Here is a 288,358-nt window from a genome sequence, read left to right on the forward strand (position 1 = left end):
GCAAAACAGAGCAGGCTTCTATATCATACAAAATAATCAAATTAGCATTAATACAAGGTTTCTGTTATTACTGACACCACAGTTAATCTACGGGCAACCATTGCATATACAATGAACACACCACGTATAATTTACTGCTGAACTGACTTACCGCTCCTACACTTATCAGCCCAACACCTGCTAAGAGGAGATATTAGACACACCTGTTAATACTTTCCTTGATTGAGCTGTTGAGCAGCTACAAAAATATATATATATATATAGATATATATATCTATATATATATACTGTGGGCCCATAAAACAAACAAACAAAGCAGACTTGAGTATTTTACACCCCTTAGTTGATAATGTTTCACACAAACTGAAACATTTGACTGAAATGAATAATCAAGCGGACACTAAAACACGTGTTGTTGGGGAACAGGGCAGTGAGAAAGGCAACCTGTTCACACACCAATTAAGCAACTTTAATTTGAATGAAAAGGTGCCAGCGTGGAACATGGTGTCCAGTTCTCGTAAAAAGCATCCTGAGTCTCTCCTTTAAAATAACAACATAGCTAGAGGGACCAATGCACTCTGGTCAGCTGAGGCCACTGTTGGCAGCAGATTTCCCATCTACGCCTCTAACGACTTGTTGAATGTTTGATCCGAAATGCGAACATTCACAACTGATGTTTTAGTGAGCCGAAACATTTCTGCAGTTTACCTTCTGCTACAAACACGTAGAATAATAAAGATGTGTGTTCTAACAGCTGAATGTGTTCTCTGAATGTGCTGCCATGAGGACCATTTCCTGCAGCTGGTCTGTCTCACATGAAGTAAACAGCATTCAGAAATGAAGTTTCCTTACCGGCAGCCTTGTCGCTTTCATATTTCCTTTCAGGTCAGATGGAACAACAATTAAAAAAAATTTATTAAATGAAAAATGGTGAAGATGAATAAAATATCACGCAGAGAACAAAAAAAACTAAAAGGTGACAAACATAAAGAAATATAGTCTGAATGCATTTCATTGTTCTCTCTGTGATCCCTATAAATGAATATATTTCAACTCGCACTCTTTTTAACTTTCTAGTTAAATTTATTTTCCATTTCATTTCACTTCCAATTACAGCTGTAACTATAAATAGAGCTTTAATCATCTCTCAGTTTGTTCATGAGCCCGAGTTTCAGTTTGTGCCGCTGTTGAGCAAACAAATCTTTTGATCCCTTTGGAAATCTTAGGGAGTTACGCTGATTTTATATTTATACGTCAACATTTACATTTTATTACATTCTTTTTGTCATTATTTTATGACTCAAATTAATTTCATTAACGATTATAAACTCAGCCTGTAAATGTAATTTCTGTTTCGTCTCTTGAATCCCAATTGTTTTTATTTTCGTTTTTTTGAGCCGGCATGTGCTTTAACAAGAAGTGCACCGAGCCTTATCAGGTTTTCACACTTTTAAGAAACTCGACAGAAACCAAACATTCACGCTCCGATAGGTTTCAGACTCCCTGAGATTGGGTGATGTGGATTTTCTACGCTTCGCTGGCCGAGGCTGGACTTCAGAGGTGGAGGTAGAGGAGAAAAGGGAGGAGGACTGACTGTGCGGATGGGTAGAACTCTTAACCATCCATCTATTTATTTATCTTTCCATTTTCCCGCTTCATGCCCTCACTAACTCACTTTTTTCTGTGCAGGTCTGAGATTGTACGTTGCACAAACACACTGTCGTCCCTATACCGGCACAGAGGAGCTGAGACAAACGAAAGACAGGAATACACCACATCTAGAGATTTGTCCTGTTTGAGCTTTGCTGATGTTAAATCCACCCTGCATTGAGAACTTCATGATTACAGCAAGAAAACCTTGTCACAACGTCGGCACTAGGGCTGCACGATTATGGCCAAAATCATAATCACGATTATTTTGATCAATATTGAGATCACGATTATTTATCACGATTATTCATTAATTTTAGTGACAACATCCAGTGTTGGACCTTAGCGGTGTCGGCGGGTGTTGCCATGCTGTGTAGGCTACAGTCCTCGGCGGGGGGGGGGGGGGCATCTTCACCACATCCGCTGGTGGGAGTGTGCGCGGATCGTGGCGGAACACTTGATATGTAGCAGAGCACGCATTTTAAACGTCAATATCGCCGACGATCATGCTCATTTAATTCTGGCAGCCAAAATCGTGATCGCGATTAAAATTCGATTAATTGTGCAGCCCTAGTCGGCACCTGACTATTGTTTACAACTAAACATGAACATAACCTCTTTTATTTCTTTTCTTCGGGCATAGGCGGTACAGGCGAATGCTGGGGGCCCCATCCATCCATAGGGGTGCCACAAATATGGTGAAAAAAAACATTCAAGACATTTACTGTTACTAATAAGGTTATACTATAATTTCGGAAAATTTCTAAAGCCAATCAGTTTCTCAACTTTCATTAGGGGAAGTTGGAAAGACTAGTGTTTTGGGAATAACTAAGAACATAATTTAGAGAAAAATACAGTTTTGATCTGCTTAATCTCAAAGACAGGCTAAGCTGTTTCTGTGCGAGTGTAAAAACACAATGATTGGTTGCCGAATTGCAAAGTGCACCGGCTACAATTTTGAAGAAAAATGATTCTGCTGATTGCAATGCGCTCTGTGTTCATTTACACCTTGCATTTATTGGTAACTTCGGTATCTTTCAATCTGGACCCTATTTCCACATGTTCTTTGTCTGGCGACAACATTTTTTAAAATTGGTCTGGTATTGAGTTAGAAAGCTGCAGACAGCAGCCGCTAAACGGGCTGTAATGTAATTGTACGGGGGAATTCCGTACTCAATGTACGTCCAACAAAATTGCTTGTTTTTGCCGCCGACAGGCTCAGTTTGTTGTTCTAAGTGTCTGATAACATTATGGTAAAACGTTTTTCTTTACCTTTCTCTGGCCTATAGACGGTGCCCAATTGTCCCTGCCCATTTAGCGACTGCCATTTGCAGCGTTCTCCCTCAGGACTGGACGGATTTCAAAAAGTGTTGTTCCCACACAAAAAACATTAGGTAATAGGCTCAAGGCTCAAAGATACCCAAGTTGCCCTTTAACAAACAATTTCTATTATCCAGATAATATCCACGTATGTCAATGTCTGGTGTAAATGAGGTCTTGGAGATCACTTTTCTCAGTTGTGCTTTTTATTTTGGATCACCCCTCAGCCCCAAAGTCCAACAAGCTTCCCTCTTAACCAAAGAAGCAAATGGCAAAGAAGTATTATTACAAAATGTTGTATGCCGATGATATATCAGATATTATTGTTGGTTCTGTTCTGATTAAATACATAAACTGTGTAATTTGTATTTTGAAATTTCATATTGCTGTTATATATTTAAAGAGGAATCAGTTTGGAGCCCCGGTAGAAGCCAAAGTGTGGAGGATTGAGTCAAAGGCAACAAGCTCTACCAGACTGTTTATCTCTCACAAATATGTTTATACTGTGCATTATCTGAAGGGATCATTTGGTTTCAGGGGAATTGTACTTATATCCTGCTTTCAGTAAGATAAACTCATGGTTGTCTTTGCAATGTTACTGCCTGCAGGTTGAAGTTCGTCTGAATGATGAACCCAGCTAAGCTCAGTTAATGGATGTCAAGGAAGCAGAAACTCAGGAAATAAGAGAAGAAATAAATGAACCAGTTAACTTCAAATAAAGGCGTCAAACTTAATACAACAGCTTGATCAGAGGCGCTCATTAAGGATTGCTTGTTCTCATCACAAGGAAAACCAGTTCAAACCGATTTTCTCTCTGATTTTCTGTTTCCTGCTACGAGAACACACTGTTTATCTACCACAGAAATAGTTCGTTTTTCTCATGGTGAGGTCAGCTCGGAATATATATCAGCTAATATAAAGTAAATGAGTTTTTTCAGGTCACTTTTCTTCACTCAAGAGAACTGCAGAGTGCCTGCTTGCCGCGTCATATGTTCACTGCACAAGCAGCTAGTGGAAGCAGTACTTTTAACCATGCAGTGCTGAAGAGTCCACGGACTGACAGGAGAGAAGTGTGATTAGGCTGCAAGATTAGTTTAAAAGAATGCTTCAACGTTTTGGGAAATATGAGTATTTGCTTTCTTGCTGAGAGTTAAGTGGGAACATTGATATCCCTCTCTGGGGAATATGAGGCTACAGCCAGCAGCCAGTTAGCTTAGCATAGCATAAAGACAGGCTCTGTCTAAAAGGCAACAAAATCTGCCCTCCAGCACCTCTGAAGTTCAAAAATAAGACACTTTATATCTCTTTATCTGTAAAGATTGTGGTTTTACGGTGGTTGTGTGCTGGACGTTTTCTTTGCGCAGTGACTTGAGTACAAGAATAAAATGTTGGAATTTTATAAAATGGGAACAGAGATCACATAATACTTGGAACAATTAATTAGTTAGTCGGCACCGACTCAACACTACATTTGCTCTTCAAAGACGTAGTAAAAAACCAAAGTAAAACATGGATAAGGGTTGACTAAGATAAAAGATGACATAAAAGAAACAGAAAACATCCAAAATGAAAACATCTTTTTATTGTTATACACTTTGTAAAGGATGAGTGCAAATAAAAGAGCTTGTGATCAAAATCTACTCATCACTAAGCCATGGACCATAAGGCATCATTAAATACAAGCTTTTTGGAGCTATCATCTACAATACAAGGACGGAATCAAGGAAAAGAAACAACACAGCATCAATGCTTATGCAATTAGAAGGAAATGGAGGAAAATAAATTCAAATGAACAGAAAACAGAAACAACAAAAAAACACAACACAATTTGTACATTCAAAAAAAAGAAGTCAAAAAAATTCACAAGGAATATTGATATTATGGCAAGTGACGATAAAACATAGTCTACAATCTGTTATGTACACTTGGCACTAATGTTAGATCTTTGATTGTTGTCCAGTCAGGTTGTTATCAACTCTAGCATGTGCACAGGTCGCAACTCTTTTTATTTTTTTATTTAAATGCTAGTCTAATCATTTATATGATCTATAAATATCCCGAAACAATCATTCTCTCAAACAAAGCTGTTGAAAAGTTCTGCAAAGCCTGACGTAAAACTTCATTAGGTATTGAGATCAAACTGCTCAATAGACAACAGTTCATCAGAAAAATGCTCACATAACTTTTTTTTATATATATATATATATATATATATATATATATATATATATATATATATATATATATATATATATAGTGTAGAAGGATAATTTTTTTCATAACAAGAATCAATATTCGATAGTCCATCTCATGCACTTGAAAGTTGTAAACAGTACAAATATAAATGATCCACTTACAATATTTGAATCCCAGCAATTCCAAAATAGACAGACTCACTCCAAAAAACAGCAGCAGATTGTTTGTATGCATTTTTCAACACTGGCAGATGTGTATAGAATGAGGTGGAAAACGGCTATTTAACGTGATTGGATTGTCTCTATCTATTCCACGTGGCTAGAGCGAATCAAAAGCAGTATACAGCTCGAATGACGCCACGGCTTCCGATTAATGATGATATGACTCTGATTTGCTATATCTCTAAAACACACCATTAAAATATATTGTGATATACAGTATGAAGTAGAAAAATGGCCCGGGGTAGTCTTCAGCATCCTGATATGTCTTTTCTGATATGTTAAAGGGAAAGTTCAGCCAGATTTTAGTTACTTACTTGTTACTTAAAAAAGAAAAGAAAAGTTTTTAAATGTCGTCCTCCACAGTCACTATTTTTCAGCAGTGTTGTAGTCAAGAGTAGCCGATATGGAGCGCCTTGCTAGCAGATAGTTACAGCGCACATTACCCATCTCTCTCACATTTATACACGTTCCTCTGTCAAATAAAGGGGAAAATGCAAAAAAGGACTGGCCTAGTTAATGCAGAAACTATGTAAAGTCTGTTTTTGTTCAAATAATACGTAAAAATGTTACAACGTTTCAACAGTGGATTCAATTTCCCTTTGATTACCCATGTGACAGGAAATTACTTATTGTCATCCCCTGCATGACATGGTCTGTTTTTGTCTCAACAAAACGCGTTTTTTCGCCTCACTTCTTACGTATACAGCTTTAGCTAACTACGTGTGTGTGTGTGTGTGTGTGTGTGTGTGTGTGTGTGTGTGTGTGTGTGTGTGTGTGTGCCTGCGTGTGTGTGTGGTGTGTGGACGGTTCTTTGCCTTAAATCTAATTAACAGAATCTTCCACAAATCCAAATTTGTATTCTTACTTACTTTCGGTGGCTAATAGTAGCAAACTTTAGATAAATATTACTGTGTAACTGACATCACTGAGCCAATTCACTGACTTCTCGTCTTCCCCATCTCTAACAATAGCTTAGCATTTTAGCGAAATGTTAAACAGAGTGGTAGTTGGAGTAGTTCGGTCTTTAGCATTATTTCATAACTGTGTTGATTGAATTAGCTCCAACTTGAGTGAATCCAGCATCTGGTTGCATCCTATTCCGTCTTTCCTTCCAATTGGCTCTGAATGCAGTCAAGCTGCCTCTAAAATTCACTTTGCATTCAGTCAGACAACACCTTTAAACAGCTGGTAAATCAACTAATTAACAAATATATTGAAATTATCAATTGAAGTAATTTATCGATGGTTGGAAGAGTTTATACATGTCTACTTTCTGGCGTGCCGTATTTAAAAAGGTCCAAGTCTAACTCGTAATGTCTTGTTTATGAGTACACCGATTCTCAAAAATGCACAGAATAAAGGTAAAGGAAAATAAATCTAATGATTTTGAGAGTTGAGACAAGAGGAATTTAAAATCAAAGTGACTACAACACTGCTTTTTAGCAACTCCGAACTAATTTGAACGAGTTACACTCTATACTTTGACTTCTCAGAGTTTTTGTGTTGCCTCTTTAAAGGTTGTGTGCTTTCCCTTTACGCGTCTAACAGTCTCATCATTTTCCTGCGTGCATCCAAATCATTCCGGTCCTCAGACCCAGGCCCATTAGCAACAGGACATTGATCCATTTAGGTTTCCAAACTATTTTATAAAACAGCTTCACACACTTCTCAAAAAAGCTAACATGTCAGTTCATATAGGGATTGAATAAAACAACTGAAATTACTGACTATACAGTTGCAAGCTTTAGATTTGTATCCGTATCTATTATATTCTGTATCTATTGTTCGCTATTTAAAGAAAATATTCTACATTTAATTCTGGTAAATGGGGGCTCAGTGACAGCGTTTCTGAAGGGTAATTAGTTCTCCAACAGTTGACGATATACATTTCAAGTGTCAGCGAATTTCACAGAACAGCATCAAGTGAGGGAGTCCTGGTCTGACCGCCCCCCCCCCCCCCCAAAGGTTATTGTTCAAACGTCTCACTTATGTTCACAGGCAATATTCAAAGCACAGGCTGATCAGAGAACATTCTCCCATCAAAGAGCGGTGCCAACTCATCCCCACACAAACAGGGACGCTGGCTTCTTCACATTCAAATGGTACGGTGTAAATAAGAGGACATTTTTTCTTAAAGTTAAATAAAGCTTTTGTACAGACATCCACACATGAGAGACCATGAGGAAACACTGACAAAATGGTCTACACAGTTGACAGACATAAGGAATGGCAAGACAATGCTATGAAAAATATACAATGTGCAACAGTAACATTCATTCAAACCAAAAAAGAATAAGACATGAGGGGAAAAAAAAAATCTACACTTGTTCTCAAACATATGTTTTTGTTTTTTTTTAAAGTCCAGAATGATGTGATCAGTCGAAGGTTACAAGCAAGATACATCCAGGAAATAAATCAAATATTATGAAGGGATCGAGTCAATAGTAAAAGACAAAAAAAAAAGATAAAGGAAAAATATCCAGTATGGTTTAAATCAAACCAAAGAAAATATGAGTCCCGACTGCTTTGAGAAGCTGGACAGTCAACTTATCTGTACACACACATGCCAACATTCCATGAAAATACACACAGCGCGGGCAGTTTTCATCACTGGGCTGGCTTTTGGATTCAGTGCATTCTTTAAGGAGGTGGGTTATTTATGTAGAGTTATGGCGGCTGTTTATTTTGTAATTTTTCTTTTCTAAAGTTGCTGATTGTTTTGCTGTTGTTGTGTCCCTAACTCATTTGACATACTCAGCTGACTTCCAGAAGTGCCCTGGGTGGGAAAGGCGACGATTCCGTTTTGGCAACTTTTCCAGTAAATCGACCAGCTTGGAGAAGCTGGGCCGCTCTTCCTGCTTGTACGCCCAGCACAGAAGCAGAATGTCCTGGAAAAGATACATGGGGGAAAGAGGGCGTTTAGCTTTTGAGTAAATACTGAAAGAACAAATGTGCAAACAAGAGTCCCTGTATTTACTTAGCCAAAATCTACTCTCCTAAAATATTTATTGTCTAAAACAGAGCTTCTTAAACTGTGAAGTTGTGCAAGGAGAGATATGACACAAAGATACTGCATTAGGTGATGAGACAGGTTCATGCTGGTGTTCTGAAAACAGCTGGAAGCGATTCATTCTTCACCAACACAGTCAAAAACATCTTTAGTACCTACAATTAGAGGAACTAAACCAAACTAAACCTGCAAAACGTTGCAGTCCCTTAGAGACTCAGCATGCTGCTTTTGCACAGAAACCAGATCTGTTCAAACGGAAGCTGGAGGTTTTTCAAGGAGAGAGGAGAGGAGTGGAGGTGTATACCAAGGAATGATACCATACTGCACTGCCAGTGCAAAGACAGGAAAGGCCAATACCCCCCCCGGGGGGAAAGGTGCAGTTGTCAAGACTTTCTCCAATGGGGGCCCACAGAGTGACTGAAAAACCCTGGTCTGAACCAACTCTGACCTAACACGCTTTGTTAAATAAACTAAAATCCATTCATGAACTAATATATTTTGTACCCACATTTAATAAACCACTCAAAACCTCTGCCTTGGTTATATCAATCTTTATCAATCTTTCATTAAAGACAGTAACAATATTTTCCAAATGTCTTATAACCATCGGCATCATTGAAGTGCATTCATGCAAGATTCCATAAGGGTGGCTAAAATGTTTCTTATCATCCTCGTAAGTTTTTCAGTTGAAATACCTCTAGGGAGCATTCTTCTGAAAACTTCCCGAGTAACATCTTCAATACTCTTCTGTGAATCTAGCACCAGACTGCTTATTGTCTTAATCAGGCAAATTCATTTCAAAGTAATAATCAACGTTCATAAAATGCGTTTGGAGCACTTTAGTCTCGGATTAAATAAAAGTTTAAACGCGAAAACTGTGCAGCAATGCACTTAAGTCTGAAGAAAAGAGTGACTCGTGAATTGTGACAAATGAACAAGAAAAAAAAAGCCCTTACTGATATCTCCTTCCCCATGCCAGTTTGGGCGAGGTTGGGCTTCATCCCGCTGCCAATCTGCCATATGATCACCTCTGCTGGCTGACTCTTGTAAGGCCACTCACGTGCGTGTAACTCGTACCAGATGGTGCTGCGAGGAAAGAGGAGCAGAGTGGTGGTCAGTGCTCTGGGTTGTCTTGTCGAGAGAATAACACGACAGCTTCAAAAACACACTTGTGGAGGGGTTCACATCCCGCCCAGTGCTAACACCACCGGGCAAGATTTCAGTCGCACAACTCTAAACCGTCACGCTGTAGAGCTGTAGAGCTGTAGAAGAAGCTCCTGCGCAGTTGGATCGTGGTCTGTACAAAACACTTGGATTTTGTGGATGAATCTTGTCTTCAACTTTAAATTCTGAAGAACAGTTTAAATCCAGAAGTCAAAGAAACATCACATTTTTAATTACTGCTCATGCAAAATTAACACACCACCCTCCCTGCGCAAAGTGGTTTTCATTCTGCTCCTGCACGTCAAGTTTGAGTAGCATAAAAATAGCTCCTCGCCAGGAGTAGGGGGGGAAAAAATGACGGCGTGTTGTTGATGAATATGTAAAGAAGCCATGGGGGTCACCTCTAGGTAACACAAGAGCTATCAGAGCAGCTGGACATTGTGGGCCAGCGCTGCACTCTTTTTACTTTTAGAATGAGATCTCGTCAGAACCTCCATATGGGGGACCATCTGAAAATGCATTTGTGCAAAAATGCAATTTGTTTGGCAAAAAGATGCGATTACTACAGCTGCCGAAATGCAATAAAAGAGAGGTTTTGTTGTGCCAAGCCCGACACTGCATTTCAACACCCCCCTCTGGTTTTGTGTTGTGTATTAAAAGAATAGTTTGACATGAGAAGATTGCTAACCCTCTCGTGTTTGTATGTTGACTGCGAAGCCAAAGCCAGCAGCTTAGCGCAAAGACTGGAATGAAGGGGAAACACCCGTCATGCCCTTTTCTAAATGTAATATTATTCGCCTCCTGGCTTCTCTGGAACTCACTAATTTAAACATCATGGTGCGTGTTTGTTTTCTTCAAGCCGCACAGTGACGACAGGATTTCAGGAAGTTGCTGATGTCAGGTTAAACACAGTTAATGGAATAATAATTTCCACATCGCCACCAAATTTTGTTACAGTTAACAAAATGATGCATCCCGTTTGCTAAATAACCAATCCTCCCATGGCGAAGGCATGACCCATCCTACTCTGCATCTGATTGGCTAACTTGATAAGCCATTTTCTACTTTCAAACCACAAGCTGTCACAATATATTATTTATTGAAAAAATGGTTTTACTAGTTCTGCTCACTGTTACTGTGAGATGCAGAATGAAGTGAAGGTGGGAGCTGCTCTAAGATGACACATGATAATACATTGTTGAATCATCAAGGCCATATTTCCTGACCCAAAAGATTTAGACTACCTCTTCCTACATCAAAAAGAAGATTATAAAACATTCCCCCGCCACTTTTTCATTTGCGAACATGTAGCTTTCGGCAGTCTGTAAAAACCTGTAATCTTTCTCTGCAGTCACGACAGATTTTTACTATTTTCGCTATATTTACATATGTTGGAATGTTTACATTTGACATTCAGGAGATATTGGCCACTGTAGTGTTCTCCTCTTTAGATGCTCTGTTTAAAGGTTCAATTCTTCTATTCAATACACAAATACCTTTACTGTTGCCTGCCACACATTAAACCCCATCACCTCCTGTGCAGCTGAGACTTCCACCTGACTAACACTCCACCGCGCAGCAGACGTTTGGAAGCCCGAATGTAAAAGCTTCCATGAGAAGCTTCTCCTGCTCTTTGATTCACTCCTCCTGCCTAATCAATTAGTTGACGTCTCTTGGCTCCTCAACATTCACACGTTTCTTTTTTTACTCTTCCTGCAATTATGCAATCAGTTCAAAATTCAAGATGGTAACTCTCTCTTGGTTTTCCGTCAACTGAGCCTCCAAACCTTCTCTCACACCCACATGTTGGAACCAATCATGAATCAGTGTGCTCTTTATCGACTCCAATCAGCTTCTCTGGTTTCTTGTGGTTTTTCCAATGCTTATTTGAGGACCCTTGACTTCCCACTGCACCATCATTACCAAAGGTACATATATAGGAGAAGGATATGTGCCAAGTCAGGGGTCTTCACTGTTTCTGAGAATATTGGATGTTGCCCATAATCAGAGTGGGGTGGGGTCTATGTCAAAATCAGATATCATTTAAGCAATTAAGTTTTCAAATCCTTCTCTCATTAAATGGTCAGAAGTTGGATATCTAAAGTCTGACAATAACAGAAGTAAAATTGTCATTTAGTAAATCACGAACTTATTACATTATCTACGTCTTTGTACAGCAAGCAGTGAAAATCTATAATGAGATCTGAAAACCTGTTAATGAGAGTTGCCTCTTTACCACGCGACGTGGAGTTTTAGGAGACTGCCTTGTAAAAAGGAAGAAACAATGTATTGAATTCACACAAATATTTGGGGTTTGTAAACCCTCTCCGTCAACAGTGAGCCGTGATTGTCCAACATCAGGCTCCGGCATCGTCTGGACAAACAAACAGGAGGGAATCGGGTAAGAAGACACTTACCCAAAAGCAAAGACATCTGACTGTTTGGAGAAGGGGAGCTTGTCCTCCTCGGTGTCTGGAGAGAGCTGCTGGATTATTTCTGGGGCCAGGTGACACAGCCAGCCGTTGGGGATCCTCAGTTTGTCTTCTCTCCGGCTGCAGAACGAGAAAACGTGGAGACGGGAGACTCGTCAGGGTTTTAATGATTCGCTGTATCATGCTGCCGAACAACATTAAAGACGTTACATTGCCACATTTTCACTTCAGTACATTGCCATTGCCTTTGCATATTGTTGCAATTTCCAATCATCTAACTCTGTTGTTTAATACGTACACAAATAGAAACGTTTAAAATACTTTTTGGGGTTTTACTGAGACTTATGCAGTGTTTGAATTACACCGTGGCTTTCGAGGAAGCGCTATTTTACGGGGATGGGAGGGAACTGTACATTACTCTGCTAACTCAGCTAACTCTGATACAGATGAGAGGTTGTGCACTGTCCCTCCCTAAATAAATAAATAAATAGTTTATTAGTCACAAATTATAGGAAATTATTATGCAAAAATATACATGCACATTGATAAGTGCTTCACTATTAGCCTGTTATTTATTTCGAACCCTGGACTTATGTGGTGTAACTATTGCATTGACTTCCTGGGGTCTTGTTGTCATATTGATGCTGCCGGGTAAACAACTTGGATTAAACAAACAAAATACAACATGTTAATTGGTGGCAATTGGCAGAGCCAGGCTAGCAGTTTCCCCCTGTTCATGCTAAGCTAAACTAACTGACTCCTGGCTAGTGGCAGTACACAGGAGAACATATTGTGTAGGATAGGTTGATAGAGCTATAAAATACATATTAAATGTTCAAATATCAAAGTGGGCCATGAAATTGTGCATCATTTTAGCTCTCCACCTTACCCACACAGCTACAGTATCTTCTTTACTTCAAAAATTGTAGAATTGAATAGCTTAATATTTTTTTTAGCGCAACACACAAGTGATTTTTGTAGGAAATGCTTTTAGTCGTCTGTCTTTCACCGCAGTACAAACTGTTTCTGAAGGGTTCTGAAGAAAGTCTTGGCCTCATGAGGTCAATGTGAGCAGATTCAATATGTGAATACTGGTTTGCCCAGCCGTGACACGGTAAACGGGAGAAAATAGACTCCATTTGTTGGTGGAGCGAGAACCAATTTATAGCGTTTTGACAGTGATTCACTGTTTCCTTTGTATGACACCGCTGTGGAATCTCTGCTCATACTTAAACTGGCTACTCCTTTTCTCTATTGCTCAGAAAACCTCTCTTTAACGTCGTTTGTGTCCTTCAGCAGTTAGGAGAGTCTTCCATGTCAACAGTAAACATGGACCCAGGACCAACAGTTTAAGGTAAACGATCACACTCTGGGTCCATATATCAATTCAACAATCCAGTATCTTTGATGCAAAGGGAACATTTTGATACATATTTTATATCTTTAAGATATGAAATATAAATGTAATCGATTGTGTTAAATAAGCATATCGATTGCAGGCCCCTAAATTGAAAACGTATCATGGCCGATTTTGTTGCTGATTTTGTATATCAGCAAATATTGTAGGGCATCCATAAAATCAATATAATATTAGGTTGTGTTGAAACTTGTGATTTACACCCCTACACGTTAGGCTCGTTACAGCCCAGACTTAATAATTCACACATAATAAACTTTGATTGAATCTATATATAGCACCACCTCTGTCTCATTACCCAAACCCCAAATATATAAACAATAGCTTGTTAAAATTGCAGGTGTATTACATAAAACCCTGAATGTTTAGGGATTGCTTACTAGTCTTAAAATAAGTGGAGAAAAAAAGAATATCATTACTTTTTATCTTTTAGTGAATATGTAGACTATTTACTTCCACTCAATGCTTTTTTGTCCCAGTGCCATGTGTGCCAATACTGTTATAATAAAGTCAATCTGCGTCCAAGGAAAATTCCTATATTGCACATGTTAAAAGAAGCGCTCCTGTCTCAGATGTGTATTGAATATAATTACCTGCCAGCCTGCAGAACCCCAGATATGGTGAAGAGTCCAAAGTCGGTGATGACAATTTTTCCGTTGTCATAAAACACGTTCTTGGACTTCATGTCTTTGTGTAAAATCCCCTTAGCGTGGAGGTAGCCCATCCCCTGAGGACATAACACAGAGATGTGACTTTTCTGTAATATGAAGTGCGCTGCAGAAGTGTTCTGGGGAATCAGCGTTGAGTTGTTTTACCTTGACCATCTCTTGTGCGATCTGTCTGGTCTTGTTTACATCCAGGACAACCTTGGCATCCCGCACCACAGAATAAAGAGTCCTGCCTTTGCACAAGCTGAGAGAGAGGACAAAGACAAGAGTTCAAGTCACTGATTTGACTTAGGAAAGACATTTTATTAACTTCACATTTGACAAAGATTTCAGGTCGACCCTGTGATCACATTCCAACTTTTGCAACTCATTTTTTATTTGTTTGAATAAATAAAGAACGGCATTCAACCTGAGACCAATCCAAGGTACATTAGTGTCATCAAAGTGCCCCTGTTTTGTAACAGCTGACCATCTGTTATGGGCAGTAAACAATGAGCATCCTTCTCCCACTACTGTTCCACAAATAGTGCAGCCACTGCCTTTTGCTATATTATATTCGGGACTATTCATTCATATCTTGCATATTCTTTTGTTATTCTGTACAAATCAATTGTATCTTGTTTATTTATTTCATTTGACTCTTTTTAAATTCTATTTATATGTGTTTTATGTCTTATGTGAAGCACTTTGATCACCTTGTTGTTGAAAGCGCTGTACAAATTAACTTCAGTGAGGTACTTTATCGCTGCTGTTTATCTTGCCAATGCTGCACTCAAGGCTTGTCAGCAGAAGAGAAGGAAGGAAAATGCCCCATTGTTAGTACGCATTATTCAAACTTGATTACCATATGCTTAGTATGGTAATCTTTTTCTTTTTTACATATCAAACCAAATAAAAAGAGACACGTACTGTAACAGGAACAAACACAAAAGCTGTTTTATCTCACAACCATGCAAGATAAAGTTACAAAAAGTAAGTAAATATTACGTGTCTGTGTGTCTGTGTGTGTGTCAGTGAGTTACAGTGAGTTTGAGACGCTGTTTGAGAATAACAATGCCACCATTCTGAACTGAAACGTGGGCCCCACTCGGTGCCAGCGTGAGGCTGTTACACGGCGATGCGTGGAGGTGGTGTCATATTTCTGGAGGGGTGCCATCACAACCACGTATTAATAGACAGCTCTAAAGCCAACCCCCCCCCCCCACCCATCATGCATCACACCTGAAGCCCTCAACCCCGACTGTGCCACACAGGTCACCAACAAAGCACCTGAAGCCAACAGTTCATACATATTCATTCCCGACTCTGAACTGACAGCAGCTGCATTTTGAGTGGCTCTCTCTCCTGAAGGCTCTTTTCAGCACAAACATGTTGCTCATGCCTTCAGTCGACACCTTACGTACACGTTAAGTATTATGGCAACAATTACTGCTATACCTATGACAAACGTGATGGGAATGAGCAATACTAAAAGACACAGAGGCAGCGTTTCATGGATCTCAGCTGAGGAAACGCTAATGAGGCCACCTCGCTGAAAGCTCACCTATGTGAGTAATTATGTTGTATCCATAGATAAAAACCCAGCAGTAGCATCACAGATGACCCGGCAACATCGATCCACAGTCACTTGTGACAAATGAAACGATCAATAGTTATGCTTTCACTAATGCAACCTGATAAAGCTCTTCCTCAATAAACCAAAAAAACCACACTCCAATTTACACAACTCATTTTGCACTTTGGGCTGCAAGAGTGTGAGGAACTGAAGTTCCCTTTTTTTTTTAATAGCGTAATAGGAGAAGCAGAGCACTGGTGGATAACAAAGCCACCTGTTGCAATGACATTTGCTATTATTTTCAGCAATCAGCAGTGAGGATTTTTGAGAAGCGGCCAACTCATCTGTCAGCTCCCCTGCACTCATGACAATTTCAGCTGGCATCAACTGCAATCACGCATCTCAATCAATCAGTCAGTCAATTCGTTATTTAAATATATACAACCGCAGTGAATGTGATGCGAGTGGAGACAATTTCTCACATTTATCTTTGTTTCCTAAATCATTTGTTAGCTGCGAGTCCAGCATGGAAATTGCTTTTCTTTTCTTAACAGAGAAAAACTCTTTCTGTCAAACAAAAAGCATATAAAAGAGAGACAAAAGGGGTAAATTATTTTTCTTAGTGAGACATCCTTCTTTGTTCACAGCCTGTGTTGATGACAGTGCGAGAGTGGCAAATATCCAAACAATTTCCTTTTGAACATTATTAGCTAATTAACTAAATTAGAGAGCTTTCCTTGTGATGTTCCTTAATAACAAAAACACAGCCCTGTCTCCCTTGTTACAAATGAGAAAATACTTGCTGCAAGAAATGTGAACACTAATCCGTGCAACAATTAAAGTTGTTCAATGTGGGAGAATTCACTCCAAACGCTTTAGTCAAGACAAATACAGCAGGGCGATGTGGGTGTGGGTGGTTCTAGCAGCCCGTTCTAATCATAAGCTCTGAACGCTTCATTGTCAGCCACTCTAAGCTCATCGTCCCCCAGAAGGGGGCCGATCTGTGGCTGATCTAAGATGAGAATCAGGGGACAAGGACCGGCTCTGGAGGCCAAACGGCTACCGGAGTTCAGAATGCAGAAGCAAAGTAAACACTCATTTTTGAGGTGAGATGATGACTTTCAGTTGTCCGCAAGATAGAAGTGACGAACAAATTAATTCTCTCAATTTCAGAATACCACATTAGCTATGTGGAAATGTTTGCTCAGTTTTGACATTGTAAAAGTATTAACTCAACATGTTTTATGCATTTTAATTATTTTCATAAATGGATACTTTTTTAATTTGCAGTGTTTGGCTTTTTTCACAAGAATAATGTGAAGTGCACATCATATCAAACAGCTGTACATTCCTTTATCTTCGGCTATACACAGTTGTACACGTTTCAAATATGGTCATTTTTAATCTGGTTGCAGTATTTGACACTGGAGATATTGTTTGTATACACTTCTATTTATATAAATGTAATGTAAAATTATCAAAGTAAATCCAATTATCCGAACCTATATTCATATATATTACAATAAAGAAATCCATGCTGTATTTTTGCCCTTTCACTGGACAGATTCCACATAATGTTTTTCCTCTGGAGGTATTTATCAATATTCCTGCATTTTCTCTAAACTGCGAGAAAGTGTTGAAATTCAATACATTTACTTAAACTCAAAATGCTTTTCATAGTTGTACTCAACTAATGTTTTCATGCTGACATTTGATTTTATTGCCTTCTTTATATGATACTTGTTCTAATGTAAAAACTAAAGCTGCATCCTAATTCCATACTACATACCGTGAGTAGTCTTTGAGTATGTCATGTGTTCACACTTGAAAAGTGGAAGAGTATACTCAAAAAAAATCAGTATGCGTACTAAAATGTGCTCGATTTTTGAGTGTGTTGTTCCTGGACACCATTGCCACTGAAAAAACAAGGGAAATACAATAGGAATATGGCATTTCAATAGTAACTAAAACATATTTAAAGAAACATTAGAGGGTTGGATTTTAAAACGGAATCGTGCAAAATTGTCTTTAAAAAAATGAAACGCGATGAAGATTGTGGATCGTAATCCTGCCTGAAAAAGAATTGTGATGATGAGGCATTTCTGACATATCTCCCCGTCTCGTCTTTATCCTTACCTGGTGATGATCGCCAGGTGTGGAGGGCTCATGCAGGCCCCCATGAACAGCACCACATTCTCGTGGCGAGTGTTGCGGTAGGCCATCACCTCACGCTTGAAGGCCTTGAGCTGGTCCTCGTTGTCGCGCTCGATGTCGATCAAGCGGATGGCCACCTCACCGTGCCAGCGTCCGTGGAAAACTTTGCCAAAGCGCCCCTTGCCGATCATCTCCCCGATCTCCAGCTGCTCAAACGGGATGTCCCACTCCTGCAGGAAGATGCTGGTCTGGCTGGCCTTGCGAGGAAAGTTTCGAGCCGACAGGAGCGACAGGTTCATCTCCTCGAACTCGTCACCGGAGTCCTCGTCGTTTCCCTCCTCGTTCTGTGAAAAAGCAAAATTGAACGGCTCGTTGGTAGCTGTGGGGCTGCATTTCACAGATTTACAGATTTGCAAGTACGGTGATTGAGATGCCCGCATCCAACACGGAGACGTGGTTTAAAATATTCTCACAAGATGTCAAATGCTTTTATTCTGACAAATATCATTCAGCAGCTGGAGGATTACAATCTGCTGAAACCTCCCCCAAAGAAACATATTGTTTATCCGCTGGATGCAATGCCTTAAGGTGCCATGTTATTTTTGTACATTGCTACACATGCAATGATTCTTTTATCTATGAATTTTAGTTAATTTCTAACCCCAACATTGCATGGCAGTTTAGTCATTTGAAAAGAAATGCCTTCATTTTCTTTCCAATGTATATTTATGTTCTCATGCTGTTTGAATCCTAAATAGGCTCTGACATGTATATAAAAGAATACTCTACACATACATGTATGTGGCCTCTATATCAAATCATTTTCATCAAGTTGTGTGCCTTTGAAATACTGATGGCTGTTTAGGCCATTACCAATAAAAAGAAATAGAGTTAAGAAATGAGAAAACAGCCAGGGGGGGAAACTGACTTATTTATTCTGATTTGATTTTAAATATAATGTACTGCAGGAGTGAAAATGACCTTTTCAAAGATGCCTCCTGGAATATTATTCAAGGCAATCATCATCCTATTTTCTGAAGATATATCATTTTTACAGCGATGACGTCAAGTTGCATCTTTTTCTTCTTGTTACTTTTGACACAAAACGTACCTGGAGGCTCCTCAGATAGCTGAGCCAAATTATGTTATGACGGCCACAAAATGTAATTTATCTTCATTTTGCTTTCACAAGTAATTTCACACCGATATTACGAGAAATGAAACAATGAATGACAAAAGCCACATTCACAATACTGTACATTCAAAAGTATCGCAAAGGTCAAAAGCAGGACTCACATCTGATGTGGGCTCAACTTCGATTTGAAGTAACGGGTTGCCCTCATTCCTAAAAGCAAGAAGAACAGATGTAGAAATAAATCCATGAGAAAACAACGTAAAGTATTATTTTATGATCAGAGAGCAGATAGAGGAAAGTCATTCAAAGAGAGATGAACTGGATATAAAACATGACGCAACACTTTACCCCTGCATGGACTCACTAAAGTTTAAAGAGCATTTAGAGTGTATGTGTGAGTATAGAGCTTATGGGTAAATATTGCTTTTTTAATGACATTTCGTGATGATTATTTGGAGATTTTATCGTTGTTAAATTCTTGAACATAACTGTCTAACCATATGGCTGAATAGTGGTGGAGGGTTTATACTATATTTCATTTGTGTTGGCATTTTTGCCACAGGGTATACTATGAAGACCACGCCAACGATGTGGCATTGCACTCCTGAGAGACGGTCGGATTCACAAGAGACGGTAAAATGGATATGGACTGTACTTGTATCGCGCATCATTCACCCATTCACACCCATTCACACACGGATGGCGGGGGCTACCATGCCACCTGCCCATCAGGACTCTCTAACCTCCACACACCAGGTATTACTACTACTATAATTTGGGGTTGAGTGTCTTGCTCAAGGACACATTGACATGGACTAGCGGAGCCTGGGATTGAAACCGCCGATCTACTGATTGAAGGACGACCCTGCTCTACCACTGAGCCACAATTGCCTCTTTATAAAATAACAAAAAATCGATGCAGCAGAACCAGAGGTTTTATCTTTCTTTTATTCCACACATTTGTCTTGCTTGTCAAAACCTACCACCTGCATTAACTACAAAGCGACTCGAGCACCTACAGTACAGCTGGCTTAGAGATTCAGGTGTGTAATGCTAGTAGTAGTAGTTAATGTAGCCTCAAGCCACTACCCTTAAGCGGAGATGAGGAGTGGGCTACAGAGGTAGCCAGCTACTGTCACATATGCAGTAGCATTCACAGAGTCCTATAAACAGACTTTGGTGAGTTCCCTTTCCAGTCATTCTTTCTATTCAGGTACCGCTGATAACGCCGTCCCTCTGGTTACTCCCCTGGTAAAGCATTGTTGCCATTGGTTGCACTGTTAGAGCCATTAGCTGCTAGCTCAGCCTTTCTCCATGTTGAGCCGGGTTGAAGTATATGCTCAGAATTCCTTATTTTGTAATAATATTTATTTTTGAGAAATATACCAAAACACATCATGTGGCATTCTCATGATCAATGACTTCACTGCATCTTGTACATAACACTTTTGGATGACTTGTGCGTATATGCTGATGTAATTGGAAGTAGAACTACAATCAGAGTGTTCAATCAGGTGAATCAAGACGACATGTGCTCCTTCATGCTGAGTGACCTGATGTATTATCATAGCTGAATTAAATTAACATTTTGGGGTGCGTCACTGCAGCGAACATGCCGTTCACACTTTCTTGTCAATGTACTTGATATAATATTGTGATGACCTTACACCATGTTGTAGCATTAATGTCTGATGATTTAAAAAGGATTTCATCAAGTCTTAGTGGACGTTACATTGACAGCAACCATTTAAGTATCTGTGACGTTGCAGTACCTTCTCCTTCAATTTAAATGAACTGATTGTAAGACACCTGAAACCCTGAATCTGTGAATATTATGCTGATGTGGAATGTCTTTGTTCTCAGTAAGGTCCTTTATTGAGGCCACTTTCTTGACTCTCAGATGAGCACACAGTTTTGGTTAAATTCTAAAATCATTCCAAACAGGTCTGTGTGTTACAATACTCAATGTATTTGTATCCAGATGAAACTGGAAAGAGTAACTGGATCGGAGACTTTTATTCTGTAGATCATCTGTCACTGGTCCAGAGGTGGTAAAAAAGCCCATTCACACCAAAACTATTTGACAGATATATGATCAAAATGTGAACGGGATAAAAAAGGTAGAAAATGCAGTCCTAATTACTGACTGTATATTCTGACTCTAAATCTTAATTTCACAGGTATTTTACGGTGTGAACTTTAAAGTGCATTTGTGCCCTCAGCCCCTATTAAATCCTGACCCCGGCGTGTACGCGGACACCCACACCATGGGTGCCAAGGCCATGACACAAATGAACCCACTTTACCCTCCTTCTCCTCCGTCCACATAACTGGCGGTGTAACATCAGTATGTAACCTCTCACAACCTTTCTCTGGTATATTAACGGATCGCGAAGCAATCCTGGACCCTGGGCAAAGACTACAGGTGAGGCAGCGTATCAAATTATGTGATTCCTGTGGCGCCAAGGGCCACTACCAGCGGTTCGATCTCTGCTCTAATGAGGGGTACCTGCCGGGTGTTGCGGTCTGAGACAGGCCCTCATTAACCCTGGGATGAGGCCATTAAAGCCAAAGAAACCTGCCAGCTGCCACTGCAAGAGCATACAAAGATGTGGGAAAGGAGGGACAATAGCTTTAATTAAATCAGAGGAATATGGGTTTCATAACGACGCTAATGTATTCACATCTGCCAAAAGGCAGCTAGAGAATGAGAGACTATGAGATTGAGAAATGGTGAAATTGTCCATCGTGAGATAGTAATGAGCAGAAACTCAAAGACACTCGGGTTCAAGATGAGTGTTAAGGTTTCATGAATGTTTACACCTTTTTTTTTTAAACATGTCTTCATGATCTTATTTCTAAATGTGTCCCTGAATCTGTCTTTATGTAGATTACACTGGGATATATACTTGAGAAGCCAAGGTAAATACTGTGGGGACATTTATATTCCATTCGCTTCCGTGCAAGGTTAGCTTTCACAATGAGCTACTGGAAGGGACAGCAGTTCTTGAACCAGAAGCTTTTCAATATCTTGCTATAAAATGTCTCTTTATTTACTGGTACAGTTCCTCTGTTGAAAAACGGTACGACTTTCATAACTTACTGCAAGTAAGCCCCTTAACTATATGTTCTATAGGATAAAGATATATTTCTGTAACTCTTTTCAGTCTTACAACCACCATCTCAAACAAAAATATGCGAAAAAAAGCAAGCTATCCCAGTTCATTCCTGAAAAGTGAATATTTGTCCACTAAAAAACATGATCCACAAGAGAATTTAAGTACCTAGATTTCTGCCTGGCATACAGAAAACCAATGACCAGAAAGAGAACAGTGATGCTGCTTTACAATAAGTGAACCACAAGCATTCTCTTTCCATCCTATGTCATTTTCACTTCTCCACTCTTTACCTTTTCATCATCAGGGAATGAGTGTCCTTGATCAACAACCTGGCGGTCAGAGTCACATGATTCATCCAATATATTCATGCGAGACTTAAAGACAAACATTTTTGTTCATAAGGGATTCTTTGCCCCTTCAAATGAAAATGTTTGGGTGCATTTTGGTCGTTGATGTAGCGCTACAAAAACTAAGAAACACAGCATTGCATATTGACTTATCACCTCGTGTAATAGATACTTGATTTAACACTCACCATCGACTTGCTTTGCAAGTCTGGGCCGGACAATGTGTTAACTTATAGACTGTTTCTTTCATTGATGTTTTTGAGAGGCGAAAACATTGCCCTAAAGGGGTATGTAAATCAATGTCTAGCTTAAAGGGGACAGATCATGAAAAACTAACTTTTTTAGTGCTTGAGCACACACACATTTCATGTCTGGAATAGCTACCAACCCACAAACTGTAAAATAAGACAACCCAGTCAGTATTTTGTGGGCTGCTTATGTCATGTTGTTTCTCCTTCTTAAGTGTCTCATGCAGGCTGGAGTATCTCCACGCACGACTTCAAAACTAACTTTGCAAAAGTGCAGCATATTTTTCTCGCAAGCCAATCAGAGCAGACTGGGAGTTTTTGGGAGGAGGGCTTAAAGAGACAGGTGCTAAAACGGAGCGTTTCAGACGGAGGGCAAATACAGGAATATTCAGATAGTCATTTTACATTTCAGCATGCAAACCCTGTTCTAGTACAAACCCCAAAATACATGTATGAACCTGAAAATGAGTGTCCCACACTGTCACCTTTACAGGGTATTTAGTCTACTGTTGTACTGACTGTAAAATTTGATTGCACCATTTTGATAAAGGCTGAACTACGATTATGTTAGCGAAAATTATATCCACGGTTTTAGCTGTACAAGCCACATGGGAGTTGCGATTGTTAAAGGCTTGAAACAAATAATTGCTTCATGATGAGCCACACAGTTTTTGCTTGCCTGTATACCAATTTGGCTTCCAGGGGTTGGCAAATAACATCCTGTGTCCGCCCACCCAATGGAATAGAAAATGTCTCCAACCTAACTTTATAAATTACTCGCATAACTCTTGATTATATCCCAATATAAATGACCATCTTGTCTTCCCTGGAGATTAACTGTCGGCACAGCAGCAACTCATTCAGCCCCATTGTGTGTGTAGAGACCAGCCGGTTTTGGCCTTCCCCATCTAATTACTACATCCATTTGTTGCAGTTTCTTCATTTGAATATATTCTGTGAAATACTTGAAAAGTAACACACACCAATGCAGATCACTGGAAGTAAATTCTGGCCCTCAGGCCTTCTTCAAGATCAACAATGATAAGACACAGATAGGCCACACCCCATTCACACATCTGCGGATGATTAGACAATCATGGTCCAACATGGGGGTGAGAAACACAATCAAGAGGCCTTCAGTGAGCTACAGCCAAATAAAATAAAAGAATAAATAAAAGATCTAGCTTTGAAATTAAACCTACAGTGAAATCAGATGAGTATTCTAAGGGTGCAGAATAGACAGAGAATACTAACAAAACATTGGCATATATCAAGTAGTCAACGACAGCCTTCCTGCTGTCGCCATCTTGGCTTTTTTGCAACCAGAAGTGACATGAGAGGATTTAATTAAGTACAACCGAACGCTGCACAAGACATTTTTAAACCGTTTAATCGTTACAATTATCTTTCATTGAACCAAGAACACACTCCGTTATTTATCTTATCACTTGGCCTTGTGGTAAGTCATCGTTAGAAGGACTGAAAACTCGTATTGCTGAACATAGACGCACGATTAGATAGAAAAGCATGAATTATTCTGTAGCAGCGCATTTGGTTGAATTTAATCATCGTCTTTCCTTTCTGAGATACATAAAGATTGAGAAGGTATCACGCCCCCAAGAGGAAGTAATTTCGATGTGTATGTATGTATATATATATATATATATTTATTTTTTTCTCTCAAAGCTGGCAGTTGCTTCGGGGATGTGTCATGAAGCCCCATGCCCTTTCCCATAATTTAAAAAACTCATACTATTAGCCTTCCTCTGTCTAGGACCTTTTCAGGACCACGTTGATATTTACAAAGTACAATTAATAGCATTATTTGCTATTGATTAATCAATATAAATCCATGGGTATGGTCCATATTTCATCACAATTGACCATTCGCCTATAGATGGAGGTTCTCTTGCCCTCTTTCTTGTGATAGATTGAGATCCTGATCTAATCAACATCTGAGTCGAAAGGCATCTCATCACTCCTTCTCCTCTTCCGGTTGTTTTCCCGTGACCACTGGCTTCCTCAAAGAGCCAGTGAAAATCCAGTTGGCATCCCAAGTGTAGCGTGAAGTGAAGGCCATGCTGACATTAGTCTCCCGAGTATTCGTCATGTGGGCTCTCGCATTGAAATTGTCACCCAAATATCCGCGCTCCAATAAGTCTGACTTGGCCTCTGACCAGCGGCCACAGAGAGAAGGAGAGGAGGAGAGAGGACACGAGGGAGCATGTAGATGAGAGGAAGATAACTGAGAGGGCCTGATGATGATCAGAAGTACTTTCTTAATGTCTTTCAAGGGAGACATATGGTTTTATTGAATTACTTCTGTAATAGAATCTACTCACCCCAGTTCAGACAGGACAGGGTGCAGGATGACCTGCGGCGCTCTGCTTGGAGGAGCCTCTGGAGCAACATCTGGTCACAAAACATCAAACCAACAAGTCAGAACAAAGTTCAATATTAAATCATGTCTGACATTGTTAATATTGCATCCCTTGTTTTAGAATGGAAGTAGGTGATTTGGGCTATAGCTGTATCTCCGTGGACTAACTGGATTTGTAGTTCTGCATCAAGGGGTTATAAGTTGACACATTTCAAACATTTGCACAGAATTTATTACGCTTGCCGCCTGTGTTGGCTCACTGACAATTTGTGACACAAAGTGGAAGCCACGAAAAAAAAAAAAAAAACAAGCATTCCCTTTGTGGCACGGTGCATTAGTAGCTGGCACCGTCACCCCGCAGCGGGAAGGACGTGGTTTTTGTTTCCCGTGTGGTGCCCGCACGGATGTTTGCATGGATGTACTCAAAAGACCAGCAAGCCAGGACGATTGGAGGCTCGAAATTGGCCAATGGTGTGAATCTGTGCCAGTCGGTCTGTCTGTGACTCATGCGCAGGTTGTTCCTACTTTCTACCAAAACATGCTGGGATACGCTCGAGCCCCCTGTGACACCGAAAGTGAGCACATGTGTGAAGACAATAAATGAATACATTTAAAATCATACTGTAATTGCCTCCTGGGAGGCTTATGTAAATATCTTTTTCTTTTCTTTTCCAGACTAGAGCCAACATTTACAGTAAATTGATGACGTGAATGTGGCGTTAGCTCCACTTACAGCAAAACGGTTTTAGATTGATGGGACTAACGGTAAGCAGTAGTGTTTGACCATGTTGTTATGCAGCTCATAAAGGTAGCTGATGTCATTTCGCTGGTAAAACAGACAACAGTATGTGTAGCTACAATAATCAGATGCCGGGTACCGCTGTGCGTTGTATATTCATGCACAAAAACCTGTCTCGCCAGATCTCATCTGCACCTCATTCCTGTCCTTACACCACTCCAGGTTGTCTCGGCCATAATAACCTGCCAAATGAGCAAAGACTGTGTGGTACCAGTGTGGGCAAAAGCAAAGAGTCTGGGCATTGACGAGTCATTAGGAGACCCAAATGAGACAAGCAACGAGTGGGTGTAGGGGCAGAGAGTCTTAAAGCAGGCCAAGGTGAGGAGGTGGCAATCATCAACAACATCAAAAGAGCCCTTCTCCTCCACACTTTTTTTCTGGGGCTGGTTGTAGTGCATTATGGGTCGCGGTAATGATCAATTATAAAGTACTTACCAGGAAAGATGAACTGCTGTTTGTATTTGAAATAACTGGAGGCTGCGGAGAGAAAGAGAGTTTGATCTGAAGTCACGTTGAGTTGACAATCGCACACGGTTGTTTGTTAATTCAGTATTTACACTCAAATTAGTCCAAATACAGACTTTGAGACACTTTTTTTTTAAACAAATTTAAAGTTCACACAAAGGTATTTCTCAAATATTAAATTATATTGATTATTAACTATTTGAACTCTAGTCTTTTGCACTCTCTTTTCTTTCACATCTGTCAAATCTTTAGGCACAAAGAGTGTTTTCCTTCTTTAACTCGCAAGCTTATTTCTGGACATTTATCCAAGATGGACATTGGATATATTGATATCCTCGTAAAGAGTAAGTGAAGGGTTGACGATGAATTACTTCCTCTGTGATAACGCTGTAAAATATTTGAACCCGAGAGTATTCAGGTACCCATTCTCATACCTGTCAAGTTGAACTGTTTCTGTTGCCGCGCTGACTGTGGGGAGGGATGTAGGGGCGAGGGGGGCGTGGCACTGCTGGGCAGAGGAGGAGCCGGGGAGGACGGGGTGGAGGAGGTGGTGGATGAGGGATTACTGCTGGAGTCTGGCTGGTACGGGGCTGCGATGTGATCCTGAGAAGAGACGGAAAGGAGAAGCTTTTACTTTCAAATTGGTGATTTTGCAAGTTTTAGTCTGTTAATCACAAAACGCTTGCGCTCCACTTTATTGTTGGTCCTCTTTCTGAATCATGTCACAAGTTTCGAGATTGATTTTCTACCTTCCAGGCAGCACTTCATTAATTTCAGTACAATATGAAAATCAACTTGCAGAGACGTGAAAGTGGCCCGGCGGAGGTAATCCATCACAATGAGCAATATGCCGCCTTTACTTTTTTGACAGAGTTATGTTCATTGTGTCGGGCGAAACTCCTCTCAGTGGTGCATTCAAGGATGCTCATACATCCGAAAATAAGGTTGGGTAAAAGTGAATCAGGAAAATACTTTTCATGCTCTCTCTCTCATCGTACTGTGAGTATTAGACTCAATCAGCTGACTTTGCATCAAAGCTGTTCACTTGAAACAATCTCATCTCACCGTGACCTTCGTTAATTAATTTTCTTTTAAGCTGTGAGAATGTAAAATAAAGTTCTTCTCTCTTCAAGCTACATTTGCCATCTCCACCTCCTAGCTCATCACTGACAGCTCCATGAATAAACTCCAGATTTATAGTCCAATGAGCGCCTCCGTAATCTGCCCCTGGACGCATCTGTTCAGTTCAGGTGTAACTTCTCAAGACATCTCTGTGCTACGAAACTCACATTTCAGATCGACAATATGACGATATTGGACTGAAGATATTGGCAGAAGATATTGGACTTCTGGAATTTCAATTCAAATAATGGCTGAATATAATCATTTTATAATGGAGTCTAATAAGCCGGAGGCTGTTTGTGTTTCAGTAATTAGACATAAATAATCTCTTTCTATTCAATAATTCTCTACTGATTGTACACACTCTGCCGAAAAAACACTTAATTGAATTAAGAAGTCTGAACATTTAAGACAAACAGTAAGCATTTTGTGTTTTGTTTTGTATTTCTATCTTCTTCTGTTCAGCAGCCAGGCCTTGAATCTCGGCTGTAAGAGCAGCTAAGGCCGTGCGGTATGGCCTAAAATAAATATATCAGTATAGTTTTGAAGCACGGACGGTATCGGTATACATCACGGTATTTGTTTTTCCTGAAATGCCAATATAAAAGCTCCCGAAGGTTAATGGAAACTGCATGGCATAAGTTCAACCATGCCGCAAAAACACACAGGTTTTGTTGCCTTAACCTAACCAATCTTTTCAAGAACATTAACCAGGTAGTGTGTAACTTAATTATGAAACATGTTTTTGGTACATTCAACGTAATGGCCTCCTCATCTCCTAAACCACCCTGTAACTCCTCAAAGGTCTGAATTTCAAACCCGCAACCTTAAGAATAAAACTATTATAAGATAAGATAAGATAATCCTGAATGTGTTGTCATGTTTGTCTTGTTGTCTGTGTTGATTGTAATGTGTGTCGAGATGGACGCCTCGCCTTCTATTGCAAACCAAGTCTACCTACGGGTACAAATAAAAGTAACCTGAACCTGAATCCTTGTTTAAGTCGCACAGCAGGGAAATGTGCATACTGTTTAATTAAGAGTATGTTTTCAATGTTAACCTTGGTGTCACTCATCTACATTTATTTACAGTTCATTTATCGTCCAGTGGGCATTATCTAATGTCACCGCCAAACATGACCACAGAAAACATTAGTTTGATGTATTTTAGACATGATGGCAAAATAGTGTGAAAGTATCAAAAAAAGTAAAATAGTTTCAAACAGAACATAATAATGAAACACTGCAGAGAAATGCAACAGGACTGAAGTATACACAAATATCTGTTTTATGTACAAAGACATTTTTACATGACCTGGCTTTCCTTTGCAAAAATAAAAAACAACAAAAAAAAAGTGATGCTCTGTTTTTCTCACACACACACGCATTTAGTTTCCATCATCATGGTGTACGCATGGGAATGTTTTATTCAACTTTTTTCCTCTGGAACTAAGAATTGTTAGGTATGCTTGCTGCAAAATGTTCATTGTATGAAAACCAATCCATCTGTGTAAACATCAATACTGCCGAAGATATTTCCGTACGGTTTCATGATCCCCTGAGAAAGGTGCGATGACTCACAACCATTTTCCAGCCCCCAAAAATAGAAGAAATGTGATATGTAGGACAGGTTACGCACAGATTGTAATAAAAACGGTTTATTTTGTGCACTTACCTTGTTGATTTTGTTGGTTTTGGGGAGCGTCTGACTGATGTGCAGGTCTGTGTACCTGAGCGGGTTGTTGATGTCACATGGCACCGATTCGGTCCGCACCAGACGAGCTACTAGAGGAAAGAACCCCACAGAGGAACAAAGACGCACTGTGCAAGACTGACATGAAACAATACTCGCCTAATAGGTTTGAGACAATTAGGACAAACTCTTTATCAGGCCCTGCTTCTAATATGAAAAAATTAACCAACTGCCTTTTCTTGAACACCATCCATTTGTTATCGCATACAGACACTTTGTTGAGAAAAAAAAGTTTCCTTAAGCAAACTATGTCATTAAGAAACTGTCACTTCGTTTAACTAAGCAGGGAAGAAGAGGTCTGAGTAGTGTTCTTTACCTTGAGTTGTTCCTTGGGGATCTTATTTGGGGGAGAAAGGGAGAGAGAAGGCAGAGAAAGAACAAGTGAATCTCAATTCTGATAGCAGATAGTGGGAATCTTCTCTGTGTCATTAGAAACAGTGCATGACGCAGTCACATTTGTCAAATTTAAGTGCCTTAATTAATCAGCTGATAACCTTCTATCTGCCTAAACCGGCAAAGACTAGTTAACTTTTTTTAAATGGGGACTCAACTGAAAAAAAAAAATGTCTTCAGTAGCTTTAAGGACGCATTCAAATATTTGAACAAGCATGAGGACAGAATACAACAAGGTTTACAATCTAGTTCTGGTCCTAACCTATAGATTTATTATCCACATAAACACATTTGAGCTATTGCCTATTTGGTACCGCCTGGAATACAGCTTGGGATAGTCTAAGAAATAACAAGGGTTTGGGCAAGTCACTTGCCTCTGAGCTTGAACACTTTGTTACTCATCCCAGCTATTTTAAAATGTGTGCGCTTTTCTGTTGGCTTTATGAATCTTCCTCATAAACTTACAGAGGTGAGAGGAAAATGGAGAGGAACTAGATGGAAATGCCATCTCTGTATGAAGAGAACTGGGTACAGCGTTGGAGGTGGGGATCTGTTCATTCCCAAGAAAAGTTCCTCAGTGGTACATGAAGGGGAAAAAAAGGTTGGCTTCCGAAAATTCAGATAAAATGCCCCTGATGTTGGAACGATCTTCCGCATCCATGGGCCCATGAAGAAAGCACATTAGCGTTTCCTTTGAACGGAGGAAGGAAATCAACTTTCAAGACCTGATGATTTAAATAAAGGCTATTTAAGTGTTTGTACTGGAAAGTTGATTTACCTAAAAACAATATCAGCTGATTTACAGACATCTCTTTTCCAGTGTAACTATATGGCAAATATTTTTTTGGAGCCTGAAAGCATCAGGTAACGGACATGGAAGTTGAAATTACAAGGTTTGGACACCATGTCAAATGTGCTTTAAAGCCGGTCGCTCTTCCTGAGGGCTTGGATTTTCTGGTTAGTCATGCAGGGGAAAAGGCTGGGTTTACTGGTGAAGAAAAATATCACCAATAATGTTCAAAATGTGTGAAAAATACCTTTAAGGGATTCTCGTCCGCCTCGCTGTATGATCAATAGATGGCAAGGTGGGGCTTCTTTGGTGCATTTGTTGTGGCACTTCAGCCTAATTACAAACAAAAAAAGACAATTTTATTATTGTTTGTTTTGTTGTTGTTATTATTTTTAGCTTATTTAAAACAGCGACGAAACCCATGCAAAGTGGGAGCATTAACATGTAGAAAAACAGACAAGAGATGCAAATTGCTAATTTATTCAAGTGAGATAAAAACAAAAGGGTTAATCATGTGTTACCTCGAAAAACAAGTACAAAAAAAAAGAAATTCAAATAAAAAAACAAGCAACACTACACCCTAATTTCACAATATAATGACAAAGGCATGATTAAATGTGATCAGACACAAATCACTACCACTGATGCAATAAATAGCTCTTAAGACACAAATCAGTCTTGATACCTACTTGCAGTTTTTACATTTCAGTCCAAACAACATTCCCTTTCCACATACTATGCATGTCTGAGACATCCAATACTTTGTGGAAAACCTGCAAGAAAAAGAGGAGAGTGAGATAAGGACATTTAAAAAAAAAGAGTCAGGACATCACTTTCAGCTCCTTGCACATCTATATGACATATAAGAGCCGTGGATTACCGTGAGGAAAAACACAGTTTCTGACCTTTCGCATTTCGTAACATTCTCTCATTCTGACAGACGGCTTTCGCCAAAGAAGGCGCCACATTCCCTGCGTAACCTTTCGGCGAGGATAATAGATGCCAGAAGAAGGTACTTCTGTAAAAGTGTTTACCTTCCTAATCTCCTTCACCTGCTGGTGTAATATGGGCCCATTTTATTTTCATCTTTCAGTAAGCCGGTGCGAATGAACATCTGCGGCAGTCTCTCCGCGCCGGAGGAACGGGGCCGTGGGGTTTTACATCAATGCACCAATCAGTCCGAGTGATGGGAGCTCAGAGGCCTGCCGCACTCTTAAAATCTCCAACACAGTAACTTCTCACTCAAACCAATTGCGCAGTAGCAACTAATTCCCTGCACAGGCTGACCGAGCGGTTCGAGCACGTATGTGACTATTGGCTGTATTTACTGATGCAACGCCTGGTTCGCAGCAGTGCCGCTGGCTGGCTAATGGCAGGTGACTAATGTAGTTTGACAGGAACCAAATGTCTTTATTAAGCCTGCCTTCGCCTCAATCGAGAGGCAAAACTCAATCAAGCCCCGACCGGATTTATGTATTCTGCTGTCAAATTTGTGACATTAAGGGCAGATTCTGCATAAAGAAAGGTTCTTTCAGCACAGTGAAGGCTCCGAAGCCAAAGTGGTGCGTTGTGTACCGGCGACGCAAATGCATTGCTGGGATCCCACAACGAATACGGTATCGTTTTACTTTTTAGATCACTGGCGTTTGGAGTCAAGCAGGGTGAGAGAAAAAGACGGGGGACAGGCGAAGAGAGAAAGAGAGCTGAAATGAGTTATGAAGGAGGCCCTTTTTTATTTTTTTTTATTGGAAGGACATTCTATCACAGATGTACGAGTGTATGTACAAAGGCAAACTTGCACACACTCACCCACGCACTCTCCTTACCTGTGTTTGATTGAGTTTCCCAGATCTCTTCGGGGAATCTGTGGGGACCAGCGAGGCACTGAGAGAGTGTCTGGAGAGGAACAGACAGGAGAGAGGGAGGGTTGGTATGTTTTTATTTTGGTCAAATGGTCATTCTGACAGAATGTCTGTCGGAATTGACTAAATGTCTTGCATCAAATGTTTATTTAGGACACATGGCATTTTGGGGAAATGCACTGATTTTGCAGCAATTTTGCACCATTTTGGTGACGGGCTTAATCAACTGTTGTGGATATCATGCAGCCAGTTAGTCGTGACTCACTGTCAACTCATCACTGTAAATGAGCTCTTGTTCTAATTGTCTAAATAGACAGACAGACAGACAGACACACAACCCAGCTTACACTATTTACATCAGTCAACAACAAAGTTTGAATTGTCTGCATGTTAAGATGCAGATGTCTCGTATTGCCACCTGTATTCCAGTCGTGAGGAACTCTCGCTTCAAAATGTTTCCACAACAAAAGCCTTTCGCTCGGTCCATTAGTGCTGGCAATGACTGAGCAGCCCGATACATTTATGCGCCACCTCTTAATACCAGGTAAGAATGGACACACAGCGGTGCCTGTGAAGGCGGCTGGATGAGGTGGATATGCATTGAGATGATAATGACGTGCCGGCAATAATTCAACAAAAGAGCCGATAAAATAATAGGTTATACCGCAAAGGCCATCGTGCAAGATCATTTCTGCTAAAGCTCACATATATCATGAAAGGTATATTCAGGTGATATTCTGTTGCACTTTTGACAATTTAGAAATAAATACAGTCGACCAAAACATGGAACCGAAGAGGTGTCATTTTCAACACACCAACCATCACCCTTTGAAATGTTTCTTAAAGAGTACTCCACTGAGTTAACATTGCAGTCCTAAAATACTGTCAAGCTCAAGAAGGACAGTTTAAAAAAGATCAAAATCAAACCAAAGAGATTATCCTTTTTACTCCATGAGTTCTTCTTCCTTGTGTAAATCTGCGTCGATATTACCCATAATGCAACTCGACCGCCGACAGTTCAGTCTGAGATTTGGGTGTGTTATAGAGATGAGGAGCAAGCTACAGAGGTCAGGTGAGCTCACTGCTTTTAATCGATTTCATTTCAAATTCTTGAGCCCCAAAAATGATCAATTACAATAACAATTGTTACATTAACAACGTTTTTTTACATTTTTTTTTTTCATATATGCACTAATTACTCCCCAAAACCTGAACTTGATGTGTAAAATCGGCACACTTTTCCTTTAAGGTAAGTTGTATGTGCATGTCTCTTATTTCAAGAATAAGGAGGTTTTATATAAACAGGGTAACTGTGTACTCGGCAATATTCATAAGCATTCACACAAACACAAATGTCCAGACTCTCATCGTTTGCATCTTCTTAGCTGAAATTGACTGGCTACCTTTATGCAGAGTTATTCATGAGTTTTATGTTACTTTTAAGATGGAAATGAATGCTGAGAAGAGGGGATTAGAGGGGACTTGAGCTTTTTGTGTGTGGGTATGGTGGAGGAGATGAACAATACATTAAATCGGGGAATTGTGAGGATAAAGACAGAAAAACATTTTTTAAAAAGGCCTAAAAGTTCTAATGCCTTGAAATGGAATTGTGGGCCGAGGTGTGAGATCCATCTCCATATGAGAGGACTGACGAGTTTCACTTCAATCAGACCCGGGAGGAGACAGACATTTCAGTTAGTTTCAGCTGAAAATATACTGCCCAAAAGAATGAATAATCTATGACTTTCAGGACTTCTTTGTCAATTGTCCTATTCATGGGATCTTCGTTACGTCTTTTTGTTTGAAAGTAAACCAGAAAGTCGCTGAGATGCCAATGTTCTTGAAAACTTGTGAATCGGATTCTCCAGATAAAAAACATTTTCAGAGACGGATGTCCTCTGGAGGTAGGGTTGCTCTAGCTCAGTGATTCTCAACTGGTGGGTCGCGGACCCGTTTTCAGTGGGTCGCGGGCCTTTGCCTGGATAAAAAAAAAAAAAGTCTGTGCTTTTATTTTGAAGGGGATATTTTATGCAGCGAAGTGCCCTCTATTCACACTCCTTAACAATATTTGGCGTTAATGCCTTGTAATGCTAATATCAGCAGAGGATAAACTGAAAACTATACCTCTGTGAAATGACACTTTATGTAGACGAATTGAAGACATGTCGGATGACATCAAACAACAGACCACAGCTCGAATTTAGGCAAGTGGTCATTTTGCATTACAAATGGACGAATCTACATACATAAACAAAGCGGTTTTACTTGTTTACGTGAAACATGTGTGGGACGGGGACTGACAGGAACAATTTCTCTGCACAAGAGAGCTCCCTATACTACGACTGCAGAGGACATTTTCAGCTCAGGTTCAAACTGCACCATCTTTTCATTAAATACATTTGAGAAGTTGAAAATGTTCCTTGATTCGGGTCGCGGCTTGTCATTAAGGGGTAATGGTGGGTCCCACAGCCAGACCAGTTGAGAACCACTGCTCTAGCTGACTTTAACTGAAGTCCAAAGAAGGAGCTGCAGTCATAATCTAAACTTTACAATGAAGATGGGGAGGTTTATGATCACTGCATTCAGTATTGATTTTTTTTTTCGCTTGGTAGATTTTCTGCAGTAAAGAGCTACAGACTAGTGTAGCTAGAGTAGATTAAAGAATAACTACCCAAACTTGTATTTAGCAGTAAACTTCTATGTATTACTTGTCTCACATAAAACCTAAACAAAACTGTTTTCATATTTTGTCAGTTAATCACATCTGCGCTACGAAACCTTTAATTTTCAGATGAAAAAAAGAATCACACTTTACATCCGGTGAGGGACTCAATCAGTCCTATTAATTGATGACGAGGCAGCGAGTTATTGCCAGTGCTAATCTCATGGCCCCCGGTGCCGTGCAGCATTTCCTGGTTCCTGAAACACCCTTCCTCCTCCTACTCCAGTCTCTCCAGAGGCTCGGTGTCTTCCCTCCGCACGCCGATGCATCGCTCAATTACACTCAATCAACCTGATAACTCAATACAGAGGGGAAACTGACATCATCTGCTTCTTGTCGGCCTTGTTGGCGACTGGCAGATGATTGGACTTGTCAGCGGCGTGGTCAGGGCTGTTTATCATCGTGTGTGTGTGTGTGTGTGTGTGTGTGTGTTGTTGACGTCGCTGTCTGTCTTCCGCAACAGCCTTTGATGATCCTACCATCCCTCAAAGAACGGGGGAGTGCAGATTCATGTCATTAATCACTCATGAGAACTAACCAGTCATTGAAAAAAACATATGCCTCAGAAATTAGAGAAGTATTTGTGTTGCATGTTGTTTTGTGATAAAGGCTTGAATTTGTGCCTTGTCAGAGGTTGGTTCTGAGCTTATTTACAAGTAAGATGATGAGTACATTTTGTATTGCCCTTTTCATCTGTTATTGTGGTATTCAAGTCAAGTCAAATGTATTTGTATGGCAGGAAAATAGGACATGAATGCATATTTAAATACAGAGGGAACAAGAGGAAAGGAAAGAGTCAGAGACTAGCTAGCCATGGGCAATAATAGAACAGGTAGGTCTTAAGGTTTGTTCCTGAGAGTGGGCCCATAGTCGTTGAATGTACGTTCACAAGATTTACTACCGATTTAGGTGTATTGAAGTCGATTTCTTTTTGGGTTGTACTTTTGTGTTTGTTTGGCTTTAAGACTCTATTGTTTAACTATGTGTTACATGTTTTGTGTGTGTCCTTCAAAGTTGTTTGCCCAGTAGTATTTATCGTCGGTGGTCAAAATCTGCCATTCCCGTGCTGGATTCAGGAAGACTGATATCGGATGATTACCATTATTCACTGTTTACTGCATGCGAGGTAAATAAATGCTGAGTGGAAGAGATGTAAACATTTGTCCACACACAACAAACTTCCAATGAGACAACAGACGCACACACACTTAACACTAACTCAACATTACAGACAAACTAGGGCGTGTAGTGTCTTTGCAGGTAAAGTCAGGTCGTCTCAGGGTTTATTTACAAATAAAATGATAAATAAAATTGAATTAAGCTATTCATCTAGTTTTGGTGTGTTTAGGTGTGTCAGGTGGCTTGCACCGATTTAAGATTATACTGTTTAATGTGATGTGATGTGTTTTATAACCATCCTTTAAAGTCTCTCCAGTATTTATTGGTGGTGGCGGAGTCCGCCATTCCTGCTTCAGAAAAACAGTGCATGCATGTAATCCAGCGCGATTTTATATCATTGATATCAGCCTCACTATTTACAGTTTGTTCTTTTTACACCAGTTGAATCAAGCTACTGCCGACGTAAACATAACAGCCTGCTGCTGTTGCTTCACATTGAAGCATTCAAATGATAAAACTTCGGGTGGCTGTCATTGTGAAGCATTCACAGGAAATGCAACGTTAACATGGAACTGTTCATTTGCAAAACAAGCCAACTGTCATTTCAGCATTTTGAATATTTGCAAGGGAGTAATAAAACAAAAAGGAGCAGCACCGGAGAGCTGTTAGATGAAGCGCTGCAGGCGACTCCTCCAACTGCTCAACAAGGTAAACAGCTTCCCTTCAACTGTCTTTCTGTAGTGTAGAAAACTATTCAGGGCATGCACAGCATGCAATCTGGTGGAGGTTGCAATTATTTTTGACTGACGTTCTATAGTTAAACAATGCGAGTTTGTTTGGTTAAACGAATACACCAGTTAGTGTTGTATTTCTGACAAAGATGCTGCTCAAATACTGTTTGCTGTGTACCACACTTACCATGGTAACCACAGATGTTTGTTGAATCAACCACGACTGAAATGTCAAGTGCAACTTTCACATTTTGGGATTGTGTTGGATGTGTATTTTGTAGATCCATAAATAAATCTAATCAAAATGTTCCAATTTCCTAACCATCCGAAAACCCCTCAACGTCGTCAGCAACATGAAGCTTGACTCTACTAGTTTATATATCAATTGTATCTTTTCAGTGCCCAAAGTAAAAGTAGTGTATTAAGCAATGAAATGAAGCAGGATATATCAAAAGGCACAAAACATCTTCACAGCTGTTTGTTCCAGGACAAAAGTCATACGAAGTAAAGCCCGGGTGTAATTCATATCAGAAACGATGTGAAGATTAGCCAGGTGACGCAAGTTCACGCTATTTATGCCGACATTGTACCGAGAATGAGTCCAAACAATTAAGCAATTTAAATGTGTCCCCTATGTGAGTTTACAATGTGTGGTATCTTTAAAGAAATGTTCTCTACCAGGAAGGGAATGCTATTTAGTTTGCCCGTATTTATGTTTTTCAGCATCAGGGTTTGGCAGGTTAGTGTTTTCCAACTCCAATAAAAAAACGATTACTACTCCCTTGTGCTTTATGTTTATGAGACATTCTTGTGATGTGTTGATTGTGAAAACACCTCAACATCTTCACCAACATAAGGTTCAAACCCATGACCTCGAGTAAAACAGTGGGATGCTCTACCGGTTTATATTTCAGCGTCATCATAGTCGTGCCTCCAACCATGAGACCAGGTGTAATGGTCTCCAGAGGGGGCAGTTTGATAGTCCATGGAGGAGAAACAACAAATAAGTGTAAATTAGGTCACGCACAGGTGTGCAAACATCTCACGTCACATAAACAAGGCACGACCATAGACTTAAGGACAAGTACAAACAACATACCAGGACAATCTAGGGTGTGTAGTTTCATAGTAAATGTGTGTGTGTATGCATGTGTACACACATGTTTGTGTGTTTGAGACAGATGAGCCTGCAGGAGCTGAGAAACCCCAAGGCGCCAGACAACAGTGTCCTCTTCCATCTTCTCTGAAAGGCCTCGGCCTAATTAGGCCTTCCCCCTCCTCCACTGCCCAGTCACATGACACACAGCAGACCGTGGGGTTGACTTTGCTGTGTGTGTGTGTGTGTGTGTGTGTGTGTGTGTGTGTGTGTGTGTGTGTGTGTGTGTGTGTGTGTGTGTGTGTGTGTGTGTGTGTGTGTGTGTGTGTGTGTGTGTGTGTGTGTGTGTGTGTTTTTGTGCGGGTTAACGAGAGAAATGTAACTGCACTAAAAGATGAAGAACTATAGGTTTCTGTCTGTGTGTGGGTTAAACAGAGGGGGGCGTGTGTGTGTGTGTGTGTATGTGTGCAGAGATAAAGAGACAACTTGAGTCTAGGAGCCTATTTAGAGCCAAATATAGTTTATTTGACATTAGACTGAAATGCCTCTGCAAGTGACTGATCGCTAAACACTGCTACTCCCCAAGGACGATAATTTCCTACTGCGGGTAAAATAGAAAAGAGTGAAACTTGTGACAATAAAAACAACATGAGATACATATAACTGGGGGGGGGGGGGGGGGGGGGATTGTAATTATTCTCATTGTCTGCACAGTTAAAGAGTCATCTCAACCACACCTACTCCCGTCATTATCAGAATCATCAAGGTCCTACAGCTCAATGGGCAGGGTGTAGCACCTCTATGGTTTGGATAAAAGCTCCAATCAAATGGTTGAATGCAATTAGCAGCATAACTGTAAACAATAGAATGCATAACTGGAATGGTATCATTAGGAGATGATCATAGGGTGGAGAAGAAAATACCAAACAAATTCAGTACACTCGCACGCAACGTGAAGGATGACAAGCTGAAGCCTGTTTAACTAGATACGACTCTGCTATTACGGTATCAACGGTTCATTGTGCAGAGCAGCAGAAGAAGTGAACAGGACTGTAAAAGTGAGTGGGCGTTTGCTGCACAATGTGCTGCATTATAGCACATGAGTGTTAAAGGAGCGATATTTTACAGGCTGTTGCTCGCCATGTCCTCAACGTTTCTCATCCATGTGTTCCAATGAGACTTCTCCACGAGGTGAAAGTGCACAACTGAACAAGCATTTGTTTGGAGTGGCAGCAAGAAATGAACTAAGAGAAGAATGGAAGTAAAAAAGAAAAAGAAAAAAATTCTGTCTGAATGTGAGAAAAAAACAAAAAAAACTCAGATGAACAAGAGACAAAGACGGGTTGCTCAGTTGCTATGGCAACAGCTACACGCCGAATAGCCTTTTTGCAGAATGTTGTGCTGCCATCTTTGACGACCACGCGCAAGGACGCACACGTTTACATATAATCCAGACACACACACACAAAATCCCTGCAATAAACTGACAACAGCAATCGTTGCAGCGGTGGAAAAAAAAAAAGCAATTTTCAATCTTTGCACAGCTTTATAGATAGAGTCTTTTAAGACTGGCGGTTTAATTGTGCCAGAGAAACAGAGGGAGGAGGGATGGGAGAACAGATGATGCCAGGAGGTCTCATGGCTCGGTAAGTGACTTCCTCAGTTGAAGAAGTCAAAGGGCTCGGAGCACGCAGATGAGTGCCGGCAGACATGCAGGTTTTGGTGGTGAGGCCAATCTGACGCTACGCAGAGCTTTCAGGTGACGTAATGCAAACGCACCCTCTGGAGGTCAAATCGGAGGTCCGTAGCTCTTGGACAAAGCAGATTACGAACAGCTTATTGGTTGAGTAAGTATACAAATTTGCTGTCATTATCTGGGCTCCTTTTCAACTTCGTCTTCTACCCTCCATGTGTCGTTCTATCAATCAAATTCAAAAAGCGGCTCGATAAAGATCCCGCAAGTGAACTAGAGGGATGCTTCGGTGGTGCCGACGGATGGGAAGCTCAAACATACACGCGGCATTCAATGCATTATGACCAAACAGTACCATCTCCTACAGCACACAGCCTGTTGAAATATGAGAATGAACACATCTGATTTGTTCTCCGTGGCTTGTAAACCCAAAGCTTTAGCGGCAAATTGAAAGTCGCTAACATCTGCTGTCACACTACCCTGCTAGCTAGCTGGCTATTAAAGCCGTTTGTTTGTTTAGATTGGCTGAGGTGTCGAGTGACGACCCCAGAGTGGATTTTCTTTTGCACAAAAACAGCCTTTCAATGTGGATGCAGTAGCAGCAGAGTGCTCACAAAGACTCATCCGACACGTGACACTGTTTATAACACCTGCTCTTCTTTTCTAGGAACCAACATAGTAACTATTGACCAATCCACCTCTTTATTGACTGGAATTATTGACCTCCTCTGGTTTCAGTAGTTGGAGTGAGACTTCCAACTTGGAAAATGTTGTTTTTTTTTGTAGCTGTGACCTGATTATTGAGTTAAAGTCATCACATTCCTTTTAGCAATCCACGACCAAACCATGGCTGAATGATAGAAAAGCCCGTCTTTAATGAAATACTGAATCGACTCCAACCTCAACCCTATACTGCTCAGGTGGCTCTTTTTCCTCACCCCGTTATAAATTCAGCAGTTATTTGTAGCCATTGTTTATTTGCCAACTCTCAAAAGGGACCTCCATTGTGGTGCCACACTAGGTTGCTATGGAGATCTGTGACGCAACTGCAAAGCGTCTATGCGAGGTTCGGGTGAGTGGGTGACGTCATTGGAGCACATGTAGAAATAAACAGAGTGAGTTGTGTGCAAAGCTTATGAAGAACATTTAGGCCATTTATATCCACAAGCACACACTCACAGACTCCTACACACTCTCTATCTCTGCATCTCATACGTGCACACACACACACACTGCAGTTTTACAGCAGATGTTTGTGTGTGTGTGTGTGTGTGTTGGTAGAGTCCCAGGGCCGGTACTGGACCTCCAACTAGAAACAAAGGCCTCATCACAAGTGTGGGGTGTGTGTGGCTGCTCTGTGTGAGCTCAAACAGCCTGAGGCACAGGAGGTGAGCTGTCCGTGGAACATGTCCCTCTGTGGCCACCATAACTTTTCAAACTGGAAAAACAATGACTTATCATAACACCTGGAGCAAAAGAACTGAAATATGTATGTATTATTCAAGTGGACCATGAGGGTAAAAAAAGAAAACATAAATTAATATCTAAAATGACTTTTGTGCTTGCAGAAACTCAGTGCAGCAAAATGAGCATTAGAGTGGATATAGGCCTTCCATGAGTGGCAATAAAGCGCTGCAGGGACGACGTATTTTTGTAGGTAAACCCGAAGTTAGCATCGCACTGGTTCCCTCGACATGAATCCGTAGGTTTTTTTTGTATTGGATTATTGCAGAAATTAGCCACTTGTTAGCAACTGCCTTGACTCTTAAAAGCTGATGTATACTTACTGATGTCTTTTATATTGTACAACAAAATGTTAAAATATCTTAAACTTGTGTTAACCACAGGCCTTATTTCAGGCATCGAACCAAAAAATCTATTACCTCGAGACAAGGGAACCGAAAGTGCGAAAATGCTATCTCATTTCCTGGGTTTTAGGATTCTTTCCATCAACACTCTATAGCCCTTATATGTATTGACATTGTCAATCTAATGTCTGCAGACTTTTGTTCATGTATGTGCATCAGAAGCCTTACTAAGTCATTTCAGATAAGAAGCTTTCTGCTGGTCTTTGCCGAACGTCGGTATCGGCCAATATTCGCCTTTTAGACTGCCATCCAAATAAGATGGTATTAACCGATGGCAGTGGCCTGTGTTTATATGTTTGTGTTGCATCAGTTTTGCGCCAGCTAACTGTTGTGTTGGTAACTTGTCTCTCTCCTCCAGGTCCGGGGTAAGGGGGACCAGCCAGACTCCTTGCCGTATCAGAAAACTTTCAACTCCTGAACCACGAATGGTTAACCTATCTCTCTAAGATCAAATTCCATTCACAGTCTCATTAAAGAATTTGCACACGCTTACATTAAAACAGACAGCGAGCCATACATTTGTATAGTGGCAGGAAGGCCACGAGATATTGGATCTACGTGACATTCTATTTGAACACACTCCTTTAAGAAGTAACCCTATGGTCCCAGGCAATACAATAGACGGTATTACTGCCAGTTAGAAAGAAACAATTGTTATAGATCAGAATCTCTGCAATACTGATGATTTACTGACTATTATAAAACAGCACAATGTGCCAAAGACCGATCCAGCAAAGAAACACAAGTGTGAATTTTGAATGTCTCATCGTGTCATGAACAGACTATCACAAACAGTGTCTCTAGGTGGAATACCAAAAAAACTCAGAGGAAGAGGCTGACGTTTCAGCTTCGACTGGGCACTGACTCATCCTGAGCAGACAGCGTTTGGTCACCTCAGCCAGTCGTGTGGGTCCTCCGTCTGTTTTGATTCAGACGACTGGAGCGATGAGCGATACTCCTGACGTATGAGATGGCAGAATTATACCATAATCTCAAACATAGACCCCGGGACCAATGTTTAGCCTGGTATAAGCGGCGCACACACTCTTGTCCGCATGCTCACACAAGCATTAACACACACACACACACACACACACACACAAACACACACAGGCCTTTCCTAAAATAAGACCTGGAGACCCGTAGGGTCATCTGAGGAGCTCCACAGAATTGTTTTGTTTTTTTGGCATTTTTTTGTAAATACACCTTAAATGGACTGTGAATCCTTCTATTTTTGTTTCACCAAATAATACAACATCTGGATAATAACATATAAAATAGTAAGTAAACATAAATTTAAAACAATTCCCTAAAGGCGTTGCTGTGAAATCGAGTTCACGAGAAAGGTACGGACAGACATAAGAAGAAGCAGATGGTCTGGAGGAATAATAAGTCTTTGTGAATGAAAGGACAGAACGTTGGATATATCTGCATCTCTATCAGTATATCTACAAGAAAACAAAAAACGTTTAGCTTTAAGGGAAGGAAAGATAGCAAATTATTGAAGCTATGAAAGTAAAGTCAGTCATTGCACCACCTTTAAAAAATGTGCCGTTAATTAAACATAGAAAAGACAGTTAAAAACTTAGATAAACCTTATTTTCCACTTGGGGTCAATTTGTCTTGAACTCAGTGCTGCCAGACACCGTCTGACAGACAGATGGATCGGTTATATTCCAGTACATCTAACAAATTACAACTGTAATCCACACCTGCACAAACAAAAATGCAGCAGCCTAACCTGTATTTGAGAAAACCTAAAAGCACGGCTGGAATCCTCCGAGAGAACCTGAGGGAGCTATGAAGCGGCAGGACTCTTATCCTAACTCTTATAGCCATCGGCTATGTGCTGAATGGCTGCAGGCCTGTGATCATTATTTACAGCTTTGCGGGTCAAATATCACGTTTATTTATTCAGATACTTACTACATCTTCTTCTTCTTCAAACTGCTATATTGTCAACACACATGCACACATCAGCAAGTGAGACTATGGTCCGTCCTCTCATGCATACGATGTGTGATTATTCCATGCCATGCCTCTACCGACAAATATGCAGTGCCGTGCCCCACATACCTGTTCGTCAAGTCTACAGCTATTCATGACACTAAGCGGTGAACATTAATCACTCCGTTCCTTGACTCAATCTCCATCACTCCCCAGCTCCTCCTCGGTCTTATGGCTTTCGCAATATTCCCATAATACATCAGCCAATAAGGCTGCCAATGTGCAGCAACACACCACCTCCGGTCATTATGGCACATTATGTGCTTATTAAGTATATTCTTAACAAAAGAATTATGGTGGTAAGAATGATTATGGGCGAAGGTTTTCTGTTCTTTATTTTTGTGGCGAGGTCGACTTTGGAAAAGGCAGAAGACTGATACTAGAAAGTGGAACATAAGGTGAGACAACTGTTGCAGAGACTAAAGACTCATTTTGGGTTAAAAATCAACCCGTATTACAGTTTCATAGACTTTTTGACTTAATCTAGCCGAGAGCAGGATGACATGCCAGGAATGAGATATTGCCTGAGAACTAAATATGCAGTCCAAAGGGATTTGAATATGAGACATATATTAAAGGGCATTGAAATTCTCATAAAACTCTCATTTCATAAAAGCTAGAGAGCACGAGCTGATTAAAAAAAAAGAAGAGTTCTCTCACTTGCAGAAGGTGTTTCAGCATGGACAGGAGGTGTGGAAGGGATGAAGGTAGGGAAGAAGAAGGATCGCAGAGATCGCTCGGAGTGGAGGGGCGAACGCTGAGTGGGCAGATTCTCACAGCTGCCCACGCTGCTGTGGATCTTAAGGTTCAAGGGCTTGGTCTTCTTCTTGGCTCTGAGGGAAACAATAAAAGAAAGAAACTGTTAGACTGACAGATATGGTGTGTACACACTCCGAACAAAGGCCAGAGTTTCTTTTTGTTTTTCTATTTCAACAGTGATAAATACCAGCGCTGTTAATAAGTGTTTCTCTCGTAAGTGTGAAAATATACGCTGAACTAAATACAAGATACAACACTTTATGGGAAATTGTTTGCCCTTCAAGCGATGTCAAGCTATTCTTTGAATTACGAGTGGAAGGTTTAGAAAGTACATCAGCATGAACTTGGATAAATACAGTTGTTTGAAGATGTTTTCACAGCAATATGAAATAAATATTAAAGAGAGAATATATGACCTGTGAACTTCTTAATAAGCTCCAAACATCATGAAAACTACTAATGGCAGGATGATTTTTAATCAGAGCAAGTATTTAAATAAAATACAATCATTTATTTCCTAATTTTAGGCCGTACCGCCCAGCCCTATAGCTGCTCTGACATATGAGATTTAAGGCCGGGCTGCTCAACAGAAGAAAATTGGTCTTTTAAAAAATACAAAAATAAAATCAAAAACACCAATATTTGCCTGCTGTTTGTCTTTTTTTGGTAAAACATATCTGACTTAACCAGCTCAACAGTCCAATACGCATACCGTTCATGCACATACGTGTCAATCATGCACAATGCACAAGCTCTGTTTAACTTGTGACCACCACTACACCAACTAGAATAACCACAAATCCAACCAACTACAATGTTTTTTTTTGGCACGATTAGAAAACAAACTGTAGGTGTGAAAGCACTCTTAGCCACAGCAACAATCGTATAAGGTCAACATAATTATGGGATTAAGTAATCATGAAGCAGTGTCTCAGGCTGGGTATCATGTTCATAAACTGGCTACAATGCTTCAGGCACCAGGCCAGAAATAAATCAAACCGACTGTTGACAGGATGTGAGAAGTGTGCAGGATAGAGCAACGGAAGATGACACACAAAAACCCAAAGAAAAGGCAGTTCATTTCAAAAGAAAAGTCACGCATCGTCTGATGTATCAGATTTGTATGATTTTCTTCTTGGAACATTATAACTAATATGCTGATATAGAGTTTAGCGTGTTAACCATCTTAGTTTGGATAACATATACTAATTGGCACAAAGGACTGTATAGGAGAGGCAGATGGGAACATCATTAGTTTGTTGAGATAGTTCACACAAAACCATTATTGTCAACCGAATAGCAGTGAAGGAGAAAAAGTCAGGGGACCAACAAAGCAATTGGATTCATCCTCTGGACACTACAAATATCTGTACAACATTTCATAGCAACCGACAGACCAACAAACAGAGAGACATTGCCATCCATAGAAAAGTAGCCTTTGAGAGATCTAACAAACTGTCTCTGTGTGTGAAGTGATAACATCCAACAGCTGCCTCTGTGGTTACAATCCTTATTTACGACAGAAGCTGTTTAATCATTTGAAAAAAATATATTTTAAACCAGTATTTCAAGTCAAGTCGCCAACAACTAAGTATAAATCACTGGTTTATGTTTGCCAGCATGCTTCCTTCTGGGAGACTTGGCACGATTAGAAAACTGTAGGTGTGAAAGCACCTTAAGCCACAGTAATAAATATAATAATATGAACATAATTATGGGTTTAAGTCATGTCTCAGGCTGGGTATCATGTTCATAAACTGACTACAATTCTTCAGGCACCAGGCCAGAAATAAATCAAACTGACTGTTGACAGGAAGTAAGAAGCGTGCAGGATAGAGCAACGGAAGATGACACACGAAAACACAAAGAAAAGGCAGTTAATTTAAAAAATCATATATATATATTACAGATGGTCATGGTACCCCATAGCTAACTTGCTGGTTAACTTCAGCGGATCAAAACGTGATGATTGTTACTTGTATTTGTGACCTCTGCCTCTTTCACGAAAAACCAATGATTCTCTGAAAAGTTCTGAACTTCATAAACTGAAAGGTCCTTTTCCTAGGATTGGTAAGCAGATTTATGGATGTTTACTTGCCATCAGAGACGGAGGAGGTATCATTGACATGTGTTTCACGTCTTTGTTATGACTCAGAGATGGGGTGCGATTTTGGACTCAAATTCACCTCACGCAACCTCCCCTCGTTAAACCCCGCCTGAATGGATCCTTGGTTTGAAGTTGCTTCATGATAAAGGCCCCGGGAGGTAAACAAACATGAAAATATACATAACTAACCTCAGGTCTGCATGCATATGGGAATTCATACAGACACACAAAGTTAGTTAACATCATTGTGTCCTCGGGCTTAGCTTAAGTCTAATGACATTTAGAAAATGTCTGAGTCTTCTGAGCACATTTCTGCTATCGGCCTTCATCAGGGTCAATATGAAACACATTACAGACACCGGTTGAATAAGGTAGGTACAGGATACATAAAAAAGAAATAAGGCATAAGAAATACATCATAAATATTTTCATAAGAGAGACGATTTCTAAACTATAAGATATTACAGAACCACTACAAAAACTCATTAACTGAGAAGTCCTTATTCACGGCCCCTGGAAATAAACTTTTGAAATAGAAAAAGTATATAAATTCGCTAACAAACTAATGTCTGAGTGATGCTCACACAAGGTCAAAGAGATGCAAAGAGAGTGAGCCAGAAAGACGTGAAACAGAGATTATGAAAGTAAAAGCTGTAGAGAAGAACCAGAGAGCAGGCTGATGTCTAAACAGAAGAAAAGACATTGCTTAAAATCCAGACGGAGACAGGTGAGGAACAAAAGTGAGAAAAGGAAAGAAAAAGAGAGTTCATCCATCAAAAACAGACTTTTGAAAGTGAAAAAAAACGTAAAGCATGCGTGGTCTGACTTTTCAGGCAAAGTAACACTCATTACGTGTTAAATCCCACTGGATTTCTTTCCTCCCATGTCAGTTTCTCACTCCCTAAACTGAGTCATGCAATTAGACCTGTAAACCAGCTCGGCACTTCACTCCCATCTCCTGCAATAAGGAAGCAGCCTGCAGGTTATCACTTCTCCGTCATAGAGTTTTGTCAGCTATTCTGATTAGCCCACTTTATGCAATTTGAATCTAAATTAAACCATTCATCTCCCTGTATGCGTGCCTTTTTTCCTATCCCCGAATGATTTGTAGATGTTTAGTGAGGGGGGGGGGAAAGTGAAAATGAATGTAGAGAGAAGATTCCCAATTTCTGTTTTGAAAACGGCTGTCGGTGAAGGCGGGCGGGCGGAGGAGGGGACTGTCAACTTCACAGTAGTTAGAGCATCTTTTCAGATACCCTTTTCTACCCATCATAGGAAAAGTTAAAGGAAAGAGAAACTTAAAGAATACACACACTACAGGGAGACAGAAGAAGAGGAAGATGGATGACTTGTCAAGTGTTAAGAGAAGGTGTGAATAGTAGAGTTGTCTTTTGATCTCTAGGATAGTAAATCACGACACATTTCCCACAGATGGAAATCACTGCATCTTTGTGTGACACTTCCAGGTAGTCTTTAAACCCCCCGGGTCTTCCTTGCTGAGTAAACAGGAACACCAAAGTTGTTTTTCATAGTATGATTCAGACATTTCCTCCTGACATATTGCAGTGATTAAATTGTGTCATGCTTATTGCCTGCTGCTTTGGGGATTTCGTCGTCATATTCTTTCTTCCTGTTGAACATGTTGCTATGTCCCAGTTTTGGAATCATTAAAGTTCTGTTGTGTCTATTCTGAAGTGAGTTAAAGTGCAACCTAAAAATATGCACATGCATTTGCGTTAATCAAGGGTGATGATGTTTGTAAATTAGAGGCGTCTCAATCTCCGAACCACTTTCGATTTGACATTCGAATCCACTTTTTAAATGAAAACTTTTATTTTCCAGCACTGACGGCTTTGGCCATCGTTTAGGTGCTTTCTTGGTCCAGACCAAGGGAAAAAATTGCACAATGTTGCATTTCAGTTCTGGTCCGGATCCTGTTCACACTGACTTTTTACAAACGAATCAAGAGGAGTGAACATAAAGTTATACCGAATCGTTTATTGGACCATTTGGGCGATTGTCAGCCGGCATCATCGGGACCTTTTGTGGGGAAATCAGATCTTATTCAATTGGTAGTTTAGCTTCTGAAATCATGCTAAAACCACATATCATTAAATCCTGTGGTTCATTTGCTTTCAAACCACAAACAAACCGCACCAGTCTGCTCGGAAGAGGACCAAGACCCACCTTATGGTTTCAGGGCATAACACTAAAACCCTTTGGGGCGGTTGACACCCCTATTGTACACAATAGCTTGTTTATTCTTCCAAATGATCTGAGAAGGTTAGACTGCTCAACATGTGGTAAGGTGGGATCAAAGCTTTGTTTGAACTTTCCTAGACGGTTTATATTTTTGAAATATGAGATTTTTCACTTCACAAAATGTAAGCAAGGATAAAAAGTCTGACATTCATCCACCCACTCTCTCCACATCAACTTCCCCCACACTTGCAGAGAAGCTAATTACAGTGGCACCTTCAAGTAAGTTCCATCTGATCAAGGAGAGAGGAGAGCAGCAATACTTCAAATGACATATTTCCTTTACGTTCTGACATATCAAGAGGATTTGAAGAAGGCAGGGTCGTGCACAGCTTTCTGCCTCGCTAACCAGCTATCAGTCGCTCATCCAAATAGTAAAACCCTAACAGTGACGCTGCGATACTGCAAAGCATTCAACACTTGTGTCCATTCTGGGAGAGTAATAACTTGTGCGATTCAATCCGCATACCTCCGCATACCTCAGAAATATGCAGAGGGCTCTGCCGAGATCCATATGGGGAGAAAAGCACCCTGTTGCGTTCTATGTAAATTGAAAAGCGGAGCAATATGTCTGGCAGCCACTGCTCTTTTCTGCTTTAATAAAAATTGGCGAAAAATGGAATAAAGATGGCTAGAATAATCATTACACCAGAGAATTAATGTGAGCCCTTTGAGCAGTTTCATCCGAAGCAGGTTGTCTTGCTCTCAGAAGTCTGCGGTGTCGAGTGAGCTGAATATAAGCTGGCAGTCTGCTACCCTGGGTGGACTTTTTATTTTTATTTCCTGAGGGAGTGTAGTTAAGTCAAAGCAAAACTTAATCTAAAGGGAATTTATTGTAATTGCACAGTCGAGTGCAACAATTAAAACAATACTCTTTGTTAATGCATTATTTTGATTAAAAGAGTATGATTTCACACGAGTAAACATTGACAGATGAACTAAATGTTCAGACGAAGGCTGTGATATTTGTAAATTAAAATAATTATTTAACTATAGTAAGGTGTGTCGTTCAGCTTTTGTGGAGATATAATGGTCTTTGCATAGTTTTAAGACAAAACCACTCAAATTGTCTTTGGGGAGGATTCCAAAACCCAATAACTCCTTGTAGCTTTGATTTACTTTAGAAAATTCAAAATGTATCATTTTATCCTGTTGCATGATATGTACGAACATACCGACTGGGATACTGCCCCTAAAACGTGAACGGAGAGCCCTCAGCTCTGCATGTATACCTGCCTGTCTGGTTGGCTGCTGTTGATTCCAGGCTATCGGCAATCTATAATATATTAGAGCAATACTGTAGGCTACAAGTAGCACAGGAAAGCACTTTATGTATCAACACTATGGGTAAAATTGGAAAACTATTGGGAGTATTATAGGCCTACTATAGAAGATGCATGGCCCAATTATAATAATATAACAATCAACTCACAACTCACAAAGTATAACATGCTTAAAAATATAATAAATAAGTATCAAGAGATTGCTGATACCGGCCCATATACACGCTGACATGTGTATAATGGGAGTAATTATTATTCAAGCACTGGCCTACTCCAAAGCTTATCTTTGTTTGTCAGAGGAGCTACACACAGGAGTTTGAAAAGTCACAACCACAGAACCAACATCCAAGAAACTACGACGACACTGCTGACCTGCCATTGCAGACATTTCTACTAAATCAACACCATCACACATGTTTCATGGACACAGAGCGGGGGCGTTTCTAAAAAAAAAAAAACTTGCTTTCCCTCTTTACATCTCTTGTTATCGCCTCTTTAACTGTCAGCGTCTCCCACTGGGATATGGGCGGGTGTCAGTGCGCTTTCAGAGGCCAGGGGAGGCACAGCACTCTCAGAAGGGATGGGAATCACGAGTGTGTGTGTGTGTGTGTGTGTGTGTGTGTGTGTGTGTGTGTGTGTGTGTGTGTGTGTGTGTGTGTGTGTGTGTGTGTGTGTGTGTGTGTGTGTGTGTGTGTGTGTGTTGTAAAGCTGAGAATGATGCTTAAGAGACAGCAAGACACCCAAGGTGGAAAAAAAAAGAGTGAAACAAAGGATTGAAAAAGGGGGCAAGCCTGTGTGGGAGATAGAAAATGAGACGGAGAAAGAGGGGGTGGGGGAAGCAGATGACCAGATGAGAAGCGAGACCGGTGGTTTGGGACCGGGGAGCAGAGGCAGACGGGTGACAAGTTGACAGGAAGGCGGACTGTGACATGTTGTCTTCTTAGTAGCTTCTCGAGGAAGTGTGTCGGCACAGCCTGTCTGATTAAAATAGTTTTATTCCTTAATGCTGTTGCCATATGAAGCCATGAGCAAAAGGTATGGTAATGTATTTATGGGCATAAAATGTGTTTCCATTCTATAGGATTGTAACATCAGCAAAACAACAGCTGTTTCTTGCAAGAATAAACTTCACGATACACTTTTAAGGGAATGCATCTTTCAGTTGTAACTGGTAATTGCAGTAGCTCTTGAAATGGTTCCAGTTCAAATCAATGCGGAAATAGTTAGTAAGTTAAATGATTAGTCAACATGTTGATGACCGAGAAATCAGTTCAGCAAAAATGCCAACACTCACTGGTTTAAGCTTCTGAAATGTGACATTTGCTGCTTTTATGTGTTTTATATCACTCTAAATTGAATATGTTGTTTGGAGAAAACAAGCAATCAATTATTAAAAATAGTTATCACCACTTGAAACTTTCATACTGCCACCGACCAAGACATTATAGCTTCCACTGTGAAGCAATGCATCAGAGAAGAATAGAACAACAACAATGGTTTTGATTAAGTAAGTGTAAATGCAAATGTAAATTCATCAGGGTCACAGTAAGGACTCTGTAGACAGTCGGTACTTAACATGCTGCTCTGTGAATAAACATGAGATGCTAAAAAAAAAAACACCATCGCCCTCCATCTCTGCACTAATTTGGGTGCTACAAATTTAAACTTAATTTGCAACTGCTAGCTAGAGGCAGCAGTCTTTTGGCGTATTTATTTTTAAAAACTTGAGTCAAGCATTTGACCCACAATCTTTGTTGACAGTATGCCCGAAAGACTACTGGTCTCAGACACTTGACTCAAGTTTCAAAATGCGTACACCAAAAGAAAGTTGGCCAGCTTGTAGAATATACTCAGATTTCTCTCGTGTTCTGTTTAAGGATCATCAGGTTCTGCAAAGATTAGAGTTTCACAAGTGAGACATCTAAACAGGTTGCAGAACTCATTTATTCTGTCAACCAGTTCAGTGAGAAGATGTGTTTTCAGTCACCCATATACTGTGCAGTTTGCCTGGAAACTGTTCTAAAACTGGCAACATGTATGTCGGACACAGCATATTCGGCATCAAATAACAACGGCTGATGGTAGAATTATAGACAGTACTTTGATGTTTTTACTCTTGTATGTCAAAGACTTTGCTGCAAGATGCATTTCAGAGGACAACAGAGTGTAATTTAATCTAAAATACAGGCGCATCTTCTTCTATATGACGCTACAACAGCCATATTCCCTTTGAAGGATGTACAGTACTTAGCTCCACTGTTTCAACTATGAAATGGAACCAAATCCCCGGCTGAGAAAGTATCGGGAGCAGAAGTGGAGACCAGGGAGAGAGGTGTTGTCATGGAGATAGATGAAAGAATCTCTGCTCGTCAGTCAGATGGGATTTGGTCAGTGTTCGATTGCTGTTTTTTTTTGTGAATCTGTGAGATAAGATTACTTTTTTTTTTTTTGTAGAACATATTTTTGTATTGTAGTCTGAGACCCAGGCAGGGCGAGACCGAGTCCAGACCAGGACCGGAGCGAAGTCCCACACTGCATGGCACAGCTGCAACAACTAATCAATTAAAAATTGATTATAAGAATAGTTGGTTAGGAATATGGTCATCCATGAGGGGTCTATGTTACGATGCATGACATGCGCTGTGGAAACGTCCAGAGAAAAGTACAGAAGCAACCTTCAGGTTCTCATTTTATTTATTTTTTTAAACGTAACGGACAGAAATACCTTCCCTCTGTCTTCTCTCCATCTGGTAACGGATCAATGTAGCCGGCAGCCCTGAAAAAGCTACACTGAACCATCACAAAGCTTATAGAAAACAGATGGGAGATATTTATGTCCGTTACATTTGTTTTTAAACCTGTAATCGTGCAATTGTCATTTAAAACAGACACAAATCTGCCAGACACGGCAAAACAACAAACAAATGTTCATTGGATGCATAGATGCGTCCCCAATGTGTAGCAAAAGAACATCGTACATGACCAAGGAGCTGTGTTTTTTTAATGAAACACGAGGGCAAAAAACCTTTTAATCCGATTGATCATCGATCAATCAAAGAACTAATCGTCAGATTAATCGACTATCAACAATTTCGACAGTTGAAGCCCTGATGTGGAACATGCAAACTGATCTGAAAGATCCAAATTTCCACAAAAACGTCCAGAGAAAACAAATTAAGATTCCTCTTCATTCACCTCTTTTATTTAAGCCATACATACTGTAAGTGTGTGTGTATAAGTGTACCATGAGAAATGTATTGAGGCATTAATCAAAAGGCATTGCAGAGGTGAATATATTATATGTAAGAATGTCCCTTTGTTTTTTATGAGCGATGACAGTAATGATGTTAACAAATAAATCTGACAATGCACAAGCAATTTAGCAATATCCCCGTAAAATCCAGAGTCCTCTTTGTCTGAGACGGAGACAAGACTGAGTCAAAATGCAGTTGATTGCAAGACGAGACCGATAGAAAAGTCGATCTCGAGGACTACAACAAAACCGCAAAACTTTCTCTGAAACTAATTTTGTTTTCAAGTTTGAGCAGTGGTGAGTGTGATCCAAAACAGCTTGAGAATACTGATTCTTAAAACTCTTCAGTCTAGGACCATTTCCTCAGGGCACCATTGTTTCCTGCCATCACCTGTGCTCTACATCAGCCATCTCCACCACCTGGTGATAATTTATCGTGTCGAGAGACATTCTGTGGCTCCATAAATCACACTGTATTTAACTGATAGCTTGGCTCAGGGTTACGACACAACAATTCTTCAGAGATGAAATCCGACAATCAGAAAAAGTTGTGCAGATTAGTGATGAAATATTCTTGGCATCCACACTTTTGGTTGTTTTCCACCGATGGACTGGATTAAAAAAAACTGCCTTTTGAATATTAAATGGCACGGCTCTGACTAAGTGTGCCTCATTTGCCGCTGAATTGTCTGGGATGAATAGGAATAAAGAACCATTCATTTCTGAGGCTTTTAAAATACTAACAGGTGTTCCAAGATCCTTTGTTATTACGCGCAGAACCAAAAAAATGATATTGTTGGCACATTTCCTTCTTAGTTTAAAGTCAAATAGTGAGTCGTCTGGCGAGTTATGGCCAGCATGTGAATTCAAGTTAAATTATGTGTAATTATAATGGTTTTGTTCTTTTAAGAGTTTTTGTAACAGCAGAGCCCGAGGCAGTACGGCCATCTGCATGGCACAGTTCATGTCGGGCTGTCAAATAAGCATATCCCTGACAGTTTGTTTAACCACATGATCAGTTTGTCTTCAGGGCAAGCTAAATCATCCTTTTATCATCCTTTATATGCCAAAAAAGAACACTTTTTTTAAGCCTTAAAAATAGATTTCATATTTTTTCCAGGCAAGAAAGTAACAGTTTGGATTCCCAATAATTGATCAGTTTATCCAAATAACACCAATTTGGAAATTTAAGAATACATGTTATGAGCTGTGAGGAGGCGCTGGCTTTGTGAGACTAGCCGGTTGGCTTTCAGGTCCACATTGCATGCTTAACAATGGGATTTAAAAAATTAGGAATAGATGGACTAAGTAGGATTTGTCCTCTGACTTCATCTTTTTAACCTGTTTTCACTCCTGAATGAGTTTGACGTCCTGGATATATCCTTCAAACCCAATGTTGTAATAGTTACACATGTCCGTTTTATAAAATTGAATAAAATCTTTTTGTACAAAAATATATATTTCATTTTTTTATGGAAGCAATCATCGGTCTTGAGGTTTTATAATGTTCCAGCGTCCTTCTCGTATCTGTCACCTGCACACCAGCGAGTCTCTGTGTATTTTCCCCGGCATCAAATTCAATCAAGAGTTTAATTCTTTGATTCGGTCTAAATGAAACCATAGCTCAAACCTTAAACTCTCTAATCCAAATATTAAAGCTACAGCATTGGAAGCGACAACAGCTATCTGGCCCACAGTCGTGCGGGTTAAGTGGTAGTTTTGAAGCACAGGCAGAGCAGTAAATGACAGAGTGCCTAAAAAGGAGGATGGGGTCAGGGACAATATGGAACCGGGCGCAGATATTATCCGTCTTGACTTCAACATCAGAGAGAAACACTGAGATGAAAGCCTCCACTTGATGGCCTGAATGATGAACGACGGTAATAACTCTGTTTATGGTCGTTGGACAATGAAACAGTCATACTCTATGCCAGCAGTAAATGTAGCCTGTTTTTAGTTTGCTTGGTCTCTGTCAGAGCGACGTTTGACATCATCTCGCACTTCAAAATGTAGCGTTTGATCTTCCCATGAGACGGATTCAGATGAAACTTTAATGATCGTGCTGGGAAACCTACGATCCATCTAATTTAATCAGAAGCAAAACAACATTTTCCATAAAATGAACTAAATGCTTTGAGCACAGTGTAAATATAAATCTCCCTGCGTAAAGCCTGGTTATTTCTCACAGATCCTTTTTTCTTAGATAAGAATAACGCAACTTTTACGCATCATTTCTAATCACGCACTCAAATCCTGTCATGTGCCCCACCCAGCTCCCACTTGTTCACAAATTACCACAGAAAAACCATCAACCTAATAAATCCCTCCTCCACCAGCAAACAGTGGCATTTGGGCTAACCGCCACTCCTAAACACTCATATAAATTCATAATCATGACTCCAATTTCTGAGCCGCCGATGGAGCTCGGGATGAGCACTCATTAAGTCTGATAGATGGGTGGATGGATGGAGGGGAGGGTGGGGTGTGTAGCGCCCGGCTGTTAAGGGCCTGGTATTGACATCCCCTTTCACCTGACTTGTCATTTAATGGCAAAGGGGCCAAAACCCTGATTAACACGGATGAGCCTTTTTGTCCGCAGAGAAAAGAAGATACACACTCACATTCCCCCGTTAGGCACCACTGAAGCTTCCTCTCTCACACACATATATTATCTTACTGCTGTGACGTACATGGCTTTGTAGCCTAACTACGCAGTGAATGTCCCACGCAGCAGAGCATGTGGGACCAATAATCCCCCGGGGTCAGAGATCGCCGGCTAATGTGACGACGTGTGTGTCCCGGGCGGAGGCAGATCTGTCTCTCAGCGGATCGTCTGGGGAGCAGCGACATAAATTTGACGCCGGCTGAAATTCAAGAGAACGCTCATGAGTTTTTTGTTTTTTTCTGAATGAAACGCAATAAACGTGTCTTCAGAATACAGATCGCGCCATGAAACAAAGCTCTGCAACAATAGGGAGTCATTTTAGTCGACTGAGTTGAGTCATGGAGTTCCTGCATTTAACTGTGAGATTTTTCTTATATTTTTTGTGCTCTGGAGCCGCTGTAGTAATGGAGCCGTGGACAACCATAAGAAAAACAAACCAAAGCACAGACTTTTAAACATAATTATCCTACAGATGCAGTAAATGCTTGTGTCTGATAGGCTGTCAGATGTCTGTCCAATCCCATATTGGACAGCTCAAGCGCAGCTACAGCCAACAGTTAGTACACAGGTGTATCAAGCTGCAGTCGATGATACCAGATTAGCCTGTTTCCAGACCTCTGAACGGTCGCCCACATCCCAGATTTGTTCAGCAACTGAAATCTGTCTTGTGTTGTGCCCGTTGACGGCAGTAGTTTCAGCCGGTTGGAGAAACAGTTGACCAATCAGAGTTTAGATGTCATCTCTCTAAACAGCTAGCTGCACAAAATGGCATCACGGGTCAATAAGAATACAGCCACTGTTGCTTAATATCAATTAACAACAATTAACAACCAATTGACAAAGAGACTTAACTGGATAATGTAACAAGCCTATAGATTTATCTGATGACCACCAGTTTTGATTAATTTAACTTTGTTTAAGGAATCCTGTTTTGGTGTGGTGAACGGCTCGAAGTACGACAACACCCATGAGCCGTGGCTGCCATTGCTACGGAGAAGAATCGGGTCAAGAATCAGGTCGGAGAAGTTAACGATGTCACTAACTACGATGGGGCCACTGTCATGACATTACAGCATTGTAGATGTGTATATGTTCTCCAAACCATTTTAACAAGGCTGAGAGTTAAGACATTTAAAACGGAATCAGTCTTGGTCCATTTTAAGACGAACATTCTTTTCTTTCTTTTTTTCTCATGACCAATAAATAATCACAATAAGTCACTCTGAGATATCTTGATCTAGAAAACAATGGGCTTGCTTCACCTTGTGGTGTTGTTTGCCATATGTTTTACTGTTGCTGATGTAAACAGACCTTTAACAGCATCAGATAAGAAAACGTTTCTGTCGATATTTAGTTGCGGGTCTACTGTTATTTGTTCTTGTATTAAAAACGCCTGAAAATCTATTTGAAAGTAAGGTCCTGTGCAAGGGTTCACCTATTTGTTTTACATTTAGATCACAGATTTTCTCTTTAAGTATGTAACACCTCATAGCTTCCATTCTCTCTCAGTGATATTCAACCCTTGATCTCAGTCAACACTGCCACAACCCACTGAGAAAACTAGACCCCAAAAGAAAAAGTATTTTCTGTGGGAATTGGTAGATGTTATGGATGACGGTGAAATAGCACATTGACAGGTTCTCAAAAGAGATGCATAATGAGAGGGGAGAGGACAGAAAGAAAAGGAAACAGAGAGAGAAAGGGGAAAGGAAAAGGGGAGAGAAATATATGATTTTGTACACCAGCCCAGTGAAAGCAAACAGCTAAATTAGTCATGGAATGGATGCAAATTTGCATCCCCTGAGCTTTGCATGGTAGAATTACCCTGAGAGAAGCAGAGGGTGAATCATGCCAACCCCCGGCGCCATGTGATTTATTAGCAAACATCCAATTCAATAAGAAAGTGCTTAACATTCAAAAAGCTGTGAAAGTCTCATAAGGTGGCATTAACTATATGATATTACCGCTTCCACTGACGGGGCGGGGGGGGGGAGGCATGAGGGCGTCGAAAAACAAACACGCCCACCTCCCAAAAAACGATCTTGGTGTGACGTGCCAAGTGGGACAGTGACAGAATGAAAACTCGCTTGGCCTTTTCCACGCACGCGTGTTACTCATTAACATAGACAACGAGGTTCATTAATTGACACTCCATCCCAAAGAGCCTCTCCGCTTTGAAAAGGGCACAGAGAGAGACAGAAGGATGGGATGGAAAGGCTGCATAATAAACTAAATAAAATTATTGTTGCACTCCTGGCTTAAAATGAAAGTTTAAGTGGTGCTGGGTATCCAGCGCACTTGTGTTTTCTAAGTTAAACTATCAACATGTTACGATAGCTATCACAGGTCTCAAAGAAAAATTCCACCCGCACACACTTCTACGTCGTTAGATATTGTTTAACGCGTTTCAGAAGGTAATAAGAGGCGTGTGTTTTTTTTTTGGACCAAACCGTTCAAGGGACTCCCTGAGAGGAATTGCCCACTGGGGAGCTCCTACAGAACTAGATACCTTCAAGGGATTTTTTTGATTTGCATTTAGACGGCCAATAGGAACGCTGAAGTAGCGTACGCCTGCAGGCGCCACTCGCACACAACTCCAGCTGGGAGATCGGCGAGCGGCTAGATCGCTATCGACTCATTGATTGCAATTTTCGTGGCAAAAAGTCTGACGTGCATATTCCGATTATAATCAACATTTTTCTACACAGTCCCAAAACCCAGAAATTTTTTTTTTTCAACCATCCTGAAGTCGGTACAAACCGTCAAAAAGCTGCATTAAATTGGCTAATGAGAGTAAGTTCAACCGACATAAAAATCTAACAATCGGCGGATATTTTGGTTGAGTTGTTTTCTTGTTTCTGGGAACTGTTGTCTGAGTTGTGTTTTGTGATTTGTTTCTAGTGCTGTCATTTTAATGCTAAAAATCGAAAAAGGTTTATAAGCATCCTGCTCCAGTCTGCTTCATTGGAGAATGTCCTTTCTGGTGTTTTCAGCCAGTCGTAGCAAGACTCCTTTCCAACATCAATTCAAGCATCACACTCTTCTTTTAGTGTTTGTCGATTTCTATCTTTCCTGGGAACTGTTCTTGAACTGAGATACATTGAGAGCAACTTGAAGATATACTTAAGCTGCTTCTGATGCAGTTGTAAATTGCTAAGAACAACATGATATATTCTACTGTGTATTGTCTATATTACATGTTGTCTCAAAGATAGCTTTATAGTCCATCATCAGTCTACTTTTTTGTCTTAAAAATTCAAATCTGCACAACTGATATAGATATGGAAATATGATTCCTGATTTTAATATTATTGTTCAGTGGGTTTTATTTTTTAATTATAATTTCTTATTTTTTAACCTATTTTTCTAAATGATTTTGTTTTATCTAAAGTGTGTTTATTTTCATATATTTTTCCACTGTTTTTATGTGCAAATCATTTTGGGCTGCATTTCTTTTACTACTATTATTCATTTGTCTAATCTTTACTACTTTCTATATGTTGTGGAAACGCAAACAGGAATGCAGAAAAGGTACTTATAGAGATTAAAGTATGATTTGTAGGATCATAAAACGGCATTATTGCTTTGATTGATTTGCTGATTGTGTGAGTCTGTACATTTTGTATGGGATTAAGTGTTTGCAGGTGCTAAGTGGGATGGGTAGAAATGCATTGATTGCAGAAATTGATTCTTCCATTTCAAAGTCCAATTAGCAAACGATGGCGTCATTAAGCCATTCTCACCCAACTGAGAAGACGTTAATCAAAATGTATTAATAGAGAAAATGTTCTGTCTCTTTAAGAAATATGAACTAAATATGAAGGAGGTTTTGAAGAAACTAAATGAGAAACATCCAGTGAGCTAAACTTTAGTGTATTTCCTAGGATTTCGAAATAGATGTCATACTGGAGGTAATCAATCATGTCACGTTGGGTTGGCATTGATTTGATGACATTTTCACGGTGCGCCGGCAGACAGCCATCACACCAAAACAAACAGTAATATTGGCACTGTATTGATCCCATACATGTGTGCTCTTTAATACCATCTGTGGCAGATTCCCATCTGGGAAAACACGTTTGCAAGATGGATGTGTTGAGAGAAAGTACCTGTTTTCTTTGGACCGATGGCCAGCACATTGTGATTTTGTGTTTAGCCTGGAGAAGGGACGTAAATAAGAAACCGTCGAAAGACAATAAGAATTTTGAACCGGCTTACAAGACTGGCGACCTCACAGCTAAACTAAATGATGCGGTGGACATGTGTCCAAAACGATGAATGCAAAGTCGTGGCTTCTAACTCTCCCAGACGGGTAAACTGGGGACTCTTGTTTTGGACATACAATGCAGCTGATGATAAATTTAATTTTCAATTCAATTTGTTTAGCCCAACATCACAAATGTATTTAAGCTGTTTGTGCATCGGGTTATCGTTGCAGCTCGGCGGCTTGTTAGGCACTTCAACCACAGCACCCCTGCATGAAGGGCACCTATCATGCAGGGTTAACAGTTAATGATCAATTAATGAGGGTATTGACTATCGGTCAATACAGATAGTCAATTAGCATCTCTAGCTTGGAGACTAACTCCAAATAAATGATCCTTTTTGTCAAGATTAGTTAGTTTTAAAAGGTCATGGGTTGTATTTTAAATCATGTAGCTCCAAAAGCAAATCTTCTTTTTGTATCCTTTGGGTGAAATTGAAATAAAAAATGTCCATTTCTATTGCGTAAATGTTGGGAAAGAATCTATTATTGAAAAAAGGAAACTTTATTTCTTTATATAAAAAATGTTCATGAAATGTGACTTCTGCTTTCATGGATGTATATGACCCTTTGTGTTTAGCCGCCAATCTACTGGTCAAACCTCGACCCACTGAGCTACAACTGCCCTCTTATTGTGAGTTCATCAAAAATGTAAAAAAAATAAAACATTTGAGAAATCATTGACATTGTTAACACGTTTTTACTGTGATTGATGTTCATTTCATTATGTTGGCCTTTTCAAGCATGAGGAACATCTGGCTATCAAATGTCAACATCTTCAATCTTGTATCTATGAGGTTAGCTCACATTTTAGACACAGACACAAATGAACCAAACAAATAGTTAAGTTCACATAAAGGGCTTCTGGCATGAGACTCTAAAACGTTGAGAATCTATGGTTTTCATTTTGGTTTGATTGGCTTATTGAGTATTAGTCCGCACTGTTCAAACACATTTTATTTTACCCCAAGTGTTTGCAGCCAGACTTCTAAGAGAAGACACTTGATGGCTTAATTATACAAAACACAAAAGTAAATCAGTATTTAAATGTGATTTTTTTAGATTTGTCCTATCAAGAGCCTGAGTCATTACCACAGGAACAAGAAGAATCTGCTCAGTATCTATCTCCGAGTTGAGTTGCTGTCTATTAAAAGGACTATTAAGCAAATCATGATATTTTTTAAATATATCATGTTTTACATGTGCCCACAGAAGCCGTGTTTCCATTCACATCATTTTATGCACATTTTGAAGCATTGCATTAGAAAAGTTGAAGGGAAATGGAAACATTTGGGAACAAATTTGGCTTGAGATGTTTTTTGCATTTATCAGATAATAGTTGATGCGCTATGTGGATTATGGAAATGCCTTAACATTTAACTCCCATTGATCCGCTGTTCCCGCTATTGCTGTGTTCCTCCGATAGTCCCAAACATGAGAAGTGCTGGTCTTTGTCTCCGGACACCATGAAATATGGCCGATACTAGCTAACGTGACAGGACAATTAAAACCCAATGCAAACAGATTCCTGACGGTTTCTCTCCATTTTTCTCATGTAGATGGGTAGATGACCAAGTCGACTTGTTTTGTTTTCAGTTTGCAACCTCTACTTCTTCTATTCTGTTTACTGGCGGATTACAGCCATGAGCAGCCTATCGCACTAACTATTCATTCACTCCAAACCAGTCAAGTTTCTTTAGAGTTTAAAGCTCCATTAAGCAACATCTTTGAAGGAAAATGTGGAGCAAGTGCTGCTAATCCTCCTGAGAATCAAGGTCTCACTCTACAGCTCCGTACTGCCTTAGAAAACGAGGGTCAACCAAGAATTACCATATCGAGTCTACTGTAGTGAGCCAAACAGACCCAGATGTCTTCGTCAGTAGTCGGAGGACCAAACCAGGGCTCAAACACAACTGAATATATTTGGACTTGCACTTGACAGGTGGTGAGAAAGAAGATTAACAATTTCCCCACACAGGTGAAAGTTTGCTTTCTTATGCATTACAAATTGCAAAATTGGCAGTGGTTTCATCTCAGGGTGAGATTTTCTTGGAATTATAGATATTACTGAACACATTTGGTAAAGAGGCAATTTGCTCATTATTCCTACGGGTGATAGAAACCAGCCTGTGGTTCTCTGCAGGCTGAAAGGAAAACACATTATCTCACAGAAAAGCCCATTAAACCAAGAAGAACAAAGCCATGAGGGAGAAGATGAAGGTCTGCAGGCATATCGGAGTGTTTGCTGAGTTTCTACAATAGAAGCGCCTGGAAACAATTTTCAAATCATGATTGCTGAGACAATCAGGTACAGTATCTGAAAAACATCTTGTGCAGCTGAAGACGAATAAACATTAATATGAAGGCTATTACTCATTGGAAAGGCCGGATGCCCCGAAAGCACTTGAAGGCAACTTGAGTGACAAAGCACAACGTAGCCAACCTTACAAAATATGTTTTCTAGAGTGTATTCAACCAAAACCGTACCATATTTAAAAATCCAACTTCCTTTGAGCGTCAATTGCCAGTGTAATTTCTCCAGTTTTCAGATTGTTGTGACTACAGCATACCAAAAGGAGAAAATGCTCGAGCAACGTTCATGTGTCACTCATCTGTCAGTGCCAAAACCAAACCTCAGTTTCTCTTCAACATAGTTCCTGGGCATTCTTGCACATGCTGCGACATCGTCTTTGTGCTGTATTATGCAGCTCATTAAGACAAAGGGAGAGAAATGTCTCGAGGGGTCAGAGGGTAATCCCGGGTTATTGTGTCCTGGCCACCATGCCAGGCAATTAAGCAAGAGAAAATGAAGACCTAAGGAGCACTGAGAGCTTATTAAAACCGTGAGGTTGGTAATAGGGGGAAATACAGGTAGTATGGAAGGGATCAGGAATCACAGAAAAGCAGCATTAAACTAGCCTTTTCCATGATATTTTAGATATTTTCTTAAGGGTTTGGTTTGCTGTGGTGACATTTTTGCATGTTGTTTTTCATCTGAGGAAGTAGAGCTGGGCGATAAATTGTTTTTACCTATTAATTCGAATTAATGTTCCAGGACGTTCCCGTAGTTTACAGGAAACGCGACGCATGACTTTTTCTTCAGCCTCTGACCTCGAGCAAACCACTGTCCGCTGTAAAGTTTGTCTAAAGTTTCTAGCAACAAAAAGCAGCAGCACAACTTATTTATTCATAACGTGGAATAAGAGCGCAAATACAAAAGCTGGACGACCTGGCTGTCAGCGACAACAGCTAAGGAGAGAGTTGTGTGAAAGACGAGGACGGAGTGTCGGCGTTGCTCCACCGTTGTACTGTATGTGAATGGAAACACATCGAACAAGTTAAAGCACATTCGCTGTAATCTGGCCAAGAGATATCTCTCTATCTCTGCTCCAAGTGCCCCATCAGAGAGGGTCTTTAGTGTGTACGTGTGTGTTTTCTTTTAAGAAACATCTGTTAATTGTTTTAATTGTTAAAACAAAAAAAAAGCTTCCTTGATGGTGAATTTGTCTTTTGTGGATCTAGTTTGTTTTAAAGTGGGTGAAGGCGGAAGGTGAGGAATATAAATCTCAATGCATGATTATAGTATGTTATGAGCTTTCAGTCTTCTAACTCCAGGTATGTACTCTTGCATCAAAAGCAGACACCAACTTAACAACAAAGCCAATTCCCTCGTGCACGCAGATAAGAAGCAAACAAGGATGAGAGCCTCGTGCCAGAACTGAACCACCAACTTGATGCTTGCCAGCACCATCCTCCAACCAATTATGATGTATTACGAGAGGTACTTGGCTATCAGAGAAGCCAGCAGATCTGCCCCGTCTCAATGAGTTCCAACATTTCCAGGCACACACAGGCCATTGATTACAGGGGCTCAACTTACAGCCTGCAGTCTATCAGCGCTCAGGGACCGGTAATCAATTCTCTAATGCCGTTTGAGCCTATTCACCGCAGCTATGATCCACCCCACACTGTGCAGATACAGATGCACACGCCGGCGTGCATGGACATGTGTGGATGTAACCAAGCGCACACACCAAATATAACCCAGATGGCCATCGTGAAAGCAGGGGACGACTCCCAAATATTAACTTACCAAGTGTAGCAGTGATAGGGCACTGTCATCTAATGGCATTATCAAAATGAGTGCAGCTCTCCTGAGGCGGACTCTGGTTCCTGATTACCTCGCAGTGGTGGACCCTGTTTGTGGCCAAATCTGATCAGCATAGCACCAGACACAGGCATGGCCGGTCAGGAACTCAGCCCGAGGCCCCTTATCTCGACCGACAGGCCGTTGGTTCTTTATGGGCAATGATGTCCTCCCATGCAGGAATTAATCTGATTGGGCTCTGGTGGAAGATTATGCTCGAAAAAGCTACTGAAAGGGAAGGTGGGGCCCTAACTTCCTTTCTGTGCTACATGGATCAGATGGAATTACATCGTGAGACCCTGTACAGATCAGGGAGAGAGAGGGCCGAGTCTGCCGAAATTGACTGACCGACAGCAACTCTGAATATTGTCTCCATGAAACTTTATAAACAAGATCATTTCAACAAACAAATGCGTGCAATAAAAACCAAGCTGCCCCAGTCCTAAATTACAAGGATATTTGGCATAATTTTGTTGATGCTTCCACATCATTTTCCTTCCAAGCACAAACACATTTTCTAAATTATTAGTACTTTTACTTTTGACACGCTGGCTAATAATATTGACATACTTCAGTGGCATCTTCAATGCAGGACTTTTACTCGTAATTTAGTAGTTTTGACTCATTTAAAGGATCTGCATACTTCCTCCCTTGATTATTATTGTCTGTAACACTAGGTAAGCTGTTAAAATCAATTAATTTTCAAATATCAAGACGTGAAATATGATTTAATATCTTTACAAATGTGTGAACAACGCACATTTCTATTTGGGATTATGCAAAGAAAAACTGCTGGAAAAGTGAGATTGAAAGGAAGAAGGCAGCATTTTTGTGTTACTGTGAGTCGTCGGACTCATCAGGTTTTGTCTCAGTACATGTGAGAGTCCATCACCACCGTAACCAGTCGGACACCTCGTCTTTGGCATCTGGTTTTTAAGGTGACCACCCAGCGTGTTATCGTAAAAACCAAACTACTCAACTTTTGCTGCGGTGCAATGGACTGTTCACTGGGGACTTATGTGAAATGGTTGAGCGCTCGCTTAACATGCGATCGATGCCCTCGCTGTCCACACGACTTCATAAATGATGTCAATGAAACCATGATGTACTCCTTTAGAAAACCATAGAAGTGTGGAGTTTCAGTAGCGACGGACGTACAGGCTTGACTGTTTTTTTTCACCATATATATATATATATATATGTATATTATTTTGTGCTTATAAGCATATAATAACATCAGAATACAACATACGTTTTTGTCTACTTCTCCTTCCTGCATTAATAAACCTGATAGCAGCTTCAGATCCTGTGCTTTGAATTTTGGTGGTGATTTGACCTTAGTGTTCGCATTTGTATCAGGGGTTTGGGCTATTAAGGATACACAAATTGTGAGAAAATTGTCATTCAAAATCCAGAGTTTATCACTTACTTTGGTGTCTGCGCGTCATCCAAGCGGTTCCCCAGCTGGAACTCGTGGGATTTGCTGCGGTGCAGCGCGGTGAAGCCCGGCAGCAGATGGATGAGCTTGCGGCTCGGCGGAGGTGGCGTGCCCGGGGCCTTCACTTTGTTCCTTCGCCTCATTGGGGGAGTGCCAGGCGGGGTCATGGTGTTGACCACCAAGGGAGTCCGAGGAGGTGTGTGGCCAAAATGTCTCTGGCGGGGCGACGGGGGCAGGGAGCGATGACCAAAGTCCAAGGGAGGGAAGAGCCCTGTGGCCGGGCTGTCGACGGTCAGTCGATCGGCATATAAAGGGGGAGCCAGGGCCTGGGGGCTGTGGCACATGTGCTGGTTGTACTTGGACTGGACTTTGGGGCTCTGGGAGAGCTGGTACCGGATCCACTGACTGACCTCTGGCTGGCACACCGGAGTGTTTTCTTTGCCTGATTCAGAGGTGGGCCACTGGATGGACCAGTCCTGCTTCGCCTGGCTCCCTGTTGGAAGAGCACAGAGATAGAGAATGATTGAACGGCAACAGAACACCTGGTTGTGATAAACTGCTTTAAAATACATGTTCGCACCAATTACACATAAATATAAACAAAGTCATTTAGTTTCTATCCATGCATATAGTTTTGGTTGAAATTGCCCGTGATTTGAGATACGTCTCCGTAAACCTTCACAGCTTTTTAAAAATGCCATCTTAAAAATAAACAGCAACATTTCCAGCAACAATTTCCCAGGAAATGTAGAATCCATTAACCTCATAACTTTCATTGGAACTACTTTATACTGAAGAATTAGTCCCTATGAAAACTATTGAAACCTTGTTCTTATGAAATAAAAGCATTGCTGTTGAATTAGTATCACCATTGTAGATATCTCATTGGATAACATCTCAAAGTCTGAATACCACTTTGGTGAGTGAGAAAATATGTTATTTCATAATTTGGGGGAACACTTTTGTGTAATATGGTGTCTCGTGTTAAACTAAAGTGGTTCTTGTCATGCAATTGATACTAAAACACCCATTAGCTCTACTTCTTGATTGCAGCAGTAAGAGCAGCGGCGGGTATTCTCGAACCAGCAAATATGCTCAATTTAGGTAATGAAGATTAACTCCGCTGTTATCTGATGGGAACATGTAGCGCAGTGGTGTTCAAATACGTTGATGTGGAGCAGATTAAGCATGAATGGATGAAGCAAGAGAACGAGATAAATGGAGGACTGCACCAAAACAGAACAGGTCAAAGCTACATGAGTCATAACACAAGCCGACTTCTACCGAAACTAAACTTTCTGTTGAATGAGACAGAGAGAGAGACACAAAAATTGAAGGTGAGCAGCCAAAATGAGTGTTTTTTGAACTCAGATGACAATACTTTACCTCCATTACTGTGCAATTTATCCTCCTCAAGTTGTTCTTCAGAAAGAGACAAAAAAAAAAATAAGAATGTGTTTATTGATCTGGCAGACACACAGCTGAAAAAGTCTGCAGCATCCTACTTGTCTTTCCATCTGCAGTTATGTATCGCCATGAGGCTGTTCAGCAAAACAAAACATAATGTTGGTGGAATTGATCCTGGGTGCATCTCGGCAGATGCAGCATCTCGTACATGACTCTGGGCAACATTTACCTCACAATCTTCAAAAACTGCTATTGACCGCCGAGTCACATTTTTAAATGCAAATTTCTGTCAACAACACTTCACTTTTTTTGTTTTGTGTCATTATTTTAATGTCTCTGAGGAACTATGAGCAACTTCAAACACAATATCAACACCAGCAACATCAAATGAAGCCCGGAAAATATCTCCCATAAAAAGGTCCCGGTGGAGTTGATAAACTAGATGGGGGGGAAAAAGCCAGCGGCCGTTCCTATTCTGTAATGTTATGAAGAAGAGGCCGCGAGGAACGACGAGCTGCGGGAAGAGACGACTGCAAAGACACAAGGGACATAAAATACAGGGATTTTCAAGGGTCTGGTTTTATTATTTTAAATACACTTTAAAAATTCTTATTTAAACCTCCCAAAAAAAGACCAAAGGTTATGTTTAGCGTTATGTTTAGCGCTACTGAAACAGTTTGTATTAACAGCGGTGTCGTCAATGTCCTGCGGCTGGCAGGGTGTAATAATTGTTAATACTGCAGCAAATGAATGTAGTTCTTTGACTGATTCTCAGAGAACCTTAAAAGAAAAGGTTATGTCACGTGTTGTCTTCTTGAATAGAATAGCAAAGTGGGAGGACTTTGGACATCCGTTGTTCTGAGGTAAAAGTAAATATCAGCACTCGGGCATTTAAGTGTTCTGGTTGAATCATAAATCATAAGTACAGACAATAAGCAGCTGCGTCACAAAAAGAACAGGGGGTTGTTTAGTAAAGTGAAAGGTTCACACCGCTAATGGTAAACAGAAGAAAACTTTAAGCTGTTTAAACTGTACATTTCTGTATTAACAATGGGTCACATGACTGCATGAACAGTAATGTGAAAGGGAGAATTGTCACCTCACTCTGCAGCACTATCGGCGACCGAATTGCATTGTGGGAACTGTAGGCTTTGGCAATGAAAAAAAATACAAAACTTAAAATATTTTTTTAACCGTCCATCGTGAGTCCAACAATGTTAAAGCAGTACAATGCACGGCTGTCAACCAGTATTCTAAATTAGTTTATATGTGAATAGTAAAAAAATGATATTTCAATATGAAAATTAATATTCGATCGCTGTCTGCCTGGCACACACTGAATGACAGGAGTCACTTTTATTCACTGTAAATTAAATGTAAAGTTGAGTAGAGATAACTCCTCATTTCAACTTCACAAATCAGCCGTTACTCGTCCATTGCGAGCTTTCAAAGCAAGATACAGAAATCGAACAAACCCACGAGGGTTTCTTTAGGACAACAGTCAGTTTAGGCCAAAAATCAGCGGCAACTCCTAATTTGTGGCTCTGTAGTTTTACATACGACACATCCACCAAACAGGAGCAAACACATGTGAAGGGGTGTGGAAAAATGTAACCCAAACAGAACACTATAAAACCAATGTTTAAAAATAAGACTATGATATTTCTGCTCTCTGGCTGAAGTATATTTTTCTAATCAGTGAACCTGGTGTTGTCTCTCCGGGTGTCAACACTGCATGGCACATAGATATCGATCCTCTGCACCAAATATGTTTGTGTGAAAAGTCGAAAGTACATAATGTGAAATGGAAAACGTGAGAAGTTACGTTTGAAGAAATGTAGCCACATTATTATATTTTACATTGACTGATGCTCCAGAAACCACATATCACATTTACAAGGATTAGTCTCTGGAATATATGCTCCTTGTGGACAACTGTACTTCAAGCCTATGGATATTAGCCAGTAGGGTCTCTCGAGTGAAGCCGTCGCTGCCGCTCTGCTCTCGGTGTGGCTGCCTGAGGACCGAGCTCACACTTGTGCCTGAACCCGCATTAAGAGGCCGCCATCTTCAACCCTAAAAACCCCTTCGGGGAGACATCGAGATGCAGAAGGGACGAGAGGGCCCCCACGATCGTCCACATGTAAAGAAAGACGAGGGGGGATGCTCAATCAAGCCTCCTTTATTAGCAGAACTAAAACCACAACAAGCTCCTCAGAAATGTAAAAGTTTGTCTTGACCCCGCGTGAACGACTGAAACTAATCAACGGCCGCTGAAGGGTTCAAACCACCAAGATTCCAAATACAGATGAGAGGCAAGAGAAAAGCTGGTTGCTTTTCGTCCAGTCTAGAGTGTCTTAACACCTGACATACGAGTTGCCAATTTGCACTGTCCAATTTCAGAATTAGCAAGATAGTTTTTTTGAAAACGTCGACCAATAACCTTTGATTTAAATGATGCGCTTCCCTTTGGTAATTATCTTCCTGCATGCGCCGCTTTCAAAAATGCCTTTGACAGCGCGTATCAAGCTGAAACCCAAGTGAAATGTCTCTGCAAGGGAAGCAATGAACTTTAAATCACACTCATGAAACTGTTGCTTCAAGTAATGAATCAATTCATCAACTGCACTAGTATCTTAGCAACTGCTCCAGTGAAATAGTAACAAGACTTGACTTGTGAATCTTCTTGTTTCACGTGATCTCAAGCTCTCCTTAAGTTAATTTGTGGGGCTTGTGCTTGTTAAAAAGCAAAGTTTGAGAAGTTACTTTCCACGCAGGGCTTCGACAGAACTTTTTAATACATTTATGTTTATCTATTGCTGCTGAATTCACATTACAACATTACTTTTCTTTTACTTTATTGCTACTTTTCTTTTAAGATGCTTCAAGTAATATTTAACTAATATTATAACGAATTCCAATTCATACTTGACAACAAATGATGACGCTTTGAGCAAGCACCCAAATGTCACCACCTGACGTTACCGTCTGTGCCGACGTAATACTGTCAAGCTGCGGCGGCTCAGGTGTGTAAATGTGACCGACGCAACCGTTTCGATCGGCAATCTCTTTCTCAGTATCGGCATCGGTGGATCTCTCTTCTCGAGACCCAGAGTACCACAACACTGGTATTAGCAAATGCTGTTTGCATTTCTTTGCATAACTTCAGAGGTAATTTTGGAGTCGCATCATAATCAATCCTCCGTTCTCTCCTGTCGCCTGAAAACCCCTGCATCTCCGCATCAACTGTCGAAACCAAACAATGCACCTGACGCGTTAAGCTTCTCCTCTGCGGGGATTAATGCAAATGGCACAAAAGCGACATCATTAATGACACAATCTTTAAACACGCGGTGGGGCTTTGAGAATTCATAATTGGACTAATTGCCTCTAGAGGTGTTGCTTCTTTGGGCTAAATGGCAGTGAAATGCCACCAGGACACTAGCTGGTTTATCTTGCTGCCAGAGTAAACAGGATTCTTTTGCGTTCAATAGTTGCAGTGTCCCTCTTTAATCTCCACTCTTTTAAGTTGAGGGTTTATAGACGTTCTTGCAGTGTAATCAGTGGGACTCTACGTTAGAATCTGCTAATTAGTAAACGGCCAAGAAGGACCACCCAGGGGTGTTCAGGAAGATGGGTGTTGGGGGTTCGGTCAATGCTTCTCCTGGTCGTTTTCCTTCCCTGTTGCATCTGCTCTTTTGTTCTCGACATGACAACGTTTCTTCTTCACCTCCTGTCGTCACTGCCTCTTTTTCCTCACCCTAATTTTCTCTCATGTTATTCCGCGTCCTTCCTCCCCCACATGCCTCCCTCACTTCCCTTCCCTCTCCCCCGATCTGCTCTCTCTCTCTCTCTCTCATATATTCTGTGCCTCCCTCTCCTCTGCCTTTCTTCGTCCCCTTTTCCTGATGATGGCATTTGAAGCCAATTAGGTGTTTGTACGCATGTAAAGCTGTCAGAAGGGCACGGGGACATTCCTTTTTGCTATCAAAGATTACTAAAGCTAAGGCACCGAGGAGACCTGTCGTGTGCTAAGCAAAGATCAACACTATTAGCCTGATCAAGCCTGAACTCATATTCAAGAAATTGTCCTTGTGAAAATGTTTGTCTGTGTGTGTGTGTGTGTGTGTGTGTGGACTTGTCTACAGGGGCGGGCTGGATAATGTGTGTATATTGCAGCACAAAGGACCGACCGGCTGCCTCTGAATCGTATGACTCATCCTCATCGCGACTCGTGGACCGCAATCCCAAGAGCCTGTAGTGAAACATTCTATTAACTTGCATTAGTTTCCTTCCTCCACCATTACACCACCGAGCAACATACATTCACTCCTTGTGTTCTCTTTTGCTCCGCTTATGTGATGTATAGAACTGCCAAGACTGTAAAGTCTATATGAATGTCCATGTCTGCCAATTTTAACATAATTCCTGATGACTCATAAACTGGATCAACATATTTTCTTTGGGGGAAAAAACAAAACAAAAAACATGTGGCATAAATCTGTAAATCCTCTTCTGTGCTCTTCTTATTCATGATGGTTGAATATATCTGTACTTTTGCAACAACCTCCAGATTTCTAATAGAAAAATACAAACTCTTTAAAAAGACTCAAGATGCAAGAACATCCTCTGCTTTTTGCTAAGCAGTGTATAGGTACGAGACGCTCTCATGTGGCGGTGTAACCTTTAAAAATACATGCATGCCTTTTAGTCTCGCATATACATAAATATACACATGCACACACACACAGCGATGACATATCTCCCTCTCGGAGCTCCATCTGGGTCAGAATATGAAGAACGCTGCCACACAGCATGTATTTCTCTCGGCTGAAAGTGCCTCGCACCGCTCCGTGTGGTGGCGGTGTTGCCGTGGTGCATTCACACATCTCCAGCCGGCCCCCTTTTTAGAGAGCCCATTAGTGGCTCTTTGTGGCCAGACCCCTGCCTTTGGAGAGCCAGAGATGGGAGAGCGGAGTGAGGGGAGGGGAGTACGGTTGAGGCAACAAGCGAATAAAATGACGAACAATAAAAGATTATAACCCATATCTCTATTCAAAGATGTTCTTTGTGGGTCAGGTCGCCTCCATTATCTTCAACCCACCCCCCCTTTAACCCCTCTTGATTACAAAAAATAGTTTCTTTATATTAAAAATAAAACTTTTATACAGATGGGACATAAAACTATAGCTGTGCCGTACGGATAGTCATGACAACAAATCTAAGAAGTAATGTGAGCATTTTGGCGAGGAATCATTCAACAAGCGACAGTCCTAGTCGATGCTGTGACCGGTTTTGGTTCTTCGAACCAGAACGGACACTGCTTAAACCAACAGGGAGCCCCAGATACACGTCCTGGTGAGACCAGAGTCTTCAAGTCACAAGGAGTCAGCGCTTTAACACCTTAGGATCTTTGCTGTTGCACCTTAAAAGACAGCAACTCCCCTGTGAGGAAAACTGGAGTAAGAAACACTTTCCAGGTCAACGGTAAGGACCACGGACAGCGCCGGAATACTCACAGGGAACAGACAAGCTGTCTGAGAACACCAGATTCAAATTTAAAACCAGTCAGAAAGGCCAGAGATGGATCATGAAGGCCGTTCCCAACAGATCATTTCTGACTACCGTGAGTTAAGGTTTTTTGTTTCGGCCACGCTACTGTTTCCCAGATCAAGAATGAACCTTCATGCTCAGCTATACTGGCTGTAACTGCTAGAAATGACATGTAGATGCTAAGAAACATTTCAAAATGTCTGTTAAAGGGCTAAAGAAAGATGACAGAACTGTTAGGAAACAATTTTCCTGCAAATTCTACAGGAAAGAGCTGCCGATAACTCGTTCATACAGTGTTTCTCTATTTCAGGATTGTAGTGAGGGGGCATCGGGTCGGCGCCTCAAGAAGAAGACAGTTAGCAGCTTGTTCTATCTAGAAGAAGCTGGTTGTGCTATAGTTGTCGTAGGCAGGCTGGTCATAGCCACTTTATGCCACTAAATGTGAGGGAGGCTGTGGAGCATCAGGTTATGAAGGTCCAGATCAGACAAATGACATAAGATTTAGTTATTGCCATTTCCAAACTGGATTATTTCCCCCTCATTCTGATTCGGAATCAGGTGCAAGAGGAAACTGGGGGGGGGGGGGGGAGTGTGAATACAGCCAAAGTCCTAGACAGTGACGGCAAAAAGAGAGCTGGTCTCCAGAGACGCCATGAGGCCTGACTGGTCTGAACCCAGCTGGACTGAGGCATGGGCGGCTGGGACCCCCTGACGGACTCCAGACTCTGCCAGAGGACGCCTGCCTGGCTGTCCGCCTTTCTGGGAAAACAACAACCGCCTCCATCCCCACTCATGCCGATGAGACAGAAAGGGAGGAAGTAGGAGAAGCACACAGGTGGCGAGCAACTCCAGCAAATGAGCAGCAGAGAGGTGTGAATATTTCGAGAGGCCAGCTGGGTACCTGCAGAATCACAAAGAGCCGGGGTTTTTTTAGGGCTGAGCTTTAAAAGACTGTTCGTCTGAATGCCTGAATCCTTTTTCAACACGTAAAAAAAAATGTTTAAAAAACGCTTTGAAGAACAGCCAAGTTAAACCTCCTCTAATAAAACACTCTTATAATAAATACAGTTTTGTTAAGGGCACATTGAAGAAAAACTACTCATCAAGTTAATTTGGTTAATTATTCAGCAGAGCCTTCCGTCTGAAAGGACATCTGTTAGAGAACAGTGTGTGTGTGTGTGTGTGTGTGTGTGTGTGTGTGTGTGTGTGTGTGTGTGTGTGTGTGTGTGTGTGTGTGTGTGTGTGTGTGTGTGTGTGTGTGTGTGTGTGTGTGTGGAGGAGAAACAGATATGTTATCAAACGGGTTTACAAAAGGTTGTTTCTAAAACAGCCCAGTTGTGGTGATGTTCTACTGCCCCCTTCTGGTTCATTTGTATCATTGCAAAAGCCCAGACTGAAAACAAAGTGTGGTCTGTACCGCCACCTGGTGTGCAACCACGAAACAAAAGAAATGCACCTGTGGCATCACAGCAAATGCCTTGAGGAAGTCCACAGTCTTGTAAAAGCCACAAAATATTTTTTTTTAAATAGACTGACCATCTTTGAATTGACTTAACATAATGGTGGAAAAAACAAAGATTTTTACAACAGAAATGTGGTTTTAAGCGACAAAATAGGAGAGAAAATGCCTCATTTTTGAACACACACGCATGGCGTCATGACACCTGGCCCAATAAAGCAATTTAAGCCCCTCCAAAATACTTGCTAAAGAAACAACACCAACATTTGTATATAGTTTACTGGGTCGTCCACTAATCACAGGGGTTAGAGGTTCGATCCCCAGCTCGTCCTCCCCACTTGTCAAAGTGTCCTTGAGCAAGACACTGAAGCCTAAATTGCTTGCAATGGTCAGGCCATGCATGGTAGCTCGCTGCCATCGGTATGCGAGTGTGTGTGTGTGTGTAAATGGGCTATGAAGCAGTATAGAAATGCAGTCAATGCATTTACTTTGTCCTTTACAGTATGCTCCCTTGTGGACAGCATTAACCATCAACTCTATTTTAAAACAGGAATATTCAATTACTGAGATTTAAACTTCTACAACAGCAACTTGTTCCTTTTTTGCACTACAAAACATGTGACTTTAATGTTTTTGTCAGTGTTAATTACAGTGGGTCTCTATGGATGAAAACACATGCATCCCTGCAGGATAATAGAGTAAATAGGTGCATTAAAGGGCTGTTAAAGGCCCGGCACATCCTCGGGTGTTTCCACTGAGCCTGGCTGATTAGAGCTCATCCGAGATGTGGGAACAGATCTTACATTTTTAAAAAAGTTTGCTTATTTAAACATTGTGATTGCATGATTCCGATATTATTGCAGATAATTGATCCGCTGTTAACGTAGCGTCCGCCTTTTGTTAATTATCAAGCTATAATATCTGAATAATGCGAACACATTGACCGACACATTAATCTCATAAATGACAAATTATGGCAACAACAAGTGTGTCCCAGCCGTGTGCATCACTTTTTAGTGTCCTCTTCCATTGTGTTGTGAGCTTCTGTATTTGCAGCTCTTTCTTCTAAATGCTGAGTGACTTCATGTTTCTTCATACACTGGAGTTGTGTCTATTTGCATTTTTTCTAATTTGCAGAATGTTGAACGTGCAAAAGAGCATCAACCCATCAGACATACTACTTTCTGCTTCATATTCCACAGTTTGACTCATTAAAGACAGAAGCTTAAACTGTTAAAGTGAGTTTGCAGACTTTTCCATGCAGACACATGGGTTCCTCCTTGACATAAGACATTACTGATTATTTCACACGGTCACATGACTGTGACACTGGAATTTGATGTAGAAACCCCACTAATCTTTTGAATTGCTACCAATGATTGCTGTAATGACGATTTATAATAACGTAGCAGGTATTCATCGACACCATGAAAGCTGTTGCTCTAAACAGGTGGCGTCTGATCGCTGATAAAAACATGAACCGTCTGGCACACAAGTGATTCACTTTAATTTACAGATTGTTGAGAATAAAGAGCAGCGCTGAACTACCGTGGCTGAACATGTGAAGACAACAGTGCCACCTACAGATACATGAACAGTACTGAGCATTCTGTGTATTTAAACATTCATCTCTAGGACTGACTAACATATGACAATCAAACAGTTGGAAATGGTTTTAAACTGTATGAATGCCGGGTTAAATACGGCAAAGCTTTCTGACTGGAATCAGAAATGAGCTGGTGTTTTTTTGTTAAATCCTATGAATGTTTACCTTTATGTTATAAAAATGCACAACATGCATCAAACTACAGCTGATGACGGCTGTCAATTTTAGTATTGATTTCATAGTCCATAAACAAAGACATCATAAATAAATATAAATGTTTTGAAGAATTCAAAGATAACGTCACAGATCACTAATAAACGTTGCTCTTTTCTTTGTGTCATGAAATAATAATTTGTAATCTTGTCATCTCTATATTAAAAAACAATTCTCCTTTTCTGAATTCATTAAGAAATGACGTCATCGCATGTATACATGTCTCGTCTGGAGCAGGGTAATGAGGTAATTGTTTGTTGTTGCTAAATATAGCCGGATGTAAACAAGCACCCTTCTGCTTCCTCATGTTGTGCGTCACAACAGTGTCTTTGAATGTTTTGGCTCATTAACTATGAATTGTAAATATTTTACATTACTGCAAGCCAGTTTCTGAACCATACTGTGTTTTCAGATTGATTCCCTTTCTAGGTAACCATTTAGTATTTTAGTTTCTATACAAATCTAATTGCAAATATTTGACAACAATAAGTGAACACACCTGTAAAAACAATTTTAAGAATTTAGTTTTGAAATGTAATGTAATGTGTTGCTATCAATTGCAAATATTAACTGCAGATTTTTAAATGCAATTTAATTACATCCGTAGTTTAAGTCCGGCTGGAGATTTTTGCTGCATGTCCTCTCGTGTCCTGTCAGCTCTCTACTGTATAGTGTCAGAAGCATAACATACCCACAGTAAATACTTAACAAAAATAAGTCCTTCAATGCAACAGAGATCATTTTCCACAACAGTCCTTACTTCAAATTGTGTTACTCTGCTTCAATAATGTCATTTTGATGACAGAAATTATCTTCTTTTTTTTTAAAACATGATAAATAAGGGTTCCCTATGGTGTACCGTCTACCTAAAGCAAGACACAATGTTTTATCTTGTAAAAATAAATAAATGGCAATAATCAACGGCAGCATCAATCAAGGAAATAAAGTGTCAAAGCTGAATTTAAGTAGTGTATATATGATTTGTATTTAAGGGGGAAACCACCAGAATTGTACCAATAGTTTAGTTCGTCCTTTTTACATAATACATTACTGCTGGCATTTCTTTTTGTACCATACACATAATACTATAGAGTAATATTATTACCCACATTGAGCTATATTTAGGTTCTGTCTATTGTGTATTTACATTGTAATAAACTCCACTTCCTGTCAATCACCCGACACCCACAACAAGAAACTACCCGAGCAGAACATGGAGAAAATCTTTGTTAGCTTGCACAAAATGTATAACATCAAACTAGATAAAAGGTTATTTAAAAAAAACATCATTTTAAATTAAGGAATGTACTTTTACACGTATTAGTGGTAAATAGTGATAACTCTGAAGGACACTCGTATTTTCCTTGTGTTTGTGTGGATGTGTGAGCTCATCTCTGTGTATTTCGGGTGGACCCTTACCGAGCTGGTGGGCCCTTCTGAGGCAGGAGAGGGAGGCGTTGAGTCGGGCGCACTCCTCTTCGTTGGCACCAAACTTCTGCAGCAGCTCACACACCTGCTCCTCGCTCTTCTCCAGCAGGCCCTCCAGGGTCACCTCGCCTGGGCTCATCTCCTGCACAACACACACACATAAGCAAACACATGACATAAGATACAGCACACATTGTTACGCTCTCAGATTAACACGTGGAACACTTGGTTTGCAGTTAAAGAGGCATTTTGGCAGAAGTTGTGGAGAAAAATGTTAACCTTTTTCAGTTTATCATCAGATAAAAGTGGAAAGAGGACGTGGACTGTAAGAAACGCTGGGTTGTCTGTGTTACTTTTTAAAGCATGGATTTGGGTTAATCTATTGCCATAAATGAGATATAAAACTATATTTTAAAACAAAACAAGCTTCTAACATCACAGCTGACTGTAATGGTCAGCGACACCTGTCAATCAATAGATCATTAATGGAACAATTACATAACAAATGCAGATAATTCCATAAAAGACAGAAGCAGTCACCGGATGGTTTGATGATTATGAAAATGAGCATCAGATCTTTAGGGGGTGTTTTTTTCTGACAGCGCTGATCTGTACATTATAGGATATAAGATATAAGATTTGAGCTACATCCTCTTGCATTCTCACATTGTAATTTTGGGAGAGAAGATGAGCGTCTTTTTAAACAGGACATATTACCTGTGTGACCTCCTTCCTCAGGTTGACGATGCGGAACCAGTGGCCGATGCGAGGGAAGTCCTCCAGCTCGACGCTGCGCTCCTCTAAGGCCACTTTGCACTTACAGGACAGCTGGCGGCTGAAGTACTTCACCAACTTCCCCTGAGAACAAGAGGGAGAGACACAGTGAGGGAGGGCTGCAAATACATTACACTTTCTTTAATGCTGATGAACCCTGTTGTCCCATTTTCATCTTCCACATAAAATAATTCATGATTTCTGTTAGTTTGTCTAAAGTACAACTGCATGGACTGTAGAACATGAAAAAACAGAGAAAAATCGGATGCAAACCAGGGAAATGCAAACATGAAAACACCTTTAATTAGCAAAGTTGAATATCATTGGAAAAGTAAACTGACTTGATTCATCTTTTAGTACTAAAACGTGAAATATGTTCTCAATCAAAGACTGGGCCTGTCCTGAAGAACTGACCTGTTTTAATCACAAACAAGACCGACAATGAATAGAAACCCAATAAGAACAAAGTCGCTGTCAGGTATTCAATTCTATTGCATCCTGTTAAATCAAGGCAAGAATCAAGACTGTTCTGGAGAAGAAATTATTTAAATACTGATATCTCGATAGATTTCAAACCAGCAACTGGACACAGCGCTGCATTCATGTTTTTTTGGAGTTCAACTACATTGATACAAAATACATTTAAAACAAAAAAACACTGACGTTTTGACTATTTCTGTGACATTTTAATAAAGCTTAATTATTTTAAAACTGTAGGACTGTAGGATAAACTATGGCAGAGATTTATTATAGAATAATAATATTCTTATATGCTTCTGAATCTCTTCTTCAGGTTCTATGAGCCCACTTCAATGCACACAAATGATTAACCTGATTATCCCAACATTACATCCTGTGAGGACATTATCAGTGAAACCAAATCCCTAGTGACGCATTTGAGTTACTCAACCGTTAAATTATGCCGTCATGTAAACATTTAAGTCACATGTCATTTGCTAAAAAGGTCAGAGAGTGTGTCTCTTTACTCAGATAACAACATGGTGAGCAGCTGTGGTGAAGGAGAGATTACAAAACACCGAGACGACCCAAATGCTTCAAAGCTTCGACCGCTTTTTTTTGCTGTTGTCGTTTTTTTTCAGTATATGCTTTACCCAAATAATCACAATTAGCGCTGTGTGTTGTGTGTAGAGTGTGTGTTGTGTGTAGAGAGTGTGTGTTGTGTGTAGAGAGTGTGTGTTGTGTGTAAAGTGTGTGTGTTGTGTGTAGAGTGTGCGTGTTGTGTGTATCTTGTATGTAGAGAGTGTGTGTGTTGTGTGTGTGGAGTGTGTGTGGAGTGTGTGTGGAGTGTGTGTTGTGTGTAGAGAGTGTGTGTGTTGTGTGTAGCGAGTGTGTGTGGCGAATGTGTGTGTGGAGTGTGTGTGTGTTGTGTGTAGAGAGTGTGTGTGTTGTGTGTAGCGAGTGTGTGTGGCGAATGTGTGTGTGGAGTGTGTGTGTGTTGTGTGTAGAGAGTGTGTGTGTTGTGTGTCGCGAGTGTGTGTGGCGAGTGTGTGTGTGGAGTGTGTGTGTGTTGTGTGTAGCAAGTGTGTGTGTTATGTGTAGCGAGTGTGTGTGTTGTGGTTAGAGTGTGTAGAGTGTATGTGTTGTGTGTAGAGATTGTTTGTATGTTGTGTGTAGTGTGTGTGTTGTGTGTAGAGTGCGTGTTGTGTGTAGAGAGTGTGCGTGTAGAGTGTGTGTGTGTGTGTGTGTGTGTGTGTGTGCGTGTGTGTAGAGGGAGAGTGTGTGTGTGTGTGTGTGTGTGTGTGTGTGTGTGTGTGTGTGTGTGTGTGTGTGTGTGTGTCTGTGTGTGTGTGTCTGTGTGTGTGTGTGTGTATGTGTGTTGCTTCAGCACTGTCCCGGGTACTGAAAGGCAGCAGAGGAGATCAATAGACTGAAAGCAGCTCTTTTATGTCATATGCTGACATAGGCTACATTCCATTTATTTTTGTATTATTTTATAGGCCTTAAGGTGAGCAAATTCTGTTTTATGTGCCATCAATGTAATTTATTTGAAGTGATTATTGCACATTTTGTAGCCGTTTTTGTTTCAATAAAAAGGAAAATCCTTTAAGTCCTTTGAGTTTTATCCTCATCTCTTGTTAGACAATAATAGCAAAGTCGAGTACAAAAAGAACATAACGGCCGCAAGTTTGAAGACAGTTTGACAGCTTGTGTTGTCGCTGTCGTCCCCCCCTCCCACCCGTCGTTTTAATGCACAAGCTTACCGAGGTTTACAATCTACAGATCTACAGACAGCCTTCTCTTACTGACTGAAGGGTGAGAGGCGACGGATGCTTTAGAGAAGGTTGTCTGTCTGTCTGTCTGTCTGTCTGTCTGTCTGTCTGTCTGTCTGTCTGTCTGTCTGTCTGTCTGTCTGTCTGTCTGTCTGTCTGTCTGTCTGTCTGTCTGTCTGTGTGTGTGTGAGAGAGATATACTTTTTGGAAACACAATTTCTGTAACATTTAGCCAGGTGAACCCTCCCTGCCGAAGCTTCGAATATTGTTGAATATTTCTCTCTGAAGCTTCGAAGCCCCAAAAATGGTTTTCAGGAAAAAAACACAGAGACTTGTGTTGAACGAACCGGATGGGACCGAAACCACACGTCCTCAGTTCAATTCCAACCGTGGGACCTTTGCATGACATACCTCTCTCTCATTACCTCTCTCTCCCCATTTCCAGTCGGCCACTACGTTCCTCATCTGTACCAAATACACCCCCAAACACCCCCAAATAACATAATATTTTGAAATAAATGCATTGCTAATTGAAGTGTCATTTCTTGGTAATTACATTTTAGAGAGGAGGACAGTGCAGCGACCCGGCAGTGGATCTGTGCTTGCTAGTAATACATAAAGAGGCAATGACAGTGTGCTTGGAGGGATGTGGCTGGGTTCATGACAGTGTCGTGAGGTCACGTCAAGTACTTTATTTATTCAATAACAGCGACATATATTCTCTCAACACATGTAATAATAATAAATGCACAAGAACTTGTCCTGATGTTGTGGCGCAGAGACAAACACAGCTCACTTGATATATAATCAAGATTATTTTAGTGTTATTATAAAGTTAAGTTTGAAGTTCTGTCTACATATACAAGTTATTAAAGACTAAATGTGACCTAATATTCTCAATAGATCTTAAATAAATACATTAACAACTAGGAAACTCAGATCTCAGTCAAGCGAGTCTGCAACTAACACTGATGTAATGTTTGATCGAATAAAAGCACTTTGCTAGTTAACATGTTGTATCTCGCTTGTTTAACTTGCACACAAACAAAAATACAAGAGCGTGTGGTGGTTTTATGGGGGGTTACACGCTGTACAAACAGTTCATGCATTTGCCCAGAACTTCTGTGAGGCATCTCCAGCACGAGCAGTGTTTAAGTGCTTAACCTTAACTGTTTTCTCCCCCAAGACATAAAGCACAAAGCTCCCCTTAAAAAACACAAATTGCTTTTTTCTGTTTGTTGTGAAACGCAGAAACAATTGGTCTGATTGAAAATGATGGTAGAAAAATGTCCAGGCTCACAGTGGGTGACGTGATGCTTGAAGACTTAAGGATGATACATTTGGATGGCCCCATTCCAAACATACGCCTACAAACTGACTGCTAGAAATTAGACGGTGCTGGCCTACATCAGTGCGTACCAAAGTAGAAACTAGTGGAGGAGGGACTCGCAAGTCACCTCTGAATGCAGAAAACCCTACAGCTGCTGCCCACTAACGCTCTGCCCAATAAGGTGACTGCCCAGTCAACACCTACAGAGAAACACACATTACCCCGGCTAAATGTGTTGACTTCTTATTGTATATCATATTCTTACAAAAGTGTCAGGGCCCTCTGACCTTCACAAACAAAATGTAATTCAAAGATACATATAGCAACCAAGAAGAGGCTCACAATGACCCCAAAGAGACATAAAACTATACAAAGACACGCAAAGAGACCTACTACAGAGCCTCACGCCCACTATGAAGAGAGGCAAAACAACCACAAAATTACACAAAATGACAAAGACAAACAAAGAAGCTGCAAAGACACTCAAAATGACTACAAAGAGACACAAGACGACTACAAATAGATGCAACACGACTACAAAAAAAAGAGACAAAACAACCACACACAAAAACAAAAAAGAGTAAAACAATTACGAGAAGACACAAAACAACTACAAACAGACAACAGAGAGACACAGAAAAACTACAAAGACATTCAAACTGACTACATAGACTCACAATGACTACAACAAGCAGCAAAACAACCAAAGACACAACATGAACACACAGAGCATGACCACACAAAACAACTACTCACGAAAGGGGAAAAACAACCACAAAGACACACAACATGACTATAGGGGGACACAGCGTCACTACAAAGAGACTCAAATCAACTACAAAGACTCAAAACAACTACAAAGAGACTCAAAACAACTACAAAGAGACACAAAACAACCACCAAAGGAGGCAACCAACTAAACAACTATGAATCTGTGTGTCTTTGCAGTGGGGCCTTCTGCATGTCTGTGCCCAATGTCTCATAATTCACACATACGTAAATGTGTCTTGGCATTTTTACTTTACTTTAATGTTTACAGGATTATGGCATGAATGCAACAACATAGCATTACAAAGCATAAAGTAACTGGTGCAAATGAAAGAAGGAGGATGAGTGTGACAGAGAGAAAGAGGGAGAGAGCAGAACAGAAAGAAACTTTTGAAGAGACTTTTCAATCAATACTTCTATTGTCATTTAAGTGTGTCTCCCTTTTTCACAATCTAAGTCTAGTGTAACTCTAGACTCTTAGTCTCGACCCACTGGCCCGGGGACTAGATCTGGCCCACAAAAACGATGTAATTAGGCCCGCCACATGTTCATAGAATTCATTTTTTTAACCATTCTAAAAAAAACACTTCTGGCACAGTTGTCTTTCTTTTTTACATTTAACATTCAGCAAGCAAGCAACTCTGATTTATCACAGTTCACCAGACACCAAAATGACTCGTTCTACGCCTAAAATAGAGGTTGACCTGGAGCACTGCAGCCAGTTCCAAAGGAGGTGGACAACTGATTACATTCTTCATGTTTAATGTGAATTATCTGTCTCCTCTGAAAGGAGAAAGCTGCCGTTCTCAAGAAATACAATCTCAGGTGTTATTAAGGCTTTACTTGACTAAACATGTAGAATTGTACTATAGTAGTTAAGGGAGAGGAAAGAGAAAAGGGGGAGTTTCTAATCTTTACAGAGTATATACTTAAAATGTGTTGTTGAAGAGAAGGTTCTGTTTACACTGAGCACTAAAGAAGCCCGGCTCAGTGAGGACAATGTGGCCAGAAGCCTTCGGGTAATGTGAGCTTAATGCCCCTGATCGAACGTGTAACACCATCCACCAAGCGGCGTCGCCGTCCTAAAACTACAGTCAGAGCAGATTTGGCGAGGCAAACTTTACTCCCTTGCTGAAAACCAGAAGGGACTGAACATACTGTACTGTGGGCAGGTGCACAAGCATAAGCTGCAAGGGCTAGCAGGCTAACAATAGCAAGCCACAAGCTGAAAAGTCTCCCTGTTTTCAACACTTTATTAGTTTTACCTTCTGTCTCTGCCCTTGCGTGCACTGAAGCAGAATCCCTGTGATAATGCTGCTTGTATTTTTTTACACCATCAAGTTACAAAAACAATCAGTGTTTTCTGATCAAAAAGACAAAGCTAGCCTTAAACTGCATGGCTGCATTGGTCGGACAAGGTTGGATCTAGCGATCTCAAACGAAATAAAGTAACAGTATAATTTTAGTGCAGATAGAAAAATATATAAAAACAGTAAATGGCCCCAAATTTACCAAAGTAAGAAAAGTTAAGTGGACAAAATGTATTAAAAAGACCAAATTTCTTTCAATTTAAAACAATAAAATAAAAAAAATAAAAAGGAGGTGGGAGTATACGGGCACTGTAAGCTAAATTGACCTCTTCTCAAATGCTACACTCCCAGTTAATCCAGAGAAACTGAGACACTGAATGAACGTACAGCAGACTTTAACTTCCACACCAGCTTTATCTGCTCTGATAAACTACAGTCAATCACTATCATTCAAGCTTATTCAAGAGCATAACAAAGGGTATTTCAGCAAAGGTTGGTGCAATTTGTGACTTCAACTCCAATAAAAGGCACAACTAAAAGCCATGTAGCTTAAAATGTACACATTTATATGCATGAAGCTGTAGTATACTGTAGAAATTAATAATTTAGCTACCAAACTGGTTTGTATGTTAAAAAGGAACAGTCAATTAGTCAATGCACTAAGCATATTCTTGAAGGGGCCAAAACACATTAAAAAATGTTTTTCATGATCTAATTGCTACTGTGTAGTTCTGGCATACTCAGGCAAAGTTGAATGGCAAGAGAACACACTTGTTTTGGACGGACAAATAAACCATATCAAAGCCGAAACATATCACAATTGTACTACAATTCTTTTGTAATACACTTCCTTAAAATTGGTGGAATTCAGCCACAGCTGGCAGCTGTTTTTAATGAAAAAAAGCGCTATGACCAAACAGCAGAGCTGGTGAACACAGTGCAGAATTCAACAGCCGAAAAACAGAACTAAACATAAATGTGAATATTGGACTTACACACGCAAAGTGGCCAGAAAGACGACTCTCCAAATGAATGATGATGTTGCTCCGTAACTCCTGCACGTGTAAATTAACAACTGTCTGCTAACGTTTTTGCCATGTCAATTCAAAAGAAGAAGAGGCAACAAATGTGACAATCATGCTCTCAATTGGCCACAGGTGTGAAAGAAAGGTAGCGTTTCCTTTTGTGTGCCTTAAAGGAGAGACTTTCTGAGAGTTTCCGCACATCATTCCCCTTCTGCACGACATCAGGACATCATGCAGTTTAATACAGACAAGAGAAGGCTTCAAAGGTGGACTGTTCATCAACCCTTCGAGCGTGGCCACAGGTATACACACTTGTGCCTTTAGACGTGGTCGGACAACACTTTGTATGACCTAGTTTGCTTCAAGCACAATCAACCCTTTAACCTTCTGAGCTACAGTAAACAAAAATACCATGTTTTCCACCTTTGAAGCAAAAAACAACAGCCTATGCCACTTTAAATATACATTATAAACCGTGTCACACTTGAATATAAATGAATATCAACACTTGTTTTGACCTGCCCTCTTTTCTGTTACACAAATTACATAATTGGATCACATGACATGCTCCATCATGTGTCTGCGTCTCTTTAAAAGCCCAAAAAAAAAAAAAAAAAAAAGGCATCGTGCACGTGGATCTTTCCAGTGTATCCAAGGGATACTGCCGACAAATGCATAATCGTATTAATGGAAACCAGTATCAACACTTCATCAGATTGTGGTACAATCTGGGTCCTTAGGTTAATAATGAGAGATGGAAAACAGCGATGTCGTAGAGGAATCTCCCCATACACACAGCACTCGGTGATGATCAGGGGCCGGTTAACGAGGAAGGATTTGCGTGTGTCTGACGTCATTGTGGTCCTCATCATAAACCCCGGGTGGACAACTCATTTGTCGTTAAGGGCAATAAGAGGACTGACGACCTGAAAGCTCTCCAACTCAGAGGATTTGAGGAAGGTTACACGGCTCTCAGGAGTCACTCCTTTGTTGCACTCGTGAATTAACTGTTGAGCGTGTCTCCCTTTGTTCTCATTCATTTCTAATTAGAGTTTCTTTTCTGTTGTTCATAATTCAGTTTATTTAATTTCTACTGAGGAAAAATCCCACGAAACAAAATAATACATGAAGCTGATATGCAGTTCCATCCAGAGCGAGTAGCCCAAGCCATATTACGTATGCTGCATTGGTGCCCAGGTATTGATAAAACGTTATTTTTACAAGGGGAATGTTCCAACAGAAGAATCACAGCCCACAGCAGTACGTGCCTATACCAAAATATCTCACTCTGACCTGAATTCATGTTGCTGTTTCTATTATTTTGACTTGGTGGGCACACACTTAGTACAAATGACCTGATGTCCTAGTGGCATATAAAGCAATTTGCGCATTATTTCTTTCTTAAGCTTATTGTAAAGAGTGCTACAGTACAGCATGGTCAAATCAGTATTAATCCAAAACTTCAACATGGAGCTACAACTTGTGGTTGCAGGTGAACAAGGGAAGTTTCTGCTGCATAAATCGCTGTTACTGCTTCATTTAAAGCTTTCGGACATCAGCAACAAATATCAAAACCATCACAGGATCATGGGGGTCCTGCAGTTAGAAACGGAGGGAGAGATCGATCATAAATGGGACATAAGTTGGGACATTAATAGTCCTGGGGACTCACTATACTTGGAAGTAGAGTGGTGGTACTGGACCATAGGGTCCTGATGACACATTTTTTATGTTAAAATGTCGGCCATCTAATCTGCCCAGAGAATTGTTTGTGTTACTGATGTATATATTTTCCTCCTGAAGTTTTTCTAGTGTTGTTTTTTAATGGGCTGCAACTGCATTTTGTTGTGCATCCCTATGTTGCATAATGACAATAAATGATCCTTGAATCGTAGGAGGTACTGGAGATGTAAAATTTGACAAAATGAATTAAAAAACCGCAGTTCACATCAACTCCGTTTCCAGCTGCAGAACGCATCTGTTTTGAGTAGAACAGCACTTATAAACCCACTGTACCCAGCACCAAACAACAGAGGGACAACACAGCAACCAGCTGGTGAGCGTAACGGAGCTAAAGAGACAGATATCTTATATTTAGTTGATGGAGACCAAAACGGAGCGACGGGAAAGTGAGTATTGGACTTTATATTCATCGAAAGGCCAAAAACATGACTTCAAACTAAACGGATGAATGCTAATGTGCCTCTGAGTCTGTTAGTTGAGTAAAGAGTCAACATTTTGTGTTGTGGGATAATTCTGCCCTCAAGTGACTAAAAACACTGTAAATACAACAGTAAAACAATAAATAATTGCATTAATCTGGATATGCTGTCTATATGCTTTGCCGCATGATCCATTAAACCCGTCATATATGTTGGCTCCAATTTCCAGCTTTCGGTAATATACATAACTTGAGTTCACTTAGCAAATTGCTAGTGTAACTCAATGGAAACACGATTAGCATATTAACAACGTCCAAAAACAACCAGCAGCACATTGTTGACTATTAATGGTATGGGAAATGTTTTTCTAACGTGCAGTAACACAACTTTGTTCCAACAAGTTCATAAAATGGGAACTCATTTTTACGTTGCTTATTCTGCAGAAGCCATGAAAGTGGAATGAACGTGATCAAGAAAAGTTCGTTGTCCACTCTGAAGAACCGTACGTGTACAAAGTGAAGCCAGATGTTCCAGTATTATGGTTTATAACAGATACTACAATACCCTCCGTGCATTATGTTTCCTGCGTCCAATTGAATCGATATAAACAATTGATTCTTCGTCTTCTCTTCTCTTCCTGGCATCACTGCCCTCTGCAGTCACCAGTAATGTGTTCCACATCAATCCTTCATGCTCGGGGCGCATGTCAGTCTGGTACAACAAGTGATACAAACAATACTGCCTACAAACAATGCACTCTACAGCACCAACAGTGGTCAAAGTCTCTGCAGGGACCCTTTAACTGTCACTGCAAATGAACAAGTTTAAAGTACTTGAGGTATTGAAATCACTTCTTTTAAAGGCCAGTATGTTAATATAACTTGTAATGTGCACCATCAGTGTGCACATTAACAAAAACCTTGTCTTTTTGATGTGTATGTAACTTTTCACAATATTGCAAAATAAATTAAACAATTGACGATTTAAGATTGCAAATGTGTACTTGCAAAAAGCCCCAAAAAAAAGGATATATTATCCCGGTGTATCTTTACTTTTAATATATAGATGGCTAGGGATTCATCCAAAAACAATTTGTAAAGTAACAACCATATCCACAAAAAGTTCAGATCATAACCAACCTTAGTTCAAGAAGAATCCATCCACAAAGAAGCTAATAATAACATGTTGCAACATAAAACAATATTTCTGTCATGCTTATGACAAATAATCTAGTACCCACAATGCTTTGCAAGCCATTCAGGGAACATATAGTGAGCATTTATCTTCACACTGTAGCCCTCATTGCTGGCCACACATTTGTACTTAATGTGAGTCCCCTCTCCTGTTGGATTCTGTCCTCCGCCTGTGCAACACTTACAAACTTCACTTAATGGCCCCGGCACAGCATTGAATGGGCCAATATTAACCACTATATGCTTATATATTGTATAACATAGCCTCATACTCCTGTGGGGTTGGGGTTAGTGTGTGGCTCTCACAAGAGGCTTTTTTGTCATGCTATATCTCAATTATATTCCCTCTTGGGGCCTAAAGTGTGTTGACGGTACACAGACAACTCGGTGCTGAGTTTATGGCGACCTTATCGCACTTAATGGTATTTGTTTAAATCTCCCGAGGCATCACCATAACATTCGTACAGGCCCTTAACGCTGTGCTCTGTCTGCAGTGCTCAGTGGTGAGTTTTCTGTGACCTTATCGCACTTTATTGCATTTTTTTTTTATGTCCCGTAGCAGCCTCTCACTGGTGAGGTGTGTGTGTGTGTGGGGGGGCTTCGACTGGTTTAAGTGGTCTAAAAAAAAACGGACGGTCTGGTATCTCGAGCACAACACCGGGATATAATATGGCCATTACGTAACGCAATTTACGGAACACCCCACGGGCCAATTAAACCGGATAACGATATTTTGTAACAATTTCAGCAATCCGCTCCGCCTTTGCGTAACAGCAGGGCCTGGGATGCGCCCGCGAGGACAGATGCGCAGGCTGGCATTGGTAATGGATTGTAAACACGGGCTGCCTATAGGCCTCGGCTGCCTCAGATATTATTCTGATGGAGAAGAGCCACCTTCTCTCCCCGCCACCTGCAGAATGCGCAAGTCTCTAACAGCCCACTGCAGCCCCGTAGCCTCATGATTTATTGCACTGCACAAGACAGATAGCAGCATAGGCTTTAGCGGATATCTTTTTTGCACATTTATGCAATTGGCAACACCGACAAAAGCAGAAAAAGCTGTGTTGAAAAGGTAGAGGAAAAAAATGCATAGTGGCCTAGAAATACATAGCAGACGGTGACAGCCCCCCCGTATTGATTTGAGATGAAGATGCACAGCAGAAATTCAGTCATTCCGCTCAAATGGTGCTTACCTCCAGCGTTCGTATCTCTTTTTGTGTCAAGTCGTTGGATGTGGCACATTTGGTCCGTAAACCCTCCAAACTAGAAATGCTTATGTCTATCATATTTTGCACCAACTCGCACTGCTGCAAGGCTTTCTGCAAACTAAGATGCTGCTCCTCGCTTTTTGTCATCTCCTCGTTCATAGTTTTGCGAGCAGTGGTCGTTATTTCCCCCTTTGCACTTAAAAAAAAAAATTAATTAAAATTTAAAATAACAAAAAAAACAACAACAACAACAAAAATTCAGAAAAGAAACGTGGAGAAGCCCACGGAACAGAGTAACCTGCGAAACGCCATGAACAAAAAAAAAAAAGAAAGAAGATGTTGCAGGTTTACAGACGGGGTTTGAGCCGTGAGAGAGTCGACTCCATTGCAACAACAAATCCTCGTAGTTCCTGCTGTTTCATCAAGGTGTCTCTGTGGTTGGAGGCTAAATCAAACACAATACGAAGATACCGAGCGGGACTACGCGGTTTGCCACAGCATCCATTGGGTGCCCCCTTCGTTTCAAATGGATGTTTAGAAGAAGAACAAAAAAAAAAAAAAAAAAGAGAAGCAGTTCAGCGCATCATAAGCAGACGTATCGGGGGTGGTGGTGGTGGTGGTGGAGGGGGGTGGGGGGGGGAAGCCTGGTGGTTTTAAAGGTGCTGATGTGAGGATTGGATGCAGGTACTCCCTGTCTCCCTTGGCAGCAGCTGCATCCCGGTTCGCTCCCACCACACCGACATGTTTCCTGTCAATCAAACCCACAGCAACAGCAACGGCATCGCATTGCCCAGGCACCGCCGTGAGGGGCCGCTCTCGCGAGATCAGCGGCGCAAGTGCGGTGGGCTCGCTGCTTCAACCGGTCTCAGGGCCTGTAGAGCAGAAATTAAAACACTTTTTTAGGATAATAATTAGATGTTTCATATATAGTCTACAACACAAACACTGCCTTCTAAATCGCATACTTTTTACTTGTAGTACATCCTGCAGCTGCGCTTACAAAGTGTGCACTGTAGCTTGCAGTAGGCCTATGCACTCAATTTAGACATACATACTTATCATAATTTCCCATTTAAACTTGTACCTGTTTGCTCACTTATCCACAGCAGATTGAAGGAAGGATTGTGGGTCAGAACAGCCAGACAAAGTATGCTGGCTTGCATACTGCAACAAACATAGTGCATGTGACATATGTTGGTACGTAAATCCATTCTGGCATACTAAATAGTATGGTAGTACGAGTATTAGAACACTATTTCTATAACAAGCATGAGTTTATCCGTTTTTTTGTCCTCATGACTTTACAGTGATTTTATGTAACTTTTCTTCTTTAATTTATTGATGACATATGCGAAATTTGAAAGTCTCATCATATTTGGATGAATTATAATTTTAACCTTTAGTTTTCTACCTTTTTAGAGATTTGTGTGACTGTTTCTGTTGTTGTCTGTGTGTGTTTGTGTGTGACTGTTGTGTGTCTCTGTTATTACTTTATTCTTCTGTACTCAGGTCTCTCTTGCAAAACAAACCCTGAGCTCAATGAATTTTCAACCTGATTAAAAGAAAGGTTGAACATTTTGTTTCGTACATTAAAAGATATTTATATATTTTGTATTTACATTTAAACATTACATTTATATAAAAACATGCATAACAGACTTTGAAAAAGATAATAACAGTCAGGATTACTTTATTTACAATAATTAAATAAAAAAAATATGAATGTGATTTGAATTAAGGAAATTAGCTGATATTTAATTATCATTCTTAGTTGACATTTTCTGTCTCATTATTAGGTATTTCTTCCCAACTTGAAAGATAATTAGACGATTCTAGACGTAAAAATGTAACCGTAAAATTAAAATATATATTTCTGTAACTCAAAATTATGTTTTTGTTTTTAGACTTTCATCTAAACTATGCTTTTCTTTACTGAAAAATAGGAATTTTTTACAACTTAAGGCTAAGAAAAAATCCTTCAAATCAAACAATGTGAAAGGGAAAAATCCCTCTGGTTGCTCACAACTCGTATCATTAATCTGTTACATGGCGTCAAGACACTGCTTCATTCTAAGAAGTTACAAGCAAAGAAGTTACAAACTACTGCTGTAAGGTATTGGGTTAAAAAAATAAAGTATAATCCAAATGCAGGCTAAACACACTCTGGAAAATATGCAGCTACTTTGCACTTTTTGACACATGTATAGAAATAATAATATTTTATAGCCAACAGAATATTGCTAGAAGAAAACATTGTCCACATAACTGAAAATACATGTAAAGTTAGTAGAGAAAAGCGCTTTATAATTTCATCAAATGGCTCAAAGCAAGATCAGGTACAAATGATCTATAAGGTCATTAGATAAATGAATGTAGGACGTGCTGTATATAGAGACTTTTACTCCCTCATGTCTTGAAGTGGCATTTCCGATGATTTTTATTCCTCAAATTTAAGTAAAATTGGGAAGTGTATGTGCAGAATTGTATGGCCAAGACAAGCCTATACCGACTTTTTTATTGTTGGATCATTCATCATGATAACTAACAGTATCATCTTATACAGGACTTTAAATAATCCTTATGGTTCTGCCAATTTGCTCTTTGGGATGTCTGAACTCTACACAGCAATGTGCAACTATCTGCTAGAGAGATAAATAAATAAAAAACAAACAGCACATTAAGCTGAGTCTCGGTTTAAATCATTTTCATTTGAACAATTATATCAATTTCTTTTCAATATATTCCCCAAATGTACATAGTGGACCAGAAATATGTGCAGAATTGTACACGCTTGTTTAAAACTAGAGATGTGTGACATGTTAGTGTCTTTCTGTAGCCTCACACACGTTTCACATTGGGGCATTCGTGTTGTCACCGAGACCCCGCCCATAGGAGCTGGCAAAGCGATCCGATTGGTTGTACGCCGTGACGTAGGCCGCACGTTTTTGTCGTGGAGCGCGCCAAAGTGCCAAAGTGGAAGTGCTAAAAACTTAACCCAGCGTTGAGCTAAACCCACACAAGTCTACGGGACCCATGGCTTCTACAAATAGAGTGCCGTTACAGGCCAGGAACCTACCGTGGTATGTGGAACGTTGTTGTTTGTCAACAATAGGTTGAATTAATAACTGCTAGCTAGCTAGCTAGCTAACCTAACTTTACCTACCAACGTTATGGATTCTAGAGAGCAGCTCGCCGTACTAACGTTAGCTTTACTTCTATATAATAACGTTGCATTACTCATACGTGTAAAACGACTATTACTATTACTACATCTTAAGCCACGTGAGCTTCTTTTTAATTCTGCATAAATAATAGCTAGTCAGTGCATCCAGCATTGCATGGAAAGTGTTGCAGTGTCTGCTAAGAAACTGTTATAAACAACACGTATTTAATATTTCTCTGCATGCATATTGCAGATATGTATAGATGCCGAATTAAAGAATGGTACCCAAGCATTTTATAGCTCTAATAAGTCAAAACGTATAGCATATATATACCCAAACATATAAGTAATCTGGTTTAAATTTACTAATCCTTCATGAGGTTCTTGTTGTAATTTATACCAGTACACCGAGACATTTTGGGGTTAACAAGTTACTTGAACTTGTACTATTCTTACAGTAACATTTAGCAGTTTGACGTATTTATTATTGATAACATTATTGATGGAAGATGTCTTTGTTCTCCATATTCCAGGGTCGAAAAGTACAGACCACAGAAACTTGATGATCTGATCTCACACAAAGATATTCTGAACACTCGTAAGTATGAGGACTGAAATAATATATATATATATATATATTATTGTCAGTGTTGCTGGTTCTTGTCTTTGTTGTCTCCTTATGTTTTAAATGAATAATACCATTCAAAAGGTCATTTTCAGACTGTTTCCTTGTTTTTACAACTGTTGACTGACTCTCTTCAGTCCAGAAGTTTATCAGTGAGGACAAGCTTCCCCATCTCTTGTTCTATGGCCCCCCTGGAACCGGCAAAACCTCCACCATCCTCGCCTGTGCCAAGCAGCTATACAAGGAGAAGGAGTTCAACTCCATGGTGTTGGAGGTATACTGAACGTTTTTGGTCTATTTGGTCTTCGGTAGTTTACACCACGTGGCTCTTTGATTTGATGACTTGTTTTGATTTGCAGCTAAACGCATCAGACGACAGAGGTATCGATGTGGTGCGAGGTCCCGTTCTGAGTTTTGCCAGCACCCGGACCATCTTCAAGTAAGACTTAAAAAAAACAAATCTATGCTCAATCCATAACTTCACGGGAAATGATTTCACCTGCTGTCTTTTTGTCCGTCGCTCTTGTCCTCCAGGAAGGGCTTCAAGTTGGTGATACTGGACGAGGCCGATGCCATGACCCAGGATGCCCAGAATGCATTGCGGCGAGGTGAGCCATCTGTTCGGCCGGGCGGTGCCCGCTGTGAGCCGCACGGCTCACTGAGCAGCCACACAATTTGCCCACTGGTGAATTACAGCATATCTGCTTGTACACGCTGACATTCACCCCGAAGAGCAAAACCTATCGGAAGATCTGGTTTTTAACTGTTAAACTGGAACACTTTTTACCATTTTTACATAATCATTTACAGACACATGTAGTTTGTTGGTGAAGTAACATAACAGGAACATATAGGAAGGTGTGGATGTTCTCAACAAGAGTTCAGAGAATCAAGTTATATATTTTTCATTTTGAGTTCTTAGATACAACTTTGTATTTTTCCCCTTTTCTTAGTTACATTGATTTCTAACTTGTGTTTCTGCTGCTCTCATCCCTCTCTCTCTGTCTGTCTCTCTGTCTCTCAGTGATTGAGAAGTTCACAGAAAACACTCGGTTCTGTCTGATCGGCAACTACCTGTCCAAGATCATCCCCGCTCTGCAGTCTCGATGCACCAGATTTCGCTTCGGCCCGCTGTCCCCGGACCAGATGATCCCTCGGCTGGAGTATGTTGTCCAGCAGGAGAGGTGAGTGTGTGTGAATGTTTCTTCTCCATCTACTGTTAAAACAATCTGAGGTAGAAGAGATTATTCATGTGTTATTCACAGAAAACTGGTAAAACTTTATCCCAAACTATTTTCACCCTGTGTTGTTATCATGCTGCTGATTTGGGTTTCACAGGAAACATGTCGTTATTTTACAGCACAGAGAGGACAAAACCAAAAGATTTCCCCAAACATAGTTTTCTTACTGTGACTGATGATGAGAATTAAAATGTTGAATTTGTACCATCAGCAAGAAATAATCTTGTTTGTTTGAAAATGCTACATTTATTTTGAATAGATGGAAGAAGCTTTACGTTGATCTGTTGACTGAATGTTTTTGTGGCAGTATTGACATAAATCCAGGAGGAATGAAGGCCGTTGTGACCTTATCGTCAGGCGACATGAGAAGATCGCTCAACATTCTGCAGGTACGACCAGAAGCTCATCTTGACCATCGTGCTTCAATGTGTTGTTGCTTTTTACGTAAAAGTTCAGTGTTTTCATTCATATTGTTTTAAAACAGTTTAAAAACAACACGTTTTACACTTGTTTTTTAATATTTAATCATTGTTGAAGAGTAAAAATGTACCATCTGTATTCCAACTGTGTGATCTCAGAGCACCAACATGGCGTACGGGAAGGTGACAGAGGACACGGTGTACACCTGCACAGGTCACCCCCTCCGCTCAGACATCGCCAACATCCTCGACTGGTCCCTCAACAAAGACTTCACCACAGCGTACAAGCGTATCCTTCAGGACAAGTCACTCTGTAAAATCGTCTGTATTTATGTTCCCTAACTTGTGAAATGTCTACCAGCAAAAGCTAAACATCTTGAAGTTTCTGCAAATTCAGTGCGTTTCTTTCTTTCCACGGATTAAACTTGATCAAAGCTAGCTGTAGCTAAATAATGACATCTACCAGTTGATAACTCTCATTCAAATAGGACGAATAGGCTGATAATTGCAGCAACACATCGATAAATATTACCCATGCCACACGTTTTGCATGATTTCATTGGCTGAATAATTAGTGTTACTGCAACTCTTTAACACCTCATGCACAGAAATCCTTCAGCTGAAGACGTTGAAAGGTTTGGCTCTGAACGACATCCTCACTGAGGTTCATCTGCTCATACACAGAGGTGAGTTGTTATCCATGAGAAAGGGTCATATGTAGTTTAAAACCAGGAAGCTGTTTTTGAATGAGTTTTCCATACAAGAGCAATTACTGGGGGTTACATCCCACCGCACTCTGAGGACGATTCAAGTGTTTAAACATTTTTGTTAGCTCTTTTGGCTTCAGTGGTTGCAAGTTCGTTTGTTTTTTATGCAAGGACCCGTGCATGATGACCAATTTAAAGATATGTGTGTGTGTGTGGTTACATGTTGACGGTCTCATGACGTCTAGTAGAAGAACCTCCAGTTCTTCCATTTTGATTGTTTAAGATGATGAACCTGAGTTTACTTTGTTATTAGCACACGGTCTGTTGGACTTGGAAATGTTTCAGAAGTTAAGTGTTAAGATTATTTTCTTCTCTTTCCAGTGGACTTTCCTCCAGCTATTCGGATTGGTCTGCTCATCAAGTTGGCTGACATCGAGTACGTGAGATCACTTGTGCTTCCTCTCATAAACTAAGATAAAACAGTCACGCTGTAATATCGTAGTGAAGTGTTGCTTTTTGGACTTATCGTGTGTGTCGTCTCCTCAGACACCGGCTCGCCTCAGGAACCAATGAGAAGATCCAGCTGAGCTCCATGGTTGCAGCGTTCCAGGCGGTCAGAGACATGGTGGTCAGCGAGGCCTCCTAGATACTAACCGCTGTACGCCACAACGGAGTTCTGGTCTCTCATGAATGCAAACCAACGGGGAAGAGAAACTTCTTCAAATTCCTTAGTGACTACCATCATTACAATTTTGAAATTGTTGAAATCAGTTGAGTTGAGCTTATTTAGAAAGAAACCCGATGCCCAGAAGTGTCCGCTGCATGATTGCCCACCAGTGCTGATGCACAGCGAAGAAAACCGAACGCTCGCAGCTGTCTGAGTCACTCACATCTGCATACTGAGGGAAGTGGGAGGCAGTCGTTTGTAACTAGTATTAGAACAAGATGATCATTTGGTCACTTAAGATGTGGACTTGGAAAACTGTTAATTTAGTCACCAGTGTAGGATCAATCTGCTGGAAATATGCGATGACGTAAAAGATATCTTACAAAAACAAAGAAACTGTCTGGAACATGTGTTTGAATCTGTTTAATAAAACTATTTCCTATATGTCAAGCTCTTATCTTATATTAACATGTGCAGGAGTTACAGTAGTATGTGCCGTTTTATGATAAACACAGGAATTAGAAATAGATATGTATACATTTGATATTTACACAATAAATTAATAGTATAAAATTGTGATATTCAAGTCAAATAAGCATGTGGACATGATATGCATCTTACAATAGTAGTGCAATAAATGGAATCCTTAATGTAGTAATGCTGCATCTATAGATTACGTTAAGAGCTGCGTCCTGAGCTGTGAAAACATCTCAATCAGCAAACAAAATGATTAAATAAAAATATTATTATGCATGACAATCACTCGCTGTAAATGTCAGTTTTGTTGCATTGTGTTAATGTTCCTATTTAACCCTCCCAGTCCTCTTCGTCTGAGGAGCAGCAGGTGTTGAGGCAGTCGGGGATGTTTCTGTAGGTGAGGTACTGGAGGATCCTCTTGGGGAGGGGCAGCGGCTCCATCTGGTGCGTGGAGACCGAGTGGCGCAGGATGGATCGGCACAGGTGGCACAGACTGGGCACCGTCCTGGGCGCCTTCCAGAACCTCACGTGGCCGTCTCTGGTTCTGTGACAGGAGGGGGAGTGGTTAGTGTCAGTCGTGTGGTGTCCAAGACGGCTTAAGGCACCGCAACTTGGGAAAACATGCAAACTAGAAGAGGACGACTCGATTATGTTTTGGCTAAATCATTTGAGTTTGGAGCATATTGGCTTTTTCGTTGTGTAACTGAGTCACCATTGACATCCACTGTGATCTCTCTATCCCGAATTCAGCGTCCACAAGCTGCGATATTTCTAAAGCCACCGTCTCGGTCCACAAGCAGAGAGTTTCATATTCAAATATTATTAGTAGGAGTATTTTTGTGTTACCCTGTGGCGACCACTCCCCCCTGTGGATGGTATTTGCAGCAGAGTCCATTAGAGTCTCGGTCCACCTTCGTCTGCATCTCCATCCCTTTCTCCCCCGGCTCCCAGATCCGGAGAGCTCTGCGAACGCAACACATCTGTCTGAAATCACTTTGTCCAGCGCGGGAAACATTTAGATGATGACTTTATATTAAAAGATGTATGAGATGGGAGCTGACGGCAGACTCACCTGTCGTCGGTCACCATCGCCAAGTGCAACCCGTTGGGGGAGAACTGAATGGCTGAGATTTGGTTTTGCCCGTAATCTTCAAAATAGTCGCTGTGGAGAAAAGTTAGGTAGGAGTTTTTAAGTGATATTTCCCCATAGTCAGACATCCTTAATGCTTATGACTCAATGTTAAATTCGACAATATATACAAACAAGAAAACAGGTTGCACAGCAGGAAGTACTTTCCGACGATGCATCAGATGTAAACAGTGACAGTGTAGGAGAAGTTTTATTCCCAGCTTTCAAACCGATTTGTACATTCTTGGATGAAATTGGCCATCAAAAATAGAACTCATAATCTAATTTCTTGGAGCAAAATCGAGCTTTACTGACAAGACTAGATATGCTATTTACTGTTTTCACGCGATCCGAGATGCATTTTTCACCAAGGTTCAGGATATATTTGTTTAAAGTACATTTAGAGCATAAAAACGGAGTGTAAACTTACACCAGAGTGGCCAGTTTCTGTGCGGTGTACGGGTCCCAGAGGTCGATCCACCAGCTGGAGCCGCTGAAGGCCGCGGTGGCGAGCACCGCCCCGTCAGGAGAGAAGTCACAGGAAGACAGGAGGTACAAGGTCTTGCGGATCCCTCCAGCCAGGTTCCTGATGAACGTATAAGACCGCAGACTCCACAGACACACCATCTGAGGAAGTGAAATCACAAAAGAGTCTTCATGCCTTGCTGTAAGGACTGTTTTAAATGTGGAACAACGAGGGCTAATTCTGCCCTACGGCAGTTATTGCAGTGCCAGAAAATCTAGTGATTTGGATCTCAACGAATGTCAACAGGACAGGCTGGAGCACGCAGCAACACAGTTTAAAGTGTAAATGTGATCTTAAAGTCCGGTAATACACAATGTTAAGTGTCCGGCTTTGTCTTTGCAAATGAGGAGGTGTCAAATTAGCAGTTTGACAGGAGTGGGAAGAGCTCCCCGGTGCTCCAAATGTCTCCACACAAAGAGAACACAGAATCAAAGCTAAGCTGAACTTATTACATAGTGGGGAGCCACAGACTTAGCCAAAGCTCTGCACTGGAAAGAAATGTCTTAAAAGATAGATGTGACTTTGTTAAACCCATCCGGACCTTCAGTTTAATACGTGCCCCTCAAAAAACTATTTAAAAAAAGTTAATGCCAGTAAAATGAGAAGCCATAAAAAAGGAAATGCTGCCGTAATGATCAGTAAAAGCGGGCGTGTGAAGGTTGAAATTCTTCACAACTATTTGTAAAGGTGAAAGATCAGCAAGGAAAACCCTGAGGAGGAAGAGTTGAAGAGAAAAACACCGTCCCTTCAGGTAATCATTGCAGGATTATATTCAAAGAATGTCACCTCTCGTCTGACAAAAACACAAAGTTGTGCAACAGAAACATATTGGCCCCTTTTGCGAAGTTCTGGTTCCTGTAGTAGAATGGAGGTGGAAAAGGTTTGATAAAAGGAGCTTTGTGTTGTCAGGAAGATGTCAGACAGCCGGGAGACTTCGGGCCATTGTAGAACAAGTATTGTCCTTTAATCTACGCAAAAATAAAAATCTACAAATACATAAAAACAAACTGAACTAAATGTCCTTCGGGATCTACAGTCACGCACATTTTTGTGGTTCTTGTGTTGCAATGTCTGGCTTTGCCTTGAATATGAAACAACACACTTTTACAATGACAAAACTCACTCGGTCAAATCTGCCGACAGATGCAATCATGCTGCAGTCTGAAGACACGCAGCAGCAGCTGATCCAGTCTTTATGGCCAGAGAGCACCTGCACCTTTTTACCTACAACACACAGAAACCAAAGCCTTACTGAAGAAACAATGCAAAATCATCACTGGATACAAAATACAACATTCACATAATCAGCTCCTGGAGCGGCGGAGAATGTGACTCGTATGTGTGAACGTAAACATTTGTTGGCTTTGACCTCGTACATTCAAACAGAGGTTTATTTAGACGGCACGGTGACGAACCTCAGGGGCGAAGTGATAAATACAAAGGGCAGGAACATGATCATTACCCACGGTTTATCAATGCAGAACATGAGCCTTTAGACTGTTTTACAACACTAATGGCAGCCACTGGTTTCAGTCAATATCAACACAGTATCACACTCTTTGCAGAGCCTTGAAAGCTGTTGGGTAACCCGCCCACAGTGAGCTTTTAATGGCATTAATGTTTGACCGGGGTGCGTTCAAGGATGCTCCGACATTTGACAGTTTCATCAGTTGCCATCAGTGAAGCCTTGATGCACAATGTAACATTCGATACATATGATTTGAGCTGGAAAGATCGTTACAGAAGCTAAATGTCAAGTCTCAAATTTCAACGTTAAGTTTCCCTTTATGCGTTTGAACACACCAACAAGGAGGGATGATGTTACTTTGACAAAAAATAATAATAAATGTGTTTTGGGGTGGATCAGCTGATTCTCGTACCTCGTTGATATGAAATGAAACCATTGGCTTCCTGAAGGGCTGGGTATCAATATTAAAACATCGGATATGCTTTCAGAAATGCTCTACAGTAACGTACAGTACAGCTGGTAGTTAATGGAATAATAAGCATGCAAACGTACGGACAAGTTTAACGAACAAAAATAAAGTAAACAAAACAGTTTCATTATGCAATTCAATAACATCCTCCCTGAATGTAAACAACCACTTCCTCGCAAATTACACAGTATGTTTGAGTTGCATTTTGACTTAAGAGTCATATCAGTAAAGGACTGTTTGTGAACACCACACAGATTGACAAGCACAAGAGAGGACGTGAAACATTAATGAGACAGTTGTAGGATTCAGTGGTTGAGGAGTCTGGAGTTACACACACACACACACACACACACACACACACACACACACACACACACACACACACACACACACACACACACACACACACACACACACACACACACACACACACACACACACACACACACACACACACACACACACACACACACACACACACACACACACACACACACACCTTTCTGAGCCAGGTCCCAAATCCTCAAAGTCTTGTCCCGAGAAGTCGATATGAGTGTGAGCGTCCCGTTCTGAGGGAAGACCAGGTCCCTCACGACGCCTTCATGGCCGTGGAGGTCAAATACAGCATCACCTGAAAACACACAACAAGAAGCGTTTTAAAGATCAGCTGACAGCAGCAACGGTGACGTCTCCGCCAGCAGAAATGAGGCTCTCACCGGTTAACACGTTCCAGATTTTGATCACCCCGTTCTCCAAGCCTGTGGCAAGAAGCAGGCTGTTGTTTCCCTTTGATGATGGTTTGGCTGGCCGGGCCGCTGCAGCTGCAGCTGATTTTGGGGGTCTGGGTCCGAAGGCGAGGCCCCACACTGGATGACCACAACTGAAGCTCTTGTCTTCTCGGACGGTCTCTCCATTCTGACTGTCTCTGTGGGTGAGAGGAGCATCAAGTGAGCACATACCATAAAGATACTTATAGAAAACGTTATAAAACATAAAAATCAAGTCAAATACAATCTTTTACTTTGTGTATTGTGCGGTTAATCAAATTTTTGCCAAATTAATTACACTCACAATACGAGAGTCGGGAGGCAGAGAGAATCCGTAATCGTGAATATGAAATGATTTAAGAGGCGCTGGCTTAACATATGCATTATTAATATATCAATATCTCATTTTTGAATATCCCACTTATCGTTAATACCGGTATTTTCTTACAGTCTTTGTTCCAGCATTTAAATTTCAATGGAAAAAGAAGAGGAGCTTACAGTCATTTCATTTGCTTCATATTGCTTCTGCTACCTCCATACTATTTCTTTATGTATTGGAAATTGTCCAGTGTCTGAAGTTGGCACTGATTCTGATTCTTTGGCTCGCTCACTTATTCTTTGATCACATCATCTTTTATCTTACTTTAAAACTACTTTCAGTAAATACATTTATCTTACTTACATTGAATATGGAGCAGATTCACATGTTTTGTTGAATTTAAAAAGAGTTTAAAGGTATTGTTTTAATATTTGGTACCTAAATGTAGATATATTACATAAAGGTGTACAAAGTGCAAAGCATATTACGTGGAGTCCCAACGGCTTCTATATTAATTAATAAAGACACTTTAAATTATTAATGTATGAATAATTAAATCACTAAATATTTAATTCAGCTATAAAACTGTGAAGAAATCCAATAAAAACTCGGCACATTGTAATGAAATTATATTTTTAATCCTGCTTATTTTCACTAGCAGTTTATTGTTGTATGTTTTTATATGATTCCAGCAGTTTTTATTTTAGAATGTAATTTTTCCCTCATTAAATAATGCCACTTTTCATCACCAAGTTTCTGACAGTCAAGACAAACATGGGGGTTATTAATTTAGTTTCAGTCTGGATGAATAGACACATTTTTACTAAAGTGACTAATGGGCTCCGACCATTTGTTGCACAATGTTTTGTTTATTTGTGAGTCATTGTGGCATCTAATTATAGCTATTTTTTAACAAGTTAAGCAAAGCAAAATGTCTTAATTCTATGGTTGTATTTACACTCTTTTATTACAGTTGTAATGGGTCTAATAACAGGTATTAACCGATGCATACTGTGGCTTGATTTTTCACACGGATAAACAGCCACCATAAGTATAATTCTTTAACACAAACCCGAATGTACGAGCGACACCTGAATGCATCACGCCTGGATTAAACGCACAGGTTAAATAAACCTTACTCAGAGTCCAGAGGCCAGGCGACCACCCACACGATCCCGTGTCCCATGGACCAGGCGAACCAGGCTCCGTCCGGGGAGAAGTCCACGCTCCAGGTCTCACATCCCGCCCGGCCCTCCAAGGACGGAGGACGCCTGGTCTTCAGCTCGAGCACCAGAGCCGGGTCGGAGGCTGAAAGAGGACGGAGGGGCGACATAAATAACTTCAACGGCTTTCAACGGTTTCAACGGCTGACCAGACTCGTCCTCCGACCGCCGCTGCCTGGTTACTGGTTACAACAAATATGTGACTTACGTGTCTGCTGTTGCAGCTCCGCGTTGGTTCCCGTGGAGCACATCGTTTTCCTCTCTTCACATCCTCCGCTTTAACTTCCTGAATGCGTCGTCTCTGCTGTGTGACTCCAGCCGGCCATTTAAATGAAGGCAGGACGGTGTCTGTTGTGTCCTCGTCTGGGACGCGCTTTTGCGATGTGAAAAATGTGCAAGTGGAAAAAACAAGACGTTTCAGCTGATTTCCGGTTTGTGTCTGAGTCACTTCGCAGGCTGCCCATTGGCTGTAATGTTGCCCAACGTAGTCACGTCGTTCTTGTATTACGTAAACCACGCCCCCTTATTAAATTACAATGCGTGTTAACCCATGATTTCAACTGTCATGCGGTGATGTCATTATTAAAACACGATGGGTCAGCTCAGGTAGTTGAAATTAAGAGTAGTAGCCAAGATCCCAATATTATTGTGTCAAAATGTTGACTCAACCACAAGGAAACGTGCGTGAAATAATTCCCCAAAATACACTTTATATATTTATCACAATATTATAATTTTAACTTTATGTCCCAACTCTTTGAAAACCAAAACCAAGTCAAAGGGGTGTAATCATGGATGCCTAACCAATAACAAAGGCAGCATACTACCATTTTAACAATTACAAATGTAACATAATTATTTAAAGGGTTCATGTCCAAGTATGTCCTTTCAATCCACATTTAAAAAGGTTTATATTTCCCACTGCCTTTAACTGAACCATTGGCTATTGTTGTGTCACATTTTCAACTTACATCTTGACCTATCTTTTGTGTATTCGTTGTTTTTATTTATTTAATATTTATTTACAAATGTTTGTCGTCCTTTTAATTTGCATTGCAATGTGTAATGCCTGCTCAATGTTTTAATGCATTATGAAAATGTGCTATTCAAAGAAACGTGCATTGCCTTATATTTATATAAATACGTGGAAATATGAATACATTTAATAAAAATAATCAGCCATATTTCACTTCATAAGATATGTACTAATGTACATGCATTCTTTGAATGTTTGACTTAAAGAATAATTATCGATTTGAATTAAGTGTCACTTCAAAACATCTTCTATTCATTTTCAGACTGTTTTCAAAATCATTGTTGAATAATTATCTGTCGCTCAAGTCATTTATTATTTGTTCAATAATTTCAGCTCCATTTATTTAAAAAAAGGGGGATGTTTGAAGGAACATGTGCAACTCAAGAGGTTACAGACTGCAGACTTATTCTGTGCTAGCTGAGTGTATGACTACATTGTTATATGCAGATTATCCGTAATTCCCCTTTAAGAACTTAGTGAAAATATTTACAAAGAACAAAATCATCTCAACATATTGTTACAGTACAGACACTCACATACTGAGTAAAAACAACAACATTTCAGGCTCACTATTGCTCCAGATCTCATGTCGACTTGAATGGATTTTCAGGAAGGTGAGAAAACTTAGTTTCGACTGATTTCACCCTCAACTACATCCGACGCAAAGACTGACAACCTCACTCCACCACATTTTTAAAATGGTTGCAGTCTAGAGGTGCATTCTAGACTGGGAACGTCATAGTTCATCTCTAAAATGATATGTGTATAAGTACAACACAGGGTGGGGATGTATGGGAGTAAGTACTAGGTAGTGACACATCACATTCTGTTTCAAACAGCTTAATTTACTGCACAAATCTCAATATCAGAGCAACACATTCACAATGCTGTACAAACAAAATATAGAAATAAACGTACAAAATAAACTCAAAACCCGGTTTTAAAAAATAAGAAGAGATGATATTCTTTTTTTTTTTACATGCGTCTTCCACCAATTCAGTTCACATTGTTCATTGGGAGTAAATGCTATTCAACGAAATAAAAACACGTATCTAAAAACACCCGAAACCTAAAATGTTAGAAGATCCACTGGCTCCTCTGTCTGTACAGTATCGTCCTGCTGCTGTGGGCTCGTGCCAGCTGTCTCTGCATCCTCATGATCAGCTGAAAAACAAACAAACACAGGGACATTTTTACATTACAAAACGCTTCCTTAACAAACCATGACATCGACGTCAACTGGCACGATGAGGTCATACTCGATGGGATCCGATGTATCTGGACGAGCGTCGTCTGGTGTCCGTTGGTCAACGGAGGCAGCCGGGGAACGGCATCCTGAAAGATCTGCTCGTCGTCTGACTCTACAAGACTCAGCACGTCTCCTCTGTCCTCCTCCATGTGCCTAAAGAGCAGAAATATCATTACGACATTACAGTGCATCTGCAGGTCAGGAACTAAAAGACATTAAATACCTGAGACTCTTTTACACAGATTCATATCATCAGATCTATGCTGGTGAACGCATACCAGGAGTTGTTTTTGTGTTGTGTCAACGTCTGTATCTGAACTCGGAGGAGGTTTGGGAATGTTTTGAGAATGTTGTGCATTCACACGGGAAAAGTGAGCAAATCTTAAAGTACCCTCTGGACTTCTTTATCACTAGTAGCACTATGGAGTTTTTAAGAGCGTGTCCCGGTTTTGTTAGTACCTTGTGCACAAGGACGCCCATGCACGTGATACACAGTCACACTATGCTACAGTTGTCGGCAGCTGTGGAGAAGAATAAAGCTAGCTATAAACAGCTAGGGTTTCAAATTCCTCCCCAAATCTGCAAATATTAAAAATGAAAGAATTAAAAATATAACAAACTGGTTACATATGTCACATATGTACCATAGAGAATAGATCACTACCTAGTTATATAGAGCTTTTCTAATTGTCTCTCCTTGTTCTCTACGAGTATACCTAAAATAGGCATCATCTGAAAAACTGGATATAACGTGTACATTGTCTGAAAGACATTCGTAAATAACTGATTGATGCCAACTGTCAATACAAAATAAATAATAATAATTTACATCAACAAACAAGACAATTAACATGAAACCCAGATTACATTACATACTCTATTACATAACAGCTGTTTTTAATCCCTTCTATGGTTCGGGTGACTGAAATAAGCATGCAGTGCTGTATTAGATAAGTCAATATGAGATACTCACCCAAAGCCGTCACCTAAAAACAAAAATATGAACAGAAATTAGTATAAGTGGATTGTTGATTTATACTTGTGGTCTCATGTACAACATTACAGATGTAGTAGATGAGATTTGAACGTGTGCAAAGTTCAGTGGAGCAGAGACATTTGTTTGCATGCATTTGAGACTTCCGTGCGTATGTTGTCAAAAAGAAGACAAAAGTTACCCAGGCAAATTCGGTGCCGGTTGAAGTAAAAGGTTTTAGCTACGATTGCGGCACATCCCACGATCAGTGCAGCGATAAAGACTCCGAGGATCGCTCCCGTGTACGCAGACGAGGCTGTCGGGACAAAACGAGACGACAGGAGAGGGGATCATGAAACAGAAAGAAGGAGGAGCAGCAGGTTTAGCAGCATTCCAGAGGTGGAGTCGACACCTGCAGCGACTGGCTTATTGTTTAAAAATCTGCTCCATTCATATGTGCTGAGAACTTGGCCAACTCATTGTGTGTCACTCGCTATCCCCTTTGACCTAAAAAGCTGTCGTTAGTTACAAATTTACAAAATAAAAGCACATTATTGATCATGATGCAGCCCACACTCACTCTTCACAGTGAGGTAGACTTCCAGCTCGCGGACGGCGAGTGGGTTCTCGCTGCGGCAGAAGTAGACGCCCTCGTCGTCCTTGCTGACGTTGAGTATTTTCAGCTTGAGGACGGGGCCTTCCTTAGACAGGACGTACTTCGATCCGGGAACAATGTCCTCCTGCTGCAGCCCTTTTCTCCACGTGGTGTTCGCAGGCGGGATGGACACAGCCTCGGTGCACGTTAGAGTGACGCTGGTCGCCTCCAGCGCCGTGACCAGCGGCTCCCCTTCAGGGTACGGACGTTCTGGGAGAGATGGACAAACATTGAACTGATGATTTGTCCAGAATAAGAGTCTCTGAGTCCTATACGGGTTTAACATTCTTATTCAAGTTGGCCTCAGCGGGACTCAAACCCTTCAATAATTCTAGTTGACGAGGACACACCTCATCTTCAAAGCTTTCTAAACATCACAAAACTAAAGATAAGCTATTGCATAATTTATAACTTGCACACACTTTCGCATTATCTCATTGTTTGTGCAATCCCGTCCTGTGATGATAAACCTTACCCCACTGAGTGACTCACTGACATATCCTGTATGCATCCCTGTGTCCTCGTGGGCGCGCTACCAACTGTGGGCCTCTGGCTGTGTTTGTATCCGCAGCAGTACATGAACTAATTATGACAATATTAATTATAATAATTAAACAAGGAGCTGATGAACGCTTTAATCTCAACGATGTTACACTGACGTTTAATCAGTAAGCAGAGTATTGCAGAGTATTTAAACTCTTAGGAGAAACTGAGTAGAGGGTAAATATGGTGAGTGGAGTTTATGACAGGAAGGGCTCGTCACCTACGGGGGAAGGTGGTGCATTTGAGTATGTATCCACTGTCAGTAAATTGTGGCGGCACTGAGTCCCCAGATTTCAGCTGATTGGGAAAAAACTATTTCCAACCACATAGTACAGAAATATGTACTAGGAGAAACAAATCCCAACAGGGCCTTTACAATAAAAAATGCTTCTTCAAATATAATAATTTAATAATATTTTTCTAATGTTGGTCATTGGTGCTTTATATATATATATATATATATATATATATATATAATATCAAATCATATTCCTTATATGTGCATGCATACATGGCCAATAAAGCTGATTCTGTTTCTGTTACAATGCCTCTTATTATGCTTTGTGATACTGTATTGATTCTCAAAAACACTATTGATCTTTAATTAATAGTTTACATGCAAAGATTTGTTCAGGCCTTTCATTTTGTGTGAGAGTTTAAACCCCAGAAAGCTTGATAGCAGCGTTGTAATCTATCTTCAGCCACTGAATTCTTCCACTCCAACGCAACAACGGAAACAGACAGGAAGCCGTGTAAAAGCACCCCGCTAACATTTTCTCTGACGGAGATTTCATGCATATGGTGGCGTGTTCTTTATACTATGAGTTTTCCTAAATTTCAAAAAAATTACAACCCACCTTCTTGTATACAGTATCCCAATATATTGAATCGCAACCCCTGTATCATGACACGCATCGTATCGCCACATTCTTACCAGCAAACATTCCGACAAAATAAAGCCTGCAGGCTTTAGGCAAGCCCGAACTCTTGCACGAATAGCACAAAGGTCTGCCGTGATGCAGGTCTAATCAAATATTCACTCCAGCTAGGTTAGCGAATGCCCAAAATCACCCTCAATCAGAAAAGTAAAGGCAGCAAAGTCGTCTCAAAAGGGCCTAAAGACAGTTCCTGGTTGAAGTCTTTGTTACATCAATGAAGTATCAGAACGCCCTGAGTGTGCAGCTCCCCACTTCTCTTAGCCCTAAAGAAAAGCCATCGTCACACTCCGATTGGTCAAGAGGATAAACGCACCAAGCTGCTCTCAATTTTTAATTAGGAGCTGGTCCTCACACCCTGCACAACAGGTGATCTGAATAACCAATCAATTGGGAAAATGGAAATGACAGCAAGTATCAAAGAATGATGGACTGCTACGTTGTATGAATGAGTCATAATGTTTCTTACTTTTGGTGTAAATCTTGTATGATATCTGTGCAGACAGATTATAACACCGGGATCTGCTTTGAAGCTTTGAGATAGTGTTTTAAGATCCTAAATCAGATCGACTGTTTTCGAGATATGCGAAGGACATTCAGAAATACAGACAGACAAAGTTCAGAAACGGACGGATATCCTAAAGCCTCAGCAGATAAACCCACATTAACCCCAGCATCATAAACTATCTGCATGGCTAGATACCATACCATCTTTCTTTGTATATTTTAAAATGTTAGTCTGCAATAATGTGTGCACCAAAAACTAAATGATGTTCTCCTAAATTGTGCTGGTGTGGAGGCACAAACCTCAGAGACAGATCACTCAAAACCTGGAAAAATAAACCCCAAACTATATTTGACTGGTGGTAATTGCAAAATATGATTTTTTGGGGGGCATTTGAATGAAGCGGCCCTTTAAATCAAATTAAGGTCAATGCTATGAATACTGAGTACAAGTAAACATCGTCAACAATCCCACTGAAGAGTGTCTGTGTGACTCCTAAGCGGAAAGCACATAAAAAATTCAGCAGTTGCACATCTCAGGATTGCTTACTGAGGGTAAACGAACACGACTTCTCTATTCCCGGAGCGAGCGCTCGGTGCTGGGCCGAGCACCTCAGCATCTGCCCGTCCGTCAGCATTGAGCGGTTCAGCGTCACCGACAGGCTCTCCGTCGTGTCCGATGCATAAAAGCTTCCGATCGGGCGAGCTTCTTGGTCACCCCAGTCGTCCCACCAGCGTAGCGTCGGGACGGGATACGCTCCAAACCAGGTGCAGTTGAACTGGAAGTGGGCGGGGTCCTGTGCCGGTGCCCACATACACTTAGGGTGTCTGTCTGGGACATCTAGTCAAGACAGAAACATCTGTGAGGAAACTGACAACAACTATAGAAAGCAGATTAAATATCCAGCTCAACTAGGGCCACCAGGGTTGCATCTGCATTTATTACTCTGGGATTTAGACGCACTCACTCTTTGGTATTTAAACAAAGGGTACAAACCCATTTCAATCCCATTTGATAGATTATCTTTTCTGTGGTGCAGGTACAGCAGTTAACAGTGTTTCATTTACTTGCAGGGGTAGACACCCCATATTCCCTGACACTAAACGTCCCACCTTCTCCCAGAAAGGCTGAATATATGGACAAGACCAAAACATGTGGGAATTGTCCACACACTCTCCAGCAAGCATACTGGGTCCCAGTTATATTACATTTCTGCTTAGGAGGGGAGGGGGGGACTCGTTCTCATTGAATCGTTTAACTTTTTATCTCTTTTTCCCAACGTTTCCTTAAATAATTAGTTGGGTTTGTACTCATTGACGTGATACCTTTGCTCTATACCTTTCTTAAAAGGGACAGTGTGTCGGATTTGGTAGCATCTAGCGGTGTGTTTGCAGGTCGCAACCAACCGAATACCCCTTCACTCACTCACTCCTCCCTTTCCAAGACTGCGAGCCGCCGAGTGCAAAACCGTGGTAACAACAATCGCCTCGCTCAGAGGCTGTTCTTACCATAAAAACACTACTTTAGGAGCAACAGTTGTTTAATTCTCTGCTCTCCACATTTCCATCATTTAAAGTGCACAATTCAAACAATTAATGTAGGTCGCATAACAACACAATCGCTAGAATGTTCATTTTTATCAATAATATTTCTTCTCCCGCTTTTGAATGGTCACCAGTATTGAAACATTTAAAACTAAATGTTGCTATATAATACATAATATATGAATTATATACATATTTCTTCCTCATGGCATTGTAAAAACAAGACTGACTCTTGCAATTTCCAGTTCTCTCTCTAAAGTGCACCCCAAATAACCATAAATATAACACTTTTCAACATCAGACCTTTTTGTCGGAGAAGGGCATTCTGGGTATTCTGCTCATGGTACTTACAGTATACTAGCAGCTGTGCGCTCTTATTGGCTGCCTGATCAGAGACGGGGTTGTGGGCCCTGCAGCTGTAGACCCCCTGAGCGCTGGGCTGAACGTCTTCTATCCTGAAGTCCAGCCAGGATCCGGAGGTGGAAGCCAGCGACTCGTTGCTGGACGAAGCTCCTCTGAAGGCCCAGGTCAGCTGCTGGGACGGATGGGAGGAGCCGGAGCAGTTAAACGAGACGCTCGAGCCCCGGGAGACGATGAGCGTCCCGTTGGACAGAGCAGTCGCTGGACCGATGGACACGGACAGATTTCCTGGACCACCTGAAAGGGGAACAAGCAGTGCTTTACAACAGTGTTTATTCTCATCAATCAATACTCTCAAGAGAGAGTAATGATACTTTTTAGGGTAGAAAAATACATTACCTTTGTTATTGTTTGAAAAACGGTATCTTTATGCGATAAGTACATTGTCATGTTTGCGACACCATTTTTTTGAAAATCTTTACGAACAATATCCATAACTGGACATGATTTTAAAAATGTGTTGTGGGGAGTTTTTGGCCTCAGTTGATGAGTGATCTTATGACTGTGATGTGATGCACACTTTTCATGACGGCAGAGCAAAGTAACGCAGTTGTAAAACATGAGGAGTTTTGCAAATGTTTTATAAAAAGGTAGTGAATTAATTCAATTCAAGAAGTGCTGCAATGAAAAGGGCAGCGCATGTTTAATAATTTAATTATACATTTAGTACTAAAAGTATATAAAGTATTCATTATGCAGAATGGAAATAATATATACATTACAATTCATGATGGATTAATGCGTTCATCACTATAACGTGGCAACAGGTAAAGGCGGGGCTAATTTGAATTACTTTGTATACTGCTGGACAGCTTAACCTATATATAATCTATATTTTGTATTAATAATCTAAATCTGCAACGTAAATATGGTAAAGTAAATGCAGTGGAGTATAAAGTAACATAAAATGGAAATACTCAACTACAAATGTGCGTAAACCTCAAAACTTGAGTAAATGTACTGTGTATCCCACTACTGGGTAATGTTTGTATTTGTTTGCTTTAAAACATGATAAACTAATATTTGATTGTACAAATATTTGACTCTTTTGTCAGTAGATTAACCGATATGATTTCAGCTCTAGAAATCATGTGTTTGTTGATAATGAGAATGTATGTGTCACACTATCATTCATCGTGGCCACCTGTATGCATGTGTGCTATGTTGAATAATACATTTGTGTTTACTAAAAAAAAGCTGCTTGGATGAACTCTGATCATCATGCTGGTCTCATGACTGGACACATTAACCACTTACTGGTTACTTGCAGCGAGACACGTGCGTGAAAGGTGTTGTCGCCCGGCAGCGTGGAGCTGCACAGGTAGGTGCCCTCGTCCCCGGGCATCACACTCCTGATTTGCAGACTGCCGTCATTCGTCACCACGAGCCGCTGTCCTGCGGGTGAAGGGCTCGGCGAAGAGGCGTCACTTCTCATGACCGCTCGTCCATTTTTCACCCACGACGTGAGAGTCGGTGTTACGTTACCGACGGTGTAACACGGAAGTATAGCCATGTCACCCGGTGCTGCTACCAGGACCGTTTCGGTGGAGCCACTATCCGAAACTGCCGCTTTGACAGACAAGAATGGGGGGGGCAGACATAGAACGTGAGCAGGATTTACAGACTCACCTGTCTGCGCGCGCGGTCACGATCAAAACTCACCTGTGGCGCACAAACAAAGGTGTAGAAACGCTGCAGTTGTCAATATCTTCATGATAACTGTCCTAAAGGCGACATCGCCTTCAATTAAAACTAAAAAAAAAAGGTGAACAAAAGGGCTTCCAGTCCAAACCTGTCCGACTAGTCCACCTGTTCCACCTGTGTGAGCCCGTCTGTAACACACATCCACACCAGTCCACCCATTATAAACCACAGCACACACACTACAGAGGTGACCAGTCTGACATGATGTGACTTCAGTCTCTCCGTTTTGTTTACAAGAGCATGCTAATCCGGAAACTTTGGCAGGAATAAACCACACCCTGACCTCACCTTGTTAAAGGGACAGTAACACTATTCTTCTTCTTGCAGGCTTCATGGTGTTATTTAGCAAACGTTACATCGTTACAGCAACATCAACATAGAAATACAACAAAACATATTAGAAACAACAGTCTGTCCCCTATGCATTCATACAAATGTTATGCTGATAGAAATACATGCCAGTTCATTCAAAAAAAAAATAATGTCAGCAGGGACTGTTGGCCCTTGGGCATCTTCACATTATCAAATCTGGCCCTCTTTGAAAAAAGTCTAAACAATTTTACATCTCACTCTGAGTTGTTTTGCCTTCAAGACAAATTACTGGGCCAGTGAAACAACCACTTATAGTGAAATCTGTTTCGATTACATTCCACTGCCTCTTTGTTTTATGAACACCTCCTCGGATACTGTTTACTCGGAAGCCGCTGTATGTAGCAGCCATTTGTCAACACAGTGCTCCCTCCTACTGTTCACTGCTGCACACATTTTCCTCTTCATCACAGCACATTGTCATGAACTGAGCTTATATTTCTCTTTGATGGGGTCTTTACTCAGTCAACCAAAGGCTAACTTGCTAATTAGATCTCAGGCGACCTGCTGTGTTTGCCCTTGAGTAAAGCAGTGGTTTAAAACTAGGGAGTTACTGCAGATTTTTGGGCAGCGAATATGTGTTTGACTCCGTAAGTGTGTGTCGATGTGTGCATGAATGGCTTCATGCATAGACGCATGCATGTACAGCACTGCTAACTTCAACGTCAATAATAAACACGTAGTTGAATCAACACCTCTCTGAAAGTTTTTAACAAAAACTAAACATTCATATCTGGTAGAGCTGTTGTAGTGGATTGTATTAGATTATATAGTACCTATCAAAGTGACCAAGGAGTAAACTAACAGTAAAATAACTGAGTTGCTTATTTTACTGGTGGACATCTGTAGTAAAACTAGCAGAAAACATAATGTGCACAATACAGTGAAATGGCTTCTGTCAAAAGCTAAATTACACTGTTTACAGTGTGGATTATATGCAAAACATAGCAACATTTATCATGTTTTTGCCATTTTGGTGAAACACCACTGTCAGATTGATGTAGGCTATATGTAAAACGCAAAAAGAAAACTAAGTTACAGCAATAAATACTGCATAACTTTATGCTTGTATGTCAATCGTATGGTCTACAGGTTGAATTGGAGGATGTCAGTTCATCAGTGATGTCATAGGATTCCATTCTAGAATGGAATCCTGGACCTAGAATTCTAGCACCCCATCATGATGTGTGTTCACTTTCTCTCTCTTGACTCAAAAGACCTGTTGAGACACCTTGAGACAAGTCATCGACCATAAAACTCTCATACTCAGAAAATCAAGATGAGCGACTGGGACGAATTTTCACATATGTCAAGCTCAGTGTTTAATTATCTCCGTCTGGAGGGAGAACTTTGCGACGCAGTCATCAAAGTCGAGGACGTGACATTTGAAATCCATAGGGTCATCCTGTGTAGATGCAGCCCGTACTTCCTGTGAGTTAGCGATCTGATATATATATATGGGGGGGGGGACTTGTGAATGTATATCCATCAAATGAGCAGAAAGTAATAGTTAATGATCTAAAGTCTGAGAGACTAATCCCGATATGTGATGAATTACATACGTTCATGGATCATTAGTGATAAAAACAAGTTTAACATAGAGAAGAAGATATAATGTATCAGCTACAATAGTCTCAGGTCCAAAGTAATGTGCTTTTAAGCAGATTCGTATTGATTAGTAGCATTGAGTAGTTAGTGTGTTCAGAAAAGTGACTAAATTAATTTAATGCAACAAAAAAAAAGTAATTGCACACACTTGACATGGTTAATTCGATGAATTGTAGATGGTGGTGAAACAGCTCCAGAGAGATCACAGAAAGAATACAAAAATAGCATACAAAATGTAATATTACATATTTGTGACATTTGTTTGACAGCGACATTGTTCCTGCTAGTTACACTCTGAATGATGTCCGGCGGTTTACGTATTGTACAATTTCCCTTGAATGCAAAATGGTGTAATATGTTGATTTTGTGAATGCTTACTTAAAAACGTTATCATTGTTATCAATGAGACGATGAGAATGAAAATCTGAAGTCTGTTTCCAATCCTCTGCTGTGTGTTCATTCTGACCCGCAGCGCTCTCTGGAGTCGCTGTTCACCTCCAGACAAAAAGGTCTTCCACATACCCGGCCTGTCTCCGGACATGATGCAGCTCATCATTGAGTTTGCGTACACCGGCTTGGTCTCCGTGACGGAGGAAAACGTGCAGGAGCTGCTGATGGCAGCCGATCAGCTCAACGTCATGGGCGTGGTAAAAGCTTGCTGCGACTTCCTGGGCGAGCAGCTCTGCCCAAACAACTGCATCGGCATCTTTCAGGTCACCGACACCTGCTTCTCCCCCGCGCTGCGGCTCAAGGCCTACCACTTCATCCTTGATCACTTTGAGGAGGTGGCTTCGTCCGAAGAGTTCCCGCAGCTTTCCGTGCAGCAACTTGCCGACATCCTCGGTAGAGACGACCTCAATGTGAGCAAAGAGAGCGCGGCGTTCGAGGCCATCCTTCGCTGGATCGACCACGAACCTGAAGAGCGAGAAGCACACATCGCAGTGCTCTTGTCTAAGGTATGTTAACCTTCTGTCACCAGATTTAGTTTAGACTTGCATCTTCAGCATTTGGCTGATGGTGTTATCCTAAATTGCAGCGACGATCAATTAAACCACCTTAGTGGAATTAAAGTCAGAACCAAGACCAAGTCTAGTTTAGGGTGCTTTCATTAAGTTTGTGTTCAGACAGAAGTCACATGGACTGCCAGGTAGTTTTTTTTGGGGGGGCGACTCACATCCTGTATCATCAGCACTACATGGACCAACATGGGAAAATGAGATTCCAAAGACAGACAGCAAGTCATGCTGCTCTTTACCTTTTTGTTTAAAGGGACAATGTCGGGCTTCCCACAACAAATTCAAACCGCACCAGTTGTTAAGTCCGCATCAGCGTTCGATTGACAGCTTTGTCACCGGCCTAAACTGAAATAAACTTGAGTACAGTTCATTGAGTTCAATTGAAAGATTGTGTCCTGTTTTTCTCTGTGTAGGTAAGACTGGTGTTGACGAGTAAGGACTACGTGAGATTCAATGTGATGTCCAATGAGCTGGTGAAAAACAACGCTGAGTGCCTGCACATGGTCAGGGCAGTCATCGAAATCCTAAGTCGCACCATGAGGTTCAGACCCTCTGTGTCACATCTCTGCAACCCTCTCGCCCGCCCTCGCCTGCCTAACGCCATCCTGTTGGTCATTGGGGGCTGGAGCAGCGTCAATCCAACGAACAGCATCGAGTCGTACGACGTCAACGTCGACCGCTGGATGCAGGTGACAGACGAACATGAGGAACCTCGCGCCTACCACGGCACCGCCGTCCTCAATGGGAGCATCTACTGCGTCGGCGGCGAAAACAGGTTCAAGCATTTCAACAGCGTGCGCAGGTTCGACGTGAGCACGCGTACCTGGCACGAGGCGGCACCCATGTACCACCGCCGATGCTACGTGAGTGTCGCTGTGCTGGGAGAGTGCATCTACGCCCTGGGAGGTTATGACGGGGACTCACGACTCAGCACCGCAGAGCGCTACAGGCCCGAGACCAACCAGTGGAGCCTCATCGCGTCGATGCACGAGCAAAGGAGCAACGCCAGCAGCACGACGCTCCACAACAAGGTGGGTGAAGTGAACTAGAGCATTTCAAGAGTAACAGTATGATGGTGATGGGAACAATTTAAAACGAGACTGCGATGTTGTAAAAATAACCAAATTATAAGTTCAAGTTCAAGTTACGCAATTAGTGTTTCTGTTTGAGGCTGTGTGGAAGTAACTGGCCAGAGAGTAGTGTCAGACTAAAGGTCCTCCGATTCTCCCCAGGTTTACATTTGTGGCGGTTTCAATGGGAACGACTGCCTGCAAACGGCTGAATTTTACAACCCAGAGACCAACCAGTGGACAATGATCAGCCAAATGACCTGCCAGCGCAGTGGAATTGGCATCGTTGCATATGCAGACCATATCTACGCAGTAAGTGTGAAACAGTGACACGCTAACTGTGTGACGTATGTAGAGATTTGATCAGCGGTTGGTTTTAGACTCAGATGAGCGTTCTCTTTTGGCGAAGAATTTGGTTAAATCTCAATTCAAACGTCTCACCCTTCGTTTTCACTTTTCCTCCCAAAAGGTTGGCGGCTTTCATGGCAACGTCCGTCTGTCCAGCGCAGAGGTCTACAACCCTGAGAGCAACTCCTGGCAACAAGTGTCCCATATGTCGACTCCCCGCAGCAACTTCGGTGTCGAAGTGCTCAATGACCGTCTCTATGTTGTTGGCGGCTTCAACGGCGTCACAACCTGCAGTAAGGTCGAGTACTACGACGCAACGACTGACGAGTGGACGGAGGCTTGTCACATGGATATTTCTCGCAGTGCCGTGAGCTGCTGTGTGCTGTCTGGGCTCCGCAACATGGACAAATACGTTTTCCCCCGTGACTCCCTGTCGGTTTTCAGTGTGGACGACGCATCTGTGGACACTGAAGACTCTGAGGAAGACTCCTGAACAGTGCCGTGTGCCATCATCCACCCGGCAAGACATAAAACATAAAATAAGGAAATAAATATTTCTTGTGCATTGAACTGCTGTTCCTCCAGAGATTTTCTTTTAACTTTTCAGTTTGTGCAACTTCTAAGTTTTATGTTTTGTGAGGGGGGTGCTGTGTCCCACCTGCAGACACACACACGGGTTGATCCAGAGTGCACCACTGCAACAATAACGCCTTAATACGACAAATACGAATTGTTGTGTTTTGTGCATTCAGGTTTTCACATCGGCCACCGTATTTCTCCTACTCGCTTGGCACAGCTTGAAAAAGTTTAGCTGGTTGCATCCTTCATCCTCCCCGCTAGATACCGGCAAATGCACAGAGCACCTTTAAATACATTGTATTCATATTTGAAATCACCTTGTTCTGACGAGTCAAAAAAATGCTTTTCTTCAGTGTAATCAAAAACAAAATTGGTGTTACAGTATATCTAATATCAGTTGTCACATCATTTAAATACTCGTTTGTAGTACTCATCGGGTAAAGTATGAAGTATACAGCATTCACAATACTGTTTGTTGACCCCCTTGAATAAAGCAGCGACCCCAAAAGAAAAAGTACCAATGGGTCAGTTTGAGCCCCTTCCTGTGCTCCACGACAGACGTTTACATGACATCGCTTCACTGTGGAGAGGAGTAAAAGAAAATAGAGTGATAGAGAAAGAAAGAGGGAGAGAGACATGAGATTCAGTCAGGATATAAGTTGATGTTGTTACATGATCTTCTGGTTGATGTGTCCCAAAATGTCCTCCAGCTAAATTTGGACAAAACTGGGATTATTCAGGAGAAGAAAAGCGTGAATGACTTCAGTCTGTCCTTCTCTGTCCTCTCATTGTGACTTCTTCTGAGGGAAGACAAGAAAAAAAGACTTGTCTGCTTTAAAGTTCTGCTTTCATTGATATTCAATTTACTTGATTTAACGTTGTTTCAGACACGTAGGTCCATCAGATACAAATGATAAAATAGATACCAAACTCGGCAGCTCAAACTCAAGGCACAATGTCCTTCATCACTCATGTTTAGTAGCTTTGTACGTGTGTGTGTGTGTGTGTGTGTGTGTGTGTGTGTGTGTGTGTGTGTGTGTGTGTGTGTGTGTGTGTGTGTGTGTGTGTGTGTGTGTGTGTGTGTGTGTGTGTGGTGGTGTGCCCCCCTGCTCGGGCCCTATAAATGGGATGTCTGGAAACATAAAGTGTGTCAGTGGAGCATGTGAGATGGAGGAGGGACGAGCTGTGATATGATTGACGGGAATTTCAACAAACCACAATCCACGTGGGGGGAGACGCCACGGCGCCCTCTTGCGGCCACCTGCAGCTGGTGTCGTTTGTGCCGTTCACGTGTAGTCAGATTGCTCGGAAATTATAAATATATTTTACCACACATGAACACACAAGAAGCATCAGTAATTTAATTTACCTCTCACTTCTTGGCAAAGGATTATCAGCCATTAGACTGTCGATAAGCATACATTACTAGTAGTATCACTACTACGTTGAAAACGGACAACAAACTTATACAATTGGGAATTTACATCCAAACTAGCCACGTTACAGGATTGAGTTAACTTTCTAAACACGATTAACATCTTCTGTTTATTTAAGGCTAATTTAAAATTCACATATAACGATATTTTGGATCCAGATAGTCCAACTTATTAGCTCAACGCGCATATTCAAACATCTGTTTCTGTATCACCCAGTGTTACGTGAACGCAGCACTTTCGACAGTTATTGTGTGTTTCTCTAAGCACCGATACACTCAACAGCGTCTACAACCGGGACTATACATCGAAATGCCGGCAGATTTAAGCCAGTGGACCGGGCCTCTCGCCCTGCAGGAGGTCGACGAGAAGCCGGCACAGCCTCTGACTATTAAATACGACTCTGTGGAAGTAGACGAGCTCGGCAAAGTGCTCACCCCGACACAGGTTCGTCCGCTAACTAATGTCGGCTAACGAAGCTAACAACTCCGCTAACTTAGCCTCGTTAGCTTAAAAAGCTATTGCAGCCACCATACTGACGTGTTGTTTTTAATTAAGAAGCACTGCTTTGCAATTGATAATGTGGTGTCAGTGTGTTTGCAAACAATGAATTAGGTTACATAATGTCTCCAGCGTGTCTGCAGCTTTAATAGATGGCTAATAGCGCCTCCTAGTGGGTCATCATGTTCAACACCTGTTCACGTGCAGGTGCAGAGTAGACCCACCTGTGTCGAGTGGGAAGGATGCGACTCCAGTAAGCTGTACACGTTGGCCCTGACCGACCCCGACGCTCCCAGCAGGAAAGACCCCAAATTCAGGTGAGAAGAGAAGGCAAACCGGGATGATGGAGGTGCAGGGTGGTTGCAGTGATTCATGTGACGAGGAAAGATTTAAAATGTGTGCCGTTAAAATGCACGTAATGGTTTCAAATGAAGGGCAGTCCAGTCTCTCTGATTTCATCTGCTAGGAGACATATCACTGCATCGTAAGGAACCAAAAGTTTCCCTTGGTGGACCCGTGGTGCAGGATTCAGATTGTCAAGTGGCTCTGGGGCATCCCACCCACTTTCTGTGCATGTACACTGCTGCATTCAAGCACACAGTAAACTTTAAATACATGCTTTATGTTTTGCCCAGAGTGCTAGAGTAACTTACTACATGAGTCTTAGATTTCATGGCTTTTGCTTTTCGTTGTAGGGAGTGGCACCACTTTCTGGTGGTCAACATGAAAGGGAACGACGTGTCCTCTGGCTGCGTCGTGTCGGACTACGTGGGCTCTGGTCCTCCCAAGGGCACAGGTAAGACGAGATGAAGCTCAGAGGAAGCATTGTTAAAGATAGTTTTCACTTTGACCAGCTAAACCTATGGTCTTCCCAGCAGCACTGTCACACAACATTTAAAAAAACCTTCTGTCTTCAGGTCTCCACCGGTACGTGTGGCTGGTGTACGAGCAGCCGGGCAGCCTGTCCTGCACCGAGACCGTCCTCACTAACCGGTCTGGAGACGGCCGCGGCAAGTTCAAGGTGCAGAGTTTCAGGCAGAAGTACAACCTGGGAGCACCGGTGGCGGGAACCTGCTACCAGGCCGAGTGGGACGACTACGTTCCCAAACTGTACGAGCAGCTCGCCGGAAAATAAATGGAGGGACTCGACTGTCGAGCGTTCAGCATTAGGAGCCCCCACGGAGGCTGGCGGTCTGGAGGAAATTCCCGCTCTTGCAAGAGGCAAAAAATTCCCACTGTTGCCTTCCCATGCGGTGACAAATATAAATCTTAATGTCACCTGCAATAAATGTGTTAAAACACAGAAATTGTTGCATTATGTTTTCTGATCCTGTGGCGGATGATAGACTCCATAACATCTTAGTATATATTATTATATGGTGTTTCATGATAAATGATCAGAGAGGTTTTTCCTATTGAGATGTAAATAACTAGAACCAGCAGTGTTGCTTCTATGGAGGGTGGGTTACATTTGGCACAGTTTACAGAAAGTATTCCGCAGACACAACATACATTTAAACTGGAGGAACTAGGGTCTAAAGAGAGACGTGTGAACATTGAAATCAAGGCTCAATCTTCTTTCCTGGTTTGTTAGGTTTATCTTTTAGCTGTAGCACGCACTGAATGTGATTATGAGGAAATCATATCGGACATATATAACGACACGCCCTTAAGTTTGTGTGATGAGCACTTTATTTACAAATATAATTAAAAGCTCTGACAGATTCATGCTTTCTTTTAACCTGGAAAAAAAAATGAAAGTGCATGCAATAATAAAGCATCATACTGATCTGGTTTATAAGAAAATACACAGCTTGGGAGTTGTGTAAAGCCCGAAAAATAAAAAATAAATCAGATGAAAACCCCATTGAAACATGACTGAACCTCAAATACTATCTGAGGAGGGGGGAGGGGAAAAAAGCGCTTTTAAAAATTCTTTTTTGATTCGAGTGACAGTTAAAATACAATACGAAAATAAGTAAAAGCTCTCCATAAATCCTTCTATACACAAAGTACAAGTCCCCCCCCCATGAAGCCCTTTGTGCTAGCCTGGAGGTGGACTTCACGTGTATTATTATTCACATTGGCTGCCAGTGCAGAGAAATCAGTATGAGTACCGTGATTCGCCCTCCCCTCAGTAATCAAATTCACCTTTATTATATGCGTACCTGTATGTACATGATATTTGTGTCTCAAAGTATCAAATTATTCAAATTTTCCATAAAAATGTCCTGATGAATAAATACCAAAAAGTGTTGAAAGATGCCGCTCAGACTATCGGCTGCAGAAGGATCAGCTGTTTGATTTATCGCTCGAGACAACCACCACCCCCCCTCTCTCCCAAAAAAAAAAACCGAACCCAAAATGTAATCACCTCTAGAGATGCATGGTCTCATCCAACTGCCCTCCGTTTGCTCTCCCTCCTCCTCTCATCTGCCAACAACACAAGTGTCATCATTGCACAAGAAACACGGTGACTATGTTATTATTCTTACAAAAACAAGACAACTACAGGAAGTTATCCAGCATATTGTTTTTTTTTTTTGTTGCCATCTTGTGACACCATGAGAGGCAAGGAGGGAGAGGAAGTTCAGATGGGTTTGGTGGTCGTGGTGGAGGAGGGAGGGGAGGGCACTAAAACCTGCCGAGGACTCTGTCTGACCGGCCCAGAAAACACACTGGAGCCGATTCTGGAGCTGGTTTTGTTTTTTCTTCTTCTTCTTCTTCTTCTTTTTTTGTGTTTGACTGTGGGATCCAGCAGCAGTAAACACCTGCACTGTCAGGTAAAAGGAGAGGAGGGTGCACGGAGGCAGCCGGGACGCCCCGGGGGGGGGGGGGGGGGGGACTACGAGAGACCCTCATCTGTAGTCGTCCTTGGGGAGGTCCAGGGTGCCCAGGTTGCCGAAGCCCAGCCGCATGCTCTCCATGTCGAAGCTGTCGATCTCCCGCTCCTGGCGCTCCAGCAGGTGCTTGATGCGGTCGGTCCGCTCCTTCTGAATGGAAACCAGCTCCTCTTCAATCTGCAGGAGACACGAGACATTCAGGGTCATTATAGTAGACATGTCGAATTAGTTTATTTCACTTATTTAGTTGGAATTACCATGATGGAGTTGGTCGTAATGGTTTTATTTTAGAATAGTTTTTTATTTTTTTTAAAGTACATTAATGTGGGTTGAGATGTGTTTTGCAAACAACAAAGTGTAACAGCTTTAAGACATTCTCTATCCAATATTCATTCTATTTTAACCCTGCAGTTGAACCGTTATGTATGCAACGTAAACTTTATAATCTTATCATAAAAGAAACATCCAAAATAGAAAGGTCAAAAACACGGCAGCTCCAAAATAAACAAAGAAACAATAACTTTATGAATTCACAACCCAGCAGTTAGTTGACTGGAGCAATATAACTAAATCCAAGACTAAGAACATAATAAATCATTTTAAAATGTGTTATTTGAGATGCCGGATGAAGTTGGCTTGGCCGACCCACAACAACTGAAAACATTCAACTGAAGCGTCGACAGTGTGCGAGAGCTGACTTTTGTCTTCACTAAAATAAGAATGTGAGACATTTAAGGTGTTCTGTCCCAACAGGTGCAACACAATGAACAGTGAGAGAGATGCCAATCAAGCTCCGTCTGTACACGCCTACACAGTCCTGACGAGCACAGTGAGGAATAACAAAGCTGGCTGTGAATCACGAGTGTGTGTGTTGGGACTTTTTAAAAAAAAACAGCTTTTTTTAGGAGCAGTTTCGGGTAAAACCTAATATTCAATTTCTGTTTGTATTTGCCAGAGACGGACTCAAATAGGAGAAAAACCTTACAGTGTAATGCAGTTCAATACACCACATTACAAACTGCAGCCAATTGTTAAAGCAACACTCCCGACACATTCAGATTGTAACTTTTACGAATGCTGTGTTTAATGTGTTCATGAGGTTCCTGTCGACCCCCCCCGTAGCTATTTCACATCCTTGATGTGTCTGACTATGACACGAGCCACTGGATGCACACTTCCATGTGCTTTGTTTATTACTGTGAAGCTGTCGGTGTGGCAAGTTGCATTACTCAGGTTGTGTCCGCTGGATCTTTCAGTCGACACACACACACACACACACACCCACACCCACAGGTGCAGACAAAACACTGCATGGCGCAATACGGCAATCTGGCCAACTACTGAGCATGCACAGAAAACTCCAGACTCTGACCATGAGCCGAACCGGAGGACAATAGTGCTTCTAAAACCATGACATCATCCCAGTCCCGTAGTGCAGATCCGGACGCAGCCAGGAGGGGGCGACAGACCACCACGGAGGTCCACTGGGCCCAGCAGAACTGGATCAGGGACTGCATTTCAAACCATCTCTTCCTTTGTTGTCGGAGTGCTGTCTACTAGACTGTGGCGATGACGTCGGTCACTTCGGAAGGAGGCGGACTCGGCCGCTCTAATCTCGTTCACATGTCATCGGTGTACATGGCAGCTCGCCTGAATGGTCCCATAAAAGATGCGTCGCAATCACGAGTGTCATGCAGCCAAATTGGGGGACACAGATTGATCCAACTGGGTGAAATTTAGGTGAAGAAATGTAAAATTGTAACAAAGTATGAAAGCTAGTTGCCAGCTTGCAGCAAAGCTGCAGTTGTCACAATTAAGACGACTTCATAATTGATTGAAAGTTCAGGCATATCTATTAATTAAACTGGATGCATGCAACGACCAATCAACAATAAGCTCGACTGTACCGATTGTGCCGTGTCACAAACCGAGGATGACAAAAATGTCGTAACAAGAGAACAATACTGTCTGTAGAGATCTCACCATCATTAGGGGTGTGTGGGTGAGAAATGGTTGTGTGCTCCCCACAGGAAGGCATGCCACTGTCATCCCCACCTGTGGTGAGGGAAATCTGTGTGTGTGTGTGTGTGTGTGCGTGTCCGTGTGAACTCACGAGTGTCTGTCTGGGTCGCCTGTCAAGCCCGCACCGCCTGCTGAAGTGGATGCAAATGTATATCCGGACCTATTTGCTTAGGCATTGAGGCATAGGACTGTTTATGTTTCTACGTTATTACCGCCCGCGTGTGCTCGTCTACACACCCGCATGCTTCGTATCTTTAAAGAGGCGTCGTTACTTCCTTTATGTGATGTACTGTAAGTCCTGCTGGACCAGGACGTTGGAGGACAGAATACAAATAAGGATAATTTTAAACTTTAAACGACGCCGTTTGTGTCTTCTTGTGCGGGATGGGGTCACTTAATGAAGTCTTATGGGGAGTTTTAAGTAATCCATGACCTTTAAAAAGGTTCAGTTTACTTTAAATTAAGTATTTTGTGTGAAGTGTTGTCTCAACAACACCTTAAGGGAACAATATTTCTAGGTTTTTTAAAACAACCACACTTGAAGGTGTGGAAAAAAGCCTAAGAGGAGACGTGATGAACTGTACGAACGTGGATGACGGCACACACTTTCCAAAGTAATTCATGCTGATGCTTTTGGTTGTACGCACATATTTGAGGGCTAACTTTCTCTCTGCACACCTGACCAATGGCTGGCTGAGTGACTGACGGTGCGCCTGGCAGGTCGTCGGATTCAGAAAGTGTGTCTGAGAAGCAGTTAGTTTGAAACCTAAGAGGAGTGTATCTGCATGCAGACCGGGAAGAAATGCAGCCTTTGAATGATGGTGGCCTCGAATTGACCCAACAATATCGTACATATTTAAACCCAACAAGGTAACGATTCAAATATATAACATCTTATAACACACTATTAGTCATTGGCCTTAAACTGTCTATCCTAATTTTATGTCTGTTTTTCTTTTCTTTTGAAGCCTGACGTTGTCTTGTGAATTGTCTGAATCTGTGATTTTTATTTTACTTTTCTTTTGTTGAGAAAGCCCTTTGGATAAACTGTGTTTAAAGTAAAACATAAATAAATAAATGAAGGATTGGACGTGTGATGAAACTCAAACGGGCGGGGGTCTTTTAAGTGAAATACCAGGTTTCGGTCAGAAGATGAGAGGGAATAAATTCTCTCCAATTTATGTATTAAAAAAAAAAAGATGTAGCCATGTTAAAAAAGGCCTTTTCAGGAGTGCGACTTGAATTATTTGGGGAATTCGTTCCTTCTCTTTGTCCATTGTGTTTCATTTAGTATTGATCACCTGCAGAAAAGCAACAATGTCTCCTACAGAGCAGCAACAAAACAAAAACGGCTCTTTTAAGACATGACGAGTGTTTCATTCAGCACACCTTTTGCTCCAGGTGAGCCCGTCGCAGCGACACCTTCTGCTCCAGCTTCTGCTGCTCGCGCTCGTGCTGCGCCTCGGTCTGCATCTTGATCTTGCTCTGGTAGGCATTGAGCAGCTCCATCTCCTGCTGCAGCTGCTGCCTCAGGGCCTGGCACTCGGCTTCCTGGGCCTCGTCCAGACGCAGCTGACACAGCCGACCGTGGACCGCGACAGGGAGGGAGCGAAGTACAAAGAGACAGAGAGAGACGGGTAGGTTGAGGGGGAGGGTGGAGGTACATTGATAAGACACCCAGAAAGAGAGTGAGAGGAGAGGGAAGGAATAGAGACAGAAAGGACAAAAAGTAGGGAAGGGGACGAAGGGATGGAAGAAAATGGAAGGGCAACCAGGACAGACAGGACACAGAAAGACAGTGGAGGAGGAGAGGAGGAGGAAGGTTTAGAGGTTTCATAAAGACACAAAGATTGTAAATAAAAGGTGAGATAAAAAGGGGAGGAAAGAAGAGAAAGATACAAGTCCAGGACAAGATATGAGATGAGGACAAACAAGGGGGAGAAAAACAGTGAAATCATGAGCAACAGGTGGAGAGAAAGGCCTCACAATCATCTTCAAAAGCCTAAATATTGTCTAATCTCAAAATGTCCAAAACACATTATTGTCCAGAAAACGAAAAAAGATGACGTGAACGTTCTCTCCACTCACCGCCTGCGAGGCCATCATCTCGTTGATGCTCTGCTCGTATTGCTCAGCCAGGATGGCCAGCTTGCGCGTCTGCTCATCCTTCAGGGCCTTGAGCACCGTCTTGTGCTCGGCCTTGGGCGTAACTTCCATCTGGTGGTGGCGCAGGGCCTTGTACTGCTTGGTCTGCACCTTACATGTGTCCTGGAACTGCTTCTTGATCTGCAGCTCCAAGGCCTGGAGGAGGGGACAGAGACAGACAGAAACAGAGACAGTTTAAAGAGTATTACATTTATTTTAAAGGTTGCCGTGGTTAACAATAGCAACAGCTCTGCTGCTGGAGGTTTAAGGTTTCAAACAGCAAAAGGCAGAAATCAGAGTTCTGCTCTGTTATCCTCAAAATTAAACTGAAATGACAGTCGGAGACGACTGTCATTTCTTCATTTTGTTTGTTCTTTCACCATTTCTTCCAGATTAATTTGTTACATCCACATTGCATCACTGCTTTATCAAAATCTCTCCAAACTATAAAAGAAGTTGCTCACGGCTTGCGCCATCTTAGAGGTGGATCCAATTTATGTTTTCAAAGACACGAGATGAAATCTAAAAATGAATCCAGGCATTTCAAACAAGTTTTTTTTGTTTTTTCTAACCGTTGTTCCTCACATTTGTAGCACCTTCTGACAACAACCACCACATCTAAAACAGCCCGGATCAGAAACTGTATTTGTCTCTAGCGTCGACTCACTTTGAGGTTCTTGGGCTGCTGCCGGAGCTCCAGCACGTGTTTACGGTGGAGTTCACGCTCACGCCGGTTGTTGTACTCGATCTGGTTCTCCAGCTCCGTCTGGTGCTGCAGGCGGATCAGGTCCATCCGCAGCTTCTGCAGGATCTTCAGCTGCCTGTACTCCAGTTCCTGCATGGACTCGTCGTGGCGGATCAGCATGGCATGCTCCATCTCTTTCTGGGTCTTCTTCTTGTTCAGCTCCTAGGAGGACCAGGAGGAAGGAAGGAAGGAAGGAAGGGGAAGGACATTATGGGTGACTTGCAGTGGGTGCTATTGATTAGCATTGTTAGCTCAGCTTGTTTTCAACGTGACATTCACATTTTCACATGTACAAATCAAGTTTCCTCTTTGTTTGTTTCAGGATGAGAACGTCGGCTGATATTATCAACAGCTGAAAAATCAATAAATGTCTCTCCATCTTTCATTTAAACACTTCCTGTTATTCTATTAACCAAAACATTAAAACGATCGTCTAAAACGTGAGTTTTGTGTGTTTTCTCACAGAAAGCTTTCGGACCTTCTAAGACCTCATCCAGATTTACACAACAGCTTCTCGGATTGGGACATTGCTGGCTTGCTTTACTCTGTAATAATCTTCTTGTGGTTAATAAGAAACACTTCACAGATAAAGAACAATGGGAGTAATTATCAGCACAGCGCTGGGAAAAATATGTCGGTGTTATAATCACACTGGGCCTGTTCACGGCAACATCACAAACAACAACAACTGACGTTTGGTGAACGTCTGGTGTACGTTTAACAATTAAATGAAGTTCATTTATAATTTATTCTCGTGACGTTTTTAGGGATGTATGTTCTCCGCACCTCTCGGATCTGCTCCTGCTCCAAGTCGTGCCTCTTAATCATGACCTTGCGCTTGAAGGCGCGGCAGTTCCTGTCGTAGAAGACTCTCTGCTGGGCCAGGAGGAGGGCCTCCTCCTCGGCCTGGGAATGCTGCATGTTCTCCTTGTGCTTGGACAGGCGCTCCTGCTTCTCCTTCTTGGGTGTGCTGTGGTCCTCGTTCATCTCCTGAGAGAGGGGCGACAGATACTGTGAGAGGAGATTGTTTTCGACAAGTACAGGACAGAGGAGAGTCACAATTAGTGTGAGGCTGTTCATTTGAGCTGTTATTGGTAGGTTTATCTCACAAGGGAAATGTATATGTTTTTAAAGTTGTTATTGTCTATGCAAATGTCAGTTTAACTGGTAAAATAAAGACAATGGCTTATAAGTTTATGGGCAGCGGGTGAGGAGATATTACAACCAGTAGATATATGACAAGCAAATATAATCTAAAGCAAGTAGAAAAGGCCCAAGCTATGAGTTACATATGCTTGTTTTGAATGTGAAAATGAACAACGCCTTGATAATAAATACTCCAATTGGCAAACTCCAATTGACCGTCTGTCTGGAACGACTTTCATAGCCAGAGGAGGGTTTGGGAAAAAAGCCACATCCCTCCTCAGTACGAGTTCTCTTTCTCTTTCATGGGCTTGGAGGTAATCTACAACTCCAGCTAATGCACTTAACACATGAGCCTGATCCCCGTTCTCTGTGGTGTCTAATTCCGTTATAGCCCTCAGTTGGTGGGAAATATCTCTCCCTTCCAGCGATGCTTTCTTTTAACTGCGCTGACCTAATTTTGGTCACTTATCTTGCAACTGAAAACACAGTGCATCACACTCCCAGCCCACAGGAGTATTCTCTGGGCTCGGCTTGAAGGTTGTGGAGGCACACAAATGATGCTCTTGTGCGTATGGATTTGTGGGTTTCCTTGCTGGTGCGGATATACATGTGTAGGTACACAGTGAGTAGGCCGAGTGACTCAACACAGCTTCCAAAAGTTCACTGAATGTGCATGTTTGTGTGGAGGAGGGCTGATTCAACGGTTAACGGCATACAGTGTCACACACACGAGAGAGGCGCACAAAGGGGCTCGCTTGAGGAGGAAAAAAGGAAACCAACAAACGCGGCACACCTCCTTAATCTTCTCCTTGCAGAGTTTGTACTGCTTCTTTTGATTATCCAGAAAGGTGGTCAGCTCCTTCTTCTGCTGGGCCACGATCTGCTGCTGGAACTTCTTCTCATCTGCCAACGCCGTCTTCATCTGGGGGACAACGGAGACGAGTGGCTGTTAGCTTAGCATGGAGCTAAATACAGACTCCAACTTCATCACTAAACAGTGAACAAATAAAGTCATATACTCGGATCTGCAGATCAAGTGTCATGTTGGTGAAGTTTTTATATGTTTTTCATGTATTTAACATTATGGTATGGCCAGTTAAAGACACGGCACTGATTGGTTGATTGAAGTTATTAGCTGTTGTAGCTAATGTTAAAGAAAATTGCAATATGAACAAATTTGGGTTGGTAGGAGATTACAAAAAACATCAGTATCTAAAAAAATGGAAGATTTAAAATTGCCAAAACAACCTATTTTCTGGCCATATTTTCTGATGTAAGCTAATATCTAGTGACTGATATGTGACATGTGTGTGGTTCAACAGATATACTATCTCCCTGGCTGGTCTTGGGTCAGGCGCTGCATGCTAATCAAAGAGATATGCAGCTTGGTTTTCAGAGCGTGACATTCTGTGACCCACTTCTGCCCGTGTGTTTCATCTTATGTATGATTGGGTGGCAGCGGTGCTTAAAGTCTTAGCGAAACCTGCCATAGAATTCAATGTAAGACTACGGTTGGAGCTTCGTCAAAGCGAAGAATGAAATGATAATGAAAAACTTTCCTCCAATATAGAATCATTGTTAAAATCAGCATCATGTCCTAAAGCCCACCTCCCCCCCCGCCCGCCAACTGTGATCGGTGTGATCATCTGTGACATTACTGTACTTCTGCGTCCTCTCGTGTCCTATAACCCCCCACACCCCTCACAAATCCCACCTCCTTCTCAGAATGCACGGCGTGGCGCTTGGCCAGCTTCTCCAGCTCGATGTAGGCGTTGTTGGCCTGCGTCTCCACCTCCTTCTGCAGCTTGAGCCGGTGTTCGTCCATCTCGGCCTTCAGCTTGTTCTCCAGGGCGATCAGCTGCTTCTGGTGCTGCCGCCGCATGCGCTTGTAGCCCGACATCTGCTCCCGCAGCTCGCTCTCCTGCTCATGCTCGTGGATCTGCTTGGTCACCTGTGGAGAAGGAGAAGTTAGGAGATGTGAACGTCCCGATATCGGATTTCTAATCAGACCGTAAAAAAAAAAGGAATTATAGAACAAATACACAGCGGTTATTAAAAAATAGTGTGCATCCAAAAAGCAACTTTTAGCATGTCCCCCGTCTCTTTTGAATTTGTTAGATCCATGTATTTGTTTCATCTTTTCCAAGACAAATTGAAAACAGTGATGAGAAACTACGACCTTAAAAAAAAAGAAATACTGTGAGATCCTTGAGCCACTAGAGCCCAACAAAAGCTCTTTTATCTGACCATCGCACATACACAGCTACACAGCCACTGCATAGATCGCACAACCACAAAGGATCGAAAATGTGTTCAAGTCAGATGGAGCAAGAAAAAAAAGTTACAAGACAATTCTTCAACATTTAAATCATTAAATTGAATCTAAGACGAGGACCATACTGACAGGTCTTAACAGCAATGTCACCCATCTTTTTTTTCTTTTTTTTTTGAGCAAAACCTGACACACCAACCTGAGGACAGAAAGGGTTCTCCACGTCTAGGTAGTACTCGCTCCGCATCTTCTCATAACTTCCACCTGAACTCCTCAGGCCAAACATGATGGCGACTTTAGCCAAGTGCACCAGCATCCAGGAACCTTGTGCAGCATCCTATGCCCGACAGAACCCTGCCTGCGCTCCGATGCCACCCCGAGACCCACCCTTACTGGACGACGACGACCCCCCACCTCCCCTTCTGCCTGGTTCGTGCCCTGGGCACGCAGCGGCCAAGGCAGGCGTGTGAACTGTGAATGAGGCAGGCCGACCGCGCGGGCCAACAAGAGCACAGAGCGCCCCTTTAGTTGGGCTAACGCTAAGCGGCGGACAGCAGGTGGGTCACATGAATACCTCATTGAGAAAGAGTGAGAGAAGTTGGAGGGGGGGGGGGGGGGGTTAGAGACAGGCAGGCAGAGAACTGAGGGGAGGTGTGGTGTGGGGGGGGGGAAAGCAGATAGAGAGAGACTGGGAAAGAGTTCTAGGAAAAAATGGAAATAATGAGACGTAAAATAAGGGAATCTAGAGGAGAAAATAGGTGGATGTTGAGCCCCCCCCCCCCCCCACACACACACACACTCCTTAATCTGTGCTGAATCAATACCCCACTGTAACAGCAGCTCCCAATCCCAGTCACTTGCTCCGCTGCCCCCCCCCCTGCATGCTGCCACAAAGGGCCAAGTCACGTCATGTGACGGCCTCTTTCACACAAGGCTCAGGGAGGGAAAAGGAGATCATATTCAGGGCGAGGGGGGGGCATGCAGGCTAAAGGTGAATATTCCAGTGAGATTAGTAGGAATTAAGCAGCTGAACTTGAGTTATTCTGCTTATGTTGCAGTTCAAGGCGGTCTTAATGTTGTACTGAAAGGACACGGCTCGTGGAATAGAGGAAACGCTGTGCTGCTGGTTGCTGATGTGACTGATCTGTGTACTAACAAATAAGTAGGGCAGCACTCGTTTTATCAAATTATTAACAATATTCCACTTCGACACACAGGCGGTTTGAGCTCTGCGTGTTCACCAGGTGACCGATGAGTAGCTCTGCTCCTCAATAACGCGTCCTAATAAAAGGGCTTTGAGAAATGTAGCACAATGTAATACTCATTTGAGTACGAAGCCTTTAAAAGAGCGGGTCAAGGCGGTTTTTTGGTGTTGCAAAAAAGGCATTCAATTTGCTAAAAATGGACGACGCTGTGCAGAACATAAAATATTGTTAACTAATTAAATTAAACTGTCATGAAATATGATACGAGTGAAACAGCTCTTTTATGTACGCAGTTAATATTTTATTAGAGAGTAGAAGAAAATGATTTCTGTTCTTCCTAATTACACTGCCCAATGTGTAAAGCCTGAACTGTTCCTTTTGTTAGGAACGAGATAGAAGAAGAAGACATGGTTGTGCTTTGGATGTTGCTGCGTGCTTAAAATGACATATGGTGAAGCAGTTTGGCTAAAGAGGGGAAGCAAAGAGCCTCCATAGACATTTCTTTATGTGTTTTCCTTTAGATGCACACATCTCTGGGCCTCAAAAGCAAAGCAAATGCAAAAGAGCATCTGGTTTACCCACAACCCTTTGACATTTACATATGAAATAAGTCTTTTGACTATTTCCTGCTGTATGAATTCATAGCAGGTATAAATAAAGCACATGGCTGCTCTGTTGTTGACGCGCTGATAGTTTTATACAACCTGCAACCGCAAGCTGCAGACGAGGTGAAACGTCGTACAACGCTGTCGTCTCTCACAACGCTTCAGTCAGTTACTTCACCTGACCTATAATAAGCCCTGCCCTCCCTCCCACTCGTTCGCTGGTTATTTCTCACATGCGTTCTCCTTCTCACTTCACCTCCATCTCTTTCTGCCGTTTCCCTCCCTCGTCCTTTTCCCTTGAGGATTTTTCATCCTGCTCTCCTTCTCTTTATTGTCCTTTTTCTTCCCCATAGTCTTTAGTCTGTCCTTTCCTTTAGATTCATCCCGTTCTTTTCTCTCGCTCTCTCTCTGTGTTTTCCCTCCTCTATATCAGACTCTATGCCCATCACCCCCTTTTTGCCTCTCTCTCTCTCTCAACTTGTCCTCATTTTACAGTCCAGATTTCAATCTGCACTGCTCTTTTGTCTCTCCTCTGTTTGTTTATCCGTCCTTCTCATCCCCCCCGATATCTGCCGTCAGTGTCCTCCACCCCGACTTTACCTCCTGCAGCCACCGCGCTCTTTCATTCATTCTCTCTTTAATCTCCCTCCATCACTATGATTTCCTCCTTTGTCTTTTGGAAATGTGAGCAAATAAATATCTCTCTCATGAATTTGCATACTTCTTTTTGAGGACGCAACTTATTACTGGTGGTATTGTTTTTTTAAATACATATATTTTTATCAATTCGTTCCTCTTGTCAATGTTCTTTCTCTTTTTTCTTTTCTCTCTCTCTCCCTCCTCTGGCGATCCATCACCCTTCACCATCTGGACCCCCGTTCTCCCTCTCTCCCTCTCTCTTTTGTCTACCTGCTGATTCCAGTCTAGGCGAGTCGAGGCCAATCTGAGGACGCCTGCGCCTCGGAAGAAAAAGATGATGTCATCCTTCTCTCTCAGCGCCGGCGGGCAGGACCGGTGCTATCGCGCCACACAGATACCGTGGTTTACACGATGCCGCCGCTTTTCAAGACAGGCAGCCTCAGTTGCACAGAGCTGCCGACACAGCGCGGGCCACCTCAGCTGCTTACATCCGAGGTATTTTAGTTTGACTTGAATCCAACGTATAAAATTGCTTTAAAGCAGGAATGAATATGTTGGAAGTCTGTGGTGTGCCGAGTATATTTCTATTACGTTAAAGTGATTCATGAGGAGTTGGGAAGAGGGAAGGATTGCTTTTCTTCTTCAGTTATATTAGCATGAGTAGAGGACACACAATACAATTACATATCTTTTGTGCATATGAACACATTTCCTTACAGTTAAGGTTACACGTCCAGTAACCTCTGTTCTATGATAACAGGAGGGTGGTGTCCCACAATAACTCTGTGTAGACTTTTTTACCACATACTCCATAAGCTGACGAATGATAGCTGTCTCTCATATCAAGGATGCTTGGTGCAGCTAGCTTCAGACCACCTGTCCTAACCGTAACTACTTCAGGTCGAAGCCTAAACAGTCTCGCGAGAGTTTCACAAATTGTGGGGTACCATATAGACACAACAGGAGAGTTTGGCATAACTTTAATACAGCTATATGGAGCTAATACTAAACAGTGTAAGTAAAAGGTAGAGCTGAGGTTTCGGGATATTTGGGATGAAAAATATTTCTAATAATAGAATAATATATGTCAAAAATAATTTGATAAATCACAATTATGGGCTAGTAACTATATGATCATATTGTATATTTACGAGTTACTAAGTCATAATTATGAGAATAAATCAAATTATAAAAAATGATCTTAAATGAAGGTTAAAGTGGCAGTAACTTGGCTCCATAAAGTTGCACTGGTTTTTTTTCCAGACTTTGCTGTATGGTTTGCTTTATTACATTGTTATTGAGGCCTCTAAAAATTCCCAATAAACAAAAAAAAAAAAAATCAACTCTGTAGTCTCAACTGGTACAGAAACAACCAGAGATGAGTTGTTTCAGAGATGAAGATGTTGCTTGGTTTTACAGGGGTCACAGGTCAACAAGGTTGGGGACCACCGCTTTAGAGACTTCTGAGGACAACGATGAGAACGTGTCCCTCAGTGCTACCCGTGTTTAGCTAGGTGTCCACAGAAGGAAAAGCTCAGCATTCGTGTAGAAATGCAAGGCACACCATCAACAGATTCTTTGTATTCATTGTCTCATTTAGGAATTTTAGAGCGTCTGTTTTTTGGGGACTGTGGCATGTTTTTATTTCCAAACCTCAAATTTTAAAAAGGTGTACGCTGGAATTGCAGCTCCTATGAATGATGCCTGTAAGATTAACAAAAAAGCAATTTCCAGTAGTATGCGAATACAAATAAAGGCGACCTGTTGTCATAATAAAAAAATGTAATAAAAAAAACCACACCGTGTTGGACTATCAGTGGTTCATGCCCTGATCAAGGACAGTATTAATTCTATTCAATTCAAGGACAAAGACGCGCGCACACACACACAACACACACACACAACATGCACACAACATGCACACACGTCTTCTTTGCTCATGTGCTCTCATGTCTGGTTTAAGACCCGACAGCAGAAGGGACTCACAATTAAAACCACTGGGTCATGGATGGGTAAACACACACACACACACACACACGCTTACACACACACACACACACGCTTACACACACACACACGCTTACACACACACACACACACACACACACACACACAACACCACAACTACTTACTAGTTACTAGAGCTGGTTTCCATGACAACAGACGGGGAGGGGGAGAGAGAGAGAGAGATAGAGAGACATGGAGAAAGAGAGAGAGAGAGAATCCCGCCCCCTTTATCCCAGGATATAGAGTCAGATCTAAGAATGATGTATGATCAAGTGCAAGAGAGAAAGAAATAAAGGGAGAGGGCGGAGGGAGGGAGGGAGGAGGTAGTGTGAAGCGTAGTGCAGGAGGAGAAAACAAAAGGAGAGAAGTGAATGAGTGGAAAGAGAAGCAGAGCAATAGAGAGATGTTGCAGAGACAAAGAGCCAGGAAGAGGTAAGAAAAGAAAGAAAAAAGAAAAGATGGACAGACCGGATGAATAAATATCCACAAAGGAAGAGCTGCTGTGCTGCTCTCATAGGTGTTTTGAAGGTTGTTCCAACATGGATCACATTTCCTTAGCGTGGAGACATTACATCACATCCACACTCAACGATCGTCCGCCACATTCAGCAGCCATGTTTTAACAGGAAGAAGCAAAAACAAGGCCTTGCTGCGCACTTGTATGCCGCTGTGGTGTAAACACAACACTGAGAGAGATTTTGGCTTTTGCAAAAAGCATTTCTTTTGGCATTTAAAGCAACAAGGTGAATGTCGCACATATGAATGGTCCTGGAACCCTTAAAGCACATAAAAACATGTTTTAGTGACGTACCAGCGAGGCTGATTTTATGGTGGCAAAGCGGCCCTGGTTCTTGTAGTTTTGGGCCTGGCTGCTCTTGTCGGAGGAGGACGGCCTCAGCCCTTGCAGGTGGTCCCTGTGGATCCCATCGTCCCAGTTGTACGGATGGTCCTGCGAGAAACACACACACATACAAACAGCACTGAGAAATGCAAACTGAGCACAAGTCGTCCATTGATTGTCAGAGTTGTCATCTTTTAAAACTGGCACTGAAGTGGTTTATAATGAACGTACACTTGACAGATTTTAACACTAAAAACTGAGCTAGTTTCTCATTTTTTTGTACTTTTTGAATAACAAAATTCCCCATTGATTTTAGGCGTACGACGTCTGAACTTCAAAAGGAATCTTCCGCATTTGCTAAAACCGCATCAACTGTAACCTTGCAAAAACATGATGAAATGTCAACACGCCATCGCGCCCCATTAAAAACATTTTCAGGAACCAGGGGACCAAAAGAGGGGATTCATGTGAGGAGGGAACTTCATCAGCATCTGAAAACAATGTGTGTCGCTTTCATTTGTTCTCCGCTCAGCCCCTGAACTTGAATGGCTGTCTGTTCATAAAGTGACATCCTTATTCATGCACTGTCAAAAACACAAAGAGCAGATGAAGAAAGAGAATGAAAGAGCAGTGACAGCCCTCTCTTCACAGATGTTTAAGTCATATGAGGATGTCAGGCATCGTGTTGACCTGTGTGTACTGAATGTATGCATGTCTGTGTGTGTGTGTGTGTGTGTCTGTGTCTGTGTGTGTGTAAGGTGACAGAGCTGTAAGTGGGGAAACGGTGGGGACTGTGTGTTGTCGACATGTGTACACAGTCTTTGTTCTCTGGGTATGAATGGTGTTTGTGATGAAGTTGACTGTGTCCGTGGCTTCCATGAGGATGTTCGCACGGAGCAATGTGTCCTTTCAATTAGAGTGCACAGTTATAGAGGAAGTGATGATACTCGTAACATTGCATGTGTTGATTATACTTGCTGTGTTTTTATGTACTAAGGCGTTCTGGTTAAAGTACTACATGACCAATTCAAATTAAAGGACAGTTATTTGTTTTGTTTATAGTTTTCCTCGTCTTTAAATCGGACTTTACCAGGGACCAGAGAGGATTTACCTTTGCTGGAGTTTACTTGTTTGTCTCTAAATCAGAAGGAATATTTCAAAAACCTGAATGGAAATCAATGGAATTTGGTGGACAGATGGGCCTCGCGTGAATGAACAATGGATTGGACTTATGATTTGTGATCCGGATTTGAGATTTCAACCATTAGATATTTTTCTTTTTCTGCCATGATGAAACGCTAATCTTTAAATATGGGAATAGGATTAACTCGGACTGAAAATGAATTAGAGCAATGTTTCCTAAACAGCGGCACATATACGCGAGAGGTTACTTCTGTAGCTGTCTATACAGAATAGATTTGGTAAAAAACAAAAACAAATTTCAGTTTAGGAGGAAAATAAAAACATAATCTGGATTACAAATTGTTGTGATGCTTATCTTTGGTCACATCCTTATTTTAAACTCTTTTTGTCTCCTGACAAGACCTCCAGTGGGTTCGTACAATGATATAGAAGTGCATCATTTAGCATGAAACCGCTGCCATCAAATCAACTGTCATTAGCTCGAAGGAAAACGCAGAATAACTATTATACCGCGGTAAATGCAGCCAGTATAAAACATGTCCATGAACAAATAGATTTATTAATAAATGCATACGTTAAAACAAGGTATTGTGCACAAAGGCTTAGAGGCCCCGCCTCTTCAGGTGACTGAGGGGGAATATATCTGTATTGTTGCAAGTATTGTTTTTTTGTCACATGATGTTTATTCTCTAAATTAGCTACACAGCTTTTCTGAGGTTTTACTATAACATTTTGTGTTTTTGTAGTAAATGCTCAATTTCAAATGCAGTTTTCAACCGATAGCAGCAGGTTAAAGGTGCGACATCGTCATCAGCTGTGACTCTGGTGGTGTCGATGAAGGGGCACTCAAGCTCATCTCCTCACACAGAGGGTTTTGGGGAACCGCTCTCCACTTCCCAGCTCTGGTTTGGTTGTGACCCGTCACCACCTCCCTCCCACCATCCGACACACTTCACCCCCTGACTTTTACCTTCTTGGTGTGTGGGGAGGACTCCAGGGTGCTGCTGTAGTCCTGGGGGTGCATCATGGTCATGTCGGAGCAGCTGTCGTCCAGCACCTCCTGCATGCTGTTCACGCTGCTGCTCTGGCTGCCCGTGCTGACCGAGGTGCTGGGGATGGAGTGGTTGCTTCCCAGGCTGTTCATCTTACAGCTGGCTGCCTCGCTGTCCTGCAAGGGAACGTCCACACATATTCATAAACACATGCTTCCACAAATCAACACTCGTGAAATCATACAGAGATGCAACTATACACACACATACTTCACCCCCAGTATACACAGGCCTCTCCAAGTTGTGTGCACCTCAATACAAGGGAAATAACTAATGACCACTAGAAAGCATTAGACTCAAAGTCATGTTTAATTGTCTACTAACCTCAAAGTGTGCTAGTATCATTCACCTGGGTCAATTCTAATGTTAATGCACATCTGTATGCCTGAGATGTGTTCAGCTTAGACGTGATAGATATAGGGAGTCAAAAGCTACACAGCTTTTAGGTGCAGCAGACATACTGTGTATACATAACATATATTAGGATGTTATAATTAGTCCCTCAACACGCAGGGCATGTTCCCCTGAAACCAGGAAATGAGGTTTGCAGGTTTTCTCAGTAAAGCCTTCAGTGAGGTCTGGTGGCCGCTCTGAATTGCGTCACGTGGAGTAGGATGACACGACTGCTGTTCATGCCGCCTCGGGTCAGGTCAGCTCAGTGTCAGACTACCGTGGCTGCAGCAGGAGGGCTCCTGTTTTTGGTTTGATGTAAAAGGGCCGAACGGCTGTGAGGAGCCATAAACTGTGTTTTTGTCTTCCATCTATTTTATTTGAACTGAAAAATCAGTTATTGAGGCCACTTTAGACAAGAGTACAGTATCTGGCTCCTCCCTCTTCACATCACTTCAGACAAACTATCCTGTTCTCACACTCTTGAGCTGCGACTCTGAGCTCCAGGAGTCCTGCATAGTAGACCCAATAAAGTGAAACAACTCCCGCACTGCAGTGCAACACAGGTGCAATATTAAACTGCTGTAGAGTCGATTATTGCTGATTTTCTCGCGTTAATATCATTATAAAGTGAATGTTTACATGGTTGTGACTGCTGGAAGGACAAAGAAATGTTAAGAAGTCAACTTGCACTCTAGGAAATTGTGATGGCATTTGTCAATATTTTCAGATTTTTCACAGACCAAGTAATTGATTGATTAATCTAAAAAACACCTCGCAGATGAATCAATAATAAAAACTATCACTACTGCAGCTGTAGGCTGCTGTTGTTCCCTGTGAACATACACTGTGTGTGTCGGTTGATATGAAGGTTTCTGTGAGGATAATGCTGAATTGAATTTGGTTTTACACGAAATCCATTAAAACAAATTTAAAAAAAAGACTACAGACTTCACTTTGAGGTGAACAGAATTGAAACGGAGCTCAAAGGATTTCATGTTTTTAACCCCTTGTTCTCCACTCGTCTCCTGCGACTCCTGACAAACTCTTTTAAGCTCTTCTCCCTGTTATTTCATTTTTTAACTGATCTTTTACATCAAACCCCTCCCTCCTCCCTCTCCCTCTCCCTCTTCCTCCCACCTCCTCCTCCTCCTGGCTCTCTCCCATTGGTCCGTTGTGTTTCTCCTGGTAGAGGATCTTCTTCATCTTGCGGTACTGCAGGTTGTCCAGCTCGCGCACCGCATCCTTGGTCCTCTGGATGAGTTCGAGGAGAATGCGCGGCGAGCGTTCCCGACGCACAAAATCATGCTGGACAGAGGAGAAGAGGGAGAAAGTGAGTTAGTGGGGTCAGACGTTTTTCTTAAATGAGATAGAAGGAGGAAACAATTGGTATAGAAATGGAGTAATCTGATTTAAATCAAGTATTGTTTAAACTTCAGCTTTCATACCATACAATTCATGGATATTAATGACCCCCAAAACAAGTCAATAGCAATTTGAAAATGTACTTTTTAAATTTGTTGATTGTACTTCCAAAGTTCTTGCCTTAAAATATTTGTTAGACTACACATTAAGTTTTAAATAAATGAAATTATAATTATAGCTTTCTTTGGAAAATAACTGTTTTTCGCTGGAATGATGTAAGAAGTGTATACGATATCAAATGAGTTACGTCTCAGTAAATTTAAATATGATGGTTTGAAAACATCTCACAGTTGGAGGACCTAAAGGTTTTGCTATCCGTCTGCTCTTAAAGATCTTATGAACGGTGTTTAAAGGAAGTCTAACTGAACAGTTTTGGACTGAACTGCCTTCAACGAGCACCTCGACTGTGCCCGTCACTAGAGGGCGCCTGTATGTTGCTCAGCCCGTCCTGGGAGTCCCAGCACTCTTCATCCTCTTGTACACTGAACACATGGGATCTGTGCAAGATTGTCCATAAAATCGATTTTCACAAATACTCTTCATCCTTTTCATTTCAAGTCGTCACTGTATTCGCCTTGGCACCAAAGTTAATGACAGTTTCACAAATAATGATACAACCATCGAGTAATATTTCTCGAGAAAGCCTACAAACATTAACCTCTCTGGAAAGAAAACTGTATTTATGGTAATAGTTGGAATTTAATAGCAGAATCTTTGGGACAGAAAAGTATAGAAGATAAAAACTGGATATTAGAAACAAGAAAGTTAAAAAGAAATGACTTATGAAAACAAGCCGTGACCAGCTCTACTGCAAGAAGCCAAACTTTCTGTAATTTGGTGGAGGTTGGGGCATTACGCATTTATGTAATTATTTATTTTGTGTTACATAACCAGCAGGTCAGTGTGGGTGTGTGGGGTTGGTGGGGGTCAGGTAACAATGAGCTGGTGAAGATGTGTGTGTTTTAATATATCTATTTAGCATATATGTACTCTCATCAAGATAAAAATAAAAAACGCTCTCCTCTCTCCTGCACTTCCACCCACTCCACCACACACACACACACACACACACACACACACACACACACACACACACACACACACACACACACACACACACACACACACACACACACACACACACACACACACACACACACACACACACACACACACACACACACACGTATTCACACCTCCCCTTAGTCACTCTCATTCATAAAATATTGTGTGTCTGAAATGTATGCAACCTCAGGAGTACAGGACTAAAATATATATACTGTATAAAACTCTTTTAGGTCTATTTCCAGCTCTCTTTCTCTGCACACCTTCCTCTCCATGTGACAGATGCTGCTGTAATGGGTTAGTCAGGACACGGGGGAATGACATCACGCTCTGAAAATAGAGACGGGAGTGATTTGTCCCGTTTCCTGACGGACCTACACCAGAGTGTGGGCGGTTGGCCTCCCCCGTCCCGTCGACCGGCCAGAAGCTGTCACCGGGATTCTTCCTCGTTATGAGGTTAGTGACGGCATCAGTGTACGATGTAGCATCTTCGACCAGAAGTACCGATCCATCCTCAGAGATGTACTCTGTTCGGTATCAGCTATTTGTTAAATGCAGTGCATCACATATTATTATTACGTTTTGATGTATATATTAAGATGATCCTTTATGTGTATCAATGATAAACATTAGGTTTATTATTGAAGTTGTTTAGGTCATAAAATTGACTTCTGCCTACTCGTTTATGAACAAATATTTACTTATTTTGTTTATTTTGAGCTTGCTTTTTGGGGTACCCACTTTGCTTGAGCCGAACATGCTTGATGTATTAAAGAGATAGTTCAACATTTGGGGAAATACACTTATTCTGTTTCGTTGCCGAGAGTTGGACGAGATAAATTGATGTAGCTGGAGCCAGCGTCTGGTTAGCTTAGCTTAGCATAAAGACTGGAAACAAGGGGAAACCGCTAGCCTGGCTCCGCTGGATCCACCTACAGATAGCGTCGATCTTCTCATCTGACTCTCAGCAAGAAAGCACATTGACTGAAAATGGATTTTGATAATGGATTTATCATTTAAGTCGTGTATCAAGGAAAATGCCATGCACTGGTTCCAGCTTCTCAAATGTGAGTCTTTGCTGCTTTTCTGTTTCATATTATTGTAGCTGAATAATCTTTGGGTTTTGGACGGTCGGACAAATCGATCAATTACAACACATCCTCTTGTGCTATGGGAAACTGGAGATATGTGGCTTGTGGTTAATTTAGGGGATTAGAAAAAAAAGAAAAACAAACAACCCAGAGCTATTTTTCAACTGTTCAACTGTACATATTTTTTTGCTTAAACGTATCGAGTACTTATGGGAGCAGGTCATTATTTTATTATTTCATTATTTATATAATTACTATTGTTCTAAATGAGGAATACAGGGAGAGAGTTTGTTTAACCTGAAGCCAGAACACTGATAGCTCAAGGCCCCCAGATTAGTGACCTGATTTCCCCTTTAAAGAGCTTGGGGGGCGTGTGTGTCTGTCTGTGTGAGTGCACTGAAAGACAGAGTCATTTTGTGTGTGTCTGAGAAGAGAAAGTGGGGTATTAATCATAAGCTAACACCCCACCCCCCCAAGCCTTCACTATAAAGCAGCCCCTTCGACACTGATCTCAAGTCTGTTTGGTACTTATCCCTCTTTAATGTTCTTTTGGCCAGGATTTAGGTCAGCGGTGTTGGGAAAAGTGAATCCCAGTCTAAACGTCGAAGCTATCCAGAGCCCCTTAATTAGCCGCTACCTAACTTCACACCCTTCGGGTGGGGCAGGTGTGAAAACTCTCCCTGAAGCTCCCGCACTGTTGAGCCAGGAGTGTTAAACTCTTAGCGGGCCAATAGGATTACCTGTTGGTCACACAAACAGAAAGATCAACCGCTCAATCACAGTGTAACACAACCAACGTAGGCGGATAAACGCTGAGTAACTTCATTGTGTTTTAGTCGGGTGTTATTGGGCCGGATGTCGGCCTGAGCGACGTGGAGGATGTTAAATATCACAATATCTTTGACCAAATGTCACGATATTGATATTACGACGATATTGTAGAGTTGACTATTGGTGCTTTTACTAAATATTTACACAGTGAGATTTTTTTGATGAATTATCATCAGTAGTGTGGATACAAAGTGGGTAAATAATAGAATATAATAGAATTGTCTGTTCTGAAAATTACACCACTTTACTCTAGTGCAGCCTTTTAAAGCAGGAGAAGACAACACTGTGATATGAACGACATCATCTAGTCTGATGTCATACTGATATAATAATCATATATTACACAGACCTGGCAGGATGGCTAAAAAATGCCATTATTAAAGGCTGACTTTATGATTTTTAAATCTTTATTTTATGGGAACATTTAGACTTTTATTTGAAAGATAACAGTGGAGAGGGAGGGTGATATTAATATTTGAAACATTAGCATATATCTTTATCTTGGATATAGCAGTTTAACACAAAAATCTTGTGAAAAGGACTCTTACTAGTACTTCAGAGAGGTCCAACTAAGTCGACATTGTAATAAAATGTTTTTGCAAAAACATTCTATAAGTCGTATAATAAACAAAAGAGTCCTTTCGTGTTTCGTTTGACTCTATGCATGGACAGAAACATGTAATTGTTTTGTACTTCCTTGTTTTAAATATCTGTGCTCAATGCGTATGATGGAGCGTATTTACGTTGTCAACCACGCACAACTGTGTATGTGGTGTGGGTGACTTGTGGGATTAGGGTGGGGAGGTTTGCATGTATATTGTGTGATGCATAATATTTTCATTCTTCTTTAAGAAATAATTTAAAAAACAGTTAATCAGAAAAATAATGTGGCACCTGGTGGCGTGGGGGTTAAGGCACCAAACATAAACCCCAACATCAACTTTTATTGCATCTCTCTCTCTCTCTCTCTCTCTCTCTCTCTCTCTCTCTCTCTCTCTCTCTCTCTCTCTCTCTCTCTCTCTCTCTCTCTCTCTCTCTCTCTCTCTCCTTTATTGTCTTACTATCAATAAAAGGCATAAAATGCCCAAAAAATGATGTGAAAGCAGGAAATACATGCCGCTGTATGGAGCCCTTAAGGGCCGTGGCTACGAGGCACGGCACAACAAGCAGAGCTACAACAAAAGGAGAGAGAGAGAGAGAGAATAAGCGGTTCTCATCTTGAAGAAGACAACTGTGTGTATGCTTGCGTATTAGGGAGTCGTGGGTGGGTGGGAGTGACTCATCCACATGGCTCAGGGACTGAGTGAGACAGGAAGTGAGGTCACAGCTGGAGGGATTACAGAGGAAGCCCACTCACTCGTAGCAGCTCCCCCGAGGAGGGTCTGTCCTGAGGAATTTTCAGTAGGCAGTAGTCGACAAAGCTCCGGAAGGGGTCAGACCTGGGTGAAGAGAACAGTGAGGGAGTGAGTTCTCAGTCAGACATATTTAAATAAGAATAACTTAAGCAGAAATAGCAGTGACAATCTAATTATAGGCTGCCTTCAGCCTCACCTGACTGTCAATGAATGTTTAACTCGATGAGTAATCCTCTGTCCTGTGTGTTTATCGTATCAATGAATTAAACCGGAACAATCCTATTTAATCTCTTTGTGCATCCCTATGTATGAACCATATATGGATTATGTAAATATGTGGAGCAATAACAATATAGGAGCCACTGGAGCTGTGACACTGACTCTGATCTAAAAATATCCCCATGAAAACACAGTGTATGCATCACTGTGTGTTTGGATCGCTAACATTAAAGTAAAATGGGGGTTCTATTTAAGATTTTCGGGGTTGTAGGGTCAGTAAATGCACCCATCCACCAACCTCCTCCTCCTCTTCCTCTTCAACGTCTAACGTCCTCTGTGGATCGTCGAGATCCATGAGTGCACTTTTATGTCATGCCCAATGTGTGTGTACAGTGTGGCCTCGTGTACTGAAGTTAGACTACAGAGCCGATGTCTCTACTAGTCTCATCTGGCGGGATGTTGCTAACGCCTCGGGGCCGCTGGAGCTCCTCCAAAAATACCACAACCCTGCGTCGCCCCACACAGTCGCTCGCCTCAGCGCGATGCTGGAAAAAAAACCCAACGCTAATTTCACAACTTCAGGCAGCAGATTCCAACTAATAAGACTCCACCTGCCTCGTGTTTCTGATGACTGAGCCCATGACACATGCTCTCGTTTGAGCTGTAAAAATGAGCACAGTTGGGGGTTGCAGGGTTCAGGAATGTCTTCAGGCTGCTCTGAGGCAGGTAGAGAACCACTTACAGCCTCTCGCCTCGGCCGTGCAGAAGACACAAGATTCTTGCAACACGCGAGCAAACACCAACACGACTCTGCATGCTTAGGACCAAACGCAACGCTTCACTCTCATACCACAGTGGTGAAAGCATAGAAGAAGATCACTAAAAGGCAAATTACAGGGAGAACATCAAACAAAGGGTTAATATTTGATGAGTGTTGTTTCCCCCCCCCCGAGAGAGTTGCACCTCACATGCAAAGTGTGAGCGGTGGCTTCAGCAACTCAGACGATCGGTGGAATATTTGCTGCCTTACTGACTTCCTGCTAGTAACCTTTTAGATCAACCTACTTCTATCTATACATTTACATATCTATCCTCTTCTCCGCTGTGAAATACGTTAACCTAATCTCGTACTAAATCCCTCCATTCCTTCCACTTTTATCTCCAGGTTTGTGCAAGCAAAATAAGACTGTGGAGGAGGATGGAATATTTGCTGCTTCGTTGAGTATATATATATATATATATATATATATATATATAACATGAATTAGATGGGTATGGTGGCCAGTTTAGAGCATAAAGTAAGTGTTAACATTAATGCTCCGGCTGGCCCAAATAACTTGTTTATAAAATAATTAATCAGGTTTATTCATTTAAAAAGGTGCTTGTCAAGCCATGTGGGTGAGATGCTGTTGCAAAGACACCGCTGAGAGCTTTTTAAAACCTGCTGGCCTAAATCAAATTGTTTAGTTTTTTTTTTTAATGTCTAGAAGGACAGTCTCTAGAGAATCTATTAGCGTCCACAATCGTAAGCTGTGATGCTGAGAACAGCAAGAAATAAATATTGGCTCTTTTCCCATAATAGATGTAGAACAAAGAAAACATAGTTAGTATGGCAAACACAAGAAGATGTTTCAACTACTAGAACAAAATTAGAATAACCGCACTGCTTTTGTTTTATGTTGCTGTACGCCCAGCAGGAATGCTGTGGTATTTACACAGTAATACTTCAGTCGAGGTTTCCAAGGTAATTACATGAGAGACTTAGAGTGTGACCTCGCACAAGGCCTGTTGCAGGGATCACAGGTCGGGCAGATTAACACAGGGATGTCTTACCCTGACTGAGCCCGGATCGGATTGGGCTTTAATGTTCACAGTTGAGTGGAAGTATTGTATCACCAGTTCCACTGGATTTTCTTGGTTTGTGGAGGATTTTTTTAGCTCAATCGCCATCTTTTAAAAACATTTTGTTGTGTGTCAGTTTGACTGATCACATATTGGACAGCATTCTGCAGAGACTTAAGCTTTTTGTAATTAAAAGGATTTTAAAAAACAACAACAAATCACTGAATGGGAATATTTGGGAGGTTTGGTTTTCAACTCACCACTCATTGGACTGTAGCGTGGGAGAGTCGTTCTGTGCGATGTGATATAAGGCACTCATGGCATTCATGTTGAACAAGGGTGGTTTGCGCTCCGCTGAAATAAGAAAATATGGCGAGAAGTCAGAGAAAGATGGAGAAGAGTGAGGATTCAGAGCCAAGTTTACACAATCAGCTTCTCCTTTAATGAGGCAGATTCAAGGTCTCTAAAGCATGCAGGAAGAAATTAGATGTTTTTCTGTCTAACTTCATGGGCCTATAAATGCATCCTTTGACCCGTAGGTAGATGTATGCTCACCCAGTTCAATACAGGTGATCCCCAGGGACCAGATGTCCACTTTCCCCTCGTACTGACCCTCGTCCATGGCTAGGATCACTTCTGGGGCCATCCTGAGGACATGCAAATGCACACAGGCACGCATAGTTTAAGTATGGGGGGGAAAAAATCCATGAAAATGTTATAATCTGCTAAGCCTCTCAGAGCTTTTAAAGACTCTGGTGTGCTGTGATAGCAGCTCAGTTTTAGGAAAATATGAGTGCGTTTCTGTAAACGTGGAGTGGGACAACTTGTGTACGTGTGTGTGTGTCTTTGTGAATTTAACAGAACAAGTGAGACGAACTTGTGTGCTGCTGGCTTTTGGCATCGTGAGAGTCCATCACTGGTCCAGCTGTTTATGTAATGACTTTCATTCACCAACAAAGCTGCATGATGTGTGTGAGTGAGTACTATGGTGCGTAAGGTAGAGCTGAGGATTTCTATATGAGAGGCAAACAACAGAGGGCATCACAGTAGCTTCTGTTGACAATATAGAATAGAGAGGTGTGAGTCTAAGGAAAGTCCTTTTCAGACTGGTGCGAGTCTCTGCCGGTCTGTCCTGAGAGTTTCTCGTCAGCTGATCATCCGATCTACCATTCAAGTGGCAGTTTACGTCAAAGTTTGTCCAAAATGTCATCACTTCATCATTTTATCCTGTTAAGACATTTGTGTGAAATTGTCATAATTAGCATATGTATTCTTAAGTTATGGCCAAAAACACGCTTTATGAGGTCACAGCGATCTCGACCTTTGACTAACAAAATCAAATCAGTTCATTCCTGAGTTCAAGTGGACTTCAGAGCCAAAGTTGAAGAAGTTTTTCTGAGGTTGCACAATAGGACGTACAACCTGAAAAATATAATCCCTCCAGCAACCTCTGCCGTCAACGCATAAACAAATCCTATGATTTATGAGGTTGGCTTCAGGTTTCAGAATTAAAAAGAAATAACTGACAGCCTGAAGGCAAACAACATGAAGAACACGTTACAAAGACGATAAAGCAATAAAAGCGGCGAACCTGTGCAAAACAGTTATGCAATTTCTATTAAAAAGAAAGCAGACACTGAAGAAAAACACCAATACAAATATTTAAGTTCAAGCTAGTCTTCTCGGCACATGTAGTGGCGTGGTGTGAGGTCTTCTGTGTTGTGCCCCCACCATGTGTGTGTGCGTGTGTGTGTGTGTATCTTGTCGCGTTTATACTCACCAGTAAGGTGTTCCCACAAAGGAGTTGGCAGGTGAGGCAATGGAGGCAGAGCCGAAGTCGGCCAGTTTGACCTGACCCAGCTCCGTCAGCAGGATGTTACCAGCTTTCACATCTCTGGATGAGGAGAGGGGGGGAGGAAGACTGTGAGCGTATATAATCATGGCAGCCAAAGGATCTATAAATGCATTATGCTCTACCATCGGACTCGACAAAGTGGTCACTGGTGCAGTGTATTTATAGATGCGATATGTTTATTTCAATGGGCTTTATGTCTTTTTACAAATTCTGAAATGAGACCTGTGATGACACAGCACAATCAAAAGTGATTCATGCAGCACCATCATTGGATGCTAATCATATTTTGACTGCCATAAAAGATGATATTGTGGACACCGGTGAGACAGGAGGGTTGTACGTACAGAGATGAGGTTTAACAGCTTAATGAGTAAGCGCTGCAATAAAGGGAGAACATGAGCGTCTCTCATCTCATCTTATCGCCTGTCTTATCAGGTTTTTGCTCAAGTCGCTTCATGTTCCTGACTGGAAATGTTTGGGGCCAGGAAACAAACTCACTCACCTGTGAATCATGTTATGGGAATGTAGGTAAGCCAGTCCTAGCAAGGCACCATGGGTAATGGCAGCAATTTCCATCTCTTGCAGTGGTTTCTTGTGAACTTGGGGAGAAATTGGTACAGAGGAGATGAGTAGGAGCCCTCTAAAGACGTGAATTATATAATAAGGAACTGTACAAGTTCTCCACAAATACCTTCATAATAAATTAAGCATTTGCATAAAGTTATGAAGTGCAAACCAAAAACCTCATAGTTCTAGTAATAAAAGAATATACCCATCTGTCCCTCTGATACAGCAGTGAGAAAGTATTCTCCTGGCTTCTACCATATGGATAACATGGGCTCCTAAGCGGGCTCCCTGTGGACTGTTGCAGTGACAGGGAGACTGCGTGCCAAAGCAAAAGGTCACAGCGGAACTCAAAAAGTCCCCAAAAACAGGCCAGAGCCAACTGTCGCGACTACGTCAGTGACGGGTGCACACATAGGTGCTTAAAATAACACATTAGGTTCAGCTTAGGGACGCTTAGAGGATGGACAGTTAAGGAGGTTCAACAAAAAAGAGGGAAATGTTTTTAGTTCTTTAAAAACAAGTAGTTAAGCTCTAAGAACACTGATATGTTCTTCCATCTGTATGAATCCTATGAATCAAAGTGATGTGTGAGGACATGTATGGAGGACTTTGCTTGTTTAGTAAGGTTCACACGTCTAAATCATGACAAAGAACCGCAGGAAACAGAGACAGAACATGAGGTTTGAAGGGTTTAAATGCAGCAATCGTAGAGCAGGCAGTTCCTCATGTCTAGAAAGTCTGGCAAAACCCTCATGAACTAAGGTCATCCAGTCATCTGGACTGATGTTTACAATCGACTGTGGTCAACCAAAGCTAAAGCTAACTAAAGAACATGTTGTAGATCGTTTGTTTAATCCAAAATTGTTTAAACGTTCATAAATACACGTACCCTCTAGTAAATCTGATGCGGAGCCCAGGCAGTACTCCATCACCAGCTGAAACAGAATACAGTCACAGCTGAATAACTTTCCATTCACATGCGTGTGTGTCTAATATCCTTAATAAAAGCTTCAGGTCACGTTTGTGAATACTTGTAAAATTGTTCTTCTAAACAAAGGGATCACATTGTGATGTCTGCAATGGAGGTGCTACTGATTAGGACAGTAGTAGGCAGTAGGAAAACACGGCTACTAGTAGGATACGAAAAATAAATAAAAGACAAAGAGGCAAGAATTCAGACAAAGAGGACGGGAAGAAAAAGATAAACAAACCATGTTGCAAGACTGAAACAAAGAGTGGAACAAAGGGAGATGTGGACACGGATCCACTAACCCAGGCAGTGTTGTCTTTCAAGTAGCAGCCTTTGTACTCAATTGTGTTCGGGTGTCGCAGCTGTCCCAAAAACTTGACCTCCTTAATGATGTCCTGCCACTTCTGCCGAAAACAAAAATCAGACACACAGATGGTTTACGCACTGCAGGTACAATCACAAGTACACTTAAGTGGGAACTGCTGGGACTTTGATTGCACCGGTGCAGCTGGCTTCACTGTAGGAACCACTTCAACAGGTATTATTAACTTTATACATCTGTTACCATTGTGTATAGACAGACAGGAGGGGGTTGTTCAATAGCCCTGCACAAAGATAAACGAGAAACACGGTAATAAAATAAATAAATTGAAAGCTAGCTCTCAGGGGAGGAGGAGACGAAAGCCTCAGCTAGTCAGGAAAATTCTGACAAAGTCATGCAAGAGCCCTCACATAAAACCATCACTCGGATTATAAGAAGAAAGTTGACCAAACCACAGAGAAGCGGCCTCGACTTTAGATGGAGAGTAAGCTGTGATCACATCGGACGCCTTCTGAAATGCTGGTGCTTGACGGAGGCCCATGTTTCTCCCAAACTTTGCATTTGGTGGTGAGTAATTATTTCTAACTATTGTCACATTATTTCTGTTCCTTTAGGGTCAGTAACCATCAAAAACAAGACATCTCACAGTCTCACGAGCTTTGGGTGAATATGATTAGAGAGGGACTTTTAGCACTTGTTCTCGCTGTTACTGGATTAGAGACGATGAGAAATAAATGCCATCCGACTGCGGGCTGACCAAATGTGTGAGTGAGGTAGTCTTCCTTACTTCGGTAGTCTGCTTGCCATTATAGGACATCTTTTTGATGGCCACCACCTCGTTGGAGTAGGAGTTACGTGCCTGGAGAAGACAAACAGGGAGGTGAGAAAAAAACGTACAGACAGACAACCCTCACAAATACACATGCAGTAATCCTCTCTCAAGACATCACAGGGCTCTTTCTTTTAGTCCCCTGGCAATTACACTCTATAAAAAGAATATGGCATAAATAAATGAGTAACTGACACACATTGATACAACACACTGGTTATAAAAGTTATGTAATTGCTGTATGTGACTAGAACGATCCACATTCCTGAAAAATGTTAAATGTTTACATTAAGTTTCACACATTTTTACAAAAGCGTCACATGCGGTATTGTGCTATACTGAATACTAACAGGGTGACGCAGCAAGGAGGAGATTATTCAAATTGAAAAGGAATGAACGCTTTACTTTATCCTCCCTATTTAGCATTTATAAACATGTAATAGACTTATCATTCACTGCCTGTTTATGGGTGCTTACAGAAGGGGTTAAAACTTATTTCTGTTTACACCTATGTCATAGTGAGTTATAAACCATTTTTTAAAATGATACTTATGAATGCTAAATAGGGGGTTTAAAGCACAGTGTTACTAACTCATGTATGCCTTAAGGGTGATCCAGATGTGAGCCGGATAAATTCGGTGCACGCAGAGCATCATAATGCCTGAGTGATGCAGCAGAAACAGATTCTCTCATTTGAATTTAAACACATTTCCGCCTGATCAAAGCACTCAACAACGTGATTAGGGGAAGCCTGCAGGTAAGTGATATGTGGTTGTTCTGCAGCTACTGTTGCTGCTGGAGTTGCCTGAGCACATCCACATGCCCACGCTAAACCCGTGGTGTTAACCTCAAAGGCATTTGGCCTTAGGAGCAGCAGCGCTGCAGCTCAGCCTAAGCCCTTATCTCCGCTTCATCCCACTTTCAAATGAATGGGAATTTCATGTTGAGATTCACATGGAATTACAGTAACAGCAGGCAACGGAGTATACCCATTTGATTCTTTCTTTTTTTTCCAGATTCATCTGAACCTTGTGATTGCCTGTCAGTTCATGCATAATAGTCATTCCCTCTGGTGTGATGTATAGATGGCTATAGAAGAGGGGGGAGAAAAAAGTCATGTACCGCTGAAATATTGAAATACATTCAGGCTAATTGTCATTGCAGAAGAAAGGGGATGCATCAATAATTACAAGAGGCTAATTCGTTCAACATGCACTATACAGTCGTGCTGTGTGTGTGTGTGTGTCTGCATACCCAGCATGGGGAATTTCCCCTTGTACTCGTCTATAATGGAGTTCCTCCTTAATCTTAACATGCATACACTATGGGTGCACATATAACTCCATACATTTTATTGGCTGTGCATGCATATTCAATAATAAAAGTACGCACGCGTTTACAAAAAGGGCACACTGTGCCACTGTACCGTTCCCTTCTAACATGCACTTAACGAGCCGCCGTCATCTTTTATAGTTCTAGCGTTGCAAACATTTACTCCCTAAATGTTAGATAATACAACCAGATCAAAAGTACTGTAAAAGCTCAGCTTATCGCTTTCGTTTTGTTGTACCAGCATGATAACCGATGTCATCACAAGGTGTTATTTCCTACGTGTATGCTCGAGTATTTGTTAGCAGATCAGTCCTTTCAGTATGTAAACTTTGAAGGAAACGTGTTTTATTTTCACTAAAGCTGCTCGGGCTAAGAGCTAAGGCTAATACCAGTTGTAATGCGGACAGCATAAGTGTGTCAGTGAGCACATCAGGGCAGGATTTAGAAGCACTCTGGAGCCTGTTAGCCAGACGGACATGGGAACCAGGGTTACTAGGTATGTACTGAGGCGGTGTGTGTGTGTGTGTGTGTGTGTGTGTGTGTGTGTGTGCGTTATGTGTGTAAATGACATGGCAGGGAAGAGGATGGTAAAACCCTGCCAGCCAAGAATATCCTGCCCCACTACGGACGGCCTCTGTTTTTCTATACCAAGCAAACAGCTGTCTTAGGAGGGAGGGAGGAGGCTTATCGCCCCCAGCCCTGCATCTGGAGGAGAGAGGAGAGGAAATGACGAGACTGCAAAGAGACGCGATATATGTTCAACCCCCTTTCCACACAGCTTTAGAATCAAAGGCTTGAGGAGTAATTAGTGATGATGAGATTAATAAGAAAGGCGACAGAGAAAGTGCGAAGAGGGAATCTGTCTCTACTTAATTGCATTCACTGAGCCGTAATGTAGCGGGCTACACTTATAACACGTGTACAAATCAATGAATCGATAAGGGGGGGACCTTGCTCATAAATAATTCATAGCGATACTCGTGTATTAATAATCACCACGTAGTGAAGGGCTAAGAGTGCCTTGCTTAATGGTAGTAGTAAGCATATTAAATGGTTCAGCCCGACATTCACACGCTGTCTTTCTTTCTACAATGAACTATGAAACTCAAGCTTAATTGATGATGTATTTCTCCACCAAATGTTTCAAGGTCCAGTCATATTCAATCGATAAACTTTGTATGAGCAGACTTGCAATGCCGTCAAATACTGAAGAATATGATTGGGTGAGAGATGGTCGATACAGAAGTCAATTCCTGACAGAAACTTTTGTTATGTGAAATGTCTCGACAATGTGGCCATGACAGCAGCTTTTCCTTCTGTACACAATGTCCTCTACTGAGATCTGTTCAACATAGGACATTCACGGAGCGGTTCAGTTCCAGTTTAGATGAGGTCAAAACGCTCTCGACAAAACCTTCGCGGCTTGTGAAGAAGTACAGGAAATGGTGAAGTGGCACTTACAAAGTAGACGGCCCCGAAGCTGCCATGTCCGATCTCGTGCAGGTCACAGAAGACATCCTCGGGGTCATCTTTGAAGAAGAGGTCGGCCAGCTCGGGGTCCTTCGGCACTCCTTTCCGTGTGGACGACGGCATCATGGGCTGGACATGAGCTAGGCGCCGGGGACGACGCTCACATACACACTACTGCTGCTGCTGCTGCTGCTGCCGCCACCAGATGTCCACGACGGGCCCGGCATTGGCCAGCTAGACCTGGGAGACAGAACGGACATGTGTTGCCTTCAGGTTATAAAGATTCTCTTCAATTTAACACGAAAAACAAAAACCTAAAGACATCACTTCCTGTGTGCAAGACAATTTGGACCTGAACCAAATAAGCAAATATTGAAACTCAACAGTGTGCAGAGTGATATACTATTAATATAATCAGTATTATATTAATTGGTAATTCCATACATGCTAAAGCATTACACTGACACTAACACGACGCTGGTCGCTGATACCTGGAAACACTGTGTCCAGACACTGTTTGTAATCTAATATTACTTCACAGCCCCTCCGAAGAACATCCACATTCATGTCTGTGCGTGCGTGCGTGCGTGCGTGCGTGCGTGCGTGCCTGCCTTTCTATTGTGCACTTGCGCGGACACAAGACGGGGAAAAAAGACAGTCATATGATGACGGCTAGCTGTCTAGTCCTGCTGCTCATCCAAGTCACAATCACACTTGCTCCCGTAAACATGAGCGTGCACACACACACACACACACACACACACACACTCGCACACAACACCCTTTACAGCCGAAGCTGAGTCACTGATGCATCATTTCCACACATGCACAAAGTGTAACAGTTGCCTGCGTGTGTGCACACACACACACACACACACACACACACACACACACACACACACACACACACACACACACACACACACACACACACACACACACACACACACACACACACACACACACACACACACACACACACACACACTAAATGTTTTGTATCACAAGGCTGCAGCCAGGCTGTGAAGCGTGTACGCATTCTGGACACCCTGCTCCAGTTAGCTTCGCTGCACATGCATCACACACACATGCACACAGTCACACGCCATCTCTCTCTCTCTCTCTCTTTTTCTCTCCACCATGAAATCTCTGTGCACACCGGCCAGATGCAGCAAGCAAAATCTGGCTCCAAAAGGCCAGCCCCACACAGAGGGAGCTGACGTACAGGCAGAGGCAGCAAAACACACAGGCGCACAGGCCAAGACACTAAGCATCAGCATCATCCTAATCCCCTGCTCTTAAAGGGATCCAAGGCATCACACCCACTCCAAAAATATCAGTCTTAAAAGGCAAAGTCCTGGGCCCTCTGTGCTCTGGCACCAGATGTAGAAACAACTTGGGGAGGGATTGCTTTAGGTAAGACTATTGAACAATGACCGGATCCTAGATTGTTCTTCAAATCTCAATGCGATGGTTATATTTTGATGCTGGTTATTTGTTACCCTGTGAAGTATAGAGAGGAGAAAATGGGTGATCATTTAACTTTGGAGAAAACTGAAGCTTTGTGGTGGCTGTGAGGGGGTGATGAGCATCATAGTTAGGACTATATAATCAGGGATTGTATTTCGAGGCATCAAGCCAACCTGCTGCCAACTACAAAGCTGCCATAACATAACATCCCAGCATTGAGAAAGGCGGCCCGCTGCACTGTAGCCTGACGAAAGTCAATTTCATGGCTTTGATTCCTCTCTAAGAATGCCCCGGCACATGCTTGGAAATGGAAACCACCACGGGTTGCCTCGTAAACAACAGCCATGGTTTCAGTTTACCCGCTTACATAATGTGAAAGATCACATATACAGGCTCACATGCTTGTTGCCTGAAGGCGTCTCTTGATCGCCGAGGCATTTTTGAGAAGCATGACGGCTTCAGCCGAGACCTCCACGCCTGCGATAGCGGTGTGACGGATGATGGATGAACTGCAGAGTACAGCAGAGCAATGCAGCGGCATGCATACAACCTGTAGGCTGCAGATATGTGTGTATGCTAACTTCACGGTTACCAGCAGTTCAATGAAAACCACTTAGTTACAGTGCTACTAAGTATTCTTCTCTGTGCTTGAAGGCTTTCATTAGATGCTTCGTGTAACTTATTCTTCAGATCAATGAACTCTTTCAGCTCTGAAAGTTTGTTTAGTAGCAAAGCAATTATGTACTTCACCTTTAAGAAAACCAAGCAGCGTCTCCATTTGTATGCGCGTGTGTTTAAGTGTACATCTTTGTGTATTACTTGTGTTTGTGTGTGTATTTCCCTGTGTGGGCGTGTGTGTGTTGTTTGTCTGTTTACCAACAATACGTGCTTGTGTGTGACCACGTGTGTTCAGTGGATCTGTGTGTGTGTCTGTATGTGTGTGTCTCTTGGTTGCATCAGCGCTGTCTGTCTCTAATCTCTCCAGATAGCTATTGAAATAAAGCCTGACACAACCCACTCCCTATCAACCCCCCCCCCACAGCACGCGCACACACACGAGGTAGCTTTGAAAGCAGATCTAAACCACAACCATGGAAGGCCTCAGCAGATGAGTAGAAGGCAAAGAGAAATGGAGCAAATGAACACTGATGTCACGTGAACAATCTGGAGACTCGGCACACCTCCCCTCTCACCCTCTCTTTCACTCTTCTTCCTCCTCTTCCTCTGCTAAGATGTGTGAAGTGATGCAATGTGGCAACAACAGGTTGTAACACGGGGGGCTTGGTAAAGCTGCCACTAGTCCAGCAAAGCCCTGTGTTTGGACAGGACCGCTGTGTGTGTGTGTGTGTGTGTGTGTGTGTGTGTGTGTGTGTGTGTGTGTGTGTGTGGTTGTGTGTGTGTGTGTGTGTGGTTACTGGGGATCTATGAATGGTATTGTGCTGAGAGAGAGCTGATTAGGCAAATGGCTTAGACAGATTTAACACTCAGTGTGCGTGTGTGAGTGAATTGTTTACTAGACGTGCGCTGCTACACGCGACTGCGTGACACTGTACTTATGTGTAGATGTGTGTGTGTGTGTGTGTGTTACTGTGGGGGTGGGTAACAGTGCTAAAATATTTGTTGTATACAATACATCATTAAAGAAATTATATGTTTAAGAGATTATACGGTTTACGATAATCTGGCCTGGGTTACGTACACGACAGCTACATACGTTTACACTGCACGACGCTAAACACTTTAATAACAGACCTATATTGTTTGTTTATTATATTGTACAATTCCAGATTTGCATTTTTAATTATGTCTTATACTATTGCACTGTGTTTATTGTCATGCACCAATCACCAATTCAAAATCCTTGTATGTGCAAACACATTGGGCAATAAACCGTTTCTGATTCTGAAACATCCGACATTCAACGGATTTTTAAGGACAATAAAACTGATTTTCTTGATAGCTAATGTCTAAAAGCTTTGATACTTTCTCGCTCAAGACATTTTAGAGATAAACGTTTTTGTAACGTTTCCTGTACATTTTATTCTGGCAGCGCTGGAATAACGCTGCCCACAGGGCCCCCGTTGGTTCTGTGATGACTAATTGATATCCCAACATGTTCTTGCAGGACCAAGTCCATCAGGCTGCTGGATCTGGCTCTACACCATGTGCTGCAACAGACATAGCTAAATGAGACATCCCACTGTCTACTCTTGGCCAATAATATGCAAGAATAAGAAATATACACCGTAATAATAAAAAATGTTCTAGAAATGTAAACTTCATCGCCAATAGTGATGCGTTTGATATGCATTGAGAAGGAAGGAGGACATCGCTTCAGAAGGAGCCACAGTCTGTTAGAATGAAACTCAACATTTTGAACAGAATCCAGGTCAAACAAAAAATAATAATAAAATAATAACAATCACCCACTGGTCTGTTTCCTGTACGATTCAAGCATTTAAAAACAATCCAAAGTCTCCATTATTAATTAATTTCAGGTGTGGTAAAATATTCTGAAGATTCAGAAGGAAAAAAATGTAAGTTCTTGCAAATAGTGCAAGATCACAGGAATTACCAGATCAGACTAATACGAGACATACAATAATATCATCTGACTATATTTCATCATCTTTTCTATTTGCCTTGGTGGACTAAATAGATGCATGAAAACGTGTTGGGTTGAGTTTGATAGAAACTGTGTGATTCAGCTCATTCTCCCTCCTATCTTATCCTACACCAGCTCCATCATTGCTAGAACGCTTCTCTTTGATCATTGGGTTTTAAAAAGAAAAGCTTTGACAAGGAAGAAAATGTGATTTTCTTATCGTTCGTTTCGCACTCAGTCTCCTGGGTTTGCCCGTATTCTGTCTAAACTCTTGTGAGAGTGCAAGTGAAGTGCATTCTTCTGTATTTTCACCATTACACCAGTGCACACAAGCGTCCGTGTGTGTGTGTGTGTGTGTGTGTGTGTATGGCTGAGGGGGGGGGGGGGGGGGTTTAGCGGCTTACTGGCCCCCCTACCGGCTTTAAGCAGGAACAGGAATTAGGCAGACTGTGGGAATTCTTACTGGGATTAAAATCACCAGCTCTAATCAGAAAAAAAAGAACTGGTAAATCCGCTAAATTGTGCGTTGAGACATAGTGAGGGCAGTATGTGCGGAAGAATAAGAATTACGTAATGATTCAGCTCTATCATAACATTATAGAGAGAGCAGGCTCAGAGCTTTGGAGTTGTGTGTGTTCGTGTGTGAAGGTGCACATGTACTTATAAGTGAGCAACGAAGCCTGGATCATAAACACACTCGTATTAAAAGAAATAAAAAGAAAGCACTGCACTTGAATAATTCTTTTAAATAAAAAAAAGGTAAAGACTGCCAGAAGATAGAGGATTACATCTCACCAGAGTGCAAGCTCCCTGGAGAGCGGTGCATGCGTGTGTGACGCGTGTGTGTGCATGCCTCCTGCATGACATTAAATGGGTCAACCCCGTTATGAATAATATAGAAGCCTGATTACATGCACAATGCCAGGTTGCATGGTGATGACAACTCAATTTAAAAAAAAAGGGCCAAATGTGATACGGCTGTTTCTTAGCCACTGCAGATCTTCCATTGATGTTTGTCCTGTGACTCAATACACATTGCATAGATAGCGTACAGGTCCACACACACACACACACACACACACACACACACACACACACACACACACACACACACACACACACACACACACACACACACACACACACACACACACACACACACACACACACACACACACACACACACACGTTACAAAAGGTCCATCATCCATACTGGCCCCTCGTGCACTTCAGTCATATCTATTAAGAAGTGTCTGAGGTGCTCACCGTCTTTATGTGAAGTTTGAGGATTTTTATGACCAGAATGCACACTACACTGCCATCATTATTATTCTCATATGAAACCCTCAGATGAAGATCTTAAGGCCCTCTTCGTTTAATCATCGGCAGAATTGTCGCATGGAGAGAGCAAAGACACCGAACCTGGTGCCTGGATTTAACATCTTGCCACTGCGCTTAAAGTTAGTGACTTTTTTTAATGTACTAATATTAAGATAAAAGTGACCCGTGATGGATGAAAAAGTCTTTATTTGTCAGAACGCTCCCTTCAAATAAAACCGTGACCTTAACAAGAACACGACACCGGTCAAACTAGGCCTCCATGTTTTCTGAATTGGTGTATTTTAATTGACTTACCTGACCTTTTTCTCGGGTCGAAGTTGGGAGGAGCTATGCTGGGAAGATATGTGGGGTCAACTATCTCAACAACAATGATAATAGAAGTTATCTTCCCTTCACAGGTGCAACTACAGAGAGGAAGCGATATCAGTCAAGCATGTTTTGTACACAAATAAGTGAAACCCCTGTATGGGTGAACCTTTAGGGCTACCATGAGGCTGCTTGTGTACAGGTAGTCTGTCCTCTTACGAGCCTGCAAGAGAGAGGAAGTGCAGACATTTCAAATCAGCCGTTGTGTTGCCCCAAGGGTCGTACCGTTACCCAAAAAAACCTCGACCACACATCATCCCCGGGCTCTTTTCCCACTCAGGCTGTGACTCAGCAGCAAGATTTGCCGACGGCAAATGATCCAATGATCGGTGTTGTCGGCTCTCTCAAGATGACAGAAGGATTTACATTATTACCTAATTCACAAAAGACTCCAAACCACAGACAAACCTCCATTTTCCTTTCATCACTACAGCTGAAAGAGGCCAGAGCTACACAACCTTCTATGACAAATGAAAGCAAAACATTTAAAAACTACATAAAGCAAAACAAGAAACGGTGGTTTTCTACCGTTGTCGACCACATTCAGCTGCAATATTTCATTTCTAATCAATTAACAAATACAATTACTACAGTCTTCACTTGAATACAAGACATTAAGAGTGAAGTGCAACCACAGAAATGCGAATGTAAAATCTAACACACAGATCCAACATGAACCATCTAACACGTAATACGTTTGTCTGGGCTAGCAGGCTTCCTGTTTAACGGAATGTTCCTGCATTCTGCCAACAAGCAACCTCAAACAGTTATGTCGCAGCAATCCACATACACAGGAATTTACGTGTGCATGCACACACACACACACGGATTGACAAAGCCGTGGCACAGCATCGGCCAGAGAAACTTAGCCTCCCTTCAGACTCAGCTTTTAATACAGAGTGACAGAGGCTTGGTTAGCTGCTATGTACATGAGAGAGCTTCCATTACGAGGTAAACAAGACCCAGTTTACATTCGGCTGACGCCTGTGCGCTGGCATGACTGGGATGGATGGACACACACACACACACACACACACACACACACACACACACACACACACACACACACACACACACACACACACACACACACACACACACACACACACACACACACACACACACACACACACACACACACGTTTGTCAGGTGTTTCCAACAATCTGCTTACTAGATAAATCACCGTTGCATATTTTTCTCATTTGCATGCTGGAGATTGCAATATAATTAAAGACATTGGTTAAAAAAAAAGGAACACTTGGGGTGTATGATGATGAGGTGGCCTGATATGGACAGCATCAGAGGAGTGTATAACTCACCAGAGGGAAATGTGTGTGTCGGGGATGTCAGATGAGCCTCCGTCTCGTTCTCTCTCTTCAGTTTAAGTCCAGGGTCGTCTTGTTGCCGACTTTCATCATGGCTGGATTAATACTGTACCTGAGGACAGGAACACACAACAGGAGGGTTAGATGGCTGGATTAAGCTAAAAGGCATTAGGAAATTGCAGCTGCGATAATCGATCAAAATAATATCAATCAGCAACTATTTTGATCATTGGTTAATCATTTTAAGAATTATTTTATGAAAAATGTCCAAATATAAATATAGGTCTTTCACTTCAGTCTTTTGGGACCGATTAGCATCTGATGCACATTCTGCAACTTCTGCTAATGCCAAAAATAAAGTTAGCCTTCCCTTCTTTTTTACATTTGTCTATTATATATTGCCTTTTTAGACCAACATCCACTAAATTAATCCACACTGCAATGTATACATTGTACATCAGAGTCAGATCTTATGAGATATGTGCAGGATGGGTCACTGCTTTGCAGTACAAACAAAAGGAAAAGCTTTTAAATGTGCTCCCAGTAGCAGATGGTGGAACGACCAGCCAGCCAATGAGAATCTCTTTCATGTCAGTTATTATCCTCTGATTCACACCAGGATCCACAGTAGTGACCATTTCTTTTATCAGACAATACAACCACCACAAAGAAAGTTACACTTCTTCTCAGAAGTATTGCCACGAACAGTACCACCGGTATAAGATAAAGGCTGCTGTATATCAGTCTGGATTTTAGGTCTTAAAATGCTGCAAGAATCACAGGATAGTCAAATCCAGCAACACTCTTCATGTTCATTGATTTGCCACATCTGCTTGTCCATATTCAGGGCCACAGCAGGGAGCCCAATGTCTATCCCAGAATGCACTGGGCCAACGGTATCTCAAACTAAATGCTTTGGCCTTTTATACAAGGGAAGTGCTTCATGTTTACAGACGGACGAGTCCTCTTTCTTCCTCTTGCAAATACACCAGTTCAAGGACACCACACACACACACACAGTATCACACACGCATGCAGTATATCCACACACAAACATGCACATCAGAAAATGTGAGCGAGTTGTTCTGACAGCAGCGCTGTCAGCTACTGGACTGTGTGTTGTTTTGACAAGCAGGTGGAGCAGCATCCACAACGTGACCAACAAGATGAGCACACAATAAAACCAACTGTTGTCCACAAGCAGCCCGACCATCAGGAAGCACAGCAGACCCATCACTCAGTCCTCACACGACCCCTTTACTTCCTGTGTGGAATCAAACCTCTTTTCTTCCTCCACCTCTCCCATTTTATCAATTTCTCACCCTCCCCTCTTGTGTTATTGGTTTCACCTCCTCCTCTCTCTTAGATCATGTCGAGCAGCAGATCGGGTTCTCAGAGGAACCGCATTCAATAATAAAAAGGAGCGAGGATGGAGGGATGAGAGGAGGAGGATAGAAATGTATTGTGCCCCTTCTGAGTGTCCCTGAATGATTTATAACACAAACTGACGCTTGCATGAGCCTCTGGGGAAGTTGTTGCTGCACTCCTCCTCTTCTTTCTCCTCCTCCTCCTCCTCGCTCCCTCCAGCCCGCTTGGCATTTGTGACCAACCAGCAAGAGAGCGGTGTAGATAGATGGATAGAGAGGAAAGGGGTGAGATGGTGTTTGACTCAGCTCCATCGTAAAGAGACTTTTATTTGTCTCCTGTTTCAAACATACCATCAGAACATGAACTACTTTCAGCGTGGCAACGAACTAATATTTTTGATTCTCAATTAATCTGCCAATTATTTTCTTGATTGAAAAAGAGACAAAGTCCATCACGAGTTTACAGAGCTCAAGGTGACATTTCAAAATGTCTGAAAACAAAACATATCCAGTTTAAGATACATTTCTAAATTATATAACATTGCTTGAAAAAAAAGAAAACTTTGGTCAATTGACTAAAATCAATACATTTTTAAATCAATAAAAACATTTTTTATTTTGGTGAACGGTCCTAATAGAAAAGTCTCTTTCATTTTATAAAAGTGTAAAGATCATCTCAGATATTATTGCTAAACTTTTATAGTTGACTGACTAAGAATTATGATGTTGTATTTAAGTGAGGCTCAGTCTAGTAAGAGCACATCACAGCAGCTCTGGTAGGTCCACAGGCTTTCTGACAAAGTTCGTTGGTGCATCGGCTAATGATTAAAATCTCGATATCCAAATCCTCCTTTCCGTTCCTCCTGTTACATGACACACGCGCTGTGTTATGAATCATACGTCGTGAGTCACGAGCCGTCAATTTCCGAGGCACAACTCGGCCAAACAACCTGTTTTTAGAAAGCAAAACCTAGTATTGCGTTTCTGTTCGAGGGAAAATCGATCCACCAGAACAGCTTTCGGAAGGATCGGCCCAACAAGTCATCAAGCTGGATGTGATGGCGGGTCTCAAACAGGGACCTGGGCCAAGTTCAGCCCTCATTGTGGTCCACTTTTTCCACATACAGACTTCCAAGAGCAACTAACAGGCTGCTGCAGGTATCCATGATGACATCACTTCCTGGGTGACTACTTCAAGGGAATTATTCCCCTTCGCCAGCAGCCGTTTAAAGTACAAAGTACCGTTGAGCAAGCAGCAGAAAAACTGCTCATTATCAGTCAGTAGATGTTGAACTAATTAGCTCTTGGATGTGAATGTATGTTGTGAATCTGAATTAATGTGCACTTAAAGCACCACAAACAAATATACAACTGGTTATCATACTTTGTCTGTCTTTATAATTGCTTCAAGCCCCGATTTGCTGGAATTTGATCAATGATAATGGGACTCAATGGTCCCAAATGTAACACTCAATGATCCCCAGAGTGACGATAACTGAGGTGGGCTTCTGATAAGTCATGCTAGAGGTAGAGATGGGCTTTAAATCACACGTCCCTTTAGTGAGATGCTGCTTTAAATAAAGCTAAGACAACCAAATATGAGGCCATTTCCACAACACGCATAAATTCTCACCGGATGAAAATAAACTAATCCACCGAGATAGAAGGAAACTAAACATTATGTCCTGATTATCCTGCCAGGGCGGCATGGAGTGGATTTTTATAGCAGTGACTCATTCTCACAGAGCGAAGAACACACACACACACACACACACACACTACGCTCTAAAGCAGGATTTGGAGACTTGGGGGCAGCTCTCATCGTAGGAGCTTAGTGACACTATTGAGACATGCATGCATACAAACACACACATGTACAAACACACACATGCGCGCACACACACACACACACACACACACAGTTACCTTCAGATTAGCTTTAAGGCTAATGCCAACATAAATGTGTGTGTTGGTGGATGAGGGACAAATACAAGACAAATAAGTGGCCTATACCCGCCGACTTAAAACCCGGGGCCAACTCTAAATCTCTACTATATTTGAAGTGATTTCTTCTTGTTGCCTTCAAGCAAAAACAGCCCAAACCCTCACAGTGGCTACTCAACTTGTGTTGAGGATGTTTCAAAAGTTGAACTTGGCACCGATGACCTTTTTAAGGATCGTACATTTCCATCCTGCTCGAGCAGCACTCTAGGGATGAAGTGCTCACTACGAACTTGTGTCACTTTCAATCCCGACTTTAACTACGGGAGAGACAAAAGTCATCCGTGTCCTCGGGGGGGGGACTGATGAGCAATGATGATCGAACACAGTCTATAAATGCCTATTGTTGCCTTTGTTTTAAAGCAGGGTCTACATTGTGCGTTAAGAGGGATATATCCAGGATGTCAAAATGATTCAGCAATGAGGGTTAAGAAGCTAAAGCCAACAGGTCACAGTGTCAAAGTGAACCAGCACATCATCTGGTGATCGAGACAGAAGGCAATGAAGTTGAGGATCAACACTGTTCCTGTAAAGCCGGGTCGGTCTTCATTCACTGTTACAATCATTCAAAAGCAAGTGCACCACGTGTAGACATTCAGTATTCCTTCAGTAGCTAGCATAGCATAGAAGTGCTAACACTAGTTAATGCTGTGCTAACGTGCTCTGCTAAGGTTAGCGCCACAGGTTTTTACGTAGAAACGTATACTCAAGACTCTTTACAACCACTCCGGGGATCATGCATCACGTGACGTTAAACCAGGACGAGCTCGAAAGACACAAAACAACGTGGAAATGAAGTCGTGCGTAATGTGATTTAATGTTTGCATTTTCTTTAAAATTGAATTCCTCTTGTGGTTTTGACCAATTTGTTGCTGCATTCAGAAGGTTCACACTTGAATTGTAATCAATGTTGAAGCTTTTTTGTATCTAATGATAAATAAAAATCTATGTATTTATTTGTTACATTTTGTTTTTACAAAATTAGAAGAAGCAATGTCTAGATGAAGTCTGATTTTGCTACATAAGAGAATGACTCCAGTCACGTCCACACGGTGAAGCATACAGCGTATTAATGAAACAATGGTATCAGATCAGCACTCGGCATATCTTGGCTACCACTGCCATAAAACAAATGTTGGCCAGTTGACTGCTGCTATCAGCCACACTTCCAACACTGATAAACCGTGCAAGGTGCAACAACGATATACATCAACTAAAGTAGATGCCGACTGGGCCAAGCCAAATTATTCACACCACCAGACGAAGCAAAGCTCCTCTTCTGCCCTGAAGCTTTAGGTCAACATCAGTCTTATTCTCCATATGTATGGAGAGAAGACACTCACAGTGACGCAGACTCAGAAGATAGAGAGCAGCACAACCAACAACACATGATAGCCTTCACACGTGACAAATATCTTTACACTTTTTTTTCCCCCTCACACACGTCCATGTGTAAAGTGGCAGCTTTGCAATATTGAGCCGTAGGGCATCTGGGAGGTGTTTGGGAGGAGCCAGAGGTAGGAAAAGATCACGTCTATCCATTATGGAGCGTTTCACTGTTGTATGAACTCTTAACACCTTTATATGGTTTTATCACTCATGCATACACATACATATGCAATCTTTTGGAGGAATCCACCATTTATGCAATTACATTTGCCTGTAGTTAGATGTAGAGCTGTCAATTATTTCATTCATTATTTGATTAACAAAAAATTAGTCTTAAGCCTCTTTTGATAATCGATCAATTATATCGAATAGATTATTTGTTTTTTAAGCAAAACTTCACAGGTTCTAGCTTGGCAACATTTTACAGACCAAACTTTTCAACTTTTGTCTGTCAGTTAAAAAAGGAGTGGATTCTTCTTTGCAACTTCCTCAAACTGGAAAATGCAGTCAGTGAATGAATGCCTAACACTCGACTGAACAGTCTGCAAGGCAGCAGTTATGTGGCTTTATTCCACACAGCACACAACACGTGGCCTCACTCAAAATAAAGTGCTTCTTTCAGATGCATTCCAAGAGGAAATCTCAGAGCCCTGAGGATCAGTAATGGTAAGAAAAGAAAACAGAGAACGATCATTCCAGAATGATAATTCGGCATAGACGTTATGCAAGCTCACGCACACACACGCACACAGCTTCGGTCACACACATTCTGCCACACAAAGACCATCCCTCATTTAGTGTCAACACTTTTTTTAGAGCAATCCAATGAATCCAGAGGTGTGTGTGTGTGTGTGTGTGTGTGTCCATCCCTTCGGAGCGATACCTGGAGTTTTCTCTACATTCATCCTCACTATCAGTGCTATAGCGCCTGTTTAGTCCACCCAACCTGCTCCATAGTGTGCGTGTGTGTGTGTAGTCTACTGTCTTGCTTTTTCCAAAGCTACACAGTCACACACACACAAAATCCCTTATCTTTTTCCAAACTCCTCCCCCTTAAATAAATACAACAACACACACATGCCCTGAATGAAACGAGCAAACACACTAAGTGCAGTGTCACAGGGCGCCGTCACCCGGCTGCTAAATTATTCAACAGTCCCTCACAGACAATTCTGCACATCAGAGAAAGTGAGGGAGGAGGAGAAGGGAGGTTGCTCGTGGGTAAAGGAACCAACAAGTTACACACACACACACAGACAGACAGACAGAGAGAGAGAGAGAGACCAGGATAGCAGCAGCTTAGCTGTAGTAATTTAACCAACAGGTAATCAGAGGCTACATATCCTTTTACTTGACGTACCCTATAATCAGCTGTAACCACCAACTTAATAACATATGCTTGTTATTGTCGTCCCACTGTTTGTGGTGGCAGAAGCTCAGATGGTGGAGCAAGTTGGAGCATTAATAGTAGGGTTGTTGGTCTGAATGAAGGGAATGCTCTTTGTCCACATCATTAAAGATGGGAGTAAATTAACTTAATGTTGATCTCAAACACACGCGCACACGCACACGCGCACACACACACACACACACACACACACACACACACACACACACACACACACACACACACACACACACACACACACACACACACACACACACACACACACACACACACCCCTCTATTTCGGCTGACATAGCTGACTTTTTGTAGCCCTTAGTTCTCAGATAAAGACGATAATTAATGAGATTAGTGTTTAAGTCCATGCAGAGTATTAGAGATAAGGAAAAAAAAGAGAACTTACAACTACTTTATTATGTTATTAAACTGCTTTGAGTAAAAGGCTTAAAACAAGAAAATAAATTAATTTCTTTATTTCTTAAAAAGACTTTATTGAAGAAAATCAATTATTTTATTTTATTTTTTTTAAACTCAACTTTCTGTATTAAACACATAAAAAAAAGTATAATTTAGGACCAGATATTAAAAGTTAACCAGTAAAACTGTTGAGTAACGTCTTCATCGTCCTCCTCGTGACAGCTTCCCTGTGCTCCATGTGTCCTCTGTGACATGCCTGCAGTAAAACACATGTCCAAATGTGGGAGTTCTCTCTATTTTTATTTTAAAACCCTTGTAGGCCTCGAACCAGTTCATTATTTTAAAAGCACGACTCCACCAGCGCCACCTCCTCTAAGCTGACTCATTGTACCAACACCAACATGCGCGTGTGTTGGCTTTTATGCAAATCATGTCCGAAAACCACTCAATTAATCTGAGGAGATTTGCACAGACTGTGTGTGTGCGTGTGTGTGTGTGTGTGCACTTTAGCGAGAATTCCTTCGTCACTGTCCAGAGGGGAATTTAAAATAACACTAAGAGTATGCCTACATATGAACAGCAGAAGCTACACAGTGTAGGTGACTCGCATTTTTCAAGCGCTCAAAGCCCAATACACAAAATATGTGGTAATACACGTAAAAACACAGGGAAATAGACTTGAAGTGTAGACAGTTGGATTGATTTGACGGATGGTGGTCTAAAAACATGGCTGCATCGCCTCCTGTGTAGACGCGTCGTAACCCAGATTTCCTATTAATTGGCTTCTGGCTGTGGGTCAGTAAGAGTATGTCCAGTTTGAATGAGAGGACGCATTCCAATCCGAGTGTATAGGCAAGGTTTGTAGGATTAGCAGGACTGTGTGTGTGTGTGTGTGTGTGTGTGTGTGTGTGTGTGTGTGTGTGTGTGTGTGTGTGTGTGTGTGTGTGTGTGTGTGTGTGTGTGTGTGTGTGTGTGTGTGTGTGTGTGTGTGTGTGTGAATAATGCAAATTTGTATTAAAGTGAAAGGGAGAAACAAAGAAGGCGAGGATGAAAACTATTATTAACCGTTAGGCCTGTGACTCTCTAAAACAAAGCAATGTCCACGTGTGTTTATAAGAGCTCAGCTAAACATGTTAAAACTGAATTTTCACAGACATACTTCCCTTCTTCTTTTCTATCCAGTTAATCACTTTACGACCCCTCAGATGTATCGTGCCATCTTTAGGAAGGGTCCACGAGTGACGAGGACAATGTCTGCAAAGAGACTTTCTCTAATGTCATGTGTAACAGCGATGACACCAGACTTCCATTCCATTCACCTAAAATGACTCCTTTGTCATGTCATAGCAGGGAAAGCACAGGTGTAATTAATATCATGAATAATGACTTAATGAACCCCAGGTGGCTGGTATTATGCATGCTGGCTTTTGGTTTCCCCTGCGAGTTTCTTACGACATGTCAAAATGTCTCCTGGAACTGGATAGTAAAGCCCTAAGTATAGGAACACAAAGATAACATCCAGCGTCACCTACAGCTCATGAAACCTCAGATTATTAGACAATATTGCAGATGGAATTTTTGAGATTAGCAAGGAATTGGCGACCAAAAGTCACGACACATTGCCCAGACAAGCACAACCGCTCGTTTGCTGTGGGCTGGTTAAGGAGCCCATATCAGGGGCCAATGACAGGACTGTGTGACTGAGACCAGTGAGTCAGAGGGTTAACACAGGGTGTGATCTGTAAAGATTAATGTAATCCATCACGCTGACCCAGGGGTCACCGTGTTCAACAGAGAATCTGTCTACATCAGCTCAGCTTTATGTCTTAATACCCTATTGGTATGTACAGTACTTGTCATAGTGTTGGCAACATTACTATGTGCACACTGGCTCAGCTGCTTAATATGCAACCATACCATTTAATGCTAAACAGGCTAAAGACTAGTTTTTATGAACATGGCTACGCGGTGATTTGAACCTTTAAATCAATGGCTGTCTCCACACTCACACTGCAGAATGTGAGAATTTGTTTTAACTCCTCGATACCGACAGGGAAATATTTGTTTAAGTACTAAACGCATGCATAATGTGCATAGGTGGTAAGGGACAAAATATAAACTTCAGGCATTGCAGTTTTAATGATACAACAATACTACTGGGAAAACAAAGAAAAAAACAACTACAATTTAAAAATAAAACAACATATAATTATTCAACTTCTGGAGTCTTTTCCCACTGGGACATTTCCCCTTCTCTTGCATGCTTACACCATAACAGCAAAATCAAAAAAGTAGCACAGTCACATGAACAAAGCTAATTCTTCTCTCAGCCGGAGCATGATTTGGGGGGAATTGTGTCTAAATAAAAAAGGCGTTTACAAGGACTAAAAATTGTTATGACAAAACTGGTGCTATGATTTATTCCACACCGGTAGTCTGTTTGGGTGAGTGAAAGGCACATTTGGGGAAACAGTATGGTGAGATTGTTTTTTTACCAAGAAGGAGGATATAACTAATACAGAGAGGCCTGGTTACAGACGCGGATTGACAGATGGATTGCATTCTAATGGCCGGAAGAAATAAAAAAGGCAGCGATTACTTCTTTCCATCTATTAACACTTCAAGAAACAAGACAGACACAATGTTTCTGTTGACAGCTTAGCTTACAGTTCACAAAAAAGACCTAATGTATACCTAACCCTAACCTTTAGTTTAGCATTCATATGCATGAGGAGATGGGTTTCCCTATAGCAAACTTAAATGATATCTCTGTTGATTCACAGAAAAGGGGAAGAGAACAGGACAGACAACAATTAAAAAAGGTAAATGTCAATTTGGTTTGGTCCCCGAGGTCTTGGCCTTTGGGTTTCTATTGACCCTGGGTAACACGTAGGCATGCTGCTGGTGCTAAACTGGTGTGAATGTCAAAGACGGGCCATTCGATAAGTGCTGGTGTTTTCATCAATGTGCACAACGCTCACTGCCATTGGCCACATCCAGCCAGGCTCAGCTGGTGACGAGACGGGCCGTATATATCGACTGGGCGGTAACCCTGGGCCTGTTTGCGACACTATCAATTCACAGCCGTATTGATTTTCATTGTGGCTGCAAAAGTACTCTTCAGCCGCAAACCCAAACACATGATGGCTGTGGAAACACACATGCACTCACAGCGTATGGGTGGGGGGAAAAAAACAAGGAAAACCACAATGTGCAAGTGCACTAAAGCACATGTGCACACAATGATTGAGGAGCAACGTTCTGTGCAACTATACTTAGGCTCACATACACACACATGTACGTCAGCTCATAAATGGTGGGACGCCAGAAAGTGTAGCAGTGAGAGCGATCAGTCTGTGATGTTTGACATCAAGGCCACATCACAGCCAATAGAAATTAACTAGGATTTAGCTCCCACTGTGTCAGGGCTGAGGTTTTACCCCCCCCTCCACACATCAACTATTCTGTCTGAAGACCTCTTTGCATGTGGGTCACTGAGGGAGTCCTAGCTCTGTCCCTGACACCGCAGTTACATGTGCTGATGGTCAAATGCCTGCACTGGCTAGTGAGTCATCCCGCTGCTGGAGCCCCATTCCGCTTCTCCCACAAGGCCACGCAAGATGCATGGGAGCACCAGAGAGTTCTGAGTGTATGAGAGAAAACGTACACACACACACACACACACACACACACACACACACACACACACACACACACACACACACACACACACACACACACACACACACACACACACACACACACACACACACACACACACACACACACACACACACACACGTAATCATTACTCAAAGTGCTACAGCCATTTAATCAGCAGTGTGCATGGAGACTCACACACACACACACACAGACAGACAGACAGAGGGGCTTCTCCTTGCGGAAGTACACACCAGCTGATCTGGTTTCAGGTCCAAGTGTGTAAGTGTGTGTGTGTGTGTGTGTGTATGTGTGTGTGTATATATATATATATATACACACACACACTGGGCTGGGCATAGAGTGAAGAGCTACTCTAAAGCCAGGATTTTCCAATCAAGAGCAGCAGAGAGATTAATAAGAGGTCTATTGCATGTTCCGCAGTGAAAGCGATGCAAAAGAGAAATTGTTTGGCCAAGCAGCCGCCACTTGTGGATTTTTGTTTTGTTTTTTCATAATTAAATATTATAGAGACTCCAATTAACAGACAGGCTGAGCTATCATTAGCTGGAGGAAGTATCTAAAAGCTTTTCCACGCCCTTCTTTTCCTAATCTGCCGAGCAAGGTTTGCCGAATTTAGAGCAAAACCGACTGCCCTCCAGACAAAGCCCAAGCAGCGATCATGAGTCTACTCTAAATCTCTCGGCTCGCTGAATTGATTCCGTGTAAGACGCCCATGCCGGGTGGATGAGACGCTCCTCTCGGACTTTCTTGAAGGCCGTTTTTCTTGGAGGGAAAACCATGATGTCATGCAATCATTCGCCGGGGCCTCACGGGATGTTGTGATTCAGGGTTATACATTCATGGCTAGGACTCCCACAGCTGTCAGCTCCATAATAGACCCGATAAAAAACATCCTGCAGCCACTAGTGTATCACAGGGAGACATTTTCTGAGGGAGCATGTGGCTTTCAGTTGACCGTGAAGAGAAGAAGACAAAAAAGTAAATAGGATGGGGGGGGGGGGGGGGGGGGGGGGGGGGTTTGTGTCAAAGTCTTCAAGTGGTTCCAGTGAAACACCTCAGACTTCGCCTTGCGATAGAAGAGTCGACATGGAGAGGGACGGATCATCATAGACAGAAAGAGTGAGCAGTTTAGTTGTATGGGAACTTAGTTCTGTAGGAGACAGGGTTGACTGGGTTATTTGACTCGTCTAGCTATCGCACCTCAATGGATGAGACATAGCAAGATCAGCCTGAGCATACTAACCTACAACCCTTTCTCCTCCTCTACCTTTTTAAAAAGAAAAGAGAGAACGATCAGCCAAAGCGAAAGAGAGAGAGAGAGAGAGGGGGAAATTTAGCAGAGGAAACCCCAAAAAGGAAACATGCATCTAGGCCACTGAGTCATTTCCCTTGTGTTTTGCCTCTACCGTCTTCTTCTTCTTCAAATATACACAGACAGTATAAATTATGTACATCATCATTGAGGTTTACACAGAGTGGGAGAGGGCCTATGGGTTTTAGGACTTAGCATTTCAGCTTTTTATCCCCTGTAAAGTCTGCCCGCAATTAGTTTGGGAATTAATTCAGGCTCAGAACTTAGCCTCCCCCTTTCTCTTTTAGATCTGTACTGGTTCATCCAAGCTTCTTTTACACACACACACACACACACACACACACACACACACACACACACACACACACACACACACACACACACACACACACACACACACACACACACACACACACACACACACACACACACACACACACACACACACACACACACACACACACACACACACAAAAATCTTTTAACCACACAAATTACTTAAAAAAGGCAACAGCAACATTATAGCAATATGTCTTAATACAAGTCACTAAACTAAAACAACGCATTTGCTAATTCCACCTTTATTGTGTGAGTGTGTGTAAGAGATATATGGTCAGGCCAATTCCATAAAAAGAATCAATGTGCATCGATATGCCAAGTGAAGCTAAAGCGTTGGGTCTTTAGAGCCCCAGGCACTGAAGTATTGATGAGTTTTGTTAAACAGCTGTTTGTGAAACTACCCAATAGAAACAGAGCGGACTGGGCTGGGGATATGACAGGAAATATCAAATAAAGATCCACCCTCACTGTGCGGGAAAAACTTGTGAAATGTCATCATGAGTGTCGGATTGTTTGAGTTGAGAACCCTCAGTCACAAAAGACAGAACATCTTCCAATAGGGCTGCGACTAATGGTTACTATAATCAGCTGATCTGTCAATTACTGTGTTTCTATCAATCAGTTTGTTGTTCCACACAATGTCACAAAAATCAAGAGAAGAGTTTCCTCCCGCAGGCCGTCACTCTGATGAACATTTCACAGTCAAACACCGTCAACAACCCGCTAACACTGCTCTCATTATAGATCATCAAATTGTACAGTTTTTAATAGTTTTTTTTTATTTGTACAAATCATCAAATGTACAAATGTTTATACTGCATATATAATACTTGGGGACCCTGTATTTATAACACATGGAACAACAAATCAGAGCGAGAGAGAGCGAGAGAGAGAGAGAATGTGTGAGCTTGAGAAAGAGAGAGAGAGCATAGATATGCAGTCAGATGTCTTCATCCTACTCAATCATGTTTATTATGTCATGTGTGGGGAAGTATCAGCATGTTCCATGAATGCAGTAGATTCTCTGATACTACTGCATAACTGAAAACTCTTACTTCCCATCGTCCCTCTGGACTAAGATGCAATCAACGGTTTATAAGCTCATCAATGAATGGCTGCTAAATCATGCTGGGTGTTACAGTGGTGGCAAAGTGTCATCAGCACTACAATCCAGCCTGTGATGATCGGTGAGAGCCTGCTTCCTGCTCCTTCACTGTGGAGTGGATAAGAATGAACAATAGGCGTTCCTATCCGACATATCGCACCAGGAAACAATAGCTGGACATGGGTCAGGAAGGCTGCCGTCTATGAAAAGCCAACAAGGGCGTGTGCACGCATCGGCGTCTTTGATACTCTCGCGGCCCGACGATTTAACCATTTCCTCTCTCGCCCTCTGGGACGATGTCATCCCTGCAATTATCCCAGGGTTTGTGGCCTCCTGGCTGTGCAGCGCTGCACATCTGGTTCGTTTGTGTTTGTGTGTGATGAGAGGAAAACGAGAACGAGCGAGGGGAAGTAGTAGGGCGGGGTGTTGACTGGCAGAGTTTCCTCCAAGTCAAAGTTTAATTGGACAATTGTTCAGTTCAACCTCCGGCTCTTTGGGTTCACAAAGGCATACAAAGCTGTCCTAGCATGAACTGTTAAGCAAGAAAAGGGTGGCAGGAGTAGTTGCTTTGTAGCCGGATTTTTCCCTGTGAGAAACTCCTAGGTTCCCTTATGCAATATGACACACATTTCACATCCAGTCTGATGAATCAACAGATTAGCTAAAAGCCCAGTTAGAGACATAATGGCAGCAACTATGGGAGGCTGAAATATAAGAAATTGCCATGTTGTCCAATCGTTAAACATAACTTGTTAGCCTCGATGGTGTCTTGAACTATACATTTCTGGTGGGGAATCCTGCAGTAATACATATGAAGCCAGGCTAAGCCACAGACTTAACTAAAAAATAACAAAAATTAAGTCACATTTAGCCGGAATCACTGCTGGCTGGCGAGAGCGCCACACAATCTCCCCCAGATTCATCAGAGGCAAATCTCCACTTGACCCAATGGAGGCAGTCCAGTCACAGCATTAGGGCTGCACAGAGCTCGGGCAGAGGCCTACTTTCTCTTGGGACGGGGGGGGGGGGGGGGGGGGGGGGTTTGGCACATACTCTGGGAGCCCAACAGATGAGGAGTTATCGAGCAATTACGTCAGGTTCTGTGGCAGCCGGACCGAAAAGGTTCTGTGCAATCTTGCCAGGCGACATCACCCTTAAGAAGCCCAAAAAGCATGGTTTGATAACGCTATGGACTGAAAGCTTGTCAACAGTCATTAAATAACACCAATATTGGCCACAGCGGCTGCTGCTGCCCGCCATAAAAAGCGCTCAACTAACACATCGGTGAAATGCGCAATGACACTTAAAAAACAGAAGAAAATAAAGGCAGATCCGGAAACGTGTTCTAAAGGCGCCGAGTAGAAATTATGATGTAGAGCTGTGAGACACAAAAGCGCTTTGGGCAGGCAAAGGAAGCTCTCAAAATAGACCAGTGCGGTGCAGTGTATTACCTCACCCCCCACTCACATAAGCAAATGTGTCTATCACAATCAGGCGTCCTAAGCCTTGCTGACATGCCCCACTCTGTTAAGCTAGCAGCGCATATATACGGCAGTTCTCCCAGCCGGCTGCATGCAGAGGAGAGTCAGCGGAACGGACGCAAATTGTCGGCCTATGACACAACACTTTCACTTATTTTTAAAAAGACCCCTATTACAGTGAACCACGTGGTTCTAAAAATACTCCTGAGCCCTTTCCTTCATTCTGCTGGGCTAAATTAAGCTGTAGACCCAGGACGGGCGGTGGTGGTGGGAAGAGATGAGGCAAGGCAGCCATCAGCACTGGTGATGTCTCTTTGGGTGATGATGATGATGATGGCTGCTCTTCAACTCGGCCTAGTCACGGAGTAGCAGGAAGAGGCTTTGCAGATTTCACAGGAGAGAGCTGGAGACAGATGTAGCCGGACATAATGGGGGCTGGAGGGGGGGAGGGGGCAAACTCATGGTCACAGCTGCAACCTCGCCAGAGGATTGGAGGCGCGCTTCTGATGAAGGGCTGTAATCAAGTCGCTATCATGCTAACCTCCCACACAGCAGCGAGGCCGACTCGCCAAAATGCCTCTCTTATGACAGAGGGTTCAGTGCAGTTCACGTAACGAACGAGACAGAATGACGTATTTAACAACAAATCTGTTCTGCATTTTGGCATGAAACATATGTCGGTATTGTGTGCGGTGAACAAGTTAAGCCAGATAGAACCTATGATAGGCGTGAAAACAACAAATAAATCTGCCAGGTGAGTAAAGTATAGCATGCGCCTCCAGACACAAGCCTACGTTTAAATTGCCACAATCAATGTCTTTTAACGTACGCAATATTTTCATTGGGGGGAAACTTCAATGTATGACAGCTGGATCCTGGTGGTTGGTCAGACAAAGACAGTGTTCTGCAGAGCGAGGTGGCGAGTGAACAGCCGAAGTGGTCACAGTCACAAGGGAGGCGTTTGTTGATGAGACATCTGTTGGGCCGGGACTTCCTCCGCTTCCAGACAGCTTTCGGTAGACCAAGGCCATGACTCAGGTCTGCACCAGCTGCTGGGCCATGACTGGATCCATTTCACATTTTTCCCAGTGACACCTATCATGGTCTGTGGCGTGAATACACAATCTCCATCAAAATCCAGAAGTAAATGCAGATGAAAGAGTTTCTGATTAGGCCTTTTGGGGCCTTCAGGTGGATCATAGACGAGACATTTTGCCGTGGACCTGAACGTTTTCACACAGTCTGTCTCGGGTACAAACACTGCCTTTATGCCCACCAGAAGGAGGCTGAGGGATGCACCCATCTCATGATTGGGAAGTTAATTGAACTACTGCTACTGTAGATTAATCCTGTTACCAAACATCTGTACTGGTTCTCTCTCTTGCTGGCTTCACAAGACCATGATCTTGCAGCAGTGTTGCTGTCTTTTGAAATCATTAGAAGCTGTACGCATTAACACATGTGTTGGTAGAGGAGAGGTGGGGGGGGTTGGGGTAATTCTGCTTGTCATTTGAGACAGCATTCCTATATGAGACATGCTAAACCAGATCACTGCAGAACATTAAGCCTGACAGCAGCGCTTTAATATTTGATGCTCTCTGCTACCGTGGCATAAACCACCAAACTGCTGTAGCACAGTGCTAAACTGACAACAATACCTTTCTGATACCTTTCCCTAAAGTCAGGCCTCCATCAGATGGAAGAGGAGAAAAGTTCATCGCTTTCAGCGGGGAGTTGTGAAAGATGCTGAGACGGATTAGTCGGCGGGGGAGGAGAAATGTACGTTTTTTTCCACTGTCACTTTCAACAAGTCGCCCCAGATGCAAAAACAAACACCTGCCAAGATTTTCTCCACTGGCATCAACGGTTCCAACTTTTTGGAAAATATCATAATGGATATCTCGCAGATATGTAGAGCTGACCTAGCACACAGCTAGTAAACTCATTAAAGGGTATATATATATATGCCTACCAGTGAGCCTGTCGCGGTTCCTCGACAGCAGAGCAGGTAAACTTGTTACCTTTGACATCCACATGACCCTCATCCGACTAGAGGAAGGGAGGGAGGAAGGAAGAGTCACAGACTGTGATAAGACATCACTTACTAAGCCATTGCAGGGACAGGAGGAGGCTGTCCGAAGCACCGTTTTTAGTGCTAGTTAAAAGAGGTCCAGGTTCTGCCCGTACGCCTTCTGGTTGTTCTTAAATTAGACAAGTCAGGATTCAACCAAGACTGACAAGAGATCGCATTAGGCGCTGCGGCACATTAGAAGAGCTGCGAAGCAGAAGCTAAAAACAGGCACACAGAGGTCACACTGGCGATGTAACTGCCGTCGCCTGTTTTACAGACGGTGACTATGTGGGGTACAGATAACAGATAAAAGGGCTGTAGCCTTTAGCGCATACCAATGACATGTGGACAGGCACTCTGCAGAAACATGAAAAAGAGATGTTTGTGAATGAATGTAATAATGTATCGCTCCCATGAGGACAAACTCCCTCATCGTGGTCAGAGGTTCGGCTCAGAAACAGAACGAACTTAAGCCGGGTTCAGGCTGGATGTGGAGGCACCGTAAAGTTAATGAGCGAGCGTCTTTCTGTCTGTCCGCTCTCCGTTTTGACACAACGTGGAATAAAAATCATATAAACCACGATCACAGATGACAGTGACACTAGGCCAGGGAAGTCAAAAGTGTGGGGCGATTCATTTATCAGAATGAGATCATTCATATCATCTAATATTCTATATTTTTTTTTTGGTGGATTATCAATGTGTTTTCTTGCCAGACGCCAAAACTATCACGGAAAATCGCACGCCGGCTGCCGAGCTCAGCGCCGCATCCTGTGCCTACAGTCCAATTGGTTTACTCGGGTGCCGAAAAGAAGCGCTTCTTTCAAAAATATTGGCGCTTTGCGTCCAGTGTGAACCAATACTGGTTTGCCTTCCTGCTGTAGGTGGGCAATTATTTTCATGGATTCACTTCACTGCCTCCATGAGCACATCCACAGATCCCTGGTCACATTACATAGACTTGGTGCTGAATATTGTGGCCATAAATGCTGGTGTAAACATACTGCATGTTCTGTATAACAGCCCTCCTGAGCTGAGAGGAACCCACTTCCTGCTCTGCTTCATATTTTGAACTTTACCTACACCCTGATAATCCAAACCCCTTCACAGAGCACGGCTTGTGTTACGCCTGCTGCCAGAGGTTTAACCCCCCCCGCCCCCGCCCCCAACTAAAGTCAGGTCTGCTGGTGGTGTGAGGCCATGCCCACAGTAAGCTGGCTAATCTGAAAACGTACCTTTTTATCTCCTACATTTGGCCATTCTAATCACGATAAGCCAGCATTTACATGCACTGAAAAGGGCGCATCTTGATCATGCCCTCCAGAGTAGCTAAATCTGAAAAAGACTGTGTTGTTGTTTGGACAAGTTTCTTCCAAAATGATGGATGCAACGATAAAGACGCCAACTTTCTGTCACACTGAATACTGAAATAGAGAGATTACTAGGAGTGTAAGAAAGAAATTGAAAATTGAGCATCATTATATTATGATTTGTGATGCAGTATCATTATTATCTCTGCCAGAAGGATCATGTGACCGGTCACGCGTGTGCACCTCTGTGTCTGTCCACAGCTAATCTCGCATTCTGCTGCAGTAAACAGCATAATATCTTACGTGGCTAATTATGCCTCCATGCTCAATCACCTCTAGCGGTTGGGCTGACTCACACTTTCTCAAAAAACCTGTTTATTGTTTTACATCGACTGCCTGCTGACTCCTCACTCACTGCTATTAACAGGCCCCGCGGCCGGTTGGGCCACTAACAGAACTACCAGTACGTACACGTACACACACACACACACACACACACACACACACACACACACACACACACACACACACACACACACACACACACACACACACACACACACACACACACACACACACACACTGCTGATTACATCATCACCATTTAACCAGTGCTTTGCGGGCAGGCAGCTTGGGGAGTTTAATTTCGTCTTTGGCAAGATTTTATGACACGTCTTCGAGCTGATTTATTGCATATATATATATATATATATATATATATATATATACATACACACACACACACACACACAATTTAATCTAGTGATTGATAACCAATCTAATTTAATCTGGCCAATGGTCTCAACACCAAGCTTCTAACTGAATCCAAGAGTCATCATCAGGAAATGGAATACATTGGGCCTCATGGAAGAACAACTCATACGAACTGGTTGGTTCTAATGTGACATGTTCAAGTGATTTAAGAGAATTTGTGGCATTCACTTACTTTCTTATTGCTATTAACAATATGCTCCTCTCTCTCTCTCTCTCTACGAACAAAATTGAATACAACTACTGACAACATTCAATTTGTTGTTTTTGTTGCTGATGTTGAAGGTGGGACTAGAGGCTCCACAGTATGAAAGTCTTCTTTTTAAATCATTTTTGTCAATTATATTTGTCAACAAACTTTTAATGCAACTTTATGGTGTTTGTTACGCCCCCTGACTTAACGATGCCTCTTTTCTAGTAGAGAGCTCTGTTAGTCTTTCAGGTCTGCCACGCCCCTTGACGATCACTGAAGCACCCACACCTGAGAGTCCTCATCTCATCAGTGGAGCTGCATATCAACCCTCGAATCCAGTGTTTCCCAGCCCCCCCGTTTGTTCACTCTGGGCCTGTGGCGCTGAGGGTTTGGTGTTTCTGCTACCAAGAGCATTTGTGCTGCCATACCTGGGGTTCAAACTTAATGGACGCTTTGTAGGGGTTCTCTGCCTATTATTTTGTAAAGTTTTCTCCTGTTTTTGTGACGAGTTAGGGAGTTCAGTATTGTTTTGTTTGTTCGTAGGCCAGCTGACCTCTTCTTTTCCAGTTAGCGTGGGGGTTTTGTTTATTATGTTGGCCTTGGATACCCGGACGGCTACACTTCCTTATTTAGTTGGTTTGTTCCCGTTCATCTATACTGTTAATAAATGTACCTAATTGCTGTTGGTTTTTGTTAAACTCTTGCCAAGGTTTTCCATCACCTTTTATGTTACTTCCTGTGTACCCCTAGGCACACTATATATCAACAGTGTTGATTATGCTAATGATGAAATCTCACAAACATCTTCTCACAAATATGTTGCATTCATATGGTTGAACCTAGCACTTCATGACAAAAAAAACCCAAAATGAATGGTACAGGAATTTCAATATAGGCCTACGTTAAGTGATCATGGAGAATCAGTGATGAAATAAATAAATGCATTAAGATGCTGATTACATAATCAGCATTGTAAATAAGAATTTTGATGCGACAGATCCCTCACACAGCACATTGTCAGCCCTGGAAGTTTGCCTTAAGCCTAATCTTGAACCCGATTTAAACCGGTCACGTGTGCAAATCAAATGGTCGCCAGCCTGTAGTGTGAACATGGCCTCAGTGTGAGCGTGTCTGGCTCGCTCACACACCCCCCCCCCCCCCCCCTCCTCCCCCTCCTCCTGTCTCTGACAGCCACATCAGCCAATTGTCAACAGCAGCTGATGTGTCCTCTCCCAGTGCATCCATCAGCATGCACACGTCAACAAACGCACAACACTGGTGCTAAAAAAGATTTGAGCAAATCCATGAGCAGACCCCTGACTACCGTCTAAATAATCTCTCACACAGCTCTATAAAAAGACATGAATGTTAGCATTATGGAGACCTGTAGCAGTGTTTAACAAGGGACAAATTAAAGTGGATGATGATTCATCAAAAGCACAATAGTCTATTGATTAAGTGCCTGTTAAAAATGAGTCTCTTTGACTCCTTGGCCCTTTGACTTTTGGTCTTGAATGTCTCACGTCTCATGCACTACATACAGCTTTCTACCTAACCTCTCCTGGGTCCAGCTGTACAAGAAACTTCCTGACCCGTGTGTAATCTGCCTGCAGTGGCTGACACAAACACCCGTTCCCTATCAGCCTGGTTGAGTAAAACATTTACCTGAAAATGGCCGAGTCAAAGTTAAAATCCCCCAATGCTGAACTGCCTCTAGATACCATAAGCTAATAAGGAAGTGTGCCTTCTTCTGTTTCCTCTCTCGCTTTCTTGGTCAATAGGTTGCAAACGAGCCTCCTAGATTTGGGTGATGTGAACAATGGAGAGGACTTGCACAACAGTACTGTGCACTTTGAACGAAAAGAGCATGTCTGCTGCAGAACGGAAGTAGGGCAATAGAAACTCTTGACTGGTGACATAATGGCAGGAAAGAGTGGAAAGAAAGAAGATCGCATTCTCCGTCTTTCTTACTCAGCGTTATTGCAAGACAGGTAAACTCAATTCTGCGAAAACAAATGTGTGTGAAATGAGGTTTTTTTTCCAACCCCTACTTTGCACCTCTGAAGCAGAGAAATATAAAGTGCAGGTGCAATGTCATAATATGGGATTACATGCTGGTGAGCCGTGCATGAAAACACAGGCTTCTTAAAATAAATCTTTACAAGCGACAGTTAAAAGCAGTGAAAACACAGGTCTGCTGCCTCTCACTCATGCGCTCCACACACACACGCACGCACAAGAGATGACATCATGTTGGGTCAGCTTGGGTTTTAGTGCTCAGCTTGCCATCTACATCTGCCATTTCGAGCGTTATTTTACCAAACACTGTCCTGCTGCACGCAGGTAATGACCTATTGTAGCTGGAAGGATTTAAATATATATATATAGATATATATACAGGCTAAAGATGCATGACGTGCGACTGTTGTCTTTGCATTAAATGAACGCAAGCAAGTATTCGTAAAAAAAAAAAAACAGTGTCGAGGATGCAGACAATGCACGACTGATTAACAAGACGTAGTATAGAATGTAGTAAAAAGATGTGGCGCGGGTCCTGTGTAGTGGACGTTACACCGTCTCAACGGAGAACCATTGTGACTGTGCGTTGATAGTAAAATCTCACTCACAACAATGTAGGACGCAATGGACGGTACCACGACCTTATTTTGGATGTGACAGACTCGCGCAGACCGGCTCGCGTCGCGTGACAACGCTAAAATATAAAACACACACACATGTATATGAGAAGTTGACGTCCAGCCGTCCTTGTCGGCTTCAAAAAGCAAAACTGTACACTTCATTACAACCTGTCGTCCGTTTTGCTCTCCATACTCACCCCCCTGAGGAACAAACCATCCGTCAGTTCGCAGCGTAAATATCAGCCCCCCCCCCACCAAAAAAAAAATGTAGCAGGTGCACAAACGCACCATTCAACAAACATGCGCTTTGCATTAAATAAAAAGCAACACTACGCACTTATAACCCCCAGCGAGCTGGTCTCTGCACTCACCCCCTCTGTAGAAACCACACGCCGAACAACGTCGAAACCAGGCGACGGCGGTCATTTTTTCAACTTCAGGTGCAAACGCACACTACTAATTTGTATCCACTCTTGAGTGCGTTGACGTTTAGCTTCAGAGAGGAAGTGTCATTTCAGTTTGTGAGAGCGCGAGGCTATAGCGCGAGCCCGTTAAACCGTCCACGGCGGTTACACGGTCACACAAACCGGTGACAGCAACACAACAACAGAGAGGAAGTAAAGAAAAGCTCACCTTTTTCTTTTTTTTGTAAAAAATAAAATAAAAAATTGCGTCGTTGTTGAAAAAGCGTTCTCTCTCCGGGGAATATTTAGTCCGAGTCTGAAGATGTCGGTGCGACTTTGCTGAAGTGCTGTCAGTTGGTGCGGACTTCCTGAATGACGGAGCAGCGGGAGCACAACCCCTCGCTCGTGTTTGACAGCTACAGACGGCCGGAAATAAAGTTGTCTCTGCGTGGATGTGCACTTCCCATGTGTGTTTTTGTACAGAATAAATACCAAATGTATTGTTCTTGCATCTTTTGCACAATTGGTTTAACCCAAATAACGTGTAAAGAACATAATAGCTGGCGTTGAATGCATTTTCCGTAGTGATGCATTTGAATAACAAGCGCATGTGTACAAGTAAAGTAACAATACTGCAGCTTATTTTCGTTTGCAAATCATTAAAGATGCATGACTGAGTCATAGCGATTCTGTTGCAACTTCAGTGATGGCAATCCAGGTCGTCTCTTGAATGTAGTGCAATGCTGCCATCTGCTGTTACCATTATGAAGTTTAACTAACACTTTTAAAAGCAATGTTCATGACTACAATATCAGGAATTTATTAAGACTGCATACCTTAAATAACATAAGGATGTACCTGGAATTAAATAAAACATTTGAGGAGCGTCAATGGGTTGAAAAAACAATTTTATTTCAGTATTTTTTATTCCATAGCATTACTGTAGCTATGAAACTAAAATAATATAATTAACTGAATCTTATAGGCAACTGAATACGTTTATTGTGACATCTAACAACGAGTGAATACATCATATTGATATTCAAATACCACTAAATTCATAACATTTGAATATTTTACTTGAATATTTTTCACAAATTCAGATTTTTTTAAAGTGTCCAACATTCAAACAATCAAATGTCCAAATTTCTCAATTCAAGAAGTCAAATACTGATCCGGACACTCAAGTGTGGTCCTAAAATCTGGTTGGTGAAATTCAGACATAAAAATTCCAGATGTAAAATTCAAACTCAACCGGGACAAAAGCAGCTGAGTCAGAATGGAATTGATCAAACTTTTTTCCTACTCGGGTTATAGTTTGTCAGTAATGTGACCCAAAGATGCTGCACCTCTGCTACACAACTCATGGAACTCAAACCCACAATCCCTGGATTAAGAGGCCAGTGTCTCATCTATTAGGCTTCTGGGGCTCCATGTGTTTTGCCTCTTTGATGTGAATGTTAGCCTGAACTGCAGACTAATTTGTCATCTATAAAACGAAAGGCAAAAGTAAAAAAAATACCGTACAGTTTTCCAAAATATGTTGACAGTCCAAAAAACGAAATATAGTCAATTTACTATCACTAATCACAAAACAGTCCATTTTCATATTTGAAAAGCTCAATCTGTGTAGGTGGTCTTCACAGGATCAAACTAGTCTACAGGCTTTCACGTGTTAAAGTGTTACCACTGTTGGATGTTTTTATTGTTTGTTTTAATATGTAGTATTGATACTGGATTGTTCTGTTGAAATAAAGTAACCGACTATAACCTCTGTGGCTGTTGCAATTATGATATGCTGTACAAGTTATATGTTAAGGTTTTGGCTTATTTAAAGGCAATATGCTAAAAGAAATGCAGCCTACATTTTTCTTTTGGTGCCAAGTGGTCAAAATGTCTCATGAGTGATGGGGTTAATTGTTGGATACACATGATTATGGGAAAACAGACAGACAGGAATACATCGTGACTTAATTGGAAAAATTCTCGATTTCACAAACGACCACCCACAGATCCTCCGAGTGTAGAAAAACTAAACGGATAGCGAGAAAATTGGGAGCCAAAACAAAGAGACCTCACAACCCCTGATGTTCGGCAATATGCCTGAACAAATGTTTTACTCTATATTGCAATGCACATCAAGATAACGAGGTAATTATTGAAAAGTATCCGTTATCTCAAAATCCTGATTTTCAGTCTTTGGAAAGTCAAATTAAAGATGTTTTTTTATATATTAAACGTTAATATTTTGGACATTGTATACAGGCATAAGGTCAGACAGCTTGTTACTTGGGGGTCCTGCCATTTGTAGGCGATGTTCCAAGCAAGCTGCAAAACACAAATCGATTGTTAATTTTGTGTTTGTTTACATTTTCCAAGCGAACAAATGGCTTCGACTTTGCTATCGCCTATGGTGGATTATTACAACGACGAGGAAGAACTTGACAGCGTGGAGGACGACGATGACCGAAGTTTCAGAGGAAGAGACTCAGAAGAAGGTAAAAATACGTTCAACGTATTGACCAAAAGCTCCCTGACAGTGGGGCTCTGTCCGCTTGTGTGAAAAGAAACGGAAGCGCGCGATTATTGCGTGAATTTAATTATTTTTACCATCGCGTTTGACGTGATCTACAGATTACACTCGACTTGGAACAGTGTTTTTTTTTTTGCACTTCCAAAATCAAATTAGCCGTCTCCTAAAACTAGACAGCTAGCTTTAATCGCACGCACTTAGCTTGCAAGCTACATAACAAGTTAGCCAACTACCGACAAACAAGAAACATTTCAGGGGCAGGTGGTGCAAACTAACGTTGGCTAAACCGCTTACACTGGTTAAGAGTTTTCCAGCGCTGGTAGAAAATTGAGCCAACGGTTAACGATAATAAACAAACTCGCGTTTGTTTACAAGCTAACTACCGTTAGCTTAGCGTGTCAATACTAACGTTACGCGTGTATTTAACCACGTTAATTCGGGAGGTTGGCTTTACGTTGTTGTGTAATTCAATTCTTTCCGTTTAAAGTTATCTGTAGGTATGTCCCAGCCTATCTGGACAAATTATATTCCACATAGCGTCAAATTAGCCAACTAAGCTAACGTAACGTTAGCTTCGAGCATTGACAGGTACACGGCACGGCACGCGAAACCCTGCGCGTGCTGTGTGTCCACTGCACTGCCCTTTTTCACACTATTCAATGAGACCGGACGGATAGCAGTGAAAGAGAGAGAGACCAGAGGAGAGCAAAGGCGATGACAGCACTACAAGGTTAGCTAGTTTGCTGACTTCCAGCTGGACTTATTTTTCCTCTCCTCCTCCGGACATGTTGACGGTTCCGTTGTGCCTTTACTAACGTGAGCTAGAATTACTGTTTGTAACAGCGAGACCGAGCTAACTCAAGCTAGCGCACGAATGCTAACCGAAAATGAAAGCTTGCTGGGTCAGCTTTAACGCGACTGGGGCCTTGTGCCCTTCTCTTGTGTGTTTCTAAAGGTAATGCCTGTCTGCCATATTGGGTTATAACCGGTGCTTATAAAACTTGGCTCTCAAAGTTTGCCACATCACAGCTAGCTTAAACATGCTAGCTGTTGGACTGACAGTGCGAAGTTAGCACCGGGGACCGTTTCTGATTAATCCCACCATGCGGCAAATGCGTGATACTCTAAATTAACAGCTATACTTCTGTCGCGAATCATGTTAAATGTCGTCTGATTACATTTACCAGCATTAGCTTTTGTCCTGCTGTCGATCCGACAATAAATAATGCATCATCATCCGTGGCAAGTTTGGATTTCCACCCGGTGTCCTATTCCTAACCAACCGGTGTTACACCATTACTTTACCGGTGCCACGCACGTCCTTTGATTGGCACAGATGTCTGCTGTCTGTCTGCGGACTACCCTTAATTGCATTAAAGGATTGTAATGTGGAAAAGCTAAACAAAAAAACTACACAATGATCTTGCGGTACCAGCATGCTGGAATGATCACACGTGCACTATCTTTTAGAAACAAGAAAAATCGGGTTTCGTTGAGAAATCCTTTTGAATATTGAGTCAACTCTTGTCCTGTCGTTACCTTTTTTTCCAGACACGGAAGATGCCAGTGAAACAGACCTTGCCAAGCACGACGAGGATGACTATGTTGAAATCAAAGAGCAGTAAGTGCTTTGACAATCCTGGATTAGCTGGTTTAACTTTAATTATATATATATATATATATATATATATATGAGGGTTTTGAATGGTATGTGATATTAACTCTGGTTTATTTCTTTGCAGAATGTACCAAGACAAACTGGCCTCTCTGAAAAGACAGTTGCAACAATTACAAGAAGGTAATCAGTTTGAATCTTTTTTCTTTAGATCTGAGGTGTGTCAGGAGTCGACTGCTACTCTTCACTTTGCTGGATGGGATTTTAGTGATCACTGGCGTTCATTTTCATTAGGTGTTTCATTCAGGTGTTTTTGCAGGACAGATCCCAACTGTGACACGTTGTGGGGCTCTTTGTAAATGTAGGTGCAATGTCAGTGAAGTCTAGTCTAGACTGTGGGTGGGTAATGAGAGCAGCAGGTGCAGGATGCCAAAACCTGCAGGTGACTTGTCGAGAAATATTGCCGATGTATTGCAAAGAAACAAACTCGATATTGGTGTTTAACAACTTCTGAAGTTACCGGCTCTCACCCTGCAAGAACACCGTAGTCCATAATAAGACAATACCACAACATTTGTGATTCTATAGAGCTTCGTGTTTGATCTTTGCAGGTACGCTGCAGGAATATCAGAAGAGGATGAAGAAGCTCGACCAGCAGTACAAAGAGAGACTCCGAAATGCAGGCGAGTATTTAGAGAAGGAACACGCTGTGCTTTGCTTCTGGTGCATTGATACAATTTTGATGTGCCTCCTGCTTTATTTTTGTTTGGAGAACATTGGTAATAAACTGTGCTACAAATCAACAGATGTGAAATAGAAAAAGGAAACTTTCCCAAATGCCAGAGCTTATGGATAAACAAAGTGTTATAAACCGTAGGGAAGTTGTTTTAGTATTATTGCAGTACTAATGTACACGTTGTGGTTGACTGTAGTTTTTCTCAAAGTAATGCCTTCCCCCCTTTTTTTTGAGAGTGAAACCATCTTGTTTGAATAAATATTTGACTAAATATTTAGATTAGAGGGGTTCATAGTTTACGTCGTTGTGAGCGTCTCACACTGTCGGCTTGAACCAGACAGTGAGGATAGAAGTTGTTTATTTTTGATTTGCAGTAAGGGGAAATAAAACAAAGTGTGATAAACATTGCAATATTAATGAAGTAGCACGGCGTCTACCCAGACATCATCATTTAGTAAAGTTACAGATCACATTTTGTTCTCTCTGCTCTCAACCCATCCCTCGTCCACCATTTCACTGTTTTAATTATGTTGGTTACCATGTTGTTGTTGACTCATTGGCTGCTTTGCTTGCTGTGTGTGCCAGAATTCTATGCTCTCAGTCAATATTACTTTGTTTGTTTAAAGATATTTCTTTCTTCCTCTTTACAGATCTGTTTCTCCAACTTGAGGTGAGTGTAGTTCTTCCTGCCGATGCAGTTTCTATGGAATTAACTGTTTTACAAACGAAACATCATTTCCTTCTCTCATCGTGCTGCAGACGGAGCAGGTGGAGAGGAACTACATCAAGGAGAAGAAGGCAGCGGTGAAGGAGTTTGACGATAAAAAGGTTGAACTGAAGGAAAACCTAATTGCAGAGTTGGAGGAGAAGAAGAAGATGATCGAGAACGAGAAATTAACAATGGAGCTGACGGGCGGTAAGACATTATTAATCAGACTTGCTGGAAGTGGAAATGAGAGTTTTTCTCTCCACACATTTGAATGTGACGTCTGATTTAAAGTAGGACAGATGCAGTCATTTAGGATGTCGGTCCTTTTGAATTGTCTGTGCCGGACGTTTGCTTTTCATAAACTCCAATGGTTGATGTTTTTGAGAATGTTTGACACTATCTGTGTGTTATTGTTGGCTCTGAGTTTGTCGTTATTTGCTCATACACAGACTCCATGGAGGTAAAACCGATCATGACTCGGAAGCTGAGGAGACGGCCCAACGATCCGGTCCCGATACCTGACAAACGGAGAAAACCTGCTCCAGATATCCTTCACATAAACTTTAGATGAACCTGTGAGGGTCAACGTGTTCAGTAGTACTTGTACAGGTAGCATTTGTATTTCCTCAAGATGGGAGATATTTAGTTTCAGTCCAGGGTAGATCAGCGGCTCGGCTACATTTCGCAGCTTTGTTGTGTTATAAAATGCTTCCTTAACTCTTCACACCTCAGCTAAATTATTTGTTATCGGACGACCAGATAATGGAAGATTTAAGAACACTTAATAAGGTAAGTGTTGCCGAATCTCTTGATATTATGCATGTCCCCGCTGATTAGCTGATTAGTATTCTTTTCCAATTATGTCTTCTAAAATGTTCACCCCCTCTCTTTTACAGCTTAAATCACCAAAACGACCGGGTATGTCAACGCTCACCTTCAGCTTAATTTCCACTTGAAATGCACAATGAGATCTGTAGTTCAGGACATGAATGGTCGTTACCGTTTCTGCTGAGTTCCATGAGAAAGTCGTCAGTACTCCCATGTCTGTTCGCCAGCTGTTGGTTAGCTTAGCTTAGCTTAGCACCAAGACTGGAAACATAGGAAACTGCTGGATTGGTCCAAAGGTAACTACATCTGGACGTCTGCAACCAGCAGAGACTTCAGCAAGTCTCCCAGCCAAGAAACAGTTCATCCCATAATCCCCCGTAACACAGTCAACATGACGTTTTAAAGCACCACTTTGAATCTTCGGTTTCTCAATTATTTTGGAAAAATGTCATTCAGAATGAGAAAGCATTAGCTTATTCGACGAAGACCAAAACGACAGATAAGTCGACTAATTGACTCAGAGAGGCAGCCCCACCTGGTTCCAGTCTTTATGCTAAGCTAAGCTAACCGGCTGCTGCTTGTAACTTCATATTAAAATGGACAGAAATGAAAGTGGTATCGATCGTCTCGTCTCAGCAAGAAATCAAATAAGCGTACAATATTTTCCAAAATGTCCTAAAACTACTCCATCAACCATTAAACTTGTACACGTGTTTTGCATGGCGATGCTCAGGCGTTTCTCCCTCTCCAGTGTCGCCCTCGTCTCCAGAGCGCGTCCCCCCCGCTCCCATGGAGAGCCCCTCCCCGCGCTATGAGGCCCGCATCGAGGAGGGGAAGCTCTACTACGACAAGAGATGGTGAGTTCCTAGTTTCGCTCTCAGAACAGACATCTCATCACACTGTTTCCCCACACAGCTGGACTGCAGCTCGTGCCACCACTAGATGGCCACATAGCCACGGGTTTGCTGCCTTTTTGGTGTTTGCTCGGTCTTCAGAAGACACCGCTTTGATGGCAGCCTGCTTTTGTTCTAAGCTACAGAAAGAGATATTTCTTCAGGAGCCACCAAATACGCGCCGGTGCTTGAAGCCACTATAAAAAATATACATATTCAGAGAGGGTGGTGGCTGCTTTAGAGTCTGCTCTGCTGCGATGCAGAGATGAAGAGAATGGAAATCCTTGACCAGACGCAGCTCCAGTGACCTTTTTTGTTTGAGAGCAGAGCTCTGCGTCAGACGCGTGTCAGAACAGAAGGTCACGTGAAGAAGGGTAACAATAATAGCATTCGGTCTTATTAGCTGCTCATACAGGCGGAGGGAGTTGAGAGGAGCGAGCTGTGAAGTACGTGCGCTTTTCTGTCAGGGCAAAGTCTCATTTATTCTTCGCTATAGAAGAAGAAGAAGAAGACGCTGCCACCGGGAAGCCTTCAGAGAGAGCCGCAGGGAGACACATGCGTCATTATTCTTCAGTGGGCCCTTAATGATCAAACGCTTTGGTCTTCAGTCTCTTCCCCTGGGTTGCTTCTGTCCTCTTGACAGTTCGGAGCCATTTAAAATTAAAAAAAACAACAGACCTTTTTGTTTTGACTTTCCAGTCCAATTATCTATTTAGTGCCATCTCAGGAGGAATGTGGTTTATTCAGCTGGCTAAAATGATGTGTAATGAACCCCTCTCCTGTCTGTCTTTGTTTTGTGTTCAGGTACCACAAGAGCCAGGCCATCTATCTGGAGTCAAAGGACAACACAAAGATTAGCTGCGTCATTAGCTCAGTGGGCACCAATGAGGTGAGTTTCAGTTCATTTGACTCCTGTTGCACATAGAACTGGCTTTACTGCGTTAAACATGGGGCGGGGGAAACTCTATATTTTCCTTATTGTCAACAAATCCCTCTTAACTAAGTGTTGTCTGTGTCGCCGAAGCTTGATGTATTGTATTCATCTGTGCCATAGAGCTCCATAGAGCTAAAGCCATTAAAGAGCCACACTGTAGCGCTGTGTGACACCTTCCTTCATTACCGTGAACACTCACACGGGTTTATTTTGAGTCAATCACACAAACACCTTCCTGCTGCTGTAAACACTCACCAGGGAGCCAAATGTGTATCAATCCAGAGCGGAATAATTAGTTCCTCCTGTTTGACTTTTATTTGTCTTTGTCAGTTTTGGTTATTCAATGGGAAATCTTAAACTAGGGTTAGCGATCTTCAAATACATGTATTTTTTTTTCCCTGCCTGCCTGCGTGTGTTCTTCCCGTGTGCACGTTACACATCCCCTTAAATCTTCCACAAACTGCTAGTCGGACAGCTGTGAGTGCTAACGATAGCCACGTTTGTTGTTTACGTTCATTATGATCATGTGGGGGGAAATGGCTTTGTCAGAGTACCAACCCTAGCTTTATATGTTGGCTGGTTGGAAGGGGAAGAGATGCCAGCCACACATTTATTCTCCGTGTTTGATGAGTGACAAGTGCTAATTTCCCTCAAGAACCAACACAAGACTATCACTAAGGAGGAGAGATCACTAGAGAAGGGAGCATTCTGATACAAATGTATTGGATGTGGTTTGTATTGACGGCTTACTTTAGAATACATTTGTTCCTAAACGTCTGATCTTTGTTCTGCAGATTTGGGTGAGGAAGACGAGCGACAGTACAAAGATGAGGATCTACCTGGGACAGCTGCAGAGGGGAGCGTTTGTCATCCGTCGACGGTCGGCTGCGTGAAATATTACCCAACCCCCATCTGTTCATTTATCCATCCATCCATCCATCCATCCATCCACCCGCTCATTCATCCCCTGTTTCCCTATTTGCTACATCTCACATGTGGCCTCTTATTCTTCATCATATTCACTACCCCCCATTACACAAACATACACGCCCGTGGCCAAGAATATCTCACCAGATTGTATCCGTTTCCCCACAGAAACCAGGTGATAATACAGCACGAGTGGTAACTGGCTGTTTTTCCAGCATTGTTTGTCACTATGTGGCTCGTGTGAGAAGGCAGTCAGTGGTCATGAAAGACTTTTCCACACCGTTCTGTCCTCTTTACGTTCACCATTAAGTTATTTTTCTTCGACAGCCTCATGTTGACCCACAGAACAAGTCTCCGAGCCTTTCAAAGCATCTCGCTGGCGGCGTGTAACAAAGTAACACTGAGAGATACAAAGATGTGTAGCTGCTGCAGGTTCGGATGATTGCCATGAATCCCTCGAATACTCACAGTTTCTGTAAACAGGAAGTCATTTTTCAAACGATGCCTTTTTTGTCATCAAGAAATGGCTGCTGATGGTTTGTCCTAAAAAAATGTTTAAAAGTCCTCTGTATAAAACCCTACTTTTTGTTTTTGTTTTTTTGAAAAGAAAAAGTGTTATTTTGTGGGATCCTCTTCATATGCGAACGATCTGGATGAGTTCAACTGTATTTGCGTGTGGAGAGCCAAGTTGGCTCTTGATTTGTACTGTGTTCACATTTTTATTAAAATGTTTTCTGCATTTTATGAATTGAATTTGCTTTTAATATTTCTGAAATTATTTGCTGCCATTGAAGCATTCATCGTAGTCGTTGTTACACCATGTTCAATCACCAGTTAGATCTCTAGAGCTGTTTTTACGCTGAAAACCTGGAAATCAGTTGTGAGTCCGAAAACCAAAACACCGAGCTGAAAGTCTGGCGGTAATTCTCCGAGTCTGGCGGTAATTCTCCGGGGAGCGACCCCTTTCACATCAAGCTTTGATCCATTGTTAACATAGAAATCGTGATCATAGCTGCTCCTGAAATACAGACAGAGGCCCATGATTATGAAACTGTTCTACAACATCCACAGAACATGCTCGTAACACATTTTTGGTTATATCTTGATCATTAATATTAATAGTAAGGTAAACAAATGCATTTTTGCTGTGTATTTCTCTTCATATCTGTTATTGGGTATTTTTCCATATGACATTGATTTGCCAGCGTTTCCATATAATCAACCTGACCAAGTCACCACACACACACACACACACACGGCTGCTCTCAACCATCCCTCCTCTTTGTAAACAGCTGAATCATTTGACATTCAGCACAGGTCTCTGCCGGCCGAGCAGCCTGTCCCCTCCTTGTGTATCCTATCGCTTCAGCCGGATGGCATGTTTCACTTCGCCTGACTTAATGACACAGCTTGACAAGGAGGGCAATTACTGTTGGGTTTTTTTTTTTGCCGTGCCGCACAAAAAGCAAGGCTCGTCTCAACAGGCCTGTTGTCCAGGAGGTGTGATTGCTTCGTCTCTGGCGACGGCATGAAATGAGCTGATAGTGACTGTGATGACCGTCTGCTCCCTCTATTGCATCCCGTGTCTGGCTTTTGGTTGAGGCCAGAATAGCATACACTGAGGCACCTTAATGTGGGGTCGACAACACTTTCTTGTGAGTCTTTTGGCATCGAACCACTGTGTTTCATCACTGCCGCTCTTATTTGATCTGGAATCAGGGGCGGGGACAGAGAGGTGGCCCCCCCGAGCCCCCAAGAACTGCACCCGGCTCTCAAGTCAGTTTTAATATAAGGGCCAAAAATGTTTTTTTTATGTGATGCCATGTGGCCCAAAAATACTTTGCCCCCATAGACTTACATTGGAAAAGAGAAAAAAAAAAAAGAAAAGAATTTTTTTAGGTCAATCAACTTCCCAGTTCAAATACTGGACTAGCCCTTAATTATATCATCAGGGTCTTAAAAGTTGTAAACCCAGAGTTATTTTCCTTCCATTCATGTGAATGTGCCCAAGACTAAGCCACTGCAAGGGGAGGGGGGTTAAAGGAAACGCTAGTGCGCGTGCTCTATGGGCCCCTTGATGCGGAAGCAGTGCGATCGATTCGGGCCTCACCTCCAACGCTGGATCAAGTCCTCTTCATGCGTCCATCGGTGGCCCAGGACCCTCTCATTGCCGCTCCCACCAGAGTCACAAGGCGACAGGTAGTTGGCTTTTTATCAAGGATGGACGAATGAGCCGGCGGAACATCTGTATGAAGTGACTTTAAACTGTCTATTCTTGTTGTAAAGTCAATCAAAATACTATAAAGAAATGTAAAAAGGGCCACAAACCGATGGAAAAGAAAAACAACGATATGCAGAACAACTACAAAGAGACACAAAATGATCTCTAACGGATGCAAATTTACCACAAAGAGACACGGCCATATTGTTTGTAGTCATGTCGTAGGTTTCTTGGCTCATGTGGGCGGGGGTGGGGGGGGGGGGCTTCCACATGTCTGTGTCACAGTCCACGGGCCCATTTTGTCATGCTATTTGGAGTGTATAGTTATTATTATTATTATTATTATTAAGAACCGGGCTTTAAATTACAAAAACAGGCCATCATGAGAAGTTCTCCCCAATACATCCCCATTAAATAGAGGAAATGAGGGCAGACGCTTCCCTCCCACTTGACTTCCATGTCTGTCTTACAACCCAGATCACACACACTTAGGTGGTGTGTCGATGACCCATTTCACCGCCTCATAATCTTCACATTTAAGCGAGCAGCAGCTCTCGCGCTCCTCCACATCCCCGCCTTTCAAATGATCCATCTCTGGCTTGTTTGGATTGTACCAGTCTTGAGCTCTCACAGCAGGCGGCTGTTTATACTGTCTTGAATCAATATGCTGAGCAAGCAAAGGGAAGGAGCGGGGAGCACTTATGGAGACGGTTCTCTGGTGATGAATCAATTCTTTTTCCTCGTGCGCCACGTCTATTCACCACGAGTGTGTAAAAACACCTGCTGACACTCACCATGTGCCAAAAAACAAAATAAAAGGGAAGTTCTCCAGCCTTCCGTGACCACAAGTCATTACCGCGCTCCGGCTGTGGTTTTTCGGTTTGTTGGTAAGCCTCACCGGAGCTGTTATACTCTTTGCTGGTTATTGCTAGTGTGCATACAAATTCACCCAGGGCATCAATACATTAAAAAAAAAAAAAATCCCCCCTCCCAATCTCCCACCAGCCCCAAGTTCCAGCACCGAATTTCCCTCTTTCATCCTCTTTCCCCTAAATTGAGCATTCGCTGCACTGCATGTTAGCACTCTGCTGCATGGCCACAGGGCGGGGAGCTGCATCTCGCTCCGCGCTATCTGCTGGGAACCGAGTGGGATCCAGGCAGACTCAGATTTGCCTGTGGTGGTCTGAAGAGAGGAACGGTAGCTCCTTGACAACCCCGGTAGGCTGTGTGTATATGTGTGTGTGTGTGTGTGTGTGTGTGTGTGTGTGTGTGTGTGTGCCTGTAGTTTATCACTCTCCAGCAGGTCTGCACTGGGAGAGGAATTTCATTTACAGTACCAGCTCCTCGTTTGACTCTTGATATTTGACCCGGGGTTGTCGTATATACAGCTGCAGCCTCACTGGACTGATTTGCAAATATTGATCATTTTTAAACATTTATGTTCATAAGCTACAAAATCAGGTCACGGTTTTGAGTTATTTATACGCTCAGCACTATTCTGTTTCGCTGCTCTTTTGATGTTTCGCAGTGAAAAAGGCATGACGTGAAGCAGAACAGTTAAATAAATAAATTGTCTCCGAGGCCAGTGTGTGAGCTGCTGACGTGGGTTTACTGTATTTGAAATGATACGTTTGTTTGATGAAAGACTTGTTTCGTTTGTGCCAGAAAAAGGCTGCTGTGCTTCTACAGGTCCCACTTCAAATACTCCCAAAATAAAACCTGAGCAAACTATTTGAGAACAGCTTAACGCCAATTACCATCTTATCCAAGGAGAGAACACTTGTTCTGGTAGTTTGAAGCCTGAATCTGGCCCATGAATCCCACATTAAAACTACTGTTTGGAAGTAATGTGTTTGCCCCATTAGAGCCGGGAAAAGTTAAGCTTGTACAAATTAAACTTCTCTGTGTGTGTGTGTGTGTGTGTGTGTGTGTTTTCTCTCTCTCAACCCTCCTGCTAAGAGAATTACCTAATGATGATGGTCTCCTTTAAACAACGCCTATGTTTAGCTCCCTTGGCACTTGAAACATGTCTCGCAGCCTTTCCCACAGCTTTAAGGGATGCAGCGTCGTGTCAGCTCGCTTTTATTTCATCAGGCTCAAAGTGTTCCATCCTGTCAACTGAAACATGCGATACCATGACTGGTGTTAATTTGAACATTGCGAGACATAACTGCATCGTGCACATTTTTTTAAAAAGTCAATAGTTTAGTAAATTTGTATATCTGCTCAAATACAATTGAACGACATGAGGGTGATTTTTCGGCACTTGCACATTCACAGATTAAGATCGAAACACAAAACATGTGATCAATGTACAGAGATGATTTACTGTTTTACATTAAACTACCTAACAACATTGCTCAGGGGCCCCAGGGTGAAAAACGAGCCACCTGTTAATCCCCCATTCTTCCCCCTCTTTGTGCAACATGTGCAGTATTCCTGGAGAATAATTTTGCCCGAGGTTTGTTGTGTGGAGCTTTGATGAAAAACTAATTAGGGGTAAAGCACCATGTAAGCACAACATAATCTGAAATAATGATGAGGGTCAAGTAGGGTTTCAGTATCAGGTGATACAATCAGGACCTGTGTGACAGCACTTATCACGGCAGTTGGTAGTTTGATTTAGTAATGCATATTCCCAAATTCCGAAAAAATTGTACATTAAAATAAAAATGCCACAAACCAATTACCACGCAGTGAACTCAGGGCTTTTGGGTCCGTGGGGCTGATTTACTAATCCAGTCCTGCTCTAAAGTTTGTAGAATTATCTCTACAAAATCCAGAAACAATATTAAAAAACATGCTTACGTTAATGCTAGGGGGCTACTCTGCCCAATTAGCACTTTGGATAACAAAGTATGTTTTGCTGACAATACATAGATACAATTTTGAGGTATTTCTGCTTTTGCTCCCAGGATCTGACTTCCAGTGTAATGCAAGTACATGTACACAAGTATACAGTAAGCAAGATACTATATACTAATATTGTACTTTTTTAAACAGCTTTAGTTACATCAGAGATTATAAATATCATAATGATGCTTTGTTGTAGATAAACAACTAGCGAACAGTGTATGAACGGTCATTCCCATCTCTTTCTACTAACTCCAATGGAAACCCGTCGCCAAAACTGACCCTTGAGGGGTTCCTTAGAGCGTCACGGTTTGAAGCTTATTGCCACTGACCAAGCGTCGGTATTTGACAAGCTGAGTATCAATAGCTCCACCTTTGACAAACTACAACAATACAATGAAACTTCATCAATGCGTCCGAGTTAACGATCCCTCAAAACCCTCCCGACTCGTTCTGCCTTAAAAGATCACAACGTTGTAGCTCTAATGTTCCACTGTCAACCTCTGTATAGTCATCTACCTATGGGTGAGTACAGTCATGTCCTTTTAAACCTGACATGTCACATACATAGTAATCTAGCCTCGGATGAATACACAGAGCATGACGGTAGCCAGGGTCAGTATGACTCGTCCTTGACATACAGAATAGATGATTTGTAAGAGGAATGGCAAACTGATGGCAGGCAATTTCAAGGGCGAAATCCCACCAGAGGGAGTTTTTCACTGTCATTATTGGCACTACTGCTAGACAAGTGCCAGAGGGGCAATAACTACTTTAAAGAACACCCTCTTGGGCATAACGTTTTTTTATACTTCAGGGGAATAAGCCATGTGCAACATGAAAGGTGAGAGAGCAAGAAAGTAGCTCACTGGATACAGCTAAATGCAGCGTGGCATTCCAGTTGTTGTGGGATTCATCATGTCTTTGACCAATCAGCGTTCCCCAGAGAAGTGACGAGAGGATGAGATAGTGAGTGACGCAGAGCTACACCATCATCTTGACGTGAATAAATTAACAGGGTGACAAAAAGTTTAGGAGCCGTCGAGAGAATTCGTAACCCCGTGACTTGTAAACGTTAACGTGATATAATATCAGCATTCTGTTTGACTGAATACCAGCATCGCTGTTCAGATTGAGACAACAAAACGCTTTCACGACCGGAGGACCTTGGCTCTTTGTCGCTTCAAGGCCAGCGCATCGTTGGAGATTTCTTTCCCTCGTTAGAGCTGTTGTGTATTTCTCAATTCGTGTTTGACACCCCCCCACCACCCCCTGACACCAATTTTATTAATTTTGTTCTTATCGCGCAGCAACGTCTGAAAACGGAATGAAGCCCGTTGTGAATTTGCCTTTTCAACAAAGAGCACGTCCACCGCTATCCTCTCAGCTGTCAGCAACAACCTTCACGCTGACTTTGGCGTCCAGCTGGAGAGGTGAGATCACTCATCCACTGATAAGATTTGCTCTGATAAGAGAAAGACATCTAGTGAGCCATCTCGTTCTCGCCACACAAGGTCCCCAAAGAAATCCAAACTTTGCTTCCACGGTAACCTCCCGAGAGGGCGTCTCAGCTTTCTGCATATTTTATTCAGAGGCATTGGGAGATAAAAAGAGAAACTTGGGGGAAAGGTTGGAAGGGGGCTTTCGTGGATTGAAAGATGGACCACGCAGTCATCTGAAAATAGCTATTCAGAAAAGGTGTGTCACGTAATTTCTGCGTTTATGCGGCTCCCCGAGGTGCTCCATCACCACAGGAGAGGCCTCTGCCTTGAAAAAGACAGATTTGCCTTGTGGGAGGCAGGCTGGCATGTGAAAGATGCTTCCAACATACAATTTATCTCTCCTTCAATCGGTGCAACGAACTTAAAACAAGGCTCCTCCCATTTTGAGCTTCATCAGCTGTGGATATAAAGATGTGATTACTCATAGTCTGAAAAAAATAGCTTGACATTTTGCGAAATATCCTTTTGCAGAGAGTTAGATGAGAGAATCGATGCCACGTTGATGTCTGTAGAGTAAATATCAACACCAGCAGCTGTTAGATTAGTTTAGCACAAAAACTGGAAACACGCAGAAAGAGCTTGTCTGGCTTTCCCCAAAGACAACAAAATTCACCTTCCAGCGGCTCGAAAGCTGAATAATTAACACATTCACATTAGCAGCTGGAGACGGGCCGGTATAAGTACTACGAGGCTGATTAGGGAAATGGGAAGCAGGTGAGTCAGTGGGTGGGAAAGGTCAGGTGATGGGAATGCTGGGAAAGGGGGTCGCTCCAGGGCAGGACGGGATTATGTGCCGGATTATTTCTCAGCGGTACTTTCCTGGAGTCTTGTTGTCTCGTGGAGGTTACTTCGCCCTTCAACGAAATACTCTGGGACATCATTTAAAACCAAATCAATTTAAACACTTTGGATTTTGTACAAATTAAAACACACATTTAACATGTAAATTAGGCAAACTGTTTCCCCTTGTTTCCAGTCTTTATGCTAAGCTAAGGTAACCTGCTATATAATGAAATCACGAAAAGTGGAACTTGTCCTCCGCGTGAATCACAATGTGTCCGTCCAGATTGATGTTTAACATCAAATCTGATACGTCAGATGCAAAATCTGACTTTGATGAGCAGAGACACACAAAATGACGTAGTCAGCGACTTTCTGCCCTTGGTTCATGTTGTCACACCCCCAAAAAAACGAAATCCCCAAAATTGAGATTGTTTTACAATTACATTCTCACTCATTACCAAAAACAAACCCAAAGGTTTATGGGTGCTAGCTGAGTTCAGGTGCTCAGGCTCCGGAGTTCACATCAAGTGCACCAAACATGCCAGAACATGTGAATACACTTTAAATGAAGATTACGAGCCTGATCTCAATTTGTTGCAGTGCAACCAGCCAGCGATACTGGGGCAGAGACACCTTCGTGTTTTAATTCATGAGTGAATACTCATCAACTGCAGCTCCACCGACTGAGGAGAGCAGATTAAAAATGAATAAGGTGAATGTGATTTAATGAATGACATCGTTGAGCTTTGCCTCGGCAGCGTGCCGTTTAAAAAAGTGCGGCTGATGATGTCTCGCTGATATTTCTTTAAGGCGGAGTGGTTGTTGTTATATCTCTCTCTCTCTCTTGCTGACGTTTGTCACGGTAATAAGAGGTATTATTGTGACGGATCAATGTTCTTTAGTGGCCTCAGATGCACACAGTGAATTACACACTGCATTACGTATTCATGACCTCCGATCAATAACTTTCCACTCGATGGACAGTTAGAAGCGCTGGTATTGAAATGAACACAATGAATTTGACACCTGACTTAAAAACCTGCCGAACTGATTTTTTTTAAAGCTCCACAATTCAATACTTTTTACATATTAAAAAAAAGTGATGCGAAACGTGACAGTGGTAGTAAAAAAACACTTTTTACACTCTTTTAGTTTAATGTTTTGGTTTTAAGGACCACGTCTGCTGGTACGTATGTGTCGGCCGATAAGTAAGAAGACATCGCAGAACAGAAATGCCAAAGAAGTATTAGAAGTCATGTAGAAAGTGTTGTGGTTGAAATAGTGTTAACCAAAGAGAAAGTTCACTCCTCAGAGTAGGTGGAGACCAAAATGGAGCTACAAGAGTGGATTTAAATGAATGCTAACGCTGCTCCTTGTCTGCCGGATGCATGTTGGCAATTATTACGGCTTACACACGATATGTCAGCTCTATGAGTGTTTGTTCGTGTAGCTTTTCTTCAATAATCTTTCCAGGTAAAACCCATGTGTGTGCAGCACTTACAGACCCTTTTCTAACGACAACATTGTGTATAATTGCAGCATGATGAACTTATGACCCTTACTTCTCCAAATGCTGCCCGTCCGCCCAATTGAACATCTTGCTGTTATTAGAGGCAATTGAGCTTGAGACATTTTCTCCTCTTTATTGAGGGTAAAAAAAGAGGGAAAATGGACGTGATTAAAGCCCATTGATTGTGAGGTGTCTTCACGAGGCATCGAGGAGTGCTCTGTGTGCTCGCCGATGCCTCGTTTAGAGTGGAGAGGAGGGGATAATGGATTCCATCTTGCCAATTGTGCCCTTCTTTATGGTTCGTGATGGAGTCGGGATGTCATCAGTTTGATGGTCGTCGGTCAGTTGTGACTCCTCCATTTTGATCTGCATCATCGTCTACGGGAGCCTTTTTCAGGGTCGCACATTGGCTGACAGCACGGCCGGTGAACAGGTAACAAAGACACACCCTGCTTCCAGAGATTCAAGCTAATAAAAAGAGAAAATGTGCCAGACCGTGATATGATACTTCTGCATCCATTAGCTTTATTAGCGCTGAGTGCAAAATTACTTCCAATTAGAGTTTCCTAGACAACACACTGGCTATGCATAATAATATTCTTTGTCTCTCAACCCCCGCATTCGCACCCACTGTTTTTGCACTTGTGAGGAAATTGTTTTGCCTCTCCCATGGCCCTTCAGAGGTAATTCTGTGTGCAGCTATGTCTAGGCTATTGAGGGAGACAATTTGTTTCCTGCTTTCTGTGTTCTTGCACGTGCGGAGCAGAAAAACAGAACAAAATCTCCTCGTTGATCTGCGTGTTTAGATGTTAGATGTGATGCTTTTTGAGGTTCCTTTCTTGTTTCTGCTAGTGAGCATGGGTGTTATTTACGACGCCGTTCCCGGTAGATTTTTTTTTTGTGATGTGACGCGAGTGTGGAGATGAAAAGCAGCAAGATGTCTCTCATGCACCAAGCGCCTGGCAGCCAGCATGCCGTGCTGGAAGACGCCGTGTCCCGTGCAACACAACATCTGTTTCCATTAGGTCCGATTACAGCAACAGAGCCGTCTCAGAATACATCAACTGAGTTCAGGCGTTATCGGCGTCGCACGCTGATGACTTCACTTCCCATCTGCCACAGTTTGAGTAATGGTAAAGGGGAATGTCCAATTCATCGGAGAGTGTAATGCAATCCCGTAACCTCTCACAGTGGAAGCACATCAAGCTGCAGTGCTTAATCTGAGATTTCTCTGAGGATTGCAACACAGCCCTCAAGTTATGTTTGAGGAGTCTTCTAGATAGCAACGCACAACATATCACGGTGTTTATTTAGCAGCTATTATTTATTTAACACGCTTACAGACAACATCATGTGCTGTGACAATAACAGTGGCATATTCTGTTTTTATTCAGTAATTAATTCAGGTCACCGCCGTGAACTCACAGCTTAGCAACCGTAACTATAGCACAGCAAGACCGTTAACCTTTGGATGCATGTGGTGTGCAGTGTGACACTCACGCAAAAGCAAAGCTTATTTAACACCGTGCCTGTTACGGTCTGCAAGTGACCGTCCTGTGTATTAATGTTTAACTGTGGTGCAGACTTCTCCAGAGGGATTTCCACCTGGGCGACGCCTCCGGACCTCACTTGTGTTTGTGCCCCTCCTTCTTTTTTCGACTCTGGTTCCAGCCGCCAATCATCGGCCTCTCTGATTCACCGGCCCGGCTGATAAAAGCGACTTCGAGTAAATGCCAGGGCGGCTGTGATTTAAACTGAGCAGTCCGCCTGTGTGGCTCTCTGGTTTTGTTGACCTGTGTTTAATTTGTTGTGAAAGCCAACTTGGGTAAATTGTTCGCGTGAAGGTTAACTTGTATGAGGCACCAGTTCTGTGGCTGTGGGATCTGGTCAGGTGTATTGTGTACATTCATTCATTCATTAATCAGTTCGGCACCACAGGTAGTTGACTACCTCGCTCAACTCTAGTTTTTCTGTCCTACTTTCGAGCAGAAGATTTATAACTTTGTAACTCTTTTGGTTGGTACACTGACCTTATTGTTCACTGCAGTGCTTGCCCGCCTACATCAGCAGTTGTGTTGCTTCCCTTACTCCTAGTGGCCTACAGGGTTGTAACACTGCCTAACACATAGATCATCATCTGGAGAGGACTCTGTACCTCAAACATGCAAGTGTAGATTTTTTTTACAAGGCAAAATCTACAGCTGTGGGCTGAAAATTGGAAGTCTGTCTGAAAACAACGATCTATCGTTTTATAAAGTACAATTTCTGAGTGGCCCGTTATCATTTATAATTACACTCTTCATGGATGGATAGCTTGACAGCAGCAGGAACTAAAGGAGGTCAGGGCTTTGCTAATGGTCAATATGTTGTGAAAATGTGTATACATATCATCCATCATATAATGAGATAAACTACAGCTATAACCTCTGAACGTGGTGATGTTGATCTTTTGTAGGACAAAATAAACATTGTCCAGTTGTCGTTTTATTATCCATAAAACTACATTACGGCCATGCAAGGATGGAAATATCCAACACCAGACCCCAGACAGCTGCAGGCTTCAGAGTATAACCGCCGTGACATTACGAACGCTGTCCAGAGGCTCTCTGTGGACGTCTGATTGACTGAGGCAATGTTTAATGATGCTGGTGTGTAATGATGGTTGGCATGAAATGATGCTATTTATATGCAGCAGAAGCACTTACCTTGTGTTTATGTGATAAAATATCCGTGATGTTTCTCTCCTCAACAGTTTGTCCGTTGCAACACAGAGGGACATAACAAAGTGGAGAGTGTTCAAAGTTACGATCCAATCTTAAAATATGTTGGTGCGATTTAAAAAAAAGCTGCTTGAAATGAACATATAACATCAAGATATATCTAATACCACTACAATGTAACCGGCGGCAACCTCTGAAAAAAGCCAAAAAGGGGAAAAAAAGCCAATAGGAAAGTGCCTTACACTTGCATTCTCTCTAATGTCCAGCAGGGGGCGACTCCTCTGGTTGTATAGAAGTCTATGAGAAAATAACTCTACTTCTCACTTGATTTGTTTACCCCAGTAAACATTGTAAACATGAGTTTATGATTTCAATATATAGTGTGATGACTTCTTCAATACAGCATGATGTTCATTTAGGAAATTATGGTCCGATTTAGTGTACAATAGACCGTAAAGCGGAGTATGCTTTAGGGCGGGGCTACCTTGTGATTGACAGGTCTCGACCACAACGTTGTCCTGTCTGGAAGTTGTCCATGTTTGTGTCTTACAACGTTAACCCTTTCACAGTTCAAGAAACTTAATTTTAAACTTTTGTGTTGCCTAAAACAATCTTATTTAGCGACATTCAGCTGTGTGTTGATTTTGCTCGTTAATTTTCAGATCAGAAAAAAAGGTGTTTAAGGCAACTGCGTTGAAGTCATTTTCCAAGGAGTGTAGAAATAAAAGGTTACGTTGACATCGGGTTAATTATGTGTGGATTAGTTCCAAGAGAAACTAGATTGTAAAGACCTGAAAGTTCTTGCAAAAACTGATACCAGTAAGGCGATGGAGTGTGAATCAACTCCACCTTGTCAGTAATTAAGAATATAACACTCTAGATTCAGAAACACTAATCATAGCTGAGTTCCCTGCTCTAATCAGTGCTTTTAAATCTAAATCTAGGTCTACTAATGTGAGAAATAATTGGCATTTGCAACCTTTTCACACCATTTTATGTACAAATAGTGGAACTGAGGGAACAACTTCAGGTACGCTACACCTTGCTGCTTTTTCTCAACCTTTATGATATTTGTCATGCTTTCTCGGCTGAAGATCCACTTTTGGTATCTTTTTAGCAACACCAGCGACATGGGGATGACAGTGCTGGTCTGTCTGTTGGTGTGTTTTTTATTAGTGAAATGTCTCAATGTATTAGGTGGATAACATTTGGTACATGCGTTCGTGTTCCCCTCAGGATGAAGTCTAATAACTTTGGTAATCCCTAAACGTCTTGTGCCGTGTTCTCGTTCCTGAACAATAAACGCTGGGTTTTTAGATTAATAAACCAATTTCCTGAAGTGTTCTCACTGGCAGAATGATGATTATAGAGAGGCCGATTGGCAGACTGCACCACCACTATGTCTGAGTCAGATGATCTGAACTTGCTGAGAGGAGACATTGCAGAGGGTTTATTCATTCAAAAGGTTGAAAAGCTGCCTGATAGGGAGGATTTCATCAGTAATGGAAGAAAAGGGTGCAAATCGAGGCCAAGTCCAGCTCTGATGCATTGACTGTAGCTCGCCTGAAATGACCATATTGTTAAGTAAAGTTTTTTTTTTAATATGACACAAAGACATTAAAAATATTTCCGGGCCTCTTCATGAAAACTGCATGACGTTGACTGGCAAACTGTAAAGGAAATGTGTGGAAGAGAGAACCTTTCCACACAAGGCAGAGAAATTCCGCCTGGTAATTAGGTTCATAGATTAGACTGTAAACTCATCACAGTCCATAAACATAATTACGATGCAGCAGTAAACATGCCATCCCCCTATGATTGATTCAAGCAGTTGTTCAGGCCAGTTAACAACATAAATCATCTCTCCAATTGACCCTTTGCTAAGCCCCTCCCCTCTTGGCTCCTGTTGATAGGTCAGTGAGAGAAATGATTGCAGATTTCTTCAGTAATCGTTCTGAAATATCATCAAGAAAATTGACTTCAATATGAATTTGAGAGCTACATAAACAACACAATTTGTTGGTTGAGTATTTTAAATAAGACAAGACCATTACAGTTGAAGGAAAAGCTCAAAAGATGACATAGAAAACAATTTCGTGGGATACAATTATGGCGCCTTATTTTCCGTAGCTTTAGCTACCAATGCTGCATGAGACCAGCCTGAATATAACTAAATCGTTCTGCTTTTCCATTTTTTTCAAAGTGCCACGGAGATATCGCTTGCACATCGTGGGCTTGATCCACACACACATTAATAATAACTCATATTCAACCGTCTTTGTTTGCACACATGCTAAGCTAGCTAACATTATTACCGTAGAGCAAAATGAGGAGTTTCTGTTGATCTTCGATGGATTCATCTTGGAGTGAGGTCTTCCACACTGTTTAGTCCATATCTGACATCTCTCCTCTTGCGAAAAATATGACACTGCCCTCGAAAAACTTGATGGATATCTGTTGTTGGAACGTATAATTGGACATTTGCCATTTTAGGGACGGGCTCGGCGAAAGGTCAATCATCATTTAAAACCACTGAAAAATGCACTGAAATTGCATTTATCTGAAAACGTGCACTTTTCTTCCAAACTCAATAAAAGGCAGACTTTGTATGCCTTCTGTATTTTTACTTCCTGAAGGTCACACCTTTTAAAAAGCAAAAAACTTGAAAAAAAACATCACAAACCTCTGGAGAGGTCTTTGTGAGCAGCCATCAGAACATGAAAATCTCATGATTAGATGTTATTGGACAGCAAGGTATAACCCCACTCTCCAAAAAACAGGTTTACAACAAGCACACACCCGTTCACACTTCAATGCATGCATGTATATATACATACACACCCTCTCTTGTAAAAGCTAACAGCATTTATGTGTGTCCCATGTGAGTACAGTATCGGATCTTTGTCCCGGCTTCAGCAGGACTGATAGCATCTCAGAGACTCTTCAAAGGTCTCGCTTATCACAGCCGCTGCATTATTGTAACGTTACTCAGCTTTTCTGTGAGAAGAAAATCCTTCGTCAGCACCATAACCCTTTCGTGTTCCTTTGTCCCAGGCTCACAGATTAAGATGGCTCCAACACTGAAGAGATGTTCTTCTTCTCCTTCAAAAGGACTATTGTGGTTTTTTGCTCAGGGAGAAAAAAATTGAACTGTGACTCTCCGGTGCGTTCACAATTAACAGCAATTTGAAGGATCTCACCCAAACTTCACGTTTTCTTCCTGCTTTTCAAAAACTTTTCAGCGCAATTTGCAGTGCATATGAACGGTAAAAGCTGCTAGTCAGTTTGTTTTGGGACAAGAACATGCTAAAATTGGCAGTTTTGGGTCCATATAGAAAATCGACATACTAAATCATCTGTAACACCTTCTTCTTCTTCTTCTTTTAAGTTTTATGGCGGATGGCATCCAGTGAAAGGTGCATTACCGCCACCTACTGTCAAGCTGGGTAAACAGTTTACATTTTTGATTTCACTTCATGCCTTTGTGCTTTTGATTACCTGCCCTGATTAGTTTCACCTGTCCATCGTTAGCTCTGCAGTCACCACACCTCCAACTCACCTGTTGCCACTTCCTCACTATTTATACGAGTCCGCTTCCTTTGTTCTCAGCTGATCTGTTTTCGTTGTATCTGTGTCTAACTTACTGTCTGTGAGCCTTTTGTTTAATACGTTATTTAGCTGTACTTCCCTTGCTGCCTGCTCTCCTGACAGAAAAAGCCGCAAATGAAGGGATGGCAGGTGAAAACATTATAAACCGATAAATAGCTAATATACACAGTTTAAAGCAATGAATAAACAGCTGAATATTGCTAAAAAGTGATAAATAAATGGTTAATATGTCAGCGTTAGTCACTCCAAGTAGTGGCCTCAACAGTGACAGTTCAATTGATGACAGAAATGAAATACATTTGTTACATGACAGTAGTATCATTAAAGATTTAGCTAACACATATTTAAAACATATTAATTTGACTCTAGAAATACACCTATACAATGTCCACATTTAAAATGTGCTTTTATGGACAGACAGAAGTATCTACAAGCCAATCTTGACATCCATTTTGCATATGGTAATTCTCGTGAAATTATGCCATTATGAGTTACATTATTAGAGCAAATATCTTTTCATGTTTGATAAGGACAATTAGCACTCTGGAGACCACCTACTATGCCGCCCAGAAGGAATGAATACTTTAGGAACACATTATGTGCTACATCAGATTAGTCCTTTCTTATCTGCAGCTTGGATTTTTCTGGAAGAAACATGACCCAATCTTTTCTCACGCCTCTTCTAAACTGTGCAAAGCAATGTTCTTTAATCTCAGTGATACGTCATTGAATTGCTGAATACAGTACTTAACGATGTCTGTGACCATTTCCTCGTACTTTCTTTCTTTGCATATTGCTTCAGGCTCTTGTCAGGTTCAAGTTTGCTTATTTTCAAATGTAAATTATTAAGAAACTGCCCCCCACACACACACACACACACACTATCACATTCCAACCTTCTAACCCATGTTTATACTTCTGACTGACTAAAATATGATGTTGGGTCAGGTTGCATTTGGGTCATGTTTTGGCAGTATGAGTCAGACTCAAGTAGGGATGAGTCATAAAGAGGCCGCTACGTGCTGGGTTCCATGCAAAGTTCGACTCTGTAGCTACAGTTCAGTAACAAATGTGACTTCTACCGTATTTAATTTGTCCTTTCACCCTTAAACCTCTGAGTTTCCTGAATTTGTAGTTCGTAACATTGTCGGACAAACTAGTAATCTGGCACTCGCTGACCAATATTACTGAACAATGACTTAACCTACAGTCTGTACCATATATTGTATATAGGAAGTGGATTTTGATCGTCGCCATCTTGGATTTTGACCGTAGACTTCTTGTTTTTTTGCAACCAGTGCAAGTAAGTGACCATATTTGGACTGCGGAGGAGTGACATAGAGACGCCATGTACGGCTCTGATAGGGTAGCGACCTGTCAATCACAAGGTAGCCACGCCCGAAAGCATATTTAAGCATTTTACACTGAATACCATAATTTACTAAATGAACATCATGCTGTATTGAAGACTTGAAACTAGAGATTGAGACCATAAACTCATGTTTACAATGTTTACTGAGGTAATAAATCAAGAGAGAAGTAGAGTCATTTTCTCACAGACTTACAATCACATTATTTTTGCAACCAGAGGAGTCGCCTTGTGTAAACGTAGCCAAGTAGTTTTGTTCCTTGTTTCTTAGTAAAAAACACATAAAAATTCACAACGTTCACCATGTGTTTAAAACTGCAACTATTTCACAACGTGCGAGTAGATGCATTTTGCCACGTCTGAAGCATTATAATGGTAGACAACGGATAGCAATGTAATGGGCTGATAACATTTAAAATGGGGACATTTATTTTGTAAAAATAAAACTATGTATGTTGACCTTTTTTTATTTTAGGGAAAGGATTATTTTTGTATCTGACAAAATGAGTAACTACAAAATAGAAAGTAGAATTTTATGTAGCAGAAATGGCAGCATTCGTGCGCTAGTACCTTTAATTAAGTACATTAAGAAATGCATCCTACTTCACCTCCACAGTATGCACATGTGGTACTTTGCCAAAGAACGTGCTGTACTGAGCATCTCTCATGCTGAAGCTCTCAAAGTAATTGCAGCACCTTGGACAGTGACAAGAGCGTGCTCTCAGGAGACTCTTGGGTAATGCATTTCGGCTTTGTGTTTTCACCCTGCTTTCACAAGTGCCAGGGTGCTTCCATTTTTTTCCAGCTCCCCTCCAGAACAGCGGATCAACTTCACAGCACCAGATGTTGTGCCAAAGCCTTGAAACATGTTTGAGGTGCAAATCAGTGCTCATCAATAGCTACAGCATCGCCTCTTTCTCTTAAAGGATCACTGTGCATAAAAGGCTTCTTCTGCCTTCAGTGACACTCTCTTCTCTTCATTTATCTCATGCTGTTTTTGTAAATTACACATATGTATATATATATATATGTATATATATATTCATCATCACAGCTTTGGAGCGCCGCTTGAAGATAAAGTTGTTTGTCTTCATCTGAATGTAATGATTTAGAGGTTAAGGCTTCTTTTTCAGTTTTATTAACGGGTTTGACGTTTATACATAAATGCAACAGTTGGCTTATTAATAAACATATGTTGACTATGATTCATTCCCAAATCCTTCCACACACGCAGGTCACATACATTTGAACCTGCTTGTAATACAAATCTGTTTAACATATTGCAGTAATGATGATGCAGTGCACTGCAGATATGTTCCTCCATGATAATCTCAGCCGTTGCTTTGGGCTCATTCCTCTGCCGTTATCATCATTACCCTCAGGTTATCCATCAGATGATTTGTATTCTTAATGAGTTCGGAGTGAATTAACACATGTAGTTATTATTGCTTGGTAGACTTAATGAGCATAGAGCCGACCCTCATTAAATGCACTTGTCAGCCAAGTCCAGTGGTTGTATTCAGATCCTTTGCTGAAGTAAAAGTAGTCGTGCTTTCGGAGATTCCTCTGTTTTTTAGAAGGAAGGTTATTGAGGCAACTTTCTTGTCAGTATTGGATTATGGTGACATTTAATGCATGCATGCTTCAACTGCGACGTTGAAGCCCCTGGATGCTGTTTATCACTCTGCACTAAGCTTTATTACGGGAGATAATTGCAATACTGATCATTGTGAACTGTATGCTGAGGTTGGGTGGCCCTCTCTCTCTGTAAGGCGTGATAGCTAGACTGTGTTTTTACCCACGTACATTGCTTTGTTGTTGTTTTGTAATCTGGGCCCTTTTCAAACACGCTCTAAATGATTAGATTATGTTTCTCATCGTGCACCGGCAGCGTGGAATAATATGCAGAACAACCTAAAGCAACCTCACTTTTACTCTTAGGACAATTTCATTATTTTTTATGTCATCTTATTTCCCTTCCAGTTGGTATTGTTTTCGTTGATTCATATTCATATTAGAATTACTTTATTTATTATTACGTTTCTTGGTGCCATGACTGTTTATTATGTTTTTTAAATCAAACTATCTGAGAAGTTTAGAAGGGGACGTCTCATGGGGGGGAACAGCTATCAACTCAAACATCTGAAACTTGACAAGAGTCCTCGACTAGACATCGCTGTTCTTTGAGTGGTTCTGCTGACTCCAGAGGCTACAAATGCAAATGGACGTAAGCTACAGTAAGAAAGACAAAGAAAGAGGAGGATAAAGTAAAGGCAGAACAAGACAAACGTTGATGAATGGAGAAAGCAAAGAGGCCTAAACCTTAAAACTGAAGGTCAGCATATCAGATCACTTATTGGTTCATCAGGTGAGAACAGCTGTGTGCCATCACCTGGATTCACACAGTTCCGCATATCAGCTGTTTGTTGCAGTAATAAACAATATCATGTATCAGTGCACCGATACAAAAGGGGAAGAGGAAGACATCACTCACAGTGGACCATAGTGAGGAACTGATGGGACGATATACAGTAGAGGTAGATCCAAATGATAACATAACAATTAACATACCTTAGACAAGAGCACTGCGATGTGTGCTTCTCGCTCTTAGAATAAATATTATTGATGAAAATGAACATTCTGGTGATTGTGTTATTTCATTAATTATGCGACCTACATTATTAATTGTTTGAATTTTGCGCTTTAAATGATCTTACAGCAGCTATCTCTAAAGACAAAATGTCAAGATTGAGTAAAGCCAACACAAAAACAGCGAGAAAAAAAGAAGAAGCAATTGATTAGAGTCTTGTAGGTTTACAGTAATTTAAATAACTTTGTAGAGATGTTTTCACTTTGACATCAAAGGGTCTATTTCCTTATGGTCACTGTTAGAAAAGTCTCATTTAATCCCCTTTGATTTGCCGGCATCTAGCGGGGGGGATGAAGGATGCAACCAGCTAAACTTTTTCAAGCTGTGCCAAGCGAGTAGGAGAAATACGGTGGCCGATGTGAAAACCTGAAAGCGCGAAACACAACAATTCGTATTTGTCATATTAAGGCGTTATTGTTGCAGTGGTGCACTCTGGATCAACCCGTGTGTGTGTCTGCAGATGGGACACAGCACCCCCCTCACAAAACATAAAACTTAGAAGTTGCACAAACTGAAAAGTTAAAAGAAAATCTCTGGAGGAACAGCAGTTCAATGCACAAGAAATATTTATTTCCTTATTTTATGTTTTACGTCTTGCCGGGTGGATGATGGCACATGGCACTGTTCAGGAGTCTTCCTCAGAGTCTTCAGTGTCCACAGATGCGTCGTCCACACTGAAAAACGACAGGGAGTCACGGGGGAAAACGTACTCGTCCATGTTGCGGAGCCCGGACAGCACACAGCAGCTCACGGCACTGCGAGAAATATCCATGGAACAAGCCTCCGTCCACTCGTCAGTCGTTGCGTCGTAGTACTCGACGTTACTGCAGGTGGTGACGCCGTTGAAGCCGCCAACAACATAGAGCCGGTCATTGAGCACTTCGACACCAAAGTTGCTGCGGGGAGTCAACATATGGGACACTTGTTGCCAGGAGTTGCTCTCAGGGTTGTAGACCTCTGCGCTGGACAGACGGACGTTGCCATCAAAGCCGCCAACCTTTTGGGAGGAAAAGTGAAAACGAAGGGTGAGACGTTTGAATTGAGATTTAACCAAATTCTTCGCCAAAAGAGAACGCTCATCTGAGTCTAAAACCAACCGCTGACCAAATCTCTACATACGTCACACAGTTAGCGTGTCAGTGTTTCATACTTACTGCGTAGACATGGTCTGCATATGCAATGATGCCAATTCCACTGCGCTGGCAGGTCATTTGGCTGATCATTGTCCACTGGTTGGTCTCTGGGCTGTAAAATTCAGCCGTTTGCAGGCAGTTGGTCCCATTGAAACCGCCACAAATGTAAACCTGGGGAGAATCGGAGGACCTTTAGTCTGACACTACTCTCTGGCCAGTTACTTCCACACAGCCTCAAACAGAAACACTAATTGCGTAACTTGAACTTGAACTTATAATTTGGTTATTTTTACAACATCGCAGTCTCGTTTTAAATTGTTCCCGTCACCATCGTACTGTTACTCTTGAAATGCTCTAGTTCACTTCACCCACCTTGTTGTGGAGCGTCGTGCTGCTGGCGTCGCTCCTTTGCTCGTGCATCGGCGGGATGAGGCTCCACTGGTTGGTCTCGGGCCTGTAGCGCTCTGCGTTGCTGAGTCGTGAGTGCCCGTCATAACCTCCCAGGGCGTAGATGCACTCGCCCAGCACAGCGACGCTCACGTAGCATCGGCGGTGGTACATGGGTGCCGCCTCGTGCCAGGTACGCGTGCTCACGTCGAACCTGCGCACGCTGTTGAAATGCTCGACCCTGTTGAAGCCGCCGACGCAGTAGATGCTCCCATTGAGGACGGCGGTGCCGTGGTAGGCGCAAGGTCCCTCGAGTTGGTCTGTCACCTGCATCCAGCGGTCGACGTTGACGTCGTACGACTCGATTCTGTTAGTTGGATCGGCGCCGCTCCAGCCCCCAATGGCCAACAGGATGGCGTTAGGCAGGCGAGGGCGGGCGAGAGGGTTGCAGAGATGTGACACAGAGGGTCTGAACCTCATGGTGCGACTTAGGGTTTCGATGACTGGCCTGACCATGTGCAGGCACTCAGCGTTGTTTTTCACCAGCTCATTGGACATCACATTGAACCTCACGTAGTCCTTACTCGTCAACACCAGTCTTACCTACACAGAGAAAAAGAGGACACAATCTTTCAATTGAACTCAATGGACTGTACTCGAGTTTATTTCAGTTTAGGCCGGTGACAAAGCTGTCAATCGATCGCTGATGCGGACTTAACAACTGGTGCGGTTTGAATTTGTTGTGGGAAGCCCGACATTGTCCCTTTAAACAAAAAGGTAAAGAGCAGCATGACTTGCTGTCTGTCTTTGGAATCTCATTTTCCCATGTTGGTCCATGTAGTGCTGATGATACAGGATGTGAGTCGCCCCCCCAAAAAAACTACCTGGCAGTCCATGTGACTTCTGTCTGAACACAAACTTAATGAAAGCACCCTAAACTAGACTTGGTCTTGGTTCTGACTTTAATTCCACCAAGGTGGTTTAATTGATCGTCGCTGCAATTTAGGATAACACCATCAGCCAAATGCTGAAGATGCAAGTCTAAACTAAATCTGGTGACAGAAGGTTAACATACCTTAGACAAGAGCACTGCGATGTGTGCTTCTCGCTCTTCTGGTTCGTGGTCGATCCAGCGAAGGATGGCCTCGAACGCCGCGCTCTCTTTGCTCACATTGAGGTCGTCTCTACCGAGGATGTCGGTGAGTTGCTGCACAGAGAGCTGCGGGAACTCTTCGGACGAAACCACCTCCTCAAAGTGATCAAGGATGAAGTGGTAGGCCTTGAGCCGCAGCTCGGGGGACAAGCAGGTGTCGGTGACCTGAAAGATGCCGATGCAGTTGTTTGGGCAGAGCTGCTCGCCCAGGAAGTCGCAGCAAGCTTTTACCACGCCCATGACGTTGAGCTGATCGGCTGCCATCAGCAGCTCCTGCACGTTTTCCTCCGTCACGGAGACCAAGCCGGTGTACGCAAACTCAATGATGAGCTGCATCATGTCCGGAGACAGGCCGGGTATGTGGAAGACCTTTTTGTCTGGAGGTGACCAGCGACTCCAGAGAGCGCTGCGGGTCAGAATGAACACACAGCAGAGGATTGGAAACAGACTTCAGATTTTCATTCTCATCGTCTCATTGATAACAATGATAACGTTTTTAAGTAAGCATTCACAAAATCAACATATTACACCATTTTGCATTCAAGGGATATTGTACAATACGTAAACCGCCGGACATCATTCAGAGTGTAACTAGCAGGAACAATGTCACTGTCAAACAAATGTCACAAATATGTAATATTACATTTTGTATGCTATTTTTGTATTCTTTCTGTGATCTCTCTGGAGCTGTTTCACCACCATCTACAATTCATCGAATTAACCATGTCAAGTGTGTGCAATTACTTTTTTTTTGTTGCATTAAATTAATTTAGTCACTTTTCTGAACACACTAACTACTCAATGCTACTAATCAATACGAATCTGCTTAAAAGCACATTACTTTGGACCTGAGACTATTGTAGCTGATACATTATATCTTCTTCTCTATGTTAAACTTGTTTTTATCACTAATGATCCATGAACGTATGTAATTCATCACATATCGGGATTAGTCTCTCAGACTTTAGATCATTAACTATTACTTTCTGCTCATTTGATGGATATACATTCACAAGCCCCCCCCCCCCCATATATATATATCAGATCGCTAACTCACAGGAAGTACGGGCTGCATCTACACAGGATGACCCTGTGGATTTCAAATGTTACGTCCTCGACTTTGATGACTGCGTCGTAAAGTTCTCCCTCCAGACGGAGATAATTAAACACTGAGCTTGACATATGTGAAAATTTGTCCCAGTCGCTCATCTTGATTTTCTGAGTATGAGAGTTTTATGGTCGATGACTTGTCTCAAGGTGTCTCAACAGGTCTTTTGAGTCAAGAGAGAGAAAGTGAACACACATCATGATGGGGTGCTAGAATTCTAGGTCCAGGATTCCATTCTAGAATGGAATCCTATGACATCACTGATGAACTGACATCCTCCAATTCAACCTGTAGACCATACGATTGACATACAAGCATAAAGTTATGCAGTATTTATTGCTGTAACTTAGTTTTCTTTTTGCGTTTTACATGTAGCCTACATCAATCTGACAGTGGTGTTTCACCAAAGTGGCAAAAACATGATAAATGTTGCTATGTTTTGCATATAATCCACACTGTAAACAGTGTTATTTAGCTTTTATGTCAAACATGACAATGTACTTATCACATAATGATACAGTTTTTCAAGCAATAACAAAGTTAATCTATTTTTCTACCCAAAAGTATCATTACTCTCTCTTGAGAGGATTGATTGATGAGAATAAACACTGTTGTAAAGCACTGCTTGTTCTCCTTTCAGGTGGTCCAGGAAATCTGTCCGTGTCCATCGGTCCAGCGACTGCTCTGTCCAACGGGACGCTCATCGTCTCCCGGGGTTCGAGCGTCTCCTTTAACTGCTCCGGCTCCTCCCATCCGTCCCAGCAGCTGACCTGGGCCTTCAGAGGAGCTTCGTCCAGCAACGAGTCGCTGCAGGGCCCACAACCCCGTCTCTGATCAGGCAGCCAATAAGAGCGCACAGCTGCTAGTATACTGTAAGTACCATGAGCAGAATACCCAGAATGCCCTTCTCTGACAAAAAGGTCTGATGTTGGAAAGTGTTTCAATACTGGTGCCCATACAAAAGAGAGAGAATAAATATTATTGATGAAAATGAACATTCTGGTGATTGTGTTATTTCATTAATTATGCGACCTACATTATTAATTGTTTGAATTTTGCGCTTTAAATGATCTTGCAGCAGCTATCTCTAAAGACAAAATGTCAAGATTGAGTAAAGCCAACACAAATCCATGGAACAAGCCTCCGTCCACTCGTCAGTCGTTGCGTCGTAGTACTCGACGTTACTGCAGGTGGTGACGCCGTTGAAGCCGCCAACAACATAGAGCCGGTCATTGAGCACTTCGACACCGAAGTTGCTGCGGGGAGTCAACATATGGGACACTTGTTGCCAGGAGTTGCTCTCAGGGTTGTAGACCTCTGCGCTGGACAGACGGACGGAGCCATCAAAGCCGCCAACCTTTTGGGAGGAAAAGTGAAAACGAAGGGTGAGACGTTTGAATTGAGATTTAACCAAATTCTTCGCCAAAAGAGAACGCTCATCTGAGTCTAAAACCAACCGCTGATCAAATCTCTACATACGTCACACAGTTAGCGTGTCACTGTTTCATACTTACTGCGTAGATATGGTCTGCATATGCAACGATGCCAATTCCACTGCGCTGGCAGGTCATTTGGCTGATCATTGTCCACTGGTTGGTCTCTGGGCTGTAAAATTCAGCCGTTTGCAGGCAGTCGGTCCCATTGAAACCGCCACAAATGTAAACCTGGGGAGAATCGGAGGACCTTTAGTCTGACACTACTCTTACCTACACAGAGAAAAAGAGGACACAATCTTTCAATTGAACTCAATGGACTGTACTCGAGTTTATTTCAGTTTAGGCCGGTGACAAAGCTGTCAATCGATCGCTGATGCGGACTTAACAACTGGTGCGGTTTGAATTTGTTGTGGGAAGCCCGACATTGTCCCTTTTAAACAAAAAGGTAAAGAGCAGCATGACTTGCTGTCTTTGGAATCTCATTTTCCCATGTTGGTCCATGTAGTGCTGATGATACAGGATGTGAGTCGCCCCCCCCAAAAAACTACCTGGCAGTCCATGTGACTTCTGTCTGAACACAAACTTAATGAAAGCACCCTAAACTAGACTTGGTCTTGGTTCTGACTTTAATTCCACCAAGGTGGTTTAATTTATCGTCGCTGCAATTTAGGATAACACCATCAGCCAAATGCTGAAGATGCAAGTCTAAACTAAATCTGGTGACAGAAGGTTAAGGCTAATGATACTTTTGATGCTGTCACTGATAACACAGCTGGGTCTACAGAGGCTTTTTCGTTACTCGGACTGGATTTAGTCAGTAAAGAATCCACCTGAAGCTTCATTACTTGAGCCGGGGTCTGAGAGGATCATTGATTCGCTCATGCAGCAGGCTGACACTGACCTGAAGCCTCTGATCACTGACGGGGATCAGCAGGGCTGATCATTAATCCCGTGGCATACTGCTTGCGCTGCACTGCATTTCTTTCCTCCCCGATCTCCTGAACACAACAAAGACGAAGAAGGATGTGGTCCTCCACAGAGGATGCAGCTGCACATGGGCACTATAGTTTATGTTGAGCCAGTCCCATATAGACCCTTTTAACAGCCGACGGCATGAGAAGTATGCGTGCACATCTCGACAACTGAAGTAGCATTTTGCCCCAGCCATCCAGACAAGTGGGCAAATGTTCACGGGGCTGTGAGGACTGACAAGGTAAAGAAGGAGGAACGTTTTAATAGACAGTCACACTATTTGTATCAGTTATTTCATGGTATTGTTGACAAATATAAAAATGTGTTTTGGCCTGTAGCGGTGGCAGACATTTTGCAGTCTGAAAATGGCATTATTATGGTCATTTTGTTTCTTCCACTTACGTTTCATGCTGATATTGTCTTGAACTGAAATTATGAACAAACTGGAGAGCAGAATTACCGTAGTCAATCAAAACTCTGCAGGTGGCTCAACAAATGGCTCAAACAGACAATGCAGGCCTCCGATCCCAAATCAAACCTCTGAGAGAACCACTGAGAGAAGCTCTCACCTGGCACGGATTAAAGAGCTGCTGTCTTTGCGGAGAAACTAAAAGTGTCCTCTGATAAAGTCTTAAAAACGGACATTGAGAAGCCACTGAGCTTATATCCTGTTACAGCTGCTGACCGGTCTGGTTTTGATTGAAGTTTTGAGCCCCAAAAACAGGTGAGATTCAGACGGGATAAAGCTCAATTTTCTGTCTCACGGTGTCTTTTCTTTGCTAAATTAGGAAACAGCATCCATGCACAGGCGTACGCACTGTTTCCTTTGCCTTCAGGGGGAAACGCGTCCGTCTCAAGATCTTGATTGCCATTTTGAAGTTCTCCACCACAACCGCTGCAAACTTTATCAGCAAATGGCGACATGTTTGCACGCTTGCCGACACAGATTGGGATCAGCGGGTGATAACAACAAAAAGAAGCGCTTGATGCAGTATCAGTTGCCTGTGAATTGATTTGTTTTCTCATTGCAACATAGGAAGGAAGTCTTTTTGTTTCGTCGCTGCTGTTCAAGACACTTTTGAAACTCCACTTGTTTCCTCCAAACAGGAAACAAGTGAGCTGTTTCCTCAACACTTTCCCTGCAATTCATTTAGTTTCCAGTCTGCTTTCTTCACTCATATGTTGCTTATTGACACCCTTTTTTTTTATGTAACACTGTGTATTTTTAGTCTAAATGTAAATGTGCCAACATCACTTTTGATTGGAGAAAGGTGTAATACTGCATGAAGTGTGGATCACAGCGTTAAAACATTAAACATGCGAAAAGGATGCACGTTCAAATATTTACAGGTGAAGATATAAAAGATTTATATTTCTTACATTTATTATATAAACTTATATATTTATTAATATATGTTGTTTTCTCGGTATCCCACGTCAGCCCTTAGGTACAGACTGTGTTCTGTCAGTTGTCAGATTGTCATGGCTGTTTCATGCTTTGTTTTAAAACAACACAGACAGCCTTCATTTGATTATTAGAAAATGAGCAAAACAGGGGAAGTTTGCAGGATGTGGTCTTTTAACACCGTTTGACTGTTTTCTTCAACATACAATTCGTCTATAAATGTTCTGATATTTCAGTGTAAAACTTCTTTAAATCAAATATGACAACAAATCTATTCAGGTTTGAATATGTTGAATATGTAATTGTATGACACACGTTATTAAAGCAGCACCAGTCAAGCATCATGTGGAACATGAAAGGTAACTTTTAGTTAGTTTTAGTGTCTTTTAGCTCATTGTCTTAATGTTTTGGTTCACTCTCACCAGCAGCAACAGGCAGCTGCTTTTATCAAAATATCTGCACTGCACCAAACGGCAGACACCGTTAGCCACTAGCGCATTTGGCAGCTACAGAGCCTCATCTTTTTCTCAGGAGTTGGTGGAGAGTGAATGTTGGACTTGTATTTGTCATATCTGCAGAAATATGAATGATTTGATGTGATTAAAGCTTTTCCTGCTGTCCCCAAGTGGCCCAAAAAAATGTGGTTTTCCTTTCAGTAACATTCTTCAATGATGTTTTTCAAATTGATCACAATCTGAATGAAATTAACCATTTATAATCTTTCAGTTTGTCTATTTAGAATCTAGTTAAACCTGACGGGAATTCAATTTGTGACGTGCCGCTCACAGAGGACATGTAGCCGCTAAATGGGAGCTAAAAGTGATGACAAATCGTAAGCTGAATTTAAGTTTCCACAAATCTTTGTTTATTCCGTAAAACAGAAATCTCAATCAGAAAATATCTAATGCTGTACTGTGTAAACGTATGGAAGAAGATGTTCTCTGCTGCAGCCAATACTTGACGGGTGTTTTTTGCATTCGTGTCTGGCCTGTAGTCAGGACCACATGCAATTGAAATAACACAAAGTGCGCCGCATCACTCGCTCCCTCTCTGTGCATTTTGCGGAGTAACCATTATGTGAACTGGTGAGTAAAGTGTCACCAAATGAACAGCTTCTGAAACGTCATACATACTTTATCACCCTGTTGTCTCACGTCTCTAATGGCTGCATCGTGTCACAGTGGTTTTGGTGAGTCTGGAAGCAGGTAAGTAGCAGCAGGCAGCGGGCGTAAATGGAGCTCTAATGTGTTAAAGTGAGTGAGTTACTGTGTTAGTCAAAACAGAGCACTTACTTTGTGGGAAAATCAATTGAGGGCGATAAGGAACACGGAGCCCTGCTTCCCTTCTGAAGCGGTGCACTGTTTATTCATTTTGCCTCTTTACTATGAAGCTTGTGGATCATTGGAGGTTGTCTGTGCTGCTGTTGTCAGCAAATTGTGGCGCAGGACAGTTGAATCACTGAATGTGTAAATATTGTGCTTCATCCGTTCGTCCGTAAATTTTAAATTGTTCTGTCTGTGAGTGCTAATTGAGGGTGTGCTGTTTTGTATTTTAACAACCTTTTTGAGTTTGTGAAGTGAAAGTGCTGCTGCCAGTTTTACTTCGACCATTGCTAAAACATTATATATATATATATATATATATATATATATATATACACAGTATATGTATGTATGTACTGCAGAGGATCACATTTGTATTAATCCGCAGCTGGAAATAGTCCCATAGAAATACACCATTCACTTTAAGTATAGACAGATGGATAACACATTGTTGGTTGTGGTCTTTAATGGGATTTAAGATAAATATAGAATAACACCAGCCTCGTATTTTAGGAACTTCTCATTACAGCGACCGAGAATCAACTTCAAATGTTAATGTTTCTACAATTAATTACTGTTTACCTGTTTAGCAAAAAGAAGAAAACAAGCCTTTTCTTTGAGAGCACAACACTCAGAAGCAGAAAGGATCAGTTAGAAGAATTTAAAAAGACGACAAATGAATTACTTGGAATGATGCACAGATTCTCATTTTAATGAAATAAAATGAAAACAACTTTAAATAATCTTTTGTCTTATATTAAAGATGATAAGAAACACCTAGAAACACGCACACAATTGACTGTATTTATCTCTAAATGTGCACTTGAAACACACTGAGACCTCTTGAGGTCGTTATGTTATGAAATAGAAAGTGGATTCGGACACACAATGCTGCATTAAGTAAGGCTGATGAAGGACAATACACACACAGAGACTCACTTCAGTGAGGTTTATGGCATTTGTGCTTTCAAAGAAATATTTCCAATGAAATCATTTATTTATTTAATTAAACATGTCAGTGTCATTGGAAAACCTCAACAACAACCGACTCCAAACATTATAAAAAGTAAAAAGAAATGAACCGGAGGGGTTATTTTCCTGCTTTAAGCGTAATGAGGCACAAAAGATAAAACTGGTGGTGACAATCCATCTCAGCTCTCGTCCATTCTATCAGGCCGGGTTTGTTATTCAGCACACATCCTGAAACACTCAGGAGCAACTGATGTGGTTTAATACAATCTGTCGCCTGCAAAATTGATCACTGAAACCTCCGTCCTTTGTATTGTTCGTCATTAAAGAGTACCGCAGCCGTCCCACTGCTGCTTGATATTCAATCAAACCGTAGGAATCCAAATGTCAACTTCACCTCCAAATGAAACTCACGCTGTCCCAAAAATTGGGTTGTTTGTTGCTAAAAAACAATAAAGCTGCCAGAGAAGAAAGGCAGGTTCAACCTCTTCTCTCTCTCTCTCTCCCGTGATTGTATTTTTTAACTCGAACAAGAAAACATTATTTATGTGTGTGTGTGTGTGTGTGTGTGGGGGGGGGGGGGGTACTTTGTCCACCGAAGACAAATTAACACAGGAAATGAAATGGTCATCCATTTTTTGTTTTTGAAATCGTGACCTTCTTTCTTTTGTTTTGTCAGTGGAAGACCCGGCAATGGTCTTCTTTTGGAAGAACATGCACATTAAAAACACAGTGCCTGCTAAGACTTTCATTTTTTAAATCATTTTCTCTCTTAAAAGCAGCACTCTTTGTCTCTTTTCGCTCACAGACGCAGTCCTTTTGAGTCTAATCCCCAAAGGGAGTTCTTATGAAAGCCATAAGCAATCATATTCTATGCTATTAATACATATCTCAAGGACAAAATGATTAAATACACCAAAGCAGTTCATTTCCCTCACCGCACAGTTTAAACACCCCCCGGTACCTTTGCGTAGGCGGCTGTGTTGATTGAGCCCATTGAGCCCAGAAGTTCTTCTCTTTATACAAACTTCGTCCAGTCTGATTTGCATGCAAACGCTCTCTCTGAATTTCCACAGAAGCAAAGAAAGAAGCTTTGGAAAAGGTGAAAATGACTTCCGCCACCATGAGGCCTCTGAGGGTGAGTAAAGATGGGATATTTTACCAGACAAAAACACATCATTGACTGAGCTGAAGAAAATATCTTCTCCCTCCTGCATTAAAACAATTCTCTGTGCTTGTCGGACACACCTTGCCATCTTGCATCAAGTCAATAAAATCCTGTTTGTTATCGGCAATAAAAGAGTTATTACTCATCGCTTTCTATGTCTGCGACGCAGGAGAAAACGTCTGCACAGGTTAGGTTATAATCATAACCAGCGGGCAGCAGCGCGCAGCATGTTCTGTATAAAGATAAGACAATCACAAAGGACAAAAAAAAAACACCATGAAATTCTAATGAAAGGGAAGAAGATGGTTTCAGATGTGTGTCGAATACAATAAGGTCACATTATGCTTATAGCTACTTGAATCATCGTGCAGGAATAGGTGCAACAAGCCAATCAAATTAGCTATAACAAGAAAATGACAAGGTGCAGCGATGCAGAAGGATGAATTCCATCTCTGAGTAGAGTACAGAGGAGGAAGGTGTTCAATAGCGTTAGGTTTGAGAATGTTCTGAGCTAAAATCTTTGATAAAATGATGATTGTATGAAGGAGGGTTTCTTTGATCAGTATTGACTAAAATCGAAAGGCCCTTTTCCTTCGACTTTGTTTTAGTGCATGATGGGACGAATTATGGATACAAGACATGCGATCATAGCCTGTTTATTTATTCTATATATTATGTATATCAAAGGTAGCCTTTGGAGTTTCTGACCTGTAGTCGTGCTCTACGTATGTGAATATGCATGCACATGAAACAAGACTCCTCGCAAGGAAAACGACACCATCGATCGTTTGGCAGAAGACAAGCCCTGCGGTTAATAAATGCGCGAGGTTGGTGGGGGCAGGCACCGGTGAGACGATGCAGAAAGTCCAATTTGGGTAACAGATCCATTCATTCATCAGCTGCCAAACCACGCACGGCAGTTTTATATTTTGTTGCAACAAAATGACATTGCGTTACGTTGCAGCAACATTTTTGGAATTAACATTTTTGCCCGGAGCCCCGGCGTCCCCTGCATCACCAGAGGGATCCCGTTGAAATGATTGATGGGCCTGCAGGCTTAATGTCCTTCAGAACGTGGCCTAAAATGACCCAATTATATTTACCTCAAAGGACATCTAGTGGCCATTATGCATTATGATTCTTACACCAAACTAAGCCTCAAACAAGCAGCTTTCGTGCTAAGTGTAAGCAGACCTCACTCATGCAAGAAAATACATACAGGTATTTTTATAAGTCATATGTCACAGTGTTAGAATGCACTGACAAACAATATTGTTGTAGGTGGACGGCAGCGATTCGCCATGACAAAAGGCAGAGAAGAAGACCGCCAGCTGATGTAAACAATGCTGCTTTCAGGGGATTTAAAAAAATAAATGTTTGTTGGTTTCAACGGGAATAAAATGCTTTCAACATGCCTGTTTGGCCTCAAGGACACTCGTGATGTGTTTGTTTACATGGTACCTTTAAGGTGATTTGAAAATGATTTGAAAGAAGACACCTGGAGGAACATGTCATTTGCATGAAGACTTTTTCGCCTTTTTTTTTTTGTCATAGGGTTTCTGCTTCCACCCTGGAATGTCTTATTGTGAATGCTCTGCACAAGGCCAGTCCTCTTTTTTTTTTTTGGAAAAGGATTCCCGAACATCCTTTGACAAACAAAACCCTCACGCCCCCCCTCGGACCTGAGCCGGCACCCTGCCGTGAACCTTGTTGGAATGAAGACGTTACCGGCCCGGCTGTGAACCTGTGATAGACGCTCAGTTCAAACTGTGTGACCAACAGAGACGGCAAGAAAAACAAGGTTTGCACGAAACACTGACGGAAATATTTTACGTCGAAGGAGTTTGAGACCTACTTCTTGCTTGGGTTCGTGACCTGTGGATGGCTGGCTTTAGCTGTTCTGGGTGCTTGTAGTTGTCACTCAAGTAATAGGATCCTTCCTCTCCAAGCTTTGGAAGCATTTTACTTGGAACAGGACAGGCAGTAGAAACTGTTCAGACGTGGCAGTGGACAGTTTTTATAAATATTTTGTAATCATATTGAGGTCCTACATTTGATCAATTTAGATTTGTGTGGTAAAAAGAGATGGTCCTCCCCTTTCACGGCTTTTCACGTCTCATACGTCGTTACCGTGGAACGGCCATAGTTAGCTTCAGGAAAAACATCATGGTTGGGCTTAAAAAAAAAGTACTTACATTAAGTAAAACGTACGGAACTAAAAGGAAAGTTCACAGTTAATGTCGTTAGTCACTCAGTAGTGATGTGAGTAGTTAGTTAGGTTGAGGAAAAGCACGTTGTTGACTGTGACTTTACAAACTAAGTGGTTTTGTTGCCTCAACTTAACTTGACACCCTGAGAAAACAAGGGTTTATTTTGAAAAGACACCATGCATGTAACAAGCGTTTATTGACATATCTGTAGAGCGTCATAGTTTGAAGCGTAGGGGCACTGACCAAGCAGCGTTATTTGACGCATTGCTGTGAGAGTGTGGTAATATTGGGTCTTGTTTTAATAATTTTGTCATCATCCCTCGCCAAAGTATTTGCGGAAATCTGGGAACAAAAAAAACATCGTCACAACAAAACTTGAGTGGGTCATCAGCATGTGAGGTAACTAATCCATTATCACCACCTTTCAGCCCTCTGCATGACATTAAATCTTTGTGACGTATTGAGGCCACTTTGAGTGTTGCTGAGAGGTCTCTCTCTCTCTATTGTTTTTATTAAGTAAGCAACCATAATGAAATGCATATCAAATAAAGTTTGGTTTCGGTTCACTTTAGTCTTTAAGCCCACTCTTGCAGGATTAAGTGCGTTGTCTCTCTTTGAAGGAAAGGCTGAGAGTTGATTTAAAATGTTCATCTGAAGTGAAAAACTAACAAAATAACTGTCCAAGTCCAGAGTCTCCAGACTATGGAAGTAGTGTGTCTTCTTTCTTGTGTGTGTGTGTGCATTTTTGTACAGAAAGCCAACACACAACCTTGGCTGTAGCATTCAAACATATTGTAAAGAAACGCTTGTTGACATCAGTCCCTGAAATGTTTTCCCACAATGAAGCCTGCCAACCAACACATAGGGGTTAAGTGAAGGTTAGGCTCTCTGCTAAATGCAGTACAGAGAGAGGAGGAGAACACACTTGGCCATGAGTACACAAGCTCTGTGTTTTTATGGTCGCGTTGCTTTTACTGTAGCCCCGATTTCTTGATGCAAAGAAAAGTGGCATTGCAAACCATCCAACAACAACTGCTATTACGTTACTTAAATACAGAAGTTACGGTGACTTCTGGTTTCTCACGAGACATTAACAGCGGTCTCCTGGGTGAAAGTCCTGCGTGATCCAACCTCCTGCCTGTGTGGACTTTATCCCTCTAGTTCCTACATCACCTGTCCTGGCTCATGATTATGTAGATTGCATACGAATTGATTATGTGTGTTGAACAGGAATTGTAGTGCATTGCTTTTCGTAGGTGTAGCTACAATGAGTATATGAGAACAGCCTGTCTGGGGAGTAACAAGACTTCTACAAAACTCCAAATTTGATGGCATTTATTGGCAGCCAATGCAAGCAAGCTTTGTTAGCTACGTCCATCTCATATTCATATAGAAGCTGCTCCATGTCACTGGCGTTGACGTGGACCTGCTTCTATACATAATACAATCAATCATTCCACACATGCACACTAGAAAACATAAGGGCTACGTCCTGACAGAAAGAAAGAAAAGAGCTCCTTTCCTTGTTATATTAGGCTCAAAAGCATGAAAATGTCAACGGCTTGTCAAGAATAGGACCAGGAATGAGGGGAACAATGTACTAACTGTTCATACAGTGCATGAAAAGAGTATCCAGTTGACTTAACTGTACTTAAAGTCTGCAGCCTCTATGGTGACATCACCATGGAGTGTATTTAAATTTCTTGCATTAAACTGTGAATTTAACATACAAATAAACATATTCAGCTTTGATACAAATTGTCATTAATATATTTTTGCCCTACAATCTCTAAATGACACAGAGGGAAATAAGAAGTACTGGTTTAAATGGATATTTTTTGGATCATACCATCACATATTTAATTTCAGATCTGTTTCTGGAGTCCCATAACTAAACAAATTACAAAACATATTGAACGTGGTACATCATACACTTAAACTCAAATCTGTATCTGGAGGTCAAGCACCAGTACAGTGATAAAAAAAGATCACACACACACACACACTGCATGTGTGCTCTTGTGAAGCTCCAACCGATGACACATGAGTATGAGCTACAATAAGTTTCAGCAACTATCAGCAAACAAAGACAGGATCATGTGAATTTAAGTTTTTGAAGTTTCAACCAAATGCAGCCAATTGGATAAAACATGCAGAAACACCAGTTTGATCCTTAAATCCTCAAGCAAACCAGAGAAAACAATGATTTCAGTGTTCTGGTGCCAAATGCTCGGCAGCACCAGAGGGAGGCAGTTTCAAAGCAGATGGATAATACTCTAAATTATTAAAAAACACAATTTGCTTCTGCTGTGAACTATTCATTGGATTTTCTCTAAGTTATGGAAATTGATCTGTGGTTTATAACCATAAAAAAAAAGATTTCTGCCTACCTCTATCTAAATGTTTTGTTATATATTTTTCTTTGAATGCAGGTTGATTAAGGGTCTATTTTTCTGAATATACTTATTTCTTTACCAAATGGTGTGAATTCATGTTGCTGTTGAATTTACTCATGTATGCTATTTGCAGCATGACCCCACCTCTAGGACCATTATCAGGTCATTATTTTCTTTTGAATATATTTTGATGATTACTGTGGTTATTTTTTGTATGTTTGAGGCACATATTTCTTAAATTTCACATTCTTTATTTCCTATTGTTATTATTTCCAAAATATATTGTAGCATCATGTCCATAATTCACAATTTACTTTTACTTAATTTATATATTTCTTTATGCTTGTATATAAGAGTAACTGTAACGTAACAATTTCTCCCGGAAAACCAATGACATCCCCACCGGCCTCAGCTGTACTCCATGTTTAGTGCTAACGTGCTAAACTAAGATGGCGAACACGGTAAACGTTATACCAGTACCGCATGCTGACGTTGTCTTTTTGCTCAGAGCACCTCTGTGACGAACTGCAGCCTTGCAGAGCTGCCAGTCAAGGCCGTAAAGTTAAAGTCTTGTTCATGTTTTTCATCTCTACTGCAGGAAATCAGGCAGGAAGCTGTCTCCTCTCATTTCAGAAGAATGGAGCTCTCTATTCAGATCCTGTCTGGTTTTTAATACGAACACACGCAAACAGCCTCTCCCTAATAAATCGAACTCTCGTTCTCGCTCCTCTGATATCACCATGACCTCTTGATTAACTTGATAATCTTCTGCCCAACGGGTGAAGCACTGATGCACTTTCTTTGCAGTCGATTATCTTCAGCACCTGCACTGGTAATAATCGAACTCTCGCAGCCAACAGGAAAACTTTAGTGCCGCGGAAATGGATGCAAGATGGGACCTCCTCGCAAAGACACCAGCCTTCTGTCAAACACATATGGAGACAGCGAAACGCTCTCAGCATGTTTGACTATGTTTCACTCATCCTCCCCTGTGAAGTTTTCATTCGGCTGGATGAATAAACATTAGAAAGTGACAGACAGTCGATCTTTTAGGGGTGGGGGAGAAAAAAAAATCGTCCACTCTGTATACTTGTCCTGTCACGTCTTTCTGGGCATCTGCTGCTGCTGCTGCAAAAAAGGGCTGCTGGAAATAATGACTGCAAGTTTGAAAAGTTGATAATGGCGATTTGAAAGGATGTCAAACCATGAAAGGGGCTGTGAAGTGTGTGCAGACTTGATGGGCTAAATGCCACCCATTCAGTGGTTTCATGACTAATGGTACAACACGGAGGCTTTTAACATTCCTTTTAGACACCCATTTGTCAAAGACAAGTCACATGAACAAACACAACAGCGTGTGTTTGGTTTGAACTCCTTCTGATGTCCACGGTCTGAAATTGAAAAGCAATTATCGAAAGATATTTCCCGTTAATTTTGATAAATAAACTGTTCATTGACAGCATATTAACATGGCTACTTCAGATTTTGTGTTTCTCAAAGAGAAAGTGTTTGATCCTCATTCATCATCTTCAGGGATTGTTATGTTGGAAGATTTAAATACTTATTGAACACATCTATGCTGTGCATTAAAGTATACGTTTTGGGTTTTTTGTGTTCGTCGCCAACAAGTTGTTTCTGAGCAGAAGGAAAAAAAGTAGGAGATGTTTCTGCCCCCACAATCTGCGTTTCCATTTATTTATAGTTTCTTGCCATTGTGCGCACACAGACAGTATCCAGCGCCCAGAGCTTGTGTCGTCACTCCCCAGCAGCAGCTCTGAGCCTATTTAATCATATTTCAGGTCAGGTCTCATATTAGCAGGTCGAGCCGGGTCTGGAATTGATTTAGAGATAACTGTGCATGCTTTCCTTTGCTTGACGATTATGATGCACATTAGGATCAAGCTTGGACCTCGGTTCAGATCTGGCGATTGAGGAGGCTATTTCATAACGTTCACTCGTCTTTCATCCCTCATGACTTGTATGGAAGCATCCTCATTTGTTATATTGATCTACATATTTATCTAGGCTTTTCTTTATTCCTCAGTTATTTGTTTTTCTACTTCTTTGTAATGCTGCGTTAAGCGTGTAGAAAAGCATTGCGTAGGAATCAATGTGAAAAGCAGCAATACTCCTCTAAGCCTCTTCTGCGAGCGCTAAGCGCCGGTTTCACTTCTAGTAAACATCATCCCTGTGCTCACCGTGAATCACTGCATCATTCACTTTGATTTACAATTTCAGATTCTGTGTTTTGCACACTGCGACGGTTTCTCTGCCTTTGGTTTGTCTGAATTTCTAAGGAGATAATCCCATGATTTAATCAAAAGTACGAAACACTTCTACCTCGTGTGCTTATTCATTTTAGGTTAACGCAACAAGAATAGTGTGGTAGATTAAGTCAATATTCCATAAGAATCTTTCACTTGGTGATACAAGCACCAAATTTGGCATGAATAATGCCTAGAAACTACTCTTACAGAAAAGCCCGGTATCCATCTGAATCCAAGATGGCGGACATTTTTCAAGATGGCCGTCGCCGAAAATGGGAATAAAGGTTTTTCAGTGTAGAACTTGAATAGATGGACATATTTTGATATTTGACATCATTGCTGTGAGACTCAGCATGGGGTTCAGTGTCGGTTAAGTAGTGTACTTGCTGTAGTTGTAGTCTACTAACTGGTGCTAACTGTAGTTCTAGTATAATTTAGTGTCCCAAATGCTATCTAATTAGCCCTGTATATACACCAGCTAGTAGTTTAGTGAGTTGTAGTGTAATAGTTAGATAGCCGTACAGAATTGACAGGATGTGCCAGCGTGGGATAGCCGAGCCAAGGCTAATCGGTCACACAAAAATGTCCACTTCTAATCCACTGAGTTGTGCGCCAAAAACTGACTGGACAAAATGTTGTCTGTGTCAGACAGTTAAAAGGGAAGAGTTGAAATCTCCTCCAACTCTTGAAGCTAATTAGCGTAATTTCGGGAGCAGGACCACACCTCTAACACGCCTCTTCCGGTATTCCTACAAATACCTCCCTAACCCACTCTTCCTGTCCCGTTTACGCATTCCAAACCCCACCCTCCCAACCCCTTTTTCCTCTTCCTCCTCTCTTTCTATCTTTTTCGTAGGGTCCTGAAGGGGTTCATCGTGCCCGGGCACCACGGCGGATCCTCCGACGTAGTTCCCCACAACCCATCCGACCGACGGAATCAACTAAGATTCCTCTTTCTTTCACGTCTCGCAAATAAAATCGTTAAACGCATTCAGTTGATGGTGTGGTCCTTGCTAGTGAAATGCCTGTAGTCCTGAAACCGATGGCTATTCTATGATTGCCGCAAATGTACCACTCTTTCAAGCAATTAACCAACTGCCAATCAGGTTGGACATGTCCCAATTGGACGACGGAAGTGGTATTGAAGAAACGCTGAGAAAGAACAATGCCAAATATCACAGAAGCTGTCGTCTGATGTTCAGCAACAACAAGCTTGAGCGTGCACGAAAAAAGGGCAGCTGAAAATCAGAATGACCCTTGTGAGGGGCACTCAAAGATGCAACGGACTTTCCTTGAAGTCCAGCTGTGCGAAACATTTGAACCTGAGTCTGAGCTAAGACAGGCAATGACAATGCAGCTGAATGACAGAGTCAATGAATGTGCTCGGCACCTCAATGATGGCAGACTTCTAGCTATATTGAGTGGAGGGGATGTATTGGCACAGGAGTTGAAGTACCATTCCTCCTGCTTAGCAGCCCTGTACAACAGAGATAGGGCACATCTGTCAGCAGCTGAGAACCAAGACAAGTTTTCTGCAAGATAATGACAACAGGACTGAGCTTTTTCAGTTTCTGGCCGACAAAATCGTGACATTGTGTCTGGAAAATGTTGTGATTGTGACCAAAGGGGAACATGTTCTTTGCAACAAACCGACAGTCTGGAAGGCTTAAGTCCTTGTAACCATGAAGAGGCTGACAGCAGAATCTTCCTGCATGCCCTACACGCAGTTGAGCAACAGATCAAATCTGTATTGATCAAGGCCTGTGATACCGACGTACTTGTTCTTGCAGTCAGTGTTTTTGAGACTCCAGGATGCGGGCTTAGAAGAACTGTGGATTGAATTTGGTCAAGGTCAGTCCATCAGGTGGTTACCTGTTCATGACATGGTGAGCATATTTGTCGGCTGTGAAACACCCGTATCGGCCCTGAATGCAGCATTAATGCGGAAGTCAGTGTTTCGGAAATAAAATAGAAATATTTTATTTAAAATATATATATATATATCAACTATTTAACGCAACGGTTATCACATAATGTCAAAGAGGTGAGCGGGAAAATATTGTAACTTTTTTCCCCAGTGACAGAAAAAAACCGACTCAGCCCCAAACACAAGTTGTCACGAGTACAAAGGTCAGCCAATCAGATTGGCGGAAGTTTAACGTTGCGGTAATCCGGTTCAGACGTGACAAGTGCGGCCAACTGGACCTGAACTCGGTCCTAATTTTAATGCCCCGCAGGCTCTTAAAAACTAATGTTACACTCTTCACCACCGAGCCGGACCTGTGTGGATAACCGCCACGGTGGACTGATATGTCCGCGAGCTTTGGCACAGCGGAAGAATTGTTGTTTGACAATTTGGACTTTTTAAGTGCAGAGTTGGATTTCTCGTACTCAAAAACCCATATTTTGATGCCAAAATCATCAACATTGGATTATCCAATCCCAATCCAGGTCATATAATGGCATTTGCTAGCGGCCATCTTGGTAAATGGCGGCCTTATTGTTTTTCCATCGTGGATACAGGGCTTTTTTGAAAATATAGGTCTTGAAGATAATTTGTGCCAAATTTGATGCTTGTATCACCAAGTGAAAGATTGTTTCACTAATCTGCCGCACTAGAAGGGTTTCCTCTGCCAGAAGCATGGTTTCCACTTCAGTGTCTTAACATCTTCTTGGCAACATGTAAACAGCTTAAAAAAAGAAACCCTGTTGAGGCTTCAACTCTACATCAGGACTAAGGACACACATATGTGGAGAACACAGTAACCTAATCAAGCGTAAATGTGTCATAGCAAAACACACTTCCCTCTCAGACACACTGCCAAACACAAGAGGAAGCATCCCCTCGGCCTCGGTTTTGCGACCATCCGGCGCGCACGCTCCGAACACTGCGAGTGGAGCTTTGAGGGGCACAAAGTGGATAAATCCCGTCTCTGTGCTCGCTGTCGCTCCGGGCCAGTGGAGGGATTGTCTTGGGGGAGTGTTTCCGGGCTCGGCCACAATGCATTGTGGGGGTGCTGGTGAGTCACGGCCGTGTGGGAGCGCTGATAGAGACGGTGAACAGCTTTCTTAACGTCAGCCATAATACCCAGGCAGACACGTGGAGCCTAATCGAGTGTGGCACTTCCCAAAGCACCAAAAGGAACAAGGAGCTCATCTTTTCATCGTTACACATTTGTTTGGCGCCGCCGATGTGCCCACAACCTGGATTAACAGCCCTCGGTTGTCTTCTTCTTTTTGTCATTTCCGTTTAATTTGACTGTGACATGTAGTTTAACATTTTCTTTTTCAAGGATAAAAAACGAAAACGTTGCTTGCCAAAGACGATACCTTGCTGGCTAGGAAAGACCCTTCCAATGTGATTTAAAGCCTGGGGGCTTAAACTTCTGCCCTACTGAGTATGAGAGTGAAAAGCTAACCAAGCATGAAGAGGCTGTCTTGTCCACTCACATGCTGACACATTGCTGATTCATTAATAGCCGCAGTTCTTTTGATCTTTTTTCTTTTCTTTTTGTCTTCAGGTTTGAATACTTCACACAAGGGCAAGGGCTTTTTACCACTTCATGACAGGGAGCAGAAGGAAGACGAGATCTATAACAAAGTGTGAAAGTACTTTTAGGTGCTGGTCGGGTCCATTTCTGCTTCCTACTGTGAGCCAAGATTCTCAGACCGAGATTCTCTTTTATGTTTTTTTTTTGTCCATTTCAGAGGAAAACACATTCATACAGTGTAAAAACAACAAATTGGATTCTGGGGGAGGTGAACTATCTGTCTGTCTATTTCTGACAGTGACTTAAGAAACTATGCAAAATTCTAAATATGCCAAAACTCCCAAAAGAGCTGCTTATTCTAGAGTACAAAAAAAATCATAACCCTGCTGGAAAATGTGTTGATAATTTCTAACATTTTATTCCAAAATACTTACCAAATACTAGATAATGGTTAGTTTCTTACTGCATTATAAATGGCTGCCATGGTCTTTACATTTTGGAAATAAATAAAGATGTAATTAATAAAAAAACATGATTACAACACATATTTCTGGAATGCTACACTATTAAATATAATGCATTGTTGTAAATTAAACAGTGAGCTTCTTCTCAACCATCTACGACAATAAAACAATGATTACATGTTGATTCATCTCCAATAATAATTCACTTTTAATATTTAGCATATAGTACTGTCATACTTTAAAAGAGGTCGTTCAGCGTGATGACTATTGTAGAGGAGTATTAGTATTGCTACTTTAAGTTAAATAAAAGACAGAGAAAATAAAAGCTGTATTAACATTCTGCATCTGAATCAATGCAAAGAAACATTAAGAAGCATGAACCAAAAGGGATTATAATGGGGGACCTATACACAAAACAAGTCCGAACAACAATAAGCAGTTTTTCATGCTTTTCGGAGCTACAATTGAGGTACCCCAACATTATGATATTGAATGTCACGTTAGCACCATGAAACAGTTGTAAACCATTACTGTAAAGTAAATAATTAAGAACTAATTAACACAACATCTTACTGATATATTACGTTGTTTCTTTCCCTGATATAGATTAGCTTAATTTAGTATCAGGACAGCCACTTTACTTTATGTTAGCTTGAAGAAGGATAACCTATTGTGATATATCAAATCAACACGTTCGTAACAATAAAAAGGAAGATGGCGGCGGCAGAGACACATCTCGCAACACTGGTGCGGTCTCTACGTGTATATATATGCATTCTAGCGGCTAAACGTCAGCATGTTAGCTTAAATCCCCACCGGGCCTACAGCCTCAAACAGCCGACAACATAGCTGTTGACAATCGATTTTAGTTAGTAATCCTATGTGTGTTTTTCAGGGGTCAAAACTTTCTTATTTACATGTTAAACTTTTAAATTTAAAGGATCGCTCCAGCAGTGTGACAGGAAAAGACAACCGGCAAAACCGAAATGACTGTTGGCTTCCGAACAACAAGATTAAAGTGAATGACATGTCATTACAGCCTGAACATAAATCTGTGCCAACTTGGTGTCAACAAGGGAAAACATTTTTTAGTTCTTTCTGTAAAGAAACAACAAATTACCAGAAGAGATTTCCTTTTAAATGCGATGATTTGACCAATTCAAAAACGTCCCATATGACGGCTCTGACTTTAAAGACGACTTATTATTGACGTGTGAGAAAATGGATCCAGATGAAGAACGCTGTCAGTAATCTGCTCTGAATGTTTTTCTCAATCCTCTCTAGCCTTGAAAATATGATTTAAGTGGCCACTCACAACAGTCTCATTTATTGGCTGGACCACTTTGTATGTTAGCTTTAAGAAAGGGAAAGATAAGCAGAAGTTCAGAGCTGTCAATTTTATAATTTAGAGTCTCCATGGTGGTTTCCCTATTAAAATCACATGTAGATGTTACGTCGTTAACCATGAACGTTTCACAACATTAACCACGTGTTACAATGTTAACCGCTAACGTTTCACAACATTTTCATGTGCTACGACATTGACCACGACCGTTTCACGTGAACCACGTGCAAACCTTCTGCATCAAGATACTATTGTAGTGACATCAAGGGCTAGTACGGATGAGAACACATTGATTATTCAGTGTTTGCTGATTATTCTGGGTAAACAGCATTAAGTGTGTATGAAGGGGAAAACCTTAAAGCTCAATGCTAAACGGATTCCTCAAAGATGATACGAAACTGCTTACATGTAACAGTTACATTTCAAGTTTTAATTTTAATTAACAAGAAGGCTATTCACAACTTCAGGGACTTTTTATCTTCATCTTGAACTTGAAAGGATTGCAGTGAATAAAAGCTTTTGTGGTAATGTCACGTTGGGTGTGGCAGTCCATCTATGTGAAATAGATTTTTTTTTTTTTTTTGTGGGTGTCCTCAATTGCCTCCAGCTCGTCACATATCCCTCACTGTTAAGTGCCAATTTGCATTGAAAATTAAATTGTGTTCCATGTCCCCTCTACTATGTATGAGCAGTGGATCATCCTAATCAGGTTCTCTCGTCACTGCAGTTTTTGCAGTCATAATTAAATTCTCCCTTAATTCAAAAGATGACCCATCAGCCAGCTTCTTTACTGTCAATCATCTGAACTGTTTCCCACCAGCGATTTACAGTCGAATGAGACGGATGTAAGAACGTGTGTAGGTATGAATGACAAACAAGCTTCTCTGGTTAAGGCTGAGGCAGTGGACATAATATCAGGCCGAAGAGGAATGTTTTCATTACAACATTTACATTTTTACATTATATAATGTGAGCACCGGGAATTCACTGTAGCACGGAGGTGATCAAAAAAACATGGTTGAAGAATAATATTAGCGTTTAGGTGTTTGTATCGTTTCTCATGCTTCAAATCCGTGTTTACAACACGTGACTATAACCTTTTCCCAAACCTCAACTAACGTAAACATAGTGGCAGCAGAAAAGGCCAACGTATCCTCATACAACGTTCGTATGATACCTTATGAAAAGTTACTGCTCATTTTTCGTGCGTTTTCACGCGAAGACCAGCAAAATACACTTCTGTCTCCACAGCAATAAAAATAGGTTTAGGCAACAAAACTACTGAGGTTTAAGAACAGAATATAAAATACTTAGTTAGATTCAGGAAAATCTAGTGACCTACTTTGTGAAGTTTAGCCAACAAAAATACTTTTGAGTTAAGATAAAGATCGTGGAATACTTCGTTAGGTTTAGGAATGGATTGTCAAATACTTTTTTGGTCTTTATACTTTCTCATTCATGATTACATGGATAACAAACTATATTATTTCACGGGATACCCGCGAATTACGACGCATTATTTTTTGAAGGTATAGCTTCGAGCGCAGGACGAAATCGGCCTGGAAAATGCTCATGAGTGGTTTTTGGATTGTTGTTCAGGACTTTCCGTCTTCAAACTATCCATAATAGCTAGTTTCTAGCTAGTTCGTGAACCTGACGACCTTTCCAAATTCTGAATCTTGTTGCCATAAATTAATGAAAATAACTAAATGAGGTGAGTTACACAATTATTCCCAGAGCAGCAAAACCAGCGAGAAATGTTTGCGTGCCTAAAACTCTTACTTGCACACATTATTGGCATCTAATCTCCTCTCAGACAAAACGACCCTGACCAGTCAGACAAATGTGTGAGCAACATGTCGCCTCACAACACATTATTTTGGCAACCATGAAATGTTTGGTCAGACATCAATCTTTCTTTGTCTTTAATGCAAAAAAATAGAGGTCGTGCCTTGTGACGTAATATGCAGCCCGTCTGCGCCTCCAAGATGGAAGTCTAGCCCGATTTCAAGGTAGACTGCCCGGCTAAATTTAGGAGCTGTAATTCATTCATCACCCAGTTAGTGAATGCACCAGAGATGCCCATTCTTCTTCCTAGGTGTTAAATCTGTCCTTCAGGGTCTCTGCCCATGACTTTGAAACAGTCTGCTGAACAAGGTTTCCTCAACAAATCTACCCGTCACCGTGTGCCTGTATTGTGTCCCACACAGCTCTGTCGTCACGTTTCATCTGCCCTGATAGAAAATAAAAAGCTTTTAATAAGCAGGAAATCTTCTCGTTTATCACTCAGTATTAAAGATGTTTTCCCTTTTTAGTTAGCAAGATTTGCAACCAGCCAGCACTTTCCCGCAGTGTGTGCATGTATTATGATGCCAATTTGTAAAGACCAAACACTGCATTCGGGGTCAATGCCGGGAATCGATCGGAGACGGGGGCGGGGGAGTGAGTTTATTGCTGTCGTAAATCAACAGTGGGATTGAGGTAAAAAAAGAAGGAAGGCGAAAGCTTCTCACATCGACCCTTCACTTAGTTAATCCCCTTCATACAGGAGACATGTGTTGAGAGCTGCATTGAATTACAAACAAAAGTACGTCATGGATGAAACGAACATCAGATGAGAGGGGAGCGTGCCGTCGGCGAGGGGCGAAGGAGACGGCCGTGGATCACAAATGAAGGCAGGTGGAGACCATCCAGGCGGGTATCATTACGGGTTGACTATCCATCAGGAATCCTATTTCACCCGTCACCCTTTGGACAACAGAGAAAAAGTTATGCTGTTCAGTTTTTCTCTCAGCTTGGGGAATATTAAACAGACTCCTCAAGAGTTTAAGCTTTTTACAAATTGACTCGTGAATGCAGGGGAAAACATTTTTAAACTTTAAGACACTCAATGATGAATGAACATGTTCAATTCAACGTGACCCTTCCGAGCGCTATTTGAGCTCAACGCAAACACGCTTTCATTCAGCTGTTTCGAGACATTTGGTGTTGAAAATTCAACCGGTTCATTTCCGCCGTACAGAATCACATTCAAGGCCAATTTCTGCTTCCCAAACGACGATGTGAAAGGACCTCTTTCATGTATGCTGTCCCAGTTTCACTGGTATGGCACTCACAAATGACCGCGGTGATGATAGTCATATGGGTGATGAGTGCAGTCATGTGGGGAGCAGTGGATTGTGTCATTTATTCATGGAGGTGGCTATCGACATTCTCATGTTGGGACAGTGAGCAGCTCGAGTGAATGTGGTAAAAGATACCACAGTTTACTAATCCTCTCCCCTGAAAAGCGATTGTCCAGTCAACTAGAGCACAGCAGGTCTGTCAAGATACTCGGTAGCCTCTCTCAGGTGTCCGTTGGTCTTTCCCTTGTGTCTATGCGCTTTTAGAGCCAGTATAAGTGGCCATTTGAGGAACTTCATATTTTGGCACTTTCGCATTGGCGTACTCGTTACCACGGTTTTGCACCTGGTGGTTTTGCTTTAACGTAGCTGAGCACTAACCCGGATTTCAACGTTGATTTCTGGTTGAAAACGCTTAGACCTATTTTCACCCTATTTTCAACCGGCTAAATTACGGTTACAATATCAACGTGTCACAAAACACCAATTTCTTTTAAAATATTGATGGTTTGTTCAGTTGTAGGTTGAAAGAGACGCAATTTTGGTTACTTTTAACGTATTTCTCCAAAATCATATTACAGCTGGCCGTTGATAAGTGGTCTACACGAAGATGTGATTTCAACGCATTTAATGTTTCATATAAAACGTCATCAATATGGAACTATAGACTGTGTGCTGTCAACAAGAAGCTACATATTGATCTGAGAGCATTTCGACGTTTAAAACACGGTGACGTTCAAAACACGTTTAAAAGTGGTTCAAAAGTGAACGTTTTTTAGCCGACAATTTATAGGCGTTGATTAAACGTTGTTTAGACCAGATTTCAACGGGATTTCCAATACTGGCTTTCAACTGATAACTGTGGATGTGGTTTCTTAGTAAGCCTCTAAAATGATGATGTACTATTATTAGCACAATGTAGAGGACGAAAAATTTTAGTATTGCAAATCTCGTTGAAATCTGGTCTAAGCGTGAACGTTTAATCAACGTCTATAAATAGTCGGCTAAAAAACGTTCACTTTTGAACCAATTCTGAACGTCTATTCAACGGTGGGCGTCTGTCCATTCTCCGCAGTATTAAAAATGTAATATGGTCAAAATGATTTATTCATGAAGGTCTGCTTAATAATCAAAATGCATTTTATGCCATTGATTCATATGGTAGCCGCATTTGTTTCCCTCGTTCTTCATCATAAAAGACCTCGGTCACTTTTATCTCAAATGCAGTTCCTTCCATTTTTCCTGTCGAGCTTGACTCTGTTATCATTCTCTATTTACCAAGAAGCAGAATGAAAGAGTTATGTAAATACATTCAAGAGTACATCTTCCATTTATAAATGCAAGGATTCCTGATTAAGATTCCTGATGAGATCTGCAAGCCCTTAATTACACTGAAAACGAAAGCAATATGGTCGGGTTGTGTTAGTGTAGCAGCAATCAATTACTTGGTTTGTCCCTGAATAGCATTAATTGATGTGAAATTAGCATCCACGCCTTCAGCTCTGAGCCCATTATCCGGCGATTACATTGCAAAAATAAAAAATGAGAGTCAATTCATTTGGGCGATTTCACACTCCAAAAAACACACTCACAGATTTGGAGAGGGAAAAAAAATTATGAAGCGTGCTACTGAGTAATGATAAACTTCTCAAGTATCCTGTTAATTAGCCGGATTGAGAAGTTAGTCAGCGGGTGATGTTCGTGACAACATTCTGTGTGACGTTTTGAGAAAGCGAGAAATGGGACACTGAGGCTTAAAATGCACAAGTTTAACCTAAGCATTGGTCCATTCAAATCAATCGAATCAAATTTAAAAATACCAAGCAAGATGAAGAAAAGAACAAACAATTGTGATTATTATTCGGAGCCAAATCAAACATGCGAAACTGGACCTCTGATAAAGAAGAAACAAATCCACAAAGCTTGTTAATACACTTTACATCGCACAAGAGTCAACCACCTCTTGGCAAGGAGAGCACCGGCGGCACATCTCTTCGCTCCGTCCACTGGGCAGGATTGGGCTAACAAGAGGGTCAGTGGCAGTGATGGAGGAGACGGGCAGCGGCGTTCCCCCGAGGGACGCGTGACTCGGTGCTTTAATCGTCGCAATGATAATCATCTGTGGTGGCAGCAACTGCAGGGAGGCAGTTAGGGCCTATTTGCAGATCAGTCAAAAGCGCACACGCTCAAATTAATGATCTTCTGCACTGTCTGAAGGAGACGTGGTGGTGGAGGAGGTGAAGGGGCCGGGAGATCATAACCACCGGCTTGTCCTTGATGGTGACCACGTTGACGAGTTTGATGCCTTGCATGGAATCATTTGACTTCATTTAAATCATAAAACAAGACAGATGAGTCTGACCTTCAGTTTAAAGGACGGTATAGCTCACTTTACTCATTAGCATTTGTCTCACTTTAAACTGATAACGTATATATTTGTGTGGCAACCACTGTCAAAAAACTGTTCAACTGAGTATCTCTTAAATCAAATAAATATCAAGATCAAATGTTGCTTTTACAAACAGAATGCAGACTTGAAATCAAGATAATTGAACCATTGCTGCTCTCAGGATCTCACTCAGTTTGAAACTCCTCGCCAACACGTCACTTAAAGACTAATCTCATCAGTATGAAGCCATAATCTATCAATAAGAATTCAGAGGTGTCCGCTTCTGAGAAATAGTCCATCCATCCATCCATTTTCCTCCGCTTATCCGGGGTCGGGTCGCGGTGGCAGCAGGCCAAGCAGGCGTTCCCAGGCCAGCTGGGAGATATAATCCCTCCAGCTGTTCTGGGTCTTCCCCGGGGTCTCCTCCCAGTTGGGCGTGCCCGGAAAACCTCCAATGGGAGGCGTCCAGGAGGCATCCTAATTAGATGCCCGAACCACCTCAGCTGACTCCTTTCGATGCGAAGGAGTAGCGGCTCGACTCCAAGTTCCCTCCTGATGTCCGAGCTCCTTACCCTATCTCTAAGGCTGAGCCCGGCCACCCTACGGAGGAAACTCATTTCGGCCGCTTGTACCCGCGACCTTGTCCTTTCGGTCACGACCCAGAGTTCTGAGACCTGTTTGCCTTGGGAGACCCTACCAGGGGCTACTGCCCCGGACAACATAGCTCCCAGGATCACTGAGCCACGCAAACTCCTCCACCATGGTTAGGTGGCGATTCGCGGAGGAGCGTGAAGTAAATAAGAGGCGATGTCCATGTTGCGTTCGGTTTAAATGAAGAGTCCTGTGTGAGCGGAGAAATAGTCTCCTTGTTCTTTCCAAGCAATTACTCTAATAGAGCCAGCCATGAAATTTACTACTGTTACTAATGGCCACCATGCTGCTTGTCAAAGCTACAGTACACAGAGAAACTTTGCAGGATGGGAGTTGTAAATGGAAGCAGATTTTTAAAATTCAAGCCGCATTCCAAGAGGTGAGAAGTACACTTTTTCAAGTACTGTACTTTAATTTGAGTGATTATATTTCAGAGGGAATTTTAACTTTTTTAACGCGACGGGGCCAAACGACGAACAAAAACCCAACACATTGTTTTAGATCGCATGTCATGGGAAGGCGTAGGTACAGCACATAGACATTTTAAGGATATTCTGCCTGTCATGGTAACACATTTAAGGCAAAATCACTTAGTTAGGTTTAGGAAAAACGTCATGGTTGGGTTTAGAATAGGTACGTAAACTAAGTAAACCTTCAACAATGTAAGATAAGTAACAAAAACTCACAAATATCACGTAACATCAAACTAACTCAACAAGACTTTGGGACATGAACACCAGTCTCCTGGTCTAAAGTTCTGTATTAGTTTGACCCTCTCATTCACTATAAGTCATTCTCCCTTTTCATTGTCACTTGTTTTGAGGTCAGCATATTTACGCCATAGTCTGCGTTTACAAGCAGTACAGACAAGATGCTATAAATGATCATGCAAAGGGAAAGAATGGCATTGCTCTTGCACGCTAAATTACTTAAAAATTGTTGTGTCATTCAGGCCGGGCTGAGGAGTGAAAAACTGTTATTTTAAAGTTACGTGTTTTCCCTATGTTACATTGTTGAAGGTTTACTTAGTTCACATAGATATTTTAAGGCCAACCATGTATTTCCTAGACCCAACTAAGGGATTTCAGTTTCAATTCCTTTTTTTTTTAAATGGTCTAAACTGTTGGCCTGGTTTTGGCTCCATACAGCAGTTCCAATCATGTGATTGGGCCTGGTGCAATGTCTCCAATGAAGCTGTAGAAACATGTCCCCCAAATGCCAAGAAATGTGACTGGCGGTACTTTGAGTGTGCAATTACTGAGAGGCTGCATACATTGTTATGATGAAACAAGTGTGTGATTGGTCTCAGTCTTTCTTTAGACAGAACTGAACCAGCTGAAGTGACTCTGCTCAGCTTAGTGAAGCCAGACACTCGCTGTCGCCGGCGGCTTGGATTTTAAATCTGCTTCCTTCCGTTGACAGCAAAGGCTTTGAATTGGCCGCTTGTTTAATCTTTTTTTTATTTGTAGTGGGTTCAATTTTTATATGCTTTTAATAGCGTGTCTTAGTCATGTTTTAATCTTGATTTCCCATATAAGCACCTTGTTCATTTACTTTGAAGGTTCCTCTTCTTCTTCCTCCTGTCATTATTTTAAGGTAAGATGTATTTTCTTAATGAAAGAGGAAGTGAGTAAACACTTTAAATCAGGCCTAACATGTTGGATGAGAAGCAATCAAAACTCCATGTGTTTTGTTTTACACAAACACTAATTCAATCAAGATCATTGCTGTCCATATCATTTATTTGCATTTGTCTTTTACTATATTGGAGAAATAAAGCTCCAAACTTTATTTAAATCAAAATGTAATTAGAAAACCAGTATGATGATTCTCTGTGGTCTAAAGAAAAGATGAATTCATTGGGTTTCAATTTGATCCACATTTATTTTCATTGTTCAGTATCAAATATCACATTATATAGTGGCTAATCGGGCTCAATCAGCAGCAGCTCCTGACCCCGGCCCAAGCTCTCTAAGAAGACGAGAGAAAACTCCCCAAAGTCCAAAAGGAAAATGGGAAGAAAACTCAGGAAAGGCAATTCAGAGAGATCCCCTCTCCTGGGACGGCTGGGCGTGCAACAGGATCTGCAAAGTTGCCGATTATTATATCTTATTATATAATAAGTCCAATTGAGTCCAATTAAAGCATTTTCATCATAACCGTGTTGTAGATTGGTATAAAATAAACCTTGAGTCCTTGAAAATGTCCCGCAGGAGTTCCTCACGTCCTCCTTCCTGTAAAAGACAGAGTCGCATTAGTATTTGGATGACACTTATGAATGACATTGGATAATAATACTATAGTTTAATGCCAATTATTGTAATACCAAATAGACAATGGTAAATGTCCTTGCCTTGTATAGCACCTTTCTATTCTTCCGACCACTCAAAGCGCTTTAACACTGCATGTCATCATTCACCCATTCATATATTCATTCATTGAATACCCTCAGGTCACATTTACACAAATATCACATATGTTCCATCCATACATGTTTCAAGTCTGGGATTGGATTTTCTTCGTGACGGTGTGGGTTTGTTGGAGCCATGGATGAATCCTGAGCTGTTTCACGGTAGGACGCTGATTGGGGTCTTTGCTCAAACATGTCTGTTAGAAATCCCGGCAATCTGGAGAGAAAGAAGGAGTAGAAAGGTGAGGGCGACGGCTACGGTGATCCATCAGAACGTGAACTAAAATGAACAGATTTGTGTCTGCCGTCATGTTTGTGTATGTTTTTCTTACTTTCGGAGAGCTCGTTGCTGATTCTCAGATTGTTTGCAAAGAACCCGATGGTGTCGAATTCTGCACCACTGTGGAGGGTTTCAAACAGCAACACTCCCATCTGATACACTGTGGTGGGTCCGGCTCTGTACATGCCACGGTTGTACCACTCTGGGGGGATGTCAGTGCCTAGAATATACAGACATAATAAAAAAAGACAGTGAGGATGAGGAGCTTTGTTTAAATGTAAAAGTCACAGATGGGTAAGTTAGTGAAGAGCAGGAGTAAAGCCAGATATCTTACCGTAGAAAATGCGGTAAGAGGCTCTTTTCTTCACGAAGCAACTCAGACCAAAGTCAATCAGGCGAACTCGCGGGACGTCCGAGCTGGCCTCGATCAAGAGGTTTTGCAGCTTTATGTCCCGGTGGAAGATGTGTTTCTTCTCAAGATCAATTGTTGCATCGAACCAGCTGTTTCACTATCACCTGACAGAAGGAAAGAAATTCAACAATACATTTTAATGTTCCGATGTGTTTTATTTTCAAAACATTGCATTGTAACTGTCAAAACTGAAAATAATTCCAGCCTGTCGAGAGAAGGAATGCAGCATTACACAGTAACTGTGCCTTGTGAATGACCATTCACATACAGACAGGCATTTAAACTCAAATTCTCAATTTCAACAGAGGAACTGGGTTAAACATATCGAAACAACTCAACACAAACATGCAGTCCTGAGCATACACTGTAAAACACAAGTGGTGGAACATTCCTACTCCCCGTTATGAACTCACAATATGTACACTTCCACTGCATCTTCACAAGAACCTGTAAAAACAAGAAGAAGAAAACTATTAGCTCAACTTTCAGTTCAACAACCCAGTGCCACATTTTTGGCATCTTCTCCTAAACCCTGGGTCTGTTTGATACACAATCTCCTGTGAATCATTCTGTATCAAAAGCAGAACCCATGATGTCTTTTACGTGAGCGGTCCCGCGAGGAGATCCTCCTTCACCGAGTGGCCGTTGAGTTGAATCCCCTCACTGTGTTTTCTTGCCAGATTCACTGGCGGCACACGGGGAAAATAGACCAGATGCAGAAACGCAATATCCCTGAGTGAACATATAATAGAATTTTTTAATAATTGTGAATCCCCGCAGCCATGAGCACGAACAATATGAGTCCAGTAGTATGTGAGATCAGCCATGGACAGACTCGACCGACGCCATGATCTCCCCACAGGTCTACGCCTGGCAGGGAGAATAGTTACTGTTTGCATTTATTAGAAATTTACTGAAGTTACTGAAGTTTAGTAATGTGTTTAATTACCGATGGTTCATTAAAAGTAGGTCGCCACATAAAAGAAGGGCCACAGTTGCTGTACTGTTCCCCCATTAACACCCTCTTTTATTTAGTTGTATATATTTTTAATACATGTAAAAATAGCATCAACCAAAACACTGAAGCGACAGTTTCTTATTTAAAATCCACTGAAGTAAATTAAATATATCACTGCAAAGCACCGTAAACCTTCATTAAACTGAATTTATAGCAGATTCATAGCAAACTGTAGAAATCCAACCTATCAACATGTAAACGGGAGATAACTCACACTTCCTTTGTTCTCCAATCAAACACTTTATTGCATTTCTCAACAGAAAGATAATTCCAACAAACGTGTTCCGTCCAATATCCTGACCTCGGGAAATGTTGACTGTTGTGCAGAGAACAGTTTAGTTTGGATGCAATGACAAATATCGTACATCAAAATGTACAATGAGCAGCTAAATTGTGTCTCAACCCGACTGAAAGTCTTTGGATTAAATCTGTCTGGCATAATTGGTTTCCTACCAGATAAAAAACATTATAACTGCAGGGAAGACACTGTTTAATGAATTATTAGGTCATTAAATTGAATGTGTTTACAGTCCGGGCTCCATCTACCACTTTTAACTCGGTGTCTTTTCGGCTCCCATTCTGCACCCTAATTCACCTGTGACACCCGTTGGCACCCTGCCGGCTCCTTCCCCCCCTACAGATTATAGAAAGGAACGTCTATGCAGTAACTGCAGAGGAGCTATCAGCCACAGGACAGCTGTGTTTCCCAGCTAGAGCCAAAGTCTGGCAGAGGCCCCAAACCACACTTCAAACACTGTTCAGGTTGTAGAGACACAGCTCCCCTGCACCCTGCATGTGTGCCGATGAGCCGAGCTTGAAGCCACGTTTCCCCTCTGCCAATGAGATGGGAGAGAGGTATTGTTTCCAGTTATTTTACTTCTAATTTGGCCGGTTGTAGCGACATTTTTTCAAAAAGTTGCACACTGGATTGATATCCTGTGCGGCTCCTCAGTTTGCAAAAAGAAGTCTGATTGGATAGAAGTCTATGAGAAAATGACTCTACTTCTCACTGGATTTATCAACTCAGTAAACATTGTAAACATGTTAGTTTCAAGTCTTCAAATTGATAAATTGACAAATAATGTAAGCACTGTTCTTTTTTTTGTTGCCATTCAGATTGAAGAAACCATTGTGTTCTTTCACAGAGCATCAAAAAGCAGGTTTGGTTCAAATTCCAATGTCACATCTAATAACATTCACGTTTGTGCTAGTTGGGAACCCCAAATCCCTCTTTTTGTGATGTATGCTTTGGGATTTGTTTTCCCAGCAGAATCTAAAACTGCAGAGCCTTTAGTAGGTATAACAATAAATGCCCAGATCCTTTACTGAAGTGTGTGTGACTAAAGTTAAACTATGAACAGAAACACCTCAGAGGGGTTTATCTCACAACTTGCTTATCTGACTCAGAGAGGCAAGCAAATTGCTCCTTGTTTTCCCAACGCCCTTCTCCTTCATCCCACATTTCCACTTCTCAACCTTGTTCACAGTCAACATGTTTTTCTTCAGTCGTGGAGGACGGAGGGTTGTACCTTTTTACAAAAGGAAGCTAAATCACAAACAGCATTCACAAAAACACAAGTTTCTTAGTAACTGGACGTGTGTGTTTCCAGTGTCACAGAAGGGAAATAACATCCTGCCTGAGGCTTCTTGTTTTGTTTTAAGGATTGATTGCTGACAGTGGAGATGCCAGCCCCACTTGATAGAGAAAATAAACAGGAAACACAGAAATGGAAAAGCCAAAATTGACCATTTGGTGGTTCTGTTTTCTGGGGGTGGAAAAAAAAGAAAGATTTCTTTTTCCCTCTTTCTTTAGTTTGGCTTGTGTTGACATGATGCTGGCACCATGAAGGAGCAGATGCCTCTGATTAGCTGCCATTATTCCTCTGTGGCATCACAAGAGCATATTCCTTCTTCCTCTCTTGGGCGATCGGACATCCGACGTTATCTTCTGCCAGTGATGTGCATGAGTGTGTGCGTGCATGAGTGTGTGTGTGTGTGTGACAGAGAGTGATAAACATAGAGATTAAAAAAGAAATGGGACAATGAGATTGAGGATGCATGACAGAGAAAGAAAGAAGTCAGTGAGAGGAGACCGTTGAGAGGTGAGCTCTCACACTTCCTCTCTGTCCGCTGGGACACAAATTCAGTTTGGATGACACCGTCAGGCCGGTCGGGCAGACGGGATCCTCGCAAGACCGGTCCAGAAGATTAAAGCAGGACAGCTGGCTTCGATGCTGGCTCTGTGCTCTGCGGTGACTGGAGTGGAGCGGGATGGACAGCGGGATTGTTGTTCTGCCCAGTGCTCGAGCTTCTTCTTGCCTGGCTGCAGAAACGGCAGCTCTTCCGTGGTTTGGACACAGACCCGACACTTATCGAACACTAATAAGAGTCTGGTACCGCAGACAAGCCAAACAAAAGCTACTGTCAGATGAAATCCTCTTGAAATAAAAATAAAAAACCTGCCCGAGACAGTTATGGTTTCTCCTGAATCTTCACTAAAAGCAAGGAATATATTTTATATATATATATACTTGCATGTGTCGTTAATATTTTACCAAAATCAAGCTTACTTGGAGTTTCAGAGCTTCAAAGTTTCTGACCAGCGAATGTTAAAGTTTGTGTTTTGTGTGATTGATTGGATCTCTAACTGAAAGCAAACACTTCCATCTATAATCACAATTTTGACATAACATGTGTTGGACTTCAAGGATACACACAACGTGTTCTGGTGAGAAACACTGATTGTTGTCAGACACTTGGCTTGTTTACAAGAAAGCTTTGTCATAAGAGCATGCATGAGAAAACACTGTACATCGGCTTTGACTGTAAGAAGTGCTCAAGACAAATTAGAGAGACATGACATCTCATTTACACATTACTACACTTGCACAGTGCTGACATATTTCTGAGACGTCTCCTTGTACTAACCCTTGGGGAAAACGTTTCATAAAACACCAGTGTGACAGTCTGAGGATGGTTTTTTCACTTTGAAAATTAAGAAAATCTTTTGTGAAACCAGATGAGGGATTTTAACTGCCATAATTATTATTTTAGTCAATATTTAATATGCCTGTTCACATATTATTTGTGCAACTGGTTTTCATGAATATATATATAATATAATATATAATATATATTTTGTGTGGATTAACACTAGATAGGAAATGTGTTTACGTCCTATGTTTTGCTGGCACACATTTAGTCGTGGCAATCTCCGAAAAGAAGACAATCATGTGAAGCGGCAGAGGTTTCTGTACTCATTCCCCTCTTGGTTGTGTGCTACAAGCAAGATATGTTATTTATGTTTAATGTTTTAGAGTGCATATTTGCGTACATGCAGTTAATGTGTGATGTGAACATATGCTCATTTTGTATGTTGAAATATATTTTGAACAGTTCGACGGAGGATGGATGACGGTGATGTTGACTGAGAAGCACGTAAGACAAAAGAAATCCACCGTTAACAGTTAAACCACGGTGTGGTGTATTTCCTGGAGGGATTTACATTCTCCATGTTTGGTCACTACATCCCTTTTGTTTACTATGTTATGTGTTGAGTGCATTTTGAGCTTCTCTAGACGACTGAATGCTTCCATGCACGTGCCAAAGATGAATACTAGCTCTAAAATATGTAGGACTGCATGAATGACTGGAAGTTATCCGCACTAGACACATTAATGGATGATGCTTTGAGGAGAAAATCACACTGAAATGTATCATAATCTAGTCATGCCTTAGAGACAAAATCAACTAATTCCCCAGATATCTGTATTTGGGCAAAATCAGTAAAGACAGAGAGAGAGAACTCAAAACAAGAAGATGTAGTGTGATGTGTTTTTTTGTTGTTGCCGTAGCTGACTGGATCACCAGGAGATCATCGTATTGCTGGCAGAATGAATCACTCTTTCTTTGCTGGCGGTGTTTATTTGTGTGCTCTGTCACCTCACTGTTGATGATCTGGAGGGGCATTCAAGTCTGAGAAAATTAAGGCCATCAACGCGTATGTCACGCAGACTGGCTGATTGCAGAATTACCACATCGGGGAGCAGAGCCCATTATCATTAGTTATCCACAGATATGTGCCGCTGAGAGTCAAGGATGATGGAGCGAGGGGGACTGCAAGGAGGAAGGAGAGGTGAGACACAAAAGAATGAGAAAAGAGAGCTCAATAGTGTCTGAGAGAAAATGCACAGATGCATACACAGGGAGGGAAGAAAAGAAGGGGGGGGGGGGGTGAGAACAAGAGGGAGCTATTGATTGTCGCCTCTGCACCTGCCGTACTGCAAGAAGAAGCGCCAGACAAAATCAAATGTCATCATTTGGGAAGAGACTGGCGGGTTCCCTGACTCATCTCGGCGCGAGGGCCACTCCGGCTGTCAGCCGCCATTACCTCCACCATTCATCAGAATTCACCACTGCCCAAAGTGAGATTCCTCTGAAGAGAGCACATGCAAAAGAAATGATAGTGGAGAGGAATGCGCAAGCATCAATCACTCGGACGCGGAGAAGGAGGCACCGCTGTAATGTGTTATTTGAAGGGATATATAAAGAGGCTTTTCTTCTCAATCACGAGGGTGTTTTTAGTTTGTTTTCTGATTTCTGGTTGCATCATTTAGATTTGCATATATACCCTGATTGTCATTTATATAAATCAGTCGTGTTCGCATTTAAATCAAGTGGCAACCTGGGAGGCAAATGAAGCCAACGCAGAACTGCAGTTCCTCAAATGGCCACTTGAGGGTTCCTCCTAAAGCTAGTCAATCTCCATAGACGTTAACGTCAAGATAAAATGAAAAAGAACCTTTCAACCTCTTTAGATCACATTCCCGGCCGTATTGTGCATTTAACAATATATCTCCCCCAAAAAAAGTTCTTCGGCGTTTAAAATTTTTATTTTTTTTCTGTAATACAAAATATGAAGTGAGCTTACGTAAGCTAGTACCGGACAATTTAAATATCTAATCCGGTCCACTTTAGCGGTCCTATCAAATGCTTTTGTTTCATTGGCAAATATATGACAAACTGCGACTTTATTGACGTGCGATTTTATTTATTTTTTATAATTTACAAACATAATGTGTAATTCATGGCACAATTCAAACAGGATCCAAACAATATTGGGCTTTTGCCATTGACTACATTGCCACATCATTTTTCATAAAGGGGAGGTACTCTATAGTTAATTTCATTTTTTCAGTATCATGCTGTATGGTAGCATGATACAGGCACTGCTGCTGTAGGTCTCTACAGTTCAATATTCCTCACGATGACAACCATCACTTTCAAGGACCTCTACACCACGACACTGAAAAGAAAAATGTGTCTCTTCGTCGTCAGAGCAAATGCAAATGTCTCCCTTTAATCTCTGCAGGAATTAAATCGTTTTCATACTGATCCTTGACCCCTTCTGGCCGTCACGAGTTTTTGTTTCCACCTGCACTGCTTTTCTCTGATAATGTCACGCTGGGATGGAAGGATAAGGTGTGGAAAGGTTGAGGCTATGAGATGGATCAAACATCCCTCCCCCGGTCTGCTTCACTTGATTTCAATTTGGTATCCACTGGAAACAAGCGCTGGGGTTGTTATAATGCCGTGTGCACTTCACTGATATCATGAAAGAAAAAAAATCCCCTTGTGGGATTAATAAAGTAACTATCTATCTATCTAACAGACGTAGGTGCCCTAACTCGTTCTCAGTGGCAGAGCATGTGATTTTAATAAAGAGAGAATTCAAGGTTTTTCTCAACGCATCGGCAAAGGATATGACTCAAAATCTCTCTTAACTCTTGAGTGAATCTGCCCTGTTGCGCAAGAAAACCTACCCACTCAGTGGCCTTCACGGCCTGCCTTACCATTGAAGCCAAAATGTAATTCACAGCAGTTAAGTGAGGCATTACATCTTTCTTTAGGAGCAGTTTTCCAGTTCTAGTTGTTTGTTGGTGTGATTATTTGATGAGACTGAACAGTAGAACGTTCGCGTAGCCCCGCTCCCATTAGTTACTGTTGCTTTCAAGACATCTGTCAAGACAATGATATAATGATAGCAGTGGAAGACAAAAGAAAAAGTCAAGCTTTTCATTTTTTGCCAGCTGAAATTGTCAGATTTATTAACTTCACGTAATGCTAATTAAGCTAATGTTAGTTCCATGAGCTAGAAAAGGTTCTCTTGAAAGGCACCGGATCAACTTTGTCCTAAGGGATTAGGCCTCTCAGGTAAGGTCCGCCCATTGTGAGCTATTGCCCAAGGCTACGTTAGATCAAACACACTGTTTTAAACATGCCTGTCATTTATGCTTTCATGTTTATGGAAAGGCAACAAAAAAAGAATCCAAAACTCAAAAGGTGGAGACACACAAAACAAGTTGACGTATGTGAAGTTGACGGATCCCATTCATTTCTATGGAGAGCAAAAGAGCCGGCTGCGAGTTGCATGATGGACACGACACGGCGAGTTGACCAACCATTCGCCGTACCTAATTTTGCATAATCATGACTCAACCTCAACTCTGTGCAAATAAAGTCTGTCCCTCGCAAAACTCCGATCAAACAGGTCAAACTAGGCAGCGCTGATGGAAAATAAATCGATATTCTGTCACTGCATGCTTATTTCACGCCTCAAATGTTTTCAGAAACATATTTGAATGTGCTGTTAAGCTGTAAAATGAGAAACGTTGTCACCCGGCCGCCATGTTGAAAACAGTAGAGCCAGAACCAAACCAAACTGGAGCAGGCTGGACCGTTTGAGGTTCCGTTGAGTCTTGGAGGATCTCCACCATAACTCATTAAGTGCCATGTGTCGGTACCTAGTTAGGGATGGCATGTTTAAGTTATAATACCCTAAATATCCCTTGCTGTTCTTCCACTGCTGGAAATCCACAGCTGAGCTGCTGCATCTCTGTGACCGTTGACGCGTGACTTTTCTACAGATTTAGGCTGCAGAGAGTAATCACGAGTCACGTAGCCTCTCACGAAATGTCTTCAGTGGATGACATTCTGAACAATGGGAAATCCAGATTATCGCTATTCATGTGCAATTTTAAACCCATTATTTTCTAATCCTTCGTGTTGAGGATCAACTATCTCGCGACCTTTCTTTTGTAAGAGTCACAGTGCAGCTGGAAGTGAAGGCTGCTGGCAGGTACAAGGAGTTCGCTCTCATTAAAGCCTCCTTGACATCAGGGTGACAGGGTGCTTGGAAATACTCCTGGTCAGCATCCAGGTGATCTTTCAGGAACCCGTGTTTCCTATGAGGGTGTCACATAAAGGTCATTTCATACAGCCAGAGGACAAGCAGAAGCAGCAGGCTCACTTAGTGTTATGTAACATCCATCGAGGATATGCGGCACAGACTGCACAGACCTTCGGTTCATTGCTCAGCCTCTCCTACGATTATATGTTAAAAAGTGTTTCATAGATCAGTCGTCGAAGGACAGGTAGAACATGTGCATCGAAGGTTATGATAAAATGTTGTATTCCTCATTCGCAAGTAAAAGTCTCCTATATCTTATCAGGATCCAACGAGATGGGGGATTTAAAAGGACTGCGTTTAACGAAAGGTTTCTCACAGAACAAGATCGTTGTTCCTCCTTCATGCAACTGTCAAATCTGATCTCTAATCGTAGAGTGAAAAAACGAAATCTTATTTTTATTCAGTCATATTTATAATAGGGATGAAAGAAGTTCTCAAACTTCATCAGCCAGTCTGATGATTTGAACGCGTCTCATTTCTTTGTCAGTCCACATTTAAAACTGCTTTAATATTTATTGGATTTTACCACCGATTTCCTTGATTTAGATTAACTTCTTAAATAATGCAAATGGCAAATGAATGCAATGAACCCATAACGACGCAAGATCTTTCACTGTGCTAACCTGCAAGTTAATTTACTGCACTTCATATTTTTGTTCAATAACTGTTGTTAGGATTGTTATTTTAACAATGGATAGATGTTGATTTGATGGTCTGTTTTAATGTCAATCATTGAAATACTGCTTCAAAATGTAATCGTGTTTGTGAATTCATATGCAAAACTGCACAAAGATACTCAAATCAGAAGTTGTAGTTGCTTAAATATCAAATTACTATGATATCATATTTAAAAAACTGTTTCTAGTTGAACCTTGAACACTAACCAAATCTGAAAGGGCTCTTTCTTGCAAATTTAAAAATGTAGTTTTCTAGCTTTCCATTTTGTGATTAGGCCCAGGAAGTTTTTGTCCGATGGTCACATACTTGTTTCTGAACTAGAGGTGTGAAACTACAGTATGACCCAATTTCCAATCCGGCCCCGACACCCTGTTCCTTCCCAATTCCACTCTGTTGGCACATTCACATGGAGGATTCTGCATTAAGTGTCATACCACACCAATTAGCAGGGAGTTATAAAACCCAACAGCGAGTCTACATCGATGCCGACTTGACCAGCTGCTCTTACTGACCACGAGCAACCCCGGTTTGTATTTGTCATGTGATGAAATGGTTCCATGTGACTCGTACAAACATAAACTGACCCAACTAAGATGGACAATTAATATTCTCCTACGTAAAAAAAACTTGGTTACAAGGAAACATTGTATTTAAGATTTTTAATCTAAAAATATATCTATATTTTTTATTATTCTTTTTTTATTTTGCAATCAACAGCTATAACCCCGTATTTTATGATATATTCAACTGTGCGATGATCTGGTTAACACTGATTATTTATACTGCACACTTAAACTAAAATATTGTTTTTATTTTTACTAGTCTTGCATCTTTTCACACTTAATATAGATCACATTTTCCAGCATTATTTACAGTTATATATTGTAATATTTAGCATTTACATATTTCGTATTATCATTTGTTTTCCCTATGCATTGTTGTATTGCAGTATAATACACATATTTTGACATATTTATTTCTTATTGATATAATCTTGTAATGTATCTCTTATATACTTATATTCTAGATTGGGAGCAAGTATAAAGTAACCCAATTTCCTCCTGGGGAAGTATTTCTGATTCTGATATTTAAAAATACTTTTAAGCTTGCCTGTTTATTTGTATGGATTGGAATTGGGCTTATGTCTCACAGTCTACATCTCAAGATCTCAGCATGAAAATTAATGGGCTACATTTTATTTTCACCACAAGACATGTTGGATAAAAAAAGACTGTGGTACAAGCTGTTGTGAAAATGAGGCAAAAGCAATCCAGCATAATATATGACCATAATAACGCAATGTGTACTGTAGGCTATCTCAGCTGTGTTCTACATACATTACCCTCTGCGTGTCTCTCTCGCCACAGACGGGAGCTGTCAGTCAGAGGGCTGGAGGGTGAACGGGATCAAGAGGTCTGTGCCAGAGGTGACAGAGCTGACCGTCACATGTCAAGTCTTTCCATGCTGAAATATGAATAGACATGCTGCACTGCTGCTGCACACGCTTTGACTGTCCATGTAAAGCAGTTATACACAATATATAAAAGCACATTTTGGTTTTTTTACCTACCTCAAAACATCCTTTTCTCCCTCATCTCCTGAGCTCACATCACAACACCAACCATGAGCAGCTATCCGTTACATCTTATGAGCAGCTCAAGGAAAAGGATTGGTAATGTGATATTAAAGTGGATGTGTCAATAATGCCTAAAGCCTGATCTATGAACCTTACATCAAAAACCACTCTGGTTCCTAGTGCCACAAATCAGTTAATGCACAGACATCATACACATAGTGCTGCAACTTTACTGTTTCTGGTGAGAGCCATCTCTAAATCAATTTTAAAACCATACAGAAAATTCCCTTTGGATAACTGAAGTGTGCTTAACAGCCTTTAATTATCTGCTCCAAAATGATCCTGTTGATAGTTGTGTTATTGTGGTGTAGTTCAGTCAGCATAATGGATGTTTACTGAGCTTTAAGAGTTATTGTTTGGGCATCAACCAACTCTAGGGCAAACTTAATAGCAACTGAAGACACTTTCATTATAAACAGAAATGAGAAAAAGAAAAACAAGCGATCAATTCAGAAAATTAGCTGCAGACAGTAAGGTGTAGAATGCGCCTTGAGCAATAACTGAATGATGATCAGCTGTTTATGAGAGCTACAGTCACTCTCTAACATAAACTGTGCATGTTTGAAAAATAGTAATGATTAAAGGAACAGCAACAGAAGGCTTGCTGGCAGCGAGTTGTTTTCGGTTTATCTCAAGGTGGCATCAGCAGCTAGCTCAAGCATAGGCCCCTCGAAGAAAGTTCGTCAAAGAAAACTACTCTGGAGTTATCCAGTTTAACAGTTTAAGTTGAAAAGAAAGTAGACAAACGAGGAGGCTATTTCTGAGTCCAACTAGCTCGACACCCAATGCTGCTGAACATGACACACCTGTGTTCATTACCCAGTACAGTCTCCAAAAAGAAATAAGGAAAGTACCTGGAACAGTAAACCTCTCATACATATATGTAGATGAATAGCGATGAATTGGCTATACACCTCCTAATGCCTTTTTACTAATAGCTGTCATGTTTAAATAATACTTATTTATTACTGTTTATTTATTACCGCTACTGTCTCATGCATGGATCTTAGAGTGGGGACTGTCTGCATGCTGGTGCCTCACAGCGTGCAGCTGTCGCCCTTTTTATATATTTTCACCTCTATCCCTCACACAGTGACAGACTACTGGTGCATGAGTGAGCATGAGACAGGAGTGGAGGACGTGTTTTAAATAAGATGCCCTTCTAGCGCAGAAAACGTGATGAAGCGCCCTCTACAACGCCGTTCCAGTGGAGAAAACGTTTTGAAGCGTACACTATAATGCCCTTCCAGTGGAGAAAACGTTTTGAAGCGTACACTATAATGCCCTTCCAGTGGAGAAAACGTTTTGAAGCGTACACTATAATGCCCTTCTAGTGGAGAAAACGTTTTGAAGCGTACTCTATAATGCCCTTCCAGTGGAGAAAACATGATGAAGCGCCTCTCGGATGCTCTTCCGTAGGAGAAAACATAATGAAGTGCTGGATGCCTCTGGCATCACTTAGATTGTACTGCACGAGTTGTGTGGGAGTTTTAAACAGATGTTTTGGTATCATTTTGCTGCTGTTATATGTGGCCCTCATTTACTTTTGTCCAATTTTTCATTCTTCGTTCACCGTGGAGACATGCAAGAAAAACAATTTCAATAATTCACGGTAACATGCGCTGAGTAATTGATTGTTTTTTAAGGACAAAGTATTCTTTGACTCAGTTTTTACTGAAACTGTGATTGTGTTGTTTCTTAGCGCCATTGTTCTGCATGACTTACAGCATACTGTAAGCAGGTTGTTTCTTCTTTCAGTGTGAAATATGACGTGTATGTTGTCAAAGTGGTAATTTTCTTAACCTACTGATGATTTTTGTATTTACATGTATTTCCTTTAGCTGCAGTGTGTTAAATTCTCAGCCACTGTACAGGTCTTTCCTCCAGAGATGCATGATGTGCTCGGGTCTCGAGTGTGCCCTGGTGGAGTCATTTCTTTGTGACTCAGCTTTTGTTGCACTCTTGTGCAGCTGCGGTTGATAATAAAATGAGCGGAAAGGGTTGAGGTGCGAAACGGGACAAAGCCTTTCGACCACAAAATTTCCCTAGCACCTTATTTCAACCCCTCAGCGTCTCATACGCATAACACCGTGGAAGCTGAGTTTGTGTTTGTGTGCTTATACTGTATGAATGTGTGTGTGTGTGTGTGCAGTCATCCAGTGCACTCGCTCCCGGGGCCATGGATGGTAACTGGGTTGGGGCTCTGGACAGCCATTGATAAGGATGCCTAGTGACAAGAACCACATGCCACTTGTAGATAAAATAAAAAGGACAAAGAAAGAGAGAGAGAGAGAGAAAAGAGGCTAAAAAAACACTGATTTTGTAACCGGGGCAACTCTGTCTCTGCAAAATCTTGGTTACAGCGCTCCATACCAGACACACTTACAGACACTGTAACATGATTAGTTTCACTATAGAGGCTAATGTAGCTCTATGTGTGTTACACTGTGTATGTGTGTGTGTGTGTGTGTGTGTGTGTGTGGACACAGCCAGCCCCAAACACATACTTACACAAACACATTAGACGCAATGGAAGGCAGCTTTGTTCCTCTCGCTTCACAAAAGACTTTATTCGGTCATTTAAAGAATTTATTATTCATTTATTATTTGACTCTAAAGTGTGCTTTTGCAAGTCATTTTTATAAAGCGTGGTGGTGGATTTTTTTTGGGGGGGGGGGGGGTTTTAAGTAAATGCCACATTACCATTCCCCTGCAACACGTGGATTTACCTCCTCTGGCTCTGCTGAGAACGATCCTGACCGGCGGCAAAGAGCTAAATGCATCTACACCGTCGGAGCAGATTAGAACATTCTGGGAATTGATCATAAAATACCTGGAAGAAAACTAGACTCATGAATGGCATTTAGGCAATTTTGAGTTCTTAATAAAATCCCCAATTTCACACTTTAGTTAATGTGTGTGTGGTTGCTGTTATACACAGTGATAGAATTATTAAGACAGGTTTTCACTCAGAGAAAGCTGTTTTAGGGTTAGGTTTGGACATGTACAGACTTTAGGATTTATGATATTGGGACCTAAATGCAACATCTTTCTAGTTTCGGCTTTCCATAGATATTTTAATGGAATATGTCCTTTTGGGAAACACACCATTTAATACCACTTTCATGATTAACATCTCTGTCTGTTAAGTTTGAAGCTCTAGCGCCTTCACGTAGCTTCACAGTGGGAGCAGCAGCAAGCAGCCAGCTCGCCTGTTGTCTCTGCTCTCGACAAAGACATTTAAAAGAATGTAACTATAACTTGTTTTTATGTTTAGAGTAGATACGTTAATTCAGTAATGTTATTCTCTGCAGCACAATCACACAAATGGACAACATCAGAGTATAGATCACTTTGTGGTAAATATTACACAGTCACATCTCCTGTATATTCATTTTGTGTTCTCTATAATATTGTAAAATGTTAACATACTTTAGGTGGAGTCTTCAAAAAAGCTCAGTGGATATTATTGTCTCTTCCTGCACAGAGTAGATATAACGAGTAAATTTGTACATTTTAGAGTTCATGCTAAGCTAGGCTAATTACCTTCAAACGTAACGGACAGACATGAGAGTGGTAGAGATCTTCTCACAACTCTTAACAAAGAAAAAGCATTTCCCAAGATGTTGACCAATTTTCCTTTTGCTTTAGGAGGTTTTCCTGAAGAGTCAGCGCTCCCAGATATTGTGTCCGCCTCCAGCACACCCAACATCAAACACTAAGTTGGTAGTGAGGAGATTCAGGCAATAAACACTGCCAAATATGGTAAAAAAGAATAATAATAATAATAATAATAACAGAGCAGTTGTTTTCCACACATTTTACCACAAATGTCCTGGTGTTTGTGCTTTCTTTTTAAAATATGCATTTCTATACATGGTAGTGTGGTGGGTTTGAGTGTTAAAACAACTACGTGTGCATACATAAAGCACCCAAAATCCCATGCTTACTCACACCTGTCGTTGAAAATCTCACACAAAACATGTGTTTACCAGCTGTTTATCTTCATGTCACAGCTGGATTACACTCTTCTGTGTTCCTGATAGGCAGCAACTTCCTTTTCTCTGCAGGATCTCAAAGTTCTCCATAACTGTAATGCCGACGGGTGGCGCGGTCACGCTCGGCTTTCGACAGCAGCATTTTCGATGGTGGAGAGCAACAATGTGATGTAAAGTATTTCAAAGACCGGAGCAAAAACAGGAGGGATGCTGAGACTACACAACTGAGGACATTTTCAGCCTCATTTGAGTTCAGCAGATCTAAGTGACGACACCTTCAGACGTTCAACGAGGAGACGCCAGGGGACGAACATGTGACGTTAAGTCTCTGAAACATATTTTGAACTTAATAAGAAGTGATAGAGATCAAATGAAAAACCTCCAAGGTGTTCAGGGAACCGGGCCATGGCATTGATTTCCTTTCTCTCCCCGGGTATTTGAAGGCAGCCGGCGGGGCTGATTGAGATTTGACTCCGGGAGGTCCTGTCGGGAGACGCGGCGGCAGGAAGCTCAGGACGCCTTATCTCCTCCTGAAGAACTCGCTGTGGAGATACGACTAACTCGCTCCCACACGAGGGCACCGAGTCACTTTGAGAGTAATCTTTTGGCTTTTTCACTCCTGGAGTGCTTCTTCCGCTTTGAAAAAAGCCACTGTTTGCAGTATCTTCTTAAGCGCGGCAGACATGGCAAAGCCCCATTGAGCTCACAGTGGTTGGTGGAAGATCACAGAGAAACTAATCTGTATCTGAGCATGGAAAATGAACTAAAATGTTTTGAAGCTGCATAGAGTTTGTGAACAATCCCTAACGTCTCACTTATTTCATGACAATACGTCGGAATCAAAGCTTGAGCTTTTTTGACTGCTATTTTTTTTAATGAGCAATTTTAATGCCGTCTGTGACATGTGGTGTAACGCATGCAGATGAAATTCATCATACGAGGTGTTTCTGCTCCGGTAAACAGGAAATGGTGCATGTTATAAGCTCCAAAATTAGCATCAACAGTTTGTTTAGTATAAATAATTCAGCAGAAGACACAGGAGATATCGACGCGTTTGAGGTTATCAGCAGCTAACAGGTGTTTTGATGTGTAAAATAGGAATTTATTTATTCGTTTATGTAATTATGAATTCAATATTTATCTTTAAAGGTGAGCTAAATACGGATGTCAAGACTACATCTGAGTACTGAGAGCACTGTCTAATTACGGGGAACCAATATCTTCATCAGATAAATCATTAATTTATATTTCAATATATCACAACATATGCAATATAATATACTACGGTATCTTATTAATCGGAAAGAAATGCTGATTGTGTTACAGATACGACCCAACCGCCTCTGACATTTTTCTTCTTTTTGGTTTAGGCACAAAAACGACTTGGTACGGTTCAGAGAAACATGAGATCAAATAAGTACTGAGCTGAGATCAGGGTAACGTCATGGTTTGGGTCGAAGTCACGATATGACACAGTGATACAGGAAGTTAATCTGACGTAGATGCTCTTGTGAATTAAATGTAAATAAATCCGTGTTCATATTCATATGTTGTGCATTTTTTATCTCTTCATATCCTGCTAATTTATGAGTTTCATCGGTCAACTCGCAAAACAAGAACAAAATTAACTGAGACACACAGGAAAGTCGACAACTATTAGGACGGATATGGATTAAAGCCGGTCGACCATCTGGCAGTTTTTCTGAAAAATATACTGTTGTCTGTCATGCTTTCACTGATTATGGTTGCAAGAAAGACGAAGAGAAGGCCACAGATCTCACGGGTGACAGCAGATCCATACTCCTGTATGAGTTACTGCGTCTCTGGAGGTGGGAGGGGGCGGATCGATGAGTTTCTGCCCTGTGATCGACTCCCCCCCCCCCCCCCCCCCCCCTCACCTCCTGTCAACTTTGCCCTTCACCAGAACTAACTGACTGTGAAGTGAGACAGCTCTTGTTTTCTCCTCATGATTAATTATTAGTCTTTGTCATCTGTGTTGTAAACACATTACCATTTCGTAAACAAAATGTCATTATATAATTCCAGTTGACCGATAGCAAAACAATATATATATGGGCAACATATGCCAGTGAACTATACACTACATATTCAATATCTATATATAATATATTATTAAAGAACATTGTTATTGATTGGCCTTTCAATGATTTTTGTTTTTATGCTTGATATTGTGTTTACATTCCATACATCATCATTTTGTTTTTAATTGTCTGTCGTATGTAAAGCACTTTGTAACACTGAGTGAAACGTCTCAACACTTAGCGAACTCAGGATGAACTCTAATAACTTTATTATTATTTTAATTGTGGCGAAAACCGGGACATTTTGGAAGTAAATGTTGAAAACTGGGACATTTTAGTTTTTTTGGTGTAAAATGCTGCCTTGCCCCAACCTGAGGTTTGTGATGTGCTGTCTCTGCAGGACCTAACACAACAGGATGCTCGTGAAAACACACAGAATTGGGACCCGTCAGGGTTCAGCCAAACTTTTCACTTTCCACAATCTCTTCTCCGTTATTTCGACCCAGGCTGTTTGTCGACTCGGGGGCTGAAATGGGAACAACCCTCGGAGACTTGAGTCCATCTGAGAGTTCATAGCCTTAAGAAATAGGATGGTTACTTACTGGTGCTGACTTTCCACCCCAGTGCCACTGAACAAAGCATCAACAATGATGGATGCTTTCTGGCACTCATATTCTGTAGACAGAGGAAAAGCACTTAGACGTGGACGCGCAAGTTCTCTTTTTCATTTGAAAGCACAAGGTTATTGTTGGTTTTGTTGGCTAAGATATCTTCCGTGTAATGATATTTTTTCTTTTTTTACTTTGACATTCCCAGCTTAGCCTAAAGTAAGGCAAGCTTCACGTATTTTCAGGTTTTAATTTTTTAAAAGGTAATTCTATGGCCTTTTTTTAAATGTCATAACCTGTTTTTGCAATTTTTCATTTGATTCCAGTCTCTTCAACAACTTTGTAAGATGTAATGAATAACTAATTTAATGGACTTCCATTGTCAGTGTAAAGTTATTAACTTTAAAAGTTAGCAGAGAGCTGAGCATATTTATGAGGGTTGAAACTCACTCAAGTATTTTAAATTCACCGTCCGGCCATTTTAATTAAGGGCAGAGTGACATCTTATCTCTGCTGTAATTAATAGCAAAGGACACAGTTTCTGCACTGCTGAATGAAAATGATAAGCATATGTGTGTGTGTGTGTGTGTGCATCTATGTGTGCGATATGTGCTTGTGTGATGAAATAAGAGAATAGACTTCTCATGCCTTCAATTCACGTATCTTCTACTTTCCCATGTCTGGAACAGAGGCTCCTGTAGCGCCTCCTGGAGGTGAAGAAAAACACACACAAAAAAATCGTCATCGTCCGTACACCAGAATAATTTGATGTCATCATTAAGTGGAGTCAAGAGCAAAGGGATACTCTCTGGATTCAAGAGGGGAGGGCCAGGACAGTGTGATCCGATCCAGAAAACATTAACATTTCACACGGGAGGCTTTGACATACTTACAGAAGGCAGGGAGCAGTGGTTCAGGGTTTGATGCACCAGAGACGTATTTTGTTGTACGTTGAAGGACGTTGAGGACATGAAGTTGCAGTCTGCCCCTTTTTTCCTTCCCAGAGATTTGGGAAGAGGATGATTGATGCCTGACATGGCAGCAGCTCTAGAAACTGATGGTGGAACCTGGAGGACGGCTTAACGTTGTCGAGGTATCAGTTACTGTGTGAGAGGAGCTTGATGAGGCAGTGAGGAGGTTGTGGGACACGGTCAGAGGAAGGAGAGAGGCTGGTCTTTGTCGCAACCTTTTAACAGCAGAAGGACAACTACTGAACACATATTTAAGGACTGCAGCTTCTGTGATTGCAGAGGCAAAGGTGTGGGAAGAGTTCCAGGTTCTGGTGAACCAGTAGATGACTGGGGGGGGGGGGGGGGGGTGAGGCAGGGCTTTGTCCATGCTGACCTCAACAGTAGGAGGTCGGTTAGCGCTCTGAGGAGCAGGAAGTAGTGGAGGGCTCAGAGGAGGCTTTTCTCTCTGTCCTTCAGAGGTCACTGAGGTACTGCAGAGTGGCAAGGCATCCTGATTGCTCCGTAAATCACCCTCACATACCACAAACACCAGCAAAGCCGGATAACCAACAAGACTTTAGCTCCGTTAGCATGTGCACATACATCCAAGGTTGATGTCTGAGAAAGACAGACGATGGCTCTCACCTCTTGGTCCGTGTACCTTCCATACTTCTAGTTCTACTTTCAGCTGTAATATTTTTTAAGTAAATACAAGCAATGGAAATATAACTACATAACAAAGTACATTTACTCAAGTATACTTTGCTTAAATGCAAATTTGAGGTACTTCACTTGAGTATTTTCTTCTCATGTCACGTTCTACTTCTACTCCACTACATATTCACAGGATTGTGATCGGATTAATCTACCCAAGTAGTTAAATTTAATGCATCAATAAAAATAAAACTGCTATTTCTGCCCGTGTTAGATCTTGATTTCAGTACAATCAAATCGATCATGGGTCAATAATGGATTTGATATTTTCAGCTGACTTCAGGTGCTACACCAGCCAGGAGTGCATGCTGTCGTGCTGATGGTATTTTCCCATTTAACACTGATTTAGTAACTGATTCCACTTCAGACAACAAAATACCCGTTCTTGAGGTGATTAGATAATTACTCTGTTAATTTGAAAGCCAGACAGGAACTTTATTGTGTTTACAAGATAATGAATCCGTTATCATGAGAAAATGATTTTGTTGTTGTGATAAGATTATTATCTCTGTGAGGGACCGAGCTGGCAGGCATGAGGAGTCACGGGGGGATTTTCGAAAAAGAGGCTTTTTATTCACCCGAAAATGAAGCAAACAATTATGTGACAACTAAACTGTGTTAAACACTGAATAAAACTGAAAAGACTCGACTGCCCACAAAGTGGAACATATATACAGGACTGTCTCAGAAAATTAGAATATTGTGATAATCCCCATACGTGTGATTTAGTTTACTGAACCAAGCTGAGTGTTTTTCAAGGCTCAGGAAACCCTTGCAGGTGTTTCGAGTTAATTAGACGATTCAAGTGATTAGTTGAATACCCTACTAGTATACTTTTTCATGATATTCTAATATTTAGAGATAGGATATTTGAGTTTTCTTAAGCTGTAAGCCATAATCAGCAATATTAAAAGAATAAAAGGCTTGCAATATTTCAGTTGATTTGTAATGAATCCAGAATGCATGACATTTTTGTTTTTTTAATTGCATTACACAAAATAAAGAACTTTATCACAATATTCTAATTTTCTGAGACAGTCCTGTATATATACTGGCTGATCACACCATGTTTTAAACAATGGGGTAACACAAAGACAAACACTATCCTCTTATTAGAAATCCCACTCTTGTGGGAGTTTCTGGAGAAGTTGTGCAGCAGCAGTCGAGAGTTGGAAATTAGTTATTATTTCATTTAATAAGTGAAGTCCAGTAGTTGGCAGTAAAACATTTTTTATGCCAACTGCCATTAAAAAAACAAAGAGAATGAAGGCCGTCTCTTCCTTATTAAAGCAAACAAGCTGAAAAGTCGTGAAATTCAGTTCAAACTGCATGGAAATGTAATGGTATACGATTGCTTTTGTATTTCTAAGTTTCTACATTTTGCTGTTGTTTTTGGCGAGAATATTTTATTTGACATTTGACATTTGGCCTCAATCATATTCTCTCTGTAGGGTGAGTGGAAGAAAGCCTGGCTTTATGTGTGCGTGCAAAATTATGTGAAACGAAAATGTTTAGTTTCAGGTGATTAAACACTAAAGAAAACATACCATAGTACCAATACCTAAATGCTACCAACTGTACCTTTTTAAGTACAGTTCATTTAGTGGGATGGGACATTTTTCTTAGTTGCAGCAAGTTTTGGGAATTAAGCAGGTAAAAATAAAAAAATGTTAACATGGAAAATATATGAATATTTGTTAAAACCATTGCTGTAAAATGAAATACAGTCCACCCACCATATAACCGACATACTGCATGCTTCTCTGGTTCTCATCTTCCGCGCTGCTCAGCAGCATTACACCATTAAATTAAGGCTCAATAATGCTTCCTGGTAACTCGTAATAATTTCCTCTTCAGTGAGAGCCACATGACCCTTCACGGAGGAAGATGAATCATCCAGATTGCAACAGGAATGTAGTCCTCTCCTCCCCCACAGTCACAATTACAGGTGCATGCAGTATATACAGCAGCTAATATATATATACGTATATATATATATATATATATATATATATATATATATATATATATGCTCCTCGTATCAGCCAATCTTCTCATTTCGAAGAAATGCTCCTCGACTGCCAAGAAATAATAGGGCTGGCCCCCGTGTTAATTGCATTTTCAGATTTGGAATTATACAGCAGTTGGAGTCTAAATAAAGTTATTTCCAAGCAGCTACCGAGAGGATTCCTTGTGAATATTAAAAGGTGGGTTTGTGTAATGTGGGACACAAATGTGATGCATAACGCTGGAAAAGGTAGCAGTGTGGGGGAGGTGGGCCGCAAACATTTGCCTAATCTCTGTCCGACTTTAAAGAAAGGGTGATGTTGGGGGGGGGGGGGGGGGGGGGTGTAAATGATGCTTTTCCCTGCCATGGCTAATTCTGTCCATGATAACTTCATCTGTTTATTAAATACACCAGAAGATTCTTGACAAACCCTTTAAAAACACAAGATTTAAACCTTTCACTGAGTTATTACTGTGTTTTATCAGTCAGCAACAGCTACAAAACAGATATTTGTTTATATGAAAATGTAAAAAAGAATATATATATAAATCCATGGTCGCACAAACGAAAGAAAGCAACTGTGGAGTGTTGTTTAATTTAAAGGCAGTAATGGCAGGTCACCAAGAGGGTATTATGGACTACAAAAGGCCGTGGTGCTGGTGGGATGTTACATTTAAAGAACCAGCAACAGCGCAGTTCATCAAATGTTCAATTACCAAGCCTCAGAGTCACTCGCCACCTGCCGTCCCTGCTTCGTCAAACACATTACAGAGACGAGCATTGCTAAGCACACTGGGAAATGCTCATTTTCCATTATCTGGGATTTACACTGGGACAACAATGAACAGCCTCCGCCAATTCAACAGGCGCCGAGCCAAGGAAATGTCACGGTGACGGCTCAAGGTAACTAAACATCAGGATTTCTAAACACGGCAAAAACCTTTTTTTTCCTGAGAAGGTATGAGGAATGGGAGAAGCTTGGCAGGATGTTCTATATTAAACACTGATAAACAGTACTTTGATGTGATGTTCAAGAAAAGTTACTGCTCCGAACACTGCACCATTAGCTTTAAAGCTTAATATGCGTTCTGTTGCAAAACTTCATCTTCTCTGGAAAAAAGTATATGAAGTTCAGTATTCTGTATTTAAAAGTAGAGACTATGTATCTGTGATCCAGTATCTTTTGTCAATAATATATATATCAGTATTTAAGGCTCCTGAATTCCAGTCGTATCAGTTATTGTAATTACCAGTTTACTTGTTAATATCGTTCACATCAACATAATATTTCTTCTGAAAGCTCTGATATATCTGCCTGGAAACCAAACTTACATTGATGCCTCACACCACCCAAAGTCCGTCATTTGAGGTAGCTAAAACCCATATTTAGTGAATAATACACTACCCTGCCTGTGTAATTTCACCCCTAGCTCTACCAACACTGCACCCAAAAAACTCTCAGATGACTTGAACTTCCAAAGTTGTAAACATGAGAAACTTTCCCATCTCTGCCGTCCTTCTTGTGAACCCAGCATAATGCTGCAATCACGTCATGTTGACTAAGATATTAAGTGCTTTGTTGGACATATTGGAGCTTTCAGAAAAAAGTATTCACTAGAAAAGTGCACTCAGTAGAATGCAGATCTCCGCCAGGTGTGTCTGCAACGACTACAGCTGCATGATTGAATCAATACAACCAGTTCTGTAAAGCATCGTCAGACTGACTTCTTTTCAAACTCAAAAACAAGCAGCGACGTAGTCTTCTACAAGCACGGGGATCGAAATCATCGTATAATACACTTTGTACAATCTTGCCAAAACACAAAGTTAAACTCACAAAGCTGTCTGCCTGCTTAGCAGCAGCAAAGTGTCGGCAAGGTGCAGCAGTGTTTGTACTGGTAGTGTCGTTGCTGTCAATGTACTCACACATGGTTCAAAGAACCATTTACAGGAAAATAGTTAGAAATCAGAATCAGAATCAGTAGTCGCATACTTGGAATTTGTCTCCGGTTTCCACTCCGCTCTCAATGTACATACACTATTTTACAATAAACAAGAAAAAATATATAAAGAATATAAAAGGGCAGCAAAAAGGTAGAACTAATAAACATACAGCTGAAGACAAGGACAACAAAGCTGAACAAAGATAGGCAAATGAATAACAATAGATAAGGTAAAGAAAAAAGTAGATATGTATATGAATATAGGCATTCATAACAAGCAACAATAAACAACAACATACAGTGTCCATGAAGTCAAACTGTTTCTGTAAATAGTAAACAAGAACACAATAGTGCAAGGCTGCAGTGTTCAACGTCTGCTGGAATAAATATTGAAAAATGAATGTAACAGGTTACTTTACATACATGAAAGGTGGTTTTTTTTAGCTAAAGAAAAAATCAAATTATCGATGTTTTGATACGATTTGATGTCATTTATCATTTTAGTCACTGTATTTGTATTTGCAGTTATTTCCTAGTTTTTCACTCTTTTTTATCAAATTGGCAAAAGAGCGCCCCCCTCATTTCTAACGGTTAGTACGTGTCAGTTCCTGTGGTCAAAGGGAGTACTGCACTCCCGCAGGAAGGTCGAGTTTACCGAGTGGACGCCATGAAGCCGACATCCTCTTAATAAATAATAATGCATATTAATATGTGGTCACTGTCATGCTACTGTGAGGCCGTAAGTGGTGAAGTTAAGCTAACAAACTGTAACAAGTGAAGAAACGTCATGACACCACTGGGAGAGTTTGAGAGCGCAAAGCAGCAACACGTGCAGTGAAGTTATGTGACACAGACATCGACCACAAAGACGAGAATGGACTCAGGTATGTAACGTGCGTTAATATAACCGTTAACTTGCTTAACGTAACATTAGTTGTTGATATTGTGGACGATATGTTTGTTAAAAATGTGCTTTGTTTGCTTGGACACGTGATGTGTGTGTGCTGGGGGTCGTGATGTCCACAATTGTACGTTTCTTAGTAGTCGAGTCGTCTTATTCAGTGTGTGATTTGTGCAGAAAGTAGTTGTTATTGCTTTTGTGTTATTAGCTGCAGTATTGAGCTTAAACGGGCTGTTTTTTGTTTCTAATGAGTAAAGAAATAGTAGTTAAATCGTGTATTTGATACATGTATGTTTGTAAGATGTGTGCATTGTTTCTTTTTTTATCAATCTGTTGCCTCAGTGTAATCCTCTGGTTAATACATTTGTCTACCTCCATGCAAAGTTGCTACAAATCCAATTATTCTTAACTCTTAACTTAATTCTTAACTTCTTTTTTAAAGGGCTCACTTGATCTCACATTTTTTTCTGAATAGCACCACTACTTTTTAGGTGTTTTATTTTAATAGTGACCTTGTGTATCTCTGTTAACTAATTTTATCTATTTTAGAAAATGTTTTTTTAATTTCTTGCTGCATCACGATGTATAGCAGCATCTTTTTAAGACATTTTATACAAATAAAGTTTTATTTCATTTTAAAGTTAAGGTCCAAAGAGAGCAAATAAAAACAGTGACTGAATTTACTAATTATGATAAAAACACACCAAAGAAAATGTATGAAACCCTTAACAGAAAAACATCAAATAAATCACAGTGACAGGTTTGGTAGGTACCTGTAGATTTATTTGATTTGTCTGTATTGGCACTCGTGTTGGTTATTGGTGAAGCTTGATGAATTGAAAGGGAAATCAAAAACGTTAAGACAGCAAGAGATCTCAAACAAGAGAAACTGGACACAACGTTACTACAGCTCAGTTTAAAATGAATATAAGAAGAATAGCACTTATTAGTTACCAACATAGTTTATCTTGTTTAAAGGTCTCTGCAATGACATAAGACGGGAAAATGCTGGATTTCCTTTATGATAATTACCAGAATGCATTGAGGTGCATTTCTCACTTGTTTTGCACGACCAACTCATTGTGTAGAAAAGTGCTTTTCACTTAAAGCTCACGTTCAAATATCTTTCACGTGAGCTCGGCGGTGTGTTTGCAGAGCAGTCTTTAGTGGCGGCACTTCTCCGGGACGATAAGTGCCCAGAAAGTAAAAGCACTGACTCATTATCTCGTGCCTCGCTGTGTGTGGAAGGGGCCAGAAAAGGCGTTTGATGATCTTTCTTGCACGAGTTCCTGTAAGACTTAAGATCTATATATATACTGTTGCCCTCAAAGACAAGCCTGCAGGATCCACGCCAGTTTTTGTCTTCGGGATCTTAAAGAAAAGAAGACAGCAGACGTGCCTTTCAAGCGACGAAGCTTTCTTCTTACAAATGTTTGCTTTTCTTCTCTGTGTGAAGCCAGAACAATTACTGGAAACACTTGAAAGCCATTTTGTGCGCCGCAGTTGGGGGCTTGCTTCGGGGAGGCACTATATACCTCGACCTGTACTACATGAAATACAGACACCATTAAGTTTTCCAATAAAGAAGCTACACATTCTTACACATCATTCGTTCAGGTCTGTGACCAAATGGGAACAACAACCCGGCGCATCACCAGCCAGCTGCTTCCATAGGGGCAGTAAATGTCTCTGGTATTGTTGGAGGTCTGCAACATTGCATTGTTTCCAAACAGACTAAATACGGTTCCCTTCTTAAAGGGCCAGTGTGTAGCATTTCGGGGGCTCTATTGCCAGAAATGGAATATAGTATTCATCATAATGTTTTCATTAGTGTGAAATCATGAATGTTAGTGTCTCTGTATTTGTGTATCTGTGTTTTCGTTAGCTTAGAATGAGCCCTTCATGTCTACATAGGGAGCGTGTCCTCTCCACAGGGTCAGCTGTATTGCACCACCATGTTTCTACAGGAGCCCAGAAGGGACAAAGAAAGAAGACTGGCTCTATAGCGAGAGCCTTTTGCGTTGCCTGAAGGCCACGGTAGTTCTCAGAGTGCGGTAACGTGAGCCGCAGATTGCAAAACTGTGGAACCGCTCGCCGTCGTCTGACTTCCGTTGCTCCTAAATTAGTGTTATTATGGTAAGAATGGCCCCTGAGCGAGATGAATCTGCAAACCGCTAGATACCACCAAATCAAGAGTATTTTTTCAGTGTAGAAACCGATTGTCTCAGCTCCTCCTCCACCTCTCCCCTCTTTGAACGTCTCTTGATGATAGAAAATGACATATTTTACAATGCCCATATAGTTTTTGACTATTGCCATTTGTCTATTGTTTTCTATGGGTCGTAAAAATAATTGTTTGTGTCATATTTTTGACTTTAATGCCATTTAGTGCTAACAGTGTGCGGGAATTCAACATATTATAGTCTAGAAACAATAATGTAAAGTGTTAGTCTTCATAACTAACCCTTCTATAAAGGGGCATTCCACCAATTGTACACATGAAGTTAGGTTTACTACGAAGAAGTACTACCCAGTCAGTTTTCTTGGCTTGGACTTGAAATTGAGGACTTAAGTTATTTGACAGAAAGCCTGCATTACAAACTGGAGGTGTATATACTGATATTTATCAGAGAGGAATGCTCTCATGAAAGATTATGGTGAAATCTGTGAATCAGTGACTTTTGCGAGCTCGACTCATACCAGAGAATAAATGTCAGGATATGGATTTGCTATCTGTCTCTTGTGAGACTCCCCACTTAATTAAAGAGTTTGAAAGTAAATCACTAGTTCTCCTCTCAGAAAATGCGCAAAGGGATTTAACTTAAAGGATTATATACTCTGTATAATTGAGAAATGAATTAAGAAAGCAAGCCACACTCATTTTAAGATTGTGAGTAAATGTAGATCAAAAAAAGAAAACACGAGACAAATTGTGTAAATACAGACTGAAAACTGAAACTCAGTGACTTAAAGAGGACAATCCTGCTCAAGAGTTTAATAAAACTGTCACCTTTAATAAGACCAACAAGCGATACCAGTGAGAATAGTGATGCTGCATGGACACCACTCTTTTTTCCCCCAGCTTCTTATTTAGTTTGAGTTATACGTCTTATAGTTGATTATTACACAGCACCTTTCCACAGATTTACTGCACCGGTCATCAATAAGCCAGTGTGGTCCAAGCCTCATTAGCCAGGTCTTGAGCCGTGGCTGGTCTGGTCCTGCCAGGTCTGGCAGGGGGTCTAATGGCAGCTGTGGAGTTTCTGGCCGAACACCAGAAACTCCACAGCTGAGCCAGCAGAGACGAGGAAACACCTTTTAAGATGGAGTCGTCCCTGTTCACAAAGAAAGCAGATCTCTGAGGATGGACACGCAACATAAAATCTTTATTTGCTCAAACTGTAAAAACAAAAAGGCAGTAAGTATCATTTTACTGCCACGACAGCGTTGTCGAAATAACAACACAGCAGTATTACTGCTATATTGCATTGTTGTTACGGTATTTGCATTGAGCTATGAGAGATTTCTGTTGCGTGCGTGTAATGAAAATGGCTTTTAATTGTTGGCAATTATAACTCATTGTAAATCGAGGAGGACGGAAGATACCGGAGACGTTACACTGTTGTAGTTTCCACCAATCTCAGATATATAGGATCGGAGTTATAGATCACTTGACGCCCCTTTAATCCAACACACTAAATTACACAATAGATTTTTTTCCCCTTGGTTCTGCAGAGCAGTAACAACAATTTACAACAACAAACATCATAGCTTTTGTTGTTTGTGCTTTTTGCTTCCCCGACGGCCCAGTTTCCGTGTAGCATGTGCGGAGCGTCTGGGACCAGAATATTTATATGCACTTTGTTATTATGTGTGAGGAGAATAGGCACCCTGCCAGCCTGCAACTCTGTATCTGTATTTAGATGTCAAGTCGGGCAATTATCCAAGTAGATTGAAATGAGCCGAGCAGGCAGGAGATCTGTCTGTTTTTTAAAGCTTCTAATGCACTGTGGGAGGTGGAAATTATATCTGCACATTGGAATTACTTGAACTGTTTTTCCATGATTGGTTAGGTAAATGTTCACCCTGCCAGTTCTGGCCGATCAGTGTCTTGATCGTCAATAACTCGTGTCGTTTGACGTTCCTCGGTAGAGGTATTTCTGTGACCAGTGACGTGTACGTGGGTCAATAAAACACATCGACCTCAGTTCATGTGAAGGAGTGAATGAGGGGGTCACATGGGCACCGTGGTACTTTTCTCTAGGGGGTCACTGCTCAATAAACAATACTGTGAAAACTCCACATCCAACGATTACAACATGATATCGAGAAATATATGAGACTTGATATCAGAGTTATTATTATTATATTAACAGATGTTCATTCATCAATCACTTTTTCATTATTCTTATGATTACATTGAAGTGAAATTGTGTTTAGTGGTGTGTCTGCTATGAAGTTGCATACCTAAGATAATGATGACAAACATGTGGAAAGTCACGTCTGACGAATAAAGTCGAAAACAGCAGAGATCAAATTGACCCCGCTGACGGCTCTGAGTCCGCTCTGCAGCTGCTCAGTAGTAATGTCAGTTAACCATTAACATCAACAACAATCATTTTCTTTTGACCACGGGAAACACTTCAATGTTGTTCTACTCCTATTTCATTTCTATGCTTTGAAACGGTTCAATTTCTCCCCAACTTTAAGACCTCTTAGATGGAGAAAAGACTCTTCTTTTCTCCTTTTAACCCAAACGAGCTCTGCCTCCCGAGTCTACGTGGAAGAGCCGGTACTCTCAAGAGTAACAATCAGTTTCTCTTGGAAGTGTCTCATGAATGCCAAATCCATGGCTGCTCAACTTTCTACTGTCCTCCTCAACACGCCAGCTTTGAACAAAAGTTTGCTTCTTGGTGGTTGCTGTTAGCAGTTAAATACTCATAATTCAGTAATCAGTTGGTTTTCTTGAGCAAACATCCAACCGATTATGCTGAAATACAATATGACCGGCCTGTAATACTGTATGGCGTTGACAGTCAATCAAGAGTGCATAAACCAGATGTCGTCGTGAGAGAACACTTTTGTTAAAGAGGCAAGAAATCTCCGGAACATTTTGAAACATGGTGATGAAAGCATAATGACGTCACACTGTTAATACAGAGGGATTCACCTTATTTACCTTATCAGACATCATTTGAGGAGTATATTAACATGGTGCTTTACTCGGTGTAGCTTTATTTCCTTCCTTCTCTTCCTGCCTTTCCACATCTTGAAAACCTGTGCATGCTCCTTCAAATTCAACCAAATGACAGCTGTATGTATGACTGGTTTACAGATAACAAGTGCGCGGGGTTGTTGTAGAGAGAACAGCATTTCATGGATATATGCTTTGACAAGCAATACCCGTCCCAACACACTGTACATTCTTGACTGTAATGTGTTTTTACAGCACTGCAAGCTCAGCGGCTCTGACAGGCGAGCATATCACGCACCGCAGTCTGAGGTCTGTGCTTATTAATAATTTGTCGTATTACGTTGCCTGAAAGAAAGTGGCTCCTGTGTCACCCCGAGTCGCTGTCGAGATATATTTGGGACATTAAACCTTCTGTTTATTGTGTGTTTTTGTTACATACGTTATGTTTATATTGTTTCTTTGGATTCAAGCCTCATAAAAAAGCAGCTAACGCCAAAGCTATCCATCAGTGAGGGACAAACTCCACAGCAGCTCAAAAAACACTCTGATTCCTTCATGCCCTCAGAGAACGGAGAGGCAATCTAAAGCTAATTATAATGAACAGCGTGCAACAATGGCACTGTTTTTTTTTCCCCGGGGTGCTACAGCATATCATTAATCCCATGGCAACCGATTGCAGCTTCAATGTGAGGCTCAGCTGGCCAACACACTCTCGTCTCTGAAACAATCGCCACACGTCAGTTGAACTCAAGTGAATCCCTCCACGGCCCCACGAGAAAGTAGAGGCTCAAAGTTTCTCGTCTTTGCACATTCAGGACAGTACTGTCCGTAACTCTTCTTCAGGAGTAGTAAAAACATCGGGCCTCATGCAAGTTTCAAGTCTTCTTTCGTGTTATGCACAACAGGGTTACTGCTAGGTTTGGGTCGATTTCTTTTTCTCTGGTCCGGTGGACTAAACCGGTTTGATTTTATGCAAACCAGCATACGGACAAGTTGGATCCAGACCTTTTCCAGCCGACCGATTCGTCTGGTTCTCTGCTTTGATGTCCGGGGAAAAACATATTTACCTCTTACTGCCGTGAGATGCCGGGTTGAGACTGTGGCACAGCTTGTCTTTGGCTGTCGTGTCACGGCCCCTCTTCTCTACTCCGTAAACTTAACATTAAGCTCCGACTGCCGCCACTTTACAATACTAAGTGAGTCTTCAACTAGTAATCTAAAACATACATTTCACACAAATCCTCCCTGAATAGACGCCGGGTGCTTGGGAGAATATAATATGGGAGAAAATGGGAGAATCACTCTCCGAATCGTTAATTTAATGGCCTCTTTTATGCGCTTGTGCCGCTGAATTATAGTTTTGAATTTGATATGACCGCCTTGATTAAAATAGGAAATTCTGTAGTTAACCTTGTTTATGATTCTGTTTTTGTACTGTTTGTTTACTCACTCAAATAAACCTGCCACTTTATGTTGACTATGGAAATGTAACTGAACAGGTTCTTATCAAATTTAAAAATAGGAATGTGGAACATATTCTTTGAACTCCCTTTACCCGTGTGAACTCTGTCATAAAAGAAAGGCCCGTCTTAAAGAAGGACATGGCTGCATACTGTGTGCCTTTAATATTGCTTTTATCTGTCACAACCCTGAAAGAGCAGCATGGGATGTGGAGCGATTGCTCTACAAGAGCAGCCTGCACTCTGTACTCCTTCCTGCCTCCTGCTTTGCCTCTCCTTCACTTTATACTCACTTACACAACCTCACATCAAGCATGATGAGGAAAAACATCTTCATCATCATTGTGTTGATGTTTGTTTGTCTCCCCTAGCTGGCAAATGCCTCGAGTGTGCGAGTGAGAATGAAGTGCATTAGTATCACGACATGGGGATTTCTTTTAAGCAGTAGCTTGTGTTTTGTCTCGAATAGTATTTTATTGTTGTTTTTGTTATTGCATCCCTCTTGTGGTATGTTGCTTTCCACCCTGAATCTGTAATAACTTTATTACTTTCAATGTAACATCAACCAGAAAGCACAATTATTTAATACTAGTGAGTATTTAGAGGTTTTGATCTGCTTCTGGATCGTTTTACCTCCTTGGAAGAGGTAATGACTTAAAAATAAAAATGATGTTGTTTGAGAATGTGGGTGGCTGTTAACATAATGTGTTGGAACTGATACAAGTACACCGTGTTCTTTACAAAATGGTACACACGGTGCGTGTGTGTGTGTGCAGAAAATGACTTGTTCTCAGTGTGATTTTCATGTGGGAAGTGATAAAGAAATATGAGACCTATAAAAGAAAATGAGCACTGATGCTGCTCCCAGAAAAGAAAAGAAAAAAGGAATACAACTAAACTTTGTCACATTCCAAACAAATGAGGTCTATCATTCAAAATGTTTAAAAACAGGATTGTCAGATCGTATCCACCATGACAGACCGATATTACGCCTCAGGTTCTAAGTGGATTTTAAGTAGATGTTCTGTTTCCATGGTGTTTTTCGTCATTAGGGTTGAAACTCTTCATATCAATTACACTGGCGGTGATACAGCATGCAAATTATAACTAGATACTGATGGATACCGCGGATAAAGTGATGTGTAGAACAAAGCTGCACAACGTTGACTTAAAGCACAGCTTTACAATCTACCTCGTGTGTTTGTTCGCACCCTGAACAATCCACCATAAATGTGGAATTCACAGAACTTCATTTTATGAATAACCACAAAGAACACAACATACAGATTCCCTACTTGGCCGTTTGATCAAAGCAGAGTTACTGGGAGCATAACCTTTTGTTTTCTCACCTCACAACGTCATAAATACCCACAGTTTGCATTGACTTTTCTTACCCCTCAGCTCATAGTTTGCAACACAGTGGGCAAAAAGTGCATGTAGATATTTAAAAAACATCATCATCTGTAATAGTACGCTGGAACAAGTTGTCATTAGCATATTTGTCAAGCGTGGCTACGGTATTCATGTATTTTGTCATTCAGAAAACAGTTTGCATCTGAAGCAGGATTAATACTTCGACTACACGACCTCGAGTTTCTCAATCTGTCAGAGAGCATTTCACGTGACGGTCAATAGGTTGAAGGGACTTTGCGACCAGTCAAACAAAAATAAATGCACCTAAATTTATGAAAATCACACAATGTTTATGGTTGTGAGCTCCTGGAACACTGAAACAACTCATTTGATTTATGGATAAAGAAGACAAAAACTATCCAAGGGATAACATGTTAAGTGTAAACACCTATTTTCCAACATGGTCCCTCTTGTCATAGAAAACAGGACAGACAATCACACATAACATGCACAGAATCTGTAAAACATTAAGCAACAAATCCATGGACGTCCTACAAATGAAAAAACGACAGAAACCCTGCGATAAAAACATTAAAAGCATTCATAATTTAAAAAAACACAAAAAAAGAAACACAATAAAACACCCAGGACCTGCCATTTATATTTAAATTGGTCACCTTGCTCAAGAGATGAGCCGAAACCTGCCCTTTAAAAACTCCTCTTGATGTTGACTGCTTGGATTTCCGCGCCGTGCTGTTACTCGCTGAACCTTGCATGAGCGCACACTAGCCACAGTGTTGTCACCACGCTGTGTTTGCAGCGGGGCTTTCTGTGAGGTGGGGACTTGAGTCTGCGACACGCAGTGACTTGAGACTTGTCCTTAAAAGACTTGAGGATCTCAATCATTGTGGAAGTGGACACACACTCATTTCCCTCTCCCACAGTGAGCAGAAACAGGCTACGATAAGGCCCTGAATCACTTATTTAAATATTACCTGTGACTATTAACGACTGTAGCTTTTTTTGTAGCTTAGGTTGATGTTTTTACGTAATGCTTTTGTAGTAATAACACAGTAATAACACAATCAGTGAATTAGGAAAACAACCTAAAACAATGTTAAACTCTAAGGCCTCTGTTCACATTTGGATCAGATCATCCAGACCACATGCATACGGGGTTGCTGCTTCAAAATAAAAGCTTTTAAATTTGCTAAATAACAGGGGGCTTTTATTGTGAAGAATTTATAGGAAATTAATTGTGTTCAACACCAAATCAGCAGAGCTTTGTCAATGAAACAGGCCTACTCATAACGCAAGGAGGAGGAGTAAGGTTTAGGAATACAAGCACTTTATCCACCATTTTACAGCCGCGCTCTTTGATCACAAAATACATCCCATCATTATCCGATCAGGCAGGTTGCATTGAAGTGTCTCGGCTGCGTTCCGACCTGAGGTGACAGAAGTCTCATTGAAAAGACAAGTGAGAACTCGGCCTGAGTTTATGTCTTGCACCTCATATGCCTCGTCCACCTTATCGTGTGACCCGCAGCTATTTCTAGAGGACTGCGTGTACTCCTGGTCTGAAGTATGCGCTTCACATTCCTCTTTTGAATCAAATAGACAGAAACACATGCAGTATGTCAACATCTATACCTGTAGGTTGTCTAGGTTTGGTTTAGTCTACATTTCAGGCCCATGCATAACTTTTACTAGATTAGTCTTTTGGGGGTTAAGTTTGCCTTCAGTCTTTTTCCATCAAAGCAACGATCTTATATACTGTCCTGAGTGTTTGGATGACATGTTAGGTACTCGAGGAATGCTTCTTTACTGTGTCAGTATATCAGTATATCATTGACAGTAGTCAATACCGCTGTTTACAACCACCTGATCCAGTTTAAAGATACACATTTGTTCCTTTAGAGCCCGAGCTGATAGAGCATTTGCCAGACCATAGCCTTTAATACTCGCATCCCTCTGTGTTGCCTGTGGGAAGCAAAATGCTACACTGATACATAAAGCAATACGTCTTGCCTCGTAAGTGGGGCTCAAAGCCAGATAAAAGACATTTTCCATCATCCTCATTTCTTAAACCAAATATTATTTAGCAGAAAAACAACTGCTGGAGAACACCAGTGGGCTCCCAAATCGGATTTTCCCCGAGATATAGCGATGAGCACTCTCGGCGCTTTCTGTCCAGCGGTCCAGCGATTAGCGATGTCTAGCGGTGTTGAGGCCGTTTTGAGCGGAGGGGAACAAAAAGCACCTCGTTGCCCGTGCATTTCAATGAGAAACCACACATACACAAAAAGCGATTTGCCTTCAAATGATTTTTCTTCCGGGGGGGCCATCTTCTGTGAGTGTCCTCACCCATTGAGTTCCTCTGGCATGAGAGCTCCATTACAATGATTGAGTCTGCACAGAAGGAGCGTGCGCCCACACACACACACATATACAAGCACATACGCACTCATGCTTCAGGCAAAGGGACCCATCAATTAGAGTGGGTTCAGTCAAGTCATCATCATCACCCCCCCCCCCCCCCCAACCACCACAAGTGCACAGAAGTGGCACAATATGGACTCCCGGCCCCTCTGAGCGCTTTAAATCTGGAGCACTTGCATAAGAGTCTGTTTTATAGGGGACGTAAGCGAAAAATAAATCCCCGATTTCCGCCAGGGTGTTGGGAGTGGATCTTGTTTTATGTCGAGGAGGGAAGGTGTGAAAGTCAGCGGGGTATTGTGGGGAGCAGAGATTGGCAGAATGAAGCTGAGGCCATCAGATTGTGTTTGTGTGCCGGTTTCTTGTTTTGCTTTGTACCTCTGCTGTTCGCTGTCCTCTAGACGAAGGCTGTCATGCTCGTCAGGGAGCTACATTTACCTTTGCGCTGTCAGATGTCATCTCAGGAAGATGTTGGCCACAACACACACACACACACCCACACACTCACTCTCCACCCTCCCACTGCATTCTTTGATTTCAAGTCCTAGTCATTGTTTACAAGCTTATGTACCACTGTGATGTGCATCTAAAGGTCATATCCGAGTGATGTTTTTTTTATTATTATTGTTTACTGATTATGCAGTTATTTTGTCTTTAAATACAAAAAACTAAAGCTGCACTTTGCTTTGGTCCACTGGTCCAAATGTTTAAAAAGAATCTGCAAATGTGTTATGAGGAAGGAAATGCATTCAACGCATTAGTTTGCAACAGTAAATGCAAACATCAATTGTACTAATATACAGGCGTATGGTGTATTCACTGCCAGGAAAGGCACAGGAAGTGACACATTTTTAAAATGTGACTGTAAAATGGGAACATCACCCAAACCAAAGCAGTTTAAGATATTTTTATCCCCCAAAAAAATCACCGCAGTAGGCTGTCTAAGAGTGTGTTGTGTGCTGTCATGTTATTGACAGCTCATGCCTGTACCATCGAATCACTTTGGAGCTTTTTGTTGACGCTAACATAGAGGCTGCACAATACAGGGTTTCAACATTCAACGTTGCAATGTGTGCATGCACAACAGTCAGATCGCAGGAGGTGCAACGTCTGCAAATTGACACAAACAGGTCGTGCTGCAACTTTTTGCTGATTGATACAAAAGGAAAACTCCCGTGGTTTGCACGACTAATCCAGTGTTTACCATGGAATAACAGTCTTAAATAGGCCCGCCATAGTTTCATAGTGAACAGTAGTCTCTACATTTTGTACACACACCCCCCGTCGGCACATCGTCACAGTTTAGGCAGAGAGTGGTACTGCAGGACGGGACAGTGAGAGGCTTCCAAAACTAAAAAAAACTAAAAAAGTGAGTATAACTTCAGATGAAGTTCTATGAGAAGTTGATGAGGGAAAAGCTGCTAAATGTAGGGAAACAGCACAGTGTTGTGTCAAAGTGGTGTTTGTGAAGAGACCGCTTTTCCATTTTCCATTACTGAGAAACACGTTCAAATACTACAAATACTTTAACACATGCTCATCAGTGGATTATGTGTTTTTTCCAAATTACAGGAGATTCTGAGAAAGCATGGGTGCATGTGGTCGGTTATTAGAGCTGCGTTGTTACCTTTTGCCGATACAGAAACCAGCTCAGAGCCGGAATACGCAGTCGACAAGCTGTTAATGAGCAGCTTTAATCTGTTTATCGACTTCATTACCTGACTCCATCCTTTTGGTTAGCACTAGCTAAATCCAAACAGCAAAGTTAAAACCGCTTGCTCCGGCGGGATCCTAATCCCAATCCTAATGACACAACTCACAATAAATAGCCTACGGCTATTAAAAAGCTGTCATTCTTAAAGTACCGGTACTAATAAAACGCGATATCGTACCGTTTTTAACGGCAGGGTGTTGCGATATCTTTCTAGTATAGGTCTACCGGAAACACCAGTGGAGGCAACTGTATAATTCAAACAGTATTTAACAGTGATGGTTGACAGGTTAAAACATAAATCACTTTTTTTATTAACTTAACTCAAACATGAAGACTTTCTTTATTCCACACCGAGCAACGCCCTTGCTGAACAACCTGTTTGTAAGTCGATACACTGAAGGACTCCTCCAGCCCCGCGGTGAGAGCAGCGGCCATATTGATTTTGCTGTTTATAAAGACGGCAGCAAACGGGGCAGGCCCTGAATGCTAGCAGGAGTGACTTGAAAAAGGCATAGCCTGGAGGTGTTTCTGTATTCCCTGTCTCTGCCTCCCATTTTACTCTCTCCGCGTGTTCTCACCACCACGGCCAGTCTTCGCTCTCTTCATCGCCCATCCACGTACTCTATTCTACGTGGATGAGTAACTGTGAATGAAATAAACGACAATTGTGATGATCTGACAAACACAGCTGTTATGAAACTCTCGTGGTGGAAATTCTCTGCCGTCCAGCTATGGATTCCTCCGACAAGTTGATAAGTAATGCAATTAAATGGACTGCATGCTGCAGAGCAGGGATTATTTATTCACGGCTAAAGCTCGTTACATTTTTGTTATAAAAGCTTCCTCTGAGTCTTTCTTTTTTGGCACGTGTGTTTCGTTTTTATCTCCTTTAGTGAATGTGGGATTATAGGCAGAGTGTAAATTGTTGCATGGTGTCTGTTTCAGACTCAGATTTTAAAGAAGGTTTGCAGTGATACAACAAAAACATGCTTAGAAATGTTGTCTACCTATCTACTCGGGCTATGTATCTCTCTCTATCAAGATACACAGTCCACAATGTGATATAATAAAAAATACAGATATGTTTGTAACAATGCAGTTCACAAATTATCACTTGAATCTGCAGCTCCCCCCTTATTTTTAGGGGCCGCAGCAGGCAGCTGCTTTCAGCTCTAAAGCTCTAAAGACACACTGTTTTGGCAAGGCCTGTCGAACACTAGTGGCTCCGTTGGTCCGTTCATGAAGAAACGTTAATCATTTTGTCATATTGCTTATTACTAATGCAATACAATCTGGATTTAGAGCTGCAATGCCGTCGGCAAAGGTTGCTGATGTAGGTTACTTTTTAATTTGCCAAAACGTATCATAATGACAAATGCCGCTTCAGCCGGTTTGCATAAAATCAGACCGTGATGGCAGGGACTAAAAACAAGAGCCAGAAACATAACTCCAAATGAATAATAATGTTGCTCTGTAACTGCTGGATGTGTTATAAGGTGATTGTATTTCAATATTGCTGCCCCCAAGTGGCCATAAAATTGCAGGTTTGAAAGAAATGAACTATTTCCAACATTTTTATTTGAAATGTTAAATTACAAATTCCATGTGGAAGTAGGGTTGGGTGATCGTTTCCGTTTTAATATTTTAATAATGTCCAGATCGTGGTTAGTCAAGATCGCCGATAGGCAATCCGATCGTGTTGCTCAACATTTAACTTTGGAATAATAACTTTTGGAATAATAGAAACTTCAAGCTTTTCACAAGCAATACAGTAAAAGTCACGTAAATCAATACTTATAAACCAGTTTGAACATCTTATTTAAACATCGAAACATTAAAAAAAATCTATTTAACAGCAATAACTCTTTGCAACAACAGCTTCCTGTGTTTGTGCTTTATGCAACAATATCACTGCATTGTGTTCCGTTTAACATAAGTCTATTATCTTTAATATCACATTCAAATTCATATCTCTTTAGGGGTCTATGGAATAGTTCAAAGCTTCATTCAAAATGTTGTCGAATTATTATTATAACTTACAGAAACATTGCATGCAATAGTCTCATTTCATCCTCTCACTTGACACACTTTCAAAAGCCAGCGAGGCCTTCGCATGTATTTACGGGGTGTTCTCGCAGCAATCTAACAGCACCATAAGTCACATTTATTTGACCACAATAACACAAAATCATAATTTCACCCCTTTTTTAGGATAAATACATCTTAAAATATGACGACAGAATGCAGAGTTTTGGACAAGAGATGGCTAAAATGACCAGAAACATCTCCAAATGCATATGGTTAGTTCTGATAGTGAGTTATTCAAAATCGCCTTTCTATTGGCGTAGTAAAAAACCCCATTGATTATCCCTTCAATCATCGGTATACGATCTGATCCCCAATCGGCACAAGCCTAGGTGGAAGTAGCATTAGCTGCTAATGCTAGTGCCTCCTCCCTGTACCTTTTACTGTCAGTGCACACGTCACCTTCTCATATGAGTAGTTTGAGGTTGGTGGTGCCACCAGAATGTTTGATTATACTGCTGCACAATATGAAGATGCTCTGTACTGTAAATGTCAGACGGCAGTGGACTAACCTGACCCGCCAGAGGGTTTGTCACATCCATTATTCCACCATCGGTGACGCTGTCATTGGGAAAAGGGCAGGCACTTTAAAAAAAACTGGAAGGGGATTGGATGAACCATCTGTCAATCAAGCTCTGGCCGAAGCCAGTCGGGAGGAGAGCAAAAACGTCTTCTACATCGAGAAAAAACACACCGTTCTGAAATACTTCTGATACAACTGGTGTTGTGCAGCATGCGGTAACCTCTTCGGGAGCTGCCGTTATTGTTTAGAAGGAACAGTCGCCTCTCCGTGTCGTGTCACACACACACCTAAGCTACGTCCGTACCTGCCGGTGGCTCCTAACAGGACGCTGATTGGTCCGTGCTCTGGCTTACCTGACACCAACGCGTTACTTGAAGCCTGACGAGATTGAGTTTCGTGCGAGATGTGATTTCCCCCAATTCTTGTGTGATGTCATGACATCGCGAGAATCCAAATGCCGTGCAAGGTAAGGAGATGGTTCCCATATTTTCTTTTGAGAAAGTTACTTGGAAAGATAGTTTTTTGACAGCTGAATAGATTATTTATTTTTTTAAATACCATGCATGATTTAGGTTGAAATAGTATTAAAGTATTTCTTTTGCCGTTTTTTTAAATCTCTAGCAAATTGAATACAATAATGAGAAATTTCATTATACCTCCAGTGTCTGATTTAGTTGTTTTTGAATGCAAAGAAAACTACTTATATATTCAAAGCCTTCCTCTTTCCTTTCAATACGTAGTGGAAATACTGACACTGAGAGTGACATAGTCTTGGCCAGAGTCATCGCGGGTCCCGTCGGGGCAACAGAAAGTCTCGCTTTGCAAATGAACATCAGACATGTGGCATCACCTACAACCTTTGAGTAATTGCCAACTGTATTTATAGATAAAAGATGCAGCCGTGAGGTGCTGGGGGGTAAGATCTTTGCCATCTGTCAATGGGGGCAATTTTTTGTGAGCCATGCTGAGTATCTTGTGGACATAAAGGTAAAGAAAGCACAAAGAATACATCATGTATTTAAGACTAATTAAGTATAAATGCAGGAATCTACAAGAAACATTATACAAGACTGCAGCAGTTTGGGGTTCGTCAGCAAACCTTATAAATTAGAGATTTAACTACTGAAAATCATTATAGACTCATTAAAAAGCAGCTGTTGAAACTTCAGAAAAATATATTTTTACCCACACAGAGACACAAATAATTGTCTTCCATTTGTGCCAGAGGTCTGTAAGTTCTGGATGAGCCTCACAACATGAGCGCTGTCCTCTCAGATGACGGCTCACGAGGTTGACCCTCAGCGCATCTTTAGGGGCTCTGCGTAACGTTACGCGGCCCGGCACGCAATCACCACAGATGAGCGTTACTCTGTGTCCTCCGGGGGGGGAAAAAAGGCAGATCTGCCACACAGACTCTTTCCTCCCGACCCTACGGTTTTGTATACCCTGATGGAAACTCGTGATTTAATTTGGCAAGATGGGAGTGTCCTCTCGCCCTTGCCCTGCGCTGCTGGGTCCCTCCTTCCCCCACCTGCCTCATCACCTTCCTCATCACCTGCCTCATCACCTTCCTCATCACCTTCCTCATCACCTGCCTGGCCTGCTTACACTGTGCTGAGTCACGCGGTGATGCTTCACCATTGTCAAGGTTTCTGGAGAATGTTTTCCTGATGTTTAATGTTAAGATGCTGGCCATATTATCTGTTTTGTTGCTGCTGTTTACATTCCTCCTTTTTTTTGGTATTTTTGACAATAGTAGTTACTAGTTTAATATATTTGTGATATAGGTAACCAGGATTATCAAGACGTCACATTTTTGCTTCTACTATGTATTTATTTATCCTGCTGAAACCATGTGAAGCCAACAAAAGTTGTCGGTGACTTCTCAAAATGCCCATATAACAATAATAAAAAAAACACATCTGAAATTGCTTGATTTAAGACAAGGAAAGATTGTGGGCATGATCAAGAGAAACCATTGCTGACTCTTGGTAGGAGATGGGATGTGAGAGGTCGTCTCGATGCACAGCCAGCCATCCACTCAGTTCTCCTCACTAGGAGGTTTTGTCCGGGCAGATTGTTTTACTTAGCGACAGCATATGGGGCCAAATCTGATTGGATGAAAGCTCTACCTAAAACAAGCTGAGCTAGAAGCAGCGCAACAGAGGAAGACAGTAGCTATGCAATGAGATAATAAGCTAATGGGGAAAACTATTTAGAATACATGTAGTGTATTTCTGAAGAATAATAAAATAGCTCTAACTTTGTGATTCTGTGTAGACCCACCACTGCCTTGGACGACGGAGACATCCTTAATTTCGAGTGCTCGTACCAGCTTCACCCAAATGAACCAAGTTAGTTTAAATGTCTTTCTAAATCACTGCTGCTGCAAACACGCTTGGTCGGGACAGAAACGTGTCTTACAGCATGGTGATTATTAGATACACGCTATGTGAAGGTCATTACTTGTGCTTACTGCCATTGGCACTGTGGAAAATAACGCTCGTGCAATTTTAATGTCTGCAGCGAGTCTTTGAATTTGTTTACCTGGACAGCAATCTTTGCTTATCAGGGCAACACGATGTATTGATTACTGATCGCGTGTGCAAATGTCAGCCACAGGACAAGGATGTAGGATACTGTAAAAAGGAGTTTTCCCCGAGGCGTTTTATTGAACTGTTATTTTGCAAAACGTTGCTCTGATGTACATGTCGTACATTGTTTGAATTCGTAATGCTTGTGTTACATCTGTGCTTTTATACATCGTAGTTTTAATGTCTGCCATCATAAACAAAGAGCACCTTTTAACTTCTCTCTCTGGTATTTGCTCGTTGGTTAAAGTACAGATTATTAACCTTAAAATGTATTAAGCTCCGGGTTTCTATGGTGACAGCCAGCACTGCGCGGTAGAGTTGGGTTGGGTGTGAGGGATTATCTTTATTTTATCTCTTCATGCACCTAGAGGGAAGAAGAGGAGCTCTGAGCTACGGCATGATGGGTAATTACACTGCCAGATTGACTGCTTTGCCGGTTTTATCCAATGTCTATACAGCTGAGACACTTTTACCGCTCTGTCTGTGACAGCGCTGATAGGGAGATAGAAGCGGGATGAGAATCCATTTATATTCGGTATGATATTCTAATAGAAAGATTCAGTATGAAGAGCAACGTATCCCATTAGCTTTCCAGTCCGTCTGCACTGATTTAACTGTGAAGTCATTGGGATCGCAGTGCTGTTATTTCTCTGTTTGGATGCTAACAAACATAGCAACGGCGTTAGCTCCCCGAGCTGCTGCATTCAGTGTTTCAACTCCCTCCTTTGTTAATTCTACTTTTATCGGACATCCTCCTCACACCTTGCCCCCCCCCCCCCCCCCCAGCGCCGCGTCACACAATGGAGTCAAACCTATTCCAAAATTGCAGTCGCCTGAAAATGAAATATCTTATCAGGGTTGAGCAGCCTCAGCCAAAGCACCTAGCATTTTGGGGTTTACATGTTAATGAGGGGATTCTGAGTAAACATTTAAACCCAGCGAATAGCCTGTGTCTTAGTTGGCATCAGCCCTGCAACACTGTAACGGTGCATGCTGGGATTTGTTCTGTAATGCGTCTGTCCTACTTTTAAAAAAGTAATTTGTAGTTTATAATTTAAAGACGAGCCTCAAAGTGTAACTCGAAGGAGATTTACTTCTGTCCTTTTGAAATGTTTCTGAGCTGTGTCTGTGTCAGTGGAGCTGATGGACCTCCTTTATGAATGTGTTTGCATTAATTACCTGAGTCCATAGTTACATTATCAGTGATGTGAACCACCTATAGGCAGTGGTAGCTGTGGTGGAAAGTAATTACAGTCACTCGAGTACTTTACATAAGTACAATTTTGAGGTATAATTTATATTTTCTGCTACTTTATACTTCTACTCTACTACAATTTAGAGGTAAACGTTTTTGCTTTGTTACATTTATTTGATAAATACTAAACTGTAGCAGTTCAGTATCTGCAGTTAGGCTATATGTAGCCTAACTGCAGATACTGAACTGCTACATTGACAGCAGTAATGTTACTGTGAACTTAATACTCATCTTCACACACGCGCTTTCTCTCTCGACCGCACACTCGCTAACGTCATGCACTCAAGCTACGCTTGTGCTGCTTGTAGTTTTTTATGTAGAAAATAAATGAATCACGTGTTTCTGAGACCCAGCAGGGAGTCAACGTAGGCCCACTGCCAAAAACCTGCAGAATGACCCTTCATCAGTTTGATAAATAGCGTTAAAGCGATGAACACATTAATGCATCAATAATAATGTACTTTATTCTGCAACGAGATATTGTGTATTATGAGCACACTTTACTAACTTTTGGGACTTTTATATATTTGGATGCCAGTACGTTTTATATGCATGACTTTGACTTTACACTTAGTTTTTTTCTAATTTCACTCAAGTAAAAGATGTGAGGACTTCTTCCAACACTCAGCAAAAGTTATTTTGTATGAAGCTGAGCAACTGCTGAGAAAAATGGGTCACAGAAGAACTTTTCATTGATTTAAACCATTTTACAAATAACAGTTCTGTCTGGCACGTTAACAGGACAAGAAATTGATTCGATTTTTTAAAGAATACAAGAAGAAAAAATAGATGTTCCATTGTTGATCAGTTGTGGAGTATTTATCTTTGTCAATCCTACATACCAATCCACAGTCACTCTGAAAATACATCGACATGTTCATGGTGTAGAACTACATCTTTGTTGGGTCAAAGGTTTGTGACCATGTAGACTGTAAACATCTGTGAGTCAGAGACTTTCTGAGTTAGTTTAGCACATGAATGCATTGTAACTGCATATTAGACTTACATTTGGAGCCATTCAGTCTATAATCTTGCGTCTGCTGTTGAATATTGACATCACCAAAACTGATTGAATACACTGAATATATTATTTCTTTACATTTCTATCTTTTTCCTTCTCGCCTCCTGATCCGGAGTCCATTTACCTATTTGGTGCAAGCATGGGCCTTTTAGAGATCCAGCAACTTACTTCAGCTTTATCTAATTTTTGACATCTACTACATCTTTTTGCCTCAGAGAATGATGAGTAATGCAAGGTACAGCTTAAGTAGAGATGTGTTTGTATTTGAATTCCTAAGGCAGCACCCCGAATTGGTAAGATTTTCATCTACTTCACTCAAACGATTGGAAATATAAAAATGCTCAGAGGCATTTGATAAATCATTTTGATAACACACGAATCACAAATGTTTAGAAACCAGAAATTGTCAGAAATGACTGCACATTTCTGTTAGTTACACATTTCTTTTGGTTTTCATTGTTAAATTATAATTGAACATACAGTAACACTACAGACACTAGAGCCGAGGAACGTTACTGTCATATCTCTTCAAAACTCTTTGTAAAAGTGAGCCAGGCCGTCCTGAACGCTGTGGTGACAGCTGATCCTCGGATAATACCGGCGGTTGATTTCTCTTGAAGTTGTATGGAGGTGTGCATGCTGAAAGTGAAAAATGAAAAAGAAATGAACAATGCTATGAAAAGAAAATAATGTTCAGGGTTTTGAAGGAAGGGTGAAGGCAGATTCTCAATAACAAAAATAATATTTCAAATTATGCATCAGTGGAAGAAGTCGCACAAAAAGAAACTCATAGACTTGAACTCTGATTGATAAAGAGAAAGGAACATTTTGTCCCTGAACAATTTGCCTTTTCCCTTTCTTGTTGAATATATTTGCAACCTCAAAAAACAAAAATTCTATGCGGATAAATCCATCCGCGCTAACAACTGCAATTACTGTCAGCATGAGATCTGACAGTGCACAGCCATTGAGCCCGGCCAATAACGTTGCATAGGTTCCCTCTGCTCCTTTAAAAATCAACTCATTTGTGATTTACTTTGAATAGATGCACTTCATGCTTAGCTGTGTATCACATAACCAAGAAAATTACAGATGGCTGTATTGCAAGCGCGGTTGGAATGATGGTTGAAAAGCTCCATTTGTTGACTCAAACGTGAATGCACTAAAGGAAAATAGCAGGTCTGAGATCAGTGTTCTTTACCCTCACGCTTCAACTGTTACCACAGGCTAATGTTATCTAGCAACCTTGGCTAGCTAGCCAAACCGTAGGGATTGACCTTGTATCATAAAGATTAGACTCTGACCTCGAATGTCAAAGATTAGGCATGAACCTTGAATGGCTAAGGTTAGACGTTGACCGCAAATGGTTAATATTAGGCGTAAATTAGGTCGTCAGGCAACAATGACATGCTGAAGCCTGCAGAGCCTCGATTCTCGAGATGGCAAACAACACACAGACAGCGAGTCCTTGCTTTGTTATTAGATATTCATGTGACATAACGTACATCGTACAGTATAGTACCGATTACGATGAACGGCATTAATTGTGTGTCTTTGTGATGCCACGTTATACTTCAAAACAAGTCGCTGTCACTAGGTGCCGTTCTCTCTGTGGAAACACCAAAGCTGGAACATGAAACGGTTGTCCCTCCGCAGGTCAACGACTTTTTCCACGACAGCTTCGTGTCCTTCAGCTCAACTTTCCATAGAAAACCACTGCTAGCAAAAGTACTTCATAAAAAACACTCAGCAGGAGGAAGACCACCCCGTTGCCCTCGGCACAGCCCTCCAATATAACCCGGACTTCATCTCACTGCTGAAACGGCTGTTTGATATTCTCGCCCATAAATGAAACATATTCCGTGTTGTGCGGGGTCTGCTTGTCTCTGCCCTCTGGTTTGATT

The 288,358-nt window shown here is 41.6% G+C and overlaps 9 protein-coding genes across 14 annotated transcripts; 4 read left to right on the forward strand and 5 right to left on the reverse strand.

The window, feature by feature from the left end:
• Window positions 1-8,128: 8,128 nt before the first annotated feature.
• ksr2 (kinase suppressor of ras 2) lies at window positions 8,129-89,436 on the reverse strand (the record flags this gene model as incomplete). Of its 2 annotated transcripts, XM_079161206.1 has the most annotated exons (20): window positions 8,129-8,275; window positions 9,354-9,483; window positions 11,979-12,113; window positions 14,004-14,137; window positions 14,226-14,322; window positions 17,770-18,131; window positions 19,084-19,132; window positions 24,979-25,048; window positions 26,251-26,292; window positions 26,715-26,883; window positions 29,077-29,222; window positions 30,585-30,670; window positions 31,027-31,110; window positions 32,164-32,233; window positions 44,096-44,268; window positions 65,602-66,095; window positions 66,995-67,032; window positions 77,268-77,418; window positions 77,994-78,134; window positions 89,263-89,436. In XM_079161206.1, 20 exons carry the CDS (start codon window positions 89,434-89,436, stop codon window positions 8,129-8,131), a joined length of 2,892 nt encoding a protein of 963 aa, XP_079017332.1. The 2 variants fall into 2 exon arrangements, with proteins under 2 accessions (XP_079017332.1, XP_079017333.1); XM_079161207.1 differs by lacking the exon at window positions 66,995-67,032 and having other exon boundaries at window positions 29,077-29,186; window positions 65,602-66,103.
• A 2,803-nt stretch (window positions 89,437-92,239) lies between these two features.
• On the forward strand, window positions 92,240-96,304 carry rfc5 (replication factor C (activator 1) 5). Its single transcript, XM_079160935.1, has 11 exons — window positions 92,240-92,357; window positions 92,974-93,038; window positions 93,203-93,339; window positions 93,425-93,504; window positions 93,600-93,673; window positions 94,090-94,249; window positions 94,614-94,695; window positions 94,885-95,014; window positions 95,334-95,411; window positions 95,814-95,868; window positions 95,979-96,304. The coding sequence occupies exons 1-11, from the start codon at window positions 92,311-92,313 to the stop codon at window positions 96,076-96,078; spliced, it is 1,008 nt and encodes a 335-aa protein (XP_079017061.1). The 5' UTR covers window positions 92,240-92,310; the 3' UTR covers window positions 96,079-96,304.
• Window positions 96,305-96,496: 192 nt separating this feature from the next.
• wsb2 (WD repeat and SOCS box containing 2) lies at window positions 96,497-102,867 on the reverse strand. Its single transcript, XM_079160934.1, has 9 exons — window positions 102,686-102,867; window positions 102,394-102,562; window positions 100,885-101,093; window positions 100,668-100,799; window positions 99,355-99,455; window positions 98,136-98,332; window positions 97,649-97,738; window positions 97,423-97,539; window positions 96,497-97,120 (listed from the first exon to the last, which is right to left on the reverse strand). Exons 1-9 carry the CDS (start codon window positions 102,726-102,728, stop codon window positions 96,907-96,909), a joined length of 1,272 nt encoding a protein of 423 aa, XP_079017060.1. The 5' UTR covers window positions 102,729-102,867; the 3' UTR covers window positions 96,497-96,906.
• A 949-nt stretch (window positions 102,868-103,816) lies between these two features.
• On the reverse strand, window positions 103,817-112,256 carry vsig10 (V-set and immunoglobulin domain containing 10). The gene is made up of 9 exons (XM_079162033.1): window positions 112,000-112,256; window positions 111,595-111,906; window positions 110,269-110,574; window positions 108,923-109,213; window positions 106,316-106,600; window positions 105,938-106,051; window positions 105,736-105,748; window positions 104,773-104,915; window positions 103,817-104,677 (listed from the first exon to the last, which is right to left on the reverse strand). The coding sequence occupies exons 1-9, from the start codon at window positions 112,049-112,051 to the stop codon at window positions 104,583-104,585; spliced, it is 1,611 nt and encodes a 536-aa protein (XP_079018159.1). The 5' UTR covers window positions 112,052-112,256; the 3' UTR covers window positions 103,817-104,582.
• A 1,433-nt stretch (window positions 112,257-113,689) lies between these two features.
• Window positions 113,690-116,945, forward strand: LOC306697056 (kelch-like protein 10; the record flags this gene model as incomplete). The annotated part of the gene is made up of 5 exons (XM_079160798.1): window positions 113,690-113,841; window positions 114,491-114,974; window positions 115,448-116,065; window positions 116,267-116,416; window positions 116,574-116,945. The coding sequence occupies 5 exons, from the start codon at window positions 113,690-113,692 to the stop codon at window positions 116,943-116,945; spliced, it is 1,776 nt and encodes a 591-aa protein (XP_079016924.1).
• A 1,757-nt stretch (window positions 116,946-118,702) lies between these two features.
• On the forward strand, window positions 118,703-120,266 carry pebp1 (phosphatidylethanolamine binding protein 1). Its single transcript, XM_079160855.1, has 4 exons — window positions 118,703-118,911; window positions 119,173-119,282; window positions 119,661-119,761; window positions 119,883-120,266. The coding sequence occupies exons 1-4, from the start codon at window positions 118,777-118,779 to the stop codon at window positions 120,098-120,100; spliced, it is 564 nt and encodes a 187-aa protein (XP_079016981.1). The 5' UTR covers window positions 118,703-118,776; the 3' UTR covers window positions 120,101-120,266.
• A 374-nt stretch (window positions 120,267-120,640) lies between these two features.
• Window positions 120,641-182,542, reverse strand: taok3a (TAO kinase 3a). 3 transcript variants are annotated; one of them, XM_079161204.1, is made up of 22 exons: window positions 182,419-182,467; window positions 176,774-176,850; window positions 160,296-160,413; window positions 153,185-153,433; window positions 150,350-150,421; window positions 149,543-149,644; window positions 149,160-149,205; window positions 148,206-148,302; window positions 147,629-147,742; window positions 146,404-146,495; window positions 146,109-146,202; window positions 143,790-143,871; window positions 139,161-139,328; window positions 137,549-137,746; window positions 135,406-135,543; window positions 129,581-129,817; window positions 128,660-128,788; window positions 127,507-127,710; window positions 126,643-126,882; window positions 125,919-126,131; window positions 125,220-125,402; window positions 120,641-121,985 (listed from the first exon to the last, which is right to left on the reverse strand). In XM_079161204.1, exons 4-22 carry the CDS (start codon window positions 153,317-153,319, stop codon window positions 121,824-121,826), a joined length of 2,706 nt encoding a protein of 901 aa, XP_079017330.1. In that variant the 5' UTR covers window positions 153,320-153,433; window positions 160,296-160,413; window positions 176,774-176,850; window positions 182,419-182,467; the 3' UTR covers window positions 120,641-121,823. The 3 variants fall into 3 exon arrangements, with proteins under 3 accessions (XP_079017330.1, XP_079017329.1, XP_079017331.1); XM_079161203.1 differs by lacking the exon at window positions 176,774-176,850 and having other exon boundaries at window positions 182,419-182,542; XM_079161205.1 differs by lacking the exons at window positions 176,774-176,850; window positions 182,419-182,467 and adding an exon at window positions 182,157-182,216.
• A 1,969-nt stretch (window positions 182,543-184,511) lies between these two features.
• Window positions 184,512-192,103, forward strand: suds3 (SDS3 homolog, SIN3A corepressor complex component). Of its 3 annotated transcripts, none has more exons than XM_079161158.1 (12): window positions 184,512-184,687; window positions 186,274-186,343; window positions 186,465-186,520; window positions 186,949-187,020; window positions 187,724-187,743; window positions 187,833-187,989; window positions 188,232-188,327; window positions 188,510-188,571; window positions 188,679-188,700; window positions 189,344-189,467; window positions 190,308-190,392; window positions 191,232-192,103. In XM_079161158.1, the coding sequence occupies exons 1-12, from the start codon at window positions 184,576-184,578 to the stop codon at window positions 191,328-191,330; spliced, it is 975 nt and encodes a 324-aa protein (XP_079017284.1). In that variant the 5' UTR covers window positions 184,512-184,575; the 3' UTR covers window positions 191,331-192,103. The 3 variants fall into 3 exon arrangements, with proteins under 3 accessions (XP_079017284.1, XP_079017285.1, XP_079017286.1); XM_079161159.1 differs by having other exon boundaries at window positions 189,362-189,467; XM_079161160.1 differs by lacking the exon at window positions 184,512-184,687 and adding an exon at window positions 185,389-185,452.
• A 19,103-nt stretch (window positions 192,104-211,206) lies between these two features.
• LOC306697057 (kelch-like protein 10) lies at window positions 211,207-214,463 on the reverse strand (the record flags this gene model as incomplete). The annotated part of the gene is made up of 5 exons (XM_079160799.1): window positions 211,207-211,578; window positions 211,736-211,885; window positions 212,087-212,704; window positions 213,177-213,660; window positions 214,312-214,463. 5 exons carry the CDS (start codon window positions 214,461-214,463, stop codon window positions 211,207-211,209), a joined length of 1,776 nt encoding a protein of 591 aa, XP_079016925.1.
• Between the last annotated feature and the right edge of the window lie 73,895 nt (window positions 214,464-288,358).

This window comes from Pholis gunnellus, assembly GCF_910591455.1.
Source record: "Pholis gunnellus genome assembly, chromosome: 6".
NCBI lineage: Eukaryota > Metazoa > Chordata > Actinopteri > Perciformes > Pholidae > Pholis > Pholis gunnellus.

What these genes read in the sequence shown, in the direction of transcription:
- rfc5 (XM_079160935.1), top strand. Translation starts at nt 92,311, where the DNA reads ATGGCTTCTACAAATAGAGTGCCGTTACAGGCCAGGAACCTACCGTG. An exon ending in TCAACTCCATGGTGTTGGAG is followed by an intron (nt 93,340 to 93,424) that starts GTATACTGAACG and finishes TTTGATTTGCAG; the next exon opens with CTAAACGCATCAGACGACAG. An exon ending in GATCGCTCAACATTCTGCAG is followed by an intron (nt 94,696 to 94,884) that starts GTACGACCAGAA and finishes GTGTGATCTCAG; the next exon opens with AGCACCAACATGGCGTACGG.
- wsb2 (XM_079160934.1), bottom strand. Translation starts at nt 102,728, where the DNA reads ATGTGCTCCACGGGAACCAACGCGGAGCTGCAACAGCAGACAC. An exon ending in AATCTGGAACGTGTTAACCG is followed by an intron (nt 100,800 to 100,884) that starts GTGAGAGCCTCA and finishes GTGTGTTTTCAG; the next exon opens with GTGATGCTGTATTTGACCTC. An exon ending in CAGAAACTGGCCACTCTGGT is followed by an intron (nt 97,739 to 98,135) that starts GTAAGTTTACAC and finishes TTTTCTCCACAG; the next exon opens with CGACTATTTTGAAGATTACG.
- vsig10 (XM_079162033.1), bottom strand. Translation starts at nt 112,051, where the DNA reads ATGAAGATATTGACAACTGCAGCGTTTCTACACCTTTGTTTGTGCGCC. An exon ending in CCTTTGTTTGTGCGCCACAG is followed by an intron (nt 111,907 to 111,999) that starts GTGAGTTTTGAT and finishes TGTCTGTCAAAG; the next exon opens with CGGCAGTTTCGGATAGTGGC. An exon ending in GATACATCGGATCCCATCGA is followed by an intron (nt 104,678 to 104,772) that starts GTATGACCTCAT and finishes TTTGTTTTTCAG; the next exon opens with CTGATCATGAGGATGCAGAG.
- pebp1 (XM_079160855.1), top strand. Translation starts at nt 118,777, where the DNA reads ATGCCGGCAGATTTAAGCCAGTGGACCGGGCCTCTCGCCCTGCAGGAG. An exon ending in AGGAAAGACCCCAAATTCAG is followed by an intron (nt 119,283 to 119,660) that starts GTGAGAAGAGAA and finishes TTTTCGTTGTAG; the next exon opens with GGAGTGGCACCACTTTCTGG. An exon ending in TGGTCCTCCCAAGGGCACAG is followed by an intron (nt 119,762 to 119,882) that starts GTAAGACGAGAT and finishes TTCTGTCTTCAG; the next exon opens with GTCTCCACCGGTACGTGTGG.
- taok3a (XM_079161203.1), bottom strand. Translation starts at nt 153,319, where the DNA reads ATGATGCCGTCGTCCACACGGAAAGGAGTGCCGAAGGACCCCGAGCTG. An exon ending in TCCCATAACATGATTCACAG is followed by an intron (nt 147,743 to 148,205) that starts GTGAGTGAGTTT and finishes CTCCTCATCCAG; the next exon opens with AGATGTGAAAGCTGGTAACA. An exon ending in CCTCCCCACACACCAAGAAG is followed by an intron (nt 135,544 to 137,548) that starts GTAAAAGTCAGG and finishes TGTTTCTCGCAG; the next exon opens with GACCATCCGTACAACTGGGA.
- suds3 (XM_079161158.1), top strand. Translation starts at nt 184,576, where the DNA reads ATGGCTTCGACTTTGCTATCGCCTATGGTGGATTATTACAACGACGAG. An exon ending in TATGTTGAAATCAAAGAGCA is followed by an intron (nt 186,344 to 186,464) that starts GTAAGTGCTTTG and finishes ATTTCTTTGCAG; the next exon opens with AATGTACCAAGACAAACTGG. An exon ending in CTCTACTACGACAAGAGATG is followed by an intron (nt 189,468 to 190,307) that starts GTGAGTTCCTAG and finishes TTTTGTGTTCAG; the next exon opens with GTACCACAAGAGCCAGGCCA.